At 43.6% G+C, this 225,586-nt stretch overlaps 9 protein-coding genes across 17 annotated transcripts in view; 7 read left to right on the top strand and 2 right to left on the bottom strand.

Annotated features, from left to right (window-relative positions):
• tnikb (TRAF2 and NCK interacting kinase b) overlaps positions 1-54,604 on the top strand; it is a 70,233-nt gene extending 15,629 nt beyond the window's left edge. Inside the window, exons 3-31 of one of the 2 annotated variants that reach the window (XM_080794247.1) lie at positions 2,855-2,911; positions 4,154-4,279; positions 6,006-6,116; positions 8,638-8,728; positions 9,461-9,591; positions 9,975-10,029; positions 10,123-10,201; positions 11,456-11,631; positions 12,736-12,817; positions 13,418-13,616; positions 14,440-14,556; positions 18,484-18,714; positions 21,084-21,644; positions 23,092-23,259; positions 24,232-24,477; positions 26,204-26,304; positions 26,663-26,763; positions 27,745-27,824; positions 32,716-32,897; positions 35,263-35,380; positions 40,899-41,004; positions 42,173-42,349; positions 43,065-43,208; positions 44,474-44,608; positions 45,540-45,640; positions 45,798-45,947; positions 46,899-47,058; positions 50,670-50,809; positions 51,725-54,604. In XM_080794247.1, coding sequence (XP_080650373.1) covers positions 2,855-2,911; positions 4,154-4,279; positions 6,006-6,116; positions 8,638-8,728; positions 9,461-9,591; positions 9,975-10,029; positions 10,123-10,201; positions 11,456-11,631; positions 12,736-12,817; positions 13,418-13,616; positions 14,440-14,556; positions 18,484-18,714; positions 21,084-21,644; positions 23,092-23,259; positions 24,232-24,477; positions 26,204-26,304; positions 26,663-26,763; positions 27,745-27,824; positions 32,716-32,897; positions 35,263-35,380; positions 40,899-41,004; positions 42,173-42,349; positions 43,065-43,208; positions 44,474-44,608; positions 45,540-45,640; positions 45,798-45,947; positions 46,899-47,058; positions 50,670-50,809; positions 51,725-51,808 — 4,209 coding nt within the window. In that variant the 3' untranslated portion in view covers positions 51,809-54,604. The remainder of the gene's footprint in view (positions 1-2,854; positions 2,912-4,153; positions 4,280-6,005; positions 6,117-8,637; positions 8,729-9,460; positions 9,592-9,974; positions 10,030-10,122; positions 10,202-11,455; positions 11,632-12,735; positions 12,818-13,417; positions 13,617-14,439; positions 14,557-18,483; positions 18,715-21,083; positions 21,645-23,091; positions 23,260-24,231; positions 24,478-26,203; positions 26,305-26,662; positions 26,764-27,744; positions 27,825-32,715; positions 32,898-35,262; positions 35,381-40,898; positions 41,005-42,172; positions 42,350-43,064; positions 43,209-44,473; positions 44,609-45,539; positions 45,641-45,797; positions 45,948-46,898; positions 47,059-50,669; positions 50,810-51,724) is intronic. The other variant, XM_080794248.1, reaches the window with a different exon arrangement.
• A 1,855-nt stretch (positions 54,605-56,459) lies between these two features.
• Positions 56,460-65,631, top strand: eif5a (eukaryotic translation initiation factor 5A). Of its 2 annotated transcripts, none has more exons than XM_080794260.1 (5): positions 56,460-56,496; positions 58,439-58,626; positions 61,577-61,681; positions 63,750-63,881; positions 64,431-65,631. In XM_080794260.1, exons 2-5 carry the CDS (start codon positions 58,459-58,461, stop codon positions 64,491-64,493), a joined length of 468 nt encoding a protein of 155 aa, XP_080650386.1. In that variant the 5' UTR covers positions 56,460-56,496; positions 58,439-58,458; the 3' UTR covers positions 64,494-65,631. The 2 variants fall into 2 exon arrangements, with proteins under 2 accessions (XP_080650386.1, XP_080650385.1); XM_080794259.1 differs by having other exon boundaries at positions 56,484-56,618.
• A 1,493-nt stretch (positions 65,632-67,124) lies between these two features.
• On the top strand, positions 67,125-69,800 carry rpl22l1 (ribosomal protein L22-like 1). The gene is made up of 4 exons (XM_080793544.1): positions 67,125-67,190; positions 67,492-67,623; positions 68,853-68,974; positions 69,460-69,800. The coding sequence occupies exons 1-4, from the start codon at positions 67,182-67,184 to the stop codon at positions 69,605-69,607; spliced, it is 411 nt and encodes a 136-aa protein (XP_080649670.1). The 5' UTR covers positions 67,125-67,181; the 3' UTR covers positions 69,608-69,800.
• Positions 69,801-75,686: 5,886 nt separating this feature from the next.
• On the top strand, positions 75,687-84,548 carry LOC308336496 (putative cationic amino acid transporter; the record flags this gene model as incomplete). The annotated part of the gene is made up of 7 exons (XM_080793863.1): positions 75,687-75,996; positions 76,148-76,384; positions 77,667-77,884; positions 78,969-79,115; positions 79,935-80,143; positions 80,661-81,445; positions 84,111-84,548. 7 exons carry the CDS (start codon positions 75,687-75,689, stop codon positions 84,491-84,493), a joined length of 2,289 nt encoding a protein of 762 aa, XP_080649989.1. The 3' UTR covers positions 84,494-84,548.
• Positions 84,549-86,335: 1,787 nt separating this feature from the next.
• On the bottom strand, positions 86,336-90,899 carry cldn11b (claudin 11b). The gene is made up of 3 exons (XM_080793677.1): positions 90,341-90,899; positions 88,913-89,077; positions 86,336-87,445 (listed from the first exon to the last, which is right to left on the bottom strand). Exons 1-3 carry the CDS (start codon positions 90,564-90,566, stop codon positions 87,183-87,185), a joined length of 654 nt encoding a protein of 217 aa, XP_080649803.1. The 5' UTR covers positions 90,567-90,899; the 3' UTR covers positions 86,336-87,182.
• Positions 90,900-91,478: 579 nt separating this feature from the next.
• On the bottom strand, positions 91,479-106,172 carry LOC308336306 (polyhomeotic homolog 3). Of its 4 annotated transcripts, none has more exons than XM_080793646.1 (12): positions 106,079-106,172; positions 103,723-104,499; positions 102,529-102,675; positions 101,592-101,672; positions 100,769-100,985; positions 99,267-100,439; positions 98,433-98,755; positions 97,564-97,747; positions 96,728-96,839; positions 95,797-95,917; positions 94,822-95,131; positions 91,479-92,943 (listed from the first exon to the last, which is right to left on the bottom strand). In XM_080793646.1, exons 2-12 carry the CDS (start codon positions 104,476-104,478, stop codon positions 92,789-92,791), a joined length of 3,579 nt encoding a protein of 1,192 aa, XP_080649772.1. In that variant the 5' UTR covers positions 104,479-104,499; positions 106,079-106,172; the 3' UTR covers positions 91,479-92,788. The 4 variants fall into 4 exon arrangements, with proteins under 4 accessions (XP_080649772.1, XP_080649771.1, XP_080649773.1 ...); XM_080793645.1 differs by lacking the exon at positions 106,079-106,172 and adding an exon at positions 105,701-105,799; XM_080793647.1 differs by lacking the exon at positions 106,079-106,172 and adding an exon at positions 105,701-105,799 and having other exon boundaries at positions 94,822-95,113.
• Positions 106,173-114,163: 7,991 nt separating this feature from the next.
• Positions 114,164-151,763, top strand: LOC308336587 (cullin-1). The gene is made up of 22 exons (XM_080794003.1): positions 114,164-114,359; positions 130,019-130,452; positions 134,524-134,698; positions 135,716-135,883; positions 136,699-136,749; positions 137,962-138,052; positions 139,693-139,856; positions 140,913-141,075; positions 141,929-142,059; positions 142,464-142,571; positions 143,304-143,410; positions 143,769-143,817; positions 144,433-144,564; positions 146,096-146,213; positions 146,515-146,591; positions 146,926-147,044; positions 148,032-148,137; positions 148,404-148,451; positions 149,190-149,272; positions 149,690-149,795; positions 149,914-150,027; positions 150,507-151,763. Exons 2-22 carry the CDS (start codon positions 130,313-130,315, stop codon positions 150,585-150,587), a joined length of 2,331 nt encoding a protein of 776 aa, XP_080650129.1. The 5' UTR covers positions 114,164-114,359; positions 130,019-130,312; the 3' UTR covers positions 150,588-151,763.
• Positions 151,764-156,572: 4,809 nt separating this feature from the next.
• LOC308336628 (uncharacterized protein) lies at positions 156,573-174,438 on the top strand. Of its 4 annotated transcripts, none has more exons than XM_080794069.1 (4): positions 156,573-156,679; positions 166,604-166,721; positions 167,166-167,246; positions 168,573-174,438. In XM_080794069.1, exon 4 carries the CDS (start codon positions 168,825-168,827, stop codon positions 173,187-173,189), a length of 4,365 nt encoding a protein of 1,454 aa, XP_080650195.1. In that variant the 5' UTR covers positions 156,573-156,679; positions 166,604-166,721; positions 167,166-167,246; positions 168,573-168,824; the 3' UTR covers positions 173,190-174,438. The 4 variants fall into 4 exon arrangements, with proteins under 4 accessions (XP_080650195.1, XP_080650198.1, XP_080650196.1 ...); XM_080794070.1 differs by having other exon boundaries at positions 156,609-156,683; XM_080794071.1 differs by having other exon boundaries at positions 156,669-156,687.
• A 1,354-nt stretch (positions 174,439-175,792) lies between these two features.
• On the top strand, positions 175,793-181,809 carry pomp (proteasome maturation protein). The gene is made up of 6 exons (XM_080794261.1): positions 175,793-175,848; positions 177,479-177,576; positions 178,585-178,645; positions 179,632-179,733; positions 180,687-180,780; positions 181,427-181,809. The coding sequence occupies exons 1-6, from the start codon at positions 175,846-175,848 to the stop codon at positions 181,492-181,494; spliced, it is 426 nt and encodes a 141-aa protein (XP_080650387.1). The 5' UTR covers positions 175,793-175,845; the 3' UTR covers positions 181,495-181,809.
• Positions 181,810-225,586: the final 43,777 nt, after the last annotated feature.

Here is a 225,586-nt window from a genome sequence, read left to right as displayed (position 1 = left end):
TTGTAGGGGAAAGCATGCGTGCGTGCGTGCGTGCGTGCGTGCGTGCGTGCGTGCGTGCGTGCGTGTGAATCAGGGTGTGGCTGCCAGCTTGAAAGGTACGCTAGAAATTGATTGTTGGACTTGCGTGTGTGTAATGTGCTGTTCGTGACATGCTGCTGTCTACTGGCTGCACGGAACAGGTCTGAACATGCATCTATAACTGACACAATGAGAGATGGACGGAGTGGGGGTGTGTGTGTGTGTGTGTGTGTGTGTGTGTGTGTGTGTGGGGGGGGGGGGGCAGGGACACAGGGTAAACGGAGCAGACAGAGAGGAGCAGTGAAGCGAGGGATGGAAACAACACAAGAATGAGAGAGAGAGTGAGAGAGAGAGAGAGAGAGAGAGATCGAGAGATTAAGAGAGAGGGAGAGAGAGAGAGAGAGAGAGAATGACACAACTATGCTGCTGCTTTTGCTCTGTCAAATGAAACTGAGTGTCTGATGCAATACAAGGTAACCCAAGACCATCTTGTGTGTGTGTGTGTGTGTGTGTGTGTGTGTGTGTGTGTGTGTGTGTGTGTGTGTGTGTGTGTGTGTGTGTGTGTGTGTGTGTGTGTGTGTGTGTGTGTTTGAGTGCGTGCGTGAGTGCACACACTATAGGGCTGGACAAATAAACTGAAAATGTATCGAATAGGTTAATCAAGTAATTGTGGCACTGATTTGTTTTTGCCAGGTGCTTGAAAAGCGCCTGGACTATACATGTAATTGCTACCACCTCTAGTAGCTCTTTCATGATTGGCTGCCTGTCGTCTCTATGGCTGCCTCTAAGCCAATGGAAGACTCACCCATAAAAACCCATACTCTGAAAACGCCACAACGTGAAGCCGTGAGCTGATAGGCAGAGGCTGCAGCACACACACACACACACACACACACACACACACTGATTATACTGTAAATCGTAGCAAAATTAGCAACAAAATAAAAGCTCAAAACGTGTCACATTGCGACGCGTTTTGAGCATTTTAGATCAGCTATTTTTGCTATATTTGAATTGAAAACCTGTTTTCTTTCTTCTTCTGTTTTTGACCCGGCATATTACAGTGCATTCCCCAAACTGTTTCATGTCAAGGACCCCCATAAGAGGAGATTGGTACGGCTCTATAGCAGTGATTCTCAACCCGTTTAATTTCAAGGACCCCCAGTTTGACATGCATTAGTCTATACGGCCCCCCCCATTTAATGGCATTTCTGTCTCTGGGACTCCCGATTTATATTGTAAAATCAGTGTTAATTGTTGTAATGGCTATTTTAGAATGCCAAATACATTACATTATACATTCAGTCAGATTGAAGCACTCTGAGTCTTAAGTCAACTGCAGCTGTCAATGTATAACAGCTGACTTGACTCCTCCACGCTGTCAGCAAAGGGATGCTTATTTGTGTGTCGCCCCTTATGTTTAGCGCAGATCCTTATATGGACACTCAGTGTGGCATCTCTGTTAAGACAAGACTATAAGGACTGTCTGAGAATGGGGTTGAGGAGGCTTGCGCCCGGAGGGGCTGATGGAATAGGCAAGGAGGCCTGTTCCTCACTCTCTGTATGTTCATTTTACACACACTGTAACTCTGAGAGTTACAGACCCATAAGGGTCCATTTGGTTACAAACTGGGGACCCCCTGGAACTCCCTCAAGGACCCCTGGGGGTCCCCGGGGACCCCACTTTGGGAACCCACTGGCCTATTATATGTCTTTTTGGCTGTTTTTCCAGCTTATTTTGCCAATTCGAGGTTGGTGGAACCCCAACCGTGGGCTGACGCCGGTATCCCTGACGCGCACATGTCCGTGCACGTCGTGCACGTTCCTCATGTACACTGGTCTGTGCAGCAGATGCACGTCGGTGCATGTCTGGGTATATAAACCCAGAGTGTGAAATGTCTTAACCGATCCAAGCCCCCAGCGTGCACGCACGCACGCACACCCATCCTCTGCTGTCACAAAACAACCTGCCGCCCGGTCTGTTGCTAGGTTACTACAAGGAAATGATGTGTGTGACTGCGTGTGCGTGCGTGCGCGCGCGTGTGTGTGTGTGTGTGTGTGTGTGTGTGTGTGTGTGGCTGTGAAGCCGAGGATGTTTAACCTGTGTAATGATGATTCTGTGCTCTCTAACATTTCAGCTAACACCCCTGATGTCATTGTTGTAAATGAAAACCATAGAGAGGTGTTCATTCTCGAGGTCGGCTGTACCTTTGACTATAGCCTGGAAGAAGCCTTTCTAACCAAAGTGCTGAAGTATCAGCAGCTAACGCAGACCATCTCACAGCTAGGCTACAGATGTAAACTTTTAGTTTTTATCTTTGGCAGCCTAGGGCATGTGCATAAGTTGGTTGTGAGGGGCTTACAAATGGCCGGCCTTTCCAAAAGGAGAGCCAAGCAGTTAGCGAGGTATTGCTCAGTTTCAGCCATTATAGGAAGCCGCTCAATTTGGAGGAGGCGTTGTTTCCTTTATCCATGATTTATGTCTGCTGCACTTCTCATTATGTGGACATAAATAAATGTGTGATCACATTCTGTTGCTGCGAATAGTATTTTGTAACTGTATCTTTGTCAAACTTTCTCCCTTCCTCCCTTTTCTTTCTGCTTATTCACTTCATTGTCTCTCTCAATTCTGCCTTTCTGTCTGTCTGGGTGTCTGTCTCTGTCTCTCTCTCTCTCTCTCTCTCTCTCTCTCTCTCTCTCTGTCTGTCTGTCTGGGTGTCTGTCTCTGTCTCTGTCTCTGTCTCTCTCTCTCTCTCTCTCTCTCTCTCTCTCTCTCTCTCTCTCTCTCTCTCTCTCTCTCTCTCTCTCTCTCTCTCTCTCTCTCTCTCTCTCTCAGGGTCGCCATGTCAAGACAGGCCAGCTGGCTGCCATCAAGGTCATGGATGTCACAGGAGTGAGTGACACCCCACACACACACATATGCTCGCACACATGCACGCACGCACGCACGCACGCACATCATCATCATCATTTTTCGACCGCAGTCGAGATCATGGATTTCACAATGCCACGCCAGACTAGGTTCCAGTCCTTCATTGCCATCCCCCAGTTCCTGCTTACTGATGCCTGTGTCCCTATAGCGATGACATCAGGGAACGACAGTTTTCTATACCTCTGGTCTGCTTTGAGGCAGGACTCCAGAGAAGAAGGGAAGATATAACCTCATTGTCAGCTCTGTAGCAGTATGGGCGGCAAACTGTGTTCTTTTGGATCGGACCAGTGAAGAAACACGGGGAAGGTTGCCGTATATTAGATTAGTCGATGGGTGGCTCTTCCAAGACAGATTTTACGTTCTCATTAGAAGGCGGGGTGCATGTATCCAACCGTTTCTCTAGTTTCTTTGAAAGTGTCCATGTCTCGGAGCCATAAGAATCGGCTCAATGGTCGTCCTCAATATTTGTACTTTTAACATCTTACCAAACTGGGATGACCAGATCTTATGGATGTCATTGCAGGCTGACCAGGCCATATACCCTTCATAGTTTGAAAGTCCTTTTAGGAAGAAGATATATATATGAACCCAAATTCTTATAGTAATCAACCTGTTTCAGAGGAGTGTTTTTATAATGTGGTTATTTTTTTGCATTTGCATATTGTTGCTGTCGAGAGGAAACCTCATAAGTCCATTTTTGAGATTTTTGATTTTGGCATAAATCAGTGCTATTGAACACCCTGTGTGTTGCTTTCGAAAATATTGAAGTAGTAAAAAAGTGCTTTGGACAAAACCTCTTAACTCCATTGGACCCTCATAATGTCTGCGAAAGCAACTAACTCCACCACCTCTCCCCCTCTCGTGGAAGTAATTGACAATATATAAAGTTACAACACCAACAACAAGCAGTATTGCTTTGTTTAAAAAAATATAAGGTTTTCTTTATTTCCTGAAAAAATGAACATTTTGGAGTTATGAGGTTCCCTCCCGACAGCAGAGAGAGATATACTTACGTCTTCAGTTTTGGTCTCATTGAGATAAAGACCACCACCGTTGGAGGAGGCCTCCTCAGGCCTGCTCAAGAGACTGAAGGAGAGTCTGACACACACACACACACACACACACACACACACACACACACACACACACACTGCATGAAACCGTGTGGCCTTAATTTGTGTGCATGCATGTGTCTCTCCTCAGGATGAAGAGGAGGAGATTAAAGCCGAGATTAACATGTTGAAGAAGTACAGTCATCACAGAAACATCGCTACGTACTACGGAGCCTTCGTCAAGAAGAACCCGCCTGGCATGGATGACCAGCTATGGGTGAGAGAGAGAGAGAGAGAGAGAGAGAGAGAGAGAGAGAGAGAGAGAGAGAGAGAGAGAGAGAGAGAGAGAGAGAGAGAGAGAGAGAGAGAGAGAGAGAGAGAGAGAGAGAGAGAGAGAGAGAGAGAGAGAGAGAGAGACACATACTGGCGGCGCTGACGACAGAAGCCATGGTCAGCTACGTATACATTGTGGCTGAGTCAGCATTGAAGTCAGTGGTTCTCAAAGGGGGTCTGTGGAACCCCCGGAGGTCCTTGAAGGGGTTCCAGCTAAATTTAGTTAACCCACTTTGAGCTGAGATCAGATTATAAAAATGTCTTCTACATCCTGACAGTTTTCTGAAAAAGCTATTCTGTTTCTATGTCAGTCGTTTTTCAAAAATAGCAGACCTACAAGCTTGTAGCGCGCCACTCGGTGAGCTTGTAGATCTGCTGTTTTTCAATAGCTAAAGCATAACATAATGCTAACACCAAAAGCGTGGCCTGGTGGGCCTATTAGAACACAGGGCAGTGTTGCCAGGTTTGCGAATTGTAAGCGAGTTGTAGTGTGTGTAAGTAGCGTGGTTAAAAGGCCTTGTTTCTGGCCCTGTTGGGGCAACAGCATAATGTCCACATATAAGTGGCCACATCTTTTGGCCACGTGACCAACTTTACAAATATTAAAATAGATATATACATACATACACTTAAAACATTTTGAAATAATGTCCTTGCTTGACATGAGGAAGTTTGAGAAGCAATGAACAGGGCTAATGTTCAAAAGCACAATGCGGCAAGAATGAGTTTTTCTTCCATTTACAGAACGGATCAGGGCAGCCAAAGCCGGGCCGGGCCGGCCCCGGGGGGCAAGCTAGAGCGCATGACCCGTCATTCTTTGGCGTCTGTTGTGTTGATGATGATGATTTTGTCCAAAATACATTTAGAGATAGTAGAGGCTTTCATTTCTTAAATTTGCATCTCGTAAAGTTATAACTGTGAATGTGCAAATGAAAGCCTCTACTGTTATGTCTATACGTTTGGAGACAGTAGAGGCTTTCATTTGTAAATTTGCATCTCGTAAAGTTAACTGTGAATGTGCAAATAAACCAAACACTTATTATTATTTAACGTTTTTTTTACCTATGGTCATTATGACTCAAATCCATTTTGTCAACTTACTACAAACCATGACTGTAGTCGTTTTAGGTGGCTTGGGTTGTACAGACTGTATCGGCCCTCTGTCTATATAGTTATATATTTATATATAATATATATATAAAATATATATATTTTCATGGAACAGTCTGAGGCCCGTGAAGATTATCAACAAGAGCTTGTGACTAAATCACAACATTGCATCCATTGGAACACTTTCTTTTGGGAATTTCCTGATAACAGTACAACAGTTTTAGACTTACAAGGTTTCCAACGGTCAGGGACAATTTGTCACTGCCAGTGTGTTGTGAATGAATGCAGCAGGAGAGTGTTTTGTTTGTGTCAATAATACTGTTAAGCTCTGCAGGTCAATGCAATTCCCTCACTTTTATTAATGTGATATACAAGTAATCCTGTAAGTCCAAGAAATAATACAGACGTGTGTGTGTGTGTGTGTGTGTGTGTGTGTGTGTGTGTGTGTGTGTGTGTGCGTGTGTGTGTGTGTGTGTGTGTGTGTGTGTGTGTGTGCGTGTGCGTGTGCGTGTGTGTGTGTGTGTGCGTGTGCGTGTGCGTGTGCGTGTGCGTGCGTTCAGCTGGTGATGGAGTTCTGCGGAGCCGGCTCAGTAACGGACCTCATTAAAAACACCAAAGGAAGCTCTCTGAAGGAGGAATGGACAGCGTACATCTGCAGAGAAATCCTCAGGGTGAGTACTGTACAGTACAGTACATGATGACACTATATATTATAGATCGTATATTAAAATGGACTTGTGGCAGGATGGTGGACGCTGGTGGCGTCACAAACGTAACATATCCATATCATATATCTATCAATATCTATCTATAAATGCACCAAGTCTCTTGTGTGTACGTGTATGTCTGTAATACGCGTAAAGTTCGCCCCACCGACTTCAAATTCGAACACACGCGTTCCACACCATCGCAGGGAGTGCAGTGCCCGGTGTCGAGTCGGTGGGATACACCGTTGTCCAGAACCGGCACAAAAGGCTCTGATCAGGCTCTGGACTGCAGGGCCCAAATGATCCAATTGTGATCACACCTCAGATCACCCCTAGATCTCCATATATGGAGCTGGCCTGTTCTGACATCACAATGGGCGTTCTGACATCTGCATAGACTCCATATTTGGGCATGACTGACAAAGAACTCCATATTTGGACATAAAAGGGACACAGACATAATAATAACTCGGATGGGGGCATTGATTTCCAACTTGCATCGTTCCAAGTAGGCCAGTGCCCAACTGGCACCGCTACACAACTGAGATAATTCCACGGCCACATTCCTCTGTGGCAGAAGCGCACATTTTTGTCAACACGGAGGAATGTGGACATGGCCCAAGCAGCCAGTCACACCGCCTGAAGCTTCTCAGTTGTTCTCCGTTCTTTTGTGATGGCTGTAATAATCGTGCAGAGCAGGGGGAAAAATGTAGCAGAGCCCGAACGCCAAGATAAAATGTTATATGCACGCTAATATTATATAAATATCTGTTCAATCTATTCGTGAGTTGTCTGACTGAACTATAACTCTTTTGCTCCTGTGCAGAAACTTAGTAGAGATTGTGACATGCAATGATTGAAAGGCTGTAATATTGTGATTATAGTTCAGTGAATGTGGAATGTATTCTAACTAGCTGAGCCACCACTAAGCCCTACTTGAGGTTACAGTGGTTAGACCAGTTTTAATCTTGGCCCTTTCCGTGTTTGGATATGTCAACCAGATTGAATCATGTCGAATAATAGTGTGTTTAGATTACGGATATTTGAGTGTGGATTTTAGCAGCTGTTTACTTGCCGTGATATATAGAAACACTCTAGACATCCATCTAACCAGATCTATTATGTGTTAAATATCAACTATACCACTACCTATTACTGCAACCAGCTCACGCTGTTGCAGCCACAGTGATGTGTTCTGTGAATATACACTTATTACATTGTATGCCCTCTCCTCCTCTACTGCAAGCCGCAGTAGCCCTCATATCTGAAATGCAGGAAGGGGGCCTGGGGGACTAGAATGTAGCAAGAATGTAATGTAGCGTCCGAGGTGATAATGACTACTGGCCATGGGAGTTTCGACAGTAGTTCACGCATTATTAACTTGACAATAGATATGGCACATTTAATAAGAGGAATATACGGTATGAGAGGTTATTTCATTCGGTGACCATGCACACACACGGTATTATATGCACGTGCGTGCGAGTGTGTGCTGTGAGTGTGGGAGGGAGGGAATAATTATGCTATGCCCTCTCTGAACAAAACTAGACTACAGCACTATACGCGCTGCTTACAACGGAACCATTTGGGCATTGTGAGCTTGTATCAGCTATTTTCACTACTTCTTACACGTTTGTTTTCGAATTAATGGAATTTCTTAGATTTTTTCTAAATGTATGGAATTATTTTAAATAGTGTTTTTTTTGCCTAATTTCTTTTAAAGAATAGGGGGAGTTCCAGGGGGTACCTAGCTAAATGAGTTTGGAACCAAATGGACCCTTATGGGTCTGTAACTCAGAGAGTGTACAAATGGATCCATCTGTACACTCTCAGAGTTAAATTAACAGTGCTTTTACGATATAAAATGGGGTAACAAGAGATAGAAATGCCATTAAATCGGGGATCCGCGTGGCATAATGCGTGTGAAACTGGGGGTCCTTGAAATTAATATGTTTCGGAATCACTGCTAGAGACGTAAAGATCCTCCCCTATCGTGGTCACTGGCGTATGTTTTCAACTGGGGGGTCCGTGGCCTAATAGAGGTTCATTTGGGGGTCCTTGACACGAAAAAGTTTTGGGAAGCACTGCTCTAGAACACAGGTTGTTTTTTCTTGAAAAGTAACGCTGCTGGACATCCGGTGCAGTGCGAGGTCTGTGCCCAGCAGCCCTCACAACGTGTCAGCTGCGCTGATTATGATCATGATGATGATGAGTCACATCTGATGAAATTTTCTAACGTCACCTCATCAGCTGTAATCATTTCAGACAAATTAAATGTCCCTAAATGCTCTCTGTCTGTCTGTCTGTCTGTCTGTCTGTCTGTCTGTCTGTCTGTCTGTCTGTCTGTCTGTCTGTCTGTCTGTCTGTCTGTCTGTCTGTCTGTCTGTCTGTCTGTCTGCCTGTCTGCCTGCCTGCCTGCCTGCCTGCCTGCCTGCCTGCCTGCCTGCCTGCCTGCCTGCCTGTCTGCCTGTCTGTCTGCCTGTAGGGTCTGACTCATCTGCACCAACACAAGGTCATCCACAGAGATATCAAAGGTCAGAACGTCCTGCTGACTGAGAATGCAGAGGTCAAACTTGGTAAGAACACACGCATGCATGCACGCACGCACGCACGCACACACACACACACACACACACACACACACACACACTATATTATTGCGACTGTAGGTCGCAGTTTACTATGAAAGCCTGCAAAACCTGTCAGTCTGCCTCGTGACACGCTCCATATATGGCCAATACAGAATTCATTCCATATGTTGATCTGACCTCATCTGACCTCATCAAACCCTGTAGTGTACACTGAAGACACTGCCCCCGCTGCCACCCTTAGATCACCATATATGACCAGTTCTGACATTCCATATGTTGATCTGACCTCAACAAACCCTGTACACTCAAGACACGCACCATATATGGCCAGACCTCATCAAACCCCTTGTACACTTAAGACACTGCCCCCGCTGCCACCCTTAGATCTCCATATATGGAGCTGACCTGTTCTGACATTCCATATGTCCTAATCAGGGTTTGATATGGGTACCTAATAGGGTACCTAATCAAACCTAAGGGTACCTACCCTGTACACTCAAGACACGCTCCATACTGTATATGGCCAGTACAGAATTGATTCCATATGTTGATATAGAGCTGATATATGTATGATAGGATATATGTTGATACATACAGAGGTGTGTATAACTGCTTGTTCGTTGTGTGTGTGTGTGTGTGTGTGTGTGTGTGTGTGTGCGCGCGTGTGTGTGTGTGTGTACGCGCGCGTGTGTGTGTGTGCGTGTGTGCCGCATCCAGTGGACTTCGGTGTATCGGCCCAGTTGGATCGTACAGTGGGTCGGAGGAACACGTTTATTGGGACGCCATATTGGATGGCTCCTGAGGTCATCGCCTGTGACGAGAACCCGGATGCAACCTACGATTTTAAGGTGTGTGTGTGTGTGTGTGTGTGTGTGTGTGTGTGTGTGTGTGTGTGTGTGTGTGTGTTTAATGCTAGTATTAGCTACATATTTGAGGTACGCCTCATACGTCTATGTTTGTGTATATGTACTGTATGTGATATTTTGATATCAACCCCTTATGGGTCCATTTGGTTCCATTTGTACCATCCTCAAAGTTACGGGGGATCGGAACCACTATACAGTAGGTAGATGTATGCTTCGTTCGGCTGTGAGTTTGTAGATTTGCTGCTTTTGCAGCCAATCATTTTGAATACAGGACTTTTACTCCTTCCACCCCTGACGGTGTTCTCAATAATACCTACTGTATATACTGTACCTACCCCTCTCTCTCTCTCCCTGTCTCTCTGCAGAGTGATCTGTGGTCACTGGGCATTACAGCCATGGAGATGGCCGAGGGAGCTCCACGTGAGTGACAAACAAACTCCGCCGTTTCTCTCATTATTTCACAAACAGAACTGACGCTAAATGACTATAAACCTCTCCTCTCCTCCTCATCAGCGTTGTGTGACATGCACCCAATGAGAGCTCTCTTCCTCATCCCGAGAAACCCCGCCCCCAGACTTAAGTCGAAGAAATGGTGAGTCGTCCGAAACTGAGAGAATACATGCATGCACACGCGCGCAAACACACACACACACACACACACACACACACACACACACACACACACACACACACACACACACACACACAACTGCTGGTTCCAGCATAGGCTAATGAATAACAGCTAGTTTGAAAGACTGAGTGCTCGTCATAGTATCCTATATTAAAATGACCCAGAGGGTCAGTGGTGTACTTCACAAATGGAACTTGCGAGGATTCTCAAATATTGGCACAAACACTTAGTTATTACTACATAACTATTGAACAGGTTTGCCATGCCGATAGTTACACAACATGCTAGACTAATATTACTTTGTAGAATAGGGCTATTCTTCTTATTTTTAGTTGAGTGGTTCAACCACTCCCTTACGGTGGGTATAGGTGGGTGGCTGGCTGGCTGGGTGGGTGTCTGGGTATAATGAGCACGAAAACAGCATGGTTGTTTTTCACCCCCTGTGCGCAACCTAACGCAAACACAAACACACACGCATGTATTAACTTTATGCTTTCGGTTGTGCCAGTACAGTACAGTACAGTACAGTACAGTACAGTACAGTACAGTACAGTACAGTACAGTGCAGTACAGTACAGTACAGTACAGTACCCCCCCCCCTTTTAGTAAACTGGTTTAGCTTACTAAGCGCATCAAACTTGGCTCAACCTCAGTTCAAGGGTCTGGCATGAGAATAGTCACACGATTTTTTTTGTGTGCAAATATGGCACTACAGTGGTGTTCCAGCAGTGTATAAGTAAGTAAAGTAAAGCCTTGCCGAGCACATGAGGCCCATTGGAGCAGGAGCTTATATCTCCTGTTTGTGTATAGCGTGAGGCTACTGTATGTGAGCTTGATGTACAGGTATACTGTACATCCCCTGGACATGTCATACAGGGACTATACTTACCCCAATCCAACCCCTTGATGCTGACCACAAGGCCATTGAGCTAGTGGTTCATTCATCATGGCTCATACTAATGGTACGAGACGTGTCTATATATGTGCACATGCAGGTCTAAGAAGTTCCAGTCAGTTCATTGAGACGTGTCTGTGTGTGTGCACATGCAGGTCTAAGAAGTTCCAGTCAGTTCATTGAGACGTGTCTGTGTGTGTGCACATGCAGGTCTAAGAAGTTCCAGTCAGTTCATAGAGACGTGTCTGTGTGTGTGCACATGCAGGTCTAAGAAGTTCCAGTCGTTCATACTAGACGTGTCTATGTGTGTGCACATGCAGGTCTAAGAAGTTCCAGTCGTTCATAGAGAGCTGTCTGGTGAAGAGTCACAGCCAGAGGCCGAGCACGGAGCAGCTGCTGAAGCACCCGTTCATCAGAGACCTGCCCAACGAGAGGCAGATCCGCATCCAGCTCAAAGACCACATCGACCGCACCAAGAAGAAGAGAGGAGAGAGGGGTGAGTCCGTCCGCCTGCACGCCTACAGTATATAACCTAGTATTGACCCATTCAGGCCTGACGTCAAAATTAAAAAAAAAAATCTTCAAAATCAAAGATTTGCACCACATTTTCACGACTTTTCAGCAGACCTACAAGCAGACCTATACAAGCTCGTAGTGCGCCACTCGGTGGCGCGCTATGAGCTTGTATAGATCTGCTATTTTTCAATAGCTAAAGTTTAAAACACCAAAGGGGGTTCCCGCCCCCAAAATGGGTTATACGACTTGAGGACCAGCTTATACATCAGAATACTGTCATGATTTAGAGAATCTAAAAATCACGACAGTATTCTGAAAAAACGATGTCAAATGGCGCTCAAACCTTTTCACGTCAAGGACCCCCAGAATGATATGTATAAATGGCTGCCGACCCCCAACTGAAAATATGTTGTTCCAGGGACCCCCCCACGAGAAAATTTAGATACATTTTATTATTCTTATTGTGGCCTGGCGGCCCCCCCTGGTACAAAGTCTTTTCAAATGGGTGTCTACATGAAGAAGTTTGAGAAGCGTTGCTTTTATTCATGCCGACTGCGGGAAGTTGTGATATCTTACGGCTTATGGCATTCTTCTGACCTTTTGGATGTATTGGTTTAGATTTAGATATTGAGTATATTGCACGGTTCATTCTTTCAGTCTTTTTAGGAGAAACGCAAATTTAGTTTTCCGATGCTTTGCAAACGGAAATATAACTCATGCTAAAGTATAACCTTGAATCTTGAAATCCAACAAATCATATTTACATGCCCAAATAAAAGAAGCAGAAAAAAAAAAAGGATTGGGGCATCTCAATCAGGTATTGTTTTCTATTCAGAATAGCAGTAGCTGTTTTTTGCTGACCAAATATGTTTCACGCTTCAACAGAAAGGCATGATGACTCACACAGTCATCTGCCAAAGTGACAGGTAGAAGAGAATGACTCACCGGAAGAAATGATTGATTTGAGTGTGTTTGTGTGTGTGTGTGTGTGTGTGTGTGTGTGTGTGTGTGTGTGTGTGTGTGTGTGTGTGCGTGTGTGCGCGTGTGCGCGCGTGCGCGCGTGCGTGCGTTTGTTTTCCTCCAGATGAGACAGAGTATGAGTACAGCGGGAGTGAAGAAGAGGAAGAAGAAAGAGAAGAAAGAGAAAGAGAAGGAGTTGGACCCAGGTACCTGTCTGTCTGTCTGTCTGTCTGTCTGTCTGTCTGTCTGTCTGTCTGTCTGTCTGTCTGTCTGTCTGTCTGTCTGTCTGTCTGTCTGTCTGTCTGTCTGTCTGTCTGTGCTAGATCAAATTAAATGTTAGTCTAAAAATGTCTTCTAGATCCTGACCTGAGTCTTCATAAAAGATGAATAATTCATAATAATGTTGCCATATGGAAATAACTCAAATGACTCAGAGGCTTGAAACAGGTCTAACAAGCGTTTGCAGAACTTTCTTGATTTTATTCTCCATGTATTCTGTCTGCTGTCTTGCGTTGAGATTAACACTAGTCTATTTTTCTGTTGTGTGTAGTTGTTTTAAAATGAATGCCTTAAAACCCATTTTGGGCCCCTTTTGGTGTTTTAAACATTATGTTATAATTTAGCTAATGAAAAATAGCAGATCTACAAGCTCATAGCGCACCACCGAGTGGCACGCTATACGAGCTTGTATAGGTCTGCTATTTTTGAAAAATCGTGAAAATGTGCCTCAAATCTTTGAAAAAAAAAATATATATATATTTTTTTAATGTAATAATAAATTGACTTAAATACTCCCTCACATCCAGCTCCATCATCAACCTCCCGGGGGAGTCCACCTTACGGGGCAACTTCCTGCGCCTGCAGCTGGCCAATAAGGAGCGCTCGGAGGCGCTGCGCCGGCAGCAGCTGGAGCAGCAGCAGAACGAGGAGCACAAGCGCCAACTACTGGCCGAGAGGCAGAAGCGCATCGAGGAGCAGAAGGAGCAGAGGAGGCGCCTGGAGGAGGTGAGACTCGGGAGTCAAATATAGATATTGTTGGTTTGGCTGGCGGGCGGGCGGAAAAACCAGGACTGTCGCAACGTGTTACGTGACGCATTGTTGAGTTACTAGATATGATTGTTATACTTGTGCATATCATATGACCCTGCAGGCATATGATATGGTGCACAATATGATATGGTGCACACAATAGGCATTGATTGATTTATGAGGGGAAAAAAACATTAACAGATTAAGTTATGGACATACAAGGTTTCTCCCAGACAGCGACGATAATGTGCACTTGTCTCATGTGTCTCCCCGACATTATCTCTCTCTCACTGTCTGTCTCTCCTACACTGTCTCCCTCTCAGCTTGCCTTACTGTCTGTCTCTCCTACACTGTCTCCCTCTCAGCTTTCCTGCTGTCTGTCTCTCCTACACTGTGCCCGTCTCAGCTTGCCTTACTGTCTGTCTCTCCTACGCTGTCTGTCTCTCAGCTTTCCTGCTGTCTGTCTCTCCTACACTGTCTCCCTCTCAGCTTGCCTTACTGTCTGTCTCTCCTACACTGTCTCCCTCTCAGCTTTCCTGCTGACGGTCTCTCCTACACTGTGCCCCTCTCAGCTTGCCTTACTGTCTGTCTCTCCTACACTGTCTCCCTCTCAGCTTGCCTTACTGTCTGTCTCTCCTACACTGTGCCCGTCTCAGCTTGCCTTACTGTCTGTCTCTCCTACGCTGTCTGTCTCTCAGCTTTCCTGCTGTCTGTCTCTCCTACACTGTCTCCTTCTCCCCCAGAGGAGTGGACTGACATGTGGACTGACCTCTTCTTCTGTCTCTTTTTCCACCAACAGCAACAGCGGCGAGAGCGCGAGCTGCGTAAACAGCAGGAGCGAGAGCAGAGGAGGCGCTACGAGGAGATGGAACAGATTCGCAGGGAGGAGGAGAGGAGGCTCGCCGAGAGAGAACAGGTAGCAACTCCTCTCTTCACAACAACACGTTCGCTCGCCACTATACCACCATCCCCACGGAGTCCCCACCACCAACTATAACACAAATGACCATTGTATTTGTTACAGTTGTGGACGGTGTGATCAAAATAATATATTCTTTCATTTAAGTTAAGGAACACTACATTGGTGCCATTGATCCAAGCCGGGACACAATCGATTTGATTGATCATTAAAATAAACATAGGGTGCTCGGGTGAAAGGGTGGTAAAGTGCCTTGCCCACCAGCGCAGAAGTTGTGGGTTCGAATCCACCGTGGTGCCTTGTCGAGCATTTATACGAACAGCACAATTGGCCCGTGTTCGGGACAGTATGTGTCACCGCACATATTACAGGCTGGGGCGACTTGTCAGCAGGAGAGTATATAGGATGAAGGCTCTACGTCCTCCCGCTGGGGACAACAGCAGTGACAACAGTCACAACACATAAATGTAATTTGGGATTAATTGGCATAAAGTCTAAATTGTGGAGAGAAAACAAAAGCTCTGCACGCAAATGATTTTGTGTACCCTGATCCAGAAAAAGGTTGGGAATAACTTTCCAAGCTATACTTGTTGCCAAGCCACTTTTCTGCAAGCTACAAAGCTACTACTATTTGTCTTAAGAGTTGGATATGACCTTTGAACCGGTATGAACCGGCCTGGCATTGACACCGTCACACCAGGCACATTTGCTATAACGATCTGTCATCCTCTGCCCTGCTAAGATAAGAGACACTTTACTTTCTACTGATTATAGAGCGTCGCAGAAAAAAAAATCTTTATTCGGGCTGTCTGAATACCAAAAAAAAATCTAAAATAAAAAGGTCATTAAAATGTTGACATATTATTGCTCATAGCAGCTTTAATTGGGCAGGGTGCAAGAACTGTCTCTACTGCACAGGTGTCACTGTGTCAGCACATTCAATGTTGATTATGAATTCAACAAGCCCAGTTCAGGAGTAGCAGTGGGACTCAGGTTGCCAAGTGGATCCCCGGCGGACAAATGGAAGGAGAGAACAATTACTGGAGAACTGGAGAGAATAGGGAGGTGGGGAACGAGTGGAGGAATTTAACCCATTCTGACCTGAGATCAGATTCATACGAGGTTTCCACATGGACACACACTGGTCTGATGAACCCATTCTGACCTGAGATCAGATTCTAAAAATGTCAGTCGCTCTTCGATTTTTCAAAAATAGCAGACCTACAAGCTCGTAGCGCGCCACTCGGTGGCGCGCTATGAGCTTGTAGATCTGCTATTTTTCAATAGCTAAAGCATAACATGATGCGAACACACAAAATGGGTTCCCGTTCAGAATGGGTTAACAAGGAGCTCAGTGGACCGTTTCTGCAGTGCTCTGATCGGATTTAGATTTGCAGATCACTTCACTTTGCAGATTTCATACATTAACCACTCAAGCTCCTCAATGTTATACTCAAAAACTGCAGATCAACGCGTGCTGTGTGGGCTCGTGGATATATGCTATTTTCAAAGAAAACCTTTGAAAATGTTGACATTTTTTTGTTGAAATTGTTGACATTTTTACTTTTACTCAATTTGTACTTTCACTCAAGTACAATTTTGAATGGGCTTTTGGTTGGTATTGCCACTTTTACTTACTGTATATTTATGTAAAAAAAATCCACCACTGCTTCTTTACCTGTCCTCTCTATATTCAAATGTATCTCTTTTATTCTCTCTCTGGGTCATTCGGTCTTGTCTAATCTGGCCTCGTTCAACCTCTTCTCTCTCTCTCTAACTGTGTCTGACTGTCCTGCTGCTTCGCTGTTGCTTCCCTTCGCCACCACCGCTATCTTCCTCCTCTGGTGATGTCACTGGTTGCTGGGACTCTGGTTGGTTCCCTTCTTCCGGGGCCTCTCTGCACTCTGATTGGTGGTGGCTCCTCTTGGCGTGCCGGCGTGCTGATTGGTTTAGGAGTATATCCGTAGACAGTTGGAGGAGGAGCAGAGGCAGCTGGAGATTCTGCAGCAACAACTGCTGCAGGAGCAAGCATTACTGCTGGTACACGCACACACGCGCACGCACGCACGCACACGCACGCACGCACACACACACACACACACACACACACACACACACACACACACACACACACACACACACACACACACACACACACGCAGTCACACACGCTCTCTTTTCAGTGATGCAAACAATAACCCAGGTCTATAAACGGAGAGTTTCACTGCACACAAAGAAAGATGAATTGTTTCACCTTTCATTACATTTTCCATGCATGTGCACGCTTAAACAACTTGTTCCACTTGCTGTACACATTCATCAGGTTCACCAAGGGTTCTCAACGGGGGGTCCGGGACCTCAGAGCCACTGCGTGAAGACCACCGAATGTTTGTTTGATAAGAAGGTTTTTGTCTCACTATTATTATTACATGTAGTGTGCCCCGGGTCCCTGCTTTAATTAATAGTCTCTCTCAGCTAAGAGGTCTTTGGTCTGAAAAAACATTGACTAAACGGACTAAACCTCATCAGGTTCACTCTAGTCTAAACAACAGAATTGCAGAGCAGAGGTGTTTTATATAAGCCCCTCAATCAGTTGGCAGCATCATTGGCTGCGTGGCAATTTCTTTGCATGTTCGTCATTCCATTCTTCTCGACAGAGGACCATTGTAATGAACTGAGCACTTCACTAGTAGTTAAGGTCTATGAATCATTCTTGTCCAGACTCCAGACAGCACCAACAAAAGACCCTAGAGATATTTTCAGAGAGGCGCTTCCCCTGGCGCTTCCCCTTAACTCAAATTAACCAAATCCTATATGAACTTTGAGTTATCTCTGTGACAGAGAAATGGATTACAATACACACATACACAGATTATGCAGTTAGTATGTTGACGTCTCTTCAATAAACATCTGACAAATTAAATTATGAACAATGGCTCGTAAGTTGGTCTAGGAAATCATTGTATGGGGGGGATCTTTCATATTTTACAAACAATTCACATTTTCAAATATTATGCAAAAACTGGCATTTCCTTTTGGACAGCCTGATGTCGGAGGAAACATATGCAGGGTTTTCTGTCCTTTTCATAATACTTAGCCAAGACACAGACATCCACATTAGAACACAGAGAAGGGTAACAAATGGTCCAACAACTGATAGGCGTACCGGTCGATATAGGCGGCTGAAATGAAATGAACATCTCAGTCCACAGGATACATTATTCACTCTGATATACAGTACCGTCATCCCGGAAATTCCTGTCAATAACTCCAAAGTGAGGGGGATGTACCATACAAACGGTCACTGCCCCCTCAGAAAGCCAATAAACATGATAGGGTCTAATGATTCTACTAATTAAGGTTCTGTTCCATTCTGGTCATAACGTATAGCTACTGTATGGCTCAATGGAAAGGCTCTGCTATATACTCCCCTTAATTATCATTGGTAACACCTGTGTTTAAACTAGTATTTCATGTCAATGTGGCTGCCTGAAAAGGTCTATAATGTGCCGTGCGGTGAGTTGTGATTTTTGGCATAAGGGCATCAGCTGAGCTATTGGTGCATATATAATCTTTAGCCTACCTACACCTTGGCCTACTGTATATAGTCGTGCTCGAGTTGTCAAATAAATAGCTGTCTGTAGGCATTCAAACTATTATTTTGCATTATACAGTGCCGGTCTCCCTTTGTTTGTTTGTGGGGGTGTGAATTTAAACCACCACCACCACCACATTTGAAACCCTGGACATTGCAATCGCAGTCCTACACGTGCTGCCCGCTGGCCGATTCACTATAGAATGCCCCAATTCCAGTGTATTTTTAACTTGTGGTCCCCTGTGTGTGTGTGTGTGTGTGTGTGTGTGTGTGTGTGTGTGTGTGTGTGTGTGTGTGTGCGCGCTGCGCTGCGCTGCACTGCATTGCAGGAATACAAACGCAAGCAGATCGAGGAGCAGCGGCAGGCGGAGCGTCTCCAGAGGCAGCTGCACCAGGAGAGAGCCTACCTGGTGTCTCTGCAGCAGCAGCAGCAGCAGGATCAGACCCCCAGGCCCCCGCAGGACAAGAAGCAACTGTACCATTACAAAGACCAGGCCCCTGTTGGGATCCCCCTGGGGATCCCTGTCAACAGTGACAACAAGCCTGCCTGGGCCAAAGAGGTAGAAAAAACACTCATCATGACGCCTACTATCACTGTCTACTACTACTGCTTTTTTTCTTTTATTTCCCTTTTAACCCATTCTGACCTGAGATCAGATTCATACGAGGTTTCCACTGGACACACACTGGTCTGATGAACCCATTCTGACCTGAGATCAGATTCTAAAAATGTCAGTCGTTCTTCGAATCTTTCAAAAATAGCAGACCTACAAGCTCGTATCGCGCCACTCGGTGGCGCGATATGAGCTTGTAGATCTGCTATTTTTCAATAGCTAAAGCATGACATGATGCCAACACCAAAATGGGTGCCCGGTCAGAATGGGTTAAGACCATTTTCTCCCCCAATTTAGTCCTCGTTGCCACTTAGTTCCTCCCCACGCATGCACATTTCTTTGTGTTGTCCCTGCTGTGGTGTCCTACCGGCTCGCCCTGCCAGCGAGGAGACATACTGTAGTCCCAAAGAAATCTTAAGATTATCCAGGAAAAATATCAATAATTGTGAAAATAGCTAGTCAACAACGCATCACGAGGCCATGCGTTGTTGTTAGCTTTCCGATCTGCTGTGTTCACTACAGATACTAAACAAATAAAACAAATATACATTACGCAAGTAAATGTACTTCACTGTACTATTGCAGTCCACCAATGCTATATTAGTCGTAATTACTAGTATGAGTACTACTACTGCTACTAGTGTGTACTAATTCAGTGATTTCTGCACATACATGTGAGTGTGTTAACACAGAAAGACAAGCAAGTGCAAACACTGACAGCTAAAAGAATGCATGTTGCAATCAAAGTCACACCCACACAGACGAATCGGTGCGTGTGCCTACACACACCTACACAAATTCCCACGAGTGCACAAACAGCTGTTCATTTAGAATGCTGCAGTCTCTGCCATTGACAAACCTGTGCTTCCTGTAGGGAGGTACCGCACGCACGCGCGCACGCACGCGCGCACGCACGCACCAACACACACACACACACACAACGTGTCGTGCATGCGTATTGCGTATCGTCGCTGTACAGATACACGTTTTCTTGTCTGCAAGCAACGTATACTTATTGACCACTTTCAACCTGTTTACTGAAATTACTCCTGTGTGTGTGTGTGTGTGTGTGTGTGTGTGTGTGTGTGTGTGTGTGTGTGTGTGTGTGTGTGTGTGTGTGTGTGTGTGTGTGTGTGTGTGTGTGTGTGTGTGTGTGTGTGTGTGTGTGTGTGTGTGTGTGTGTGTGTGTGTGTGTGTGTGCGTACGTGCACGTGTGTGCGTGCGTGCGTGCGTGCGTGAGTGCATGTGCGTAATGAGTCCCTTTCTATTTCGGAGGTGATTTGCATCAGCAAAACAGAGCAGAACTGTGGCGCTTTACGCTCACAACATGACTTCCGACATGAAAGTAAATTCCATTCTTGCCTCTTATTGAAGTGATAAACCATCTTAATGCCTTTCATTTCAAAGAAGTCATGTCTTTCAGGATATAATTGCACTGCCTCTGCCCAGTATGCTGGGGACCAGGTGGTGTAAATAAACATTTCATTAGTATTATTTTACCGTCATTTATTTTTCAGTTTCCGAGGGGAGATCTGATCATTTCTTATTAACTCTTGACGCCTTTCTCTTCACTTCACAAGTGTCATCCTTCATGTTTGATGAATTGGAGGTTCTAACACAACAGAAAGCAGATGACGGGCCTCAGTGGGGAAGTACTGAACCATTTAGCATTCATTTAACTTTGAATTTGTTGAAGTTTTTTGTCCCAACCAGGTACATCTGAAGGAAAACCATGTCCAACCACTGCCCCCTACTCAACCAAAGAAACCGTCAGGGTTTTTCTTTTCTTTTCCAAAATCCAACATCTCTCAGGCAAATAGTTGTTTGTTTGTTGGTTGTGTCCTTGAGTTCATGAAAGGCTCTATATCAATTCAAGCTATTCTTGTTATTATTATTATCAATAATGAACGTTAACCACGTATTCTGGCGTTGAACGTTCTGTGGAAATAGTAGATCTACTAGCTGAAACGCTGTGTGTCGTGAGCTTGTAGATCTGCTATTTTGGGGGGCGAAGAGATTTGGCGTACAGGGAAAACCAAACGGGGACCACATTTTAAGAAGGAAGGCTCAGAGTCACAACACAAAGTGAAAGTGGTTAAGTTTGTACGTGCCATCTATAAATATCGAGCCAATGAAAAGCATTAACAAAAGCTTGTGACTTAAAAACTACATTAGATCCACTGGAACGCCAGGTGCGTGAGATTATTTCCTGAAAACAACAACAGTTTGGACATGGCGAGGTTTAGGTGTCCGTCCGACAGCTCTGACGACACAGAGGACGTACGACACGTGTAACGGCTCACCTCACCCTGCAGGTGATGCGTCGCGCGCAGAGCAACTCCCCCCGCATCCCCCCCAAGAAGCACCACTCCTTCAACCGGCCCCGCGAGGCCGCCGCCCCCCCCGACCTCTCCGAGCTCCTCATGCTGCCCGGCTACAAGCCCCGCCAACGCCGCCGCCCCCCTTCCTACCCCGCCCACGTCAGCCCCGCCCGGCAGCGGCAGATGACGTCGGAGGCGCACGTGCCGAGCATCCGCATCACCTGCGTCCCCCCCGACCTCGCCGCGTCCCTCCCCGCCCCCGACCCCACCTACGCCTACTGTGAGCCGATGGCGCGCCGGCGCACCAGTCCCGGGAGAAGGAGCAGTCCGGACTGTCAGCCGATGGCGCGCCGGGGCACCAGTCCCGGGAGGAGGAGCAGTCCGGACTGTCAGCCGATGATGGCGCGCCGGAGCACCAGTCCCGGGAGGAGGAGCAGTCCGGACTGTCCGGACCAGAGGAGGAGCAGTCCGGACTGTCAGCCGATGGTGCGCCGGCGCACGAGTCCCTTGAGGAGGAGCAGTCCGGACTCTAGAGGGCGCAGCCCCGGACGCCGGGTCAGTGGAGGAGGAGAAACGTGGTCTCTTTATAAACCATCCCTTCGTCTTCTTTTTCTTCCCTGCTTTAACACACAGACCTTCCTCTTTTTCATCCCTCCGCTTTGACCGTTACTCTCGTTCTCTGTGCAGTCGGATCGACTCACTAACCCTGGCAGCCCTGTTCGGGTTTCTGATTCTGATTCTGTTCATTAATCTGTTTGCTAAATCTGTTTAATCCCTTACTTCATCACAGTGATTTTTTGTCTTTGGGATAAAAGTCAACACTATAAAATCCTCGGTGTTTAACCAGTTACTGACCCAAACCCAATCATTTGGGCCCCTGTTGATGTTGAGAAACACTGCTTTGTTGTATCTCTCATTGTGTCTCTGAGCTCACCGACTAACTCAGGAGTGGTGGGTTCTGAACATTAACAGGCTCCATCTCTCCTTTCTCCCTGGCCAGGTTGATTCAGACCTCCCGTCTGTGATGCCAATGAGGCTCCCCATATTCTCCCCATATTTTCTAACGGGGCCCAAACCCGCTCCATGTCTAACCTACTTTTACATTTCTGCGTGTAGAAACACATCTATTCACACGAGGAGTGCAGTGGATCCCCGCGGATCCAAAGTGAGAATGCAGGCGTGGTCGGCCGTGGGAAACTCTCCTAATCTAATTCTTTCTGAATGTTCCTGTTGGGTCTCTCTCTCTCCCTTATGTTTTAGAGTTAACGTTCTTCATCGCATGAGTCTTGAGTCCTCTGTGCTGCGACACTTTTAATGGGTACTAATCATTTCCAGTGACATTCACGTTGTGGACAATAAATGAAACTAACTAACTAACTAACTTTTTGTATCATTTTCTGGTCTTTGTTGTGTATTTTCCAACAGGCTTCCCTTTTCTTTCTTTCTTTCTCTCTCTCAACAATGTAGAGACTGTTTTATAATAAGTGCAGTGTACCATGTTTGCTCCATATCTCTATATCTCTCAGCGCAGCATGGGACTGCTTTGATAGTTTAAATCCAGGCCTCTACATATTGTATGTTCCTCCTCACATGTAAATCTGCGCCACACACGCACACGCACGTGCACAGACAGACAGACAGACAGTCAGTCAGTCAGTCAGTCAGTCAGTCAGTCAGTCAGTCAGTCAGTACATGCAGTCATGCACGCCTACATACATTTTGGGCAGGTGTCCAGGTCTGCCCCCTGGTGGAGAAATGTAGGCCACCTGCAACTATTTTAGTCACAGTCCGATTCTCTCTGGAGACAGAGCCATAACATGCATGAGCGTACCACACGCACGCACACACACACACACACACACACACACACACACACACACACACACACACACACGTGTGTGTGTACTCATTTACACAAGTGTGTGTTTTACATGTTTGCATATGTGTGTGTGTGTGTGTGTGTGTGTGTGTGTGTGTGTGTGTGTGTGTGTGCGTGCCCCAGGCGGAGGATGGTGGTTCTATGATGAACCGACACAGTTCTCCTGCATTGCAGCACAAGGCCTCCAACCGCATCTCCGACCCATCCCTGCCCCCCCGCTCCGAGTCCTTCAGCAGCGGGGGCATCCAGCAGTCCCGGACCCCGCCCATGCATCGCTCCGTTGAGCCACAGGTGGGCGCTCTGATCCATAATCACATTAAACCATTTGAACCCCCCTCAAAAGCAGAGACTATATCGCCGCAATATTTAAATGCTATATTGTAGTAGTCTGTATAACTACGACCTCCTGAAAGCTGCGAAACGGCGTCTGTTCATCATTTCCATTCATGGAAATATAAATATAGCCGGCGGCGCGTTTATCTATGACCCAGTGCCGCTCGAGCTGCAGTACCTACGAGCGGCCAGCATTTCGCATTTCGCATTTCAATGCTTCCTTCTTGTACGTGGCTCGCTGCTATACTATAGCCAGAACGTAACGCTGGTACCGATGGACAGACTAGAAATACTGATGTCATAGACTGGTGGCTACAGGTACTGATATCGGTAGACATTGCGTACTGATGCCATCCAGGCCTCCCAAGTATATTGATAATTTAGTACCGGCAACCAGACGAGCTGATCGACACGTCAGCTTGTGATACGATATCATAAAATATGATGATATGACAGAATATGATATGATAGAATACCTCAGCTACTTTACCTGGGCGGACGGTACAGGGGCATTATTCCCTTGCTCAAGTGTGCTGTGTGATATATCCCTGTGTGTGCGTGCGTGTGTGTGTGTGCGTGCGTATGTGTAATGCTTACACGTGTCTATGCATAACATGTGTTTCATGCGAACTTAACAAACACTCTCTCCTCGCCAACATAAACCTTTCTCACCCTGAAACCCCCTCCCCTCTCTCCTTCTTTTTCTCTCCTTCTGCACTGCTGACTGCTGCACCTCCTTCTGCACCTCCTGCTACAACACCCCCCCCCCACCACCACCACCCCCACTCTCCATCCCCATGACTCCTTAACCTTCTGCACCGTGTGAACCCAAAACCCCCCTGATCCCCCTGGTCCATCCAATCATGGGACCCTCTCCCTCCCGGGGTCTCTCTGGTGGATGTCGGGTATGGGTTTCCCGGGCCGCCACAGATGGCTCACCTGGTGCAGGTGAAGAACCACGGCCTGTCGGGGTCTCAGTCGCTCCACGACCCGCACGCCGCCATCTCCCACTCCTCCTCGGCCTCGGTGTCGCCCTCGCGGCCGCCCATGCCCCGCCAGAACTCGGACCCCACCTCCGACAACAACCCCTCCCCCGCTCCTCCGCCCCTCCCCCTCCTGCGCCTCGTTCCACCCACCGCCTCCTGGCTCAGGCAGGATGACGACACGCCCCCCAAGGTGTCTCTCGGTCTCTCTCTCTCCCTCTCTCTCTCTCTCTCTGCATGCTTTGACCTCTTTGTGTGTGTGTGTGTGTGTGTGTGTGTGTGTGTGTGTGTGTGTGACACTGTGTATGTTTGTATATCACCACACTCTGGCTGAAACCTTGTCGTGTGGCCAGCGAAGTCTACGGATTAAAAAAAACCCAAAAACAGGACCCCACTCATGACGTAACAATCCAATGGATGCAAATTGCATCCAGTATACAGTACAAGGTTTCAGGATGTGCCTGCAGTGGGCGACTGGGCGTGTGTGTGTGTCTGTCTGTCTGTCTGTCTGTGTGTGCGCGCATGTTTGTTTGTTTATTTGAACCAACCTGTTGGTTTTTGTGGACCAGATCTCCTTGCAAGGAATGTGCAGAATTGCGGCGCCTGAAGGCTTTAGGGCCTCTTGCACATCGGAGTCCGATTTTGTTGCATGAAAAAAAAGAAATCTATGACCTCTCAAGTCTGAAATTGTTTTCTGACAAGTGGCTTTGATGGTGCATCATCAACCAGTTAAATAGTTGTGTTTTTATGCATAAAAACTGACCATTAAAATAATTGCACTAGACTTGCAAGGGCCCTTTTTAGGATAATTGCTAAACACTTATTTTTATACTATACTATACTATACTATACTATAATACTAACATTTGTGAACATTTTGAATATTCTTCAGTTTTGTATTGCCTATAGTGGTTATAGGCAATACAAAACTAAAGAATATTTTCACAAATGTTAAATCTACAAGCTTGCTGATTGTTTGCTATTAGTGCTATTAGTGGTATTTCCATACACGCATATACAGTACTCCCATGCTAGCACTTTGGCTACATGGAGTACTGTATAGTTGACCCTAACCAGGGTGATTGTGCCTGTACTGTAGCCTATACTGTACTATATTACTATACTATGTACTGTATTTAGCCACCGTTAGCCTTTAGTATAGTGAATGGTGAACTGTCTGATGCCCCCTGAAGGACTTTTCTGTGTGAAAAGTCACTTTGCTTTGACTTTATAAACTCACATTTTGGGGTCATTTTTTACGTCCACTCACTCAGGCTTTTACGTGCAACCCAGACAGTTTTTTTATGTCGCTTAATTACATTCGTGCCTGCGTATTAAATGGGTCTATGACGTGGTTAAAATGCAGAATGAAGTTCAGTGTGTTTTGCACGTTGATCTAATCAAGCACTTAAGTCTTGAGCAGACACAATTGACCAGAAGTGTTTTAAAGTAAAAGGCCCCTTTAATTGTCAAAAATATAATAATAACTTACATTTTAATAAATATAAACTGATATGTCCAGTTTAGTTATAAAAAATTATAGTATAGGTGAGATTAATCTGGAAAGATTTTACCTGCACCTGAGAAAGGTCTACACGAGTTGTTGGTTTTATAAAAACCTGTCTTGAAGTGGCACTGTGGCAGTCTGTGGGTATAATCTTCTCCAGATTCATCTCACCTACTGTTTTGTCGCCCACGCACCTTCTTGTAAAGTACGTGGGTGCAGTGCGGAAGTCTTTTTTCATTTGGTTATTAAAAATAATTTCTGGCGTTGATAGTTTTTTCTATCTAGGCGGCCTGCGTTGCATGTCGCTCCTCTGCTCCTCTGTCTTCCTTCTTTGTCCTGTGTCTCAGGAAAAAAACAGAACGAAAGCGCAACAGATGCACATGGTCTTAATGTTTTTGTGCGTTTACCGTAGGTACCACAGAGAACAACATCCATCTCTCCTGCCCTGGTCAGGAAAAACTCCCCGGGCAATGGTCTGGGAGCTCGCCATGGAGCGCACCTTATACGAGCCAGGTACGCGCGTCCACAAACACGCTGTCCCACGCACGCACGCACACACGCATACACACACACACACGTACGCACGCATACACACACACACACACACACACACACACACACACACACACACACACACACACACACACACATGTTTCAAAAGGATTTCCCGTACAGTATTCCTCCTTGACTGAGACCCTGTTGCTATCTCTCAATCGACGTGTGTGTGTGTGTGTGTGTGTGTGTGTGTGTGTGTGTGTGTGTGTGTGTGTGTGTGTGTGTGTGTGTGTGTGTGTGTGTGTGTGTGTGTGCTCTGTGCGCGCGCGCGCGCGTGTGTGTGTGTGTGTGTGTGTGTGTGCGTGTGTTACCATAGCAACCCTGACCTGAGGAGGACCGATGTCTCCATGGACACGCCCCTGAAGAGGACAAGCAGCGGCAGTTCATCAAACTCCAGCACCCCTAGCTCTGAACGAGGTAAACACAGTCCATCTAACTCCATCACCCCTACTACAGTCCATCTAACTCCATCACCCCTATGCTGTAGCTTGATGCCATTGTAATGACAGTTTTTTTTGGGCTCGTAGATCGGCTTGTAGATTAGATATCTTGTCCACTAGTCCCTTCCTAACATTTTAGTCTAGTTTTAGTCATCATAGCTTAGTTTTTATTTAGCTTCCATTTAGTTTTCGTCAGTGGAAAAAGGTAGTCGACCAACATTCCTCGTCTTAGTTTTAGTCAATGAAATCGACACTGCATGCAAGAATAAAAACTAAATCGCAGTCTTGGTGTGTGTGCGACCCATTACCTTTATTTATTTATTTTTAATCTGTTTATTATGATTTTTGGCATTTCAGTAATTATTAACCATAAAATTACAGATCGGACAAAAAATAGCAAAAAACATACAAACAAGAGACTTACAATAAAATGAGACAAAACATAACTCAAAGAAAAAGACAAAAACAATAAAATTATTACCTTTATTTCTACAATGTGATTTGAACGGGTAAACGCGCCACAAGTCAGAGCACGGTGCGGTATAGTCACAAGAAAAGTTGTCTATGGTTTGGGAAAAGGTGAAATGCTGCTGCTGCTGCTGCTGTTGCTGCTGCACGTGGGATTGTTTTGTATCTGTTGTCATGGCAATCTAGCTGCTGCTATCCCAAACTCCTCTCTATGCGTCATTATTACATGATCGTGATATGATATATAGTACTTTATTGTGACCCAGCAGCTGTGTATGCAGAACACACATACTGTACAAACACTTGACATAGCAGAAAGAACCAAACCTTTATTTTTTAGATTTTTTTTAATGATAAATCTTAAATAGTAACAATAATGGTGATTGTGTGTGTGTGTGTGTGTGTGTGTGTGTGTGTGTGTGTGTGTGTGTGTGTGTGTGTGTGTGTGTGTGCGCGTGCACGTGCGTGTGTGTGCGTTCATGTAATTCAGTCAAGGCTGATGGTTCGACAGCACTTTCTCACGAGACCAAAGATGACAACAGAGACTCTTTGCGACCTAGTAGACCTGCAGTAAGTACCCGCACGCACGCACGCACGCACACACACACACACGCACGCACACGCACACGCGGGCACACACACACACGCACACGCGGGCACACACACACACACACACGCACGCGCGTGCACGCACACGCACACGCGCGCACACGCGCGCACGCATTCAGAATCATTGTCATCTACTCATCTCTGACCTAATCTCTCAAGCCAGATTCAGCTTCTTTTTTTTTACCAAATTGATTGGCAAATTGTCTCTGACATAACATTCCCTGTCATTTCCTCTCCTCTTTTCTTCTCTTCACTCTGTACCTTCTGCACCTCCATTATGTATTCTCTTCTTCCTCTCTCTCTCTCTCTCTCTCTCTCTCTCTCTCTTTGTCTCTCTCTCCATTCTTCAGAGCTATAACAAAGCTGTAGATGAGGTTAGTGGAACTTTTCCTTCACCCTGCTCTCTCTCTCTCTCTCTCTGTCTCTCTGATCAGAATAGGTTTATGAAGCAGTGATGTGGTTGGGTGGTTTTAGTAATCATGCTGTATGTTTTTAGTCAGGTGTTCTGAGCAGATTCTATTATTGTCTCCGCCAGGCCAAAGGCATGGCATGGCCGTGCTATGAGCTTGTAAGATATATCTATCTATATATATACCCATTTCTATAGCCACTTTTGTATATTTCACCTGATTAGCTAAGATTGATTTCTGCTATACCTGGCCTGGCGGAGACCTGTGCTCCAAGGAGCATATTTCTAGTTGTCTCATTTTGCAACTGCAACTTTTCAAACTCTTTCTCATTATTTCTGGCCCTTTTACTCTCCTGTCTCTCTCTGTCAACGTTCACCCATTCTCATCTGTGCTTTGGAGGAGCTGGTAAGGCACCGGACACACGCACACGCACGCATGCACGCACGCACGCACGCATGCACATGTATCCGGCATGAATCAGGCATTCAAACCCTACACCACCCTATATCAAATCAATATTTATATATAAACCACATTTAAAAATATATCTCGTTGGCCAATATATACTGAACATGAGGTAATAATAACCATAGACTTAAACAACGAGACTGATACTGTACAGCTCAGAGGCACAAATAAGCAATAAAATGCAAATAAGTATGCAAGAAGCATCTCCAGCATGCTCTTGTCTGCGGTCACACCGTCAGTGATGTATCCTGGCTGGGTCTCAACATCAGAGACACCCTCGCCCCATGAGGAGACACTGCCCGGGGATGATCAGGCCCAGCTGGCTCGCCTCCCAGCTAGCGAGCCACGGATCAGCCCTCTCTTGATCCACAGCCATCTTCTAGGCTTTCTCTGCAGCTTTAGCTTGCGGCTTGAATGGCCGTCTTCTCTGCAGGCCTCTCTGTAATGCCGAATGGACTTTGCAGAGTAAAGCGTCCTGCAAAACCTCTGTGGGCTCATATAATGTCCTCAACCATATCAGGTGGATTCACTTCACATGCTAGTCATTAGTGAATAGAAGAGAGTCTTGACACTGGTCATAAAAGATAAAGTCCATGGGGCTGCGACAGAAAAGGTGCAGCCGCACCCCTGAGCCTAAGTGTAGTTCTCGGGACCATACAGTTATATAAACGTATAGATACCATCATATCTCTATGGTCGCTGCTGTTCGTTGGACTACTAGGGAGAGCCATTCCTTCTAACGTATGTATGCCCAATGAGGTAGGAGGTCTCTCCACAATTAAAATGATAACACGTGAGTTCTATGCAGGCAGTTTTCACACGGTTCGGTTTGTTACAAATGCAGATAGTAACAACAATGGTGATGACAAAAACTTTTAGTCTCAGTCAATTTCTTGCAGTGGAGTTATGGCAAGCTGCCCCCGCATATTATGAGGGTCATGGTGTCAGGCCGGGGCGAGAGGAGACAACGGTGTAGGGGTCATTTGCATAAGTAGTAGGGTCAGCCATACATTTGCATGCAGGGCGCTCGGCGCATGTCTGCGGTGCGTTCTGTGTAAGTGTGCGATTTGCTCAGACACATATGACGTAAATTCCCCATTCATTGTCAATGGCATTTAATGTTCATGTTAAGACACAATCTTCTACACTATAGCTGTTTATAGGAAAATCTTGGCTAGGGGGTCAAGGGGGTCCGTTTAACCCATTCTGACCGGGAACCCGTTTTGGTGTTAGCATCATGTTATGCTTTAGCTATTGAAAAATAGCAGATCTACAAGCTCATAGCGCATAAGCTCAGTGGCGCGCTACGAGCTTGTAGGTCCGCTATTTTTGAAAAATCGAAGAACGACTGACATTTTTTTTAATCTGATCTCAGGTCAGAATGGGTTTATCAGACCAGTGTGTGTCCAGTGGAAACCTCGTATGAATCTGATCTCAGGTCAGAATGAGTTAAGGGTCCCCCATGGCGCCGGGCCTGGGTGGTGTTGTTGATGTGTTCAATGAGATGTCTACGTATTTATGTCTAGAATGCTTGGGAGAGCTATAGTAGCCCCATGCAGGTCAGCTGACCTGAGAGAAATGAGTATGTTGTGGTGAAAATATGGTCCTCCAAGCGGCCTCTGAGCTTCTCGGTGTGTGATGTAAAGCAGTGGTTCTCAAACCTTTTAATTTCGATGACCCCCAGTTTGGTTATAGCCTCGGTCCCAGGCTTATACTTACTTATCTGCGAAAAGAAAAGCCTGGTCACACAACGTAAGGCAGAGAAGCTATCGGCGCGGATGTATCCTCCGGTATACATCCGTCAAATGTATTTCCCCCCGGATACGATATTTTCCCCGACCCAATCACAACACTTGTTTCATTCGCAGAGAATGTAAACTGATTTGTAAAAGCATCAACGTCATTTCCTTATGGGCGATACTTCTGCTAAAATCCCGCAACTTCCGCCGGAAACAAATGATAGCCTCTACAGCGTAGGTCTTGCCCAGGGTGCAGTTTGGTAGGCATTATAGGCCATGGCGTTTGTATACATTTGTATACACTCTCAGAGTTACAGACCAGTAAGGGGTCCATTTGCTTTCTAACTATAAATCATTTAGCCGGGGGGAACCCCCCTTATGGACCCCTTGGGGGATCCCCAGACCCCACTTTGAGATCCACTGATGTATAAAACACGTCTGCTTGGGAATGCGCACACTTGTGTTTAGTGGTTTAGTGCAGCAAAGTGATTTTGTGACCAAAATGTTTATCAGTTCACTTAAGTCCCAGCCAGGTAATTACAAAAAAAAAAAAACACAGCTTGACTGGAAGAAATAAGCGTTTGAGTTGACATTAACTCAAAACGTTGTTGTTTTTTTTTAACAGCAGATCTTCAAGCTCACAACATGTCCCACCACGGTGCATTGTGAGCTTGTAAACCTGTACATTTTCTGTTGGGAAACCGTAGTTCAATTTAGTATGCGGTTAAGCGTACTGTACAAGTATCCCAAACATGTGTGGTCGTGAGCGAGTCACATGGGTGTGCTGAGAATGGCACCTCGTTCTTAGGAGCATCTGTTCATCTATGTGGAATCTACCTCACCTTTAACCCTTGACCCCTGACCCCCAGTCCACCGAGGCATGCTGGGATTTATATGCCCTTGACTCTTCCTCTTCCTGTTTGGATCTCGTCCCCTTGTAACAAGTAACAGTGACTAGACACTGTGGTTGTTGTTGTTTATTTGTTCATTAACCACATTAACCCTAACACCCTTATACAGGGGGGCGGGGGGGGCATTAGCCAAAAAATAGCAGATCTACAAGCTCACGACAAGCTAGTACTGCTATTTTTGTCGAAGAGATTTGTTGTAGGCAGAAGAAAGCAGTCCAAGTACAGAGCCAACTCGGGTCCAGACTAGAAGGTTTATTCACGCAGTTAAAAAGAAAGCTGTGTTTATAAACTCGACAGTATAAGCACATTTTACTTGTAAAGATAATTGAACACTAGTAAAGTAAAGTATTCATTTGTACTAAAATGAAGGTCATGATGAATAAAATATTGCATTTGGCAAATGTATCACATTATTCATACAGATTGATGCATTTCTTTTTTTCTATGAAGGCTGTAGCTTTAAAGTCAAGTTTCAAAGGGTCATGTCCTTTTCAAATATTTTCCAATTTCAATGAACAATATACTGTACATCATATGAAAGCTTAACATTCTGTAGTTTCATAATGTGTAGAAAGCAGAAAAATGACCATGGCCCACATTGCCCCCAATCTGCCGCCCTATAGGCCATGGCCTACGAGCCAGCCGCATGCCCGTACCTAGTAGTTTATTTTATATTTTTTGTATTAGCTGTATAAGCAACCTGTCGGTCAAGTTAAATACAAGCCCTATAGCTACTTCTGAGGACTATGAAAGGCTTTTTATTGCAGCTGGATTCCAAGAATTGGAAGAATTAACTCAACACAACTTGAATTCAAGCCATGAGGCTGATAATTCTCACCTGTCATTGACTGTACTCAAGTACTCAAGAAAGTACTTCACCTGAAGTAATATTTGACCAGGACTCAGTAATCTATTCTTTGATTCAAGTACTGGAGTCGAGTACTTTTGGTCCACCGCTGCATTTAACACTTTAACCCATTCTGACCTGAGATCAGATTCATACGAGGTTTCCACTAGGACACACACTGGTCTGATGAACCCATTCTGACCTGAGATCAGATTCTAAAAATGTCTGTCGCTCTTCGATTTAAAAAAAATAGCAGACCTACAAGCTCGTAGCGCGCCACTCGGTGGCGCGCTATGAGCTTGTAGATCTGCTATTTTTCAATAGCTAAAGCATAACATGATGCTAACACCAAAATGGGTGCCCGTTCAGAATGGGTTAACACTTTAAGTGCTGAAATGTCATAATGGTAAACAAAATGATCGCAAGCATCATCCTCTCCTGAACCTCCTTTCTTTCTTTGACCTTTGTGACCTCCAGGACCTGACGGCTCTGGCGAAGGAGCTGAGGGAGCTGCGCCAAGGGGAGGAGACGAGCCGCGCGCCGGTCAAAGTGACCGACTACTCTTCGTCCAGCGACGAGTCCCACAGCAGCGAGGACGAGGACGGAGACGGCGGGAACAACGACGGGACCGTCGCCGTCAGCGACATACCTCGCATCATGTGAGTGTGTGTCTGTGTGTGTGTCTGTGTGTGTGGGCTAGGCTCCGGTGCAGACTGACAGCGTGTTGCGGGTTCGAGTCCCGATCCTGACGACCTTTGCTGTGTGTCATTGCGAACGCAGTGATTGTGAACGCAGTGAGCACTAATATAGAATCTGGCCTAAAATGTCTGTCTGTCTGTGTGTCTGTCTGTGTGTGTCACGCTGTAACACCACCCACCCGCCACCAGAGGCCGCAGCTGTATCACACACAAAACACACACACACACACACACACACACACACACAAAACTTAACTTAAAAATAGAAAGAAAACTTTTTTTTTAAACTTAAAAAGTACGTAATTTATTCTAATTGTTGTTATTGCAATTTACGAGCTGCGTTCGCTTCCCGCGTTCGCGCGTCTTCTTACTTGTATTAAATACTATACAGCTTGTGCTCATAACCACGCCCCGCTTCTGTGGAAGTGGAAGTGGAAGTGCCTCTCGACTACAACAACTGCGGACAGTTTTTTTTGGTCGATAAAGTATTGTTTCTCATAGTGTGAAGGTCGGACGCCTGCCGTCTCATGCGAGGCACAGAATAGTAAATCATGTTCTGGCAAGAGTGTTTGCCCCGACTGCCACTCACAGCCCGTCCTTGCACAAGCTGTGTAGTATTTGAAATGACACGTCAGTCACTCCCCATCTGTCTCTGTCCCCATTTCCTGTCCATTGTGGGGTGCGTACGCTTTCCCGACAATGTCAATATAGTCCGACATGCGGAAAACGACCGGATTAAGGTTGACGACCGTGCGTTACGGTTGGTGACCGTGCGTTACGGTTGGTGACCGTGCGTTACGTTTGGCGACCGGATTAACATGCGCTGCTCCGTGCTTGCGGTTATGGTTCGGTTAGGGTTTGAGGTAGGTTGTCGGACCAATGACTAGTCTGAACTAAGTACTGCACCCGTCTTTTGTATACTATTAATAAATGCAGAAACAGCGAAATAATAATAAATGCCCCTCTTCCTGATCCTCACGAGAACAAAATGTTGTTTTATGGTAAAATATACTTGGGGAATTGGGCATATAATTAGAAAGCTTTTCAGGTTGGGTTCAGGATTAGGGAAGGACCGCGGTAGTTGACATCAGCAAGGGCATGTTGTCGCAACGTGTTCCTGACAACAAATCAAAGGGGTTCAGATCTGAGACAAATCTCCCCTGAGAAGGTGTGTCTGAAGCCTGTCCTGGACCGGGGTCTCTCCGGATGTGAAAACAAACAACAGGTCAGGTTGGGGGTCATTGATTTGAATTAGCCATCAGAGGCTATAGGTGTATAGGGGATAGGGTTATTTTTCATATCAATTGTCCATTATTCATTCAGCATTTGAGCCACAGAACACCATTTGATGACATAAAGCTTCTCATGCCCAAAAATCGAAAATGGACCCTTCCAGGTCCATTTGGTTTCATTTTGCACTCTCAAGAGTTAAAGATCTAATAATAAAGGGTTCGTTTGGTTACCAACTCTCCGTCATTCAGCTGGGGACCACCTGGAACCCCCTTTAAGGACCACTGGTGGTCCCCGGACCACTGGTTGAAAACCACTGGGTTAGAGTGATGCCTGATTCATACTTACTCCTACAGTTATATATATTTTTTACATAAGTTTATTGATTTTTCTTTACAACATAGTCATTTCAAAGCAATTATTGACATATACCCCCCCCCCCCCCCCCCCCCCCCCACACATCCCCATGGCAGCACAAATACAAAACAAAATCTTCGAAGAAACATTAACATTATTTTAATAACAAAAAAAGAAAAAGACTCCCCCTGGCCAGCCGGGGGCGCCTGATGGAGGGGAAAGGAACTGGTTGGAATAACGTGTTCCTTCCACGCGCTATACGTCCAACCAGGGAAACCCCCCCCTGTCAGGTGTAAAAGGAGCAACTTGGACACTCAGGCATGAAGGAAGCATGAGTTCAAGTCCGTTGCTCTCCCCATGTCCCCCATATATGGGGACTAGGTTGGTGGAGGGTGTGTAGAGCCCAGGATCACATTAGATGATTGACACAGGGGTGAAAAATGGGTTACAAAATCGTGGGATAAAAAAATATATATATATATAAAAAAACTAAAAAAAACACATTACATACAGTTAAACAAACAAATGCACAATGTCCATCACAGTTCCCTACCCCCACCCCACTAGCTGACTACTCCAATTAACCACTATATACATCCAAAGCCTCTTCAATATCCCCTCGCTTAATGAAGTCCAACAAGAACTTATCCCATATCTTATAGAATACAGCAGGTTTCTTCCTAATAACAACATAGGTTACATTCTCATGTCAGTTGTTGTTAATACTTGTGTCTGCCAGGCCGTCTGCGGGACAGGGTGCCAACGAGGCCTTTGGGAGGATGGGCAGCCCTAATGATTCTCACGGCGGCGGGTCCTACAGCCACACCTCCCAGGACGGCACAATGGTGATCCGCGAGGTGAGTGACCCCTCAACTCTCACCTTTGAACCCGCCGAGGCATCCGTGCACTGCTGACGGCACACAAAGTGACACCTCACACATTCATCGGCTCTGCATGCATGGCAACTTTCTATTTAGTTCCCTCGCTTTGTTCTCTCTGTCTCTCTCTGTGTGTGTGTGTGTGTGTGTGTGTGTGTGTGTGTGTGTGTGTGTGTGTGTGTGTGTGTGTATGCGTGCATGCGTCTGTGTGTGCGTGCGTGCGTGTGCTTGTGCCTGTGGTATGTTATGGTGGCTGAAGCGACTGGCACTCTGAGAGTTCCCTGTCCCCAACACAGCCACAAAACAGCTCAGCACCACGCAAGCTAGCTCAATAGGGACGCTCACACTAAAAACAACAAAGATATCGGACGGCAGCCATTCGTTTCCAATGGGTACTAGTGGCTATACACAGAGCGAGTTGGAGCGACACGACTCCTGGCGACAACGCGTGGCAGAGATTTGGCGCCCATGGCCAGTAAACGAAAGCTAAAGACATTTCATGTTCATGCAAATGAGCAATGCCTGGATTCAAGCAACAACATGCACCGGCCAATGTTAAACTATAGCCTTTGCAAATGTGACATGACCGGGGAAACCCAGAACACAGTTTAGGATTATTAAAAACCAAACGTGTAGAATACCCACATTAAGATAGGAGCATGAAGAGGAATACCAACTGCACCATCCATGTATGACATTTGCTGCAGCTCAAGAGTGTGCAAACTCATAGCCAGGGCCGGATTTAGCCTCCCAAGGGCCCCCGGGCTAGCCAAAATGTCAGGGCCCCCCTGGGCTGTGCGGGCGTTTTTTTTTTTTAAGAGTCTCTAAATTTATATTTCCGGTTAATATCGCCCAGTCCAAATCCATGCCCCTGTCGTTGCTTTTGGTGCGAATATTTTTGAGTGGTGTAACCACTCCTAGATCCAACAATGTCCGTCCGTCTCTATGTAGGTTTAGGGTACCAACAGGGGGCGCTGTTACACCACCACTCACTTCAGACAAGGTCTGATTTTTGTAGGTTTTTGCGGCTTCGATTTGGCAACATACAGCAACAAAATCACTTTTGGTGTGAGTGCAGCTTTAACCCTTCAGACAATAACAACCTGATAAATGTTTAATTTTCCACCATGCCCGGCTTGTTCACAGCTTGTTCAAGGTTCAAGGTTGTCTTTATTCGTCTCCCTTGGGAGAAATTTGTCTTGGAGACAGAGTCACGGCTGCATACAAATAACACAATACACGTTCACGTTCAAAATAAAAAAACACTGTGAAACAACCAACATACAAAACAGAGATATTGCACACATTACCTTTGATAAAGTGCAACTAGTCAATAAAGTGCATTCGGCAATCTCTGCAGTATAATCTAGTCATAATAACTCTTAACGTTTGTCTGGTGGATTATAAATGGCCCACTTCTACCCTACCTCATTTCTTAGAGCAATTGGTCTCAATGTGGGGTTCCGGGGACTCCCAGGGAGACTCCCAGGGAGACTCCGGGGACTCCGTATTTTCGGGGGGAAAAAGACAAATCTCCTCTTGTCGGGGGTCCCCTGGCACAAAACCTTTTCATATGGTCCCGTATACTATAGTGTCCCGTCAATAAGAACATTTTGTACACCCCCATGAAAGATATTTTCATCACTGAACCGCTCAGCCAATCACTGCTTATGCTTTGCACCTTTTTTGAGTGCCTCCACCCCGCCTCTTTTTTCCAGAAACACGGGGAAAGGAGGCGGAGCTCTGCCGCCTGTGCCAGCAACGGTTTCCCCGGCAACGCTAATCTGTTCCCTGGCAACGCCAATCTGCCTGATTTGGTGCAGCAAAGCACTTCCCCTCTGGTCTCCCCGAGCGACGACAGCTCTGGGGCGCAAGTAGGTTGTCTGGTAACCCGGAAGAGTGGCCACCTCAACACTGTGTGGGCACGTCAATGTTAAATTGGCAATTTATTGCCAAATGTAAAAGAAAATTTCGAAAATGGAAGTGTGAATGTGTGATTTCAACATTCTTTGAACATTTGACATTTAAGTACCAGGTCTTTATTCCCTAACTTGAGTAAACTAAAGACCTGGAGGCGTGATCAATGCCATTTGGCTATTCTGAGTGGCCAAAGAGCATTGATCACGCCTCCAGGTCTTTAGTTTACTCAAGTTAGGGAATAAGACCTGGTGGTACTTAAGACACGCAAAATACAGCCCTTAAGGTCTAATATTTCTACAATTGCTATAAATTGCCACAAAACCTTTGGCTGGCCAGTCATTAAGGGCATAAGGGCATCAGACGTTGAGGAGTAGCCTACATTTACATTGTTCTGATAATTATCTCCCGTGCCATGTTCAAATCATTGTATACATAATACGGTACTTAAGACCATCTTCCATATTTTGGGGGAAAAATAGCTAATTCAACATTGAGGTGACCACATAAAGTTTAGGTGCCCTCTCTTCCTGCATCCGGTTGTCCAGCCCCTCCCGTGTCAATCTGAACCTCCCCCGTCCTACCTCCACCTTGAACCGTGTGGCTCCTTTTTGTCCCCACTGCTCCTGCTCCAGTACCAGTGTTGTTTTCTGCTCCTGCTCCAGTACCAGTGTTGTTTTCTGCTCCTGCTCCAGTACCAGTGTTGTTTTCTCCTGCTCCAGTACCAGTGTTGTTTTCTCCTGCTCCAGTATACCAGTGTCGTTTTCTCCTGCTCCAGTATACCAGTGTTGTTTTCTGCTCCTGCTCCAGTACTAGTGTTGTTTTCTGCTCCTGCTCCAGTACTAGTGTTGTTTTCTCCTGCTCCAGTATACCAGTGTTGTTTTCTGCTCCTGCTCCAGTACTAGTGTTGTTTTCTCCTGCTCCAGTACTAGTGTTGTTTTCTGCTCCTGCTCCAGTACTAGTGTTGTTTTCTGCTCCTGCTCCAGTACTAGTGTTGTTTTCTGCTCCTGCTCCATTATACCAGTGTTGTTTTCTGCTCCTGCTCCAGTACTAGTGTTGTTTTCTCCTGCTCCAGTACTAGTGTTGTTTTCTGCTCCTGCTCCAGTACTAGTGTTGTTTTCTCCTGCTCCAGTACTAGTGTTGTTTTCTGCTCCTGCTCCAGTACTAGTGTTGTTTTCTCCTGCTCCAGTACTAGTGTTGTTTTCTGCTCCTGCTCCATTATACCAGTGTTGTTTTCTGCTCCTGCTCCAGTACTAGTGTTGTTTTCTGCTCCTGCTCCAGTACTAGTGTTGTTTTCTGCTCCTGCTCCAGTACTAGTGTTGTTTTCTCCTGCTCCAGTACTAGTGTTGTTTTCTCCTGCTCCATTATACCAGTGTTGTTTTCTGCTCCTGCTCCAGTACTAGTGTTGTTTTCTGCTCCTGCTCCAGTACTAGTGTTGTTTTCTCCTGCTCCATTATACCAGTGTTGTTTTCTGCTCCTGCTCCAGTACTAGTGTTGTTTTCTGCTCCTGCTCCAGTACTAGTGTTGTTTTCTGCTCCTGCTCCAGTACTAGTGTTGTTTTCTCCTGCTCCAGTACTAGTGTTGTTTTCTGCTCCTGCTCCAGTATACCAGTGTTGTTTTCTGCTCCTGCTCCAGTACTAGTGTTGTTTTCTGCTCCTGCTCCAGTATACCAGTGTTGTTTTCTGCTCCTGCTCCAGTACTAGTGTTGTTTTCTGCTCCTGCTCCAGTACTAGTGTTGTTTTCTGCTCCTGCTCCAGTACTAGTGTTGTTTTCTGCTCCTGCTCCAGTATACCAGTGTTGTTTTCTGCTCCTGCTCCAGTACTAGTGTTGTTTTCTGCTCCTGCTCCAGTATACCAGTGTTGTTTTCTGCTCCTGCTCCAGTACTAGTGTTGTTTTCTGCTCCTGCTCCATTATACCAGTGTTGTTTTCTGCTCCTGCTCCAGTACTAGTGTTGTTTTCTGCTCCTGCTCCAGTATACCAGTGTTGTTTTCTGCTCCTGCTCCAGTACTAGTGTTGTTTTCTCCTGCTCCAGTATACCAGTGTTGTTTTCTGCTCCTGCTCCAGTACTAGTGTTGTTTTCTCCTGCTCCAGTACTAGTGTTGTTTTCTGCTCCTGCTCCAGTACTAGTGTTGTTTTCTCCTGCTCCATTATACCAGTGTTGTTTTCTGCTCCTGCTCCAGTATACCAGTGTTGTTTTCTCCTGCTCCAGTACCAGTGTTGTTTTCTCCTGCTCCAGTATACCAGTGTTGTTTTCTCCTGCTCCAGTATACCAGTGTTGTTTTCTGCTCCTGCTCCAGTATACCAGTGTTGTTTTCTCCTGCTCCAGTACCAGTGTTGTTTTCTCCTGCTCCAGTATACCAGTGTTGTTTTCTCCTGCTCCAGTATACCAGTGTTGTTTTCTGCTCCTGCTCCAGTACTAGTGTTGTTTTCTGCTCCTGCTCCATTATACCAGTGTTGTTTTCTGCTCCTGCTCCAGTACTAGTGTTGTTTTCTCCTGCTCCAGTACTAGTGTTGTTTTCTGCTCCTGCTCCAGTACTAGTGTTGTTTTCTCCTGCTCCATTATACCAGTGTTGTTTTCTGCTCCTGCTCCATTATACCAGTGTTGTTTTCTGCTCCTGCTCCAGTACCAGTGTTGTTTTCTCCTGCTCCAGTACTAGTGTTGTTTTCTCCTGCTCCAGTACTAGTGTTGTTTTCTCCTGCTCCAGTACTAGTGTTGTTTTCTCCTGCTCCAGTACTAGTGTTGTTTTCTCCTGCTCCAGTACCAGTGTTGTTTTCTGCTCCTGCTCCATTATACCAGTGTTGTTTTCTCAATTCTTGTGAACTTTGGAAAGTAGTGAGCTGAGAAGCGACGAATCTATTTGGGAGTTTTTTACTTGATTAAAATCTGTCAGAGGGGTTTTCTTCAGTGAAGCTCCTTTCTACCTGATCACACTGCGCTTGTATTATGATTTTGTTTCCCTCTCACCTCTTGTGTGCACCTTTATAGTTCTTTGACTCGTTAGTTTTTTCCCCCCCACAAATGGGACATTTAGATAAACCTTTGCAGTATTTAGGTGGATATGATATATGTGCGCATGCATTATATTGCTACGGTAGCTACTAGCTAATAAGACTGTACACTGGAATTAACCACTTAACCCCAGCGTCCATATTCTGGGTGGGAAACTATAGCCAAAAATGTCCTATCTACAAGCTCACAACGTGTCACCTGTGAGCTTCTAGATCAGCTATTTTGGGAAAGAGATTTGGTGTAGACGGAAAAAAGCCAATTCAGGTCCATTTTAAAGGTAGTGTAAGTGATTTCACTCAAAAAACCTTAGGTTCCGTTTTTGGCTGTGGGACCTAAGCCTTCGTCCAATCAGGATAGAGAGTCAAAAACGAAACCTAAGGTTTTTTGACCCCCAGGGGTTAACTGGGGACAGGGAGGAACTCCTTATATGGTCAGCACACTCTATAGTAGAGAGGATTATCACAACAAAACAAAAAAATAAGTGATATTTGAATTAAGTGAAATCACTTACTCTACCTTTAAGTGGTCAATTAGTTTGTTTGTCCTCTCACTCTCCCTTCCCATTGGCAGTACGGCGGTAGTGGGAGTGGCTCCAAGTCTTCCTTCACGCCATTCGTCGACCCGAGGGTGTATGGGACCTCCCCTACCGACGACGACGATGAAAACTCCGCCTCCGGTTGGTGTCCTCTCCGTTTTCCACAGCATTTACTACTGAACACGTGACACGAGATCATCTCATCTCGGATTCTGTTCCTGAACTTGCACTGTTTTTTATTTAATTTTTTATTTAACCTTTATTTAACCAGTAAAATCACATTGAGACTGCGTCTCTTTTACAAGTGGGAACTGGCCAAGGGGCAGAAATAAAAATTACACTTCAATACCACATCATCAAAGTTACATTTTGAACCAGCAAATACAACATCCGTATTAATACACCTTAAAATACCTATACATAAATACAACAAATCACCTGTCTTACTTTTTTCTTTTTAGTAGCAGGGCAAAATACACCATATACACAAATGTACACAATCTCCACGAATTTAGCCGATATAATAGATATATAGGCATAAAAATAAGCTAGAACATATCCAGACATGTGCAAGTGTTGGATTGTACATCAAAGATGATCCTTTTGAAAGTTCTCAAAGGAACTTTCAAAGCCAGTTTTAGTCTGGACTGTAGGTCATTCCACGACCAAGGGCCAAAGAAGTTTTAGTGCTATAGCCGTGCAGTCTGTGTGTGTCTGATGAAATACGACTGAAATGATTACACTAGTGAGTATAGTGACAGTCTGGGGCTGTTGTCCCCTTTGGCTAAAAGATTTATTTAACCCATTCTGACCTGAGATCAAAAATGTCTTCTACATCCTGAGAGTTTTCTGAAAAAGCTATGTTTCTAATATGTTACAAAACATAATTACCATTCATACTTTACCTATTCAACAATAGTTGATCTACAAGCTCACAATGCGTTCGCAAAGCGACATTCTCTGAGCTTGTAGATCTGCTATATTGAAAGGGTTTGACACATTTAAGAGTAAAATACTCTTAACCCATTCTGAACGGGAACCCATTTTGGTGTTAGCATTATGTTATGCTTTAGCTATTGAAAAATAGCAGATCTACAAGCTCATAGCGCGCCACCGAGTGGCGCGCTACGAGCTTGTAGGTCTGCTATTTTTGAAAAATCGAAGAACGACTGACCTTTTTAGAATCTGATCTCGGGTCAGAATGTGTTAATCAGACCAGTGTGTGTCCAGTGGAAACCTCGTATGAATCTGATCTCAGGTCAGAATGGGTTAAATGTAAAGTACTTCTCGGTGTGTGTTTGCCACCCAGCGCTGTTCGCCGACGAGCTGCTGAGGCAGGAACAGGAGCAGGCCCGGCTGAACGAGGCCCGGAAGATCTCCGTGGTCAACGTGAACCCCACCAACATCCGGCCGCACAGCGACACGCCCGAGATCCGCAAGTACAAGAAACGCTTCAACTCCGAGATCCTCTGTGCCGCGCTCTGGGGTGAGGACGGAAATGCACAGAGAAGCAACGCCATGCACTCGCATGTCGTTAGCTGTCGGGCAGAAACCTTGCATAGCCACATTTCAACTTTTTATGTTTTGTTCGTATAAATTCATGATGGAAAATGTCAAAGATGTCACTGGTATAGGCAGGATTCTGAAGAACTGTCCATGGCCCCTCCTCTGAGATACAGAAATGGTGCGATCTTATAATGAGCATTAGTGAGGGGCCAATTATATGACCGTCGGTTGAAAATGGTTTGAAATGGTCCTTTAACAAGAGCTTGTGAGTTGTGACAAAATAATAACAATGGCTCCGTTGAAACAAGGTTATTTTTTAAACCTTCCTGAAAAGTAACGGTTTTGAACAAGGTTTCCACACGACAGAGACGGAATCTACTGTACCTACTATAGTTACTACTGCCTACAAATACATTATACATATACATACACATACAGTACGTCATTGTATACTGTACTGTGTGTGCGTGCCTGTCTGCGTGCGTGCCTGCGTGCGTGCCTGTGTGCGTGTGTGCGTGCATGTGTGCCTGCCTGCGTGCCTGTGTGCGTGCATGTGTGCCTGCCTGCGTGCGTGCCTGTGTGCGTGCCTGTGTGCGTGCGTGTGTGCGTGCATGTGTGCCTGCCTGCGTGCGTGCCTGCGTGCGTGCGTGTGTGCGTGCCTGTGTGCGTGCATGTGTGCCTGCGTGTGTGTGTAGGTGTGAACCTTTTGGTAGGAACGGAGAACGGCTTGATGCTGTTGGACCGGAGTGGTCAGGGGAAAGTCTACAACCTCATCAACCGACGGCGCTTCCAGCAGATGGACGTACTGGAGGGACTCAACGTTCTGGTCACCATCTCAGGTGAAGCACCCCTTCATGAGTATACTGAGTCAGCTTCGTTATACCCAGGCTTTTATTTTCGTTCGCTTTACGGCTCCAAAAAAACCGAACGCCTGGGACAACGTGCGATATTTAGTGACATTTAGTGACGTCAGTTTTCTCCGCTGTCTTCTACCAGGGAGGGGCGGAACGGGAGGGGGGTTGCAGGGTAGGGTACTCTGATCGGTGACCCAATATTCTCCAAGCGCACCCGCCCCTCTCGATCAGAAAGCATGCAGGCTAGTACTGAGTAGCCCTGGGAATGAGCAGTTCACCATTGTGTCCCACAGTTGAAGAATCTAGGCGACTTGATGTGTACACCCAATGGACATGATGCTAGTATATGGTGCATCATTTCTTACTACTTACTGTACCCTATAGGCCTAGATGCTGAATTCAAATCAGGGAGGCATTCGATCACATTTTTTTATAGACTTTGATATGATTTGGCCGGCGATTGAACTCCCAGCCTTCCAATCTCAGGCCGGAACGTGTCAGAAAGATGAGATGACATGATCTGAGAAGAAGAGATTAGATTAGATTACAGTACATAAAAGGTTAGATTAGAAGAGAGTTAAAGTAGTACGTAAGAGAGTAAAGTAGATTAAATGATTTTAGATAAGATGATATGAGGTTAGATAAAATGTAGTGACAAAAGGATTACGGGTGTTACAGTAAAGTGCTCCCCGTTCTCTATAACAGTTGTGTTCCAGGTGGTCCCCAGCTAAATGATGGATAGTTTGGTAACCAAATGGACCCTTATAGATCTTTAACTCTTGAGAGCGTACAATTATAATTATAATTATTAACAATTATAATTACAATTACAATCTTCATTGTATAGCTCTCATGAGTTAAATTATTGTTAAACATCTGCATTATCACTAAATTTACAGGAAGTCTAAACAATTAGAGAATGTAGAATAATTGTTATTTTGATCAACGTTTGCCTGTTATCTCTCCCAATGGCACCACATCAATACAGCATGGAATTATGGACAAACTCTTTTCCAACGACAACAAACTATTCTTTAGTTTTGGGGTCTGAGAGGCTAAATGTCATCAAACGGCGGTCCGTGTGCTCAAATGCTGAATACATAATGGACCTTTGATCTGAAAAGGATCGAAAACCACTGCTCTCTATAACCTTGATCTTACAGTTTAAATAGCATCAACGTCGATCACTGTCTCTCTGTGATGAAGTGCTCGTCCCAGAACGGTTCCTTATCCTTCTCCTCGTCCTCCAGGGAAGAAGAACAAGCTGCGCGTGTACTACCTGTCCTGGCTCCGGAACCGCATCCTGCACAACGACCCCGAGGTGGAGAAGAAGCAGGGCTGGATCACCGTGGGAGAACTGGAGGGCTGCGTGCACTACAAAGTCGGTACGTCTTGGAGTTCACATATTGTGTGTGTGTGTGTGTGTGTGTGTGTGTGTGTGTGTGTGTGTGTGTGTACTGTACAGAAGAACTACACAAGTATAGCGTGTAGTGTGTGTGTGTGTGTGTGTGTGTGTGTGTGTGTGTGTGTGTGTGTGTGTGTGTGTGTGTGTGTGTGTGTGTACGATGCGTGTAGTTGCGAACGCTGGCTGGTCTGCGTGTCTGTGTGTCACGCTGTAACGCCACCGACCCGCCACCAGAGGGCGCAGCTGTATCACACACAAAAAACACACACACACACACACACACACACACACACACACACAAAACTTAACTTAAAACTTAAAGGGACACTTCACCCTTTTTGCAAAAACATATGTTAATGACGTTAAGAAGCTTTAGAACACTTTCATGGGGGTCTTTATGTGTGTAATCTGTGGTTTTAGATATTTTAGATTGTAGCAGTGAGCCCGGTGTCTCTGATGTCATGGACACTGGGCTTCATGTTGTCTCAGTAAGACAGATCTCCCCCCTATCCACAAGGAGGAGCAGAGCACCAAAGAATTATGGGAATTGTAGTTCAGGAAGGTATAGTGAGACCAGTGTCCATGACATCAGAGACACTGTGCTCACTGCTACAATCTAAAATAGCTAAAACCACATATTACACACATAAAGACCCCCAGGAAAGTGTTCTAAAGCTTCTAAACATCATTAACATATATATTTTTTTCAAAAAGGGTGAAGTGTCCCTTTAACTTTACTTTTTTTTTTTATTATTAAATAAAAAGCTGTGTGTGTGTGTGTGTGTGTGTGTGTATGCGTGTGTGTGTGTGTGTGTGTGTCAGACTGCCACAACAGCTGCCTTCGCTTCCCACGTTCACGCGTCTTACTTGTATAGTATATGTAATTGTTCCTGTATACTCTGGTCCTGCAGTGAAGTACGAGAGGATTAAGTTCTTGGTGATCGCTCTGAAGAACGCTGTGGAGATCTACGCCTGGGCCCCTAAACCCTACCACAAGTTTATGGCCTTCAAGGTGACACGCACGCACGCACGCACGCACACACACACACACACACACACACACACACACACACACACACGCCACAAGCATATTACAAAGCTAAACATTCAACAAACACACTGAAGTGCACCGCTCTCTCTCTCTCTCTGTCTCTATCTCTCTCCATCAGTCGTTCACTGACCTCCAGCATCGACCCCAGCTGGTTGACTTGACAGTGGAGGAGGGCCAGAGGTTAAAGGTCATCTACGGCTCCAGCGTGGGCTTCCATGTCATCGACGTGGACTCTGGAAACCCCTACGACATCTACATCCCCTCCCATGTAAGACACTCACACACACACACACACACACACTCACTCACACTCTGATGAGCTGGCTGGGTCGAGTGCTCAAGGTGTTTGATGGGTAGATGTGAGTGAGTGAGTGAGTGAGTGAGTGAGTGAGTGAGTGAGTGAGTGAGTGAGTGGGTGGATGGATAGTTTGTGATTAACTGCGTGAGTGAGTAAGAATTTATAAATGACAGGGTGAGGTTGTGAATGAAAGGGTGAGATCACGATCGACAGTGAATGAAAGTGTGGGATGATGATGATTGACAGGGTGAGGTGGTGAATGAAACCGTGGGATGATGATGATTGACAGGGTGAGGTGGTGAATGGATGACAGGGTGAGGTGGTGAATGAATGAGAGTGCCAGGTGTATTTATGAGAGACTCTTGGCGACTCTGCTGGTCTTGTCCGAGGCCTATACCGAATCAACACCTCGACAACCGCAACAACCATCCCTCTGGAACACAGTAAGAGACAAAAGGAGGCCGTTACCAAAGCAACCCGCCTCGCGTTGCTCTTGGCAACAGTGTAACCACCATGCCGTGTTTTCCATCACCCTGTTTCCATGACAATTGCATGCTTGTTTGTTTGTGTTTTTATTTTATGGAGCGGGGGGACTCCGTTGTTGCAGCAGTTTCTCCTCGAGGACGTATATAGGGGAAGAGACGCGGGGAGAGGGAGGGAGGGAGGGAAGGAGAGAAGGAAGGTATAGGAAGAAAGGAAGGAAGGAAGGAAGGTTGGAAGGACGGGAGCGTCGCAAAGGAAAAGCGAGGAGAGAGAAAGAGGAAGAGAAAGAGAGAGAGTATATACCGAGTGCCCCTCCCCCCCCCCCCCCAAACACAGACTCACACTGACAAACCCCCTCCCCCCCAAACCCCCCCCCCCCCCGACCCATGGCCTATATATATACCTCCTCCCGTGTGGTGTGTCGCCCCCCCCCGACAGATTCAGAGTCAGGTGACCCCCCATGCCATCGTGGTGTTGCCCAAGACGGACGGCATGGAGATGCTGCTCTGCTACGAGGACGAGGGCGTCTACGTCAACACCTACGGACGCATCACCAAGGACGTGGTGCTGCAGTGGGGCGAGATGCCCACCTCCGTCGGTACGTGTCCTCCCAGACAAACAACCACCACAGACACAGACACACACACACACACACACACAGACACACACTCCACATATCTCCTGTCTGTTCTCCTATAACGCCACACTCCTCCGTCTTGCTTTCTCTCCTGTACTGTCCCCAAAAGCACGCGTGCTCACACACATGCATGCGCGCGCGCACACACACACACACACGCACACTTCCCTAACACTGTATCCTTATTTCCCCCCCCCGCCCCCAATCCTCCGACCCGGGGAAGAAAAGAGAAAAAAAAACGTAAACACCCACCCACACAAACAACACGCATTCTCCTGAGGCAGAGAACCACACATACTGTATACCTCTCTGTTTGTGCCTTGCTGCTTACTGCCTGTCACACCCCCTGGGAGTGAATTAGCACTGGGTTGTCATGATCAAAGCTGACAGAGACTTAGCAGAAAGCTCATCACCGCAACTACTGCTGCATGCACGCTTCAGATTTATGCTTATGAGATGAAACCTCCCACAGGCAGACACACGCACGCATGTGTGCGCACACACGTCGTGCACACACACACACACACACACACACGCACGCAAACAAACATGTCTGCCTCGTTATCCATCTCTTCCACTCCCCCCGCCTACTTTAGAGCAGTGCTTTCTTATCTGTAGTTGTGTAACAACTGTTATAGGGTTGTATTCTGTCTCAGGACGTCAACTGTGTTAGACATGGCGTTCCTGCGTGGGTCGGTCTACAAACATGAGTCCAAGATCAGATGATAAGTAGCACCAGAGTGCACGCACGCACGCACGCACGCACGCACGCACGCACACACGCACGCACGCACACACACACACACACACACACACACACACACACACACACCTAGGTACAGGGAGGCATGCTTGTGGCTGGGCGATGTTGTCTGTCTGCTGTGCCGCTGTCCTTTGGTCTTGTTTTGTTCACTTCTATCCGACGATTTCAACTGTGACCCACATGAATATCAATCAACTTTTGTCCCATTCAAACTCTCTCTTTCATCCTTGGTGCCGAAGAGTCCTGTGTTTTGATTTGGTTTTTTTTTCTATAACCAATGGTCATTGTCGACTATTTAATTATGGGTCAGTAAACTAAATAGGACAAACATTTATTTTCTTCACCGAGTCATTTGACATCGAGTTTCAGTGATAATGGGAAAACAAAGCACTGAATCATAACTAACAGGTTTCAGTATGCCTGTGTCCTGCCTAGTTGCTACTGTAGTAGAACAATAGACATGTTGTTACAGCAGCATACCTGCTGCTACATTCAGTGCATGGTGATAGCCTACTGTATGTCAGTGGTTCCCACACTTTTTAATGTCAAGGACCCCCAAATTGATACGAATTAGCCTGCGGACCCCCATTTGAAAAGATATGCCAGGGACCCCCCATAAGTGAAGATTTTTACGGCTCTAGCTGAGATTCTCAACCCGTTTAATTTCAAGGACCCCCAGTTTGACATGCATTAGTCTACAGACCCCCATTTAATGGCATTTCTATCTCTCGGACCACCAATTTATATTGTAAAATCAATGTTAATTTAACTCTGAGTTCCATTTGTACACTCTCCATTTGTACACAGACCCATAAGGGTCCATTTGGTTCCAAACTATCATTTAGCTGGGGGGACCCCCTGGAACTCCATCAAGGACCCCTGGGGGTCCCCACTGTGGGAACCACTGGCCCACGTCGACAGGTCCCAAGGCAGTTCATCAGAACCTAGCCAACGTAACCACCAAGGATGGACATTCAGGATATTCAAAGTCTCCTGTCTTTTATCTGTTCCATCTCCATTCCAGTGTCACCACTAATTACATATTAGTTGGGTGCGGGGGCAGTGTTTATTTGATTGAATGTTCTGTAATAATGGTATATGATGGAGTGAGAAAGATGAAGGATGTCACTTAATATACTATACAGTACAATGCTATTAGTGTTACGATGCTAAAGCTCTATAGAGCGCCGAAGTCCTGACGTCACTCGCTCGTCCAGTCGATTCCCCTGGTTCACGGAAGTAATTTCTCTATGGAGAATAACATGGGTGTGGTCCAAAAATAAACAAGCTGTCTCGGCGTTATTGTCAGGGAGGTGTCTCTGTATTGTTTGCAACAGTCAGTCACTCATAATATATGATACAGTCTGTTTCTAGCGGAAATGTAACTAATTCAGTAGTTCAGTAGTAACAATAGCGTTTTCTCGCAGTCAGTTGATTCTTCATATCCATATGAGTGAAGCGGCCTGGATGATTTGTTTATTTTTCAAACACAGTCCTTATATGAGGCGATCTAAAATACATATATGGGGATACGGGGATTACAATGCAAATAAAAAGTACTGTGGATTTGCGCCCTCTACCGATATTGACGTCAGACTTCGGTGCTCTATTTGACTTATCGAGGCCATACGAAAAGGGTTTTATTAAACTGGGGGTGGGTATGTATTTATTCAAGTTATTAAAATGTCTGACTTCTATTGCTGATAAGAAAGTCCAGACAAAGCATAATAATGTTGAGACATCATATCCATGCATTAGTATAATATAATTTTAAAGTTTCATTATGCAGTGCTAGCTGTTTTGTTGTGGAACAAATTGGGACATTGCAGTATGTGATGTTCTCACACTGAAGTGTGCATCTTGTCAAACCAGAATTCCGCACAACCATGCCCATCCTTAATGGGCCTGGCACACACATTCTTAGGTGAACCCATCCATGGCACAGAGGTGTAGACAGACATGCTAAGCCTCTGGATCTATACAAGCAGTGTCTTGTGCAAAGCCATTTTGTCTGTGGGACAGACACAGCCAATTAACCCATTCTGACCTGAGATCAGATTCATACGAGGTTTCCACTGGACACACACTGGTCTGATTAACCCATTCTGACCTGAGATCAGATTCTAAAAATGTCAGTCGCTCTTCGATTTTTCAAAAATAGCAGAGCTACAAGCTCGTAGCGCGCCACTCGGTGGCGCGCTATGAGCTTGTAGATCTGCTATTTTTCAATAGCTAAAGCACAACATGATGCTAACACCAAAATGGGTTCCCGTTCAGAATGGGTTAAACCTGTGGAGGACTTCTAACTACTAAGGGTATACCCTGTCAAGTGTCAACCGGTCCGTAGCAATTGTCAAAAGAAGGGAAAATGTTTGTATTCTTAATTATTGTTATTATTCACTTTCTCCACTCCACTTTCCATCAGGAATTCAAATCAGCTGCCACCTTCCAGTCACTATAGCACTCCTTGCTATGCCCTCTTGGTACTTGTCGCTGTCCATATTTAGCCATTGATCCTATACAAAGACCCCTTCGCCAACAGAATAGTCACAATGATGTGAGTGTGTCTAGTGACTTCAGACACACTACCTTTCGACACCAGTGTGTGTAGTCGCTCACCCAGAAACTGCTGCAATAATCTCCTCCTAGAGGCTTGGCCTAATGATTTGGCTTTTGCTTGGGAGTCCGGTGTTGAGTTGGTTCTCTCCTGTCCAATCTGTTTGTATGTGTGTGTGTGTGTGTGTGTGTGTGTGTGTGTGTGTGTGTGTGTGTGACTGTGTGTGTCCTGGCTGTCCCCCACCCCCTGTAGCCTACATCCACTCCAACCAGATCATGGGGTGGGGAGAGAAGGCCATTGAGATCCGCTCCGTGGAGACGGGACACCTCGACGGAGTTTTCATGCACAAGCGAGCTCAGCGACTGAAGTTCCTGTCGGAAAGGAATGACAAAGTGAGTGTGAGAGGGCACGCACGCACGCACGCACGCACGCACGCACGCACGCACGCACGCACGCACGCACTCACATCTCTGTCTCTCGTTCACGTTCAAATTTATTGTGCTTTTATCCAGTGCACACAGTGTCACTGTATAAACTCATATTCCGAGATCACCAAGTAAGAGCCAGTATGTATAGCGATACAATAAGATCCATCAAGACTCAAATTTGTCCCTGTAAATTAGTATGAAAGAAATACATTAAAGACATTTAATACACATACTAAAGCACGTGCACGTGCGGGCACACGCCGGGTATACCAAATACAGGTGAATTGGGCTATTGGGCTAGGAATTCTAGGATCCCTCAAAGATGCGATGATTCATATTGCCTTTCATCCGTAGGATGTAACGCCAGATTATTTTTTACAGAACCGAGAAATACAAGGCAGTTACTGTACGTACCTACAGTCCAAAAGCTATTAACAGCTCCCTTATACTTAGAAGAAGCAGCAATCCGTTTTTTACCCACAACATACCACGGTATCTGGAATAAACTCACAGAAAACTGTACGTGTGCACTCGACTGCTGTCTGCTCTCAACTTAATTATTGTGCTACTGTAATTTTATTGTGTTTTTCCTGTTTTATTATTCATATTTTCCCAAATGGACTTTTATATTGTTTATATCCCAATGCCGTCCAATTGTCTTTGAATTGCCTTATTGAAATGTGCTATACAAATATCCTTTAAGATAGAAAGGACAAGGTCGCACAACTCGTAGTCCCGATGCCAAAAATACTTTTATTGCTACCAATGTTTCGACAAACAAGTTGCCTTCTTCAGGGTATACAAATATCCTTGCCTTTCCTTGCCTTACACGCATAGAGTGACTAACTCCTTTCTCCAAAAAAAATTTTTTGTCTTCAGGTGTTTTTTGCCTCTGTTCGGTCCGGAGGCAGCAGTCAAGTCTTCTTCATGACCCTCAACAGAAGCTCAATGATGAACTGGTAACCCCCCCTCCATCATCACAGCCCTCTTCTCTGTTCCATACATCACCAACCAGAAGAGAGAATGGGGGCCCAATGAAACCACAGGCAGATACAAAAAAAAAGACTATGCGACCACAGGAAAGGTTCCAACCAATCACAACCAGCGCTGTCATTGTCGTTGTAGTATTCCGCCTGCAAAGCTGGCCTCCGGGCCACTGAGTGAAGTTGCTCCGTGTTACTGTTGGAAAAAACCAAGAGACTGCATAGCGAGTCAACAGATAGACGACACATTTTATTTTGTTTAGATTGGTCTTTTGTTTTGTTCCACTGTGGGATGCTACTGTAAGGCAAAAGGACACTAATATTGTGTTGAGTAGCTTTAGGTCACATGAGGCCCCAGTACAGAGAGCAGTTTACTGTGTAAGAACAGGGCAAACATCTGTCAAGAAGTCAAAAGGATGACTTTAGAGTGAGATTTTAATTGTGCATCTTCTGACGTCTTTTCTTCCACATGAAAAGGAAGGGCCCAAATACTATAAATAAGCAGTTTGTTTTATAAGGTAAATCTCAGTTCATTTGGAGACAATTTTACACTTGTTGATGTGCACCGTTGCTTCCTCACCACCCTACAATGCCATTTCATTTTCCTTCTGGTGGAATAGAAGAAGACGGTTGTAGATATTACTTCAATGCTGCAACAGCAAGAGACGGAAAAAAAAACAACAACTAACGTTTGCACCTGTTGAGGAGACCGTGGCATCTCACAAGCTTATCATTTTGTGGTGGTCTCACCTTTTCTCCCTGTGTTCTCTTCAACATTTATATTTTCTAACCATTATGTGATGCATTACACTTCTTGTAAATACTCACTTTGCTGTGTAGGGAATGTGTCCACTTTGCAAACTGACACACATTAACTGTGTCTGAGCGAGGTAAAACAATGAGGAACAATTAACGGCAACACAAACAGTAGGCTGTCACTTTCTGTCATACCTCTGCAAAATGTGGCCACTTATTATTTACTCACAGCAGGTGTGAGATTTCTTTGCTGTGTATAGGGACAGTACACATTGCTAACTGACACACATTGACTGCGTCTGAGCGAGATAAAACAATGGGGAACAACTGTAGGTTGTCACTTTAGCCTCTGTAAAATGTGACGACTTATATTATTTACTCACAGATTTACTGTGAGATTTCTTAAACCAATAACCTGAGGTGTGAGATTTCTTAAACCAACAACCTGAGAAAGGAGGAGCTGAGATAAGAAACAACTCTTGTGACTGCTGACACAAAACTCTCCCCTTTTTGTTTGTTCTTTCACTGTTTATTGAGGTGCTTTTGTACATTTGTGCGATGATACATATGTGTGTCTTCTATTGATACGAACGAACTGTTAATCCTAATTTATACTGTACTGTGTGTGTGTGTGTGTGAGAGCCAAGCCCTGGCTCATGGCTCTGTATTAGATACTGTCGGGGCTATGGGCCATTAGCCATGACTTAGCTCACACGGTATAAATTAGGCTTTAGACTTTTAGAGGCAATACTTTCCCATGCAACTACTGATGTTTTGACGGTGAAGGATAGAATTCTAGTGAGGGATAGATTTCTGAAGCGAGGCCAAAAGTATTTTGTAGCTGTAACAAACTATCCTTACTTGGCAGGAATCACAAATGTTAAACGTTCTAGTATGTTTTTCTAGAAATATGTTCTGAAACCAGTACTAGCCACTTAATTATCTCTATTTGGATTTGGATCACCAAATCAATGGCTTAATAATGGCTTAGGCTTGATTGTATTCAAAAGATTTGCAACAAAAGTAATTATTATTCTTATGTACATGTACAATGTACACAAGACTTAAGTTCCACCATGCATTGTCTTTGTATGGACATGTATCTAGAGCGATACAATGAGATCCATCAAGACAAGGAGAGTCGTACATTCACATCCATTTAAGCGTTTAGCTAACCCTCTCCAGGTATTAAAATAATATGGTTTCAGGATGGCCGCCCTTCACACGCTCTTTTTCCACCAGAAGGTGAAGCTGCTAATGAAAGTGGGACAGTTGCGAGTAGGCTGCGAGACAGAAACGGGTCATTCTTTCGGCTGCTTCCTTATGTTCATAGATCTAACAGCCGTTTGTCAGCCAGTTTGAGTGGGTATATTAACGATCCAAATGCAGATGACGCGGTGTTCTAAATAAATTGTAATAGATTATTGTGTTATAGCGCATCGGCACTGAACCTCGAGATCAACGGAGATTTCAAAACTGCTGTTCTAAACTAATAGTGCATATAGCAGTGGTGGCCATTTTGTGGTTCCACCCGATTGCGAGGCCGTTCATTTTTCACATAAAGATTTCCAAAAATATTTGTATCAATTAATTTAAGCATAGAATCAATGGCTGAATGGATGAACGGCTTTATTCTACTCAAAATCAATTATTTTATGGTCATTATTCACCAGTATAGCCTGGATGGCTTGGTTCTATAGGCTTAACATAATTGATATTTTTGGGAATCTCTATGGGAAAACGTAATGGGCTTGCAATCAGTGGAATCACAAAATGTCCGCCACGGCTATATGCCGTATATATATCATATCTGTTTGCGAAGTCGTTCCTGACGCCTTTATTGCCAGATGTGTCTGTTGTTTCACTGAGAGCGAGAAACCATCGAGAAAAGAAAAGAAAGAAAAACTATACCAGAGAGAAGCATTTCGTTATGGTTATATCTTATGGCTCATTTTAACAAAAGACAAAAAAGAAAGGATGTTCACATATTAAGGTTTAGTTGCCTTTCTACCGAACTGGGGGGAAAAAAAACAGCTATACGACTTTCTTAAAACAAACAAAAAATGTTTTTATTGTGGTATTATTTGTATTTGTATTTGTTATTTCGATTTTTGTACGTATCTGACTGTGAGCGTATGTATGGGGGTGTGAGTGTGTGTGAGCGAGTAATGCATGTCTATGTTTTCACCTAGTCGGAATCACTGGGCTCATTATGAATCCAACCTCAATCTGGAACACTCTCTGTGACGTTCAAAAATTTGACAATAAATGCCATTTCCTTGTACAGCAGAACTTGTCACTATTTTTATGACTTAACTTTTCTGAATCAGTGGATGCCAAGCAGTGTTGGTTTCGTCGACTAAAACTAAGACGGAAAATGTTCATCGACTATACCTTTTTCCACCGACGAAAACTAAATGAAAACTAAGTTATGATGACTAAAACTAAGACTAAAATTACTGACGATTCCGTCAACAAATAAAAACGAGACTAACATTTTTAGGAAGGCACTAGTGGACAGGAGATCCACTATAAGTCATTTTACAATTAGTTGCATGCTGAAAATAGACTGTCTACAAGCTCACAACGTGTCGCGCTGCGACACATTGTGGGCTTGTAGATCGGCTATTTTCAGCAAGTGAAAAAAACTGTCATTACGAAGGCATGAAGGCCCGCCAAAATACATTTTGTTCTGCTAAATCAACTGTAGATTTAGTCGACTAAAATCGTATGACATTTAGTCGACTAAAACTAGAGTAACACTCTAGACATTCCAGGTACGACTAAAACTAAAAAACGAAATTTTCATTTCAAAGACTATGACTAAACTAAAATAGAAATTTGCTGCAAAAAACAACACTGATGCCAAGAGACGTCACCTCCTAGCCCAGTGTTCTCAACCTTTTCTGGATCAGGGCTCACTTGAAAATGTTGTAGAATCGGCCTCAGGTCTTAATGGGTTAAAGTGGTACACGGGAGGGCCCTGATGTAAACAAGTCTTAGTGCTTTTTCTGGTTCCATCCTCGTAGCAGTTGTTTTTGTATTGACTTGTGTTTCGTTGGAAATGTACCCATTCTACTAGTACATACTGTGAATAAAATATTCAATCAGTCCAATCAAACACACGCACATGCGCGCACGTGTGTGTGTGTGTATGTGTATATATATATATATTAATGCTCTATTATCATTAAAATCCCAGTGTGTTTGTCCCAGGCCCACTTGCAATATTCTCATGGCCCTGGTGTGCAGCTTTCCCACTTTTAAGCAATTCCTAGCTGGACAATTAAAATCATACATTCATGTGAAACACACAAGTTCACAATGCGCTTTATACAATATTATTTTTGTATAAAAGATTGATGTGTGTAAATATCCGTTTAATTTATAAATGTGCCATTAATGCATTAAAATTATGGTGATGTAACTGGTAACCAATGGAGAAAAAAAATACAAAAAGGGGGGGGGGGGGTCCTCCACTCCAGTTCTTCAAACCTGGCAACCCCTTCTGTTCATCACTAAACCAGAAACGTTAATTAAGTTAACACATGTGCTCAAGAAGATTATATTCTATAAAGGATGTGTCAGTGTGCAGTTTACAAAAATGGGACCAAATATCATTCATTGCTAAATAATTGTAATACAGGCAACTTGCCAGTTCTGTATTACAATTAATTAGCAACCCACTAAAATAAACAAGTGGGAAAAGGGGTGTGTGTGTGTGTGTGTCTTCAGTCTACACTGTCTTGCCCCGCGTCTTGTACACTCGCAGTTCCTAAAAGGGCTTCAAAACTCAAACCAAACCTGGCAACCCTTTCTGCTCGTCGCTAACCGGAAGCCCCCCTCCCACCCCCCCTCCCTGCGGTAAAGTTGGCTGCGCATGCGTATACCCGGTCCTCTTTTTCTTGGAAGGTAAGTGTGGCATGGCGCGTGTTTCTGTCTACGGGGGATATTAAAAAGATAACCCGAGAACTGAGTGTACCGTGTCCGCAGCTGCGTCTATCGCCTCCCCGCACTCGCGTTTTATCGAGCCGGTGAGTGTGGTCCTCGTCTGTACGCCCGGGGAGGGAGAGTGCTTTTTTGGGGGGTGGGTAGAGTTTTTCCTTCTGTGTTCGGGTAGGTTAGCACTGTGGCTGGCTGGGTGTGGGTCCATGTTGTACCGAATCAAAGAGAAAGAACATGCGGCCTGCGACAACCCCTCGTTTTCTAACGGCGCACGTTCCCCTCCGTGCGGCAAGTTACGAGACGAGACGTTTTAGAGAGGTCTTTTCTCGTATAACGTTTAAATTCAAAACGACGGTCCCTTCCTTCCTCCGCGTGGACGCACGGGAATTGTTCCGTCGTTTTTTTTCATATATAGTTTAGCGTCGGGAAGTTGAATGGAGGCTAGCTAGGCTATTATCCAGGAGGCTAGCTAGCCAGCTAAGGGGCCAAACACGCTCGCGACATGTCGCGCGACATAAATGACGTAACCTTATTGGGCACGGGGGATAAAGTGTTGATGTGCGTGCTGTTTGACGCGTGATCATAACGTGTTGTTTGTTGTGTCGGGCGTGAAATGAAGTGCCCCGGCTCCGTTCTCACACCGCTAGTAGCGTTGTGTATGGCTAATATGGTATCAGTGTCCGCCTCCTCCATCTTAACTAAACTTAAAAGGAAACCGTTATTCGTTATTGGGGGCATTGTGGCGGTCTAGTCGTAGTCTAGACTAAACTTTAGTTTATTTTTTTAACTTCGACTTTAAAAGTAGTTGTGTGGGTCGGTGGCTGTGTTGTCTGGCGTGGTCGAGCCGATCTAATGCCAAATGATTCCTAACATGACCTGACCAGTCATACCTACCCGGTCCTGGGCCTGCGTGCTCACTGACTGTATGGATCTGAGCCATGTTTTGGTCTCAGAACCTCAGTATAGTATAATTGTCCTTCGCTGCAGAACTGAGCATTTGCTATTAACCTTAGTGTGTATGTTTGTGAACTTGAGTAGCAGCAGCCGGTTGCAGAACTGCCCTGTGTGATCAGGCGACGGCTGACCCTACGAAACTCATTTTGGACTCGTCGTCCCTGCTGATCTTTTTGTTGGTGTTGTGTTAATCCCAATTTAGCCTGTCAAATGTCTACTGGATTTGTGCTCCAGTCAGAGGGTGGGTGGGTGACGCCGGACCATGAGGAAGCAGCCTAGTTAGTCTCGCGATCGTAGCCAGATAGCGTGTAGCATTTAGCTTTGTCGCAGAAGCTCGCATGATGTGACAACTTTTAGCCGGTCGTCGGGGTGGGTGTGTGTGGAGGGGGAGGCACTGGATGTCAATTTGCTCTGTTGTGACTGTGAGAGTTAATGGACAAAACGTCCCGATTGGTTGTGGATAGCACCACAGAGATGGTGCACTTGTGTCCATGCACACACGTGCTAGCATGTAATAAAAATGTAAATGTCACGTTACTAGTAGCTACATGTGATTGTCTTGACAGTGAATCTTGCAAATGAATTAACTAGACATGCAATTTGAGCTTGACATAGCTTAGTGTTGAGAGTGACAGTGGTTTTATTATTAAATGAGAGGAATATTGACTGAACATGTCGATGTCACCCATATGTGCATGTTGAATGGCACTGCCCCTGATTAACCAAATTAACTCTATTGCCCCTATTGTGATTATGCCATATGATATATAATGGGAAAACATTTGGTGGTAATGGCTGATCTACAAGCTCACTGTTCTGACCATGTCGTTTGGCTATTGCCGCATTTTGACCTGATGAAGAATGGTTTTAAATGTAAACAAACGTGTGCAGATGTTCATTGTGCTGCGTACAAACATCGCTGGCTCGAACATTGACCCAGAATGTTTCTTTGCAGTGTCTCTGACCCGCTTCACCATGTCAGAACCTGATCTTGACTTCACGACCGCCGAGTCTGGCGCCTCCTCCACCTACCCCATGCAATGCTCTGCCCTGCGCAAGAACGGCTTTGTGGTGCTGAAGGGACGCCCCTGCAAAATTGTGGAGATGTCCACCTCCAAGACCGGCAAGCACGGGCATGCCAAGGTATGAATTAAACACTGAAGTGTAGGGTGTCTCAGCCAGTTTGTGCCCTTCCTGGGAAAGTTGTTTTATCGGGCAGGCCGACATTCGTATTGTCTCTAGCCACTTTCTAGGGGAATGTTGACTATAGACTCGGAGGGTATGTGCGTGACATCATCATACCCGGAAGTTAGTGGTAACACCTGAGTGGTAGCTATGTATGATTAGATGGCACATGCATTCAAAGTTAAAACAGAAAAGTCCTATCTGATTGCATTAAACAACATTAAACTCACTTTGCCAAGTCAAATTGCCACTCTATTTCCCATTCACTTTATGCATGCTCATATCCCTCTATACCACCTATACAAAGCCTATAGCCACCTGAGGGTGCATGCAACATAATAAATAAGGCGAGCACTGGTTCATTTCACCGTGATCCCAGGTTTGAATCTGACTTAGCTGCATGTCACCCACCCTCTTTTCTGCCTTGCTGTCAAATCCAAAAATAACCTTTTGGCAAGTAAGATTTGGCGATCGGATGAGTCCAATTGTCTATTTTTGTGGGGCAGAGGTTTTATTTTGCTAATGCCTCAAGAATTAAACTTAAAATATAGCCACAGTAGGCCTTGCGATACGAGCATTGGGCTCTAATGCAGCCTATCGGTGTGCTCTCAAAAAAATTATAATATTTTAATAAATTTAGCCAAATTAAATGTAAAGCTCAATACGTGAGCAAAGTGTTTCTAGGCATGTTCTTCTTGCGCTGATTTCCAATGATTCTAAACACAGCTGTCCCGACCGGTGACATAAATACAAAAATTATAGTAAACTTATCCAGTAGCTGGTTTCTATAATCCAAATCCTCGCTACGCATTGCAAGGTTAGGAATGCATGTCCGGTCTAAAAACTGACAGAAGTATTTCAAATGTGAGTTTGCGGCCCACACCAAGTCACTTGAGTTCCAGGGGGGTGGATGAAGTGATTGATTAATTTATCCCACATTAATTTATCCCACAGCAGCAGAATAAAAGAAAACATGTGTGAAATGAGGGGTGCTCTTAATCATCATACGTCATCTCATTCCGGCCAATCACAATTTGCGTCCTCACCTTCGTCTTCAATGTTTGTGTTTACACAAACACTCAAAGCTGGACACGCAAAAGAAACTTTGTTTCTGTTTTGACATATCGTAGCTGTCAATGTTGCAAACTGGGGTAGGCCACTCTGCTTCAATTTCATGTAATCTCCTAGCCTATGAGACAAATGTATACTTAGTCGTACAATGTTTAGTGTAGACTATAGATATATAAAATATTGCATCTTAACCTGCAGATTGGATAAAGAGCATCATAAAAAGCAGATGGGTTTGTCAACTATTTCTACTAATTTGGTAATTTACCTAGCTTAGAAGTACCAATTTTTTTTAAAAGCAGATGAAGGTAGTGCATGCACATCCGGTCTCTGTGGTTTCATTTTACTGTCAAGAGTTATCCATTTGGATACACAAACTCCATTAAGCTAGGGACCACTGGTTGAAAATAGGAATGCACCGAAAGGGAAATTCTTGGCCGAAACCTAATATAGGAAACAGTTGGTCGAATACCGAATATGATTAATATTATATCTTTTTTCCTACAATTGCTGTCATGGCTGAAAGCTACCTGATTTATGGCAAAATAAATAGTTATGGCAAAACTTAATTAAAAAATAATCATCATTATGGGTCCATAAAACATTTATTCAGCTCTCAAATGCATTAATTGCGTACACTATTCGGTGATATATTCTGCCTGTTCGGGCCGAAACCGAATAGGCCGAAAGAAATGCATTATTAGCCATTTTCTGCGGCTGAATATTCGGTGCATCACTAGTTGAAAACTACTGATCTAAATGTTAAAATGCAATAAAATACAGCTGAGCTTTTTCAGCATTAACAGTGAGTGGGCAGGCTACTTCTTTTTTTTAGAATGGATGACTCAAACAAATACAAATGACATTTATTTTCCAATAAGAAAGTGCTTTGCTTAATTATCTTACTTGTAGGATTCACACTTGGTAATCTATATATATATATATATAGGCTACAAAGTGGGTGCAGGTCTTTTTTCCGACAGCATATTGATCCGAAACCTCAATCCTAACCCAACCCTAACCGCAAGCACGGGAGCAGCGCATGTCGGACCATCGCTTTTTCGCATCGCAGCAAATGTGCCCCCCGCTGCGGAGCGGACCGTTGCCCCGTCGGCTAGAATGCTGTCGGAAAATAGTCCGCCTCCCTACAAAGTAGGGATGGAATCTTTTCAGGTTGTTATCAGAAACTTAAAGGTATATTCAGTGATTTCACTTAATTCAAATATAACTTTGTGTTGTTGTGATAATCCCCCTTACTATAGAGTGTGCTGACCATATGAGAAGTTCCTCTTTGGTAAGTGCAATGCTTAATTGGTTAGGTGGTGAATGGTGCTGGTTTAACCCAAGGCTAGAGGGCTGTTTCAGCCAATGAGATTGCTTCCTCGAAACGACCTGTGGTATAATGCTCCTTTAACCCTTTTCCCTGTAGGTTCCATAATGGTAAAGAAGAGGTGATATGTTGAAATGGCTTCATACTCTTAACCCATTTTGGGGCGGGAACCCCTTTTGGTGTTGTAAGCATGTTCTATATACTATACAGATCTACAAGCTCATAGCGCGCCACCGAGTGTCGCGCTACGGCCTTGTAGGTCTGCTATTTCTGAAGCGAACGTTGTTTTTATTCCAACGTCAGGCCTAAATGGGTTAAGGTGGTTGCACACTGGACGCGTTTTTCGGAAAACCGATGGAGAAACGCCGCTAAAAACGCGCTCAGTGTGCAGGGACCTTTAGTCTTAATTAACACACACTGAAAACAGCCTATTTGCATGCCTCAAATCATGCCTACTGTATGTAAAATCCTTCTGAGATTATGTTAACCTCCTCCCCCTTTACATTACAGGTTAACATGGTGGGTATTGACATCTTTACCAACAAGAAGTATGAAGATATGTGCCCCTCCACCCACAACATGGACGTCCCTTCCATCAAGCGGACAGACTACCAGGTAGGTTATAACCCAGCAATGTTTTTAGAAGGCAAAGGAGATGGTTCTCTCAGCTGACAACAGCTGAAGCCATCGTAACCATAGACTTATAAAGGTAGACACCTCTTCCAGCTCTGGGGCGTGTGTTCTCAAGAGGGGGCAATAGTCTGGCAGTCGGGTTGTGGAGTGGGAAATTTGGTATATACCGGTAGTCTTTATTTTTAATTGGCCTAAAATATTGTCTATATACATACATGAATCCACTTGCTTACCGGCTGTCAGTATTGAGCAATCTTTTAATAGGGGTTTCCTGTGACCCTACCATTAACATCCTGTATAACGGCCAAGCTACACCAGGCAATTTTGCATGCATGCGTTTACTGCGCACGTACAGTGCGTTTGGATAGGACCAATATATGTCAATGATACCAGCTACACCAGACGCACGGATACCGCGGGCCATCCTACGCGTGCTCTAAAAATAGGATCTGTTCTAAAAGATTTAAGTGCGTATGCCCCATACGCACAAATCTGCCGCGCGCCACAGATCTGATGTAGCCGGGGCATTTCGCACGCATACTTTGTGCGCACAGTGCGCTTACGTCAAACGCACACATGCCCGGTGTAGCTTGGCTGTAAGGCAATAATGTCAAACTTTCCTTATGCTTTAAGTAGCATGTGACCTTGTCAAACTAGGGAGTTTTCATGATTCTGAATCCATATCAAGCATTCGACACACATGGCACCAACAAACTGCTGCGGCCAATGTGGCATCGTTTTTTTTAATTTTATGTCTGATGATAACCTTCAGCCAAAAATGTAAGAACCCATGATTGAAGTTGAAGTCAACTGCTGTCTGTCTTGGCTGAACAGCTGTACTGTATTTAACTCACCCAGTGCCACGTTACGCCTCCTGACACCTTTAATGTATCCCGTTGCCACTGACTCCTAAAGACGCCTTTTTTAATATCGATTAATTCTGGAGCTTAGCTGTGTCTAGTTTCCCTGTGTAAAGCTCCGGTTTTCATTTCCGGAGAATAATCGGCTGGCTTATGCTTGCTATGGGACGGAGCATCTTGGAACGTAAATATCTCTGAATCGCTTTTTTGACTGCGCCATGACATTTTCATGGACACTTTCATGGGAGCCAAACTACCCGGAAGTTTGGCAGAATGCACTGGAGTCAATGAGAGCTCAGTGACCAGCTCATGAACAAACATCATTTATGAACAATTGAGACCTTTTGTAAAGTAATCACTTCTGGAAAATAACAGAAGACATGTAACACATTATTGTCTGCTGTGTTGCTGTGTTATTCGATGTGTACACTGTGTAATTTTTATAGAGGTATGGTATCTAAAGAGCACAGACTTCGGATACTTCGGAGCCAGAAACGATACCTGCTGCTGTTTAGATCCTGTGTACTTCGAAAAGTAAGTGATTAGAAAACAACCTGTGATATGTCTTGTTATTTTCCAGAAGTGATTGCTTTACAAAAGGTCTCAATTGTTCATGAATAATGTTTGTTATGAGCTGGTCCAGCCGGCTCCATGGCGTATGGTGGTCTTGGAGTCCAACTCAAAAGAGAGAAATTCTGAATATTATTCTCTCGTTTGATATCATTGAAGATGCGCTAAGATGTGTACACACGTCCTTGCAACCCATCATAGAGCACCGAAGTCCTGACGTAATTCTCTTATCCCTTCGATTCCCCTGGTTCACAGAAATAATTTCTCAATGGAGAATAACATGGGGTGATCTTACTATCGTCTACTATAAGCGTTGTGGTCCAAAAATAAACAAGCTCTTGGTGTTACAAAATATGAACGCTTTTTGGATCATATATCGTGTCAATTAAAATGATCGCAATGTAAGCTAGCAATGTAAAGACAACTTTTTTTAGTAGATTGTTTCCGGGTCGTGGCTTTCAGAGTAAAAGCGCGCTGACAACTCTGGCCCCCCAGAGCTCCTATTTTGAAGAACTTCCGGCACTGATTGTGTTTTAATAGTGGCAGCATTTTGACTATAGGACAATGCACATGATTGCATGCATTTTAATTTCTTTGCCTTTTTGTTTTTTTGCCTCCAGCTTCTCAACATCAGTGAAGATTTCATGTCTCTGATGTCTGATAATGGAGACATCAGGGAAGATCTGCGATGTCCTGAAGGTGACCTGGGCAAGGAAATCTTGGGAAAGTTTGAGGCTGGTGAGGAATTCATGGTAAGTCAAAAGTTATACACTGACATTGTTCACCTTGTTTCCATTTATTTCTTGTATGCAGTCCAATGAAAAAAGAAAACACCAGTTAAGCCATGACTTGCTATTGGAACGTTCCATTGCATTATACCTAATCGTTAATATTGAATTATAGTTATCGATTTTCATTTTGAACACTTTTACTCACCCCTACTTTAAAGTAGTTTCAGTCCCTGCAGCAAAACAGAGGATTGAAATGTATAGTTAAGTTACAATTTTGCATGCACTTCAAACTATGAATAAATGATATAGGTTTGGACATGATGATTTCACCCTTGTCAGTCACCTTGCCAGTTGGTATGAAAACTTTTTCCCTGTTGACCCAGCATGACTCTGATAACCCTGATCCTATCAGGTGTAAGGAGATCTGCTCGGACCCTGATGGGAAACTGCGACTGGTTGTGAAAATGACTGAGAAATTAATCTGATTCTGAACTATTCTTAAAAAGCAGATTGTGATCCATCTTGTTACATTTGTCTTGCTTAATTTCCTCCATGTGTCCATCGTTGCAGGTCTCTGTGCTGGCTGCCATGGGAGAGGAGTGCGCTGTGGCCATCAAGGCCATGAACAAGTAGGAAGAACCTTGCTGCCCAAAGCGCAACAAGCACCGCCCACCACCGGTCTCCTGCATTCTCATTGGTTCTGTCACCAAAGCGACGGCCTTCACGGACAACCTCAATTGTTCTGTTGTGATAATCCCCCTCAATTCTCAATTTTTTCTACATCTGTTTCTCTACTCCATCGCTGTTAGGACCTTGTTTTGCTTTGTTCTGCCGTAGCCCACTAACTGAATCACCTTAATCACTGAGGTTTTGTTTGGCAACATTTCAAGAATCTGCTTTATGAAGGAAAAAAAAATAAATGTAAAAACAGCAGAGTAGTTGCTCATTCCTGTTTTTTATTTTCGACTTCAAAATGTCTCGCCACTCACATTCCTGAATGTTGAAATAACAACCGGATTTAGCTTTTGTATGATTATTTTTTTATATTCTTTAGAGTAAATATAGCAGGCCTAATGCCTTTTTATGGGGGGTATGGTGGTTGGTTGTTCTCTTTTTCCTTGTGTTGTAAAAGGAACAGTCTGAAAGGTTAGCCCCATTTTAAATAGAATTCTTAACCCTAGTTAGGTTGTCCCTCTTGCTGACATACTAGCTTTCCAGCAGGGCTTTTGGCTCCGGTTCCTGTCACATGACTGAAAAACAAGGATGAGATGTCTAACCCCACCTCCCCCAAAATGGGAATTGCAAGTGGCTAGCACTAAAAAAAAAAAAAGAGCACTTGAAGGCGTACCCCCTAGCATTTCAAATAAGCACGAAGAAAAGAGAACTTTTCCCCAAATGGAAACAAACTTCAGTGATTTCTCTAAATGCCAGTCTCTTGTCTGTATTAAAGTTTGAGGGGCGTGAGGGTCCCGTGCGCTTACCTCTTGTCACCGTGACAACTAAGGCCGTGCCCCCCGATGCCCCGGTGTCATCACCCCCCCCCACCAAATATCCAAGGTGTGTTTTTGAGGCGTGAGTGTGCAAAGGTGTGGGCCTCCAGAATGTTGAGGGAGGCAGTTTGCAGTGAGGTGTATTACTTAAAAAAATGTTTGAGGGGCTCGATCGGGGAGGGGAGGATGGTAGAGTTTGCAAAAGTATTTTGTTCACTCGAGGCCTTTGTCACCTGACTGGAGATGGCAAAAAAATAAAAGGTAAAAATGGAAAAACATTACCTCACCGTTTGTTTTGTTCTTTTATTCCATGTAGTTTTTGTCTAAAGCTTATGCCATGAGTTCATTTGTTTGGGTGGGTATGCATACATTTCCAAAAAGCTGCCACGGTCTACTGTGGGGGAAATGTAGCATCTTCTGCACATTGGACCATAAGTGAAGTTGTATGCTGGATGTGGTGATGGAGCCGTTTGAAGCAGTTGGGGCCACACCCTTGAGACTGAAAATATTGAATTTGCAACACAACTGGGACAACTTGCATGCCACCCAACTCTCACGCCATGTTGGCCAGAGTTGGGTTAGGATTTGTCTGGTGATCACTGGAAGTTTGTTAAAGCTGCTGAAGTAGGCTTACAGTAAGTACAATTGTATGTCATGTGCACGCCCTGACGGTAATGGATTCTCTGACTCATCAAGGCCAAAAACAGTGATTCATCAAGGCTTACTATAGCCACCTAAATGTGTAAGCTGCACAATGCACTAACGCTGTTGCAGTAAAACGTGGTATGCCATTGCCAACTGCACTGCTAGGCAGGCTGTCTGTCAATGATTGACCACATGGTCTTCTTATCGGGGTGAGCAGGGCGACCCTGCCCTTTGTAGCCTACTATCAAGCTACAGAGGATGGCTGCCGACATGGGCAACTGAGGTGAATGGAGTCCCTAGTCTGGCAGCTGACGGCTTCTTTTGTTTAAAGTGGGAAGTTTGGTTATAATTGGTGGCACGTCCGAAAATGTCTATATACATTTCATGAATCCAACTTTCCTTATGCTTTAAGTAGCATGTGACATAAAACTACTGGTTTTCATGATTCTGAATATTCCAAGCATTAGTTTTGCACAAAAAAAACTCATGAAAACCCCTTAGTTTGACTTTGACATGTCACATGCTACTTAAAGCAAATGGAAAGTTTGACATTTTTGCCTGCCATAGGATATTAATGGTAGGGTCACAAGAAACCCCTATAAAGAAATTGCTCTACTCATAGCCGGTCAGCAAGTGGATTCATGAATAGACAATACTTTAGGCCAATAAAAAAAGACTATATACCAAATTTCCCACCCTGACTGTCTGAATTTTCATTTAGTTAACTTCTGAATTGCCATAAAAATGTTTGTGTTTGGCTCCTCCCCTTTCTTAGTCCACTTCCTATGTGCTTCTGTGTTTATTCCTAATAACCTTTGTATGTTTATTTGTATGATTTTGCTCTTGAGAGATGAGGTGCGTTCAAATAATGAACCGGTACAGAAAAGTAGGCTATTTAGATTTAGAACATTATTTTCTACCTGTTCATACGGTCATTTTGGGCATACAAAAGAAGATGAAGGAGAATAATAATGATTGAATGCGTATGATAATGAATGCGCCGCCGCCGTGCATGTTCAAATCATTTTTTTTGTGCGTGTGTGTGTGTGTGGGGAAAAAGCAATCACATCGCGGTGCCCACTCGGGTGCGTTCGGATAGGTTCGGATCGGATCAGCTGACGTGACAGTGGAATAGTACATCCGCTCTCTGTCACTACCGGCTCTTTCTTTCAGCCCTAAACTCAACATGGCGCCGGTATGTACAGAGATAGCTCCTCGTCTCAGTTAGGCTCGTTTTCACAATTCGAGATAGTTTTTGGGGAATATGTTCACAATTATGTACTCATAATCACATAATGACCTTTCCTACCAACGGTGCTTCGCAATGCGCACACAGTGCACTGTTTTGGTCATGGGGGAAACAAGGAGAAAAAAAGCTGCTACATGTTAGCATTAGCAGCTAACTGTTAACACGTGTTACTTTTATTCATTCAGTCAAGTTAAAGTGATCTTTTATAACAGCGATTACTCAACCAGGCTGTCTTTTTAATCCCCAGATTAATCTGAAGAAGAAACCCACCATAGTTAAGTCTAAGACGAGTAAGAAGTCCAAAAAGGGCGCAGCATGGAGGTTCACCCTGGACTGTACTCACCCCGTGGAGGACGGCATTCTGGACTCCGGCAACTTTGTAAGTTTCTGAAATTAAAATCACTTCTTGAGAAAGCCTTGATATTGCCACATCCACACGTTTGTGCAGTGAAAGGTCGTGGTTCCATTTTATGTATAGAAATCATTGAGAACACTTAAAAAGCCACTTAAGTGTTGCTCAGTTGATCTATCATGAAAATCATGAATTGTTTTGAATTGAGTGCCTCAGTTCTGATTATACAATAAGAAGCTATTTGTTTTCCATCAGTAAGACATTGTCATTGGCATTCTCTGGTTTTCTAAAATGCGTCATTCTGCGTCATTCCATACAATAAATCTATGACGGCGTCTGTCAACCATGATCCTCAGGATCGTGTTTGTTTTCATCTAGGAATTGTATTTTATTTGCATGTTAGGCTAGGTTGGGATTTAAGGTGAATGCAACTGTAGACAAGAGAACCAACCGTACCTGAAGTCACCACCAGGTAGCAGGGTTAGGGGAGCCACTAGAACAGCTGCCTGTGATATTGATATTGCATTCAAGGTTTCTTTATTTCTCAATGTGCCTTAAAAATGCAAACATTTTGGTTACCCAGCCTGAGTGATCTATGGCTGTGTAGTACTATATGGCATTCATAAAATGTAGGCTACTTGATGATATCGCAGCCATTCTCTGGGGTAGGAACCGCCAAGTTGTTAAATTACAATTTTGCATGCACTTCTATGAATAAATTATATAGATTTGGAAATTACGATATTTGCATACCGACCCGGCGACCAGTCACCTTGCCAGTTGACGGAACTCTTTCCCTGTTGACCCAGTATGACTCTGATAACCCTGATCCTATCAGGTGTAAAGAGATCTGATGGGAAACAGCAACTGGTTGTGAAATTGACTGAGAAGAAATAAATCTGATTCCAAACTATGAATAAATGTTCTTAAAATGCAGATTGTGATCCATCTTGTAACAATGTAATGACCTAATAATAATCCTAACTCACATTTAGTCCTTTGCGAATGACATTAAAAATAATGATCACATCTGGGAAGCCGATTCCATTAAGAAGTGGACAATATATTGTGGACACTTGTAGTGTACTACAAGTTGAAGTTAGCAATTGTCATCGTTTGAGAATGACTAGCCTCGGAAACCCAGACGTTTTTTATTTCCTGGCTAATCCTGTGCATGGACTAGGGTTCCCTTCCCTAGGTCAAAACCAACACTAGGGTTCTCTTCCCTAGTGTGTCACTGTGCTTCTGTCCAATAGGAAACCTTCCTCAATGAGAGGATAAAGGTCAACGGGAAGACGGGGAATCTGACTAATGTGGTCCAGATCAGCCGTGTCAAGAACAAGATCAACGTCACGTCTGAGAAGCAGTTCTCCAAGAGGTGGGTTTAGCTTTATCTGTATTATTAGCTCATGGGCTTAGTGGTAGTGGCAGTAGAGACAGTTGACGAACCCTTCAGTCATTGTAGTTGGGTTTTAACATGTGAACATATTTATGACTCGCTACACTAACAAGTAAGTGTGCCTTGAGATTTGGGTAGTACCCAAAAGACCAGATACACTGGTATCCACTTGATCTATACCAGTGGTTCTCAGAGGTGCTTATTGAGAACAGCAAGAGCTCACGCTCATAACTCCAATTTAGTGACTTAGTTTGTGGACTTGACGTTCCATACAACACAATGACGCATGCATGTAGGTATTGGATTTACCTCAAACTGTCGTGATGAGTCACCCTAATGCCCTTTGATATATATGTATATACCCAAATTACCATTCGAAAAAGTTCTCTTGTGCCTCCTCTGCCCTGTCTGTAATAGAAAATGTAATCCCATCTCGGTTTTTTTTCCTGTGTTTTATCATGCAGGTACCTGAAATACCTGACCAAGAAGTACCTGAAGAAGAATAACCTCCGTGACTGGCTGAGGGTGGTGGCGTCCGACAAGGAGTCGTACGAGCTACGCTACTTCCAGATCAGTCAGGATGATGACGAGGAGTCCGAGGCAGACGAGTGAAGGGCCTCACCTACCTACACAGTACAGTACACACAGGCGGCCAAGCGCTACTAGGCTGTGCACGACTGTACTGACCTACGGTTGTGTTGGTTAAACAATATTGTTGCCCAATGTCAGAATGGACTGCTATAGCGCCACTACATCATAAGCTGCAATGTGACAGTGACGGAGAATAAAGAAAAATGCCATTTCATTTGACTGACTGTTTGTTTATTTACTGTCAAAGAAATGTCCATTACTGATTATTAATTTACATCCGCAGGACCAGCCCAAGCCTTTTTGGGCTCCTTAGCAGAATTTGAGAGGGGGAGCGACGAGGTTATATATTTGACTTTTATTTGTTTTTAATTTTTTGCATCGGCTGCATAACTGATAATAAATCAGTATAGACGCACTGTGATCAACTTTATTGAACTACTGTTCCTCGAATGTCTTTGTAGGTAAAGTTTTGTATCACCAAAATAACATCCTGCATTTTTGTCATGGTTTGTAAGGGTCTATCATTCTGATTTGCATTTTTAAAGTCTAAAACCTCACTGACTGAAGATGAAAACCGTTATAATACTAAGTAGGTAGGTATATCTTGGTTGTGAAAATACTTTAAAAGGCCACTAGATGGTGCTGTTGCCTATTCTCGCCAAGGCAGGAACATCAAAGATTGGCTTTCACATGCTGGTATTTGGAATATTGTGGACAGGTCTTAGATCAGCGGCCAGCTGGCCCCCTTCTGAATTGATGACCAGTGTTCTTGTTTTTCCCCTCTCAATTGTATGTGTATATGCTGGGTGGTTTCCTTCCCCCCCCCTGCCCTTTCCCTAATCTGTGTGCGGGGTCCTGCACTTCACATGTGGAACATCATCTTAAAGGTGAATGCTATGCTCATCCTCACATTTCAAGGTGTAAAACTGCTAATCATTGGAAAGTCCTAGCAAGCAAAGTGTGTGTGTGTGTGTGTGTGTGTGTGTGTGCGCGTGCGCGCTCCTGCTCTAGCATCTGGTGTGCATAAAGTGGAAAGCGTTAGGAATGCCTCCACCTTACCCTGTTCTGGAAGAACGTAGATGCCAACGGTTTGGAGTAGGGTTGTCTTTCTTATCACCGTTGGTCTGCTTGTCTGCTACTCTGTTCCATGTTCTTCGTCCTTATCCCATTTTAGCACATGCTGTGAAAATATCCTATACACTGAAAAAAACGTAACTGCTTATTACTCTTGTCAAATAATGGGTATATAGTATCATTAACATCTAATTTTATGCTGTTTGCAACTTCAGCAAAATGTAAACACTTGGTATGGGTTGCATATAAAGTGTTGTGTTCGTAGTGTACATCGTGCTGCACCACATGTACCATGATTTTGTATTTGTCACCGTATTTATTTCACCATAGGCCTGTATTCTAAGCACTGAGGGTGCAAACGTTCATTCATAACTGTGTGTCTTCATCTGCCTTGCATGTGTTATCCCAGGTTGGTAATCTGACCTTCCGTATCCCATTACCTCCAGATTACAACAATACAAGACAGACACACTAACCACCACCCTCAAAACAAGGGAGATTAATCCATTTTGGGCGGGAACCCCTTCTGGTGTTTTAAGCATTGTTATGCGTTAGCTAAAAAAAAAAGAATAGACCTAAAAGCTCGTAGTGCGGCAGAGAGCAGCGCTATGAGCTTGTAGATCTGCTATTTTTCAAAAATCGTGAAAATGTGGTGCAAAACTTTGAATATATATTTCAAAACTAAAGAATTTGCTTCTGGGGGGTGTCCTCCCTGGAACTACATATTTTGAGATGGGGGTCCGTGGTCCAAAAGGGATAATTCTGGGGGTCCTTGACATGAAAAAGGTTGAGCACCACTGACATAGAAACATGGGCTTTTCAGAAAGATGTTAGGATTTAGAAGCCTTTTCTTTAATCGACCTCAGTCCAAAATGGGTTAATGATAGTCTGTTCTCATGACCAGGACTTAGGCATATCCCATTATTGAACTTCAAGATATTTACAGGGCAGGAATTAAATGAAGGCCATGGCTACAGTGCTGAGCCTTTTCAGTTTATTTGGCTTTATGCCCTTCAAAAATATATGCATATACATTTTGAGTTCACATTGCCCACCGCTATACAGTATTTGAAAATATATTTCTCCCTTGAATTTAAATAATTTCATATGTCATTGTTTTAATTGATTGCCATTTAAACAGAGGCCAAGTGGCTTTGTCCCTAAAATGATGACATTCTAGGCCCTGTTGAGAAACACTGTGATCATGGCTAGTCCTTATAGCGGAATGTGTCATAAATCCTGTATGCTGTATCCTTGCAGTGTTCCCATCTGGAGGAAAACTTTGTTTTAAAAAAGAGGAAAAAAAGGAAAGAAACCACCTCGGTTGGCTGTGGAAGCCTTCAATCACGGTGACAGAGAATGTGTGTTCACGCCAGAAGTCAAAACCTATAAGTATACTTCAAAAATAAAGTAAAAACATCACCTAATCACATGTCCCAAGTCACTGGTATGCCATCTGTCCTTTTGTATGACTGGTGTCCATTTGCTTGTGGTGTAGACGTGAAACCAAGTGACGAGAGAAACAAAAGAACACGAGACAAGACAGAGTTGGATTCAAACCCGTTTCCTCGGCTCTCACTAGGAGCATATGGTCTCTCACTAGGAGCATAATAGTCTCTCACTAGGAGCACAACAGTCTCTCCAGACAAACTGCTGGTCCCCACTTAGGGTGTCAGCCAGTTTGTCGGGTGTTCCCAAACCTCAATCAAAAATGTATTAACTTTATAGTGTACTGCACACCCAAAATACATCTCAAAGTGCAGAACAAATAATGTTTATTAGCCTTTAATGTTTATAATTTTGTTATGGCATGTTATGTATAGGCCAGGGAGTCCATTTATAGACCTGGCATCCTAGTTTAGTGTGTATAGTTTCTATTTATTTATTTTTTGATGATATGATATACTGATGATAGGTTCTTGGTTTTGTTCTACTGTACTTCTATGGATTTGATGTATTACCTCGTGTTTACCTGCTAATTGCTCTGGATGCCTAAATTGTTTACATACACAAAATGTAGACTTCTTGGTCACATGTACTCTCTCTCTGTCTCCCTCCCCCCCTCTCTCTCTCACACACACACACACACACACACACACAGTCAGCTGGTGATTTCCCACTGTTATTCCCTAAATGGGCGTGAAAGAAACACCTGTTTAGATGTAGTACACACAGATAACACACACACACGTCCCGTCATCCTACCTGACCTGACAAATGAATGATAGCTAATTAGCTATACAAACGTACTGTACCCCTGCACGTGCGCGCAGGCACACACACACACACACACACACACACTGAATAATATATTAGACTGATCACATGTAGATGTGTTTGAATAATTAACCTGCTGCTTCTGTCTCCACTCACCACCGGCGCCTCCCTCTGAGTTTAGACCCCGGCTCTCCAGCGCAGACATGGAATGAACGACATTATTTCATCACTTGTCTTTTTGATGCAAGGGGGAAACAGCAAATGAGTGAGTACAGTAGGCCTACTCCTGTATGTATGTATGTCTGTGTGGATGTTCATACTGCACTGCTGTATTCATGTCTGGCCACCGGTGTCTGTTCAGAAGCCACAGATATGTGTCTGCTGCTGATCCAGCCTGTTGCAACTTAACCCTATTTTAGGCATTACAGGCGAAAACTAAAATATAAAAAAAAGTCCAACACTTTTGAATTATTTTCAAAAATAGACGATACAGCTCTTCGAGCATTCAAGTCTTTGTACACGTGGTTAATACTAGACAGTGCTTTCACAGTTTGTGTCTTCACAGAGCTAAATATGCTAAATATCCAAGTTGTGTAGGAGTTGTAACTCTGCAGCTCCTTTTTGGCCATGGTAGGTGTAGCTTTCCGTTGTGTAAGGAGAGCTCTGCATGTCATGAATGTTTCAGAGAAGGAGTCTTGCTCTAGTGCATGAGGAGAGAGGAGCCAGTACACACCTGCGTCTTTCCCTGGCGTCCCATCTTCACCTGCATGTTCTCTGGGAAGTCATGAAGTAAACCCACAATCCTTGTTCTCAAAAAGTTGGGCTATAGGCCCCTTATATTATGTTCTAAGCAAGTGGTTCTCAAAGCTGGTGTAAAGTGGTTCTCACACTTTACATTTTCACCTAAATTAATGTGCAACAGGCAACGGCAAAACACAACAACACATACAGTAAGATTAAAAACTAAGTAAGGTAAAGGCATACGGAAAAAGTCCTGTTAAAGGATAAAACTAAGAAAACATTTTTTTTTAATGGGGTTTTAGTCCAGTTTTAAAAGGCAGAAGGCACGGGCGCCCATCGCGCGAAGCTTTGTCTTCGGGGGGAAGGTAAATGTTGTTGGAATTGGAAAATGGAACCAAATAGCCCTGTAATTTAGTTCCATTGGTACACTTCTCCGAGTTACTGACCTGTAAGGATCCATTTGGAATCCCTACAAGGAACCCTGTGTGTCTGGAGTACCTACTTTGAGAACCACTGAGTTCTTAGCAATTCACTCTACCCACCCTAGTCATTGGCCATATTCTTATGCAGCCACTTAAACTATTGGTCTGACTGTAATAGTGTTGTTCTTGTAAGTTGTTCTGAATTGGAGCATCAGTGGAGTTAAAGGTCAGAATGAAAGTGTTTTATTGTAAGTCACTGAGCACTGCCAGGTCAGATTAACCTACTGTGTAGAGACAGTAGGTCTCTATACTACTGTATAGAGACAGTAGATCTCTATACAGTAGGCCAGGGGTGCTCACACATTTTTGACTTGATCTACATTTAAAATGACCAACTAAACAATCTACCCACCCAAAGAAATATTATCCAACTGCTGAGCTGCCGTTAGTTACACTGTCGTTACATATAAGACAAACACACTTGGAATAGGAAATAGAGGGGGTAAATTGAATTGTTATAGTATTTTCTGATAAATTGTAATACTAATGATGTTTGTGTGCAACACTCTTGAAAACAAAGAATTGCATTGTGGGTTCGAGCTGATCGAGCAATCAATCAAGTCACCTTAATTCAAGTGGTGGTTTTTTTTATATTTAAATTATATATTTTTTAGGGCATGCCATGTGATCTACCTGCACAGCCTTTGTGATCTACTGTCTGGGCACCCCTGCAGTAGGCTGTAACAGAGCTGTTTCTCACACAACTTCATGTGTGGAATCTCAAACATTTCTTTGCTTTGATTAATATATTCCTTTTAATCTTAGCACTTTAATAGTTGATGCTTGTACAGACAAAAGCAAAAGCATCATGGAAAATTAGATGACTATTTATAATGACTAACATTCGATGCCACGTCACGGTCCGTCACGGACCCCGGGTTCGACTCTCGGATGTTACATTGGTGCTGTGACCTGGATTGGGTTTTCCAGTGGGTGGGGGGGGGAGTCAAAGTAGCTCAGCCTGAAGCCCAAAAGCTTAAAATTGTTCCTGGTCAATGGTGGATTCCCCCTTAAAAGGGCAGTAGATGTTTGATTTCCCATGCATGGGGGACCAGGGTTCGAATCTCAGGTGTTACACTTACTTGGGGCAATATGCGAGAGTAACAAAATCAGAAAGTAGCCTAAGGAACTTTCCTTGGCAAGAGTACCTAGACATACAGGACTAACATTTGTACAATGAGACATTGTAGGAAGATAAAGACAGTAGACATCTAGATTATCTACAGTTTAGATATTCCTATGTAAATAATATCGACAATGTGTGGTAATGACATGCTAGATGAAGGAAAAGATGCTATGTTTTGCAAAGTGTTGTATTTTTCACAGCGCAGAAAGATGCAACTGTGTTTTCTCTCTGTCTTTCCTATACAGAATCTTGGGAGAGATGACTCCTGGTGGTCTTGAAGGCTCCATCTGAGGACGATAGGAGGAGAGGTCGAGGACGCTTATGAGGGAAGAATGAATGAGGAAAGAATGACAGATGGGAGTTAAAGAGTGAAAAGGAGATACGAATAGAGGAAAGCATCCCACGAACAACACACACACACACACACACAGACACACAGACACACACACAGACAGCAACAATGGCAACAGCTTGGTTGGGCCGAGTGGCCTGGGGGAACGCCTGGTACAACGTGTACTCGCGCCTGCTGCGCACCAAGCCCGTGGGGGCGATGAGCCACGACTCCCACGACGGAGGCCTGACGGAGGTGAAGGAGGGCGCCGGGGCGGGCCTGGCCAAGGTGCTGACCACCGCCGACCTGGTGTCGCTGGGCGTGGGCAGCTGCGTGGGCACGGGCATGTACGTGGTCGCCGGGCTGGTGGCCAAGGCCACGGCGGGGCCCGGGGTCATCCTGTCCTTCATCATCGCGGCGATGGCGTCCATACTCTCAGGTGAGAGACGCGCGGAGACGCGCCTGCGGTTGTGCGTCTTTGTGGGTGCCAAATGTTAACATTTGCAATTGTTTTCCCCAAAATGTAAAAAGTAATTTATGTATTGTGTGTGTGTGTGTGTGTGTGTGTGTGTGCGCGCCCCCCCCTATAGGTGTGTGTTACGCGGAGTTCGGCGTCCGCGTTCCCAAGACCACCGGCTCCGCCTACACCTACAGCTACGTGACGGTCGGAGAGTTTGTGGCGTTTTTCATCGGCTGGAACCTGATCCTGGAGTACCTGATTGGTACGGCGGCGGGGGCGTCGGCGCTCAGCAGCATGTTTGACTCGCTGGCCAATCACACCATCAGCCACTACATGATCACACACGTGGGGACAATCAGAGGCCTCGGTCAGTGTGTGTGTGTGTGTGTGTGTGTGTGTGTAATTGTATTACTATACTTTTGAGGGTAAAATGTGCATTGATTCATTCATCCATCCATCTTCAACTGGAATCGGGACGCAGGGGTAACAGTTCATATATAGAGAGCTCCAGACTCAACTTACTCCTGGGGGATCCTGAGGTGTTCCAAAGGAAGGTGAAGGCCAGTGTGGAGATATAATCCCCCCCCCCATCTGGTCCTTGGTCTGCCAGGGGGATCTCCTCCCAGTGGGACCTCCCAGACCTATATGGAGATGTTTGGGAAGCATCCGTTCCGTTCGGTTAGATGCTGCCTGAACCACCTAAGCTGGCTCCTTTCCATGTGAAGGAGCAGCGATTTTACTCTGAGTCTCTTGTGGATGATATACTTTCGGCCGATTGTATCCGCAGTCTTTTGGTCATGACCCACACTTCATGACGATATAGGTGAGAGTATAGGAATGAGCTTTGCCTTAATTCTGGCTCAGCTCTTTTTTCGTCACAACAGTGCGTTACAGAGACTGCTGTACCGCACTGCTGCTGCTCAGATTCTCCCCCTCCTCACGAACAAGACCCAAAGAAACTTTTAAACTCCTTCACCTGGGGCAAAGTTTCGATCCGTCGGTTTCCTGCTGAGAACCATTTGGCCTCAGATTTGGATGCTGATCCTCATCCCAGGCTCCACACAAACTGATCCCGTCACCACCAAGTACTGAATTGAATTTGAGAAATAAGAAAGGAGGAAAATTGTCCTGGTCCCTCACAAAATAAATGGTTGTTTAATGGTTAAAAAGTTTAAGGGATAACTAGGGTTACAGTTACAGTATAGGAAAATATTCTGTTTGGGGTTAGGGTTATAGGATTGGTTGGGGCGCCAGTGTCATGCACCGAAAATGGCGAATGTACAAGCAAAAATATTAGTGTCAATTATATATAATATAAGGTCATTAAGAGTAATAATAGATAATAATAAATAAATAAATAATGATAATTCATTATGAAAGTAGATCTGTCAAAACATTTAACCCATTCTGAACGGGAACCCATATTGGTGTTAGCATCATGTCGTGCTTTAGCTATTGAAAAATAGCAGATCTACGAGCTTGTAGGTCTGCTATTTTTTTTAAATCGAAGAACGACTGACATTTTTAGAATCTGATCTCAGGTCAGAATGGGTTAAATCAGACCAGTGTGTGTCCAGTGGAAACCTCGTGTGAATCTGATCTCAGGTCAGAATGGGTTAATAACTCTCCTCTCTGTCTACGTCTCATAGGTAAGGGGGAGGACACGTACCCGGACGTGTTGGCCCTGTTCATCGTGCTGACGGTGACAGCCATCATTTCTCTGGGCGTTCGTAACTCCGTGAGCTTCAACAACGTCCTCAACGTGGTCAACCTGGTGGTCTGGGTCTTCATGATCATCGCAGGGCTTTTCTTCCTGTCCACCAGCAACTGGGAAGGAGGCAGGTTCCTCCCCTATGGCTGGTCTGGGGTAAGACATGATATATACGCTTCTGTCTCTCTATACGCCTTAAGTAGTTTACTCCAAAAATGTCTTATTTTCTTAAAAAAGGGTCGTCGGGACACGCTGTCAGGATGGATTAGCAGCCTTTTTTGCCCGCGGACCCGGACCAAAATGTCTTATTGTCTTATCAATTACACACCCCATGAAGCTTTGAATTCGTAGAGATTTTTCATTTTGTATAGGTCGCATTTCCTAAACCAATAATTTGATGAGCGGGTCGAATCAAATCGTTGGCTTAGGAATGCAACAAAACCCAAAATATTTATAATTTTGGGGTGAACTATACTCCTTTAACCACTTACACGCTTAAAGTACCACTTCACCAACCTTTTTTGACATACATTGAGAGGATGAACGCGGCTGACATCAGCAATCCTTAACTTGTTACACTGACCCTACTGTAATTGTTTTATTTTATTTTATAATTATTTTATATATATATATTATTTTATTTATTTATTTATTATTATTATTATTTCTTTGCATACTTCTATTATGTCTATGTATATTTGTATGTGCCTTTTATTTCATATGGTGCAAGATACCGGGCGTGAACTCTGGGGGGAGGGGAGGGGGGAAAATTTTTGTATAATATTTTCACGTGTGAAAAATGTATAAAAAAACTTTGATAAAAAAAAAAGTACCACTTCACAACTTTTCAACCTATCTTCATATAATTGGTCCTCACTAATAATCATGATAAAATGGCACAAAAAATGTTCTACTCAGTCTGTGTCTCATAAGAGGGCTGTGGGTCGAGTTTGTTTTACAAAAATGTTTACTTTTCAGGACTAGAAAGCCTGCAGTTTCCATTAGCTTGGATTCCCCATCGATGTTGTCACTGGTGGACAGGTTTCTGAACTGCCTACAGCCCTCCTATGAGACACAGACTGAGTAGAAAATAATTGTGCCATTTTATCATGATTATTAGTGAAGATAGATTGAAAAGTGGTGAAGTGGTCCTTTAAGCACTTCTTAAACCCTCCCAGCGCGCCACAATGGGACGTGTTGTGAGCTTGTAGATCTAATCACCATGGCTATACCTGTCCAGGTGATGAGGGGCGCGGCCACCTGCTTCTACGCCTTCATCGGCTTCGACATCATCGCTACGACCGGAGAGGAAGCCAAGAACCCCTACACCTCCATCCCTTATGCCATCACCGCATCGCTGGTCGCCTGCCTCACCGCCTATGTGTCTGTAAGTAATGTTATGCACACACACACACACACACACACACACACAACCCGGGCAGCCTGTCAGCTGCTATGTTAAGATGTTTATTGACCAATCAATCCATTGTGTTCCGGTTTGGGGACCAATGGAATGGTTGTATATATTTTAAGTTCCTATTTTAAAAACTCGAAACTTGAGTCCTCAAGTTTTGAAAGAAAAAATCACACACGTGTGAACTGGGTGGTGCAATTTCCCCCTCTCTCTCTCTCTCTCTCTCTCTCTCTCTCATTAGAGACACAGCACTACCCCTCTCTCTGTTTCTGGCGCCCCCTACTGCTATTAATAAGTCACATACTCGTGCTCATTCAGGTACACAAACAGGTACACAAACGGGTACATACACGGACATTGCTGGTTGTAGGAGTGGTTGCACCACTCAAAAAAGTATCATGTAAGGATATTTTTGTTTTTGTTTTATTTATTATCTTTTAATAATACTTTCTTAAATTATCATCGATAAAGATAGCCTGATGAAGGCCGAAACGTTGCTGTATCCCTGAAATAAAATGTGGTCACTGCATTTGAAGACAGTGTGCAGGTGTTTGTTCCTTTTTCATTTTTGGGGCACCGTACCGTACCCTCTCCTATATGCACCTGTCGCCTGTAGGTGTGCAAAAGCCTTGCTTTTTCTTAAATTATCATCAAAGTCTTCGCCGTACCTTTCGGCCCACATGTTGGGAATTGCTGAATGTCAAGCATTGCTCCCTGCATGGCCTTCCTTCCTTGTGGTGTGCAGGTGAGTGTGATCCTAACCTTCCTTCCTTCCTTCCTTGTGGTGTGCAGGTGAGCGTGATCCTGACCCTGATGGTTCCCTACGAGCTGATCGACGGCTCGGCTCCTCTCATGGAGATGTTCGCGGTGCACGGCTTCCTGTGGGGGAAGTACACGGTGGCGGTGGGCTCCATAGCGGGCCTCACGGTGTCCCTGCTGGGCTCGCTGTTCCCCATGCCCAGGGTCATCTACGCCATGTCCAGCGACGGACTGCTCTTCAGGTGAACGCAGTGATTTTATATAGCTGTTGTTAGACATAGATTACATTATGTTTACACAGTTTACATATAGATACTCCACTGTTACGTTCTTAGTTTATACATGATTCATGATAAGTACTTTTTGTATGCCGTGTTTTTGTTAATGTAAATCGCTCTGGATTAAGAGCGTCTGCTAAATGCCTAAATTGTAAATTGTTATAATGGACTCTATGCATATACGACATGCCATTTTGGAAAGAACTTGGGTCCCATTTTCATAGTCTTTAACTTTCTTTTACTTAGTTGGGGGAATTAACCCCGGACATCCCAGTTTCAGGGTGGACACTCTAACGAAGAGGCCACTGAGCTGGTAGCCTTTCCCCGAATGTTCACCTTCCTATTATAACATGTCCAGAGTATAGGGACGCTATAGGGTTCATGTGGTTGTAGGCTCACAGAGAAATCTCCTCGTTTCTGTCTGTGTGTGTGTGTGTGTGTGTGTGTGTGCATGCGCGCGCGTCGTGTCGTGTCTTCGCAGGGCCCTGGCGAACGTGTCGGCCTTCACGCACACGCCCATCCTGGCGTGCGTGGTGTCGGGCGCCCTGGCGTCCGTCCTGGCGCTCCTGGTCAGCCTCCGGGACCTGATCGAGATGATGTCCATCGGCACGCTGCTGGCGTACACGCTGGTGAGCGTGTGCGTGCTGCTGCTGCGCTACCAGCCCGACCAGCAGACCGACATCACGCACCAGTACGGCTCCCAGGACGACCTCAGTAAGCAGCACCCCGTCGACGGCGGCGGCGGGGCGCTCCCCCCCGCCAGTAAGGAGGACCCGGAGGAGGCGTCCTCCTCGTCGTACCACACCGGCGGCGCCGAGGCGGGCGACAGCGACGACTCCGCCTTCACCACGGGCCACGCCTCCCCGCTGAAGAGGCTCCTGGGAGGCCACTACTACACCCTGCGCCTGCGGCTGGGCATCCCCGACGCCTCGGCCCGCCCCACGCCGGACACGGGCCGCACGGTGACCCGCTGCACCCTCCTCCTCTTCGGCACGTCCTTCCTCATGTGGGCCACGGTCATCTTCGGCGTGGAGCACGGCCACGGAGTCGGCGCGGCCCTCTCGGGGATGCTGGCCACGATGATGGTCAGCAGCATGGTGTCGCTGTTCATGGTGATCCTGCGGCAGCCGCAGAGCGGGACGGTGCTGCCCTACATGGCGCCCTGCGTGCCCTTCGTCCCCGTGGCGGCCATCTTGGTCAACAGCTACCTCATGCTCAAGCTGTCGCCGCTCACCTGGATTCGCTTCACTGTCTGGTGCATCATAGGTGAGTCGCTGTGGGAACGACACTGGTTATAGAAACGTTGTTCTTAGACCACTGTTACTCATAACGTCTGGTCCGGGGTGTAGAGTAGGATAGCAGCGACACGCTTTGATCTCGCCGCAAAGTGGGTGTCTATGGGCTGTAAGTTCCAAACTTTGCTCCTGTGGCTGGAACTATCCCATTGAGATAGAATGAGCACTTCCGCATTCCATTGTTACAATGGGAGTCAACGCTATAGTGTCGCCACTCTCTTGCTATATATTACTCTGGGCCAGGTAGGGCTCACATAATGGGTCGGGTGCGGACATCACTAGCGTCTTTCTGCCAGTGTGTTTACCTCACTTCCTACTTCCTGATGATGAGCAGGAAGTAAACAAATCACATTGGCTTTCACCTAGACATAGAGAAAGGTATAGGCGCCTCCTTCGGGCTCTGGAGCGTGTGTACTCAAGAGGTGCTTCACTAGTCTCGTGTAGCCTGTTAATTATTGCGAGAGGCAGCATCTTGCAAGTGGCAAGCAACGCGAGACCTAGTGCTTCACAGAAGCTGCCGCGTGCGTCACGGAAAAGACGCGCTGTGATTGGACAGTAGTCACTTGAGTGGCAGCGTGGCGTAGCGTGCCTTCCGCACTTCCACCCTCGCGCCGATACGCGTCACAACAATGAACTGCAGCGAGGTGAGGCGTCTATTGTTTTTGATATGGGCTTTCCCCTATTGGCTAGGTCCCATTGAGCATATAGCTGTCCCCTATTGGCTAGGTCCCATTGAGCATAGCTGTCTATCTAATGTCATTATGTCTCTCCTATCAAGGTTTATTCTACATAGAACAATGTAGATTATTTATTGAATATTATCCATATAATGTCTGAGGATCTGATCTAAAACATAATCAATCCAGTCAGCTAGTGTTCAACTTATGTCTTAAGTTATTTGCTATCCTTTAACAAAGTAAATGTTTTTATTTTTTAATTTTATGCTCTCAGTAGTAAGAATTTGCGTGCGTACATTTGTGGGTAGGTGTTAATGAGTGAATATTATCAGAGTTTCCATTCCACTGAAGCAATTCGTAGACATATTTCTACTCTTGTTTGCCCCAATCTTTTTCTTGCACTACGTAAGGTATTTTACCGTCTAGTAATATGTACAAAGGAGGAAAAACAGCTCGCTTCAAGATGTGTAGCCAGACATCTGTATCGTCAACATCTGTAGTTGGTTGGCTACGCAAAGAGAGTAGTAGAATCTTCTTCTGTAACAAATCAGAGACGATCATCTGTCCACCTGTGAGCTTTCACCTCATGCCTGGCTCTCCTCTGTTGGCATGTGTTTATTGCTAGGTTACATGGAATTTCTCTAGGATAAACATTGGCTTAGTTGGACACATATCATTGCTGTCGGGCAGAAACCTCTCTATATTTCAACATTTAATGTTGAAATATATTTAGTATTTAGTATTTAGTATATATTTAGTATTACCAAGAGCTTCTGACTGTAACAGTGTACATTATACACGTCACATGTACATTAGATACATTGGGACACAGTTGCATTTCCTGAAAAGTACTGTTCTGGAATCTTTTGGAGAGCACTTATAACACAGTTAAACAACATAATGAGACAGACACAATTCAGAGTTTTAAAGTATTCAAATCTTGTATTCGAATACGAAGCCAGCAATGAACTGAAAGCGTTGCAATGGAACACCATGTACTGGCTCAACACAACTCAGTCAGACTTCAGCTTAAAATACCTTCCTACTCCCTCAGGGAGAGTAGGTGGGTCTTAACACATGAGACAATGGGAATAAGACCCCCTCAGACCACACAAGTCACAGGTCAAATGTCCGTATAAGATAATAATGGGACAGAAAACAACCTCTCATATAGTTTAGTTTTCCCATGAGTGATTTGATCTCCTTAAATGCATAATTTAGGTATTCCACATTTCCGCGACAGTATACGTTTTAGAAATACCCGGTTTTTCACTGCATGAAATGAAAACCATCCAGACCAATCCTATATTATGCAACAGTAAAATACACAAATCCGTCAGTCACTCTGTAGAAGTGTGTGGGACGACCACCACAGGTTAATCCACAGCGTCCGTGTCATCGGGGGGCAGTATAACTCAGAGCATGTGTTTTTGAAGATTATATGGTCTGCAGTGGTGGAAAGTAAGTATATATAAGTACACCTTTTGAGGTACTTTTACTTTATTTGAAAACTTTTTAGTTACAAGTTACTTTGTAGATTTATAGTATGATTAGATATTTATTATAAAAACATACATTCACCAATTAAGCCCTATTTTATACTTAGTGTTTTTGAAAATTGTTGCTTGTATATCTGCAATTTTCGGACTTCTGACTACGTATATAACTTGGGACGCACCTTCTCCACGAGTACTTTTGCTTGCACTTTTCCCTCAACTAAACATTGTGTGCACCTCGATGTTAAATTGGCTATTCTTTTTTGAAAAATGTGAAGAAATAGATTAAATAATGCAACATATACCTGATTTGAACATCAGGTATATGTTGCAAATCCACAGTTTCTACAAAACCATCATTATGGGCCAAATCACCATGAAGTTGTAAAAGGTACATTTAGGTCTGATAATGCTGTGTCGTTGCTCTCTCTCTCTCTCCCTCCCCCCTATATGTACACCACAGGTCTGTTGATCTACGGCTGCTACGGCATCTGGAACAGCACGCTGGAGCTCAACGCCCGCGAGGAAGAGGCCCACACCAGCTCGTACCACCGCTACGACGACCAGCTGGACGACAGCTTCGCGCCGGGCGACGAGGAGCGCGAGGAGACGCCGTACCAGGGCTGGTCGGCGGAGAAGAAGGGCTACCACGACCAGCAGCAGCAGCAGCACGACCAGCAACACGACCAGAACGAGCAGGACCAGAACGAGGAGAACGAGTACGACGATGTGGACGTGGACGGGGACCAGCAGGGCTACCAGACGGGGCCCCAGCAGAACTCGTCCCGAGGCCCCAGCAGCAGGTCGCGGGGACAGACCAATCCCGGCTTCTTTGACGAAGACTAAGGGCTATAAGTGCTAAGTCGCTGTTTTCTGGATGCCCAGTCTGAGGAACACCAAAGTGGGGTTACAAACAACAGACGACTTTTGGGTCTATGGGCTGTATTTTGCGTGTCTTAAGTACCAGGTCTTATTACCTAACTTGAGTAAACTAAAAACCTGGAGGCGTGATCAATGCCATTTGGCTATTCTGAGTGGCCAAAGAGCATTGATCACGCCTCCAGGTCTTTAGTTTACTCAAGTTAGGTAATAAGACCTGGTACTTAAGACACGCAAAATACAGCCCTATAACTCTGAGAGCTTACACATGGAACTGAATATTCGGTTCCATTTGTACACTTTCAGAGTTAAAATAACATGGGAGGATTTCACAGTTGATTGGGGTCCCCCAGAGATAAATAAATATGTATCAAAATGCCTGTGGGGGGGGGACCGTGGCCTATAATGCATATCAAACTGGAGGTCCTTGAAGGGAAAAAAGGTCGGGGGAAACACTGGACTAAGTTATCTCAGCAGTGTGCCACACAGAGTTGACGGGGTGCTGACATAACGTATGCCGTAAATCCTATTTATTATTGAAATGAGATTGTAATGTGTTTTAACTAGTATTTTAAATGTTAAATGAGAATGAGTGCTCTGTGCTTTTGGTTTGATGGGAATAAAATGTCTCGTGAGTGAATTGGATGACACTGCCTTCCTGTACTATACACTGTAGGTGCAGAGATAATATGACCCACGGTGTTCCTTCATCCGGAGATGCCCAATCACGTGCCATGGACGTTGTCTTCATCGGGTTTTGTCAAATCTGTTGAGTACCATGAAGTGGTCAGACACGTTTTTCACGATTTTATGTTTTGTTTTATTTTATTGTCAGTTATTTTTGGAGGCATTTTAAGCCATTATTTGATAGAGAATGGAAACACAGAGAGAGAGAGAGAGAGAGTAGGAGAGTGTCATGCAGCAATTGGTCCAGCTGGTTGAGCATCGAACCAGGGACTTTGATCAGGTCACCCCTGATTCTCCATTTCATTCTTTTTTTTAACTTTTACTTATTTCTTTTACTGCATACCAGTCCTACATTCAGACGTCCTGAGATGGATGTCACTGGGCAGTTTCCCGTGACATTTTTTCCGAATTTGTTCCCATGCTCTGGGTGGAGGGCGGAACACAAATTGATAATATAGCCAAATACAGATATTGCAACAGCACGAGGTAAGGACCAGCAAAAAATGAACACACACGCACACACTACCGAAGACGGTACTTTTAATGTTTGGATCCGAATCATGTCGGTATACCACTGAGTACCAGTTCACTTAAAAACAGGATATAATGTCTTATACACAGATCGATTTGCAAATAAGAGTCAGACTCCGAAAGGGTTCATGCATTAAATTACAGCCCGGTATCTCGTCATTACTCATGTAATTTGTTCTTGTGCCTTTTCTCCCACACGTCTGAAAACCAATTATTAACCTCAAAGAAGAATAACTTCTGTGAAATGAAATGTGTCTTGATTAATCAAACTTTATTTATAGTACTTATTTATAGTATTTATAGATACATTGGTTATACTGTATTGTGCTGAAACTACATGTAAAGCTAGGATAATTTACAGCAATGTGTTGTGATTGTGTACAGTATCATGCAGGGCCTGGGAAGAGATTACAGGCATGCATAGTTACATAATACATACCAATCCATCTCTACACCAGGTGATTTCCATTAATTCATACAAGATTACAGGCATACATGGTTACATTACCACCAATCCATCTCTATACACCAGGTGATTTCCATTAATTCATACAAGATTACAGGCATACAAACATGGTTACATACCAATCCATCTCTACACCAGGTGATTTCCATTAATTCATACAAGATTACAGGCATACATGGTTACATTACCAATCCATCTCTACACCAGGTGATTTCCATTCATTCATGGATATATGGCGTAGTAGCGTCAAGCAGAATGTTTTTAGCTGACTTAAAAGTCCAAACACCAGCTTTTCTCTTCAATCACGATCCCTGGCTAGAACTACAATATACAGCTACATTATAGTACTATACAGCGTCATATGTACTGACATTTTCAAGAATGACATTCCACACACAGACGCAGTGGTGGAAGAAGTAGATTTATCACTTGAGTAAAAAGTAGCAATACCACTACTACGAGTAAGAGTCGTGTATTAAAAATGTACTTGAGTAAAAGTACAACAATACTGGCATCAAAACATACTTACAGTAACAAAGTAAAAGTACTAACATCTTACAGTAACGAAGTAAAAGGACTAAAATCTTTCAACAATGTATCAAACATTTTCTAAAATACCCGGTCTCCAACCTCGTCAATCAGCTTAGTATAAAATGGGGTTTAACGTGGTTAATGCGTCAAAAGTACAATATTAGCCTCTGGGATGCAGTCGAGTAGAAATACGTAAGTATTGAAAAATGGAACATGGTAAAGTAAATTTACCTACAAATTATACTTAAGTAAACAGTACTTCAATACAAAAACTTCAGTAACAAAGACTACACGCTTCTCCCCCAACATCAGAACTTTGTTCGGAGTAGAATATAATTACAAAAGACAAAAAGAAACGACGATGGTGTCTTTTGAAGCATGTATATATAGCCAGCCCCTCCTTCAGCGTGCGCTCCGCTCGGATCCGCCAACCTCTCCCTTTCACACGTGCACGCTCTTGGCGTGGTTGGCCGGGGGGTCGGACATGCCCCCCTGCCCCCTGGAGTAGTAGAAGCTGTTCTCCCGGCGCGGGTTCAGGTTGGCCGCGGGGTCAATGCCGTTGCAGCACAGGATGGCGGAGCCCCCCAGGAGGCAGAGGCCCGAGCCCACCCAGCCGGCGTAGAGGGAGAAGCCGAAGGACATCAGGCCCTCGTTCTGGTGAGCGCCGATGGGGAACCAGACGGTGGCGACCACGCCGCAGATGGCTATTGGACGAGAGAGACGAGAGAGAAATGATATAGGTAAGCTTAAAACCCATTTTGGGGGCGGGAACCCCCTTTTTGGTGTTAACATTACGTTGTGCTTTAGCTAATGGAAAAAAAGCAGATCTACCAGCTCGTAGCGCGCCACCGAGTGGCGCGCTACGAGCTTGTAGGTCTGCTATTTTAGAAAAATCGAAGAACGACTGACATATAGGAACATAGCTTTTTCAGAAAGCTGTCGGGATGTAGAAGACATTTTTAGAATCTGATCTCGGGTCAAAATGGGTTAAAGGGCCACTTCACCCCTTTTGCAACCAAAGCTTATTTTAATGATGTTTTAGGACACAAGAAACACTTTCCTGGTGGTTTTTATGTGTATGTATGTAATCTAAAATATATCGAAATCATATCCACTACTGTAGGAGTGCGTGTGTGTGTGCGCGCGTTCAGCTGTCACTCTGACTGTGTGTGTGTTCTATGCCTGTTGACAGGGGACTACCGGTCCTCCCCCAGAGGAGGCAGGCCTCGCTGAGAGAGCAGCCCAGGCAGGGTGAGGCGAGGCTGGGCTTCAACCTGAGCCTCCTTCCCCTGACCCCCTCCTCCACGCCCGCTATAGCACTGCTTCAACCAAGGGTGAGTTCTCAACACAAGTATATGAATCTCACAATGTACGGTAGGGGAGGATTACATGTGAACTCCATTGGAAGAGGTCAGTGTCCATTTTTGTTGTGTCAAGACCTTTGTCTGATCGGAAAGTTGGTTGTTTACTCGTTGCATCGTGGCTACGAGCAGTGTATCCTCTTTCTTCAGTGAAAGTTATACTGTACTAGTCCATGCCCAGTCAAACTGGGGGTCCTTGCAATTAAACGGATTGAGAATCACTGCTAGAGCCATTAAAGGGACACTTCACCCTTTTTGCAAAAAAATATATGTTAATGACGTTTAGAAGCTTTAGATCACTTTCCTGGGGGTATTTATGTGTGTAATATGTGGTTTTAGATATTTTAGATTGTAGCAGTGAGCCTGTTGTCTCTGATGTCATGGACACTGGTCTCACTACCTTCCTGGACTACAATTCCCATAATTCTTTGGTGCACTGCTCCTCCTTGTGGATAGGGGGGAGAGCTGTCTTACTGAGACAACATGTAGTCCAGGAAGGAAGTGAGCCCAGTGTCCATGACATCAGAGACAACAGGCTCACTGCTACAATTTAAAATATCTAAAACCACATATTACACACATAAAGACCCCCAGGAAAGTGTTCTAAAGCTCCTAAACGTCATTAACATATATTTTTTTGCAAAAAGGGTGAAGTGTCCCTTTAACATCCCCGTCCCTGGCATATCTTTGGGATTTAAATGGGGGGTGGTCCGCGAGCTAATTAGTGTCAATTTGGCGGTCCTTGGCATGAAAAAGTATATATACTGTGCCAGTGTAACTTTGGCTGGAGTCAGCTCCTCCCTCACATACCCATAATCAACATGAGAACCCCTCCCACTCTGGCTCTGCGCTGTTTGATCTCGGATGTGTCGCTGACGAGTCTGACGCAGGGCATGGCCATGAGCATCAGCAGCATGGCTGGCAGACCCAATATCGACGCACAGATCATCAGAGCACGCGCCGTCTGGATGTAAGCTGAGGGAAGGCCGAGACAGATAGAGCCAGAGAGAGAGAGACACATAAGAGTTACACAAGTGGAGAAAAAAAGATTGAATGCAAAGATATTTTTAATTAATCTTATTTTAATGAATAAAGCATTAGTTTAACCAATCTTTGGAGTATGTTAATACAAATTGGGGTCTTGGGACCCCCAGGGGTCCTTGGAAGGGTTCTAGGGGGGTCCCCAGTAAAATCTAGTTAATCTAGCATAATGTGTTAAACCATGCACTTTATCCCTATTTTATATTACGGCTATTAAAAGAATGCTGATCTACAACCACACAAAGTGTTGTAATGCAACTTGTGCGCGTAGATCTGCTCTTTTTAAAGAATCCGAAAAGTCTTGAAAACAATCTGAAGATCTTTTAATAATGGAAGTCTTTCTCTTCCACTGTACTTTTCCCAGTGAGAAATTGTTCTCCAGTGTTTGATAGCAGGACACTGTCCGGTTTGTTTGAAGCAGCAGACAGCACACCGGATTAGATATACTGTGTCGCCATCTTTATTGTAGTTTGGACGTCGTTGCAATTGCCTCTCTCTCCACCGAGAGAGAGACAACGGAATGTACACATTATATATATTATAAATAATTGATACATGCTGAGGACCCCCATTTGAGAAGACTTGTTGTTACATTAGACATACAGTTGTCTACTTTAGATTAGGAGACAACAGTGGAGAGAGTGATCTGAATTGTTATGCATTCTCTCATTGGGCTAATTTGTGAAATAACAGTGAAATTAAACTTTTTATGTATTTATTTATTATTAATTAATTGTTTTTTTTTCTGCTGAGGACTCACTGGAACCCAATCAAGGGCCACTGGGGGTCTCACTTTGAGAACCACTAACACCACTGAGTTGCTGTAGTGTGCACGCACGCAGGCACGCACACACACACTTAACATGCATCACGTACAACTGCTTTGATGAACCATTTCGAATCTCTTGCATACAGTGCAAGTTTTTAATCTGCATAATTCATCTCTCTCCCCCTCTCCAAAATAGCAGATCTACAAGCTCAGAATGAGCACCATTCAACAGAACACAAAACCTGAAATTGTAATGAACATCTATAAGTGTTATTTGACCTAAACATTATAGCATAATAGCCTATCTCTCCAATTTGCACACCAAACATAACCTCCTCTCTCATTCGTCCACTAACACTCACATTCTGTTTGTTTTTTTGTTTTTTTTCACGTTGACATATTTGCACAGCACATTATTATAGTCCTACCTGGTAAGGTAAGGATCTGGTTGAGCGCGACGCAGTGATAGAGCGCTGGCGAGATGACGCACTCCGCCCAGAGCCCCCGGGACCCCAGCTCGTCCATGCGGACGCATGTGTTCACAGAGTAGTCGCACGTTCGGACCCAGTCGTTGGTCGCCGTGCCGACGATCACCCCGACCCAGCCTGCGCAACTCGCCATGATGCCTGTGATCTGCCTGCACATGAGCGCCATTGGGAACCGCCGTGCGTAATGCGCGCGTCCTGGAGAAATGATCGCCCCGGTATACGCCTCCCGCAAGAAATAAAGATGAAAATTGGAAAAAGCTAATTTTGATATTCCGATTGAGGCTAATCTTCAGATGTAGGTGTAGAAATTCTTGTTTTTCTTTTCCAGACTCTGGGAAAAAATCTGATTTCTTTACTAGAACTGAACTGAAGTGTGAGTTGTAACTAAAGTTATAGCCTTAGCTAAAACATAAATTAAAAGAAAATAAAAAGTGTAAATTATATATCCTGACTGTATTGCTGTATTCCTGTATTGCGTTTCGTGTGCCTCTGGCTGGTAGAAAAATGCACAGAATCAGATTGACAGGGTGTGGTAGGGCGGAAAAAAAAACAACTTTCAGCCCGAATCTTAAACCAATCAGAACTCTTCTCAGATCCCATTCCTAACCTAAACCAGATATAGAGAGCTGCATATCTTAGCTACTTATGAAACAGAACTTGATAGGCGGAAAATATTGTTGGCTTCAATCGAAAATCTGAAAATTATGAACAAAATGCAGATATCCATAGAATATTGAAATATTTGTCCCATAATAACCAAACTGAACTGTTTTATTTCGGTGCACCACCCCCCCCCCCCCCCCCAACAAAACGAGCAGCACATATTTGAGGTCCCGTCTGTAAAGTCTAATAATATGTGATATGAATTTAAATAGCCGGGGTTTATAAAATCCAGATTTGTCGTCTGTAAGAATCCTGGTCTCCATATGTCCTGTCTGTGGTTTTTGGGTTGACGGACGTATAAATTATCTTACTTACCACCGCCCTCTACTGCTGCGTAAACGAAACAGCATCTCATCCCAACATCCTCTCCCGTCTCCACCATTTTAGGTCACAGAAAACGAAAAGCAAATTTGCATTAACTTGATTAATTCATTTATTAAATAATTTCGAGCAGGATACGATAAAAATGTGACAATTAAAGACATCAGTCTCTACCCTGATAGTGACCTTTTTCAAATCCACAAAGACATACTTTTGTCCAGAGGTTAACGTGATATAAAACATGAAACTTTGATTAATCACTTACAAAGTCTACGTGTTGTTATTTTTCTTCTTTGCACACACCGGTTATGTTTTTTCTACTGTATAGATTTCTCGTTGACCTCAAGCTCTAAAAAAAAAAAAAAACTAAAATAGACAAAATTTTCATATATTAAATGTTCAAAATCCTTCGTTGACATAGCTTCAAATTTACACTCTCCAGCCGCTTTGGAAAATATACACAAAGATACAAAAAAACTCCTGCTACAGATGGAGGTTCCAAAATGGCTAACTGCCAATTCCTTACTCCACCTCTCTGCCATTCACATCACTGTCTCCCATCTCTTTAAGGCCACCCTCAATTTAGAATCTTATAAATTAAAAATCATTGATTTCTTTTCACATGACTTTTGTTTCTCTCCAGTGCCATGGACTTGGCTTCCATCATGGTCCTCATTCCACAGGAGAGGTGCTTGGATTTCTGGGGGGGGGGGGGGACGACGACCCATGACAACACATCAGAATGGACCCCCCTAAATGTGTTTAACAATAACGTAAGGTAAGTAGTAGTCATGGGAACCAACATTTCTCGAGCCATGCGGCTTTGAGCCTGTCCAGGCAGCTTTGAGGTACAAGTACGTCCCCTGGACAAGATGCTAGTATATGTCCCAGGGACCTACCCCTAATCCAGCCCTTGATGCTGAGTGCCAAGCAGGGAGGCATTGGGTCCCATTTTTATAGTCTTTGGTATGACTCGACCAGGGGACTCTGAACCCCGGGGTCCACGACCTATACCAGTCTCAGGATGGACACTCTAACCACGTGAGCTGGTATTTTATTTATTTAACAATTCATTCAGAGGAATTGTGGAAGCTTTCAAACTGGTTTTATTCCTTATGTATTTGACATCCCTGCTATACCCTCCCTTCGTCAAAACCACTTCTCTGTCAGACAGGAAATGTCACAGAAAAGTAATTCTAGAGCTTGAACTTTTATTGCCATGTCATATTCCCTCTCTTTCTCTTTCTCTTTCTCCCTCCGATACACACGTACGTACGCACGCACGCACGCACACACACACGCGGATGGAATTCAGTAACACAATTGAAGTTCAAACCTCACTCCCGTGAACGTTTCCCCTCTCTCCCTTTGCTTTCTCTACCCATCTCTACCCCTCTCCACCCTTCACTGGTGTCTGAGTGTGTTGATGTGAGCACAGATCTTGAGCGCTGGTCCCAGTTTGATGTTCATGCTGGTCATCAGGTGATCCTCCGTCAGTAGCAGGAGCGCCTGGCCGTCGATCTCCTGCATCCTGAACGCCTCCGCCACCTCACTGCAGCCTGCAACCGCAAGAGAAACCAGTCAAACTTATCAGTTTAAAGTACTACTTTAAGTGAATTTTTAATGCCAATACTATTGTACTTTTAGTAGTACATTTTGAAAACCAAACTTTTAACAGACTACTTCTACCATAGGGTATTGATACTTTTACTCTTCACTAGTGCAACACTCACTGTCAAAATGACACGGTTTGTATCGTACCACAGTTAAAAATGACAACATAAATGTTTATGTTATGTTCTGAAAGGTGCAGTCACTTGGCATGCTAAAGTAATTGCTCCCCGTCCTGATAAACACCTGGTGAAAAGAAAATGGTAAAGAAATAGTCAAAAGTAGTTAAAATAATCGTTTGGAATTTGTAGATCAGCTATTTTCACTATTGCAGAAATGTATTTTAAAGGGTAAGACCACTTTTTTAGCTTATTATGGGCAAACTAGTCCATTCCATGAATTATTTCGAGTTACAACGGAAGTCAATGAGACCCTGTTTTTATAAATTGCTTTTTAAAATTGCTAATAAACAACACAACGGAGCGGAATAATTCATGGAAAGGACTAGTTTGGGCGCCTGATGGAGGGGAAAGGAACTGGTCGGAAATAACGTGTTCCTTCTACGCGCTACGTCCGGCCGGGGAAATTCCCCCGTCAGGTGAAAAGAAGCAGCTTGGTCTCCTCATGAAGAAAGCATAGAAGGAAGCATGAGGTCAGTCCGCTGCCCTCCCCAGGTTGGCAGAGGAAGTGTAGTGCCCAGGATTACATTAGATAATTGACACTGGGTGAAAAAATGGGTTACAAAATCGTGGGATAAAAATAAACCTCTAAAAAATGATGTGTCCCGGTTTAGGTTTTTGAGGGGCGCTAGCTCCTCCTACAGTATATACAGGTTTAATGTTTGTTTTTAGTTCAATGTTTGTTTTAAAAACGCCATTGACAATGAAGAGTTTGTTTTGACACCGTTATTTTTACATCATCATTATATCATAAGAGCGCCCGTCACTTCACACGGGTGTGATTTCTTTGTTGGTTAGTTGCATGAGGTTTGTGCAACTTCACAAAACCTTTCAAAATGTATTTTATTGATTTATAATCTGTTAAGTTTTATTAACAAACAAATCATGTCATTGTGTCATTGCAGTAAATGAGTATCAGCTGGTCACCAGCAGTGCGCAACTGTGAAAGTCACATGACGTGATATCAGCCTTTTTAATTGGTTGTTGCATGAAGAGTTGAAGACCTTTGCAAAAATGTTCAAAGTGCTTCAGCTGAATGCAACAAAGCTGCATGGAATGTCTTGGTTAATTGCAGGGAATGATACACACTGAAACTGTATGTTTCATAAACCAAGTTGCATTGAAAGGCTTCACTTGTAACGCTGTGTAAGAACATACATTAGTGTCTTAATCATTAATGGCAATAAAGTGGATCTGATATTGGTTTCATATGAATCCAAAGCAACCTATGACCGCTTGCTAAATGCACTGCAAGCCTTACAGTTCAACTGTGTGAGTTTAGCAACGTAAGCTAGCTCGCACAACACACATACTTTACAAGCCTCAGCATTTTGCGAAACGCTTAATTTGATTAGTGAGCAAAGAAGCCCTGAGCGTCATCTGGCTGCGGTCATGTGTTAACTATTACAACACACCCAAGCCGTAAATCGCGTAAATCACACGTTGCCGTTCACTCTGTGACAGAGATCGTCGTGTGCAAAGAGGTCGAGATTGAGACACTGGGAGGGTTACACCGTTTTCCACTCCCATGTATGGTTACATAACTGTAAATCCTAAATACAATATTTTAGCAGCATATTTTGTATTGTTTGTTGCGCTGTTTGTCCAGTTTGTTTGAGTGTGTGTGTGTGTGTGTAGATAAGCTACCTGGCAGTGTGTGTATGAACGCCGTCACTTCCTCCACGCTCCAGTGGGCGGGGACAGACTTGTAGGTGGTGGTCGGGGTCGTCGGGGTCGAGGTGGTCATGGCCGGCTCCGACGCCGTTCTCCTCGTTCTTCTTGCCGCGCTCCGGCGCTCCGCCTTGGTCGTCATGACAACCGCGGGTTCCTCCTCTTCGTCGGCCTCCTCTCCGTCCTTCTCCTCCTCCTCCTCCTCCTCTTCCTCCTCCTCCCCCTTCTCCTCTGCTTCTCGCCGGGTGGCGGTCCACAGGACCCGAGGCTGGAGGGAGTCGCGTGACTGAAAAGGTTAATCGGAAACTAATAATAAAGTAAGACAATCCCTATTTCGGGCATGTCATTATAAGGGGGAAATGTTAAATAATAATAATAAAAAAAGAATCAAGCCATTTTGGGCCGTAAAGCCCAATCCACACCAATGATTTATTTGCAACGCGTGCAACTTACAACCACTTGCAACTACTTGTAACCGAGTCCCAAAACAGCGCAGCCAAACACCTGCAACAGAGTTAATTCAGGCCGCTGCAATTTCTCTCTTCAACATATCGCAATGGTTTCGTTCCATCGCAAATCATTGGTTCGATTGATTGAATACTTTATTAACGGTTTGTCAAAAGAAGTACAGAAGAGTACAGTTTAATAGAAATACTAAATGCTAAAAGGATTGAAACCTGGGCTTTATTTTGTGTGACATTGGTTCCCTAATTACATTCTACGTCTTTGGCAATTACTGGTGGCTCCCTCTTCCTGTTTGTTCTGTTCCAGTGAGGAAACCTGTATATCCACATTTTTTGGAAACCGTGAGAATGTATTTCTAAATTTCCGTCTTTATATAAATCATTGTCTGGGGTCCAATTTCTGTATATGATATATATACTAACGGTATACTCCTGTGTGCATAGCCCAAGTGATGACTGAATATTGTCTAGAATTATGTGTCCGTACCAGGCGTAATAGAAGGGGTTTCCCGGGGACGGACTCCGCCCGCTGGAGAACTGGTCTGGGTCTCTCTGGGCGACTGCATGCGCTCAAAGCCCGCAAACGCTTAGTCAAACGAACATTAAACCTAAAGAGAGACAGAGATACAGAGAGAGAGAGAGAGATGGAGGAGACAGATAAAAGGGGGCAGAGTGAAAACATGAAACGGCAAGAGTGGAAGAGAACAGAGGAGAAGATAAATGCAAATAGGTGAAAGAAAGTGAGAAAAGAAAGTAACAGACATAAAGACAGAGGTGAGCACAGGTTGTCTGCATGTGTGCTCTGTACATGACACCTGTGTGTGTGTTTGTGTGTGTCTCCACCACTTCCTGCCTGACATTTCACAATGCACGTGTCATGGTACACATACATTTTGCGAAATGTTTGGTGAACTGTCTTACAATGATTCTCAACCGTTTTAAATGTCAACGCAGATGGCCATGGACCCCATCTGATATAAATATGTATCTCCGGGACCCCAATCTGCACTGTTAGGAATCTTCCGCGCCAGGTCCAAATTAGCCTTGGAAACCGCAGGCGTTTTAGGTTCAAATGGAACCTTACGGGTCCATCTGTACACTCTCATGGACCCATAAGGCGCATTTGGAACTCCCTGGAGGTCCTCACACCCGACACAATTTAAACTACTGTTACGCAGCGGTAAAGCAGCGTAACAGTTACGCTGTCATCGACCTGTATGAATCATCACCAAACGAATAGTTTGATGTATAATATTTTCTCGACGCTTATTCACGTCACTAGAAGACATTTTATCTTCGTGAAAGATAACGGAGTCCCGGCCACAAAACAATCCACGAAATAATCTCGTTTCCGTTTGAGGAAGGAGGGGGGGGCACACCCCTTTATGGGTGTTAGCCAATCACACGCTCTTCCTCACCCTCGTGCACAGGAAGTGGAGCAGAAGCGCTTGGAACGCATGAAGTTGTGGGCGTGGCCTCTTTTCCCACAGAACTGACAGTGCAGCACCACTCTGTCCTTCTGGCCAGAGTCTGAGAGAGAGAGAGAGAGAGAGGGAAGCCACAATGTAAATGTATTTAACTAGCAGGTTATTTAAACAGATGCTGGGTTCATTGTTTACCTGGTATATACTGTAGTTTCAACGTATTGTATGGACTCATACCAGGTTCTTGGTTTACCTGGGCTCCAGTGTTGTTTTCGTCGACTAAAACTATGACACAAAATGTTTGTCGACTACCTTTTTTCACAAAATATATCGACAATTTCGTCAAGAAATAAAAACTAGACTAAAATGTTATAGGAAGGGACTAGTGGACAAGAGATCCACTATTAAGTCATTTTACACTTGGTTGCATGTTGAAAATAGCAGATCTACAAGCTCGTGAGCTTGTAGATCGGCTATTTTCAGCAAGTGTAAAATCATCCATTACGACGGCATCAAGGCCCACCAAAATACATTTTAGTCGACTAAAATCTTACGATATTTAACACTAAAAAACATGTCATTCCAAGTGACTAAAACTAAATGACAACTATTCCAAGAGACTATGACTAAAACTAAAATCTGCTGCCAAAAACAACACTGCTGGGCTCTCCTATAGTTACTTGAGCCACTGCACTGTTTCTCTACATTGTATGTACGCGACTACCTTGTTTATTGTATACAGTATTATGTATTGTCAAATAAATTCTTGTGACCATGGGGCTAAAAATGTGTTCTAATTTCCAGCCTATAGTGTGAACCAGTAAACGCACCGGTCCCACCAGGGTCGTCCGCAGCGCCTCTCTCTCCCTCGTCCGTGTCGGTGGAGTGTTCCAACCGCTCCGACCGCTGGGTCTCGGGGAACGCTGCCGTCCCATTGGTCCCGTTCACTTCCTGGGGCGGGGGTGGGGTCGTCGTCGACCGTCCAGACTCGACCAGCAGCGAGTTGCGATTGACCTGTGCAGGCGGGACATACATCAAAGCTACAACTGAACTGCAACAAGTACTGGCTGAGAAGAGGATATAATGATTTCACCAGTCAGTTGTCTAACTGGTTGTTGTGCGTTGTTGTTGCGTCAGAATCAAACATGATCTTCCACATTTCTCAGAATAGGGACGCTAGGGTTCATGCGGTTTAACCTTTACCTTTAATGCTACAAAGCGTGTGTGTGTGTGTGTGTGTGTGTGTGTGTATTTGTACTACCACAGTTGTGAGGGCCAAATGTCCGCAAGTATAGTAGAATGTGAGACATGGTGGTTGATTTCTATCAGACATCTATTTTACAAGAGAGACCTGTGAGGTCTAGACCTCCCAAGAGAAAGGGTTGTCTTATGGTTTGGAGATATGCTTACAATTAGGAAAGGGTTCAGTTTGGGGATGGGTTAGGAATCGGATTAGCGATTTAGAGGTTTAGATTTATTGGTTAGGGTTGGAGTTGTGCCTGATTTATACTTAGTTGCGTGCCAGTGTCATAGTACAGCAACGCCTTGTGAGCTTATAGATTATAAAAATAAGAAAACACCTACTGTACAGTAACTCCAAAATGTTCATTTTTCAGGAACAGAAATATATATTTTTTTTTTTCAGGAAACGAGTTAGGTTCCCTCCCGACAGTGTGTGTGTGCGTGCGTTGGTACCTACAGGGAACGGCTGCAGGCCCTCCTGGATGACAAAGCCCTCCACCAGGTGGGTCAGAACCTGCCTCCCCTCTGGCCACGGCCTCGGAGCCCAGCGCCTGTTGTTGCTGCTCTCGGACCCCTCGTCCTCCGACGGGTCCAGGTTCTCTGCTTCTCCTTCCTGTGATCGGGTGACTTTGTCGGGCTGGCGCAGAGGCATGCCGAGGCGGAGGTTGGCCGCGTGGGCGGGCTGAGCAGAGGTGGGCGGTATAAGGAAGGGGGTGCGGTCTGAGGACGGAGTGATGAAGGGGGAGGAGGGGGGAGACTGTGACGAGAGGCTGGAGAGAGCTGGAGGCAGCGGAGAGAGAGAGAGAGATAGAGAGAGGAAGATGTTAGCTTGACAAAATGACCACTTAGAATCAGAATCAACTTTATTGTAACCTGTGTGTGTGTGTGTGTGTGTGTGTCTGTCTATGTGCATATCACATGAATCATTTGCGAAAACATAATACGTTAAAAATTAAAATACGAAGATATGCCTACACGTTTTTTTGCTGGACGGCAAGTGGCAACTATATGCATTATGTATATGTGTACAGTGTATATATAAATATATACTGTATGTGTCTGTGTGCTATATACAGTATACAGTGTGCACACCGTTTGGAAGAGAAAGAAAGGTCAAAGTGGAAAGCTTCTGATATATTTTGCCTTTTAAGCTATTATTCCAACTGTGAATGTGTGTTCTCCTTTTTGTGTGTTTTATTGCTGTGCAAATACAAAGACAATGCATAATATACACAATGCAACGGAGCTTAGCGGCGATAGACTAAGCTACGCTGTGTTTTGTGATTGCCACCTGATTGGTTGTCCGACTGGGTGGACATGTTCTCACAGAGGTCCTCATGACTGATTGGCTCCCTTTGAGCTTCCGCCAGCCTCTGGTTCTGTGCAGACGGCTCTGGGAGCGAGCTTGTCGCCGCTAGACCCGGCATCGTGACCTTGGCTTCTGGCACGCTGTTTTGAATCGCAGCCGAGTTTGGTTCCGGGTTGTTGTTGGGCTCCGAGTTCTGGTGCCGATGGAGGTTCTGAAGGCTCAGGTTTTCGGCCTGGTCCATGGCGTTCTCCCTTTCCTCGTCCTCCTCTTTTTCACCTCCTACTGTCCTCTCTCTCTCCTTCTCTCCTTCCTCGGTCACCTCCATCCGCTCCTCCTGGCCCGTAGCAGTTTGGGCTCTCTGCTCCTCCGTGACGACCGTCTCCGTGATGTTTCTCGCCGGACCCTTCCTCTCCTCCTCCTCCTGCGCCTTGGCCTCCGCTCCTCTTTGGTCATCTCTCGCGTTCACCCTCATGTCCTTCCCCACGACGTCCTCGTCTCCACCTCCGCACCTCGGCCCTGTCTGGCCTCCTCTCCCCTTGTCTCTTTGCTCCTCCCCCACCTGCTTCTCCCCTTGACGGACCAGGAGGCCGTGAGTTTGTGGGGGAGCCGGGCCAATGGGAGGCCCTCCGGGGGAGGAGGGACACAGGAGAGAGGGAGGAGAGGACAGAGGAGAAGAAGAAGAAGAAGAAGAAGTTGTTTTTGGCATTGAGGGGTTCAGAGGTTGTTGAAGGAGATGGGGCGTGTCTCCGCTGCCCAAAGTCCTCTGTAATTGGCTGCCGGGTTCAGGGTTTTCCACGGTGGTAGATGGAGCGGATTGGACTGAGGAGTGCGTAGCATGCACGCTGTTGCCCTGTTGTGATTGGCGGCCCGAGGAGAGGGCGATGATCTGCAGCTGCCTGGCCGCCGAAGGCGAGCGCTCGAACGGGGAGGCGGCCATGGACATCGCGGCATGCTGGGATTGGTTGGCTTGAGATAACGGACAGGCCTTGAGGGCAACCATGTGCCTGTTGATGGGAGGGGCTTGACTGGTGTGGGTGGGAGCGGAGGTGGTGATTGGTTGAAGAGCTGGACTCTGCCTTGGGGGCGCCCCACAGTGGCCGTTAGGAGAATGAAGCCTGGGTCTCAGTGGGACGGCCCTCACCGGAGAATAGAGGGCTAGAGAGAGAGAGAGAGAGAGAGAGAGAGAGAGAGAACAAATTAAGCAGTGTGATGACGGGTCAGAGGAAGAAAGAGAGAAAAAGAGGAAAAAAGAAAGAAAGAATTCATGACGCATTGCGTTGCTTCTTGTAGATGTTATTTTCTATATTTTTGCGTGTAAAATAAGCCATAAGAGCTTAATTGATTATCTGATTAATCAAAAAAAGTTATCAATTAAATAATCAATATAATTGATAGTTGCAGCTCGACACACATTACAAACAAAGACAACACTACACCATGCAAAATGCCACATGTCCTTCATCACCGTCTCCACGGCAACTTACTGGGAGGCGGGACTGACAGGTGTGGACGAACGGGCATGGACAGGCTCTCCGTTACCACGACGCCGGGCTGTGGCCGTGGCCTGAGGGGCGGGAACAGAGGGGTGCGGCCACGGGAGAGGGGAGGGGGCGCCGAGGAGGAGATGGGGCGTTTGAGACGAAGAGAAGGAGGGATGTTGATGGTCCCTGGAGGAGGAGGCCTCAGGGTCAGACTCTGGAGCTGAGGAGGAAAGGAGAGAAGAGGAGAGGATAAGACAGGAGAATGGAGGAGAGGAGAGGATAAGACAGGAGAATGGAGGAGAGGAGAGGATAAGACAGGAGAATGGAGAAGAGGAGAGGATAAGACAAGACAGGAGAATGGAGAAGAGGATAAGACATGAGAATGGAGGAGAGGATAAGACATGAGAATGGAGGAGAGGAGAGGAGAGGATAAGACAGGAGAATGGAGGAGAGAAGAGGAGAGGATAAGACAGGAGAATGGAGAAGAGGATAAGACATGAGAATGGAGGAGAGGATAAGACATGAGAATGGAGGAGAGGAGAGGAGAGGATAAGACAGGAGAATGGAGGAGAGAAGAGGAGAGGATAAGACAGGAGAATGGAGGAGAGAAGAGGAGAGGATAAGACAGGAGAATGGAGGAGAGGATAAGAGAGTAGAGGAGAATGGAGATGAGTTAAAAGAGAGATGCTTCCCCTTAAGACTGAAAATCCATTTGTTATACCCGTCCTGCACATGCAAACACACGCACATAAACACACACGCACACTCACACACACGCGCACACACACACACACAGTGTACATAGTACACTTGCGGAGCGGCTCACCTGAGCAGAAGCAGGAAGGGAGGAAGAGGAAGGACGGGAGGAAGAGGAAGGGCTAGGTCGCATGGCAGATGTGAGAATCAGCTGCCAGACAGAGAGAAGGACAGAGAGAAAGGATAGGAGCATGAGCCAGGCAAAGGCACAGCAGGCTTTCAAGGAAGTGCTTTAATATGAGAGTAAGAGCGTAAAAGTGAATCAAAATAAATCTATTATAAAAGTTAATCGAAAATATAATATATAAATAATTGAGCGATATTTGTAATTGCAGGTGAAACGTTTTTTTTTTTATACATTTCTTCTTCTTGTAGATTGCCTATATGAGACATGTAATATTCAGATATTATATTATTATAGTACACTCAGTGTTGCTATTACTAACATCTTGAGTGTTTACAGTGTGCATTATACCATGGTTGAATTGAACTCCCCATGCACAGCAAAATGCCTGAGAGGTTTGGGTTAGCAACCACAATGTTTCTGGTTGAACTGTGGCTGAAACGGGTCGCTAATTGCCAGAAGCCATGTTATAAATGCAATAATACACTCTACGCTATGCTATATGTTACGATTATAGCATAAAATATCATAGCAATTTGTTTTAGCTATGGGTGTTTAATCATGGTGTTACAGCTTAATTATAATGTCACAATCACTAAGTGAGTGCTTTTGTTTGAAATTATGAAATGTATAATGTGTATGCATTCAGCACTTTTCCAAAGATGGTGATGTATTGTGTGTGTGTGTGTGTGTGTGTGTGTGTGTGTGTGTGTGTGTGTGTGTGTGTGTGTGTGTGTGTGTGTGTGTGTGTGTGTGTGTGTGTGTGTGTGTGTGTGTGTGTGTGTGTGTGTGTGTGTGTGCGTGCGTGCGTGCGTGCGTGCGTGCGTGCTCTTGCATATGTGACTGCATGCATAATGTGTTTGTGTGTGTCTGTGTTTATTACCATCTGAGCTCTTAGCAGCGCCTGGTCTTGGCCAGACCCTTTGAGGCCTTTCCCCAGGAGCAATGCCTGCTGGGATACCCTCTGTCTGACAGGTGTGTGGATCTGATTGGCTCTCACAAGACCAGGTGTGCCTAGAGCTTGTGTCACCTGGAACAAACAACAACAAAGCATGTGAGGTATAGAATGAGAATATCTGCACACTTACACTTACGTGTCCAACAAGATGTTTTTTTACGCATATTATGCTTTGAATTGTTTACAATGCGAGTGCAGCAGTGTGGCGTGCACGCTGGAGCTGAACTATTTTCAACTTGGGCTTTTGTAAGCGTTGTTTGGCCAGTGCTTTGCCGTTTTCAGCCAGAGGAAAAAAAGCCTCAGTGGACATGCGTGGCCACTTATCATTTCTTAGACGTTATTTAGACTTTACCGCGCATCATATTGCACAAAAACAAAAATAGCAGGCATTCAAGCTCACAGCGTATCACGTCGCATGAGCTTGTGGATTTGCTATTTTCATACACGTCATTGGCATGCAACTAAGTACAGTATATCAGGCATTAGATTAGACAGACAAACAGTGTGCATGAACGTGCGCACAGGGGGACACCAAGAAAAACAAACAATGCAAATGTTGAGTTTTGAATGCTGTACTTAGCATTATGCAAAGTAACCCATGTGGCACTGGCACAGAGACAGATACAGTATGGATGTTGAATGAATGCACACGTCTGCCCACGTGTATAAGAAGCTGTGAATGATCTATGTATACAAATGCGTGTTTGTGGGTGGGCTGGAAGCCAAGACAGATGAAAGGAAAACGGAGGAAATGAAAAATACTACACTGAAACTGAAACTAAAACAAGGCCTGACCCCGTGACCAAAGAGATTCACAGATTCACAGAGATTCACAGTATACAACTGCTAACCACATCAACCACTTACAAATAGTGCAAATAGTTCCCATGCATCTTTCAAAACCTTGATTAGCAAATGTATTTTATAAAATAAAATGCTACATTTAAACAAATATGCTTTCAATACATCTTACACTCAAAATCCCTGGCCATGCGAACCGAACCGAGGCGAACGTATATATTCAGGTCTGAGCGCATGCTTTAGAGTACTACATGTGCATGTATGTGTAAGTGTGCGTGCGTGTCCACACATTTTGACATGCACATTCCATATCTATACCTGTCTGCCGGTCGGACTGGCTGGAGTGTGGAACGGCGTGATCGCCGTGGAAGTATGTGTGGACATGGGCCGTGCGTTCCCATTGGTCAGGACGGCGGAACTCTTGGCCGGCGGCGTGGTGGTGGCGGCATCGCTGTGGGTCACAGAGGGAGAGACGGAGGAGGACGCCATAGAGGAGAAGGGGAGAGGAGGAGGAGGAGGAGGAGCGCTGGCCGCCGTGGGGGAAGAGGAGGAGGAGGAGGAGGAGGAGGGGGACACGTTGTTGGACGTTGTAAGCGGGGAGCGAGCCGAGAGACGGAGGGAGGAGGACGAGGAGGAGCTCAGGGCAAGTATCGCCGGCGGGACGGCGGAGGAGGAGCGCGCCATCGGGGAGGGCAGGATGGGCCGGGAGTACGTGCGCAGTACGGGGGCGCCGCCGGTGGAGGTGAGCCTCGGGGGGGCGGGGACCAGGATGTGGGGGGGCGGAGGAGGAGCGACGGCTGCCGTCGTCGTCGCCGCCGCCGCCACCGTTTTGGGGACGTGCGCCGCGGCGGCGGAGAGCGAGGGAGCCGGGGTGAGGGGAGGGGGAGGGGGGGAAGAGGTGGGCGTCTGCTGCGCGGGGTGAGTGGAGGAGTCCAGGATGGTGGTGGGGTTGGGGGTGAGCCGAGGCGGGGTGGGGGTGGGGGGAGTGGTGCTGATGGGAGTGGTGCGGCTATCGCCGTTCATGGTGGCATTCCCGTGATCTGATTGGCTCTGCCGGACCGGCTCTCTCTCCATCCTTAAAATATAGTTGTCACACTGTGGGAACACAACAGATGAATTATTAATAAGAAACAAGGGAGAACTCTATATTATTTATTTCCAAACAATACACCCATTTATGACATAAATCCTCACCTGAAGTTTTCACCATTTGCTATTTTTGTCAATCACAAACATAAATTGACTACTTGTAATAATGACTTTAATTACCTACAGTAATTTTGATATTGCTATAATTTCCCCCTCCAGATAGGCTACACACCTTTTATACAACTCTGAAATGTTCTTTGTACAAAGGATTAAATAAAAAATATACTGTGCATGCTGTACTGACCTTTGATAGCCTATTGATTTTAGTGAATGGTTGAGAAAGGATTTGACATAAGCCTACAATTTGTGACACACCACTGGGCCTGACAGTCAAATAACTCCCGTATTGTTTTTATACATTGATTTGAATTTGTGAATTTAATTAGAGTAGACCTGTAGCGACTCCAGCTATTTGAACACCTATACCGCTTTTAAGGGTGTTGTTGTACGCGCTTTATTACCATATCTGCTCAGTGAAGCAACGTTTAGGGATTTAGAGCAGCATCGAACCCCCAAATGCATGCATGCCTGGGTATCTATATGGTATATGTTATATATAGCCTACATAAAATATTAGTCCATATATAGCTGGCCTTCAGTCTTCAATCATGCGCAAGGACTCGTGCAGCCAACTTATTGATTCTGAATATGAACCACCTCGCGTTTAATTAAGGCCTCGCTTGAGAAGAAACATACCGTTGTGTTATTTTTTTATTTTTTTAAATAAACCTACAGTACATCAATATATAATATAGGCTAATGTACACGAGCACATGGATGTATGTAGTAGCCTAATGGAAGTTCTCAATCAGTCGGGAAGGTGCGAACAGTCAGCTAAATGCATGCACCATCATCGCGCAAGCAAGCAGGTGCGACACGGGCGCTCAGCAGATGCTGGCCAGTAGGCTACACGTATGTTAACATGCATGTAGGGTTACCCGCTGAAGGCGATCATAACATCGTGACAGCGAACGAACGCAACTGGCAATCGGGGCCTAGGTAATCATAACGGCGATTAAAAAATAAAGATGGTAGACTGTCAGGCAGGCCTCGCACAGAAGAAGTCTCCAGCTAATAACATTTCAACAGCTGCGTATTAAACAGAGACCCGTCTCCTCCAAAACGCACAGAGGTCTTCTTTACCTACCCCCGAAATCAGCGACGGTCGGCAAGCTATTATCCCACATCCAGAGGCGTTTGCATGTTTATAGAAAGTCTGTTGACTGTATCTGATCAACGTTTTTTTTTTCTCCCCCAACTGAAATGGGCGTGCGTAAAACCTCACTTCCTCGTCTGACAGCGCAGGAGCGCGTCACAAACCCCCAGACTGGGATTTATTTTAATAAGCCCTTAACCTAACATTGCAGCACGAAAGATGCAATGTTTACTACCCAGTCATGTGTGTTTGTGCTTAGGCTATGCATAGGACACGTGTCGGTTTTGGTAGGATGTGCAGAACAGCCTACGTTTAACCACCTAACCTAAGTATTCCGCTTTCTTTGAAGCCAATGCAAACAAGCCATACCTTGCTGCTCCGTCCGTGTTGCCAACCGCAGCAGCCCCGCTTTGGGGCCACAGTGCAACGGCTACGAGGAGGGCCTTGCAGTCGCTCGCTTGGTCGGTAGTGTGTTGCACTGTTGATCCCATAGCTCGGAGAGATCGTCTGACGGATGCGCTGTGCTGCGATTGGCTAGGCCTAGCTAGGCCACTGTCAACTGTCTTCTATTAACTTTTTCATGTCAATGACCAAAACATTTTCCAGATGTAGTCCGGTGTGTGGACCGTGGACGGGTGGGAAATTTCAGGTATAGTCTTTTTTTTATTGGCCTAAAATACATGACATTCATGAATGCTGACCGGCTGTCAGTATTGGGCATTTTTTTATATATGGGTTTCTTGTTGTGACCCTATCTTATATACAAGTGAAAAGGTGTACCCATACTCATTATTCATGCTCTATCTCCGACCGAACCACACTTTTACCACACATCTCTATATGCAAAATAAATTCGCCACCCTCCCCGAACTGACATAGCCTATTTTTTAGCCGTTCAAGTTTCTTATTTTCTCTGCAAATATTACTTTTATGAAAATCACGATCGAGCCAGCAGATAAACGGGTGCCACAACACGCCGAGAAACAAGGAATTTAACCACGCTACTTGCATACACTGCAACTCGCTTACAATTCGCAAACCTGGCAACACTGCCTGCCTCTTACGTCACCAGCTCTGCTCCTCCTGGCCTCCGTAGTCCGTCGCGCTCACAATCTGTCGCAGCCATCTTGCTTTTCTTTTGGATGGGCGAGTGGACATTTAATGCTAATAAATTAATTATAGGTCCAGCAAGCAAATCATGATGGTCTGATTGTGCTCAATAGGTCACAATAACATTCCGAAATTAGCTGTTGTGTTTTGTATGGCATTTTCCCCAGTAGTAGTTGCATATCTATCTCAGCTTTTGCCTGATAGCACACATGCTAACGTCAGCAGCCATAGCAACATACAGTGTGCGCAGACATAACATGAGTTGTTTACAACACAAACACACGGCCTTTTCACCACGCAATACACACAACAGCTCGGGAGTTATTAAACCGAACGTGGACGCTGTTTCAGTGTTACATTTGCTGCGCATATCGGAATAATTGTAACGGCATGCATGATAAATGTAACAACGCTAAAAAACACCATTAAACATATCGTTTTCACCTTAAAGCTATTACATTTCATTGAAGCAACTCCTTAGCATTGTTTTCATACCATGGATGTGATAAGATAATGTATCAAACATAAGGGAAATATTAAATAGGATCGGGTGTACCAGTTTGGCCATTTCTTTTTTTTCAATGGGGCAATACATTGATTAAACAAACGTTTGATTGATTGAGTTGTACAACGTTATACAACCCTAAACTAATTTTAGAATACACTACACAATACAATACAATTTTAGAACATATTTTGCACGTTCCATTTTTTTACTCAGAGATCCCTTTAGCTACACATGTAATATTTCCAGGCAACGGACCTACACATGTCAGCTACCATAAACCACTTCAAGTTATTAGGACGAAATAACTGACAGGAGTGACGGTGCTGTGCTGTGAGTAAACTAATAGGGGAGAGCCGCCAAGGATGTAACATTTTGCACGTTTCATTCTTTTACTCAGAGATCCGTTTAGCTACACATGTAATATTTTCAGGCAACGGACCTACACATGTCAGCTACCATAAACCACTTCAAGTTATTTTTTTGATAAAACAGGTCGGGAGTTATTCAACCGAACGTGGACGCTGTTTCAGTGTTACATTTGCTGCGCATATCGGATCAATTGTAACGGCATGCATGATAAATGTAACAACGCTAAAAAACACCATTAAACATATCGTTCTCAGCTTAAAGCAATTACATTTCATTGAAGCAACTCCTTAGCATTGTTTTTATACCATGGATGTGATAAGAAAATGTATCAAACATAAGGGAAATATTAAATAGTATCGGGTGTACCAGTACCAGTTTGGCCATTTCTTTTTTTTCAATGGGGCAATACATTGATTAAACAAACGTTTGATTGATTGAGTTGTACAACGTTATACAACCCTAAACTAATTTCAGAATACACTACACGATACAATACCATTTCAGAACATATAATATTGGCCAATATGTCAAATATGTAAATATTACATATAATGGCATTGAATGGAAGCGGACCATTTGTAACACATGTTACAAATGACCCGCTTTTGCAAGTTTTCTTTGCAGTTGCTTACAGACCAGAATGAACGTGAATTCCGTCTAAACACGATGCAAACTAATGAAGAACATAAGCATGAACACATCCATGTGGATTTTTATTCACCAACACCAAAGACAAAAATTGTACCACACATATACTCCAGGTGTAAAATTAGACGCATTTTGAAGGTAAACACTTCAAACTTCAAACTCCTGGCCACGTAGAGTACGTTGCTGTACACATACTGACGCGATGGCGTCATGGTGGCGTTGACCAATCAAGATATAACGTCCATGTTACAACCGTGAAGCGTTACAACCTTGGCGGCTCTCCCCTACATTTGTTACTAACATTAGGTTGTGGCGAAGTAGACACGTGGCCAGCAGATACTGTGTTTTGGACAAACAGGCTAGGTATTGGTGTTGATTTGGGTCAACTGGACAAACAGCGTGGTGTTGTTTTGTGTCTGTGTTTGTGTTGGAGCGCCTCAGTGTGGCCGTACAGGTCATGTGCAACCTCTTCCACAGAGAGATGGAGACACTAAATCTCAGCTGGACAAACATGTTTGCATGCATGCATCGCTGCCTTGCATGCTGTGTGCTACTGTTGAGTCTGTCACTTACTTTCACTGATTTATGGCATTGTCTTTCTGTTAAAATCCAACTATGTTAATTTAAGAACTCTGGGCATATAGGTCATTGTTTATTCACTGTGCACACGTGTAGCCTATTGTATGTCAGACTGTATGTCTGTCCCACAGTCACAATCCTTTAGTACTTAGGCTGTGGAAATATTCAGGACAAAACAATGGTACATTTCCAATAACCCATTCGTTACTACATGTGGAGTCAACTCCCGCCATTTATTTCTTCCCATAGTGCGTGGCAAAGTCGCTCTGGGATGAGTGCGCGCGTAGCGCGCACGAAATTCTAGTCATTAACATCCTATGGCATGCAAAAATGTAAAAAATGTCAAACAGGCTTTCATGATTCTGAATCCATTCCAAGCATTACTTTTGCACAAAATACACTCCTTGGGCTAGAAACGTCCATAGACGTCATGACTCTTGACAAACGTCAATGTGATGAGGTCAGAACATTTTGGGCATATTTGGGCAAGTGGCTATGGCATGGCTGCTTTTAGCCCAAGGATTGTTTGACATGTCACATGCTATAGTGCTACTTAAAGCAAAAGGAAAGTTTGACATTTTTGCCGGACTAATGGTTAAAAATGTAGGCTAATTATTAATTTGGGGCTCAAATTAATACGTTTTGACCATCTGAAAACATTTGTGCCAAGGACCCCATACAAGCTTATAAATAAATACGAGCTTGTAGATCAGCTATTTTCAAATATAACCAAATTAAACCAATGCATATAGGGATGAAGTGGTTCAACACATTTGGCATTGAGGTAGGAGAACCAATGGACTAGGCGTCTCATCTCAAACCACTGTTGCGAGTTCCCCTTGTCAACCAACCAACCAATCACAGCGCGACAGTCTGCCGACTATGGGATTTTGTGTGTACTGTACCTTTTATGGAGGGAGTGGAGAAAGCAGTTTGAGTCAGAGAGGAGAAACAGCTCCACTCACAGCATAGGAGGAGTAGGACCACACTGTGCGGTAATAACTATTAAGAGCTAATGAATAGACTTATAACTGATTATGACTAACATATAGACCGTCAGTCAGTTTAGCCTATTGTTAAATGTATACAAATATGTTTAAATAATACATTATTTCAAAAGTCCATCAAATGAACGAATTAACTGAACGAATAGCTAAAACAAAGATTGAAATTAAATGATGGCTTTTAAAGGGCTTGATTTCATTCATTGCATGACTAACCAAGCCCACTAGCCCAGGCATTATTTAGCCTAACTGAAATATATGTTGTTTTTTAGTTTTTTTTTAATCTGTTCTCGTCCAACGGTTACCCTTATTCCATTCTCTTGCTTTATCCAACCTTCCATTACACTCAGGTTAACTGATATACAGTACTACTAGAGCAGAGGACATGATTCACATTTCCTAACAATGATGACTCAATCAGGCAAGCTGGTACACCCATGAGAAGTTGAGATTCTATATCTCCCTTTTCTGTGGAATTTTCCTAACCTTCCCGTAGGCTATGCAGTGACATTGACTGCTTCCCACGGAACAGTGCACAAAACGATTAGCACTGTTTCCGCTGAAGAAAATAGAAAAATCTTCTTCTAAATGCAATTGCATGGTCAGGGATGCAATATAGCTGCACGAACCACCCGTTGAAACCCCAGGCATTATACCTGCCATGAACACCGCTCGATCGATCAATCAATCAATCAATCAAGCAGGCAGCCAAGTCTATGGACTTTTTGCTTGCTTTGCGCATGCCCCCCCCCTCGACCTCTCTTGAGCCATAATGTCCCGTCCCATTCCCTCATCCATTGAAGCCTCCTGGAGGTCCCCATAAGACCAGGCGCTGAACCTGGGGCGACATGCAGGGCCTTCTCTGTGGCTGCGCCCTCCTATATAGCTCTGGAATGCACTCCCCAAACGCATCAGAGATGCCCCCTCCCTCCCTGCCCCCCACACATGAGCGAGAGTATAGTGCGTGTAGTTCCATAACATTGCCATGCCGGTGACTCTGTAGAAGGCCTGACCCCATGCTGAATTTCTTCAGCCACATTATAGGTAAAATAGGCGTTGTTGTGCATGTTGTCCTGTGTGTGTGTGTGTGTGTGTGTGTGTGTGTGTGTGTGTGTGACTGTGAATTAATTAAGAAAGGGACCGTTTTGTTTGTTTTCAGCCACAAAGCTTTCACATGCAGTCATCGCTCCAAACCGCATGAAAAGAAGAGAGATCCAGAAGAGTGAGTCATCACTTTCACATCTATACATCTGGGATAAATTACTTGTTTGTTTATGTTGTTGTCTGTTGGGATTTTAGTTAGTTGGAATTTTAGGAGGAAGAGCTCGCTGCGCTGGAGGAGCTAAGGCTGAGCAAAGCCATGGCCTATATGTATCCATCAACCCAGCAGGGTTGGTGACTGAGACGCACGCACGCACGCACGCACACACACACACACACACACACACACACACACACACACACACACACACACACACACACACACACACACACACACACACTTATCTATGATATGATATTTGATTCTCAGTCATATTTTGATTGCTTCAGTTGATTTTGCACTTACTGTACTATTTGCATTACATTACATTGTGTGTGTGTGTGTGTGTGTGTGTGTGTGTGTGTGTGTGTGTGTGTGTGTGTGTGTGTGTGTGTGTGTGTGTGTGTGTGTGTGTGTGCGTGCGTGCGTGTGTGTGTGTCATTGTCTGTATATGCTAAGAGCTAAATCATCAATGTGTTACCGTTTTTTCTCCTATGTTAATGTGTTGTGCTGTGGGAATGTAACCTTCTTCTGATCAGTGTGAGGGTTTCTGTATACGTATGCACTTCTTGTGCAGATCAAAGTAAAATGAGGAGGAACGTTTTAAACAGTATAGCAAGAGATGCACGCCAGCAGAAGACAAAGACAGGTAAGGTGCGATGATCTTAGCATGAGCATGACAAAATAGATGATGAAGTAAAATATTAACTGGAAATCATGATTCATGAGGGCTTTGGGGAAACAAGAATAACTCACATCATAACTTGTCTTGAGATGGTGTAACAGAGTTGGCACAACTGAATTTACCAAATTGTTGCCAAATTGAAACTCTTCAACATTTTCTGTTCGAATGTGATAGATCTATAGAGAAGTATGGGCCAACATGGAAGGAATTGGTCTTGATATTGACGCACACATATGCACACACACACACACACACACACACACACACACACACACACACACACACGCAGCGCGCGCGCACACACACACACACACACACACACACACACACACACACAATTCCACACACAATTCCACACATCTCGCCCCACAGCGTGGATATATCTCGCCCCATCATAACCCTCTTGAGGAGCCTTCTGCTATAAAACTGAATTTCCCCCATGGGATTAATAAAGTTCTACCTACCTTAGTTACTTAGTAATGTTAATGGTTTTTAACTAATTACCTCTTGCAAGCATGAATCGACAGAATTGTGGACTTAATGCACACAGACATAGCCTACTTAGTCAAGTCAGTCACACATGCACACACCCTGCACACACACACACACACACACACACACACACACACACACACACACACACACACACACACACACACACACACACACACACACACACACACACACACACACACACACACACACACACACACACACACACAGCCTCCTGCAGAGCCAAGCCGTAATACTCATTTATAAAATACACCTAAACACAGTATGATTAAAAAGATTTACTGTTTCACAAAAAGGCACGTAATGCAGAGATAAAAACATCATGTTAAACTACAATGTTATTTAAGTTAAGTTATAACTGACCTTTACAAACTCTCTTTAACTATAAATCCCAACCCAACCTTTTTTTTTTTACCCCAAACTATGTTTTTAAACCCTCTCTTATAATCCTGGACCGACCCAAAGGTAGATAAACTGAGATATTTTTAAAGGGATTTTGGTGAGACCGTTTCCCTGGATGACTCTCCTTTATTTTCCTGTTGTATTTCTGTTTATGTTGTTGTGTTATTATCAAAAGACATTTCACACAGTTGGGAATCTATTTCCACTTGCCTGCAGGCAATATTTTGACTTGACTGCTCCCTTTAATCATAAAAGCATTGAACAGAGAAGGTTGTGAGATTGTTTTTCTCTCTGTCATTCTCTTATCCACCACTAGAGGTCCTACTATACCCATCAGAGACAACCACATGCAGCTGCAGCCAGGTGATGGGACCGCGGGGCCGCAGTATCGATGATCTTCCTATTCTATATTGATTACCATTTCGATTAACCGAGAGAAGCACGTTTTTTATGTTTTACTTTTAAATATTTTATATTAGGCCAACTTCAATGATTGTGTAATGCTTTATAGTGTCGTCCACTCACAGTTAACAGTCTTTTTGTATTGAGTTGTACTTGAAATGTACTGTAATTCTGCTGTTACAACTGTTAATAAATCAATCAATCAATGGGCAGCATGGGCTAGTTTATAGGCCTACTTAAAGGACCACTTCAAACTGTTCAAATATCTTCATATAATTGTCCTCACTATAATGTTCATGATAAAATCTTTATCATAAACATTAGTACATAAAATGCCCCAATTTTTTTCTACTCGTTCTGTGTCTCATGGGAGGGCTTAGGGCTTATAGCTGTGGTGTGGGCAGTTCAGAAATCGGCGTCCACCAGACAGTGACATCATCGATGACTGAAAAGTTGAAACGCTTGTAATTGCACTTGGACGGGTTTCTCTGAACTTGTCACAGCCCAGCTAGAGACACAGACCGAGTAGGAACATTTTTTTATCATGAACATTATAGTGAGGAGCTGAGGACCAATTCGCTATGAAGATATAGCCTAGGTTGAAAAATGGTGAACTTTTTGGTTCCATTAAACAAAATAGTGAAAACAGCAGATCTACAAGCTCACAAGGCAGATCGATTATTAGCCTTCCTCTACCATTTTTAAGGAAGGCAAAAGTCATCACCCGCCGGGCATGGGCATTGGCAACATTAGCCCTGATCCAGTGCGTTAGAGAACTCGCTAACGCACGTAGCCTACTGGACCCACCTGGGCTATGGCAACATTGTTATGGCGACATAAACAACTGTCTCGATAAAAAAAATTGTCGGGTAAAGGAAATAGTTATTAAAGCGCGTGACGTCACAATATTGTGTAGTCCGCGCAGCCATGTTTGTAGTCTTTCAGCGATCCGGTGGCTCAAGCGATCTTTGTGCGAAGTTCTGCGAACGAAGCTGAAGGGTTTCCCAGCAGCAGTCAGGCAGTCGCAGACTCGCAGTTAGCAGCAGCAGCAGGCAGCAAGCAGCCACACACACAGACGAGCGACGGCTAAAAGGAGAAACACTGTTTTTGGTCACCAATATTTCACCATCTGACTGTTTATACGGGGACATCAGAACGGTCTTAAAATGGTAAGAACAAACGCCGCATTTCCCGAACATAGCCGCTGTGCTGCGTTTCCCTCCGACGGCATCTGACAATTTGAACACATTTAGCATATTAGCCTGCTAGCTGATGGCTAGCTGGCTAATGCTAAATGTTTTCCTGACTCATTACTGAGTAGCCCCCCTAGCCCAGGCTGCCATTTTGCACCACCACCAACACTGTCAGCTGGTTTCCCACACAGGGATTTAGGTTTACTTTAAAATAATATCTATTGTGGTGTATTTAATGTGACCAATGCGGTTTTATTACCAACCATGGGACGGGGAGCCCAGTTGGCGTTGCGAGGTCTAATAATCTGTGTCTGCTAGCTACGTTGCTAAGCTAACATTACCCAGCAGATAGCTGCTGTTAACCTGGCTAACCATGCTAATGCTAGCCAGCAGAAATGCGACGCAATGTATCACCCTTGTCATGCTAGACTGACAGTAATGTGTACGCGGCAAGCGCGTGTTTATACTTGTATCATGTTAGCTTAGTTAGTGTGATGTACCTGGTGTCTAAGCATCCAAAGACGATGTTGGCCAAAAAAATGCCACTTTTATTTGTTTACACTAACAAACAGTCCAAGGGTAAACAGATTGTGGGTTTTGGACTTGTGTAACATATTTTAGGTCATGCTCTGAACCCGTACCCAACTTTTTGGTCATGTTGGCTACCTGCCCGCTCCCACATCCATACCCTTACTTTAAGCACACCAAACCCCTACCTAAACAGTCTCTATAACCTAAATCCTATCCTTTAACCATACACCTATACACGTATCTTCCACCTCTAATGTCAAGCCTAAATACGTGCTGTTTACATTTCTGACTAATACAAGTATTCAATCAATACCTGAACTTATGTAATTGTGTGTGTGTGTGTTGATATGACACTGTTGGTTCAGGACTGGAGTCACTACTAATGTTTTATCATTAAAAGGCAAACATGGCAAACTATACTGTAGTGTGTACTGTGCACTAGTCACATGTTTACAACATGTTTTCTCTTCCTGTGTGTTGGCTTACACGTGTAACTAATACCCAGCTAACTAATACCTAGATGTTACTGGACATTGATGCAGACTTGCTTGCCTCTCTTATTGTGTGAGATCATGACAAAGTATGAGAGATACATGGCCGACACCACCTCTTGGTTATTAGGTATTTTAAGGCTATTATTAATGTAGTTTCTTAAGTCTTCTGAACTTATGCTTCTAATGAACAGACGGTCTACATCTGAGCTTTGATATCTGCAGCACTAGTAGTTCTTTCCGGGAAATACAGCCACCTGGCTGCATGTTTTCTTGAACGTGTATAGTAGGCAAGTCTGTGATGAGGTTTGATTAGACATGTACTAACAGGTTACGTTTACCTGTAAATGTCTTGTAAATGTCAGTGTCTGTCTGTATGTGCTACATGTGGGCCTTTGCCAACATTGAGTCAGTGACTAGGTAATTTTATTTTATTTTATTTTATTTACACAAATGCAGGAATGAACATGGGAGTTGTAGTATTACACACATTGACGCTACTGTAGGTTTGACCATGTAATGGCAGTGAATGCGTTGTCTTGATAGTCTCGCATAGCCAGACGACTATTACACAATCTCTGAATGCTATATACTAGTATATAGAGTCTGGAATTACACCTCCCGAAATCAGAGTAAGGAAGCTGACATTTCCCTTCACAAAAATATATTTTTTATCTTTTTTTCTTCTTTTTTTTTCTTGCTCGAGCAACATTTTTGGCAAGTTTCTGACAGTGTGCGGGACCCTTCTTTGTTTTTCAAAGATAACCTTTTTAAAGTATGCTTTATTGCCCTACGCACCTGTCACTAGCCTTCTGAGGTGTGCATCGGCCTTTTGCTAAAAATAATTCTGCTAAGCAGCAAACTATATATGCTTAGATGATTTCTATTTATATTACGACAAATTTGTGCGACTGTAAAGATGAAACGGAAGTGGCGAGGAGGCTCCACTTCCGCTGTATAGTTTACTCTACTCATGACACAGCTCTTCTGTTGCTTGTATGATGGAAGCATTTGAAAATTCTGGCAACGCGAGACTATATGGCCAATGGCCATTTCACTTTTTCTCAGTTATGTTGTTGAGAACCTGTAAGCTGCAAGGGACTGTCACAATGTTGGAGTTCACAACAACGCTTCACGTTGAAATGCGTTTTGACTGTAAGCTTGTAGAATTCCAGTGGTTTTCGCCCCTATCCGCAGTTCCGCACGCGCGCGCGTGTGTCTCTCTCTCTGTCCATCCATATGTTGGTTTGTGTACAGCTAATCTTGGACATGACTGGTGTCAAACTTTGCACGCATAGTCCCAGTAGGCCATGGAAGAACCTCCACCCCAAGTGTTTCAAATCTGCCTCATGGTGGCTTTCTATTATGTTTTGATCTATAACTTGACCCGTATTTGTAGGCCCCCCCCCCTTATTCCTTGGATCATTCATGACTCAACTCCCCATATAACTATTGACCATTTCTACTATATTTTACAAATATCGGCCAAAACTCACAAGTTGGTAGTACAGTACATCATCTCTGTAGTCATTTGGTGTCATCATTGTCAGTCAGATTTTTCATAGTCCTTTCCGATTGCCTATAATTGTCTTCCAACATTTGTGTGTGTTGTCTGTTTTAAAGAATGCCCAAAGTCATGAACACGGTGTCCCATCTATCCAAAAGGTTAATCTCACACATTGGGGTGCTCTAGTCTAAATAATGCAAAGCCAAAAGCAATTTCACTTCCACCCATAGGGGGTGCCACAAATGCTGTTGGAGAAACATGATTATTCATACTTTACTAGGCCTGTAATTGCCCTTTAGACAGTTGTGGGCAGAGCCCATTTCCTACACAAAACACCATATATCATTAATTAATGCAACATGTTTTGTGGCCTTTATAGAGTGCACCTCCAAAAGCACTTTCATTTCTGGCTGCCCCATAGCTGGTACCACAATGTTGTAGTAATGCTACACCCCCATGATCCCCAGTGCGCTGATGGCCACAACAATCCACGTCTTACACAGACCTGTCTAGGCAACCCAGCACCTTTCTAGTTAGTTGCAGCCCGGCCTAGAGTGTAGTGTACACCTGGCAGGGGTTGCCACTAAGATCTCAGAGGCAAGTACAGATCATGTTCTACTTGCCAAATGTCATGCCCACATGCCCGACAAGTAAATTGTCCTTTATAAAATGATAAGTTAATTATGAATTTCTGTTTGACACTTTTTCTTTTTTTACACTTTCTGGCATTCTGGGGCTGTGCGAAAAAGGAAAAAAAAAATCATACCTAATTTTATGCCAAATGTCTACAGTACATAGCTATGAATATGAATATGGGTTTCACACTTGTTATTTTATATTTTTAAGTGTAGCAACTGTGAATACCGACAATGGCTCATTATTGGTAAACGGTTGCTCTTATTTTACCGTCCACTTCACAACCTGAAAGCAAATTCCACCTGCCCGAAAGTTTATGCCAGGTGCAGGTGGGCAACGCCTGCCTCGTCTCTGTAAGAGGCTGGTTGATTGCACTGAAATTTGGAACCAGGGAAATAATTATCAGGTGATAAATGATTGTAGCAAATGGCATACTAGGTGAATGACCTAAAAAATGATATACGGTAACCATATAACATGATAATATTTTTCACAAACGTACTGAAATGCATAATTCAAACGATACACCAGCCACGTTATGAATGTTTTAAAAGTGGGTGAAATTTGTTTCGTGCGTAGTTTTCATCATGTCATCTTTCCAAGAAAATCAAAGAAAGGGAAGAAGAGGGAGGGAGGGGGGGGGGGGGGGGGGGGAGGAGGAGGAGATCAAGGCAGGAAAAGAAAAGTTCAAAACAGCAGACAAAGAGACTTTTCGGTCACACAGGTTGTGTCTGTCTAGTCATGCCGTCTCCAAAATGATTACATTTCTTCCCCTTGGGAACACAAATGTGTACAGCATACATTATTTTCACTGCATGCATTAGTGAAAATGTTAAGTTATGGTATGTTCTCTATGTTGGCTTTCTGTTTGGGCAACACTGTAGTATACCTCCACCCGCAAGCTCTGGGACTCGGGCGTAAGCCACTATTTTAACCCATTTTGACCTGAGATCAGATTTAAAAAACGTCTTCTACATCCCGACCGTTTTCTGAAAAAGCTATGTTTCTATATGTCAGTCGTTCTTCGATTTTTAAAAAATAGCAGACCTATACAAGCTCGTAGCGCGCCACTCTGTGAGCTTGTAGATCTGCTATCTTTCAATAGCTAAAGCATAACATAATGCTAACACCAAAAGGGGTTCCTGCCCAAAATGCGTTAAGGCTATTTCTAAAGAAGTGTTTGTACACCCAAGTTTGTGCTGTGCCACATATATGCTCTGTTGAAATGGGGTGCACCTACAGTAACAAACCCAGCTATTAGGTTATTAGCTATGAGGGGGAAATAGTTCCCCCTCACCACTGACCATCACACCTATTATAATCCACACAGTCGAGGTGTTTCAAACACCGTTACCTTTTTTTACCTGATGTGACCTGAGGTTGGGACTCGGTGTGTGCATTATTATGTATGCGGTGTGGGCGGAGAGAGAGCAAAGTCACAGAAGTTGCTGTGATTTCTAAAGGCGATATTGCATGATGTTACTATAAAGCCTCTGGCGGCCGGCGGCCGCTCTGTGTCTCTGTTGTTGAATGCTGATCGGAAGGAAATCACAAGGTGCTTGCCCCTGCTGTAATAATGTCCTGCTAAAAACGTATCACAACATGGATGGCACATCCAACTTTAAACATCCTACTGTAATACCTGATCATAAATGAATATCTGAAATGTCATATATAAAGTGGTTGCACGACTCAAAAATAGCAGATCTACAAGCTCATAGTGCGGCAGCGAGTGCCGCGCTATGAGCTTGTTAGGTCTGCTGTTTTTGAAAAATCGTGAAAATGAGGCACATCTTTGAATTATATATTCTTTCAGACCCTAACGTTTTTAACTCAAATCTTTGCTTCTGAAGGGTTTTCAGTGGCCAATTACATATCATTTTTGGGGGTCCTTGACATGAAATATTGAGCACCACTGATACAGTAACATCAGTAAACTGTCATGATTTAGAAGACATTTTTTTTTTTCATTTTGACGTCAGGCCTAAATGGGTTAAGCCAATGCATAACACACTTGCGCGTCATACACACACGTAAGCAAGTCTTTTTGCAAGAAATCCCAACCATGCCTCAGTTTTGTCTCCGAGTTCCTTCACCTTTTCGTGTTAAATAATTTCACCCTCAGACCAAACGTTCCTCTAGGCAATGTTTGACACAATGACTGACAACTTGGCAAGATATATATATCCGAGTAATCAGACATAATTCAAATTGAATAAACGTCAGATTCAGTAGTACCAACTCTACATTACTAAAGTCAGAAGGGCGTATGAGTGAACTTGCGTGACTCCCGTCGTACAAACCGGGTGAATCAATGTTTGGGGCTTTACATCTCCTTACATCAGCTTTTGTTTTGTTTTATTCTGTTACGTTTAGTTCATGTCATGATGCCAAGGAATTGGCAGAACTTGCTTTCTGTGTCACCCAAGTTATTCCACCCCTCGCTCTCACTGTGCTTTAGTCCGGGTCCCTGTTTTGTTATCGTCATTTAGATTATATTAGGGTTTGTTTACTATGTATAACGCCAGAGGGAACCAAGACCACCCGTGCTCGGCACCGGCGGGACTGATCAGGCGGAGAAAAATGCAGCTGTAGCCTGTGCTGAAGCCTGATCTGTGTTTTGTTGCTTGACGGTTTAACACATAAAAAAAACAGACCTACAAACTCGCATCACAATGCGTTGGAATGAGTTGTGAGCTTGTACCGTACCGGTATGTCTGATATTTTCTTATACGACACCGTCATGCAACGAATAGGCTGATCTAGGATCAGATTATTTGCTTTTGTCATAACAGATAGTCAGATAGTGTGTGTGTGTGTGTGTTAAATGTAGGCTAATAGGTTGGTGTGACTCTGGTCAGGTCGTGCAACAACCGCCATAATCAGATTGACCGGGCTCAGGCTTTTGTTTGGTCTTACCCCACGAGCAGTCTCTCTCCTCTCTCACTCAATACCCTGCCTGTAACCTCCCACCTATGCTTGATGAACTTAATGTTGGAAGTCTCTCCCCCATTCAGGGGTTGACAATGCCAGGTTCCTGTGTTGTTGTTGTGAACTTGCGGTGTGATAATGGAGATCCAATCTAGCGGGGCAGCCGTTGTTGAGTAATTATTGTCCTGTGTCGAGCCACTGGGACGGACCTGGGAGTGGGAGCTGTGTGTCTCTGGACAGAAACCTGGAAAATGGAAACACACAGACATAGCTACAGAAACGGCAGAAAGTGTTTAAACCAGAAGCCTATGAGAGAATTGAACTATATCATAAAGTAAACCTTTGAATCTTCCCGTCCCTTCCCTGTGCACGTGTGATGCATAGTGACATAGTGATTTTTTTTATAGCCTTGAGCCTAATGAGTAAAATTCAATATTTTTTGCCCATTTTTTTTTTTTTTTTTACTGTACCGATAGTTTGAAACCGAACCAAAAACCGAGAAACGAACTGAACTGTGGGCTAACTGAACCGCTACTACACCTACAGAACCGTTACTGTAGGTGCAATCGGGGTCCGAATTTTAATAACGGCCACCAGCAGTCAAATGCATGGCTGCTAAGTTTGGCCACTCCAACATATACTTTGGAAGAGGTGTTTGTAAGGCCTGCCATTGTTTGTTTTTGTTCGTCTTGGAAAAATCTGTTTTGTTCTTACATTGGAACACGTGTTATATTCCTGTGCTGCTTGTAAAGCTGTTTCCCAATTCAATTCCCCAGACTCAGTTGAATGGATCGTAAAAAAAATATTTTCCCTGAGCTGGACAAGGGCAAACATTTTGTAAACAAACATCAATGCAGCAGCTGTTTGTTTACCGTCTGGCTGCCTAAATATATCCTAGCATTTTTTCCTAGAAAGCTGCATGTTTGGTGACCTAGTATGAACCCCCATCCCCCCCCCCCCCCTCCCTCCCTCCCTCCCGCCAGGCGTCGTGTGAGGGAGGAACTTGTTTGTGTTGATTACAGGCATACACTTCAACTTGAGCCAATTTCATAATGTGGAACATACATAATATAGTTTTGAGCACTACCGATATAGAAACATAGGTTTTTTTTCTCTCCAGAAAACTGTCATTATTTAGAAGACATTTGTAGAATCGTCCTCGGGTCTAAATGGGTTAACAAGTCAGTCATTAGGAAAGGGGGTCACGCTGTGCCTGTGAATGTAGGCAGCCGGTTGCGCAACTAACTCAAGGAAGCGGAAATGGTGTCGGAAGCTGTCTGTCTGTCCCTCTTCCGTGCACTGGCTTTGGTGTGGGTACAGGGAACCCGCAATCTGACCCCCAGTGCTGTGGTGAAGGGCAGTAGGGCACCATTCTTAACTTTATGGAGGATGGAAGTGTCACTGATGATAAAGTCATGCTTGTCTATGGTGTGTGTGTGTCTTGTGTGAGCAATAGCTAGCTCATTGCGATTGTGTGTAAAAGGCCTTACCGTTTGAGTCCAGTGGCTACAGAGAGGTATTGTCTGCCCCCCCAGTTGCCATGGTAACTGTGGGAACAGCACACTGTACAGGTGGGGTTTGTCTTTCAGTGTTATGTGAGGATTCTTTGACACTGTGTGTGCGTGCGTGTGCGTGCGTGTGGTGTGTGTGTGTGTGTGTGTGCGTGTGTGTGTGTTGCGATCCAGACACAGATATACAGTAGGTCTTGGAGAAGCTTGGAGCTTGGAGTCTAGCCTATCACGAGCAGCTGTGTGATCTAGCCATGCAGCCAGCTGTGTAAGTACAGTAGGCTATATAGGCTAGCCTCTGCGATTCTGAAGGCCAAAGTAAACCAACCAGCATGTTAAATCGTAGGAAATGAAACGCCAGCCAAAACCCTGGCAGATGTTTTGTTAGTGCTGATAAAATGACAATTTCCTCCAGCAGCCACTTGGCAAGAGTTTGGAAAAAGAAAAAAATATAGTAATCAAATTGTTTTTTTCCCACGCTGCAGGTCAGCAAGCAGTGGGCATTACAATGCCACATCCAGGACACACGGCAACAGCGCCTGTGGAAATAGGTGTCGTTATAGGAAATGCAAATCGATATAAGAAAGGTGCCATTCATGCTTTGCTTGTTGTAGAGGCGTCTTTCTTTACATGTAACGGTATGTTTGTTTTGAACCCATTTTGACCTGAGATCAGATTCTAAAAAAAATTCTTCTACATCCTGAAAAAGCTGTTTCTATGTCAGTCGTTCTTCGATTAAAAAAAAAAAATAGCAGACAGTGGCGCGCTATGAGCTTGTAGATCTGATATTTTTCAATAGCTAAAGCATAACATAATGCTAACACCAAAAGTGGTTCCCGCCCCAAAATGGGTTAAGAGACCAGACTTATTGAAGAGAGTCTGTCTGATTGTGTGGCTCTCCGTCCGGAGGTACCAAACCACTTGTACATATGCCATTAGTCCAACTAGAGTTTGGGTGATTTCCCCAAATATTCCTATTGGCCACCATCAGCCCAAAAATCGATCCGATATATTCTCTTGTCTGGTTGCTAGAGTAACAGTACTTGGTTTAGACTAGTCATTGGTTAGGCCAGTCATTAGTCCTACAACCTACCTCAAACCCTCACCCTAACCCTAACCTCCCACGGGGCAGCAAACTTAAACCTAACCGTAACCCATGTCTAACCAATGACTAGTCTAAACTAAGTATGCAATTCAATTCAATTCAAAGGGCTTTATTGGCATGAGAAAACATACGTTTACATTGCCAAAGCAGAAAGAACAATACAACAATACAATCAAAACAAAAATGATGTACTTTGAAGGTCAGAATCTTCAATAGATCAACTTCTATGTACCAAGATCACTCGATGCAGGTATAGTGCAGGAATATACACAATGATTAGTCTTTAGGGTGGTTGTGTTCCATTTGATATCCTTCTCCTATCACAGCAACTCACAAATCTTGCTGCTGTGTTTGCACATTGTTGTACTTCCGCCCAGCAGATATGGGAGTTTTTTGTCATTGGTCATGTTTTCAAAACATGTGTGGTTGTAATCTGTGGGAAGTATGTGTCTGCTGATGTCTGATGTATGCACCCCACGTGTCTGTGCGCTGTCAATGAACAGAGATCAGGTGACAAATTCTTCAAAGGAAGAATCGTAAAACACTAGAATTCTCACGCGCGCCTCCGGCACCGAGAGGAGATTATGTGAAGTTGAAGCAGTGTTATTGAGTAGCTTACCCCAGTTTGCACCATTCACAGCAACGATGTGCAAAACACACCCATCCAAGTTGACTTTTTTACATAAGACACTGTCTTTTCAATAAGACAGACAAAATAAGCATGTCTGCTGCTGTGGGATAATCACCCAGTCCCCTCACTCTCTCTCCCCCCCATAACTAAATGGACTCGTAGCGCATGTGGGACTGAGCCTGCAGACTTACATTTCAAATCTCACCCTTTTTAATATCCAGACGTTATGTAAATACATTTTAGTTAAGAATTAAGTGCAGGATTATATGAGACCGGTGACATGCGTTTTTGCTTTGGACATCTTGCAAGGTGAAGGCGCAGCGAAGCTTTGCATTCTATAAAACCAGCTATACTGTCCTGTTTTTACAGCACGTTCTTTAAAAAGAAAAAAAAAACAAGGCTTTCGTTTTGCTCTCAAACATAGTTAGTAGCTGATAGAGAGGTGTGTGGACTGTCCGACCAGGTTCAACACACGTCTGCCCCACGTGTGGTCTAAACAGCCACATGAGTGACTGGCTCATGGGCGGTGGTGGCTCAGGGGTAGAGTGGCCGGATGGTAACCGCAAGGTTGCCAGTTCGAACCCGGTCTCCCCCAGAGTTAGTGTCGAAGTGTCCTTGAGCAAGTACACTGAACCCCCGAATTGCTCCTGATGTGCTGGTCGGTGCCTTGCATGGTTTCTGCCGCCATTGGTGTATGACTGTGCGTGTGAATGGGTGAATGTGATGCACAATGTATCTAAAGCGCCTTGGATAAAGGAGCTATATAAATGCATCATTTATGAGCTAACCCCCCCCCCCCCCCCACCACCACCACCCCCATGAGATATGAAGTAAGTCATCATTGCCAACGATGGACTGCAAGTGTGTCCAATGCCTTCAGAAAGGTCACTAGGACAGTATATTGTGATCATCAACTTTAAGGATGTGTTTAGAATCACGGATAGGCTGTCTGGACATGTACCCGTAGCTGTTTTAGAGGGAACAAATGTCGTTGAGATTAATAGAATGTCCTCAGAAGTGTGTGTGAGTGAGTGCCTGTCTTGTCTGTGCAGCACCACAACAAGCTTGATCCAAGTCCTCACTTGCCCGTAGTAAAGTTTCTCTCAGGCCAAGTCGGTGCCTCTCTGCAGACTGCTACACCTGGGCTGTCACCGATGAGCTGTTGGTTTATGAATCACATTGATTCTGTGATTCATACTTGGACATTGGAGGAGTGCCATTTCTGGGAAAGACTTTGCCTAAATTAGGCAATCGCACTGTGAGCGAACCCCTACCTGTGTCCATGCTGGTGCTGTGGATAAGAGATGACTGCTGTTTGAGTGTGTGCATGTTGATGTGCACAGTGTGCTTACGTGTGTGTGTGTGTGTGTGTGTGTGTGTGCGTGCAGCATGCACGTCTAAATATAGCCTCTGCTGACTACACCAATATGGGTCATAAGCAGAGAGCCAGCACATATGCACTCTGGTACTGACCAATTTAAAGACACACTGACTTTACCTCACTTTTAGTACTGGACAGGACAGTCAGTGGACCGTCACAGTGTGATCCTATCCTATTGCGTAATCTTTACAGTGATTGTTCTCTTCATGTCAGTGTTAAAAGACACTATATTTATTCCAGGAATCTCCGCCTGTCTCTGTCCTTTGCATATCTTTAGAACCGTTCATCCGATCGCCTTGATAGGTGTGTGTATTGCTGAGGAGGACCCAGTGAAGTGTAGTGCCGAGTCAGTGTGAATTTGATCAGATGAGTAGTCAGGGGTTGACACTAGCACCTGCCCACCTGCCCGGGGGAGGTAAATCAAATGGTGTGCCTTTTTGAATGTGGATGAAAACCGTCTTTAATTGATTCACTATAAACACAACACGAAATATAACTGTCTTGAACGTGGCCAGAGCACTCCTCTGCGTCAAAAACCGCTAATCTACAAGCTCACAACATCACCAGGTTGCAAAGGCCCATGAGTTTTCTCAAGCCAGGGCTCAAAATTGCGACCCATTTTGCAAATGCACCTGAAATTGAATCTGTGCGACTTATAAATAAATTTGGGAGCGGCTGTCTATAATTTCAAACTGGGTGTCAAATAGGGCGTCTGTGGGCTAATAAAGTGTACATTTTGGGGTCGTTGCCATGAAAAGGTTTCCCTGCCATGCATTTGTAAGGCTACTTTCATGTTGTAGTGCTGTTTTTATTCATAAAAACACTAATATATTATACAATTTAAAATGAACGCAAATGATTTGGGGGCCAGTGGCCATGACCTGAGGGCAAGTAGAACATGCAACGTACTTGCCTGACGGGCAAGAAGTGCCTCTGAGTCGGGTACTGCAATAGTCGGGGTACTGCAATAGTACAGTAAAATCCAGAGTGTTAATTTGATTCTTGAGGGTGTCAAAATGTATTCAGCCCAACACACACCGTCTGTGAAGCGGGTGCGTTGCCGCGCGGCAACGCCTGGAAAATAGAACAGTGGCGTATCGGAGCGCCAGGCGACTGTTTTGACGCGCGGCCGCGTTCGCAGACGGTGTGTGTTGGGCTTCATACACACAAGCTCTGTGTCTTCACTTGGATGTCTCCCTCAGAGTGTTCCTGTCTCTCTCCATTCTCATTATGCAAGTCTCTTCAATCTTTATTCTCTAATGTATAAAGGAGAATAATAGGCAGGGAAATCTTAAGTTTTTAAACAGTCCAAACTCTTAATTAATAATACAAACTTCATATGAATTAATCCACTGAGGAGAACCATGCCGAACAGACTGACTGTGACTGACGGACGGAGCTTTCCTTATGTATATGTAAGATAATTCACGGTTTAACCAGACATGAATAGTTCAGACCACTGTCATCTACTTCTCTCTCCCTTCCCTTCCTTCCTTCTCACTCTGGTCACATCCAGAGTCATTGGTCTTAATAGCAGGGAATGAGTTACTAAATTTAGCTCCTCCGCCGCCTTTGTGTCAACAATAATGAACACTCCCCTCTCTTGTGTGTTTGTCCGTCTGTCTGTCTGTCTCTCCATCCCACTGAGTGCCACTGCCTGCCAGTCATCTCTCTCTCCTTGTCCTCCAGTGCATCTTCTATTTCGTGCTGTGTCAGGTAGAAAGTCCTCAAAAAACTAAAAAGTAGCAAAAAAAAGATAGCAGATCTACAAGCTCAACATGTGATGAGTTTTGAGCTTTGCATATAGTCTATTTTTGCTACTTTTGTGTGACACTGTAGCGTGACAAAGTAGGGCATTCATTTACAAAAAAACACGAAAACAAAAGCTATAAAGAAATATGGACAAAAACTTCAGCCAATTATTTTTCTGTCTGTCATTGTTCTGTTGTCGCTCTCTCCTCCTCCTATTGCCTTCAGAAACCCTCTTGTCTCTGTTTTATGTCTCATTGTTTGTCACTCACTCACTCGCTCTTTATTTCTGCCCTGCTCTTGCAGCAAGTCCTTCTCCCACATGCCCTCCTCTTTCTCAAAAGATGTTGACGCTGCAAAACGCCAGCATTCATTTATATTATACTTCCTCCTCCTCTTGTGTCCGAACTGCATGGATGAAATTACAGCTTTGCTTTTTTAATCTCTTTAAGACCTCATGTTCTGTTTTGGGAAGTGTCATTGGTGACCGTTATAAGAAATACAAGCAGTTGCTGTTACTGATTTATTTACGTTATTTACATTGAGTTTATAGGCTGAGAATGTGTGTGTGTGTGTGTGTGGGGGGGGGGGGTATATTGGGAGGTTAGAGTCCAATGCTTAGCCCTCTAAAGGTGTTGTGGGCCTCGTTGATTGATTGCTTGATTGATAGTTTATTAGACGGAATGTATAAACGGCAGCAGAGTACAGTCAAACACTTAGTCCAGAAGGGATAGCACCAAAAGAGAAGTCCTTGTGACTGGAGGGTGTCCATGACAGTCCAGGGGACGGGACAGGGAAATAATGTATTTGTATCTCCCCTAGGACAAGGTCGAGACGAAGACGATCTTTTGAGCCTTACTGCATTATATCACTGTCACTGCGCAAATGGTCCCGGAAACTCGCACTGCGAGACCGCCAGTGCATTTGTATTGTTGTGGCTGTGAGATTAAAGATGAAATGCTACATGAGTAGTACAGACAGACTTAACCCATTCTGAACGGGAACCCATTTTGGTGTTAGCGTTATGCTTTAGCTATTGAAAAATAGCAGATCTACAAGCTCATAGCGCGCCACCGAGTGGCGCGCTACGAGCTTGTAGGTCTGCTATTTTTGAAAAATCGAAGAGCGACTTACATTTTTAGAATCTGATCTCAGGTCAGAATGGGTTGATCAGACCAGTGTGTGTCCAGTGGAAACCTCGTATGAATCTGATCTCGGGTCAGAATGGGTTAAAAGAGTTGGTGTACGAATAGAGTCTAGTCAGTCTGCACGTCGTCTACGTTGTTATGAAATGGAACGTTTTCATGGTTCCCTATATTCAGTTTTTGAAATTTTGGGGGATGATAATCAGGACGCAGTCTTAGAGTACTCCGTTGTATTGTTTATTTATTTGTACTTGGAGTGATCTAGGAGTGAAGCTTATTTATTTCTTGCACATGCTGTATAAGCTGCCCTGGAGAAGCGCTCAATTAAATTAAATCTCTCATACCCTGAGACTGCTGGATGGATGCACAGCGTTTTATATTAGTTGTGACTTTTGAGCAACAATAGGGACTTGCTTTGGGAAGGGACTGAGAGATGGTGAGAGTGTTTTGAAAATAGATCTACAAGATTACAAACCCTGGGTGATCCCCTGCTGGAACCCCCTTGTTGTCCCCGATCCACACTTTGAGAACCATTGTCCTAAAATCACACAAATACGCCTGATCACAGACAGTCCAGTCTCAGGACTTTATATGTCGAAACAATTGTGGTTAAAATAACATTGAGCAATCGGGATGGTGGTGGGTGTCTTATTTTGGAGTGAGATTCTTCAGATGTTTTCAGTGGTTTTGTAATAATAACCAGAAGCTAATCGGAGAGATTCAGATTGGAGCTTGGACCATTGAAATACCAAAAGTACATTTTTAACTGCCTGCATTGGCCAAGCAGTAATGTTAAAGATGGAGTGCCGTGATTTTTTTTCCTAACCTAAAATTTGATTTTCAGGTCTCAGGTCTATATAAGGAGGTATCATTCAAAAAAAAGTATTTGTTAAATTGTTGTTTTTATGTGGGCACGCCCACCAGTTCATTAAGTATGCCTGGTTTTCCTGGTGGGTGGTGATGGTTGGTGGTGATCCACCTGAACTGAAGCCGCACCCACAGCTGTAGTTGTATGATAAAGGGGGAGGGGCTGATAGTGTGACGTCACTATATTACTGTTTATTTCATTTGCCCGTTTGACTGTCAAGGGTTCAGCCTCCGGGAAGAAACCCTAAATACAAAGTGAACACACCATTGCACAATAAAAACGACTCCAGAAGTACTCGCCTCATACCTCATCATAGACATGAAAAACAGGAAAAATACAAAAATGTGTGGCACCACTCCCTCTTTAACAATATGGGCTTGGTGCTTGTAGTTGTATAACAGTGGTAGTTTATAATAAATGTGATTATTCCGTGAGCAGCCCTGGGAAGGAAGGCAAAACGGGGGGGGGGGGGAAAGAGGAAGTAGTACAGTGGACTAATCTGCAATTAGCAGCGTGACGTCAGGGTCTGGTCGGCATGGCTACGATCGGGCAGGGAGCCAGGTGTCCCAAAGGATAAACCCTTCCTCTCTGCTTTGTACTGAGTTGACACTGTCACAACAAATATAATACACTGTCAAAACTGCTGCTTCAACAATCAACGCAGTTACAAAACCTAGGGGAGGTCGCACTGAAACAACAGGTCTGGGAATGCCCATATATGGACCTTTTTTTTTTTTTAGAGTTGCTGGCCGGCTCCATATATGCAGATCTATAGGGGATGATCCAGTCTTCTTCCATGTATGGCTTTCCAGGGTTTGATGAGGTCAGTGTCGTCACTGTCGTGATCTTCGTATATGGAGAAGGCCATATATGGAGCGTGTCACAAGGCGTGGCCGGACTGACTGACATGAGGCATGACTGACTGACTGACTGACATGAAATGCAGGTTTTCATAGTAAACTGCGACCTACCGTCGCAATCAACAAATTACAATGATTGTTTTGTAATTTCGCTTAAAACTGCAGTTTTGTAAAAGAAGTGGAAGTGAAAAACCAAAATTTCAATTTCCCCACTAAATGTATTTATTAAAAGTGATTATGTTTCATAATCGATGAACTAACCCCTCTGCTTTTTTGATCCGTTTCCTCCCAGGTCATCTGATGAGGAGTACCACCACCAGCTGAGGTTGCTGTTTGGCAGAGGCTTGGCAGACAGCACCACCTAGGTGCGTGGAGGAGGGTACTGCAGCCTTTTTCTTCTCTCTTTCTCCGCAAAACCAAAGTGCCGTCTCTCCTGAAAGTGCCGCCTGCTGCCAGATGGACACCACACCCTGAGAAGCAGAGCAGCACAAGGAAAGCACCGCGACAGGGGGAGGGTGGAGAGAGAGAGAGAGAGAGCGAGAGAGAGAGAGGAGGCTAAAGTCGGGAGACTGAGAAGGGTGACAGAATGTCGTCGAACCGGACCCAGAATCCCCATGGACTGAAACAGATCGGGCTGGACCAGATCTGGGATGACCTGCGGGCCGGGATACAGCAGGTGTACACGCGGCAGAGCATGGCCAAGGCTCGCTACATGGAACTCTACACGTATCCCCACACACTAACTACATGCTATAAGAATGAGGAGTCGGTGCGGGAGGCACGCTTGTGGTTGTGTGTGTGTGTGTGTTTGGCTGTGATTTGTGTTGTTACATGATTTATCCTCATGGATCTCTACCAAGAAATCCCCGAGCCTACATGCCTACACAGCCAAGTGTCTGGAGGATGAAATTGAATGCATTAGTTTTGTTTTGTATATTTATTTGCAAGGAATCTTTCCGCACCCGACGGAGTCAGAGGAGAGAAGGAATTGATGTCGAAAAGGTTGTCGATTAGAAGAACTCGTACTACTGCTGGCTTTTCCTGGTAGTTCTCACTCTCGCTATAATCTTAGAGACATTCATTTTGTGAATTTATTATTCTATCAGGAAGTTAACTGTGTTCCCCTAGAGTGCCTAAATAACTCACGAAATATGCCAGTACTTCTGGCCTGGGTCCCCCACCCCAATAATACTGGAAGGGCATTGTTTGCAGAATGAAAGCTATTTTTTTGCAGTTTATAGCTCTTAAATCCACTTAATGTATCGGAAAAAGCGAACAGCTATTACAATCACGGTCCATCTGTGACAAGGAATTATTGTTTATTATTCGCCTTGTAAACGTCCAGTTGTTCTCAACATTTTCTGGACCGGGGGCCCACATGAAAATCTCAAAGGCGTTTTGCGGCCCACCCATCTGACCACTGAACAAGTTAAAGTGGGTCGTGTCTATTTTCAGAGGAAGTTTATTTTAATGACCATGCTCTAACTTGGATCAATGGAACTAACTAACGCAGTATTCCAATTTATCGGTATCGCAAATGAAACCTTATTGTCTCCACCAGGCCGAAGGCATGGGGAGAGAGTATGTTTTGCACTCCGTCCGACCGTGTGTGTGTGTCCGTTAGTGATGCTAATGTTGGGGAAATAAATTACCCACGGGTGTCCGCATTCATGATAATTAGATTTTTTTCCAAATCAGCCTCATGGTTGCGCCTTAACCCATTCTGAACGGGCACCCATTTTGGTGTTTAGCATCATGTTATGCTTTAGCTATTGAAAAATAGCAGATCTACAAGCTCATAGCGCGCCACCGAGTGGCGCGCTACGAGCTTGTAGGTCTGCTATTTTTGAAAAATCGACATTTTTTAGAATCTGATCTCAGGTCAGAATGGGTTAATCAGACCAGCGTGTGTCCGGTGGAAACCTCGTATGAATCTGATCTCAGGTCAGAATGGGTTAACCCATTTAGGCCTAAGGCCGATTCTAAAAACGCCTCTAAATCCTGACCTAAGGTTTCTGAAAAACTTCAAATATTTATATAGCAGCATCACAAAATGTACATTTTTGAATACTGTACATACTGTACAGAACCCAAATATGGGTTCCCGGCCCTGAGGGGGTAAGATACCAATATGGGTTCCCGCCCCGGAATGGGGGCAATTCCTGATTTTACCAACAACTGCATTGATCCGTACAACTTTGTATGCGCACTCCCTAGAGGCCATGGAAAAAACATTTTCCCTGCATCCCTCCACATCTGCCGGTTATAGCGCCACCATGATGCAGATTTCTGCAAAACACATTGTTTTCATTAGTCGCTGCACAGATTTCATCCAAATCTCACGCAAATCGGTACACATGATCTCTGTAGTCATGTGGTTAAGATGAGTCTGTTGGATTTCTCAGATTTACACTGATTGTCTAAGATTGCCTTCCCAAAGTTTTCAGGAGTGGCCCATTTCGTACAAACTGCTGCAAATCATGATTGCAGTGACCGAGTGCAGTGAAATGGTGCACGCATATTCCCACTAGGCATGGTGTGGCGGTGGTGGCTCAGGGGTAGAGTGACCAAGGTTGCCGGTTCGAACCCGGGCTCCCCCAGAGTTGGTGTCGAAGTGTCCTTGAGCAAGACACTGAACCCCCAAATTGCTCCCGCCTGACGATGTGCTAGTTGGTGCCTTGCATGGTTTCCCCTGTCATCGGTGTATGAATGTGTGTGTGAATGTAATGCCCCATCTATGTAAAGCGCCTTGGATAAAGGCACTATATAAATGTATCATTTACATAGCACTTGGCACTTGACATTTTTCAAATCAGTCTCATGGTGGCGCTATAACGGGTCAAGTCATGTCTTTACATGCACCGATCTGCATAAAACGTTGTATAGGCCAAGGAAATGCGTCTGCCCAGCATTTTTCAACTCTGCCTTTTAGTGTTGCTGTTTTTTAATGGTTTAAACTAGGAAAAATAATACATGTAATTTTTTTACATATTTTAATAATATAATAATAATAATATTATGAAATATAATTTTATAGTATCATTAAAATTGTAGTTTTTTTGCCAATTATTTGGGGGCCCACTTGCGATATCCTCAGGACAGGTTGAGAACCGCTGTTCTAATATCTTGAGTTAGAATGAGTTTCCAGTTGAAGAGAGATGGAGGAATGAGCTTATAGAACCAGCCTGAGAGCAGTGCTTTCCTCTCCAGTGGACACGCTTCCATCATCTCTCAAGACATTTCCCAGATATCATTCCCCGTTCAACCCAGCAGAATTAAACGGCTCCAATTCAGTTTCCTGACTGACATTTCTGCTTATTAGAGCCTTTTTTGGGGGTGGGGGGGGGGGGGGCGATCTCACGCTTGCCGTTTCTCGCTGATAGCTCCCAGGTGTCCGAAGGCTCTCTGACCTGAATCATGAATTTTATTTTTTTTACATTTTACGGACACAATTGCAGTACAATAAGCATGAATTTCCGACTTCAGGCAATAATTCAAAGAGTTAAAGATGCACTCCTTACTGCTTGTGATGATCCAGGAGCTTGAATTGAGCACATCTAAAACATTAGAACATTCTAAACGTTTATAGAGGCTTGCACAGAATGTCCGGAGGATCGTTCTGCCGTGTTGGAAGAGCGATGGCAGTTGCAGTTTGTAATTGTTGTGTGGCCTCTTCCTTTTTTCCTAAACGATGACAAAGCACTTTATTCCTGTGTAATGAGAGGTGATATTTAAATTAAAATGTGAAAAGGTTCAGGGAGGTAGAAATGATGATATCACAAAACGTCCCCTTTGCTGTGTGCCGAGTAATTGCTGCTGTGTGCCATCTCTAATTGTAGTTTAATCACCCTCCAAACATCCCCGGGGAGGCCTCTTAGTGTAGCGAGGTCTGCATGACCCTAATTATTATAGAGACCTGAAATAAAAATTATATGATGCCACAATCTCATCACAAGTTCACAACAATCTCTCCCATTTTAGTGGCACCATTCTGTGACAGGGCCCTGATTAAACCAGATTAGTTGTGACATACACGCTTTGCAAAGGCAGCTTTATATATATTTTTTTATCCCACGATTTTGTAACCCATTTTTCACCCCTGTGTCAATCATCTACTGTGATCCTGGGCTCTACACACCCTCCGCCAACCTGGGGAGAGCAACGGACTTGAACTCATGCTTCCTTCATGCTTGAGTGTCCAAGTTGCTCCTTTACACCTGACAGGGGGGAGTTTCCCTGGTTGGACGTATAGCGCGTGAAAGGAACACGTTATTCCAACCAGTTCCTTTCCCCTCCATCAGGCGCCCCGGCTGGCCAGGGGGAGGCAAAGGCAGCTTTTCAAAAAAACTCACTATGCCATGTTTGGTCTGTAATGAGGAAATTCTGTTTATATAAGGACGTTGTTTGTTTATGTTTATGTTTATGCGCTAGCCTTCCCAGATCTGCGAGTAAGCGCTAGGTTAATTTGATCGACCAGGTTCATTCTCAATTCAGCATATCGTTGCCGTTGGGCAGAAAACCTTGTATCTCCATGTTTCAACTTTTTTGTGTTTTCACGTAACGCCCTACTTCACCATCGCACAAAAGTAGTGAAAATAGCAAACAAATAGCAATGTGTGATATTTTCAAATGTTTTAAAATATTAACAACAAAGCAATGGTTTTACTTGCAAGGTTTCCACCGGACAGCGAGAATATCTGTATCTGTGCATGTTGTGTGTATGATCTATACACAACTCGTCAACGTAGTTGCCTTTTTGCCCTCTTGTTTTGTACTGGCCTTAACCCCTTGCCTCAGACATGTTTATAACTACTGCACCAGTGTGCACCAGTCTAGCCAGGGCAGGGGCTCTGTACCTGCCACCAAGCCTTCCAAGAAGACCACCACTCCGGGCGGAGCCCAGTTTGTAGGCCTAGAACTCTACAAGAGACTCAAAGAGTTCCTCAAGAACTATTTAACCAGCCTGCTTAAGGTCAGTACCTTAATACACGGTACACAGTATGCACACTAACATACCGGTATATCTAGCAAAGAAGCCTGCTTAATGGTCGGTCCATTCTATGCACACGTCTTCAGTTCCACAGTCACAGTAGGGGTGCGATGGTTCTCGGTTTGATATTGAACGGTACAGTTCCATATCCACTGTTCAGTACACACTGGTGAACTGGCGGAATTTTGCACATTATTCATTTGATTTTACACTAATTAATTAGATTTTTCTTACTGCCAAAATAGTGTCACCCTCGTCTGGACAAGGGGAGCTTGAGCTCGCCTCGTTCAAAACTAATTTCCAACGCAAACCGTTTTCTCCAGCTCGGTGCTCTATGACAGCAGAGAGAGAGACAACTCTAGTAAGCATTTGTAGGCACAACATTTTTAAATCCTTGCACAAAGATCAAGACTAAAAAAAAAAACGCTCGCACGGTGAAGTCAGTGACATAACGTTGTTTTTCCCGGAATTTGTCTCAATGGATTCATTTTTTATTTTCTTCGAGATGAGGAGAGAATTTGGTTCTTAGAGTTTAAACGGAACAAAAATGTGACTCAAAATTGTACCGTACCATGGGCTAACTCCATCATTGCACCCCTACATCACATTTTATAATATACAGTTCATTAGCACCACACATGCACACTGTATATCTCTGTCTGACTCTGAACACATACCAGACTTGGCTTATGTCGTGTGTACATGCGTATGTGTTAATTGGAAGTTGGAAATGGGACAGGTAAATGTAATAGAAAATGATGTGTCAACTTACATTAACACAGTTCTTTCTCCATTCTTTTTTCCGTCCCCCTCCTTTCTTCCCGACATCTTCCTCTGTTCTCTTGGCCTTTCCTTTTCCTCCCTCCCATTCATCCTCTCCGTCTCCCTCCCTTCCTGTCTTCCTTCCTCTTATCATTCCTTCCCTCCTTTCTCTCCGCACTCCCTCCTCCCTCTCTCTCTCCTTCCTTTCTTCCTTCCTTCTATCCCTGCCCTCTCCAGGATGGAGAGGACCTGATGGACGAGTGTGTGTTGAAGTTCTATACCCAACAGTGGGAGGACTACCGTTTCTCCAGTAAAGTGCTCAATGGGATCTGTGCCTACCTCAACCGCCATTGGGTCCGACGGGAGTGTGACGAGGGACGCAAGGGCATCTATGAGATCTACTCGGTAAGCACGCGCACGCACACACACACACACACACACACACACACACACACACACACACACACGGCGGCGGCCTGTGTACAGCTTGCAGTTGGAAGGTCACCGGGTATAATAATCACCCACCTGGTAGAAATTGAGTTGAAATGTCCAGAAGTCTAGCTTCAGCAGATAAAATAAACGACATAACTTGCAAGCAAAAAAAAGTCTTGGGTGACCACTCTCTCACTGCCTCATCTATCATCTATGTGCCCTTAAGCAAGGTAAGGTGACGCCTGTCTAACCCTCACCCCAGGAGTGCTTAATGACAAACCCCTGGTAGTGCCGCGTCCTCTTGTTTAAGTGTCTACTGATCGAGTGTAAAGCGTTCGGCTGTTGACGGAGAGCTTGCGTGCTCGGCATATTTTCCAGAAGTCTCCCGGTGTCCTCCGTTCACCTCGTCGGTTGAACAGATGCTTGTGGTCCAGTGCTGGCTATAGCTGTGCCAACTGCTGCTGCGTAGATAAGACGAGGCTTTTATCCATCCATATAAAGAGGACACTGGGAGCTGCCTGTAGCGGTATATAACTGATATAGACAGACCACCACTTAAAAATGAAAACAGCACAGGAATATGTTAGTTCATCATTCATTTGTGGGTTTTATGCGGTACGTTGATCCTTCTATTAATCCTCTCATTCTGCTTTTCCTGTCATCCCGAACCACATCTCCTCTCCATCCTCTCTTCTTGCCTCTCTCCATTACTCGTTCCTCTCCTCCTCTCACCTCCTCTTCATCTTTCACCCTGCGCCCTCCTCCTCCTCCTCCTCCTCCTCTCTCAGCTGGCGTTGGTGACATGGAGAGAGTGTTTATTCAGACCCCTCAACAAGCAGGTGAGTGGAACTCGATCTCACAGACACGCACTCGGTGATGCCGTCTAGCTAGCTGATCTGAAAGAAGATAATTAACCACTGAAACCCTATATATGTTGTTTTCCAGTGAATAGCGAAAATAGCACATTCTACAAGCTCAGCTCATGATGCTTCTCGTTTTGCGGGCTTCTAGTAGGTCGGCTGTTGACATGGAATTTGCTTCCATTTTTGACCAATGTTTGCCTATTATGACATGCCCAGAATAGAGGGTATGCGCATGCTTAAAGGAGAATTCCATACTAAAAGGCTTTCTTACCTTTCTTTGTAGTTGTTACGTCCCCATCAAAGAGGTCCAGGTGTTATTTTGTGCAAAAGCTCCTTATTGGCTATTTCCCCTACCATAAGCCCTAAATGAATTGCATTGAATTGAATGGGATGTATGGGGTGTTGTGCTAATTCGCTTATTTCCATCGAAATAAGTAGTAAAGTGTGCCGCTTGGGATATTATTTACATTATGAAGAGAGGATATATACAAAAAAATATATCATTTTGAGCGATGGAAATAAGTGAATTAGCACAACACCCCATACATCCCATTCAATTCAATGCAATTCATTTAGGGCTTATGGTAGGGGAAATAGCCAATAAGGAGCTTTTGCACAAAATAACACCTGGACCTCTTTGATGGGGACGTAACAACTACAAAGAAAGGTAAGAAAGCCTTTTAGTATGGAATTCTCCTTAAAGTGAATGGCACATCGAGTGGCAAAGCAACATGCAAAGTGAGTTTAACATCGTTTAACGTTGTTTAATGTAATCAGATAGGACTTTTCTGTTTGGATGCGTGGGCTGTCGAGGCCAGAAATTAGTTTTTTGCCACTCAGTATAGGCATTCCTGCATAACTTCCGGGTTTGATGATGTCACAAGCACACCCGAGTCTATTGGGATGATGGGGTTCATTGGTGTTTGATAAAAACATAGTGATGATCAAAGCAATGATATCTCTCTCTCTCTCTCTGTCTCTCTGTCTCTCTCTGTCTCTCTCTCTCTCTCTCTCTCTCTCTCTCTCTCTCTCTCTCTCTGTGTCTCTGTCTCTCTCTCTCTCTCTCTCTCTCTCTGTCTCTGTCTCTGTCTCTCTCTCTCTCTGTCTCTCTCTCTCTCTCTCTCTCTCTCTCTCTCTCTCTCTCTCTCTCTCTCTCTCTCTCTCTCTCCCTCTCGCTCTCTCTCTCAGGTAACAAATGCAGTGCTGAAGCTAATAGAGAGGGAGAGGAACGGAGAGACCATTAACACCAGACTCATCAGTGGCGTGGTTCAGTCTTACGGTACGTTTCCATTGAGACCGGCACTCCGAAGCTGTAGTGTCAAATTCATCATAATCATGTCATGTTACTCGTATTTATGGACCGATTTAAAACATGCTTTTGTCATGTGCTTTTCAATATATCTTATATTATATTATTATATATATCTTTTTAATATTTGAATGGTGTATGCTCTCATCCAAGAGTGGCTTAACAATTAGACCAAAATGGGTTAAGTTATAGTCTGTTGAAAAGCAAGTGCAGACAAAGACGCTTTTCTCTTGGTGGTTCGGTGGTGTTGCTCAGGTCATTTCCTGAAGGCAATGAGCTCAGTGGAAAGCTTGTGCATGGATTAACCCATTCTGACCTGAGATCAGATTCATACGAGGTTTCCACTGGACACACACTGGTCTGATCAACCCATTCTGACCTGAGATCAGATTCTAAAAAAATGTCAGTCGTTCTTCGATTTTTCAAAAATAGCAGACCTACAAGCTCGTAGCGCGCCACTCGGTGGCGCGCTATGAGCTTGTAGATCTGCTATTTTTCAATAGCTAAAGCATAACAAGATGCGAACACCAAAATGGGTTCCCGTACAGAATGGGTTAAAGTTCTCAGACGCCACTAGTGATTTGTAGTCATTTGGGATTCCTATAGAAGCAAGCATGTCTTGTATGTTAGCATGTTGCGCACATGGAAGCTACTGTATGGAAGCATGTAGCTCACAAAAGCATGAAGCATGTAGCTCAGAAAATAGCCGATCTACAAGCTGACAACACGTCACGCTGCGACGTGTTGTGAGCTTGTAGATCGGCCTTTTTCCTGTCATTAGTAGTTTTAAGATGAAAGGGTATTTGAAGTTGTTAAAACTAGCAGTAGAATACATGTTCAGAAGCATCTTCCCTAAACACAAATGGTGTTGGAAATGCCGCAAAGAGTAAAGCCCCAAACTGTGATGATTTCTTCAACCGGTTGGATCTGTATGTAGAACTGCAGGAACAACAACGATTATTATACCTAAACATGATTCAATTCAATTTGAGCCATGAAGATTTTATTGAGCTTTATTCCATGCGTGTGTAATTCATGATGCGACCATAGACTGTAAGACTGTAGACAAAGCGTTCCGCAGGTCTAACATGAACATAAAATGAAGCCTGTCAGTCCTTGCAATGGAAGTCGCCATCTTTCTAGATCCGTTTTGGCCCAGCTCAGGCCAGCTGGCCCATTGGCTGGCCCAGACAACGAGGCGGGACTTCCCCCTTCTTCTTCGTTGGTTTTTATTTTGACTCGAGTGGGTGGGGGATCCCGTTCATAGACTGTAACGGTAGTCACCCCCCTCAGAACATGCGCGACTTTATGGTAATTTTTTTTATAAATGGGACCATAATTTTCCAAATATAATATTATGACATTAGAAATGAGACTTTAAACTAGTGACTGGAAGCAAAAAGTATTCATGACCATGTTTATTAAGGTAATATAGTCTAGGTGAAGTTGGGCCAAAATACATGGACTTCTATGGGGCTATGGGTTTTTCTGGGTCCAGTGACAGCGCCACAACAGGCCATTATATGAACTTTCATTTCCTTAGTGGCTTCACAAAATATCTCTCTGACTGCCCCCCTGGATGCGACTGACCCCTCTCTCTCTCTCTCCAGTTGAGCTGGGTCTGAACGAGGAGGACGCGTTCGCCAAAGGCCCCACGCTGTCCGTTTACAAGGAGTATTTTGAGTGTCAGTTCCTCACCGACACGGAGCGCTTCTACACGCGAGAGAGCACAGAGTTCCTACTACAGAACCCCGTCACGGAGTACATGAAGAAGGTACGCCATTACACACGCTTAACCCATTCTGACCTGAGATCAGATTCATACGAGGTTTCCACTGGACACACACTGGTCTGATGAACCCATTCTGACCTGAGATCCGATTCTAAAAATGTCGATTTTTCAAAAATAGCAGACCTACAAGCTCGTAGCGCGCCACTCGGTGGCGTGCTATGAGCTTGTAGATCTGCTATTTTTCAATAGCTAAAGCATAACATGATGCTAACACCAAAATGGGTTCCCGGTCAGAATGGGTTAACTATTGCTGCTTGCATTATAGCCGTCACTACTAGCTTTTACTACTGCTATCAGTATTACTACTAGGGATGTCCCAGGATCCTGTTGTTTTTTCTTTGCTCCAGATCCGATTTCCGATCATTTGATTTTGAGTATTTTGAGCCGATACGATTATTGCTGATTGCCGATATTTATATTTTCATAGAACACTTATGCCATATCACAATAGTGCAATATCCAAAGTCACAGGCAATATCCAGTCTAATATCGTGATATGGATTATATAATATTGATACTAGGGATGGTCCCGATTATGTTTTTTTTTCTCCCGATCCGATTCCGATCACGTGGTCGGATCTGGACAACCCGAACTACTAGTATTACTACAGCGATTAGTGCCGTTATGACTTCTTCCAGTATTACTGACTGTTGGTGCTGTCCCTAATGCTATCTATGTATGGGTGTGTGTGTGCATGCTCGTTTGTCTGTCTATGTGTGTGGCTCTGTATTGGCGGCTGTGGCTCAGGAGGTAGAGCAGGTCTTCCAATGATCCCTGGGTCGGCGGTTCGAATCCCGGCTCCTCCTCCTGTCCACATGTCGAAGTGTCCTTGGGCAAGACACTGAACCCTACATTGCCTCTCCAATGAGTCGGTCGGTGTAAGCTTGCCACCATTGGTGTGGGAAGTGAGGACGCTGGCATCGACTGTTCGTCGCTTCACCTCCCAATGTATGAATGAAAGGAACCATTGTAAAGCGCTTTGAGCACTTGGAAAAGTGCTATAAAAATGCAATTCATTATTATTATTATTATTTCAGGCTGAGGCTCGTCTGCTAGAGGAACAGCGGCGCGTTCAGGTCTACCTCCACGAGTCCACTCAGGACGAACTGGCCCGGAAGTGTGAACAGGTTCTCATAGAGAAACACCTGGAGATCTTCCACACTGAGTTCCAGAACCTTCTGGACGCTGACAAGAATGAAGGTAAAAGGGCTCCTCCGTTGATTCATGCATCAATTTTAATAACTTTTTATTTATAAATAACAAGTTGTCTAAAGACACATGTAGATCATTTAAGACCATACTGTTACGCAGACCCACCTGCAGACCTCATCAAGTGCTCGGTGACGGTGGCAACAAAATAATTTAAATAAACTACTACTAACTGGAAGGAACCTCCTAAAAGGTTTTGCAAGGCAGATTTATTGTGCTTCTACACAGCATCCAGTACCATTGGGCATACAGTATGATTAGGCAGCACTCATGGCGTCAATAATATATCATGTATGTAATATGATCAAGTAAGGTGACAGTGAATCAGTACAGTGTATAAAACGGATGCAGCCTCCAATGGGAAACCTTTGAGTCCCTTGAGTTGCAGCAACTCGTTTTCAAGTGGGTCCCCAAACCCACCCCTTGTTCAGATGTATTAACCCATTCTGGGTGGGGAAGCCCTTGTGGTGTTTTAAAGCATTATGTTATACTTCAGCTATTGAAAAATAGATCTACGAGCTCATAGCGACGAACTTGTAGGTCTGCTATTTTAGAAAAATCGTGAAAATGTGCCTCAAGTCTTTGAATATATATTATTAATGAAGATTATTAGTGAAGATTTTAACTCAAAGCTTTGGTTCTGGGGAGGTCCCTGGAACAACATATTTTAAGATATTGCATATCATTTTTGGGTTCTTGACATGAAATATTGAGTACCACAGATACAGAAACATAAGGTTTTTCTGAAAACTCAGGATTTTGAAGACATTCTTTTATCAGGCCTAAATGGGTTAATGACGGCTCCAATTTAGACATGCATGCGTTTGTCCTCCTCTCTTGTCAGACCTGGGCAGGATGTACAACCTGGTGTCGCGCATTACAGACGGTCTGGGGGAGCTGAAGAAACTTCTGGAGACTCACATCCACAACCAGGGCCTGGCCGCCATTGAGAAGTGTGGAGAAGCAGCTCTCAACGTATGGACGCCACTGAGACAAAGAACGTCTGATGTTAAAACTAACCCACACGTCCTCACACAACGGTGTCGCTCAACCACCATGACACAACTTGGATGTCACTTTGACATGTTTTTTTTCCAGTTGAAATTGCATCTTTTACATTGTTGTCGAGCGTCACAGTTGTGCGATGAAATATGAATTAAAAGTTATGGACGCATATTTTTTACATTTTTACAATTGTTCTGCACAATACTAATCATTGAACAACATACCCATAACCACAGCTATCCAATGTAGCGAAGATAACAAGCTATTTGTAATAGGAATGAGGATTTTCACACTTAAAAAAAACAACAAAAATGGAAAAGTATATGATGGTATCCGATGAAACCAAAGAGCACTGTTTTGACGGTCTGTCCCAGGACCCTAAGGTTTATGTCCAGACTACGTTGGACGTTCATAAGAAGTACAACGCCCTGGTCATGTCCGCCTTCAACAACGACGCTGGCTTTGTGGCTGCCCTCGACAAGGTCAGTTTGCACGCCGTATTCCTCCGTTTTGAGCTTTCAGTCTAACATGTCATGGAGTCTGTCTCCAGAAAGGTTTACGAAGACCCGCACACCGTCTGAACTTGCAATACGAACACTTACAATTTACAATTTAGGCATTTAGCAGACGCTCTTAATCCAGAGCGACTTACATTAAGCAAGAACAAAAAGCATGGGGAATACATCACATAAAAACATTTATCATGAAACATGCGTAAGCTAAGAAAGTAACACTTAATTTAGGTAACGTTTCTGCAGGCATTGGAGTCCGTCTCCGTCATTTTTTGCCGTGTTCTGTTGCTAGTCTAACGCGAGTCCTTTTTGTCCATTCACTTTGTAAGCAGTCAGCTGGTGTGTGTGTAATGCTGGTTTTAGGGATAAAATAATTAGCTCCATAATTGATAAATTGAAATCAAGTAAAGTATTAACAATCAAGTTATTAGTTTACTGATGTGCTACCGAAATGTAAATGCTTGGCTTTGTTCTGTTATAAAATTATTATACGTTTTCTTTTTGCTGATGGCTAAACCTAGAAACCTAGTATTTTACATACTTTTGTACTTAATTATTACCATGTTTTATCAACATTTTATGATTGAGATATATCAGTTGGATGATCTTTTGGAAAAAAAAAAATGTTATAATAGCGAACCTGCTAGATAATTCCTTGTATGAACCTCTCATTGAGTGTTGTTTGTCATTGTGTCTCTACAGGCTTGCGGTCGTTTCATTAACAACAATGCAGTCACTAAGATGGCTCAGTCCTCCAGCAAGTCTCCTGAACTACTGGCCAGATACTGTGACTCGCTGCTTAAAAAGAGGTGAGTAGGCTTACCAAACAAAGTCCCCAAGCCCCAAACGCTTCTAAATACGTTAATCTGTTCAGTAGTTGTGGAGCCAATTGAATGGTGGTCGGCGCTACAAGTGGAACAATACAGGGAGAGAGATGGACGTTCTGAAAGAAATCTCTTTAACAAGGAAGTGAATGGGAGGCGAGTTTTAGCGACCACATGGTTTCCCTTGTTCCTCGCTTCACTGGTGGCTTGAACGGTGGAAACTTTAATGACTGATTGAAAGCAGTCATGTTTTCCAAATGCATTTATTATTAGATTTGTTGAGGTCCTTTATATATAGGCAGAAACTAATGGATGTACATTGTGTCTGTCTGTCCATTTTTAGTTCCAAGAACCCAGAGGAGGCAGAACTGGAGGATACACTCAACCAAGTGGTGAGACACTCTGACCTTGACTATTAGTACAAAACACAGTACGTCATCTAGGCAAATAAATACATAGGGATGCTTTGATCTCGCCCCAGCAGTACTCTGTCCTTATGTGACATAGTCTCGCACAAGGGGATCAGCGAATGACAAACTGCACGGTGGCAAAGCCACTTTTGGTCAGTCATCATTTTCAATAAAAAGGATACACTTGTGGAAAGCCCTGCTAAGGCCGCATTTACACTGGCAGCCTAATCCAGCCTCAGATCCCGTGCCGCATCCGGATTGGAATCTGATTTGGTTAAATGAATCTAAACACAAATACGCCACATGGAATCAGATTTTTACAAATGCGACTTGAGCCACATTCAAAGGTGGTTTCAAATAGCTTTTTCAGAAAACTGTCAGGATGTAGAAGACAATTTTTAGAATCTGATATCAGGTCAAAATGGGTTAACTAGGTAGATATTTGTATAGAAAGGCCTAACCGGGGACAGGGGTCGCAAGTTGGCCTCGGCTAGAAACCCCACATACAATGCAATGCTTTCATGCGTTTCTAACTTGTATTGTCCCTGTATGTAAAACACGAATAAAGCTTTTGTGGGTTTTTTATTTTGTTACCAGATGGTGGTCTTTAAGTACATCGAGGATAAGGATGTGTTCCAGAAGTTCTATGCTAAGATGCTAGCTAAGCGCCTGGTCCACCAGAACAGTGCTAGCGACGACGCTGAGGCTAGCATGATCTCCAAACTAAAGGTCAGGAGAGACACTCACTCACTCACTCATATAGAATACATTCTATACGCACACTGACATGAGAACCCCATCCTCCAGTCAAGACAAAATGTTTCAATTCGTCGCAAAACTGACTTACTGTTGTGACATGTGCAACCTGCTCAATGAACTCAATCCGGGGAGAGTGGCGACGCTTTACGGTAAAAAAGATCAAGTGGCTGCAGTTCCCCCGGAGCTGTGGGGAAGTAAAGTGAACACGGGGTCGTTTGGGACTTGCCCCAAACAATGAGCAGGACTTGTAGACGAGACTGAGACCGAGCCTTCCTTCTCCCAGCCTTTGCGTGATCGCCTAGTTTCGCCGTCAGTGGAGAACAATCCTTACTTCCCAACAACCAATGACCCAAGGAGTGCATCCGCTATCCATTCGCGAGTGTGCCATGTGAATCGCCATTGTCCGCGGGAGGAAGAAGATCAACCGCCATTGTCGGTCACCATGGCTAAGCCACTCAAAAACAATACACAAACACTGGACGGTACTTTTCAGGTGTGGGCAGGTCTAGCATACTGAAAGTGCAATTATCATATGCATGGGATAATTGCTTCATCATGGCTGAACCATTAAAAAAAACAATGGTACAAAGCACATGGCCAGTAGTAGCATACCAGCGAATGGGTGGTTAAAGTTTAGCATGGAGCCTAAACAAAAAGCCTGATTCATCATGGAGGAGCTTTTTAACTGACAAAGAGAGAACAAACCAGTGAAATTATTCTTAGCGATTTGCAGCTACAAAGAAGTTCTAAGAATAGATAAGATCAAAGGGAAAACGTCAGATAACGGCACAACAACGTCAAATATGACTTAAGTATAAAGAGTACAATTCTATATTGTTTGTTGATAATGAATACGAGACTGTCTGGCCACCACCCCCTTCGCAACCGCTCTACAATGGAGGTGGTATGATGATGGCGAAGGGATCGTGTCCTTGTCCCTGCACTGGTGGCCCATGCTGGGCAGCGAGTGCCTAATGGCCTTCACTCCGGAATTGACGCAAATAGAGCGATATGTGGGAAACAAATTTTCAGCTCGAGCAATTTTTGCAGAACACAGTGACATCCAACTTTAGACCCAGTTGGGAAGGAAGTTTGTTGTTGCTATGTGGATTTACTGAGCTATATCATGATACAACACTGGTCGACTACTGAGAGGGAAATCTGCGAAGTGCGAACACATTTGGTTCTAAATATATACCGGTATACTTTTTATTTCTTTATTTTTTACCTCACGGGGCAATCTCATTTCAATGTCTGAATAGCATCCGGCTTGTTGTGAATGCACCTTTATGCTCTCCTGGTGAAACTCCTGGTGGAAAAGAGTGTCTGGTGACTGTGTATCAGAACAGAAGACGCACACACATCTACAACCTCCACAGGCCAACTGTGGAGGTTGGGAGCTACAGCGACCACAGTACACATGTAGGGAATTCACCCATAAGGGGGATGATTTGGCTAATTTTCCAAACGTTTCTGACTGTATGTGTTGGTCCTTTTTCAGCAAGCGTGTGGGTTTGAGTACACGTCCAAACTGCAGAGGATGTTCCAAGATATCGGAGTCAGCAAAGACCTCAACGAACAGTTCAAGAAACACCTATCCAACTCGGAGCCACTGGATTGTATGTACTGACACGCGTGCACACACACACTCACACAAGGTTTAGGTTAGCCCTAACCCTAACACATGTTGGATTTGATAAGACGAATTGTGTTCCCATTCAGTCTCTAATCAATGTGTGTGATAATTTGTCCCAATAATTGGTCTATAATGGTCCACTCGCTCCTGCGCACCCACACACACACACACACACACTTCCTAAAAGCCAGCTGTAGCCAACTAGTTGGATAGATTATAGGACCTCTGGACAATGGTTGATGGGCTGCTGATATAATTTCGTGTGTTTGCATGTGCGTTTGCAGTGGACTTCAGTATCCAGGTTCTGAGCTCTGGATCCTGGCCTTTCCAGCAGTCCTGTACCTTCGCCTTGCCCTCCGAGGTGAGACACACACACACACACACACACACACACACACACACACACACACACACACGATAACTTGATAACTCTGCTGTCACACGGGTTATGAGCCCTGTACCAGACAGTTTAGTGTTGTTCTTATGACCCTCTGACCCTTAAAACATAGTTATTGCATCATCCAAACACAACTAGTCTTTGTATTCCGAGGAGAATAAAGTAGGGATAATGAGGAGAATAAAGTAGAGATAACAATCCTCTTATAGTAGTCGGTCTGCCTTCTTTCAATCCTCATCTCTCTTTCTCCTCTGTCACATTTCTGTGTGTGTGTGTGTGTGTGTGTGTGCGCGCACAGTTGGAGCGGAGTTACCAGCGGTTCACAGCGTTCTACGCCAGCAGACACAGTGGCCGTAAACTCACCTGGCTATACCACCTGTCTAAAGGAGAGTTGGTTACCAACTGCTTTAAGAACAGGTACACAAGGTGCTGTATGATGTAATAATGCCACAGTGGCGAGACGAGCTAGGCCGGGGTTGGCAATGGCATCCTTTTTTAGGATACCAAATGTTGCTTTATGGAGGTGACTGAGAAATAATGAACATTTCTTCTTATTATTATTTTGTTTATCATACTCAAATGTCCTACCCACTGTTGTGTAGCCACACATGCAAAATGCACCCTATTTCAATCTCTGCAGGGGGGGGCAGGTGTTTGTGTGTTCGGCACATTGGCACGCTGCATTGTCCCTCAAGCCCCACTTCTTCAGTGCAGCGATGTGGTGTTGTAAAAGTGCGACATCTAGTGGCTGAATGTTGTCTGGTCCTCCTTTAAATGCTGCATTACACTAAATGCAATATTTAAGGTCAAACATTTTGTAAATGTCACTCGGCCCTAAATATGGTTATTTTTTATAATTGATTCATCTCAATTATTGTTTTTCATTATTCTGTGATTCATAACACATTACTAAGGCAATACAGTACAGAACGGTGGGAAATGCTAACCCAGAGGATGCAACACAGAAACAACTAATTGATTAAAGCCAAAAATAAATCTTAAAAAATAAATAAATAAATAAAGTGGCAGATCTACAAGATCACAAGACTCACAAGGTTGTGAGTGAGTGTGTGTGTGTGTGTGTGTGTGTGTGTGTGTGTGTGTGTGTGTGTGTGTTTGTGTGTGTTTGTGTGTGTGTGTGATCTTGTGGATCGCGTATTTTCACTACTTCCGCCTATGTTTGCAATTATTTTATAAAATGATCCATTACATTTTTTCGATTACACCTTATTGATTTGTAACCCATTCAGACCTGTCTAACCTATACGTCTTTATACCTTTCAGCATCTGTCATTTTAGAAGTTGCTAATGGTTTTTCAGAAAACTCAAGTTGTTTTTTAGAATGAGCCTCAGGTCTAAGTGTGTGTGTGTGTGTGTGTGTGTGTGTGTGTGTGTGTGTTACAGGTACACTCTGCAGGCCTCTACATTCCAGATGGCCATCCTGCTTCAGTACAACACAGAGGACATGTACACAGTCCAGCAGCTCACTGACAGCACACAGATCAAAACGGTAAGACCTGTCTCTGTCTGTCTGTCTGTCTGTCTGTCTGCCCCCCCCCCCCCCCCCCCCAGAAGCAAAGATTTTAGTTAAAAACGTTCGCTCTGAAAGAATATGTACATTCAAAGATTTGCGCCACATTTTCACGATTTTTCAAAAATAGCAGACCTACAAGCTCGTAGCGCGGCACCGTAGATCTGCTATTTTTCCAATAGCTAAAGTATAACATGATACTTTACATCGTTTAGTGTTTAAACTGCTTCTTGTTTGTATTGCAGGACATTCTTGCCCAGGTGTTGCAGATCTTGTTAAAATCCAAGCTGCTGGTGAGTGTTCATAAAATATTTGCTCTGTCTTTTAGCGCAGTATAGAATGATGTCAGCAATTGCATTACTCTGAACCCTGTAGACTGCTATATATATATATATATATATATATATATATATATATATATATATATATATATATATATAAATGCACTACTTTGTCTCATTCAATCTGTTCTAATCTACAGACAGTTTTGTCAAAATTTAATTAAACCAATTTAAAAAAATCCAAATCTTTATTGGCTTACAACAAAAAGGAACGCTAAGGAAAGCGTTCCTTTTTGTTGTGTGCCAATAAATACATGGAAATGTGAGTACTTTGTCCGCCATTTGTTTAATTTTTGGATGTGCTACCTTTTTGGATTTTTTTTTTTAATTCCTATTTTTGGATGTATACTGGATTTGGGTTTGGCAACTCAAAGTCGGGGTCTAAAGGATTTTCAACCCAGAAATTGAAATGTGATCCAATTGTTTTAAGCTACAATCTAATCCTATTTTTCATTCTGAAAAAAATACATGTAACAGGGTAGCTGCAGGTTTAGTCTGATTTGACTTTTTAATACCTTTATATTTAATATTGTGAGCTTGTAGATCTGTCCAAGCTACAGACCGTGTTGCCAAGTCTGCTCATTATAAGCCACGTTGGGCTTTGTGGCGAGGACAGACGTACATGCGTGCACACACACGCAAATGTTTGTGGTGAATTTCTCTACAGCATGTTCTCCTTTCTCCCACCAGGTCCTGGAGGATGAGAACGCTAACGTGGATGAAGTGGACTTTAAACCAGAGACGCTGATCAAACTCTTCCTCGGATACAAGAAGTGAGATTCAACACATTTTCTTACCCTTTACTTTTTCTTAACTCTTTTCTTTCACTGACTTTCCACGGCTATACATTGTTAGTATGGACATGTTTTTGAGAGTGTGGGAATTGAAGGATGCCAATTACAGTTCAAAACACTCTGATCTACTTTGACTGTTGTGAGCTTGTAAATTGGCTATTTAAAACTATTTTAAAATGTTTTTGAAAATAGTAAAAAAATGGCAGTCTCGTTTATTACATATTTTATGTCCCCCCCCCCCCCCACCTAGAATAACATTTTGAGATATATATTGTATTTTCCTCCCAAGTGAAAATATGGTATATATAAAACTGAACCGATGCACACCGAACAGGAGTGTATGCGGAGTGAGTGAGTCAGTAGTTTTAGTAAGCGATTGTTTTTGTCCAAATGCAGTAAGAAATTGCGGGTGAACATCAACGTCCCTATGAAAACGGAACAGAAACAGGAACAGGAGACGACACACAAGAACATCGAAGAGGACCGCAAGCTGCTCATACAGGTGTGTGTTCTTCACGCTGTGTTTCTGGACACTATTAAAATGTTTTTTGGAACTCCTGAAGTCTGGTTCAGAGGTCTCACTGTTGTGTTGTGTTCTGTGTGTGTGTGTGTGTGTTCAGGCTGCTATTGTAAGGATCATGAAGATGAGGAAGATGCTGAAACATCAGCAGCTTCTGGCTGAAGTCCTGAACCAGCTGTCCTCCCGTTTCAAACCTCGGGTCCCTGTTATCAAGGTATATACACACCCCCCTTCCTGCATTCAAACCCAGAGCCTGTAGACCGATTCAGAAACGGGTCTCGTGGTCAAAGAAAAAACTGTCCTTGATTTCAACCTCTACTACAATTATTTCACTGAACTATAATGAGATATTTTATATTGATACTGATGTCACATTTAAACTTTAAAGCAACATGAATTAGAACATCGTTACCGTTGCCACACCACCCAGGCCTTCCTGGTATTAATCAAGGACTGTCTAAAGAGGACGAGAACCGAAGACCGTAGACGCCATGTTGGTGGACGCCATGTTGCTACCTGGGAGGAAAGATGGTTCTCAACTGCGCATGTTTCTTTCCTTCCAGGGAGCAACATGGCGTCCACCGTACGGTCTTCGCTTCTCGTTTGACAGTCCTTGGTATTAATTACACATCATTCTCTCTCTGCTGTTCATCACATCTTACATCTTGTCTCTCGTCTCCCTCCACTGGGCAGAAATGCATCGACATCCTGATCGAGAAGGAATACCTGGAGCGAGTGGATGGGGAGAAGGACACATACAGCTACCTGGCCTAAATATCAATCCCCTCCCCTACTCCTTTTTATTTTATTTTTATGAGTTTTTCTTTTTGTTCTTTCTTCTTTTTAATGTCTGAGTAATAAAGTGTGAATCCCTCTGACGTGATGACGGACATGTTGCTTGCAGCTTATTGAGGGGGTGGTTGTGTGTGCGCGAGGATGTAAACCGAATCAGAACGACAGCCATGGAAGTGACGGGGGCGCAGGGATGAACTATGATCCCCCCATGGAGACCTCCCCTGTCCCACCAGGAGGTCAGGAGAATGACATACTCACCCGTCCTTTTGAGACAAAAAGAAAAACTTAAGTGGATCTATAGGACTCAAACAGACACCAACCAACACCTCCTGCTGTGTTTTCATAATGTAAATATGAACCAGACACTTGTAAGAAAACGAAAGAGAGAAAAAAAACATAACTTCCTCTCATCCTTTGTTGCATAGCGCAAACCTTAATGAATTTAGCCTACAGCCAATGAGGAGGTACTGCATCTTATTAAAAAAAAAAGGGGGGGTGGGGGGTGTTACTGCATGCTACAGCCTACCTGCATCATGGCGACAGCGTGGAAAACCAGGAAAGATGGAAAACCAGGAAAGATGGAAAAACAAAAGGTGACAGCGCAGAGCTCCCGACTGCCAGCAGAGAGGTGCAGTCCTACAATATTAGACGACCCACTGGAATGAGATGAAAGACATAAGACTGTACTCTGTTTCAACTGTAATTTATGTATGTGACTGAACCCATGCAGGACTCGTGGTGAGTGCTGGTTTGGGTGTTTAAGGGGAGGGTTATGACCCTTATTCCCCTCCATAGACTTGCTGCTGCCTGATCCCCAACTGCCCCGTAACCCCCTCCCTCCCTCCCCAGTCCCCCAAGCTCACCCCCCCCCCCCCCCATTTCCCAACCCTGGGCACTTGAACAGACCTGACCAGAACTCTGATAACGGAGCGAGTCAAGAGACCTTGCCCACACTACTAGCTTTAACTCCATTATCGGTTGAAGTTGAGAAATTGATCGTCTCGTTTTCTGTAGCGGGTCTGTAAAGGGCTTGAGGTCAGTTGGGATCATGCGCGTACAGTATGTCACCTGTATTATTGCTGCAAGGTGGACAACATTTGTACAGTGTGGTTCATTTTCTAAATGTGTGATAATTAAAAAGTAAAGGTTTCTCTATGCTCGCCTCTCCCCGGACTGTTTTATTTTTTGGAGGCTGTTTTAAAGCCATTTCCTGCTCCAGTAATTATAAAAAGCACAGAAAGAGGTTTTGACCTGTAATGTGTACAACTAATGATTAAAGATATTCCAAGCTGCACATACATTACAAATGTATTGGAGTCTCCACCCCCCCCCCTTGGACAAGAATAAAAATCTTCCAAGAGAAATACGTATTTTTAATGACAAGTTTGGGTGACGGTTATTATAGTAGCCCAAGTGGTATTTTGGGTGACCATTTTTGTGTAACGTTTTTTACAGAGGATCTTATCTCGTTAGCTGAAAAAGGTTTTGTAATCCAGCTCTCTTAAAGTCTTCCATTTTCAAGATGAGGAACGAGGACACCGTGGGAAACTCGGTGAAAACAACTTGGATTGTGTGTCTCTCTGCAGGCCTCTGGATGTTTGTTCAACCCTCATTTCTGCTCTACATTTGCAATTGTTATGAAAGCCAGGTGCTGTTTAAATTTAAAATTAATGTATGCAGTCAATACTTGGTCTACTTTTGAACAAATTATTTCATCAATGCGGCGTGGCATGGAGGCGATCTGCCTGTTATGTGTTATGGAAGCCCAGGTTTGCTTTGATAATGGCCGTAAATGCTGAAAATGTTGTATTGTTGAATTGTTTGTATGTCTCACACCTTCCTCTTGACAATACAACCTAGTCCTAGATTCTCTAGGGTTCAGGTCAGGCCATTTTGCTGGTTCGTTAAGCACAATAATACCATGGTCACACCAGTTACTAGTAGTTTTGGCAATGTGGGCATGGGTGCCATATCCAGCTGGAAAGGAACATCTCCATGAAGCTTGTCAACATACACAATGTCCTCTAAAACGATGTCTGTGTTGAAACCATTAGGTTTTCACTGTCAGTGGATCAACACCCGCAGATAAATCATCAGGTGGAAGCTGCATGGTTGGGTTTGTGTGTGTCTTTCTTTTTCTGTCGTTCTTTCTTAGGACGGAGATCAAGGTAGACGCCTTTGGAGGGCTCAACACAAGCCGATGCCCCTAGAGATCCATCCCAAAGCTTCCCTCAGGGAGCCCAGCAAGCCAGCTAGCCAGCAAGCCCGCCCAGTCAGCCAACGCAGCCAGTCAGCTCCGCCAGTCAGCCAGTGTAGAAAGTCAGGCTGCCAAGCCAGAGCATATCAGCCCTTGCAGTCAGCCATTGCAGCCATACACCAGCCTTGCTCAGTCAGCTCAGCCAGGCCTCTTTCGAGGCCTGGCTCTCTGTCTGCCTGGCCCGGTCTGCCCTGCCCTGCCTTGCCTTGCAGCAACAGAACCAGCCTTTCTGGCAAGCCAGCCAGCTCAGAATGTGCAGCTTAACGCCCACTTTCGGCCAAGCCCACAAAAAGGACCCCCCCCCCATGTAATTTGCCAGGCAGGCTCCACTGGCAGAAGGGTAAAGAAAATTCCACAGACAACTTGACATTGAGACATACTTCCAATCGCTGTACATTCATGTTTAAGTATTGGCATTTTGAAATATTGAAAGTGAAATTGCCTGCAACAACAACTTTGAAACACAAGAGGGCAGTGTGTGTTGCAGAGTTCCCACAGTACAGTGCATAATGGTTACAGGAGTTTAGCCTACAGTATTTAGATTATTTTATCCTATTGTTCTAATGCGAGCGACAAGATTGAATTAGTCACCCCCCCCCCCAACATCACATAAGGAAATTGACAAGGGATGCATGATTCTCACTCTTTGTGTGTATTTGCTGTGTATATTATAATGAGTATTCGACATAAGTCATACAGTTTACCAGCTCATTTTCAATGCATATTACTTAATTGATTGATTGAATACTTTTATTAACAGTTTGCAGATTGTGCAGAGGTTTACAAAGATTGCTAATAGAGGATGACACAAAATAGCCCTGGCTTGTTTCCATTGTGTTCCAGTCTGTCTCAATCGGTCGCTTGTTAAAGCTGCAATATCATTTAGATTAACGCTCATATCAAGCAGTGGTTCTCAAAGTTGGGTCCGAGGAGTCCCAGCCCAGGAGGCCCATGAGGATCACTCCTTGAGGGGGTTCCAGGGGGTCCCGCAGCAAAATGTGTTAAGAGGCAGCCCATCCACGGCTTTGACCCTGTTTTCGGAAATTTGAAAACAGCCTATCTACAAGCATTGTGAGCTATAGATCTGCGATTAGTTTGGATGTTTTCAAAAGGTTTTGAAAACATTTAAAATCTTTTCATATTTTTGAAACTTTTTTTTTAATGACAAATCTTGCACAAATTACATTTCATTTGAGATATTCACCGCTGCTGTAAAGTGATGCTGGAATAAGCCGGATCAATCACAGAGAGAAGAGTCATTAAAGATGCAGCTGCTTCAGAAATGCCCTGGGGCCAAAACATCACTGAGCACCTGGAAGGGGTGTGATTGATTGATTGAAGTATATGTATTAACAGTTTGCAGAATTACAGTACATTTCAACTCAATACAAAAACTGTTAACAGTGAGTGGACGACCCAATAAAGCATTACACTTGTTTACAAGAGGCTCCACCTTGTTCAATTCATCAAAACATTTAAAGACATACAAATTTTGTACGTCTTTAAAGGTTCGAATTGAAGCCGTCCGTAGGTGCCCTTTGAGAGTGGTTTTGAAGGATTCAAGGGATTCGCATGTCTTAATGACTGTTGGTAGGGCGTTCCACATTTTGGCCATAAACATGGATGACATGACATTAATGATGATAAGGAGAACAACCCAGAGTAGACAGGCAGTAGACTAAGGGTAAAATGATGATATGGGAGAATAAGGTGACCTGGCCCAAAGTTCAGGAGGATAATGGAACATTGACCACTGGGCATTAGTTTGTAAACAGATAAGACATAATTATCTAACAACATGGTTTGTTGAACTCTCTCTGGTGTTGTGGGTGTAGACTTCATTGACATTAAGGAAGTATTTGTGTGCTTTCAAGTTTCACCATGCACCATATCTAACTCTAGACTCTATAATGTATACCGTATATCTATAGTGTGCCCCGAGACAAATGCATCATTATTTTAGTGAGGGCATTTTTGTCAACCATTGTTAACCATTTATAAGTAACATTTTAATGCAGGACTTTTACTTCTAAGTTCTAACATAGTATTCTACATTGTGCTATAAGCTATAATAATAACCTGTAAAACTTCCGAGGGCGAGTAGGGCGAGGTCGTGTGCACGCATCCGCCTGGGTGACGGCAGACTGCTGGGCGAGCGCGGGTACTTTGGCATGCGGGGTCAGATCAACACACGCCTTCCACACCTCCACAGGGAGTGCTGTGCCCGGTGTCGAGTCGGTCGGACCCACGGTTGTCCAGAAATGCCACAAAAGGCCTCTGCCTGCATGGGCTCTGGACAGGGCCCTTCTGACATCACAACACTCCATATTTGGGCATACCTGACACAGAACTCCATATATAGCAATAAAGGGACACAGCGAGACAGACACAGAAATCTCCATATATGGGAATAAAAGCGACAGACAGGTGGGTGGAACAGGTACTATGACACGGGTTCAACGGGTATTGCATAGCCGGGTGGGGCATGGATCTCCAACTTCCATCATTACCGAATCGGTGCTCTACAGCCGGGCACCGGTTTAGTGTATGGAATACATTATGGAATTATCAACATATGGGATGTCAGAATAGGTCAGCTCCATATGGCAGTGTCTTGAGTGTACAGGGTTTGATGAGGTCTATGGCCATATATGGAGTGTGTCTTGAGTGTACAGGGTTTGATGAGGTCAGATCAACATATGGAATGTCATAACAGGTGTAGATTATATATTATGGTTTCATGTGCTTTATACTGGGTTGTTTTAGGTGTAATCTTGGTGGCATGTTGTGGCATGATGTCTTCAGAATTTGAAAACGTGCACCTTCAACATCCATGATCCTTGTCAACAAACTCTGCCCAGCTCTCTCCTTCCCAGACTTTCTCACAAAAGGGGAGAAACCACTGTGTTACATAACAGATAACAACTACACTGTCCGGGGTCAACTACAATCACTGAACAGTAAATTGAATTTCTCTTTACTCTATTAACCTGCGTTTCTTTCAGTGTTGCCATGTCTGCTTATTATAAGGAACCTTGGGTTTCTTTTTCTGTAAAGTTGCTTGATTGAAATGTTATTCGGTACATTTCAAAGAAAGTACAGGTCAATATAGCTCTGGTGACCATAGCTCTAGCTCTAATGCCTTTGCATTAGAGCTATGGACCAGAGTAAAGTCCTACTATTTGTCACATACATTTCTGTATGTAAGATTTGTTCTCTGCATTTGACCCATCTCTAATTGGAGCGGTGAGCTGCAGCAGTGCCGCACTCGGGAATCACGTGTAGTTGATGTGTAGTTGTTCATGTGTTGTCCCATTTTTACAGTCTTTGATATGACCTGGCCAGGGATCGAACCCTGACCGTCGTTCACAGTAACAGACTTTGCATTGAGTTGAAAAAGATTGATTAAAGATAAAAGATTTTGTTGTTGAAAAAATCAAGCTCACACTGCATGGTTTATTTGTTTTGTACTGTCACTTACGGTAATTCTTTTGGCCGTGTTTGCTTGTCTTAGATATGGTTAGACCTGTCTGCTAGTTTCTCTCACACAATCTGGCAACACCGAATCTGGTTTCCTGGCAGGTGGTCACATTCCACGCACACACGCGTGTCCCCTGACAACTAAGTAGCCAATCACAGCGTGTGCGTCCCCCAGGCCATGGGATTATGAAAGATGTTCGTGGTCGTTTTCACACTAGTGTGACGAACTTTGTAGTAAAGAAAGAAAGAGCTAGTGACTTCACTGCTGCAGCAACCAGCCAGCCAACCAACCAACCACTACAACAACAACAACAACAACAACAACTGACACGAGGTGTGTTTGTTTATTGCATAAATTATTTGTGATTAATAGATCACTTTCTGTTGTTACCTTTTCTAAGTTCTACCGACTGTGGTGGTGTAGTGAGTCTTGTAACCAGCCCTCGGCCCAGGGACTCGGCCCTATTTTGGGCGAAAAGTATAGCACCTTTCGGAACCCATCCTTCATGGTTACCTTTTCTGTAGCTCTGGGTCATAGCTCTAATCGTCCCAAATTCAGAAATGGTAATCAAGGGTTCCGAAAGGGGCTAACGGTATACAGGCGAAAAGGTTCGCGAAAATTAGGCATACAGATACAGTAGTAGCCGATGGCGCGTTGTGAGCTATAGATATATTCGTCTTTTTTCTTTTTCCTTTTCATGTAATATAGTAAATATACTGTAGTATTTGGAATATTTTTTGAAAATACGGGTAGATAGTTTAAGTTAATAGCTGGATAATCTTTCTTTCTTACTTTCTTTCTTTCTTTCCTAAGCAACAACTATTTTTGACAACATAATTTCCATTATCATGATCATTGGTCAGGCTTTGTACAGTGCGAGCGTGCGTGCGTGGTGCTCGTCTCGTGCGTCACTGTCTGTCCCCATTATATGCTTTACCGCCACCCCTCTTGTAAAAAAGTGTAATGCTTAATTGGGTCGTCCACTCACAGTTAACTTTGTATTGAGTTTGTGCTTGAAATGTGCTGTAATTCTGCAAACTGTTAATAAATATTTCAATCAAACAATCAAAAACACGAGCAATGGATACAAATACAAAGCTTAGTAAAAAAATAATAATAATAACTACATAGAACATACATAAATAACATAATTAAATTAACCTTCGTCTTGACATCATGGCATTTTTGGGTTTTTTAAGTAGGCCCTTTCTTCCATATTCACAGTCAAGTCCCATCACGATGGTGTAATTATGTGGCGTCTGCCATGGTCATAATAGTGCAATTAATTATAATAACGGTGACTGGAGGTCATAGTGGGTATATACTTAGCCTAGAATGGTGGATATAGGCTATTTGTCATCATATTGGTGTAATTAGTCTAATGTTTTAATGGTCACATCATCATGATGAAAGTGGTGAAAGGTTCACACAGGGAAAGTTATTATCAGGCAGCTGCACGGGGCAAGGTGTGGCAGAACAGACAAGTCTGACTTTGATATGGTTTTTTCATGGTTTATTGAGGTTAGTTAGAAAGGTTGTAAATCTCTTTTTCGTGAAAGTGTGTGTGTGTGTGTGTGTGTGTGTGTGTGTGTGTGTGTGTGTGCGCGTGTGCGTGCGTGCGTGCGTGTGTGTAGATTTGCCATACTGATATTCGGAAGCCTGGGCCATGTGCATAAACTGACCATGAGTGGCCTAAGAATAGCTGGCATGACAATGAGAAAAGCCTAACAACTTGCCTTACTTGTGGAGAAGGAGGTGCCATGTATATCCTTAAGTGAACATGAACTGTCGACCTCGTTATATTTGTTTCCTTGTAAAAATGAATTGTGTGTGTGTGTGTGTGTGTGATCCCAGTGGTGTAAAGTAACTAAGTAACACGCTTTGTATACTTTACTTTAGTATTTCCAATCATTTTACTTCTGATCCAAATAGTCCACGTATTTGAAAACTAGTTTCTAGTTACTTTGTAGATTGCTATTATTATTAGGAAACATACAGTAACCACTTAAGGAAGCCCTATATACATTCTGGCCATTGAAAATAGCTGATCTACAAGCTCACAATGCGATGTGATGCATTGCGAGCTTGCATGTAGATCGTCTATTTTCACTTGTGAAATGGCACATTCTGCACAATAAGTACTTTCTATACTCTTGGTACATTTTGACACCAATAGCCTACTTTTGTACTTTTACTCAGGTACATTTTCAATTCCAGACTTTTACTTGTAACAGAGTATAATTATTTCCACATCGCAGTATATTGATACTTTTACTTTAAAAACATTTGAGTACTTCTCCCACTATACTGACTGTTAAATAATCCACACCCCACAGAGCAGTTATTTCAGTCTAGGCTTCTAGCCCAAGCAGCCAGGTACCACCCATGTTATATAAGTATTAGCTGGGAGACATATACTGTACACACCCACAGTTGGGCACATATCACACAGAATCACTCTCTCTCTCTCTTACACAACAGTGCGTGCACTGCACACAGTTCAATAATAGCCCAGAGGTAGAGTAGCTCCCGTAGAGCGGTTGGATGTGGCAGTTCGATCCCGGGCTCTATTGTCGAATGGTCCTTGTCTTCTCGAGCAAGACTCTGAACTCCTAATTTCTCCCGTGGTTTGCAGGTTGGTGCCTTGCATGGTCACAGATTGATTCCTCTGTGGTTAAAGGGCCGCTTCGCCCCTTTTGCAACCAGATCTTATTTTAACGATGTTTAGGACCCAAGAAACACTTACATTTTAGATATTTTAGTCATGGCGCCATGTTCATGACCAACATTTGTCAGGAAAATGTGGTCTCACTTCCTCCCTGTCACACCTCCACACAGCACAAAAGCAATTATGGTCATTGTAGGAATTCAGTAATCCAGTCAAACCTTAGTCAAACACACCAGACGTCATTCTTTTCCTGGCAATAGGGTGCACACATTTCAAATTGTGCTACTTTTATCTACTGCAAAAGTGCAAATACTATTATTAACATTGAGTGACTGCAGTTTCTTCCAGCGGTGAAATGTCCCTTAATAAAAGACGTGTGGATCAAAGAGATTTGTCTAATTTGAGGGCCATAGATTAGATTTAGACCGGTTAATATACGCTGTAACTGTGCTGCAAACAGATGTGAACTATAGGGCACCTAACATCCCTACTAGACTTCCAGAGTAGGGCCGTCACAATTTCAGGGGAAGATTAGCCTAGTTTTTACACAAATGAATATAAGCACATTTTTACAAAATTCTACTAATTATATTTTTTATAATTGACTAAATCACTAGTTAGAGCACCACGGGCTCCATTTTATGCCATGCTTTATCCTCAAGTAATAAACATTTCTGTGAATTACGCATTTAGGAGCTTCCACAATGCGTAAACGTTATGTTGCGGCCACACAACCCACTATTCATTTTGCAGACTCCTATATTTGCGTCTGGAGGTGTGTCTGTAGGCGCGTTGATGCGCTTTCCCTATATTTGCTATCTTATGCACACAGGAGTAGGACGTGGGAAAGTGCCTCTTCAAAACCACCCATAATATAATGCGTATTCTGTTTGATAAAAGAATGCTCTCCTGACTCTGAGACGGTGAGACCTGAGTCGGAGCTGCCTCGGCTTGAGTCATGTTGCACAATATTCACAGCTCAGAGGTCTCGTTCTGTCTTAATTCTCCACAAATCTCTATGATTGGAATTTTACTATAATCAGCTGTGTCAATTCCTTGTGCTTAATATTGTGTTCAATTGTCTATTAGATTTGCACAAGTGAGGCTGTGTGTTGGAGCTACTGCACACAAAACAACACGACCTCTGTATCAAATACAATACAATATATTTCAAGGCAGCAACGTGTGTCGCTCTTCCATGGCCATGGGCCATAGTTTAAATCACTGGGCATAATGTTAAATGGAATGCTAAATGGAAATGGAATGCTAAATGGAATGGCAGGTGGAACATTTGCATTTGTTTAGAGCCTTATCAATCGTACCAACATCAATAACTTAACATGATGGAAAGCAAAGTACAATTTCGTAACCCATTTTTCACCCGGTGCCAATTGCCTAAACTGTAATCCTGGGTGCTACACTCCCTCTGCCAACTGGGGAGAGTTATTCAAACCAGTTCCTTTCCCGTCCATCAGGCCAATATGCTATGTTCTTTTTTTTTCTTTATAATTTTTATCCCACGATTTTGCAACCCATTTTTCACCCAGTGTCAATTATCTAATGTAATCCTGGGCGCTACACTTCCTCTGCCAACCCGGGTTAGGGTTGGCAGAGGTTGCTCCCTTCTATGAGGAGTCCAAGCTGCTTCTTTTCACCTGACAGGGTGACATAGCGCGTGGAAGGAACACGTTATTCCAACCAGAACCAGTTCTTTTCCCCTCCATCAGCCAGGGCACCCCAGCTGGCCAGGGGAGGCAGTTTAGAGAAGTGGATTACTGCATGTTTTTTGTGAGGGTACCTATAGACAAATCCACAGAGGGGTGCCCTGGGCGCGGCCATTACTGAGGTGTAATCCATGGAGCAGGTGCTCCGTAGGCCAGGTGTGGCTAATCAGTGCTGCTGTGCTTAATGGTACACCTCAGTAATGGCCGCACCATGCTATGTTAACTTCCTACCTATCCTAGGCTATAGGGGACACAGGGTAAAATGGGGACACGGAAAAGATTCCACAGTCCACACAGAAAAGGCCCTTTTGCCTGCAGCTAGGGTAAGACAAAAAGCAAAGCATATTGAATATGTAAAGTCACTTCACTTGCCAACATCCTGTCACTGTGAAATGTTCCAGACATAGTCAGTTTAAGCCGGTTATGCAATTGGCCTAAATAAATACCTTGACTTGGATAGACACTTGGATACCGCTTTGAGATGCAAGGTTTACATGGGGTGACTTACATTTTTACCCATATAGAGTGAAGATATGTCAAGTTCAAAAATATTTACTAGCAGGTGCTAGAGACAATTGAGTTTAAAGAACCCTTAAAATAATAACCTTATTATTATTATTATTAATAATAATTTTTCTTTAAATATTAAACTAAAACTTAGTTTATTGTCTGTTGCCAATTAGGAAAGTATAGGGTGGCTGTGGCTCAGAAAGTAGAGCAGGTCGTCCAATGATCCCTGGGTCAGCGGTTCGAATCCCGGCTCCTCCTGTCCACATGTCGAAGTGTCCTTGACTGAACCCTACATTGCCTCCTACACTGCCTCCAATGAGTTGGTCGGTGTGAGCTTGCCACCATTGGTGGTGTGTGAATGTGGGAAGTAAGGACGCTGGCGTTAACTGTTTCTCCGCTTCTCCCAATGTATGAATGAATGAACCATTGTAAAGTGCTTTGAGCACTTGGAAAAGCGCTATAAAAATGGAAATATGGACATGAACGTTAAAGGGCACACTGTGTTGGTGGAGGCTGGCCTCAATGCCTTTCTTTCTTTCTTTCCTTCTTTCTTTCTTTCTTTCTTTCTTTCTTTCTTTCTTTCTTTCTTTCTTTCTTTCTTTCTTTCTTTCTTCCTTCCTTTCTTTTTTTCATCCAGCTCGGGTTGTTGACCAGACGGACTCAACTGCACAATCCTCAAGAGTGCATTCTTTCTCACTTACTAGTTACGATGGTATTTCTGACCACCATATAGTTGTTGGCAGCCATATTTTTCATACTGCAGTGCAGATACTGTACACTGTTGGCTCCGTTATCAGTGTTGTTTATGCAGGACTAATAATGTCCAGTCTTCTGCAAGCTCTGTGAATTTTGTTCTGTTTTGTTTCACAACCCATTAATTAAGACCTGGAACGTATCTTTGTCACTTTAGCTTTTAACCACTTTTAACCATTATTTTATACTATTTTCCAATAGCTAAATTGAAAAATAGCAGATAAACTCATAAAAAAATGTGTGCAAATCTTTGAATATTCTTTCACCTTCACAGTGAACATTTTAACTTAAAAACTTTGCTTCTTTTGGAATAACGTGTTCCTTCCATGCGCTACGTCCAACCAGGGAAACTCCCCCCTGTTAGGTGTAAAGGAGCAACTTGGACACTCGGGCATGAAGGAAGCATGAGTTAAGTCCGTTGCATGTACCCCATGGGGACTAGGTTGGTGGAGGGTGTGTAGAGCCCAGGATCACATTTGATGATTGACACAGGGGTGAAAAATAGGTTACAAAATCGTGGGATAAAAAAAAAAAAATTGCTTCTGGGGGGGTCCCCGAAACAACATGTTTTCAGATACATATAATATTTGCGGTCCTTGACATTAAAAGGCTTGAGCACCACTCATATAGAAACAGGTTTTTCAGAAAACTGTTAGGATTGAGAAGACATTTGTAGAATCGGGTCCTCAGGTCTTAAAGGACCACTTCACCACTTTTCAACCTATCTTCATATTGGTCCTCACTAATGTTCCTGATAAAATGCCACCATTTTTTCCTTTCGGTCTGTGAGGGAGGGCCATGGGCAGTTCAGAAACCTGTCCACCAGTGACATCATCGACGGAGAATCGTGCGTAAGCCCGGACCTCAAAATTGAGGTCCAGGGCTAGGCTAGGCTAGGCTAAACTTCCGCTCGCTCGAGCCATTGAGTTATAATTATACTTCCGGCAGTCTTCCAGGTGCTTCAAAACGCCACTGAGCAACTTCCACTGAAATGAATAGCAGGGGGCGGGGCTAAAGCTCCGGTTCGGTCTCTATCCTTTTATTACTGTAAGAGCCATTATGACCTAATGTTTTGCTGATTGACAGTGTCACTGCAGCTTGGTGAGTGTCTGGGCCAGCCCAGGTATTTAACCAGGCTCCTGATCAGGCACAGGTGTTGTCAGTGGCAGACGGCAGAGGCTAACAGTTTTCTACTGTGTTCAGGAGGGCTGGTCGCCTGTGTTTGTTAGTGTTTCTTTCTGATTATTGTATCTGTATGTTATATAGGAAAATGACTGCGGAAAATAAAGCAAAGTTAAACTCAACGGACACGTAAGAGCTTCCACCTGGCCGTCGGCAACCAGTAGTGACATTAAGTATAGGACTTTAGGCACTACAATTACTCTATGGTGTATATGCTCCAAACACTGAAACTAGAATTCGCAACATACAAAACATGGAAACATTCTCAGCATACTGATTTCAGGCCTAGAACTGGAACGGGAATTCTATATATCTGGATTTCATCCTTTGCCATGTGTGTACTATGTACAGAAGCCGTGTCCATGTCCAAGTGTAGAATTGGAGCTGTTAATCAGAAGCACGGTTGTCTAAACATACATGACACTTTATAGGACAATTCCATGATGTACAGTACAGTGTAAAAACAAATATATATATATATATACTCGAATCTTGGCCCATAAAAATTGTTCTGTGACCTATACAAATTGTTCCGTGACCTACAAATTCACTGTTTGGGAACTCACTCTTTGGGAAACTGGTTGAGTTGAGTTGAGTTGAGTTGAGTTGAGTTGAGTTGAGTTGATGTTGATGTTGATGTTGAGTTCTGTGACTGTAATAAAATGCACAGTTTTAATTGCTACAGTGGTATATTTTCAGGCTCTTGCTATACATAACGTCTTGATACCAGCTCCGCCAACTCCTCCGTCAGATTCATGAATAGATATTCCTCATTGAGCTTCACTAGTCATGTCATTACTTGAGCAGGCAATACATTACGTCATTTTGTCTTTAGTTAACGGTAAAACGTTGTTCCTTCTCCCTGCCTCGTGGCCTTTAGTGTAGCACACAGGGGTGAGATGACATAAGTGGGGCACTCGCGGTTGGTGTTACAAGTAAGACCCGTGTAGGCGGGAAGCGAGCGCAGCTGTTGTGGCAGTTGTTTTTCTTTTGTATTTTTTTTTTCATTTTTTGTGTGTGTGTCAATCCAGAAAACACAATTGCGGTAAATCGTTAATTATTTGTGTGAGAATTAATCATCAAATTTGTAACAGCCCTAGGTGTTACTGTTTACATATATAACAGGTGCTGGGTTACCTTCCTTGGGGGGGTATATTATATCTTTTTAATCGTTGTGATTAGTCACCTTTACAACGAGGTACAGCTTGTAAGTACCAGGCGTTCGTCTAATGGAGTTCGTCTAATAGGCAACACTGCTGAACTGTGGCTTGCTCCCCAAAAAATGTGTTAAACTGGCAATTGGTGGGATTCAACAACTCTTGCTTTTAGTTGCTTAGTGGATTGGATGATTGCACTCTCCCACAGAAATCAGGAACACATTTTTACACTTCATTAATTTTCCAGAACACTTGGCATGCCAGGGACGGTATCTCTCTCACAGTCACATGCAAGACATAACTTGTCATCATTGAAAGCAATCGCAATGCAGTGAGATCTCGAGATTCTGGAGCCAGTGGCGATCCGATCCCAGGTCTTCAGAATCTGGGACTTAACACCATCCCTCCAGGATGACAATGCTTGCCCCCCACTGTGCAGATCATAACTGGATATGGACATTTGTGTGTGTGTGTGTGTGTGTGTGTGTGTGTGTGTGTGTGTGTGTGTGTGTGTGTGTGTGTGTGTGTGTGTGTGTGTGTGTGTGTGTGTGTGTGTGTGTGTGTGTGTGTGTGTGTGTGTGTGTGTGTGTGTGTGTGTGTGTGTGTGTGTGTGTGTGTGTGTGTGTGTGTGTGTGTGCACGTGCGTGCGCGTGTGTGCCTCTGTCTGTCTATCTGTCTGTGCACAGCGAATCCCAGACACTGCTGGACTGATCATTGATAACCTTATCGACCGATTAACCGGTTAGTTGATTTAATCTGATAATCTTAATTTCCCCACAATGTCTAACATAAAAAAAATCTACCTTTTGGTTATATACAGAATACAAAGGCATATTTTATTCCTTAATCAAATATTTATTTGACCATTTTGAGATACGGGGCCCAGACAATGGCCTCTTTGTATGAGGAATGAAACTGAAATGAAAAGTGCACTGTCTTGTCTGTCACATCACATGCAAAAAGCAGAGACGTTTCTGTGGCTACCAAGGTGCGGGGGACATTTCTTTTACCGGCCCACATGCTTGTGTTCCTCGGCCATGCGTGCGCAGACAGCATTACGTTCACAGAAAACCACCCAAATGATAGTATTTTCACACAGTATTTTCAAGTAACCCTAACTGTTAAGTTTCATTGAAGAATTTCTTAATGGCGATTAATCAATGAACTATTAATAATATCCCCAGTTTTGGCCTATTACTCTATTTTTGTCATTTATCATACCCCTCACTCAGGCGACCCAGCCGGGGGTTGATCAGATCCCGACTTACGTCCCAGTAGCGAGGGTATACAGCTACAGGGACGTAAGTCCCAGTAGCCAGACGTAAGTCGGGACTTGATCAACCCCGGCTGGGTTGCCTGAGTGAGGGGTACTATGATGTTGGTAGACCCAAAACCCCATTGACCTCAGGATACGTCCCAGGTGCATCCATGCGATGTATTTTTAGTTATTTTTAGTTGTTCTTGTTTTAAGATAACCCTGAGAAAAACGTTTCTACACTGAGCGTTAACATAGGCTAACATGTTCCAACGTGCAGGCATGTGTGTTTACCTAATACTTATGTCTGTGCATACGAGGGAGTGTGTGTGTGGCGTGACTGCAGTGGTGGAAAAAGTATTCAAAGTGAAGTGAAAGTATATACATACTTAATTACAAGTAGATGTCCGGAATTCAAATTGTATACTCTTTGTGCAGAATGTCTCATTTCATGTTTTCAAATGTATAATACACTATTACTCTTTTGAAAATGGCAGATGTACAAGCTCACATGGCTATTTCAAAATGGCCAAAATGTATATGGAGTTGATGTGGTCACTGTATGTTATGTAATAATAATAATACATCTACAAAGTAACTAGAAACTAAAGTTTTCAAATAATTGTAGTGGAGTGAAAGTACAATATTAGCCTCTGAGGGAGCACCCGCTGGCCAAGTGGTCGACCTTCGCTGCATGTCTCTCCCCTTTCTCTCTCTCCCCCACTTTCCTGTCTGTCTTCACTATCAATGAAGGCAAAATGCCATTTTTTTAAATTATTATTTTGCCTCTTGAGATGTAGTGGAGTAGAAGTAAAAGTACTGAAAATGTGACATACTCGAGTAAAGTACAAATACCTCAAAATTGTAAGTACAGTACTTAAGTAGAAGTACTTAGTTACTTTCCACTAGCACTGCGTGACTGGAAGACATTTCTGCTCCGCTGAGACATTTGTTGATGTTTGATCTGACAGTGATCTGGCTCTCTTTGGATGCTTGTGTTGTTTATAGGGAGAGAGAGAGAGGGAGAGAGAGAGAGAGGGAGCAGCAGCACACTCCAGAGGGAACCATCACAGTCATGGAGATGAAACCTCAAATGCAGTCAACGGCCAAGAGAGGCTATACACAGGTGACGCACAGGCACATTTTAACCATTTATTTATTTCCACACAAAGGAGATGCATACAAGGACACAAAGGTGCAGTAGAGTTACATTTACAAATCCATGGCATGTGTTTTCAAGGTGCAATAGTGTCTCTCAGTACTCTATATGGGTACAAGTAACAGTGTCTCCGCCATATATGATGGCTGAAAGTTATCACAGAGACACCGCAGTACTTTTCCAGGCTTTTTGCCTCTTTTTTGGGGCATCCCAAGTTGTAGGAACCCTCTAACACACACACACACACACACACACACACACACACACACACACACACACACACACACACACACAGAGCTTTTTAATCCTTTAATTGTTTAATTGCTGGTTCTCTTCAGCTCTTGTTATCATATTATTCCCGTGATGACCAAAAGCATGATTCTTTATCCTCTGTTCTCATTCTGTGTCTAGAGCTGAGTTTGGAGGGCAGCTAGGAGACCTGCTGGGAGCCTCAAGTTCCTCAAGCCACAGCCCACCGCCTTGTCAACACGGGTAAGCAAGGAAATGGGGATAGGTCATTCATGGAAATATATAAAAAATAAATAATCCTGTGGTGCTGTGGTAAAGTTCCTGCCCAGCACCACGGAGGTGCTATTCCAACTGTGAATAACAGGCCAACGGTGTAGGAACTAGCCTATAATAGACGGAGGAACTTCAGCAGGGTACACACAAAATCCTGCTAAATATTGCCGTCTAATACAATATTCAAATTGCAGATTTGTCTGTTATTTCTTCTTGTTAACAGACAACTATGAATAACAGACAGACAGTGTATAGGAAGTTGGAACTATAGCCTATAAACGATGATACAATAAGGACGGAACAGAAGGAGGAATGCTGTCTGTCCCGTTAGACAGCATTGCTCTGAAAAATACTTAATACCTGCCGCCTCTAATGTTTCCTCCGAAAACATTACAGTTACAGGAAGCGGCCTACAGTGCAGTAGGCGTTGGCCTGTGAAACGAGAACACGAACAAAAGATAGTGTCATGTTGCTCCCCGTGGCATTATTAAATCATAATGTGCCATTATTATCATCTCGGCGTACAGTTGATCCTTTGGTGTCTATTTTACACGAAAACACTGAGCTGTTCTAATAGAATTAAAAGTAAAGAAAGAAGGCAATGTACACACACCGTATGATATTGTCCTGGGCTTTTATTAGCCGTTGTTCAAACTGGGGAAAGGCTTCATCAGGTTCCTGGGAGAAATGTTTGTTTGAAAAGAGGCTAATAAAACACGTGACGGGACATCATTATATTTTGTGTGCACGTGACTTCACTGTGTGTGTGTGTGTGTGTGTGTGTGTGTGTGTGTGTGTGCATGTGTGCGTGCATGCATGCGTGCGTGCGTGCGTGCGTGCGTGCGTGCATGCATGCGTGCGTGCCCGCACAATGCAGCACGCACAGTGGCCAATTTCTTAAGAATCACATAAATAATCATTAGACTAATCACAAAAAAATAAACAGTGTGGGCTTTTAATTGTTTGCAGGAATGGTGTGTGTGTGTTGGGTCGGGTGTCTCCCTTAGAAAACGTTTAGGAAGTAACCTGTTTGTCAAGAGCCGACGCTATTCAAGGGCTTGCAGTTATCGTGGGAACGTCGGATCTAGTAAAGCTTAAAAGCTCAGAAGCCACACACTGACTAACACACTACTACTACAAAACCGTAGTACAATGTAATGACGAATGTAAGATTGGCAAACTGTTATGTTATAATAATAGAAGGCACATTTCTTCAGGCATTAGTCAGCGGTTATCAAAATATACACAAAGTCTAGCATCAAGGCCACCTCTAGTAATGCTTCCTCTTTTTTACAGGTGAACGGACAGACACAGCTTTTGGAAAGGTACAAAGAAGAACAAGAACGAGCACCCATGTTGATCTGCAGTGGCCAAGATGCCGTCCTTTACCCCCTTCAAATATATTATCATTATAATGTTTCCTAAACACAACACCGAGGGACTGGTTTACTATATGTAAGCTCAAAGGATAGGACCAGATAAACAGCGGTTGAGACCACAGATTAGTGTGTGGAACTGTTGGACCCTTCTGTGTAAATATCCTCTACTATGGTGTCAGTTCTTTCCCCACACTGGGGCGGACGTCTCAGACGGAATAAGAGGGGCCTGGCGACCTCCGCAAATTCACAGGAAGCAACAGGGGACCCCGTCTCTCCAGCAAACACTGCACACGAACAATTACTGAGATTTCAGACCACATACCGCGGGGAGACGGGGTCAATGGACGGATCCCAAGCTCATGAGAGATCTTTGGGAAACAGGGGAACCGCTCTAGGCTGGTCTAGCAAGAGTGGTCCTCCAAGCTTGAATCTGGAGTATTCCACCAGGAGGCCAGTGATTCAGCCTTTCTATGTAGGCTTAGGTGAGTTGGACAACAGAGACATAAAAGGAAGTGATTCCAACGCTGAAGACTCAACTACACCTCCATACTCTCCTCTGTCTTTTACCGGCTTACATACACATGGGAGAATGTCACAGGCCAGTTGTCAAGGAGAATTATCACCTGTGAGATCCACGCCAACAACTACTGGCGTGCCCCTCTCTTTAAGAAGACTTAACTACAATTGGAGGAACTCTAGCCAAGCTGCAGAGTTGTCGCCAGCTTCTTCAAAAAACAATGAGCGAGAGAGCTCAAAGTTCCTTCCTTATTCATTGTTAACTTCTGATAGTAGGACAACTGAAAGCGGCACCATCATTTCACCACACTCCTCCCATCACAGCGAAACACATGGACCTAACGCTGCCCTCTCCTCCGCCTCACCCAACAGTGAACACTCGCAGGGCTCGTGCATTTCCCATAATGCTCAGGCGACAACGGCCTACCCAGCCCCTTCCTTCCCCAGAAAACAGACATCTATAACTAGTGGGCTCGCGGATCTAGAGAGAGAAAAGGAGTGCAAAGCTGCAGAAACGACTAACCCTGTTGTCTCTGAGACCTCGGTCTCACATCGACTTTCTCAATATGAGCGTTATGCTTTCCTGAAAAGCCAGGCGCTCCCCAGAGGGACCACGCTGAGGTCGACGTCCTGGTGGAAGCGTGTGACCCAGGAAGGCAGTCGTTCTTCTAGGCTCTGCGACACAGCCAGCGAAACGAGCGCGCCCTCTGTCACAACTCCCGCCCAGAGCGATGACCGTTCCCAAAGATCAGGCCGGCAAATTCCCGAGAACTTAGACGACAACAACAATAACAGAACTACTGAATTAGTTTACCAAGATAATCTTAACATAGCTTCTATGGCACAGAGAAATGCTAACACTATGACACAAGTCAATGTACACGATACAGCTGCTCATGACCCAGACTGGTCTCGCAGCAGACCTACAAATGGCTCAAATTTGAATAACAAGGAACGACAAAAGACGCATAGTTTGCCAGGTGTTTCATTAGGTTCTAAAATCAGCAGTTTTAGGGCCTCTCATAACCTGTGCCCCCTCTCATTGGATAGCAGCAAGTTCACAGACCAAGTTTTCGACAGTCATGGTAAATATCCTTTGTCTAGCCAGAACAGTAGCCAGAACACATCAAAGAAAGATAATAACACCCAATCCTCTCCACCTACATCCTCTAACAAACCACAGTCGCTGTCTCCACATAACGGCGTTGCTTCTGTATCAAAAGCCTACACTCCACACAGTCCACTAGCTCCTACATCCACGGTCCCAGCCGCCTCTCTGCCGCAATCCATTTCCCTTTTCCCCAAGCCAAACTATAGCCCTGTATCCTCCAGTCATGCCAACACAACATCCTCCAGCGTAACCACTACCCCTTCCACTGCACTTTCCGACTGTCCCGCCTCCAAGGTCCAACCACCCGACCCCTCGCCGCTTTCCACTCCCGTTTTTACCACTCGCCCCGCCAGCGTCACAGTCTTGTATGGCGGCCTCACTTCTTCAACATCTCCCAGTGTCGACTCCAACCGTTCCCCAAGAACCAGCTGCCACCCACGGGAAGGGAAGACGTTCACCAGCCGGCTCATCTTTTCGCCTGAGAAAACAGGCCCTCAGGTGGAGGGGAGGAAGGTGATACGAGTAACATGGCAGGACTCTGTGGATCCGCGACACTTTGAGGCCAACAAGGTACAGGATTCAGAGGCTCCGGCCGTCACACCGATGTTCCCATCGAGGCCTCTGCGAAGCCCAAGCGCTCCCTTCTCGCTCCTGAGACAGAGGCAGCTTTCTTCACCCTCTGCCTCTGTTGGTCAAGTACCCAGGAGAGACTGCCTGTCTCAGTACTCAGTTGACCATGGAGGAAGGAGTGCAACCCAGAGTCCTTCCGCTGACCTCTCTCCTGACTCTAAATATCATCATTGCCTGTCATACTCTGCATCATCGACAGGGACAGAAGCTAGGAACATATCAGTCCTCCGGAAGACTTCCCCGCCCCCGCAGCCACAAACTACCATTCCCTTACATCCTGACACAAACAGAACTTCACCCATTTCTGAGCTCACTTCATCGTCCAGTGACTCAGCCCAAATCCTTTCCCTCCCTTTCCAGAATGAGACAGGCATTCTGCGGGAGAGGTTAAAGGTTGTTGGAGCAGGAACGGATCAATTGAACAACAACGATGGCAAACTAGATAGTGGAAATTCCTACACGCCTGTTATCAGTGCGAAGCCACACCTGATACTAGGGGCTGATAAGGCACACAACTTTCCCTCAACGCGTGTTCATGCGGTCGACACAGTGTCTTGCAGGATTTCCAACAATGACATTACAACTGCTGTTGATTATGCCACACCCAAACGTTTGACGCCACGCATGTCAACCGCACGGGTTGCTGAGGAGACCGAGGTCAACAGAGGGCCTCTCTCTACACAGACCAGTGAGGTCATTGGACACCGACAGAGCTGCGGTGGCGAGAGCTGCTCAACAGAGAAACGGCAGCCACCCACGCCGGGAGCTGATCCGAAAGACAGTGACAGAATGACAGATGTTTTATGTCAAAGCAATTCTCTGTTAGAGACGAGTAGAAGTGAAAGCCCAAAGAAAGGCCTTTTCAAAGGGAAGAAAAGAGATAATGTTACCGGCGCACATAAAGCCACGCCGGGACCCAATCCCGTGTCAAAGTTTCAACTCGACAAAACGAGGCCAGAGTCAGAGAGAGGCCAGAAGGGAAGTAACAAAATGGACCAGGTCCTGAGCAGACTGAGGCAGACATTTCGCACACGACGCTTTGAAGATGACCTGCTCCCTTCATGGCGAGCAAAGCGAGCCTCCCCGACACACTCTAATAGCTCGTCAAGCAACGGTGAGGTCAGCCCCATGGCTGCCACGGGGGATGATGTGTTAAAGGAGGACACGGAGAGGGAAAAGAACATTGAGACAGAAATTAGATACATTTTCTTAAAAAAGAGCCCTGTGTTAAGTCCTGTTCAACAGATTAAAGATGTTTTTACTCAGAGACGGATGCCTGAAAATAAAAGCCAGGCTAGTTCGACGAGCCATAAACCAGAAAGGGACCAAATATTTCACAAAGGTGACCGTGCCGATTCTGAAACGACCAAGGAATTCGTCCATAGAGACTTCAGTGCTCCTTGGCAGCAGCTGCCCTGGAACGCTAGCCGATCTGCCACATTGCCCACTCGGTTGTCCAGGTTGTCCTCGCTCAGCCCTGGGAGCCCCTACTCTCCCATCTCCTCTCTTTCCTCCCTCTCCCCCTTCACCCCTTCTGACGACACGGACGACAGTGTCTTCTACAGCCCCAGCCTCAGGAAAAAGTCCGTCTCTGGCTTTAAGCTGGGAGGGGAGTATGGCTCAGTGTCTCCCGGAAGGGCCAGAGCGTCCACCTCGAGTGAAGGTCTGCATCATCAGAACTTGGATCGCTGCGCCTCCTACTCCTCCTGTGCAGACTTAAAGTATGGCATCTTGGCCGGGAGGTCCGTTTCCGTGAGTTCTGTGCTCTCCAGCCGACCCTCGGGACCCGGGCGCATTTCCACCGGATCCACAACAGCAGGCGACTGTCTCATGTCGTCTGTCCCCAGCGAGCCGGGACAGATGCGATCGAGATCGCTTCCTCGATGCTTCGCCAGATCCAGGTCCAACTGGAGCCCAGAAGGCGCAGTTCCTACGCCTCTAAATACTGCAAACGCAAAGCCACGTGCCCTCTGGGGTGCCGGGAATGTGACCACTCCTCCCTTTGCATGGGATACAGGGGGTTCCCTGACGGAATCTCCGTCCCCTCCCTGGTCACCAACCACCAGGCGGATGTCCGTGTCTGCTAGCCCTTCTAGCCCGGCCTCCCCTGCTTCTCCGATAATCCCACAGGACATTGAATCCATCAGAAGCCACTTGCCCTCCAAGGGATTCATCTCTTGCCTGACATCCTTCGAGGAGTCATCGGACAGCAACTCATCAGATTCAACCACTGATGATGAATATTACTTGGAACCAGAAAAGGAAACAGAACTGTAACAGAGCAAAGGAACGCCAAAGTTGAAATTAAGTTGGTACAGCAACAGTTGAGAACTCAACATGAGAAATGTCGCCATTTGAACCAACTCTGAAGCCCAATTTATGCTATGCTGGAAGAAGAAAAAAAGTGAGAGAATATTTGTCATAACAGAAAAAAAGTGTCGACTCACATTGACGCTTTTCTTCCCCACTTGAAAATTATGTCATCTTTGTGCAGCAACAACAGGATACTTTTTTGCCAAAGCATAAATTAGGCTTGATTCTGAGAGCTGTATAAAAGTAATTTGTTTGAAAAGTGAATTAATTACTGAATGAGGTGCTTCAGGGCTTTCTTGTATCTCCTCTGTACTGTCTAAACAAGTAGAAAAAGCTACTCCAGCAAAGCAATGAAGTGATTCAGATGTGCTTTTCTACATAGAAAATAGACATATACTGTAATAGAAGGTAGACTGGCAGGATTTGATCCAGGCAGAGACAGTTAAAGGACCCTACTGTTGCTAAATCATGTGTAGCTAGTTTAATTTAACAGTTAATCAAACTAATCAATTTAATCAAGGATATTGTATTTTTTGTTTAAGAAATATAATACAGTAGCAAAACAATAGCAAAGATAGACAGTCTACAACACAGTGCGAACTTGTAGATTGGCTATTTTGACTATTTTAGGTGGTAGCCTAATTGGTAAATGGTTAACCTGACTAATCAACGTAGTCGCTTATTACATTAATTAATTTCACCTTCATGAATATACAGTCATTGAATGAAAATGTCTATCCTCCTTAATGCAACAGAAATATATATTTAGAAGCAGAGAATGATAAGGTGGGTCTGACCTAAATGTTTGAATATTACACATATCAAAATGTTGCAATTATTTCTAAATACATACAACTGTGTTACCATTATGGGTACAAATGGATACAGTAAGTATTTTACATTGTGTATGTGTGATAGCACATAATGGTGGAGAGATTGAGTTACTGAGGGAGAATGTTAAGTCATAATTTATCAATGATTAAGCAGTTAAGGATATAGGATATTGACTCAGCACAATGGTGTAATCATAAAAAAGCGTGGACACATTACTGTTTTAGCATAATGTTTTCACAATGGCGTGCGTGTTTTCACACTAAATTATAGATTTTTACTAAATGTAAATATTTGGAGAGTTTGCTATATTGTTTTTTCAACTCATGTCACTTGATCAAAGCACTGTAAATACAATAAAACATAAAGCTGCTTCATCTTCACACAATGTGTAGGGTTTTATTGGTAGGCTATCTTTATTAACTCCATAATTCAAATGTTTTCTATTTCTAAGTCATTGGAACATCTATGGCCCTGGCCCCTTTGTACAAGTTCTGTGATGCATACCGTATTATCATTGTAATAATTTAACACAATATAACAAACATTCACATGATGTGGTTACATGTTGAGCTTAGAGTATATACTATATAGTGTCTGTATACTGTAACACATGTATCTGTAACATCTGTAAATACCCCTACTTTATTGTATGTCAATACATTATTATAGGCCACAATTGACCGTTTTGCAAACTGGTCCGTCATTCACAGTCTTCTACTGCACTCTAGTGGCAGTATGGTGTATCTTCATCTTCAAGAATCTTCGTCGGCTGAGGCTGTTCTTTCCATCAACACTGCCTTTTTTTTAATGAACCGTTTATGTTCAAAGTCAAACATTAATCATCACAAATAAGTTAAAAGTCCAGTCCAGTTATCTTATCCTGTCTGATCCAGCACACTATAATTACTGAGCTGTTGTGCTAATTAAGAGAGAAACCTGTGGTCGACTTGTTTGGGAAATTATACAGAACAAAGAAAGAATGTTTGTTTTTGCCATCTTTGTTGAAGAGTCTGAGCAATTATGTTTTAGTTTATTTTATGCCAGTACTGGCATACAATTAAAAATGAACACGTGTTCATTTTTAGTTGGCTTAGACTATATAGTTTAAGTAACCTAGGCAGGCCTTCAGTTCAATGGATTGTTCAAAGACTGAGCTTAAATCAGAATTTGCTACAAAAAGTAACACTAAAACTAAGTTGCTAAAATACTTTTAGTCTTATTAGAATTACTAAAATTACTAGGTTAGGTTTCTGGTTTAGGTTTATTCTAAGAACAAAGAACCTTTTTTGTATGGTGGGGAACGCTCCCAAAATCAGTTGTCTTCACTTTATAATTTCACAATTCATTTCAATGGCTTGGTTGGTCATGATGGAGAAAACAAAAATAAAAATGTAACTAAACACAAAAAAGGGGGCACCCGGATTTGAACCGGGGACCTCTTGATCTGCAGTCAAATGCTCTACCACTGAGCTATACCCCCGACACGACAACGGCAGACATTCAACCCTATTTATAACTGCGGCAGCGGACTAACGGGCTAACGTCACGCATACGTCCTATTATATAATTATTTTATTCATTCGTTTATTTTTTGGGGGGGTGTAATAAAAGCATGTTATTATTAAAACATATCAAAGAACGTATAGTACGAACAATAGAATATCATTATTGTATTTTATTTTATTGTAATATATTGTAAACAGGAAGGTCAGACTCGGAATACGTCACACAGCCGCACCGGAAGTGTAAAACACCGAAAGCTTACGGCTCAGCATCAAACGCAAACATGGTAGGTTAACATTTCTATATTTTACAGTTTATTATCATATTAAACATCATTAATAACGATGTTTACATGGGTTGTAGTGCAGGGTGTATGTATATCTATCTATATCTTATTTTTTGGTGCTGTGTGCTGCTCTGTACTTATCGGCACTATAAATGTGATTAGTCACTCGTTAGCCGCGTTGCTAACGCTAATGGACAACAAAGTCCTTCTACTTGGTCAAATCCTTAGAACTGTTGTTTACAGAATTATGCAATGTGTTTACAAACGTTTTTACAGGTATAACTTGGATTCATTCATGATCGTGTCATTCATTCATTCTGTGTTTGTTTGGCAGATATCTGAGCTGTTGCTAAGCTTCTAGCCTGGTGAACTACATTCCCCAGCAATTCTCATCTTACATTTTAACTCCATTTAACAACCATTTAAATGAATACTCATAGATGAATACTTGTGTCAACATCAAATGGATTTCAGTCAAATGCTCTACCACTGAGCTATAATAACCCCAATGCATGGACATTTAAAGCCCTGAACAAGGAGAAAATAAACCCTATGTTTGGCACCGCTATCTATCTATCTATCTATCTATCTATCTGTCTATCTATCTATTCGATTCAAGTGTCAAATCACAACGAGTTGTCTCTCTCAAGACACTTTATGTAGAGCAAAAAACTGACAGATCCCACCCAGACAGAGCAATAATTATTGTAATGAAAAACTCCCTCTTATTTTGGAAGAAATGTCAAGCAGAACCTGACTCGAGGGTGGGAGGCCATCTGCCTCCACCGTGTCGGGGGAGAGAAATAGAAGGAGAGACAGGGAGGCAGGGAGGAGGAGATACAAGCAAATGGAATACTGAATCCCTTGATGCACAACATGATGAGCACCATTCTGTTAATTAGTTTACTATGTCGAGTTGAGCAGGTCCAAATCGCAGGTGGGAGCTGACTGACCGTAGATGTGGCGCTCAAACTCGGCAATCTATCTCCCAGGGGTCTAGTCCAGGGTTTCTCAACGTTTTTGGCTGGGGACCCCCGAAAATGCTTTGGCCATGTCTCTTGACCCCCACCACCAATACAAATTGTCTGCTACAAACAATAACCTTAATAATAGAGAAAATACATCATAAATAAATACTGAAACCAGATTAAATCATTAAGGAAAGTTTACTGTACTTTGTAAACTTTATTTATTTTTATTTATAATTTGGGAACCCCCCCAAAATAATTTCGGGACCCCCGGCTGCGAGATGTCGCGACCCCCAGGTTGAGAAACCCTGTTCTAGTCTACTCTATTGCATTGAAAAGAAGATAGACTGAGACCTCATTGTTGGGCCCATGCCGTCATTAAGCCACTGCAACCCACTTACTCAGACTAGATTGCATCCAAATGCCTCCCTCCCTCCAATGGAATGAGCCAACCTGTGTTCACTCACTTCACAAACATGCTCAATGTAATTTAGTTCTCTGCAACCATGCAGCTGTCAGGATAACTAATGAATTAGTTAGTTGTGAGCTGAGCAGTAAATAATTTACGAGCGGTATTTAGATTTAACCTTCCTAGGAAATGGAAAGGATTGACTTAAGCTTGAATTTTCTGCATACATTTAGTTTTTTTCCGTTCTCCTCAGGAATCTCTTGGCGTCAGCTCCCAGCAGAAGGACAGCGTACCAGTGACGGGCTTTGGTCCACATGCTGCTTACGGTGTTCAGGACACGATGCGTAACGGGTGAGACATTAGCCATACTAGCATCTGGGTAATTAGTGTGGTTGCTTTGCTATAGGACACTTTTTCCTAATCACTGGGTCGGGTCTCAGGACCCATTTGTGGCTCGCAGTCATGTTGTCTTTATTTTTCGTTTCCTGCATTATTTCAAAAATATTTAAAAAAATAAATAAACATATAGCTCCCAAGTCCCCCAAAACCACTCATTTGTACAGTCCAGATGTGAGACGGTGTTTATGCCAATTGTGATCGGGGCAATAATTGAGACAGCTGTGCTGTTTTATAATGAAAGTAGTTTACTAGTAACCAACGTATCCAACATTGTGGGGAGGGCTAGACAATAGATTGAATTCTCCAACATCATAGAAAGGCCTTTGTTAAGGCAAGAATATGAAAAATCCAGTTTTTCACATTTTATATTTGAACAGCGCAAGGGTTTAACGATATGCTAAACCCTTATTGATCCCCAGAGGTAAATTAATGTCATAGCAGCAACAGGGGTAAGAATTAAACACACGAGACGTACAGATAAGAGCAAAAGAGTCAGATGGATGATTGTTGTTGGGACCGAAATGTTTGTAGTCAAATAAAGTACTGTTTAAGCTAGTGCAGGACTTAATTTTTTCTCATGTTGCACTGGTTGCTTGCGCCTGTCTTAGGTGTGCAAAAGAACATTTCGCTTTGGTAGAGAAATTTCCAAGAGAAATGAGAGAGTCAGGAAAACATCAAGTAATATGTACACAGCAATGTATGCAATGGGTTTAGAGACCAGGATTACTGCATGTTCTTTTTTGTCAGGGTACCTACCCTAGGACACACGGGGAGAACTTCCAAACTGCACACAGACATGCCTTTTTGCCAACCCACATAGGGTATGGCACTGATGGCGCGGAGTAGAGAACATGCCCACGGACCTTCTAGCTGTGAGGGGACGCCATCGCTACTGACCTCACCGCCGTGCCCCCTTCTGAACTGACATGTGGTGTGTGTGTGTGTGTGTCTGTCCTCCAGGTTCACCAATGTAAAGAATGAACTCCTTCCCTCTCACCCCTTGGAGCTGTCAGAGAAGAATGTAAGCATTCTCACTTTTGATGTCTGTCTCATAATCCCTAAATCTAACCCTCAGGCCTCAACCATATTCATATAAGGGCTAGATGACTCCTGTGCTGCTGCTAGGTATATGAAATGGAGGTAAAGTCACCAAATGTAATTCTCGCTATCACGCAATTCCAGGCGGCAGAATGCACTGGAGTCAATGAGAGCTTAGTGACCAGCTCATGAACATGAGCTACACAAACAATATTTCTGAATGACTGAGATCTTTTGTAAAGTAATCGCTTCTGGCAAAAAACAGAAGACATTATAACACATTATTGTCTGCTGTGTTGCTTTTCGATGTGTACACTGTGTAATTTTATAGAGGTATCTAAAGAGCAAAAAGTATTTTCTGAACATGCCAAGTGTCGTAAGACTGTCCACCGTTTCCTATCTGGCAGCCAAATCTCGCGATACCCCCGGAACAGAAACGATACCTGCTGCTGTTTAAATCCTCAAATAAAATGATGCACTGTGCACTCTGTGCACATCGAAAAGCAAGTGATTAGAAAACAAACTGTGATATATGTCTTCTTTTATATGCCTGCCCTGAACCGATTTATATGACACGGGTCTCAATGGTTCATAAATATACAAATGGCATTAAGCAAGACGAGCATCCGGAATCATAGCCATGCTGATAATGTTGTGAATGTAATAAAACAAAACGTTTGTAAATCCGTCAAGATTTAAGAGTAGTTTTGTTTGAGCAGATCACCAGTTGACTTTTGCAAGATGGCCGCCGGTGAACTGTGCCTTTCTTATATATATATATATATATATATATATATATATATATATATATATATATATGTGTGTGTATGCTCTCAACCCCCCAGTCTAACAATAGTGTTTGGGCAGGGCTTATTCTTGTCTCTCTAAACCAACCATCAACCAAATGTTGCACACTCATGTAGAAAAATCTTACAATAATTTGTATTTTTATTTATTTTTTGTTTTCAGTTTCTGCTCAACCAGGACAAGTTGCATTTTGCCACAGTTCGAAACATCCAGGGTATCCATGCTCCACTCAAGCTACAGATGGAACTCAGGGCAGCCAGACAGGTACTCCTAAATAAATAACCTCAATCGGTGGAATTTAACCTAACCCTAGAACACTAAACTAATTTGTCAATCCATCACTAAAACAGAGTATATTTACCCAATGTAATGTATTCCATAAAAAAATATTTCTCATCAAAATATATTTAAGTACAGCAATACATCGCAACTTGAAGTTCTCTTTTGCGTCATGTCCAGGGGGGATGTACTTGCACACACAACAGGAGATGGTCTTCTTAATGTGCCACATGAGGCTACGTAACGACCACACAAGTGAACCCTATCATTCCTGTTCTTGGCTTTTCATAATTGTACGGTTTTACTAAACTACACCTCAAATTTAGCAACTCCCACTGCAAAAGGGGTTATCGACGGGTGAGACGGTGACTTACTCAAGCATATATGAAACACGTTTATTACACCCGTCAACCCGACACCCGTCAACAACAATGTCCATTCTCCTTCTGAACTGCGGCCAGTCGTGGTGCATATTTAGTTTAGGCTAGTCATTGGTTAGACATGGGTTACGGTTAGGTTTAGGTGTGCTGCCCCGTGGGAGGTTAGGTTTAGGGTGAGGGTTTGAGATAGGTTGTAGTTGTAGGACTAATGACTGGTCCAACCAATGACAAGTCTAAACCAAAAACTGTCTAAACTAAGTACTGCACCCGGCCAGTCCATGCGCAAATGTGCCTACCATGTGCGTGACCACTACTGCCAGAAGATGTCACTCTTACACCACTCAATACAAAATAAAATAGAAAACATAGCAAGGAAATGTTTATATCAAAAATGGGATAAAACCACACAATAATCCATGAAAATAAAACGAGAGAAAAACATTTGGTGAAAATATCATATTCACAAGTTCACACCGCGTCGCACACGTCTAATGGGGTGCATTTGTGACAGTCTCCTCATCTTCACTTCTGCATTTTCCCGTGTGTGTCTGTCTCTAGATCCAGCGGTTGCCATTCTTGCAGAGTTCCAACCTGGCTCTGGACACGCTCCGAGGCACCGACGAGAGCATTGGTTTTGAGGACATCTTCAACGGTGAGTTTGCCATGGCGTAGTGTCGTCTGACTGAGCCACGCCAGACTAATGCCAAGGCGTAGTAGATATTACTTGAAAATAACATCACCACGTAGATATTAGTCTGGAACTTCTGGGGGGGGAAGCTTTAGTTCCAAGGGGCAGTTGCAAACGGATTCCAACATCATAGCAAAAAAGTCTCGCATTGACTAGTGGGCTCTTGATTGGTCACCCACAGCTCTTGAGTGAGCGAAATGCACTGTAATTCAAACTGAGGAGTGCCAGACCCAATCTCCTCAGGGACTTTATTGTTCCTGTGGTAGATTTGTCTGGTTTCCAGGCTATCACCTTTTGGGCCACACTGTTTCATCCGGCACTGCCAACTTGGTGTGTATGTGAGTAGTAGCAGTTGGGTGTGCTAAATACTGGGAGCTGATGGCGGTTGCTGTGCCCCACATCGCAGTCAATCTCCCAGAGTTGTAGTCTAGTGCATTGGAAATGGAATAAACTAATCGCGCGCGCGCCAATACAGTCGATGCCTCTAAACTGAAATAGAAAACATGGCTTAAATGTGTGCTTAAAGTCAAAATGAAATAACGAATGAAAACAACATTGGTTTGGGGTTTCGTGTGTTTTTAAGAGTGGCCGCTTTTCATTTGTCTTCCAGATCCTGCTCTGAGCGAGTCCATGGGAGACCCGCACAGGATGACCGAGTACCAGCTGGGCCTGTTGTAGAAAGATTATTAGTCTGCACCGTTTTTGTTTTCTATAGAGTTTAGTTCAGGTTCCTTACAAGTTTTCAATAAATTGTGTCTTATGTTGAGTTCCTGTCGGGCAATGGCAGGAATCCTGCTTGCATGCGACAAGATGTTCATCTCCACTTAAAGATCTCAGTTATACGGACTCTTTAGTCGGTTCTTTAGGTCATTCATCTTCTGTTGACCCGGCATTTGAGATGCATCAACTGCTGTGAGACAGACGGCATTCCTTTGCTGCACTGTTGGATTCCTTTTTCTTTCTTTTTTCTAATAAATTGAATACAAATCCTAACTGTATGGAATATCTGCTTGTGTGTACTGTAGCTGCAAGCCCATGTGATGTGTCAAATTCCTGATGTTCAGTGTTGCGATATCAATATCATTCTAGCAAATGAACAGCTTGGCTGTCTAATTTTTTTTTTTTCAGGGACCCCCCCCCTTACCGCAGGCTCGGATACATGACTGCGTGGTACTCCTGGGAATATCTCAAGGTTGGCAGCTCTGAAATGGTCTTTCATAAATCCCATGGATCTTATTTTCTCACGTGTCATGTCTCTGTCGCCATGACTGATTTCAGTCATTTGGATTCCATAGAAGCCAGCATATAGTGCAGGGGTGACCACACTTTTATGATGTGAGAGCACTTAGAATGGGAAATAGAGTAATCTAATAGCAACACTCTTGAAAACAAAATATTGCATTGTGAGTTTGAGCATACAGGCCCCTTTTGTAAATCAATCAAGTCACCTTTAACCCATTCTGACCTGAGATCAGATTCATACGAGGTTTCCACTGGACACACACTGGTCTGATGAACCCATTCTGACCTGAGATCAGATTCTAAAAATGTCAGTCGCTCTTCGATTTTTCAAAAAATAGCAGACCTACAAGCTCGTAGCGCGCCACCGAGTGGCGCGCTACGAGCTTGTAGGTCTGCTATTTTTTAATAGCTAAAGCATAACATGATGCTAACACCAAACTGGGTGCCCGGTCAGAATGGGTTAACTCAAGTGGCAGATGGCAAAAACAGTTTTTTTTATATATTTAAATTAAATAATCTTTAGGGACATGTCCTGTGATCTACCTGCCTGTGTGATCTACTGGTAGATCGCGATGTACCTTTTGGGCACCCCTGATATAGTGTCTTCTATGGAAGCATGTTGTGCAGCTAAAATAGCCGATCTACAAGCTGTCAATGTGTCTGCAACACATTTCATAATCACTTTAATAATTTTTCACACAGGATTTAGTCCACATTTTCACTTGAGATTTTATTTTGCTTTAATCTATGCAAATAATCCTACAGCCTAGATCCTTATAAGGAAATGTAACCATATTCTGAGTAGGGCCAGAATATGCTGCATTACATAACATTCATGTCCTACCTGGGATTCTATCCCAGGTTCTCCACAAGTGTCACGTCTTTTGAAGTTGGGGCTAATTTGGATTGATTTTAGTGCAATACCTTCTCTCGGCCACTAAGTGTCGCACTTGACCATAGCAGGGGTGTGCAACTATGAAGACGGAGAGAAGGGTTGGCTTTGATTTTAGCGTTACAACACTTTGACGTTTACATAGCCGTGGGAAGTAGGGGTGCTGAGGGGGCTGTAGCACCCCCAGTGGTTTGTAGGGGAATTGTTTGGAATTGTTTGTATTTTATATATATTTTTTTATTTGAATGGAAAGAATATATGCCGCCAACATCAACAACGATGTGGATCCACCACAGCCACCGCCGCCAGCCATACCTGTGGTTGTGTTGTTCTATATACATTTTTGTCACTGTATGTCTGGTCATGATCAGATCTATATGTAGTCTTATAAATTAAGGGATGATATTGTCATTGTTATGCGGCGCACCGGCGCCGTTGGGAGAAAAAAAAGGTCATTCTTTGCACGTGCACGCACATTTTAACATGTGCACGCGCATTTTTTTCTCCCATGCACGCGCTTTGCGCGTGCATGAGAACGCAGCCCCCCATAGTGTAAAGTAGTTCCCACGGCTATGGACGTTTATGTAGGTGGTAGTACCCCTGTTGTCATTTATACAGACCATAACCCTTTGACTTTCCTCAACTCTCTACAGTGTCCAAACCAGAGGTTGATTCGTTGGTCACTCTTCCTGCAGTCCTAATACCTTGGACATTCGTCATATTAAAGGGACGGAGAACGTGGTGGCTGACGCGCTGTCACGGGCTCCTCGTGACTGACGTCCTAGTCCTACTCCTTTCCAGTGGTCCTCGTCTTGGCTCTGACTTTCACCTCTTAAAATGCTTCATTGAATTCGGTTGCTGGGGTGGAAGCCTGTGACAGGGTGTTGGTGGCCTTTGTAGTAGAGGTTCAGTATGGTAGATAGGATAGTTTGTGTAAATAGTGGGACCCCGTCTTTATGGGGGGGGGGGTGTGACGGCCCCTTGGGTATATTGTATTGTACTATATATTAGGGTGTATAGTATGTTATATTATGTGGTCTGGTGTACTTTATATATTATAGTTGGTATTCACTTTGGTTAGTTGTTTATAGTTCTTTACTTTGTTTATTCTAATTTCTGTTCTCCTCCTCTTGCAGTGGATTGGGGAGCAGAGCTGTGACATGACAATCAGTCAAGCGGTCTCCCCAGTCCCTTCCTCAGCTCTGTAGTATTCAGTTCTCCTCTGCCCTTCTCTCACCATGCACCTTTTCAGCATTTGAGTTAATACATACAACACGCACACACATCTCACTCATGCATACACGCACTACACTACTGACTACTGATTTCCACACCTCATCTGTTTGACCTTTGATTTGGGTATGATTTAACTTAATCCTTATTTTGATGACTTAAATAAATTAATATTTATTTTGAGTACTGTGTCTCCCCTGTATCTTTTGTTGTGTACTTGGCTCCCCTAGGCCAGGTATCTAACATTGAAAAATAAAGTTAGCCTCGTTTCTCATCATTTTGGACTGTGGGCTATAGCCTATATCGTACGGCATACTATAGCGCGCCGTTTTTCATCATTTTTGAGGATTTGAAAAAAATGACGAAATGACAAAAACGATGGGTTATAGCCCATGTTTTTTGAAATTTTGAAAAAAAAGGTTTGCCTCGTTTCTCATCATTTTGGACCGTGGGCTATAGCCCATATCGTACGGCATACTATAGCGCGCCGTTTTTCATCATTTTTGAGGATTTGAAAATAATGAAAATATGAAAAAAACGATGGGTTATAGCCCATGTTTTTTGAAATTTTGAAAAAAAAAGTTATCCTCGTTTCTCATCATTTTGGACCATGGGCTATAGCCCATATCGTATGGCATACTATAGCACGCCGTTTTTCATCATTTTTGAGGATTTGAAAAAAATGAAAAAAACGATGGGTTATAGCCCATGTTTTTTGAAATTTTGAAAAAAAAAACGTATCCTCGTTTCTCATCATTTTGGACCATGGGCTATAGCCCATATCGTCCTAGTCGGGGTTCTAGTCTCCTGAAGAACATTTTCACTGTCCATCTAAATTCTAAAAGGCTGGTTAAATGAGACATGGGCTATAACCCATCGTTTTTTTCATATTTTCATTATTTTCAAATCCTCAAAAACGATGAAAAGCGGCGTGCTATAGTATGCCGTACGATATGGGCTATAGCCCATGGTCCAAAATGATGAGAAATGAGGATAACTGAAATTGTAGTAGTGGTTAAGATGTTGGCTTTCCACGTGGGAGACCAGGGTTCGATTCCCGGCTGTTACACTATCATACAAAAGAAGACCTCAACAGCGCTAAGAAAGATCTGATTAATATGATGCTGTGTTATTTAAACTTTACTAACTGAAGGCTAACGAACAAAAGATCACTTCAAAATTACCAGGAGACTTTGCCTGAGAGTGTCTGACTGATGGTGCAGTGGTCTAATCATCAGGGTTTCAGTACAGACATTCCATGTTCAAGGCCTGTTCCTCCTACAGCTCAATGCTGCAGTAATTTAAACCTTTCAAGGCTAGAATAAAAAATAAAAACTCAAAAGCACCCGGAGACATCTGCTGAATGCCCAAAGGTGCCGTGGCGTAATGGTGTGGAGCGCTTGGCCCGATGCCTCTGCTACAGTCAGTTGGCCGGTTCAAGTCCCATGTCATGACATCAAGGTGCTGGAGGACCATCGGGAGTTCCTCCTACAGCTCAATGCTGCAGTAATTTGAACTTTTCAAGGCTAGAATAAAAAATAAAAACTCAAAAGCACCCGGAGACATCTGCTGAACGCCCAAAGGTGCCGTGGCGTAATGGTGTGGAGCGCTTGGCCCGATGCCTCTGCTACAGTCAGTTGGCCGGTTCAAGTCCCATGTCATGACATCAAGGTGCTGGAGGACCATCGGGAGTTCCTCCTACAGCTCAATGCTGCAGTAATTTGAACTTTTCAAGGCTAGAATAAAAAATAAAAACTCAAAAGCACCCGGAGACATCTGCTGAATGCCCAAAGGTGCCGTGGTGTAATGGTGTGGAGCGCTTGGCCCGTTGCCTCTGCTACAGTCAGTTGGCCGGTTCAAGTCCCATGTCATGACATCAAGGTGCTGGAGGACCATCGGGAGTTCCTCCTACAGCTCAATGCTGCAGTAATTTGAACTTTTCAAGGCTAGAATAAATAAAACAAACTCAAAAGCACCCGGAGACATCTGCTGAATGCCCAAAGGTGCCGTGGTGTAATGGTGTGGAGCGCTTGGCCCATTGCCTCTGCTACAGTCAGTTGGCCGGTTCAAGTCCCATGTCATGACATCAAGGTGCTGGAGGACCATCGGGAGACGGTGCTCTCTCCCCCTGTTTCCTGAGATGTAACGGTTGGGGCTTATGTCTGAAAGAACCCTGTCCAGCTAATCTTTTACCATGAAAATGTCCAATTTAACATACTCTTACCACCTCTCAGTGTGCCATTTTCCAACTGGCCTGGAAGCCAGACATAAAAGAGGGACTTTCCAACCAAGTTTTGGGCCACCTCAATTTCCCAAATTAGCAATTTCCGCAATTTGCAATTTCCAATTTCCGCAATTTGCAATTTCCGCAATTTCCGCAATTTCCCAAATTTGCAATTTCCGCAATTTGCAATTTCCGCAATTTCCGCAATTTTCAATTTCCGCAATTTTCAATTTCCGCAATTTGCAATTTCCTCAATTTCCGCAATTTCCAATTTCCCAAATTTGCAATTTCCGCAATTTCCGCAATTTGCAATTTCCGCAATTTGCAGTTTTTCATTCATATAGTCACAGACTATTCTGTCAGATGATGGGCCAAAATGCATTGCTATTTCTGTTTAAAAGTTTGACCTAATTCTTATCTGTAAAACTTTAGGTGGACAGGGTTCTTTCAAACATAACCCCCAAATGCTACTTTTCAGGAAACAGGGGGAGAGAGCACCGTCTCCCGATGGTCCTCCAGCACCTTGATGTCATGACATGGGACTTGAACCGGCCAACTGACTGTAGCAGAGGCAACGGGCCAAGCGCTCCACACGATTACGCCACGGCACCTTTGGGCATTCAGCAGATGTCTCTGGGTGCTTTTGAGTTTTTTTTTTATTCTAGCCTTGAAAAGTTCAAATTACTGCAGCATTGAGCTGTAGGAGGAACTCCCGATGGTTCTCCAGCACCTTGATGTCATGACATGGGACTTGAACCGGCCAACTGACTGTAGCAGAGGCATCGGGCCAAGCGCTCCACACCATTACGCCACGGCACCTTTGGGCATTCAGCAGATGTCTCCGGGTGCTTTTGAGTTTCTATTTTTTATTCTAGCCTTGAAAAGTTCAAATTACTGCAGCATTGAGCTGTAGGAGGAACAGGCCTTGAACATGGAATGTCTGTACTGAAACCCTGATGATTAGACCACTGCACCATCAGTCAGACACTCTCAGGCAAAGTCTCCTGGTAATTTTGAAGTGATCTTTTGTTCGTTAGCCTTCAGTTAGTAAAGTTTAAATAACACAGCATCATATTAATCAGATCTTTCTTAGCGCTGTTGAGGTCTTCTTTTGTATGATAGTGTAACAGCCGGGAATCGAACCCTGGTCTCCCACGTGGAAAGCCAACATCTTAACCACTACGACAATTAGAGTTATCCTCGTTTCTCATCATTTTGGACCGTGGGCTATAGCCCATATCGTACGGCATACTATAGCGCGCCGTTTTTCATCATTTTTGAGGATTTGAAAAAAATGACGAAATGACAAAAACGATGGGTTATAGCCCATGTTTTTTTAAATTAAAAAAAAAAAAGTTAGCCTCGTTTCTCATCATTTTGGACCGTGGGCTATAGCCCATATCGTACGGCATACTATAGCGCGCCGTTTTTCATCATTTTTGAGGATTTGAAAAAAATGACGTAATGACAAAAACGATGGGTAATAGCCCATGTTTTTTGAAATTTTGAAAAAAAAAGTTTGCCTCGTTTCTCATCATTTTGGACCGTGGGCTATAGCCCATATCGTACGGCATACTATAGCGCGCCGTTTTTCATCATTTTTGAGGATTTGAAAAAAATGACGAAATGACAAAAACGATGGGTTATAGCCCATGTTTTTTGAAATTTTGAAAAAAAAGAGTTAGCCTCGTTTCTCATCATTTTGGACCGTGGGCTATAGCCCATATCGTACGGCATACTATAGCGCGCCGTTTTTCATAATTTTTGAGGATTTGAAAAAAATGACGAAATGACAAAAACGATGGGTTATAGCCCATGTTTTTTGAAATTTTGAAAAAAAAAGTTAGCCTCGTTTCTCATCATTTTGGACCGTGGGCTATAGCCCATATCGTACGGCATACTATAGCGCGCCGTTTTTCATCATTTTTGAGGATTTGAAAAAAATGACGAAATGACAAAAACGATGGGTTATAGCCCATGTTTTTTGAAATTTTGAAAAAAAAAGTTTGCCTCGTTTCTCATCATTTTGGACCGTGGGCTATAGCCCATATCGTACGGCATACTATAGCGCGCCGTTTTTCATCATTTTTGAGGATTTTAAAATAATGAAAATATGAAAAAAACGATGGGTTATAGCCCATGTTTTTTGAAATTTTGAAAAGAAAAGTTATCCTCGTTTCTCATCATTTTGGACCATGGGCTATAGCCCATATCGTACGGCATACTATAGCACGCCGTTTTTCATCATTTTTGAGGATTTGAAAAAAATGAAAAAATGAAAAAAACGATGGCCCATGGGTTATAGCCAATGTTTTTTGAAATTTTGAAAAAAAAAACGTATCCTCGTTTCTCATCATTTTGGACCATGGGCTATAGCCCATATCGTTCTAGTCAGGGTTCTAGTCTCCTGAAGAACATTTTCACTGTCCATCTAAATTCTAAAAGGCTGGTTAAATGAGACATGGGCTATAACCCATCGTTTTTTTCATATTTTCATTATTTTCAAATCCTCAAAAACGATGAAAAGCGGCGTGCTATAGTATGCCGTACGATATGGGCTATAGCCCATGGTCCAAAATGATGAGAAACGAGGATAACTCTAATTGTAGTAGTGGTTAAGATGTTGGCTTTCCACGTGGGAGACCAGGGTTCGATTCCCGGCTGTTACACTATCATACAAAAGAAGACCTCAACAGCGCTAAGAAAGATCTGATTAATATGATGCTGTGTTATTTAAACTTTACTAACTGAAGGCTAACGAACAAAAGATCACTTCAAAATTACCAGGAGACTTTGCCTGAGAGTGTCTGACTGATGGTGCAGTGGTCTAATCATCAGGGTTTCAGTACAGACATTCCATGTTCAAGGCCTGTTCCTCCTACAGCTCAATGCTGCAGTAATTTGAACCTTTCAAGGCTAGAATAAAAAATAAAAACTCAAAAGCACCCGGAGACATCTGCTGAATGCCCAAAGGTGCCGTGGCGTAATGGTGTGGAGCGCTTGGCCCGATGCCTCTGCTACAGTCAGTTGGCCGGTTCAAGTCCCATGTCATGACATCAAGGTGCTGGAGGACCATCGGGAGTTCCTCCTACAGCTCAATGCTGCAGTAATTTGAACTTTTCAAGGCTAGAATAAAAATAAAAACTCAAAAGCACCCGGAGACATCTGCTGAATGCCCAAAGGTGCCGTGGCGTAATGGTGTGGAGCGCTTGGCCCGATGCCTCTGCTACAGTCAGTTGGCCGGTTCAAGTCCCATGTCATGACATCAAGGTGCTGGAGGACCATCGGGAGTTCCACCTACAGCTCAATGCTGCAGTAATTTGAACTTTTCAAGGCTAGAATAAAAAATAAAAACTCAAAAGCACCCGGAGACATCTGCTGAATGCCCAAAGGTGCCGTGGTGTAATGGTGTGGAGCGTTTGGCCCGTTGCCTCTGCTACAATCAGTTGGCCGGTTCAAGTCCCATGTCATGACATCAAGGTGCTGGAGGACCATTGGGAGTTCCTCCTACAGCTCAATGCTGCAGTAATTTGAACTTTTCAAGGCTAGAATAAAAAAAAAAACCTCAAAAGCACCCGGAGACATCTGCTGAATGCCCAAAGGTGCTGTGGTGTAATGGTGTGGAGCGCTTGGCCCGTTGCCTCTGCTACAGTCAGTTGGCCGGTTCAAGTCCCATGTCATGACATCAAGGTGCTGGAGGACCATCGGGAGACGGTGCTCTCTCCCCCTGTTTCCTGAGATGTAACGGTTGGGGCTTATGTCTGAAAGAACCCTGTCCAGCTAATCTTTTACCATGAAAATGTCCAATTTAACATACTCTTACCACCTCTCAGTGTGCCATTTTCCAACTGGCCTGGAAGCCAGACATAAAAGAGGGACTTTCCAACCAAGTTTTGGGCCACCTCAATTTCCCAAATTAGCAATTTCCGCAATTTGCAATTTCCAATTTCCGCAATTTGCAATTTTCGCAATTTCCGCAATTTCCAATTTCCCAAATTTGCAATTTCCGCAATTTGCAATTTCCGCAATTTCCGCAATTTTCAATTTCCGCAATTTTCAATTTTCAATTTCCTCAATTTGCAATTTCCTCAATTTCCGCAATTTCCAATTTCCCAAATTTGCAATTTCCGCAATTTGCAATTTGCAATTTCCGCAATTTGCAGTTTTTCATTCATATAGTCACAGACTATTCTGTCAGATGATGGGCCAAAATGCATTGCTATTTCTGTTTAAAAGTTTGACCTAATTCTTATCTGTAAAACTTAGCAGAGGCAACGGGCCAAGCGCTCCACACCATTACACCACGGCACCTTTGGGCATTCAGCAGATGTCTCCGGGTGCTTTTGAGTTTTTATTTTTTATTCTAGCCTTGAAAAGTTCAAATTACTGCAGCATTGAGCTGTAGGAGGAACTCCCGATGGTCCTCCAGCACCTTGATGTCATGACATGGGACTTGAACCGGCCAACTGACTGTAGCAGAGGCAACGGGCCAAGCGCTCCACACCATTATGCCACGGCACCTTTGGGCATTCAGCAGATGTCTCCGGGTGCTTTTGAGTTTCTATTTTTTATTCTAGCCTTGAAAAGTTCAAATTACTGCAGCATTGAGCTGTAGGAGGAACAGGCCTTGAACATGGAATGTCTGTACTGAAACCCTGATGATTAGACCACTGCACCATCAGTCAGACACTCTCAGGCAAAGTCTCCTGGTAATTTTGAAGTGATCTTTTGTTCGTTAGCCTTCAGTTAGTAAAGTTTAAATAACACAGCATCATATTAATCAGATCTTTCTTAGCGCTGTTGAGGTCTTCTTTTGTATGATAGTGTAACAGCCGGGAATCGAACCCTGGTCTCCCACGTGGAAAGCCAACATCTTAACCACTACGACAATTAGAGTTATCCTCGTTTCTCATCATTTTGGACCATGGGCTATAGCCCATATCGTACGGCATACTATAGCGCGCCGTTTTTCATCATTTTTGAGGATTTGAAAAAAATGACGAAATGACAAAAACGATGGGTTATAGCCCATGTTTTTTGAAATTTTGAAAAAGAAAGTTAGCCTTGTTTCTCATCATTTTGGACCGTGGGCTATAGCCCATATCGTACGGCATACTATAGCGCGCCGTTTTTCATCATTTTTGAGGATTTGAAAAAATTACGAAATGACAAAAACGATGGGTTATAGCCCATGTTTTTTGAAATTTTGAAAAAAAAAGTTAGCCTCGTTTCTCATCATTTTGGACCGTGGGCTATAGCCCATATCGTACGGCATACTATAGCGCGCCGTTTTTCATCATTTTTGAGGATTTGAAAAAAATGACGAAATGACAAAAACGATGGGTTATAGCCCATGTTTTTTGAAATTTTGAAAAAAAAAGTTAGCCTCGTTTCTCATCATTTTGGACCGTGGGCTATAGCCCATATCGTACGGCATACTATAGCACGCCGTTTTTCATCATTTTTGAGGATTTGAAAAAAATGACGAAATGACAAAAACGATGGGTTATAGCCCATGTTTTTTGAAATTTTGAAAAAAAAGTTAGCCTCGTTTCTCATCATTTTGGACCGTGGGCTATAGCCCATATCGTACGGCATACTATAGCGCGCCGTTTTTCATCATTTTTGAGGATTTGAAAAAAATGACGAAATGACAAAAACGATGGGTTATAGCCCATGTTTTTTGAAATTTTGAAAAAAAAAGTTAGCCTCGTTTCTCATCATTTTGGACCGTGGGCTATAGCCCATATCGTACGGCATACTATAGCGCGCCGTTTTTCATCATTTTTGAGGATTTGAAAAAAATGACGTAATGACAAAAACGATGGGTTATAGCCCATGTTTTTTGAAATTTTGAAAAAAAAAGTTAGCCTCGTTTCTCATCATTTTGGACCGTGGGCTATAGCCCATATCGTACGGCATACTATAGCGCGCCGTTTTTCATCATTTTTGAGGATTTGAAAAAAATGACGAAATGACAAAAATGATGGGTTATAGCCCATGTTTTTTGAAATTTTGAAAAAAAAAGTTAGCCTCGTTTCTCATCATTTTGGACCGTGGGCTATAGCCCATACCGTACGGCATACTATAGCGCGCCGTTTTTCATAATTTTTGAGGATTTGAAAAAAATGACGAAATGACAAAAACGATGGGTTATAGCCCATGTTTTTTGAAATTTTGAAAAAAAAAGTTAGCCTCGTTTCTCATCATTTTGGACCGTGGGCTATAGCCCATATCGTACGGCATACTATAGCGCGCCGTTTTTCATCATTTTTGAGGATTTGAAAAAATGACGAAATGACAAAAACGATGGGTTATAGCCCATGTTTTTTGAAATTTTGAAAAAAAAAGTTAGCCTCGTTTCTCATCATTTTGGACCGTGGGCTATAGCCCATATCGTACGGCATACTATAGCGCGCCGTTTTTCATCATTTTTGAGGATTTGAAAAAAATGACGAAATGACAAAAACGATGGGTTATAGCCCATGTTTTTTGAAATTTTGAAAGAAAAAGTTAGCCTCGTTTCTTATCATTTTGGACCGTGGGCTATAGCCCATATCGTACGGCATACTATAGCGCGCCGTTTTTCATCATTTTTGAGGATTTGAAAAAAATGACGAAATGACAAAAACGATGGGTTATAGCCCATGTTTTTTGAAATTTTGAAAAAAAAAGTTAGCCTCGTTTCTCATCATTTTGGACCGTGGGCTATAGCCCATATCGTACGGCATACTATAGCGCGCCGTTTTTCATCATTTTTGAGGATTTGAAAAAATGACGAAATGACAAAAACGATGGGTTATAGCCAGGGCTCGAAATTAACTTTTTTACTTGGTAGCACTGGTGCTCCCAAATTCAGAATGAAGGAGCACCAGAAAAAAATTAGGAGCACCCACCAAAATTTTACGAGCACCAATATGTAATCGATTTTTTACATTCATTATTATTACACTTGTAGCCTACAGCAGTGGTTCCCAACATTTTTCATGTCAAGCACCCTCAAATTGACACTCATTAGCCCACGGACCCCCATTTGAAAATATATGCCAGGGACCCCCATATGAGAAGATTTTTACGGCTCTAGCAGTGATTTTCAGTTATTTACATTTCAAGGACCCCCAGTTTGACCTGAATTAGGCTACCGTTCCCCATTTCTATCTCTGGGACCCATAAAATCAAAGTTAATTTAACTGAGTGTACAAATGTACAGTGAAATTGGTTTACCCATAGTATGTAGTACACTCTCAGAGTTTCAGACCCATAAGGGTCCATTTGGTTCCTAACTATCATTTAACCGAGGACCCCTAGGGATCCCCGGACCCCACTTTGGGAACCACTGGCCTACAAGCCAGTTGGTATGAGATGCTATTTTTGTGGCAATAAACCAGTTGAAAATATAATTAAATTCTAAATACTGTCTCTGCTATAATTTCTGAATTTGTAAATGGCTACAAAACCCTTTGTTTTATGTAGGCCTGCTTTTTGATTGAAGTAAAAAAAATATATATATATATATATATATATATATATATATATATATATATATATATATAGGCCTACTGTATACATTTATGAGAAGTTATTTTCATAACGTCATCATAAATGTGTGTGTGTGACTCCACACATTCCATTCAATTGAGCCCTTTTGTTGTCTCTCACAGCTGAGGACCTCAGGTCCAGCTGATGTTGATCACCCAATCAGTCCACGGACTGACGGGAGGTTAGAGGAAGTAGAAGAAGCCAAGGAGATATTTCTTTAAACAATCATAACTCTGGACAGGAATGGACTAGGAACTTACTTTTTTTTTTACATGCTCAGATCTTTATGCTCTAAAAGTTTAAATCATCTCGCGGGAGGGAACCGGCCCGCGACACTTTCGGTCGCGATCGTTTTGGTCGCACTACAGTAATTATATGCAGTAGCACTGGTGCGCCCAGTTATATTTTGAGATCGCACAGATTAAAATTCAGGCGCATTTGCGACCAAAATGGTCGCTATTTCGAGCCCTGGTTATAGCCCATGTTTTTTGAAATTTTGAAAAAAAAAGTTAGCCTCGTTTCTCATCATTTTGGACCGTGGGCTATAGCCCATATCGTACGGCATACTATAGCGCGCCGTTTTTCATCATTTTTGAGGATTTGAAAAAAATGACGAAATGACAAAAACGATGGGTTATAGCCCATGTTTTTTGAAATTTTGAAAGAAAAAGTTAGCCTCGTTTCTCATCATTTTGGACCGTGGGCTATAGCCCATATCGTACGGCATACTATAGCGCGCCGTTTTTCATCATTTTTGAGGATTTGAAAAAATGACGAAATGAAAAAAACGATGGGTTATAGCCCATGTTTTTTGAAATTTTGAAAAAAAAAGTTAGCCTCGTTTCTCATCATTTTGGACCGTGGGCTATAGCCCATATCGTACGGCATACTATAGCGCGCCGTTTTTCATCATTTTTGAGGATTTGAAAAAAATGACGAAATGACAAAAACGATGGGTTATAGCCCATGTTTTTTGAAATTTTGAAAGAAAAAGTTAGCCTCGTTTCTCATCATTTTGGACCGTGGGCTATAGCCCATATCGTACGGCATACTATAGCGCGCCGTTTTTCATCATTTTTGAGGATTTGAAAAAAATGACGAAATGACAAAAACGATGGGTTATAGCCCATGTTTTTTGAAATTTTGAAAAAAAGAAGTTAGCCTCGTTTCTCATCATTTTGGACCGTGGGCTATAGCCCATATCGTACGGCATACTATAGCGCGCCGTTTTTCATCATTTTTGAGGATTTTAAATAAATGACGAAATGACAAAAACGATGGGTTATAGCCCATGTTTTTTTAAATTTTGAAAAAAAAAGTTAGCCTCGTTTCTCATCATTTTGGACCGTGGGCTATAGCCCATATCGTACGGCATACTATAGCGCGCCGTTTTTCATCATTTTTGAGGATTTGAAAAAAATGACGAAATGACAAAAACGATGGGTTATAGCCCATGTTTTTTGAAATTTTGAAAAAAAAAGTTAGCCTCGTTTCTCATCATTTTGGACCGTGGGCTATAGCCCATATCGTACGGCATACTATAGCGCGCCGTTTTTCATCATTTTTGAGGATTTGAAAAAAATGACGAAATGACAAAAACGATGGGTTATAGCCCATGTTTTTTGAAATTTTGAAATAAAAAGTTAGCCTCGTTTCTCATCATTTTGGACCGTGGGCTATAGCCCATATCGTACGGCATACTATAGCGCGCCGTTTTTCATCATTTTTGAGGATTTGAAAAAAATGACGAAATGACAAAAACGATGGGTTATAGCCCATGTTTTTTTAAATTTTGAAAGAAAAAGTTAGCCTCGTTTCTCATCATTTTGGACCGTGGGCTATAGCCCATATCGTACGGCATACTATAGCGCGCCGTTTTTCATCATTTTTGAGGATTTGAAAAAAATGACGAAATGACAAAAACGATGGGTTATAGCCCATGTTTTTTGAAATTTTGAAAAAAAGAAGTTAGCCTCGTTTCTCATCATTTTGGACCGTGGGCTATAGCCCATATCGTACGGCATACTATAGCGCGCCGTTTTTCATCATTTTTGAGGATTTGAAAAAAATGACGAAATGACAAAAACGATGGGTTATAGCCCATGTTTTTTGAAATTTTGAAAAAAAAAGTTAGCCTCGTTTCTCATCATTTTGGACCGTGGGCTAGAGCCCATATCGTACGGCATACTATAGCGCGCCGTTTTTCATCATTTTTGAGGATTTGAAAAAAATGACAAAATGACAAAAACGATGGGTTATAGCCCATGTTTTTTGAAATTTTGAAAAAAAAAGTTAGCCTCGTTTCTCATCATTTTGGACCGTGGGCTATAGCCCATATCGTACGGCATACTATAGCGCGCCGTTTTTCATCATTTTTGAGGATTTAAAAAAAATGACGAAATTACAAAAACGATGGGTTATAGCCCATGTTTTTTGAAATTTTGAAAAAAAAAGTTTGCCTCGTTTCTCATCATTTTGGACCGTGGGCTATAGCCCATATCGTACGGCATACTATAGCGCGCCGTTTTTCATCATTTTTGAGGATTTGAAAATAATGAAAATATGAAAAAAACGATGGGTTATAGCCCATGTTTTTTGAAATTTTGAAAAAAAAAGTTATACTCGTTTCTCATCATTTTGGACCATGGGCTAAAGCCCATATCGTACGGCATACTATAGCACGCCGTTTTTCATCATTTTTGAGGATTTGAAAAAAATGAAAAAATGAAAAAAACGATGGGTTATAGCCCATGTTTTTTGAAAAAAAAACTTATCCTCGTTTCTCATCATTTTGGACCATGGGCTATAGCCCATATCGTTCTAGTCAGGGTTCTAGTCTCCTGAAGAACATTTTCACTGTCCATCTAAATTCTAAAAGGCTGGTTAAATGAGACATGGGCTATAACCCATCGTTTTTTTCAAATTTTCATTATTTTCAAATCCTCAAAAACGATGAAAAGCGGCGTGCTATAGTATGCCGTACGATATGGGCTATAGCCCATGGTCCAAAATGATGAGAAATGAGGATAACTGAAATTGTCGTAGTGGTTAAGATGTTGGCTTTCCACGTGGGAGACCAGGGTTCGATTCCCGGCTGTTACACTATCATACAAAAGAAGCACTACAGCGCTAAGAAAGATCTGATTAATATGATGCTGTGTTATTTAAACTTTACTAACTGAAGGCTAACGAACAAAAGATCACTTCAAAATTACCAGGAGACTTTGCCTGAGAGTATCTGACTGATGGTGCAGTGGTCTCATCATCAGGGTTTCAGTACAGACATTCCATGTTCAAGGCCTGTTCCTCCTACAGCTCAATGCTGCAGTAATTTGAACCTTTCAAGGCTAGAATAAAAAATAAAAACTCAAAAGCACCCGGAGACATCTGCTGAATGCCCAAAGGTGCCGTGGCGTAATGGTGTGGAGCGCTTGGCCCGATGCCTCTGCTACAGTCAGTTGGCCGGTTCAAGTCCCATGTCATGACATCAAGGTGCTGGAGGACCATCGGGAGTTCCTCCTACAGCTCAATGCTGCAGTAATTTGAACTTTTCAAGGCTAGAATAAAAAATAAAAACTCAAAAGCACCCGGAGACATCTGCTGAATGCCCAAAGGTGCCGTGGTGTAATGGTGTGGAGCGCTTGGCCCGTTGCCTCTGCTACAGTCAGTTGGCCGGTTCAAGTCCCATGTCATGACATCAAGGTGCTGGAGGACCATCGGGAGTTCCTCCTACAGCTCAATGCTGCAGTAATTTGAACTTTTCAAGGCTAGAATAAAAAACAAACTCAAAAGCACCCAGAGACATCTGCTGAATGCCCAAAGGTGCCGTGGTGTAATGGTGTGGAGCGCTTGGCCCGTTGCCTCTGCTACAGTCAGTTGGCCGGTTCAAGTCCCATGTCATGACATCAAGGTGCTGGAGGACCATCGGGAGACGGTGCTCTCTCCCCCTGTTTCCTGAGATGTAACGGTTGGGGCTTATGTCTGAAAGAACCCTGTCCAGCTAATCTTTTACCATGAAAATGTCCAATTTAACATACTCTTACCACCTCTCAGTGTGCCATTTTCCAACTGGCCTGGAAGCCAGACATAAAAGAGGGACTTTCCAACCAAGTTTTGGGCCACCTCAATTTCCCAAATTAGCAATTTCCTCAATTTCCGCAATTTCCAATTTCCCAAATTTGCAATTTCCGCAATTTGCAATTTCCGCAATTTGCAGTTTTTCATTGTCAAATTCATATAGTCACAGACTATTCTGTCAGATGACGGGCCAAAATGCATTGCTATTTCTTTTTAAAAGTTTGACCTAATTCTTATCTGTAAAACTTTAGGTGGACAGGGTTCTTTCAAACATAACCCCCAAATCCTACTTTTCAGGAAACAGGGGGAGAGAGCACCGTCTCCCGATGGTCCTCCAGCACCTTGATGTCATGACATGGGACTTGAACCGGCCAACTGACTATAGCAGAGGCAACGGGCCAAGCGCTCCACACCATTACGCCACGGCACCTTTGGGCATTCAGCAGATGTCTCCGGGTGCTTTTGAGTTTTTATTTTTTATTCTAGCCTTGAAAAGTTCAAATTACTGCAGCATTGAGCTGTAGGAGGAACTCCCGATGGTCCTCCAGCACCTTGATGTCATGACATGGGACTTGAACCGGCCAACTGACTATAGCAGAGGCAACGGGCCAAGCGCTCCACACCATTACGCCACGGCACCTTTGGGCATTCAGCAGATGTCTCCGGGTGCTTTTGAGTTTTTATTTTTTATTCTAGCCTTGAAAAGTTCAAATTACTGCAGCATTGAGCTGTAGGAGGAACTCCCGATGGTCCTCCAGCACCTTGATGTCATGACATGGGACTTGAACCGGCCAACTGACTGTAGCAGAGGCATCGGGCCAAGCGCTCCACACCATTACGCCACGGCACCTTTGGGCATTCAGCAGATGTCTCCGGGTGCTTTTGAGTTTCTATTTTTTATTCTAGCCTTGAAAAGTTCAAATTACTGCAGCATTGAGCTGTAGGAGGAACAGGCCTTGAACATGGATGTCTGTACTGAAACCCTGATTATTAGACCACTGCACCATCAGTCAGACACTCTCAGGCAAAGTCTCCTGGTAATTTTGAAGTGATCTTTTGTTCGTTAGCCTTCAGTTAGTAAAGTTTAAATAACACAGCATCATATTAATCAGATCTTTCTTAGCGCTGTTGATGTCTTCTTTTGTATGATAGTGTAACAGCCGGGAATCAAACCCTGGTCTCCCACGTGGAAAGCCAACATCTTAACCACTACGACAATTAGAGTTATCCTCATTTCTCATCATTTTGGACCATGGGCTATAGCCCATATCGTACGGCATACTATAGCGCGCCGTTTTTCATCATTTTTGAGGATTTGAAAAAAATGACGAAATGACAAAAACGATGGGTTATAGCCCATGTTTTTTGAAATTTTGAAAAAAAAAGTTAGCCTCGTTTCTCATCATTTTGGACCGTGGGCTATAGCCCATATCGTACGGCATACTATAGCGCGCCGTTTTTCATCATTTTTGAGGATTTGAAAAAAATGTAGAAATGACAAAAACGATGGGTTATAGCCCATGTTTTTTGAAATTTTGAAAAAAAAAGTTAGCCTCGTTTCTCATCATTTTGGACCGTGGGCTATAGCCCATATCGTACGGCATACTATAGCGCGCCGTTTTTCATCATTTTTGAGGATTTGAAAAAAATGACGAAATGACAAAAACGATGGGTTATAGCCCATGTTTTTTGAAATTTTGAAAAAAAAAGTTAGCCTCGTTTCTCATCATTTTGGACCGTGGGCTATAGCCCATATCGTACGGCATACTATAGCGCGCCGTTTTTCATCATTTTTGAGGATTTGAAAAAAATGACGAAATGACAAAAACGATGGGTTATAGCCCATGTTTTTTGAAATTTTGAAAAAAAGAGTTAGCCTCGTTTCTCATCATTTTGGACCGTGGGCTATAGCCCATATCATACGGCATACTATAGCGCGCCGTTTTTCATCATTTTTGAGGATTTGAAAAAAATGACGTAATGACAAAAACGATGGGTTATAGCCCATGTTTTTTGAAATTTTGAAAAAAAAAGTTAGCCTCGTTTCTCATCATTTTGGACCGTGGGCTATAGCCCATATCGTACGGCATACTATAGCGCGCCGTTTTTCATCATTTTTGAGGATTTGAAAAAAATGACGAAATGACAAAAACGATGGGTTATAGCCCATGTTTTTTGAAATTTTGAAAAAAAAAGTTAGCCTCGTTTCTCATCATTTTGGACCGTGGGCTATAGCCCATATCATACGGCATACTATAGCGCGCCGTTTTTCATCATTTTTGAGGATTTGAAAAAAATGACGTAATGACAAAAACGATGGGTTATAGCCCATGTTTTTTGAAATTTTGAAAAAAAAAGTTATCCTCGTTTCTCATCATTTTGGACCATGGGCTATAGCCCATATCGTACGGCATACTATAGCACGCCGTTTTTAATCATTTTTGAGGATTTGAAAAAAATGAAAAAATGAAAAAAACGATGGGTTATAGCCCATGTTTTTTGAAAAAAAAACTTATCCTCGTTTCTCATCATTTTGGACCATGGGCTATAGCCCATATCGTTCTAGTCAGGGTTCTAGTCTCCTGAAGAACATTTTCACTGTCCATCTAAATTCTAAAAGGCTGGTTAAATGAGACATGGGCTATAACCCATCGTTTTTTTCATATTTTCATTATTTTAAAATCCTCAAAAACGATGAAAAGCGGCGTGCTATAGTATGCCGTACGATATGGGCTATAGCCCATGGTCCAAAATGATGAGAAATGAGGATAACTGAAATTGTCGTAGTGGTTAAGATGTTGGCTTTCCACGTGGGAGACCAGGGTTCGATTCCCGGCTGTTACACTATCATACAAAAGAAGCACTACAGCGCTAAGAAAGATCTGATTAATATGATGCTGTGTTATTTAAACTTTACTAACTGAAGGCTAACGAACAAAAGATCACTTCAAAATTACCAGGAGACTTTGCCTGAGAGTATCTGACTGATGGTGCAGTGGTCTAATCATCAGGGTTTCAGTACAGACATTCCATGTTCAAGGCCTGTTCCTCCTACAGCTCAATGCTGCAGTAATTTGAACCTTTCAAGGCTAGAATAAAAAATAAAAACTCAAAAGCACCCGGAGACATCTGCTGAATGCCCAAAGGTGCCGTGGCGTAATGGTGTGGAGCGCTTGGCCCGATGCCTCTGCTACAGTCAGTTGGCCGGTTCAAGTCCCATGTCATGACATCAAGGTGCTGGAGGACCATCGGGAGTTCCTCCTACAGCTCAATGCTGCAGTAAATTGAACTTTTCAAGGCTAGAATAAAAAATAAAAACTCAAAAGCACCCGGAGACATCTGCTGAATGCCCAAAGGTGCCGTGGCGTAATGGTGTGGAGCGCTTGGCCCGATGCCTCTGCTACAGTCAGTTGGCCGGTTCAAGTCCCATGTCATGACATAAAGGTGCTGGAGGACCATCGGGAGTTCCTCCTACAGCTCAATGCTGCAGTAATTTGAACTTTTCAAGGCTAGAATAAAAAATAAAAACTCAAAAGCACCCGGAGACATCTGCTGAATGCCCAAAGGTGCCGTGGTGTAATGGTGTGGAGCGCTTGGCCCGTTGCCTCTGCTACAGTCAGTTGGCCGGTTCAAGTCCCATGTCATGACATCAAGGTGCTGGAGGACCATCGGGAGTTCCTCCTACAGCTCAATGCTGCAGTAATTTGAACTTTTCAAGGCTAGAATAAAAAAAAAAACTCAAAAGCACCCAGAGACATCTGCTGAATGCCCAAAGGTGCCGTGGTGTAATGGTGTGGAGCGCTTGGCCCGTTGCCTCTGCTACAGTCAGTTGGCTGGTTCAAGTCCCATGTCATGACATCAAGGTGCTGGAGGACCATCGGGAGACGGTGCTCTCTCCCCCTGTTTCCTGAGATGTAACGGTTGGGGCTTATGTCTGAAAGAACCCTGTCCAGCTAATCTTTTACCATGAAAATGTCCAATTTAACATACTCTTACCACCTCTCAGTGTGCCATTTTCCAACTGGCCTGGAAGCCAGACATAAAAGAGGGACTTTCCAACCAAGTTTTGGGCCACCTCAATTTCCCAAATTAGCAATTTCCGCAATTTGCAATTTCCAATTTCCGCAATTTGCAATTTCCTCAATTTCCGCAATTTCCAATTTCCCAAATTTGCAATTTCCGCAATTTGCAATTTCCGCAATTTCCGCAATTTTCAATTTCCGCAATTTTCAATTTTCAATTTCCGCAATTTGCAATTTCCTCAATTTCCGCAATTTCCAATTTCCCAAATTTGCAATTTCCGCAATTTCCGCAATTTTCAATTTCCGCAATTTGCAGTTTTTCATTGTCAAATTCATATAGTCACAGACTATTCTGTCAGATGATGGGCCAAAATGCATTGCTATTTCTTTTTAAAAGTTTGACCTAATTCTTATCTGTAAAACTTTAGGTGGACAGGGTTCTTTCAAACATAACCCCCAAATGCTACTTTTCAGGAAACAGGGGGAGAGAGCACCGTCTCCCGATGGTCCTCCAGCACCTTGATGTCATGACATGGGACTTGAACCGGCCAACTGACTATAGCAGAGGCAACGGGCCAAGCGCTCCACACCATTACGCCACGGCACCTTTGGGCATTCAGCAGATGTCTCCGGGTGCTTTTGAGTTTTTATTTTTTATTCTAGCCTTGAAAAGTTCAAATTACTGCAGCATTGAGCTGTAGGAGGAACTCCCGATGGTCCTCCAGCACCTTGATGTCATGACATGGGACTTGAACCGGCCAACTGACTGTAGCAGAGGCAACGGGCCAAGCGCTCCACACCATTACGCCACGGCACCTTTGGGCATTCAGCAGATGTCTCCGGGTGCTTTTGAGTTTTTATTTTTTATTCTAGCCTTGAAAAGTTCAAATTACTGCAGCATTGAGCTGTAGGAGGAACTCCCGATGGTCCTCCAGCACCTTGATGTCATGACATGGGAATTGAACCGGCCAACTGACTGTAGCAGAGGCATCGGGCCAAGCGCTCCACACCATTACGCCACAGCACCTTTGGGCATTCAGCAGATGTCTCCGGGTGCTTTTGAGTTTCTATTTTTTATTCTAGCCTTGAAAAGTTCAAATTACTGCAGCATTGAGCTGTAGGAGGAACAGGCCTTGAACATGGAATGTCTGTACTGAAACCCTGATGATTAGACCACTGCACCATCAGTCAGACACTCTCAGGCAAAGTCTCCTGGTAATTTTGAAGTGATCTTTTGTTCGTTAGCCTTCAGTTAGTAAAGTTTAAATAACACAGCATCATATTAATCAGATCTTTCTTAGCGCTGTTGAGGTCTTCTTTTGTATGATAGTGTAACAGCCGGGAATCAAACCCTGGTCTCCCACGTGGAAAGCCAACATCTTAACCACTACGACAATTAGAGTTATCCTCGTTTCTCATCATTTTGGACCATGGGCTATAGCCCATATCGTACGGCATACTATAGCGTGCCGTTTTTCATCATTTTTGAGGATTTGAAAAAAATGACGAAATGACAAAAACGATGGGTTATAGCCCATGTTTTTTGAAATTTTGAAAAAAAAAGTTAGCCTCGTTTCTCATCATTTTGGACCGTGGGCTATAGCCCATATCGTACGGCATACTATAGCGCGCCGTTTTTCATCATTTTTGAGGATTTGAAAAAAATGTAGAAATGACAAAAACGATGGGTTATAGCCCATGTTTTTTGAAATTTTGAAAAAAAAAGTTAGCCTCGTTTCTCATCATTTTGGACCGTGGGCTATAGCCCATATCGTACGGCATACTATAGCGCGCCGTTTTTCATCATTTTTGAGGATTTGAAAAAAATGACGAAATGACAAAAACGATGGGTTATAGCCCATGTTTTTTGAAATTTTGAAAAAAAAAGTTAGCCTCGTTTCTCATCATTTTGGACCGTGGGCTATAGCCCATATCGTACGGCATACTATAGCGCGCCGTTTTTCATCATTTTTGAGGATTTGAAAAAAATGACGAAATGACAAAAACGATGGGTTATAGCCCATGTTTTTTGAAATTTTGAAAAAAAGAGTTAGCCTCGTTTCTCATCATTTTGGACCGTGGGCTATAGCCCATATCATACGGCATACTATAGCGCGCCGTTTTTCATCATTTTTGAGGATTTGAAAAAAATGACGTAATGACAAAAACGATGGGTTATAGCCCATGTTTTTTGAAATTTTGAAAAAAAAAGTTAGCCTCGTTTCTCATCATTTTGGACCGTGGGCTATAGCCCATATCGTACGGCATACTATAGCGCGCCGTTTTTCATCATTTTTGAGGATTTGAAAAAAATGACGAAATGACAAAAACGATGGGTTATAGCCCATGTTTTTTGAAATTTTGAAAAAAAAAGTTAGCCTCGTTTCTCATCATTTTGGACCGTGGGCTATAGCCCATATCATACGGCATACTATAGCGCGCCGTTTTTCATCATTTTTGAGGATTTGAAAAAAATGACGTAATGACAAAAACGATGGGTTATAGCCCATGTTTTTTGAAATTTTGAAAAAAAAAGTTATCCTCGTTTCTCATCATTTTGGACCATGGGCTATAGCCCATATCGTACGGCATACTATAGCACGCCGTTTTTAATCATTTTTGAGGATTTGAAAAAAATGAAAAAATGAAAAAAACGATGGGTTATAGCCCATGTTTTTTGAAAAAAAAACTTATCCTCGTTTCTCATCATTTTGGACCATGGGCTATAGCCCATATCGTTCTAGTCAGGGTTCTAGTCTCCTGAAGAACATTTTCACTGTCCATCTAAATTCTAAAAGGCTGGTTAAATGAGACATGGGCTATAACCCATCGTTTTTTTCATATTTTCATTATTTTCAAATCCTCAAAAACGATGAAAAGCGGCGTGCTATAGTATGCCGTACGATATGGGCTATAGCCCATGGTCCAAAATGATGAGAAATGAGGATAACTGAAATTGTCGTAGTGGTTAAGATGTTGGCTTTCCACGTGGGAGACCAGGGTTCGATTCCCGGCTGTTACACTATCATACAAAAGAAGCACTACAGCGCTAAGAAAGATCTGATTAATATGATGCTGTGTTATTTAAACTTTACTAACTGAAGGCTAACGAACAAAAGATCACTTCAAAATTACCAGGAGACTTTGCCTGAGAGTAACTGACTGATGGTGCAGTGGTCTAATCATCAGGGTTTCAGTACAGACATTCCATGTTCAAGGCCTGTTCCTCCTACAGCTCAATGCTGCAGTAATTTGAACCTTTCAAGGCTAGAATAAAAAATAAAAACTCAAAAGCACCCGGAGACATCTGCTGAATGCCCAAAGGTGCCGTGGCGTAATGGTGTGGAGCGCTTGGCCCGATGCCTCTGCTACAGTCAGTTGGCCGGTTCAAGTCCCATGTCATGACATCAAGGTGCTGGAGGACCATCGGGAGTTCCTCCTACAGCTCAATGCTGCAGTAATTTGAACTTTTCAAGGCTAGAATAAAAAATAAAAACTCAAAAGCACCCGGAGACATCTGCTGAATGCCCAAAGGTGCCGTGGCGTAATGGTGTGGAGCGCTTGGCCCGATGCCTCTGCTACAGTCAGTTGGCCGGTTCAAGTCCCATGTCATGACATAAAGGTGCTGGAGGACCATCGGGAGTTCCTCCTACAGCTCAATGCTGCAGTAATTTGAACTTTTCAAGGCTAGAATAAAAAATAAAAACTCAAAAGCACCCGGAGACATCTACTGAATGCCCAAAGGTGCCGTGGTGTAATGGTGTGGAGCGCTTGGCCCGTTGCCTCTGCTACAGTCAGTTGGCCGGTTCAAGTCCCATGTCATGACATCAAGGTGCTGGAGGACCATCGGGAGTTCCTCCTACAGCTCAATGCTGCAGTAATTTGAACTTTTCAAGGCTAGAATAAAAAAAAAACCTCAAAAGCACCCAGAGACATCTGCTGAATGGCCAAAGGTGCCGTGGTGTAATGGTGTGGAGCGCTTGGCCCGTTGCCTCTGCTACAGTCAGTTGGCCGGTTCAAGTCCCATGTCATGACATCAAGGTGCTGGAGGACCATCGGGAGACGGTGCTCTCTCCCCCTGTTTCCTGAGATGTAACGGTTGGGGCTTATGTCTGAAAGAACCCTGTCCAGCTAATCTTTTACCATGAAAATGTCCAATTTAACATACTCTTACCACCTCTCAGTGTGCCATTTTCCAACTGGCCTGGAAGCCAGACATAAAAGAGGGACTTTCCAACCAAGTTTTGGGCCACCTCAATTTCCCAAATTAGCAATTTCCGCAATTTACAATTTCCAATTTCCGCAATTTGCAATTTCCTCAATTTCCGCAATTTCCAATTTCCCAAATTTGCAATTTCCGCAATTTGCAATTTCCGCAATTTCCGCAATTTTCAATTTCCGCAATTTTCAATTTTCAATTTCCGCAATTTGCAATTTCCTCAATTTCCGCAATTTCCAATTTCCCAAATTTGCAATTTCCGCAATTTCCGCAATTTTCAATTTCCGCAATTTGCAGTTTTTCATTGTCAAATTCATATAGTCACAGACTATTCTGTCAGATGATGGGCCAAAATGCATTGCTATTTCTTTTTAAAAGTTTGACCTAATTCTTATCTGTAAAACTTTAGGTGGACAGGGTTCTTTCAAACATAACCCCCAAATGCTACTTTTCAGGAAACAGGGGGAGAGAGCACCGTCTCCCGATGGTCCTCCAGCACCTTGATGTCATGACATGGGACTTGAACCGGCCAACTGACTATAGCAGAGGCAACGGGCCAAGCGCTCCACACCATTACGCCACGGCACCTTTGGGCATTCAGCAGATGTCTCCGGGTGCTTTTGAGTTTTTATTTTTTATTCTAGCCTTGAAAAGTTCAAATTACTGCAGCATTGAGCTGTAGGAGGAACTCCCGATGGTCCTCCAGCACCTTGATGTCATGACATGGGACTTGAACCGGCCAACTGACTGTAGCAGAGGCATCGGGCCAAGCGCTCCACACCATTACGCCACGGCACCTTTGGGCATTCAGCAGATGTCTCCGGGTGCTTTTGAGTTTCTATTTTTTATTCTAGCCTTGAAAAGTTCAAATTACTGCAGCATTGAGCTGTAGGAGGAACAGGCCTTGAACATGGAATGTCTGTACTGAAACCCTGATGATTAGACCACTGCACCATCAGTCAGACACTCTCAGGCAAAGTCTCCTGGTAATTTTGAAGTGATCTTTTGTTCGTTAGCCTTCAGTTAGTAAAGTTTAAATAACACAGCATCATATTAATCAGATCTTTCTTAGCGCTGTTGAGGTCTTCTTTTGTATGATAGTGTAACAGCCGGGAATCAAACCCTGGTCTCCCACGTGGAAAGCCAACATCTTAACCACTACGACAATTAGAGTTATCCTCGTTTCTCATCATTTTGGACCATGGGCTATAGCCCATATCGTACGGCATACTATAGCGCGCCGTTTTTCATCATTTTTGAGGATTTGAAAAAAATGACGAAATGACAAAAACGATGGGTTATAGCCCATGTTTTTTGAAAATTTGAAAAAAAAAGTTAGCCTCGTTTCTCATCATTTTGGACCGTGGGCTATAGCCCATATCGTACGGCATACTATAGCGCGCCGTTTTTCATCATTTTTGAGGATTTGAAAAAATGACGAAATGACAAAAACGATGGGTTATAGCCCATGTTTTTTGAAATTTTGAAAAAAAAAGTTAGCCTCGTTTCTCATCATTTTGGACCGTGGGCTATAGCCCATATCATACGGCATACTATAGCGCGCCGTTTTTCATCATTTTTGAGGATTTGAAAAAAATGACGTAATGACAAAAACGATGGGTTATAGCCCATGTTTTTTGAAATTTTGAAAAAAAAAGTTAGCCTCGTTTCTCATCATTTTGGACCGTGGGCTATAGCCCATATCGTACGGCATACTATAGCGCGCCGTTTTTCATCATTTTTGAGGATTTGAAAAAAATGACGAAATGACAAAAACGATGGGTTATAGCCCATGTTTTTTGAAATTTTGAAAAAAAAAGTTAGCCTCGTTTCTCATCATTTTGGACCGTGGGCTATAGCCCATATCATACGGCATACTATAGCGCGCCGTTTTTCATCATTTTTGAGGATTTGAAAAAAATGACGTAATGACAAAAACGATGGGTTATAGCCCATGTTTTTTGAAATTTTGGAAAAAAACGTTATCCTCGTTTCTCATCATTTTGGACCATGGGCTATAGCCCATATCGTACGGCATACTATAGCACGCCGTTTTTAATCATTTTTGAGGATTTGAAAAAAATGAAAAAATGAAAAAAACGATGGGTTATAGCCCATGTTTTTTGAAAAAAAAACTTATCCTCGTTTCTCATCATTTTGGACCATGGGCTATAGCCCATATCGTTCTAGTCAGGGTTCTAGTCTCCTGAAGAACATTTTCACTGTCCATCTAAATTCTAAAAGGCTGGTTAAATGAGACATGGGCTATAACCCATCGTTTTTTTCAAATTTTCATTATTTTCAAATCCTCAAAAACGATGAAAAGCGGCGTGCTATAGTATGCCGTACGATATGGGCTATAGCCCATGGTCCAAAATGATGAGAAATGAGGATAACTGAAATTGTCGTAGTGGTTAAGATGTTGGCTTTCCACGTGGGAGACCAGGGTTCGATTCCCGGCTGTTACACTATCATACAAAAGAAGCACTACAGCGCTAAGAAAGATCTGATTAATATGATGCTGTGTTATTTAAACTTTACTAACTGAAGGCTAACGAACAAAAGATCACTTCAAAATTACCAGGAGACTTTGCCTGAGAGTATCTGACTGATGGTGCAGTGGTCTCATCATCAGGGTTTCAGTACAGACATTCCATGTTCAAGGCCTGTTCCTCCTACAGCTCAATGCTGCAGTAATTTGAACCTTTCAAGGCTAGAATAAAAAATAAAAACTCAAAAGCACCCGGAGACATCTGCTGAATGCCCAAAGGTGCCGTGGCGTAATGGTGTGGAGCGCTTGGCCCGATGCCTCTGCTACAGTCAGTTGGCCGGTTCAAGTCCCATGTCATGACATCAAGGTGCTGGAGGACCATCGGGAGTTCCTCCTACAGCTCAATGCTGCAGTAATTTGAACTTTTCAAGGCTAGAATAAAAAATAAAAACTCAAAAGCACCCGGAGACATCTGCAGAATGCCCAAAGGTGCCGTGGTGTAATGGTGTGGAGCGCTTGGCCCGTTGCCTCTGCTACAGTCAGTTGGCCGGTTCAAGTCCCATGTCATGACATCAAGGTGCTGGAGGACCATCGGGAGTTCCTCCTACAGCTCAATGCTGCAGTAATTTGAACTTTTCAATGCTAGAATAAAAAACAAACTCAAAAGCACCCAGAGACATCTGCTGAATGCCCAAAGGTGCCGTGGTGTAATGGTGTGGAGCGCTTGGCCCGTTGCCTCTGCTACAGTCAGTTGGCCGGTTCAAGTCCCATGTCATGACATCAAGGTGCTGGAGGACCATCGGGAGACGGTGCTCTCTCCCCCTGTTTCCTGAGATGTAACGGTTGGGGCTTATGTCTGAAAGAACCCTGTCCAGCTAATCTTTTACCATGAAAATGTCCAATTTAACATACTCTTACCACCTCTCAGTGTGCCATTTTCCAACTGGCCTGGAAGCCAGACATAAAAGAGGGACTTTCCAACCAAGTTTTGGGCCACCTCAATTTCCCAAATTAGCAATTTCCTCAATTTCCGCAATTTCCAATTTCCCAAATTTGCAATTTCCGCAATTTGCAATTTCCGCAATTTGCAGTTTTTCATTGTCAAATTCATATAGTCACAGACTATTCTGTCAGATGACGGGCCAAAATGCATTGCTATTTCTTTTTAAAAGTTTGACCTAATTCTTATCTGTAAAACTTTAGGTGGACAGGGTTCTTTCAAACATAACCCCCAAATGCTACTTTTCAGGAAACAGGGGGAGAGAGCACCGTCTCCCGATGGTCCTCCAGCACCTTGATGTCATGACATGGGACTTGAACCGGCCAACTGACTATAGCAGAGGCAACGGGCCAAGCGCTCCACACCATTACGCCACGGCACCTTTGGGCATTCAGCAGATGTCTCCGGGTGCTTTTGAGTTTTTATTTTTTATTCTAGCCTTGAAAAGTTCAAATTACTGCAGCATTGAGCTGTAGGAGGAACTCCCGATGGTCCTCCAGCACCTTGATGTCATGACATGGGACTTGAACCGGCCAACTGACTATAGCAGAGGCAACGGGCCAAGCGCTCCACACCATTACGCCACGGCACCTTTGGGCATTCAGCAGATGTCTCCGGGTGCTTTTGAGTTTTTATTTTTTATTCTAGCCTTGAAAAGTTCAAATTACTGCAGCATTGAGCTGTAGGAGGAACTCCCGATGGTCCTCCAGCACCTTGATGTCATGACATGGGACTTGAACCGGCCAACTGACTGTAGCAGAGGCATCGGGCCAAGCGCTCCACACCATTACGCCACGGCACCTTTGGGCATTCAGCAGATGTCTCCGGGTGCTTTTGAGTTTCTATTTTTTATTCTAGCCTTGAAAAGTTCAAATTACTGCAGCATTGAGCTGTAGGAGGAACAGGCCTTGAACATGGAATGTCTGTACTGAAACCCTGATTATTAGACCACTGCACCATCAGTCAGACACTCTCAGGCAAAGTCTCCTGGTAATTTTGAAGTGATCTTTTGTTCGTTAGCCTTCAGTTAGTAAAGTTTAAATAACACAGCATCATATTAATCAGATCTTTCTTAGCGCTGTTGATGTCTTCTTTTGTATGATAGTGTAACAGCCGGGAATCAAACCCTGGTCTCCCACGTGGAAAGCCAACATCTTAACCACTACGACAATTAGAGTTATCCTCATTTCTCATCATTTTGGACCATGGGCTATAGCCCATATCGTACGGCATACTATAGCGCGCCGTTTTTCATCATTTTTGAGGATTTGAAAAAAATGACGAAATGACAAAAACGATGGGTTATAGCCCATGTTTTTTGAAATTTTGAAAAAAAAAGTTAGCCTCGTTTCTCATCATTTTGGACCGTGGGCTATAGCCCATATCGTACGGCATACTATAGCGCGCCGTTTTTCATCATTTTTGAGGATTTGAAAAAAATGTAGAAATGACAAAAACGATGGGTTATAGCCCATGTTTTTTGAAATTTTGAAAAAAAAAGTTAGCCTCGTTTCTCATCATTTTGGACCGTGGGCTATAGCCCATATCGTACGGCATACTATAGCGCGCCGTTTTTCATCATTTTTGAGGATTTGAAAAAAATGACGAAATGACAAAAACGATGGGTTATAGCCCATGTTTTTTGAAATTTTGAAAAAAAAAGTTAGCCTCGTTTCTCATCATTTTGGACCGTGGGCTATAGCCCATATCGTACGGCATACTATAGCGCGCCGTTTTTCATCATTTTTGAGGATTTGAAAAAAATGACGAAATGACAAAAACGATGGGTTATAGCCCATGTTTTTTGAAATTTTGAAAAAAAGAGTTAGCCTCGTTTCTCATCATTTTGGACCGTGGGCTATAGCCCATATCATACGGCATACTATAGCGCGCCGTTTTTCATCATTTTTGAGGATTTGAAAAAAATGACGTAATGACAAAAACGATGGGTTATAGCCCATGTTTTTTGAAATTTTGAAAAAAAAAGTTAGCCTCGTTTCTCATCATTTTGGACCGTGGGCTATAGCCCATATCGTACGGCATACTATAGCGCGCCGTTTTTCATCATTTTTGAGGATTTGAAAAAAATGACGAAATGACAAAAACGATGGGTTATAGCCCATGTTTTTTGAAATTTTGAAAAAAAAAGTTAGCCTCGTTTCTCATCATTTTGGACCGTGGGCTATAGCCCATATCATACGGCATACTATAGCGCGCCGTTTTTCATCATTTTTGAGGATTTGAAAAAAATGACGTAATGACAAAAACGATGGGTTATAGCCCATGTTTTTTGAAATTTTGAAAAAAAAAGTTATCCTCGTTTCTCATCATTTTGGACCATGGGCTATAGCCCATATCGTACGGCATACTATAGCACGCCGTTTTTAATCATTTTTGAGGATTTGAAAAAAATGAAAAAATGAAAAAAACGATGGGTTATAGCCCATGTTTTTTGAAAAAAAAACTTATCCTCGTTTCTCATCATTTTGGACCATGGGCTATAGCCCATATCGTTCTAGTCAGGGTTCTAGTCTCCTGAAGAACATTTTCACTGTCCATCTAAATTCTAAAAGGCTGGTTAAATGAGACATGGGCTATAACCCATCGTTTTTTTCATATTTTCATTATTTTAAAATCCTCAAAAACGATGAAAAGCGGCGTGCTATAGTATGCCGTACGATATGGGCTATAGCCCATGGTCCAAAATGATGAGAAATGAGGATAACTGAAATTGTCGTAGTGGTTAAGATGTTGGCTTTCCACGTGGGAGACCAGGGTTCGATTCCCGGCTGTTACACTATCATACAAAAGAAGCACTACAGCGCTAAGAAAGATCTGATTAATATGATGCTGTGTTATTTAAACTTTACTAACTGAAGGCTAACGAACAAAAGATCACTTCAAAATTACCAGGAGACTTTGCCTGAGAGTATCTGACTGATGGTGCAGTGGTCTAATCATCAGGGTTTCAGTACAGACATTCCATGTTCAAGGCCTGTTCCTCCTACAGCTCAATGCTGCAGTAATTTGAACCTTTCAAGGCTAGAATAAAAAATAAAAACTCAAAAGCACCCGGAGACATCTGCTGAATGCCCAAAGGTGCCGTGGCGTAATGGTGTGGAGCGCTTGGCCCGATGCCTCTGCTACAGTCAGTTGGCCGGTTCAAGTCCCATGTCATGACATCAAGGTGCTGGAGGACCATCGGGAGTTCCTCCTACAGCTCAATGCTGCAGTAAATTGAACTTTTCAAGGCTAGAATAAAAAATAAAAACTCAAAAGCACCCGGAGACATCTGCTGAATGCCCAAAGGTGCCGTGGCGTAATGGTGTGGAGCGCTTGGCCCGATGCCTCTGCTACAGTCAGTTGGCCGGTTCAAGTCCCATGTCATGACATAAAGGTGCTGGAGGACCATCGGGAGTTCCTCCTACAGCTCAATGCTGCAGTAATTTGAACTTTTCAAGGCTAGAATAAAAAATAAAAACTCAAAAGCACCCGGAGACATCTGCTGAATGCCCAAAGGTGCCGTGGTGTAATGGTGTGGAGCGCTTGGCCCGTTGCCTCTGCTACAGTCAGTTGGCCGGTTCAAGTCCCATGTCATGACATCAAGGTGCTGGAGGACCATCGGGAGTTCCTCCTACAGCTCAATGCTGCAGTAATTTGAACTTTTCAAGGCTAGAATAAAAAAAAAAACTCAAAAGCACCCAGAGACATCTGCTGAATGCCCAAAGGTGCCGTGGTGTAATGGTGTGGAGCGCTTGGCCCGTTGCCTCTGCTACAGTCAGTTGGCTGGTTCAAGTCCCATGTCATGACATCAAGGTGCTGGAGGACCATCGGGAGACGGTGCTCTCTCCCCCTGTTTCCTGAGATGTAACGGTTGGGGCTTATGTCTGAAAGAACCCTGTCCAGCTAATCTTTTACCATGAAAATGTCCAATTTAACATACTCTTACCACCTCTCAGTGTGCCATTTTCCAACTGGCCTGGAAGCCAGACATAAAAGAGGGACTTTCCAACCAAGTTTTGGGCCACCTCAATTTCCCAAATTAGCAATTTCCGCAATTTGCAATTTCCAATTTCCGCAATTTGCAATTTCCTCAATTTCCGCAATTTCCAATTTCCCAAATTTGCAATTTCCGCAATTTGCAATTTCCGCAATTTCCGCAATTTTCAATTTCCGCAATTTTCAATTTTCAATTTCCGCAATTTGCAATTTCCTCAATTTCCGCAATTTCCAATTTCCCAAATTTGCAATTTCCGCAATTTTCAATTTCCGCAATTTGCAGTTTTTCATTGTCAAATTCATATAGTCACAGACTATTCTGTCAGATGATGGGCCAAAATGCATTGCTATTTCTTTTTAAAAGTTTGACCTAATTCTTATCTGTAAAACTTTAGGTGGACAGGGTTCTTTCAAACATAACCCCCAAATGCTACTTTTCAGGAAACAGGGGGAGAAAGCACCGTCTCCCGATGGTCCTCCAGCACCTTGATGTCATGACATGGGACTTGAACCGGCCAACTGACTATAGCAGAGGCAACGGGCCAAGCGCTCCACACCATTACGCCACGGCACCTTTGGGCATTCAGCAGATGTCTCCGGGTGCTTTTGAGTTTTTATTTTTTATTCTAGCCTTGAAAAGTTCAAATTACTGCAGCATTGAGCTGTAGGAGGAACTCCCGATGGTCCTCCAGCACCTTGATGTCATGACATGGGACTTGAACCGGCCAACTGACTGTAGCAGAGGCAACGGGCCAAGCGCTCCACACCATTACGCCACGGCACCTTTGGGCATTCAGCAGATGTCTCCGGGTGCTTTTGAGTTTTTATTTTTTATTCTAGCCTTGAAAAGTTCAAATTACTGCAGCATTGAGCTGTAGGAGGAACTCCCGATGGTCCTCCAGCACCTTGATGTCATGACATGGGAATTGAACCGGCCAACTGACTGTAGCAGAGGCATCGGGCCAAGCGCTCCACACCATTACGCCACAGCACCTTTGGGCATTCAGCAGATGTCTCCGGGTGCTTTTGAGTTTCTATTTTTTATTCTAGCCTTGAAAAGTTCAAATTACTGCAGCATTGAGCTGTAGGAGGAACAGGCCTTGAACATGGAATGTCTGTACTGAAACCCTGATGATTAGACCACTGCACCATCAGTCAGACACTCTCAGGCAAAGTCTCCTGGTAATTTTGAAGTGATCTTTTGTTCGTTAGCCTTCAGTTAGTAAAGTTTAAATAACACAGCATCATATTAATCAGATCTTTCTTAGCGCTGTTGAGGTCTTCTTTTGTATGATAGTGTAACAGCCGGGAATCAAACCCTGGTCTCCCACGTGGAAAGCCAACATCTTAACCACTACGACAATTAGAGTTATCCTCGTTTCTCATCATTTTGGACCATGGGCTATAGCCCATATCGTACGGCATACTATAGCGTGCCGTTTTTCATCATTTTTGAGGATTTGAAAAAAATGACGAAATGACAAAAACGATGGGTTATAGCCCATGTTTTTTGAAATTTTGAAAAAAAAAGTTAGCCTCGTTTCTCATCATTTTGGACCGTGGGCTATAGCCCATATCGTACGGCATACTATAGCGCGCCGTTTTTCATCATTTTTGAGGATTTGAAAAAAATGTAGAAATGACAAAAACGATGGGTTATAGCCCATGTTTTTTGAAATTTTGAAAAAAAAAGTTAGCCTCGTTTCTCATCATTTTGGACCGTGGGCTATAGCCCATATCGTACGGCATACTATAGCGCGCCGTTTTTCATCATTTTTGAGGATTTGAAAAAAATGACGAAATGACAAAAACGATGGGTTATAGCCCATGTTTTTTGAAATTTTGAAAAAAAAAGTTAGCCTCGTTTCTCATCATTTTGGACCGTGGGCTATAGCCCATATCGTACGGCATACTATAGCGCGCCGTTTTTCATCATTTTTGAGGATTTGAAAAAAATGACGAAATGACAAAAACGATGGGTTATAGCCCATGTTTTTTGAAATTTTGAAAAAAAGAGTTAGCCTCGTTTCTCATCATTTTGGACCGTGGGCTATAGCCCATATCATACGGCATACTATAGCGCGCCGTTTTTCATCATTTTTGAGGATTTGAAAAAAATGACGTAATGACAAAAACGATGGGTTATAGCCCATGTTTTTTGAAATTTTGAAAAAAAAAGTTAGCCTCGTTTCTCATCATTTTGGACCGTGGGCTATAGCCCATATCGTACGGCATACTATAGCGCGCCGTTTTTCATCATTTTTGAGGATTTGAAAAAAATGACGAAATGACAAAAACGATGGGTTATAGCCCATGTTTTTTGAAATTTTGAAAAAAAAAGTTAGCCTCGTTTCTCATCATTTTGGACCGTGGGCTATAGCCCATATCATACGGCATACTATAGCGCGCCGTTTTTCATCATTTTTGAGGATTTGAAAAAAATGACGTAATGACAAAAACGATGGGTTATAGCCCATGTTTTTTGAAATTTTGAAAAAAAAAGTTATCCTCGTTTCTCATCATTTTGGACCATGGGCTATAGCCCATATCGTACGGCATACTATAGCACGCCGTTTTTAATCATTTTTGAGGATTTGAAAAAAATGAAAAAATGAAAAAAACGATGGGTTATAGCCCATGTTTTTTGAAAAAAAAACTTATCCTCGTTTCTCATCATTTTGGACCATGGGCTATAGCCCATATCGTTCTAGTCAGGGTTCTAGTCTCCTGAAGAACATTTTCACTGTCCATCTAAATTCTAAAAGGCTGGTTAAATGAGACATGGGCTATAACCCATCGTTTTTTTCATATTTTCATTATTTTCAAATCCTCAAAAACGATGAAAAGCGGCGTGCTATAGTATGCCGTACGATATGGGCTATAGCCCATGGTCCAAAATGATGAGAAATGAGGATAACTGAAATTGTCGTAGTGGTTAAGATGTTGGCTTTCCACGTGGGAGACCAGGGTTCGATTCCCGGCTGTTACACTATCATACAAAAGAAGCACTACAGCGCTAAGAAAGATCTGATTAATATGATGCTGTGTTATTTAAACTTTACTAACTGAAGGCTAACGAACAAAAGATCACTTCAAAATTACCAGGAGACTTTGCCTGAGAGTAACTGACTGATGGTGCAGTGGTCTAATCATCAGGGTTTCAGTACAGACATTCCATGTTCAAGGCCTGTTCCTCCTACAGCTCAATGCTGCAGTAATTTGAACCTTTCAAGGCTAGAATAAAAAATAAAAACTCAAAAGCACCCGGAGACATCTGCTGAATGCCCAAAGGTGCCGTGGCGTAATGGTGTGGATCGCTTGGCCCGATGCCTCTGCTACAGTCAGTTGGCCGGTTCAAGTCCCATGTCATGACATCAAGGTGCTGGAGGACCATCGGGAGTTCCTCCTACAGCTCAATGCTGCAGTAATTTGAACTTTTCAAGGCTAGAATAAAAAATAAAAACTCAAAAGCACCCGGAGACATCTGCTGAATGCCCAAAGGTGCCGTGGCGTAATGGTGTGGAGCGCTTGGCCCGATGCCTCTGCTACAGTCAGTTGGCCGGTTCAAGTCCCATGTCATGACATAAAGGTGCTGGAGGACCATCGGGAGTTCCTCCTACAGCTCAATGCTGCAGTAATTTGAACTTTTCAAGGCTAGAATAAAAAATAAAAACTCAAAAGCACCCGGAGACATCTACTGAATGCCCAAAGGTGCCGTGGTGTAATGGTGTGGAGCGCTTGGCCCGTTGCCTCTGCTACAGTCAGTTGGCCGGTTCAAGTCCCATGTCATGACATCAAGGTGCTGGAGGACCATCGGGAGTTCCTCCTACAGCTCAATGCTGCAGTAATTTGAACTTTTCAAGGCTAGAATAAAAAAAAAACCTCAAAAGCACCCAGAGACATCTGCTGAATGGCCAAAGGTGCCGTGGTGTAATGGTGTGGAGCGCTTGGCCCGTTGCCTCTGCTACAGTCAGTTGGCCGGTTCAAGTCCCATGTCATGACATCAAGGTGCTGGAGGACCATCGGGAGACGGTGCTCTCTCCCCCTGTTTCCTGAGATGTAACGGTTGGGGCTTATGTCTGAAAGAACCCTGTCCAGCTAATCTTTTACCATGAAAATGTCCAATTTAACATACTCTTACCACCTCTCAGTGTGCCATTTTCCAACTGGCCTGGAAGCCAGACATAAAAGAGGGACTTTCCAACCAAGTTTTGGGCCACCTCAATTTCCCAAATTAGCAATTTCCGCAATTTGCAATTTCCAATTTCCGCAATTTGCAATTTCCTCAATTTCCTCAATTTCCAATTTCCCAAATTTGCAATTTCCGCAATTTGCAATTTCCGCAATTTCCGCAATTTTCAATTTCCGCAATTTTCAATTTTCAATTTCCGCAATTTGCAATTTCCTCAATTTCCGCAATTTCCAATTTCCCAAATTTGCAATTTCCGCAATTTCCGCAATTTTCAATTTCCGCAATTTGCAGTTTTTCATTGTCAAATTCATATAGTCACAGACTATTCTGTCAGATGATGGGCCAAAATGCATTGCTATTTCTTTTTAAAAGTTTGACCTAATTCTTATCTGTAAAACTTTAGGTGGACAGGGTTCTTTCAAACATAACCCCCAAATGCTACTTTTCAGGAAACAGGGGGAGAGAGCACCGTCTCCCGATGGTCCTCCAGCACCTTGATGTCATGACATGGGACTTGAACCGGCCAACTGACTATAGCAGAGGCAACGGGCCAAGCGCTCCACACCATTACGCCACGGCACCTTTGGGCATTCAGCAGATGTCTCCGGGTGCTTTTGAGTTTTTATTTTTTATTCTAGCCTTGAAAAGTTCAAATTACTGCAGCATTGAGCTGTAGGAGGAACTCCCGATGGTCCTCCAGCACCTTGATGTCATGACATGGGACTTGAACCGGCCAACTGACTGTAGCAGAGGCAACGGGCCAAGCGCTCCACACCATTACGCCACGGCACCTTTGGGCATTCAGCAGATGTCTCCGGGTGCTTTTGAGTTTTTATTTTTTATTCTAGCCTTGAAAAGTTCAAATTACTGCAGCATTGAGCTGTAGGAGGAACTCCCGATGGTCCTCCAGCACCTTGATGTCATGACATGGGACTTGAACCGGCCAACTGACTGTAGCAGAGGCATCGGGCCAAGCGCTCCACACCATTACGCCACGGCACCTTTGGGCATTCAGCAGATGTCTCCGGGTGCTTTTGAGTTTCTATTTTTTATTCTAGCCTTGAAAAGTTCAAATTACTGCAGCATTGAGCTGTAGGAGGAACAGGCCTTGAACATGGAATGTCTGTACTGAAACCCTGATGATTAGACCACTGCACCATCAGTCAGACACTCTCAGGCAAAGTCTCCTGGTAATTTTGAAGTGATCTTTTGTTCGTTAGCCTTCAGTTAGTAAAGTTTAAATAACACAGCATCATATTAATCAGATCTTTCTTAGCGCTGTTGAGGTCTTCTTTTGTATGATAGTGTAACAGCCGGGAATCAAACCCTGGTCTCCCACGTGGAAAGCCAACATCTTAACCACTACGACAATTAGAGTTATCCTCGTTTCTCATCATTTTGGACCATGGGCTATAGCCCATATCGTACGGCATACTATAGCGCGCCGTTTTTCATCATTTTTGAGGATTTGAAAAAAATGACGAAATGACAAAAACGATGGGTTATAGCCCATGTTTTTTGAAATTTTGAAAAAAAAAGTTAGCCTCGTTTCTCATCATTTTGGACCGTGGGCTATAGCCCATATCGTACGGCATACTATAGCGCGCCGTTTTTCATCATTTTTGAGGATTTGAAAAAAATGACGAAATGACAAAAACGATGGGTTATAGCCCATGTTTTTTGAAATTTTGAAAAAAAAAGTTAGCCTCGTTTCTCATCATTTTGGACCGTGGGCTATAGCCCATATCGTACGGCATACTATAGCGCGCCGTTTTTCATCATTTTTGAGGATTTGAAAAAAATGACGAAATGACAAAAACGATGGGTTATAGCCCATGTTTTTTGAAATTTTGAAAAAAAAAGTTAGCCTCGTTTCTCATCATTTTGGACCGTGGGCTATAGCCCATATCGTACGGCATACTATAGCGCGCCGTTTTTCATCATTTTTGAGGATTTGAAAAAAATGACGAAATGACAAAAACGATGGGTTATAGCCCATGTTTTTTGAAATTTTGAAAAAAAAAGTTAGCCTCGTTTCTCATCATTTTGGACCGTGGGCTATAGCCCATATCATACGGCATACTATAGCGCGCCGTTTTTCATCATTTTTGAGGATTTGAAAAAAATGACGTAATGACAAAAACGATGGGTTATAGCCCATGTTTTTTGAAATTTTGAAAAAAAAAGTTATCCTCGTTTCTCATCATTTTGGACCATGGGCTATAGCCCATATCGTACGGCATACTATAGCACGCCGTTTTTAATCATTTTTGAGGATTTGAAAAAAATGAAAAAAAGAAAAAAACGATGGGTTATAGCCCATGTTTTTTGAAAAAAAAAGTTAGCCTCGTTTCTCATCATTTTGGACCATGGGCTATAGCCCATATCGTTCTAGTCAGGGTTCTAGTCTCCTGAAGAACATTTTCACTGTCCATCTAAATTCTAAAAGGCTGGTTAAATGAGACATGGGCTATAACCCATCGTTTTTTTCATATTTTCATTATTTTCAAATCCTCAAAAACGATGAAAAGCGGCGTGCTATAGTATGCCGTACGATATGGGCTATAGCCCATGGTCCAAAATGATGAGAAATGAGGATAACTGAAATTGTCGTAGTGGTTAAGATGTTGGCTTTCCACGTGGGAGACCAGGGTTCGATTCCCGGCTGTTACACTATCATACAAAAGAAGCACTACAGCGCTAAGAAAGATCTGATTAATATGATGCTGTGTTATTTAAACTTTACTAACTGAAGGCTAACGAACAAAAGATCACTTCAAAATTACCAGGAGACTTTGCCTGAGAGTATCTGACTGATGGTGCAGTGGTCTAATCATCAGGGTTTCAGTACAGACATTCCATGTTCAAGGCCTGTTCCTCCTACAGCTCAATGCTGCAGTAATTTGAACCTTTCAAGGCTAGAATAAAAAATAAAAACTCAAAAGCACCCGGAGACATCTGCTGAATGCCCATAGGTGCCGTGGCGTAATGGTGTGGAGTGCTTGGCCCGATGCCTCTGCTACAGTCAGTTGGCCGGTTCAAGTCCCATGTCATGACATCAAGGTGCTGGAGGACCATCGGGAGTTCCTCCTACAGCTCAATGCTGCAGTAATTTGAACTTTTCAAGGCTAGAATAAAAAATAAAAACTCAAAAGCACCCGGAGACATCTGCTGAATGCCCAAAGGTGCCGTGGCGTAATGGTGTGGAGCGCTTGGCCCGATGCCTCTGCTACAGTCAGTTGGCCGGTTCAAGTCCCATGTCATGACATAAAGGTGCTGGAGGACCATCGGGAGTTCCTCCTACAGCTCAATGCTGCAGTAATTTGAACTTTTCAAGGCTAGAATAAAAAATAAAAACTCAAAAGCACCCGGAGACATCTGCTGAATGCCCAAAGGTGCCGTGGTGTAATGGTGTGGAGCGCTTGGCCCGTTGCCTCTGCTACAGTCAGTTGGCCGGTTCAAGTCCCATGTCATGACATCAAGGTGCTGGAGGACCATCGGGAGTTCCTCCTACAGCTCAATGCTGCAGTAATTTGAACTTTTCAAGGCTAGAATTAAAAAAAAAACTCAAAAGCACCCAGAGACATCTGCTGAATGCCCAAAGGTGCCGTGGTGTAATGGTGTGGAGCGCTTGGCCCGTTGCCTCTGCTACAGTCAGTTGGCCGGTTCAAGTCCCATGTCATGACATCAAGGTGCTGGAGGACCATCGGGAGACGGTGCTCTCTCCCCCTGTTTCCTGAGATGTAACGGTTGGGGCTTATGTCTGAAAGAACCCTGTCCAGCTAATCTTTTACCATGAAAATGTCCAATTTAACATACTCTTACCACCTCTCAGTGTGCCATTTTCCAACTGGCCTGGAAGCCAGACATAAAAGAGGGACTTTCCAACCAAGTTTTGGGCCACCTCAATTTCCCAAATTAGCAATTTCCTCAATTTGCAATTTCCGCAATTTGCAATTTCCTCAATTTCCGCAATTTCCAATTTCCCAAATTTGCAATTTCCGCAATTTGCAATTTCCGCAATTTCCGCAATTTGCAATTTCCGCAATTTTCAATTTTCAATTTCCGCAATTTGCAATTTCCTCAATTTCTGCAATTTCCAATTTCCCAAATTTGCAATTTCCGCAATTTCCGCAATTTTCAATTTCCGCAATTTGCAGTTTTTCATTGTCAAATTCATATAGTCACAGACTATTCTGTCAGATGATGGGCCAAAATGCATTGCTATTTCTTTTTAAAAGTTTGACCTAATTCTTATCTGTAAAACTTTAGGTGGACAGGGTTCTTTCAAACATAACCCCCAAATGCTACTTTTCAGGAAACAGGGGGAGAGAGCACCGTCTCCCGATGGTCCTCCAGCACCTTTATGTCATGACATGGGACTTGAACCGGCCAACTGACTATAGCAGAGGCAACGGGCCAAGCGCTCCACACAATTAAGCCACGGCACCTTTGGGCATTCAGCAGATGTCTCCGGGTGCTTTTGAGTTTTTATTTTTTATTCTAGCCTTGAAAAGTTCAAATTACTGCAGCATTGAGCTGTAGGAGGAACTCCCGATGGTCCTCCAGCACCTTGATGTCATGACATGGGACTTGAACCGGCCAACTGACTGTAGCAGAGGCAACGGGCCAAGCGCTCCACACCATTACGCCACGGCACCTTTGGGCATTCAGCAGATGTCTCCGGGTGCTTTTGAGTTTTTATTTTTTATTCTAGCCTTGAAAAGTTCAAATTACTGCAGCATTGAGCTGTAGGAGGAACTCCCGATGGTCCTCCAGCAGCTTGATGTCATGACATGGGACTTGAACCGGCCAACTGACTGTAGCAGAGGCATCGGGCCAAGCGCTCCACACCATTACGCCACGGCACCTTTGGGCATTCAGCAGATGTCTCCGGGTGCTTTTGAGTTTCTATTTTTTATTCTAGCCTTGAAAAGTTCAAATTACTGCAGCATTGAGCTGTAGGAGGAACAGGCCTTGAACATGGAATGTCTGTACTGAAACCCTGATGATTAGACCACTGCACCATCAGTCAGACACGCTCAGGCAAAGTCTCCTGGTAATTTTGAAGTGATCTTTTGTTCGTTAGCCTTCAGTTAGTAAAGTTTAAATAACACAGCATCATATTAATCAGATCTTTCTTAGCGCTGTTGAGGTCTTCTTTTGTATGATAGTGTAACAGCCGGGAATTGAACCCTGGTCTCCCACGTGGAAAGCCAACATCTTAACCACTACGACAATTAGAGTTATCCTCGTTTCTCATCATTTTGGACCATGGGCTATAGCCCATATCGTACGGCATACTATAGCGTGCCGTTTTTCATCATTTTTGAGGATTTGAAAAAAATGACGAAATGACAAAAACGATGGGTTATAGCCCATGTTTTTTGAAATTTTGAAAAAAAAAGTTAGCCTCGTTTCTCATCATTTTGGACCGTGGGCTATAGCCCATATCGTACGGCATACTATAGCGCGCCGTTTTTCATCATTTTTGAGGATTTGAAAAAAATGACGAAATGACAAAAACGATGGGTTATAGCCCATGTTTTTTGAAATTTTGAAAAAAAAAGTTAGCCTCGTTTCTCATCATTTTGGACCGTGGGCTATAGCCCATATCATACGGCATACTATAGCGCGCCGTTTTTCATCATTTTTGAGGATTTGAAAAAAATTACGTAATGACAAAAACGATGGGTTATAGCCCATGTTTTTTGAAATTTTGAAAAAAAAAGTTAGCCTCGTTTCTCATCATTTTGGACCGTGGGCTATAGCCCATATCGTACGGCATACTATAGCGCGCCGTTTTTCATCATTTTTGAGGATTTGAAAAAAATGACGAAATGACAAAAACGATGGGTTATAGCCCATGTTTTTTGAAATTTTGAAAAAAAAAGTTAGCCTCGTTTCTCATCATTTTGGACCGTGGGCTATAGCCCATATCGTACGGCATACTATAGCGCGCCGTTTTTCATCATTTTTGAGGATTTGAAAAAAATTACGAAATGACAAAAACGATGGGTTATAGCCCATGTTTTTTGAAATTTTGAAAAAAAAAGTTAGCCTCGTTTCTCATCATTTTGGACCGTGGGCTATAGCCCATATCGTACGGCATACTATAGCGCGCCGTTTTTCATCATTTTTGAGGATTTGAAAAAAATGACGAAATGACAAAAACGATGGGTTATAGCCCATGTTTTTTGAAATTTTGAAAAAAAAAGTTAGCCTCGTTTCTCATCATTTTGGACTGTGGGCTATAGCCCATATCGTACGGCATACTATAGCGCGCCGTTTTTCATAATTTTTGAGGATTTGAAAAAAATGACGAAATGACAAAAACGATGGGTTACAGCCCATGTTTTTTGAAATTTTGAAAAAAAAAGTTAGCCTCGTTTCTCATCATTTTGGACCGTGGGCTATAGCCCATATCGTACGGCATACTATAGCGTGCCGTTTTTCATCATTTTTGAGGATTTGAAAAAAATGACGAAATGACAAAAACGATGGGTTATAGCCCATGTTTTTTGAAATTTTGAAAAAAAAAGTTAGCCTCGTTTCTCATCATTTTGGACCGTGGGCTATAGCCCATATCGTACGGCATACTATAGCGCGCCGTTTTTCATCATTTTTGAGGATTTGAAAAAATGACGAAATGACAAAAACGATGGGTTATAGCCCATGTTTTTTGAAATTTTGAAAAAAAAAGTTAGCCTCGTTTCTCATCATTTTGGACCGTGGGCTATAGCCTATATCGTACGGCATACTATAGCGCGCCGTTTTTCATCATTTTTGAGGATTTGAAAAAAATGACGAAATGACAAAAACGATGGGTTATAGCCCATGTTTTTTGAAATTTTGAAAAACAAAGTTAGCCTCGTTTCTCATCATTTTGGACCGTGGGCTATAGCCCATATCGTACGGCATACTATAGCGCGCCGTTTTTCATCATTTTTGAGGATTTGAAAAAAATGACGAAATGACAAAAACGATGGGTTATAGCCCATGTTTTTTGAAATTTTGGAAAAAAAAATCCAGGCCCATGAATTAGAGGATAAAGCTCACATGTTACCCAAACAGTTGAATACACAAAAGCTTGCGGAAAAAGAAATTGCGGAAATTGCGGAAAAGGAAATTGCGGAAATTGTGGAATTGCGGAAATCGAAATTGGAAATTGCGGAAATTGCGGAAAAAACTATAAGGAAATTGCGGAAATGGAAATTGTGGAATTGCGGAAATTGCGGAAATGGAAATTGGAAATTGCGGAAATGGAAATTCGAAATTGCAAATTGTGGAATTGCGGAAATTGCAGAAAAAACACTAAGGAAATTGCGGAAATTGAAATTGTGGAATTGCGGAAATTGCGGAAAAGGAAATTGCGGAAAATGTGGAGTTGCGGAAATGGAAATTGGAAATTGCGGAAATTGCGGCAAAAACACTAAGGAAATTGCGGAAATGGAAATTGTGGAATTGTGGAATTGCGGAAATTGCGGAAATTGCGGAAAAAAGACTAAGGAAATTGCGGAAATTGAAATTGTGGAATTGCGGAAATGGAAATGGCGAAAATTTTGAATTTCAAATTGTGGAATTGCGGAAATTGCGGAAAAAACACTAAGGGAATTTTCCGCAACACTCCGCAATTTGCT

Source organism: Protomyctophum bolini, assembly GCF_963924005.1.
Source record: "Protomyctophum bolini genome assembly, chromosome: 21".
NCBI classification, from domain to species: domain Eukaryota; kingdom Metazoa; phylum Chordata; class Actinopteri; order Myctophiformes; family Myctophidae; genus Protomyctophum; species Protomyctophum bolini.
The sequence above is the reverse complement of the archived record's forward strand: the minus strand, read 5'-3'. Positions and strand labels throughout refer to the sequence as shown.

Bases quoted from the DNA above. Each gene is read 5' to 3' on its own strand.
- eif5a (XM_080794260.1), top strand. From the start codon at position 58,459: ATGTCAGAACCTGATCTTGACTTCACGACCGCCGAGTCTGGCGCCTCC. The intron at 58,627-61,576 runs GTATGAATTAAA...TTTACATTACAG, and splicing joins GCAAGCACGGGCATGCCAAG to GTTAACATGGTGGGTATTGA. The intron at 63,882-64,430 runs GTAAGTCAAAAG...CCATCGTTGCAG, and splicing joins AGGCTGGTGAGGAATTCATG to GTCTCTGTGCTGGCTGCCAT.
- rpl22l1 (XM_080793544.1), top strand. The intron at 67,624-68,852 runs GTAAGTTTCTGA...TCTGTCCAATAG, and splicing joins TTCTGGACTCCGGCAACTTT to GAAACCTTCCTCAATGAGAG. The intron at 68,975-69,459 runs GTGGGTTTAGCT...TTTATCATGCAG, and splicing joins GAGAAGCAGTTCTCCAAGAG to GTACCTGAAATACCTGACCA.
- cldn11b (XM_080793677.1), bottom strand. From the start codon at position 90,566: ATGGCGCTCATGTGCAGGCAGATCACAGGCATCATGGCGAGTTGCGCA. The intron at 89,078-90,340 runs GTAGGACTATAA...GCCTTCCCTCAG, and splicing joins CCAGATCCTTACCTTACCAG to CTTACATCCAGACGGCGCGT. The intron at 87,446-88,912 runs GTATGTGAGGGA...CTCGTCCAATAG, and splicing joins GGTTCTCATGTTGATTATGG to CCATCTGCGGCGTGGTCGCC.
- LOC308336306 (XM_080793646.1), bottom strand. From the start codon at position 104,478: ATGGAGAGAGAGCCGGTCCGGCAGAGCCAATCAGATCACGGGAATGCC. The intron at 101,673-102,528 runs GTAATAAACACA...TCTGTCTGGCAG, and splicing joins CGCTGCTAAGAGCTCAGATG to CTGATTCTCACATCTGCCAT. The intron at 97,748-98,432 runs GTAGGTACCAAC...CCGCCTGCACAG, and splicing joins AGGGCCTGCAGCCGTTCCCT to GTCAATCGCAACTCGCTGCT.
- LOC308336587 (XM_080794003.1), top strand. From the start codon at position 130,313: ATGTCGTCGAACCGGACCCAGAATCCCCATGGACTGAAACAGATCGGG. The intron at 148,138-148,403 runs GTAAGACCTGTC...TTTGTATTGCAG, and splicing joins ACAGCACACAGATCAAAACG to GACATTCTTGCCCAGGTGTT. The intron at 150,028-150,506 runs GTATATACACAC...TCCACTGGGCAG, and splicing joins CTCGGGTCCCTGTTATCAAG to AAATGCATCGACATCCTGAT.
- LOC308336628 (XM_080794069.1), top strand. From the start codon at position 168,825: ATGGTGTCAGTTCTTTCCCCACACTGGGGCGGACGTCTCAGACGGAAT.
- pomp (XM_080794261.1), top strand. The intron at 178,646-179,631 runs GTAAGCATTCTC...TTTTGTTTTCAG, and splicing joins TGGAGCTGTCAGAGAAGAAT to TTTCTGCTCAACCAGGACAA. The intron at 179,734-180,686 runs GTACTCCTAAAT...GTCTGTCTCTAG, and splicing joins AACTCAGGGCAGCCAGACAG to ATCCAGCGGTTGCCATTCTT.